General features: G+C 40.0%; 1 protein-coding gene across 7 annotated transcripts; it reads right to left on the bottom strand.

The window, feature by feature from the left end:
- Window positions 1-12807: 12807 nt before the first annotated feature.
- Window positions 12808-149666, bottom strand: NYAP2 (neuronal tyrosine-phosphorylated phosphoinositide-3-kinase adaptor 2). Of its 7 annotated transcripts, none has more exons than XM_032119592.1 (8): window positions 148367-149665; window positions 141586-141828; window positions 88672-88970; window positions 67176-68273; window positions 48775-48984; window positions 40749-40852; window positions 16570-16843; window positions 12808-14533 (listed from the first exon to the last, which is right to left on the bottom strand). In XM_032119592.1, exons 2-7 carry the CDS (start codon window positions 141789-141791, stop codon window positions 16616-16618), a joined length of 2145 nt encoding a protein of 714 aa, XP_031975483.1. In that variant the 5' UTR covers window positions 141792-141828; window positions 148367-149665; the 3' UTR covers window positions 12808-14533; window positions 16570-16615. The 7 variants fall into 7 exon arrangements, with proteins under 7 accessions (XP_031975483.1, XP_031975481.1, XP_031975482.1 ...); XM_032119590.1 differs by having other exon boundaries at window positions 12808-16843; window positions 148367-148868; window positions 148968-149665; XM_032119591.1 differs by having other exon boundaries at window positions 12808-16843; window positions 148367-148868; window positions 149110-149665.
- Window positions 149667-243793: the final 94127 nt, after the last annotated feature.

Below are 243793 nucleotides of genomic sequence, written 5' to 3'. Positions count from 1 at the left end.
AAAATAGGTTATTTCACCCAAAAAAGGCATTTTATTTCAGAGAATTTGCATGACAGAAGAGACCCATATGATTTTATCATCTGATAAAATTGATTTCACAGTAAATTCTTTTAAAATATGTGCTGGGAACAGATTATTAGCTCTTGAGAAATCACTCCACTGCTTCTCTATTTAGATCTTCAGACTTTGCATTTGTAATAAATCTATCCTCTTCCAAAGAAATAACTCTTAAAAATATGTTTCCTCTTTGACTTTTGAAGTTACTGTTCTTTCCCCTCTCCAATACTTCTTCCAATACCCCAGTATACTGGGATATTCAAGAAATCCTCAAGTTCATATGGTGAAATGCTCTCAGTGTCTTAAAATGCAGAGATGTTTAGACTGTCCCTTGTGATTCCTGGGAAAGGTTCAAGTCATCAGCTGGCAGATTCAGTTACTGAGCACACAGAGTCAGTGAAATCTCACATCCTGAGCATGACACAAGAACTGGGAAGGACAAAGTAATTTAAGATTAGATGGGACCTCCACTCTTCAGAGGTTCACACGGTACAAGAAGCAGCATAACCATATAAACCCCTAGTGCCCTCTTCACATCATGTGGTGAATCAAGTTCAAGATCCTTTTAACTTTAATAACTCTGCCTTCTTGCTCCATCTCACCAAATTGATCCTTTAATCTCCATGTGCCAAACCGAAGGCTTTGTTCTCACACAGTGCATCCCTCCCCAAAACCTGGCTGGACCCTCAGGGGCCCAGATTATTTTTTGAGACTCCCTGGTATTTACTGCAGTGATTTGCCCAGAACATTCAAGAACTACAAGGTCATAAACATTAACACCTAAAACAAGCTTTGTGTCAGTTTTGGTTTGGGCCATTATTATTCCTTTATTCTCTCTTGGATCTGTTCTTGGAAAGGAAAAAGATGAACAGAAGAAGCACAGTGCTGCCTTGTATGAATTCTGGCAAAGAGGCATGAGTTAAAATCCTGGTAACTAGAAACTCTCAGACCTATAATAATCCTCAAGCTACTTAAAAGGCTTAACTAACAGTGTCTTTAAATATCGGCTTCATACAAACCATCAGTGGAGTCACAGATCTCTGTATAAATGTGTATCTGGAAAATTTGAACAACTCTTGCATGATACACTTTGAAGCTGAAATGTGCTTTGTGGAGGAAACTTCATTCTCTAAGGTAAGGGGCATTGCAGACCCAGCTCAGGTACTGCAGACAGGACGAATTCAGCCTGTTGAAGTCAAAAAGAATTGCTCATACAGTATGTTCAGGAATGATTTGAAATAGTCACACAATAAATGGGGTGACCATGAATGTAGATCATTGGAATGTGATGCCAAGTGACTGTTGCTAGATCTGGGACAATTTATGACCCACTCAACCTGTCTCAGTCCCAGAGGCCTGTAAACTCCCTGTAGTGCTGGTTTCTGCACAGCTCAGAGCTGCATGGCTTTTTACAATAGCAGAGTGGGTGACAAGCATTTGCTCATGTTTACAGCAGGACCTGCACCCCTATTCTTGCTCACATACACTTGGGATAAACATACAGCATCCAACCTGGTATTCAAAGACAGAGTTTTTCAGACTTAAGAAACAATGGATGTGTAAAGTGTAAAAAAAACCAGGCAACAGTGTTTTGCTTACTTATAGACTTCACTCCTTTCAAACTTCAATTGTACTTCTGTTATTTCAATTTTTTTTTCTTGCCTTCAAAGACCATTTTTTTTTTGTTGTAATTTTTGTAGATACTGTGTGTATCTTTAATTTTAATTTTAGTTTTAAGGTACCTGTTAACCTACAATTAGCACAGTGTGAAGCTGAAGGGCTGCATTGGTTGGGCCCAGAATAACCTTGTAATTTTCTCCTTATTCTCAGCTTTTTAAGCTCTAAGGCTCCAGATTGTTTGATTCCCATTTGGATTTTTAGCCCATCGTGAACTTGACACAGTTGCTAAGATACGTATCAGTCTGCACCGTGTTGATACAATATTATTTAAACACTTTAAAGGGCAGCCTAACAGTTCTCCGTAAACACAAAACTCCACCGTAAACTGTTCTCTGCAGAAGCAAGCATTCTGACATAGAAATTAAATCCAGGGTGTTTCAGAGATTACCGTGGAAGCCTCCATGAGCATCTGCCCACCACCAGCAAAACACCCCACAGTTTTCTGCCACCCTGGTCCAGCTTCAATGTACACACAAGTCCTCTGGCTCAATGCCTGCAGCAGCCACCCTGCCTCAGCTCCCTATTGTGTCAGGTTCCTCTGCTGCTGCTGCTGTCACAAGTGTGCAGGGAGTTTGATGTTTGTAGCCCAGGCCCAACAGTTGTTTCCAGGCCTACCTCAATAACCTGCCCCAAATTAATCTGACCAGGAGCCCTGATCATGACCAAAAGCCTTGCTGCACTGCATGCTGTTAAAATAAAAAAAAAAAAAAAATTAAAAGCTCACCCCTTTACAAAGAAGGGCCAGAAGAAAAATACAAGTAGATAATACAGGCCAAACTCACTTGGCTGCTCCTTTAAGATGTTTGTATTCCACAGTATTTTGTTAGCTTGGACAACAGCTGTCAGGAAAAAGGTTTAAAGACTTGCTCAGACGATGCTAAGAAGTCTTCCCTGAACCATAAAGGAACTCTTTCACAGAGCTAAGCCTTGATGACAATGTTTTCTTGGTGGTCTTTGGTGCTTGGCCTGTGAGCCGGATGTCCCCTGATGGCGACTGCCAAGGCCGCTTCTCTCCGATGTGGGCACATGAGGGAAGTGTCTGACAGTGCCTTGTACACACCCAATAAACTACAGCACAACCTTTCACCAACAGCTTGATCTTAACAGCTGAGTCACAACCTGACACCTCCCATGACCATTTCCAACTCTCTGAAGATAGTGAGGAAAATCTTATGCAAAATATCCCTATCTGGAACCCAAGATGCAGGTATCATGTCTCATGCTGTGTGTTAACAGCACTGCCCTTGTGCAGTCATCCCCTGCACCATATTTGTATTTGCGATAATGGACCAAGTTTTCAAAATCAGAAAAAATTTTCCCAAAACTCTATATTGTTTTCAGAGTAATAATATTTGTATCCACACCACACCTTGACCCCACAGTATCATAGTCTTGAGGACAGTTTCACCAGGGCCATGCATCAATATGGGTGATGCAGGGGTTAAAAACACCTGAAAATTCTTTCCCATTTACTTAGTTATTCCCTACAGGGTTTATTTTTTACTAATTATTCTGAATATCTTTGTGTCAGCCTTAAATTTTAACAATAACTTTGGCTGTTTTCCTGGTTTTAACTCCATTAATTACAACAGGGATAAATGTTTCTTTTCTCCCTTTCTAGTTTTCCTCCACTAAAGCATATTCAGTCTGTTCATAATTTTACATTTTTTGGGTCAGGCTACAAATTTTCAGTGTCATGTCTTCCCTCTTCTATGGTTATTCAAATTGCTGCAGCATCTTTTCTTCTACCTGATTTTGTCCTTTTCTAAATATTCCTGTTAATGACTTCAACCATTAAGTTTCCAATGATGTGATGGGTAAAAGTAGAGCAGGCTGGAGTGCTGGTAACAATTCATCTCACCAGCCAAGTCCAGAGCAACAAGGCTTTCTCTTGCAGAAAAAGAGTTTCTATCTTACAGAACAGGCCACGACACACAGTATTTTTTTTCTGCCTCAGTTTTTAGTCACATCCTTTTGTGTGGTCACAGAGGCAACCACTTCTCATGAATCTGAGGGCTTGTTCTAAGGTTTTCTTGATATTCATGTTGTCCTTTGAAACTATGCCCACAGCCAGGTCTTCTGAAAGGCCACACTGTGGCCACTGTCCTGGTGTTTATGTGTCAGTGTGTCATGCTCTGCTGCTTTGAATTCCTCTCAGATTTTTTTGTTTTGTGGATCATGTAATCATTTTGCAACTTGTTTCCAAAAGAAACAAGGTTTCTAGTCTTTCCTATTCCAAGGTCCTAACTTGAATAACAGCACCAAAAATGGTGATTTTTCTTGAGTTTTTTATTAATATGCAAAACCTGCTTAATGCTAAAACTCCATTTCAAAATTGAAAAAAACCATTCCACTTGGAAAATTAATCTTAGGACACACCAACATTCAAAAATTGCTTCATAGTTTTAAATGAAACCAGAATTTTAACATCTTTTGCTATTACAATAAAAGTCTCTAGAAAAAAGGCTTCCATTTCAAATTTTCAAATCAACTGTACTTCCTATTTTTTGCATTTACCTTCCTGATATGTCCTGTCATTTATAATATACAAAGAAGTTTGTTCCTCTTTCTCCTGTGAAAACAGAAAGCAATCCAATTAATATTTTCCCCAAACAAGGCCTGAGTGTTGTAGTAATATGAGACCACAATTTGCCATGCTACTGCTAATCCTGCCAGACCAGACAGACGTGAACATCCTTCCCTGCACAGCCACCAGTGAGTACCGGCCTGAAAGTCACCTCCAAGCACATGGTGAGTGCTCTGGGCCATCAGAGGTCCAAGAGATGGAGTCAATTCCCTACACTCTCTACACACTCAGCAGAAGAGGAGAGAACAGAAATTATTCTCTGGTCCTATTCTAGTCCCATGAAATTGTGGAAACTCAGTAAACTGAAGGCTTGTGAAGACACAAGATATTCCAGTTAGCACATTCTAGGATCTGTGTCACACTCTTTCACATTTGCAAGTAAATATTTTCACCAGTTTTACAAGAAAAATAAACCAAAGCATTGTTTTAAGATAGAATCCTGGGACTGACCATTTTAAGATCCATGCTCGGATGAATACTGCACTAAACATACCTTTTTCGTTCTAAATTCAGAACTGCTAAGTGTCCCCACATGTTCTTAGGCCACAGTGACAGTCTCTAGTTAGGACTTATGAGGAGGGCTATAATGCAAGAAAAATCAATATTGTTATTTTAAAATGTTCAGCCATGAAAGAACAATCAACAGTTGAAAAAACCAGGAACAATCGATTTCAATGAGCAGTTCATATTGGGTAACAAGGCAGCACAGAGATAGATAAAGATTGAACTGATAGGAAAGAATATTTAAAGCATTAGTTATATACAGTAGAGCTTAATGCCCCTCAGAAGAGTTTTTGAAAGAAGACACTATCTTAAAGTTTCACATTCCATTGCAGAATTACATCCATCAAAGAGCACTTGACAACTGTGACATTGAAAACTATTTTCTTTTAAAACAATAATAATTTGTTAAGCTAAAGCATATATTGCTGTTTGAATTCTGTGGGAGCATTTAATATCATTTCTTGAACTCTCTAGAGGAAAGTTACTCACATGTCTAAGTAAATAATTGCCTAAATCTATGGCAAAGTAAATGACATCTTCCAATTAGGATTCCAAGCTGGAGCTGTCATAACATGGTACGAGACTTTGTTAATGTGGAGGTCCTGAATGCCAAAAAGGCACATGACCCTGTTTTCTTGTTCTTCTACAGGAGCGCTTGGAATCAGGTACCCATTCTGGTTTAAAGGTGTACATATACACATGAATTAAGATGTGTCATATGTCCATTCCTTGTCATGGAAAACTAATTTATCCCTTACTTCAAAGGTTTATGGAAGAGTGTCAGGAGAATAAAAAACAAATAAAAAGAGTTACAACCCCAAAACGCAACACAAAAGACCCACAGCAAACTAGCTAATAGCAGGAATGTGGAGACTATTTGTAAGGTCCACATCGTAGAAAATGGGACTAAATTTAAAAATGGAGAGAAAAGGTAAGGGAGTACTGGAGGTTGAGGTCTCCAACGTTTTAAAATGTTCTCTGAAATAGTGGGAAAGGTTGACACTGATCCTTCATTAAGTCTTTGATTTACCTTTGACAGTATCAGACAGCCACTAACAGTCTACCCAAAGATAAATCAAAGGTGCATAAAATATTTTTGGTCCAGAGTAAAACTAAAAGCGTATTTGTCTAAGATAGAACAACAGTAACTGTACCATTAATTATTCTTCTTGGCTGTATTATCTAGGGCTCTTCAGTCAAGATAAAGTTTGAAGAACACTTTGAACACAAGCAAGAATCCAAAGTCAGCATTTTGTCCAATTTCCTATTAATTTATCACGGAAACAGTATAAAACTTGCCTAAAACACATCTTGAACTAGCAGAATATGTACATTAAGTGTTATATTTCACCATACCAAGACACTAAACAATTTTTCCCTTCCTTAAACCCACTAACCTCACTTGACAGAGCACTCATTTATCTTGTGGACATACCGAGAAAGAAAAACCTGAGTGAAAAACACTACATATTCATTCTTTCTCAGGGAGAGAAGGACAGAAAGGTAATTTATATGTTGTAGAACCCTGTTAACATAAGCAATAGTATCTCTGTGGAAATTATATAGGCAGTAAGACAGCTTTCTTATGAAAGTAAAGAAAGCATGAACTCAAATCTGCTTTTCTATTGGATTAAAACCTGTCAGAATCTGAAACATCTTTTGGTACCAAACTTCAAAATATCATTTGTGTTTGAATTCCTGAACCAGATGGAAAATAAAGGAATATGAAACTTTTGGCAAAAATAAAAATAAGACTCGGACATGTTACTTAGCTCATTTTAAACCCTGCTATTATAAAGGGCTTTCAGCATTTCTCTCAGCCATAGATTCAGAGTATTAATTCAGACAGTGTACTGGAGATTTGCACTTCTGTCTGTGTCTACAAAAATGGACATAAGTGATGAAACAGAGGGGAGCTTCCCAGAATGAAACAGCAGCAAAAGTACAAGGAAAAACATATGATAACTGGTCAAATTCACAGTTCCTGTCAGTCCACAGCAGTGAATCCCTGGCACAAGTTGGCAAGATCATTCCAGCACTGACTGTGGTGACCATGCAGCACCTGTTTGCAAGGGCTCACAGCAATGCCCTGGTCACACCTGAAGGCACACCCACACTCACAGGGGTGTGCAGTGCCAGGGCTGCCCCGAGCTGCTGCTCAGATGAGATGCCTGGCTGGGCTTTCCCTCAAAGGTCACCACCTTTCTGTAGTGCTGCAAGGTGCACTGCAAGGGATATTGAGTGGCTTAGGTGAGCTTAAATGACCCTTTCAGGTGCTGATGTTCATTCCTTTGACCCTGTGTGCAGTACTGCAGGTTTTCTCCTGCTGACTGCTGCTGCACGAGAAGTCTGGTTTTTGTTGAGGCTGATGGCATTTCCTGCAACCTTGAATACCTCAAAAGGTTGGATCCCAGTTAGTTTTGAAATTTGTCCTCTTATTTGGAGGACATTATACCACCAATTTTTTTAGCTTTTAGGAAGCTAGGCCAGATGTTCTGTCACCATGGCCAGGGATAGGGATGGCCAAAGCATGGGAGGGAAGTCTTACCCATACTGAGCGTGGAAATTGTAAGCGACGCAGTTCAGAAAATGAAGAAACACTCTCAGGTAGTGCCTAGTCAGTCAAACACATACCACAGGGAATAACTCATCCTGTCAGCTTATTCCATCTACAACATGTGCCACCACATCCCACACACAGGGTGAGAGCCAGGGAAAGAAAGCGTGGGCTTCTTGGATGGGCCACATAGTTCAGCAGCAGCTGTGACAAAATTCTCAAATGGGCCTAAAAGCCAGGCAGAAAGTGACTCTTTGCCTGCTTGGCCAAGGACATCTCAGCTCCTTTAAACTAGAAAAATAAACACACTAGCCATTCAGTTGTTGTGTTTACAAGAACAGTAAAATAAACCTGAAGAACTTCGGAAAGAAAAGAGCTCTTTGGTAGGAGCTGGATTCCACAGGAGTTCATTTGAATTTCCCCAGCCAGCTGGAGCCTGGGGAAAACTGATTTTCCAGTGCCCTGCACCTTGTAGAATCATTTACACTTCTCAAGTGGATGTAAAACCACGCTACAGACACTAACAGCACCATTTAACACCCACTTTGCAGAGGTGTTAATGTCCAAAGAAAGTATAAGGTCACAGAGAGCAGCACCAAAGACATTCAATCAGGAGCGACTGCTGAGGAAGCGCAGGCTCCTCTCTCTCCTCCGGGGACTGACAGCCGGGGCGCTTTCCCTGCTTCCCGAACACGGCACGCTGCGATCGTCACCGAGAACCTGTCACAGGAGGTTCCTCCTGGCGGGTGTCACTTGTGCTGGGGAAAGGGACCCTGCCTGGCTCGCTGCAAGGTCACTGGGACTGGTCCTGGTGCCACATGGATATACCCCTGTGCTGGAGACAGAAGCTCTGTTTCCTGCCACATTCCCAGCCGTTTCTCTTTCCCCAGCCCTCTGTGAAAATTGTTGTGTATAAAACACGAACAGCATTGATAAATACTACCTCCTAAAAGAAAATCTATGGTGGATCTTCCTCTTGCTCTCCTCGTACGTTTTCATGAGGGTTAGAGACCAGAGCCAGCTGAGAACAGGAGGTAGAGAAAAACATTAACAGGAAAAAAAAGATGATAGGAAGCCTTGTACATGCATATATAGTTTCCAAAGCACATAATGAAAGAAAGGATTGAGACAGAAAGAGAGAAGGACACAAAAGAAGATGAAAATATACCACAGGGGGGAAAACAATGAAACCACCATCCACCCCAGTGCCAAAAATCTCAATTAAAAGGTGACAGGTGTGTAACCTTTTTTTAAAGGAGAAGAAAAAGCACCACAAAAGAGATGTTGGTAGGTTTAAAAAATAAATGCCAAATGTGTTCAGCCTTGCCTTTGAGCAGTGTTTCTTTTTAGTTGTCTTTTGTTTTTGTAAATTTTATTTAGTTTCCTGCAGTTCCCTTGCCAGCTCTGTGAGTGCTGGCCATAGATGTGGGAGATATTGGCCCATCGTCCCTCTAAGGGCTGCTCAACTTCCCTGCTGTGCTCAGGGCAGGTTACTTGTTCTCAAGCAAGACAGGCCCCTCTGTGCTTTAATTGCTTCTCAGCCACTCTGGCACCAGCTGAGGTCACTCCGAGTGACTGTGGCAGAAAAACAGCAGCAACTCCAGCCAGTGGTATTGTGATGGCTTTCAAAATGCAAAAGGAGCAGACACCCAAGACAGAGCACCGCAGGCACCTTTCCATTTCTGAATAAACTTTGAGCAAATACAAGTGTAAAACTCAACTGTTACTTTTTATGGTCTTGTCTCCTTTTAATTTAAACCTCTTCTGTTTAAGAAACAATGGTATATAAAAAGTATTTCTGCAGTGGCAAAGAAGGAGAATACACATATTTCAAATAGGCAAAAGTCTGGATTTTCCTCATATTTATACTTCCTGATGCATTTGGCAATCCTTCCATTTCATTCCTTCTCTGTTCAGGTGCTGCTGTGTCCAGCAGTGGTCAGGCATGTCATTTGGAGTAGGGTGAATGTTGGAAGTCACCATGACAAGCCTTTAGAAATGAGATAGGACACAGGACTTTGTGAACTGTACCACTGAAGAGCACAGACATCATTCTGACAAACTGATGGAATCTCTTTTCCTCTTTTATGGCTGGAGAAATCCCTGTAAAACAGTATTCTGTTAATTTCTAGTCATCCCTAGGGGGTCTTCATATGAAACATAGAGCCTGTGAGAAAAAGGCTGGACTTTGCTTTAGAGGATGAGTCACTCTGAACATCCATGTCAGGCTGGGGAGAGGAAGAGGAGCATGAAGAGGTAGCAAAGTCTTCATCTTATATATGGGCCCTGTCAATGGGGTTGCTGCTGAGCAGAGAGGCTGTGCCTTGGGGAAAGCAGGTGACTCCTGGGGCAGGGAAGCACTTGGAAAGCACTTTCTGGATCATTCGCAATCTGTCACATAAGCAGCCCCTGCTGAAGACAATCAGAAGTTTCCCCCTCCAGTGCATTTCTGCATTCAGATCTGTACAAACATGGAAAAGACTTTTTTGCATATTAGAGGCAGCTTTTTTTCATGAAGAGAGAGAAATACGGTCTCAGTGCCACAGCAAGAACATTACTGTTTCTTACCGGGTTCTTTATTAACTACTTGCTTACTTGGAAACCTTTTCAAATTACAAAATGCCTTCTTAAAAATATTAAGGGGAATGTCTTTAAAAAGTTGTGGAATTCCTCTGCAAGAGCTGGGTTTTACATCCTAATGGGACTAAAGCTTTTGGCTGGAAACAGGAAGATTATGCTTACTTTTAAGCAGATTTTCTAGAGCTTTATGACGAGTGTGATAGGGCCCTCTCTCATTTGGGGATATTCTGCAAGTGGAGATCTTTGAAGGGGGTGTCTTTGAAGTGAGCATCTGGCATCCCAAACTGTGAAAGGTGCTTAGACAAAAATTTATCTGCTTTTCAGAGAAATCTTATCCTAAGAATTTAGTTGAGGATGGCACTCACGGCATTAGATGCAACCAGGCATGACTTGCAAATACTAACCTGTTGCAGTGGGGATCCTGCAACACGCATATATCAAACCAGGAGTCCCGTGGAAAGGAAATATATATGGACAGACAGATTCTTGATAGCTGTTTCAGAGAGATGTTTATTTCTCCAGCCGCATGGCCGGAGCTCTGCCCAGGAACTGTTCCAGTCACGGGACCAAGGGTCCTTCTGCCCGCGCAGGGAACACAAACCAACCAATGGGAACGAGGCTGAGCAGGGGCAGGGAAGCCCCGTGTCTGTGCCCTCAGGGCCCCTCTCCCAGGGCTACATGGCAGGGGAGGGACCCCAACACCTCACCCGTTTTATTTTAATAAAAGGAGAATGAAAACAACTGGATAAACATAACAAGAACAGTTTCAGAACAAAACAAGCCACCCTCCTGAGTCTTTAAATGTCCAAACAGATTCTGTGGAACATCTTAGGGCTGACAGAAGGGAGACAGAACTCTGAGCATGCTTTGTGGGGAAACTGAGGCAGGAGAGGGTTTAACTTCTTCCCTCCCCCTTTTCATCCCCCACTCGGCATTGGAAAGGGATTTTTGGGGAAACAATTGGCAAAAGCATGGTTTTGTGAGGGAAACCATGGATGAAAAAACGGATTAGGAATACACTGGGGGTAATAGGACATAGGGTAAAAGGGAAAGGTGGGATTAGGAAAGGGAGACTGTAGGGGGGGCTTACAATGGAGATATTGTCTAACATGACTACGATTTTTTGCATATATACTGCCTTTTACAGGAACACCATCAGGCCCAGTGACCTGCGATGCTTGTAACCCTTTTCTACCTTGTATAATTTTGAATTCCACGACTTCTCCATCTCCCAAGCTTGGGATGCATTTTTCAGGGTTATTCTTTTTAATAGCAGTTCTATGCACGAATATGTCTTGCCGGTTGTCACACCTTGTTATAAAACCATAATTTTGCTTAACATTATACCATTTTACTATCCCGAAGATCTTAGTTTCTATGATCTTTTCCTTTTTCCGAGTGGCTGCTGTTTTCTGTCTCGCTGCGTCTTTGCTCTCTCCTTCGGTCGCTCCCGTGTTGGAATTGTCGGGGCTGCTGGTGCCTGCGCACTCTTCCCGGGGTCGCGTTCGGGGCTGCGCGGGCCGGGCCGGGCCGCGCCGCTCAGTTCTCCGCGCGTCGCCTCCTCTGGTCGCAGCTTCGCTGCCGCTTCCAGGCGCTGCACCCACATCTCGGCCGGGCCCCCGAGCGACGACCCCCCCGCGCCCTGCTCCAGCGCGCGTCTCGGCTGGGCGCGGCTCTGCTCCACCACCACCGCCGCCCGCCGCCGCCCGCGTGCCGCCCCTCTCGGTCGGGCGTTCCCGGGGCTCGCTCCACCACGCGCTGCACAGGACCGGGCAGGCACCGCCGGGTCCCGCCGCTCCTGCCGCTCCTCGCTCCGCCACCGACACTGCGGCTCGTGTGGCTCCGCCCGCGCGCGGGAACTGCCTCGCTGCTGCTCGCAGAGCGCTCGGTGCACGTGGCCTGGGCCGCACGGTCCCTACGCCAGGCTTCCCTTCGCCAGGACACAGCTGACATTGCTCAACAGTCTCGGTAATTAAATAATATTCACGAAAATATTCTTCCATTGGCATACATTTTGACTCCAATATTAACTGTGTCCAAACGGTTTTCCAAAAGCCCTTGGTAAGAATTAAATCCCAAGAGACATAGAAAAAGTTCTTAAACAACCATGCCAGGAAGTGTTTCAGTTCTTTTTGAGCTTGAATCAAGCTAAAATTTACAAATCGTTGTTCAAGAATCATTTTAAGTTTAAGATAAATGTCCATATGTGGCTCTGAGAGCCAAGAGTCTTCCCACGGTTCCTCCATAGTTTAGATACGGAATAGCAAAGCAAAACCAAGAAGAGGAATCCAAAGTTTCCAGGGTTTACTCACACAAATCAGTCGCTTAGGGATCGGGGATCGTTCTACTCACAATTCTCCACCATTATGTTGCAGTGGGGATACTGCAACACGCATATATCAAACCAGGAGTCCCATGGAAAGGAAATATATATGGACAGACAGATTCTTGATAGCTGTTTCAGAGAGATGTTTATTTCTCCAGCCGCATGGCCGGGGCTCTGCCGAGGAACTGTTCCAGTCACCGGACCAAGGGTCCTTCTGCCCGCGCAGGGAACACAAACCAACCAATGGGAACGAGGCTGAGCAGGGGCAGGGAAACCCCGTGTCTGTCCCCTCAGGGCCCCTCTCCCAGGGCTACACTGCAGGGGAGGGACCCCAACACTAACCTATTAAAGCAATGAATTCATTTCCTCCAACAAATGGTGGGATTAAAAATGTACCTAGGGAATGCTATAAATACACATCTGTGACTTGACTTTTCTTCCCAGGAATCTCTGGCTAATCCCTAGTGAATAACCTGTCTCTAAACTTAAACCATCAAATGAAAATGAACAGCTGAATATTTTAAACTATTGCTTTTTATTATAATTACACTGGAGCACAAATAAATAAGCACTAAATTATTGTAAAATATTGTCAATGCACTAAAGAAAGCAGAATTGATCTTCAAACAACATCTTATTACTTCAGAAGTATCAAAGTACATTTAATTACATCTTACCTAAAAAAATCAAGTACAAAAATGAAAAGAAAATTAATATGTATTTATACTGTGTATATAGAAACGGCTAATAATATATGATTACAGTTAGCCTCTAGCTACTCCTTAGTCCTACACAATCTCAGGCACATACCTGACAATTTCTAATGAAATATAAAAAAAGCAACATGACATTCAGTTTCAAGATATTAGTAAATGTATTACATCGGAATGAACACAGAATGATTTCATTTTATTTAAAAACCCTGTCATTTAAAAACTTAGTGCCATTGTCCACTTAAAAATAAACAACCCAAACCAAAAAACCCCATACTATTTTATACCATTTGCTTTAATTTGTCAAAAGGAGCAATAAAGTAGACATACATTGGCTAATATACGTAAACACATTTTTAGTGCAAGAATAACAAGACCTGTGACTTTACTGTGCTTTCTTGAAATCACAGTGCACCTTACACAAATTGCTACACTATAATGTTTAACTTCAGGAGTTTAAAGCAAAATAAGTGCATACCAAACAATTTCATATATACAGTCTCCATAAGTGTGTGTATATATGTGATCTGTATGTATATACAGATTGCATATTTATACAGACTACAGCTTTAATGACTGTGTGTAACTAAGCACTGTCATTCACCCTGTGACACAGAAGCTGCTGAGACAAGAGGTGATGTAGGAATGTTTGACAGCACTGTGATGGCAGCTCTCGGCAGGACAATATGCCTTTTACTCGAGCAGTGGGGTGGGCCAGCAGTCACGGGACAGGGCAGTGGCTGTGTCCTGTTCTGGCTCTGTCCCTGACCTTTGGAAACTACTCCACCTGAGCCTCACGTCCCTCCTCAGTAAAACGGCTCTCGCAAGCATGAGGTTTACTTCACATTTCTAAAGTGCTTTGAAGGTAAGTGCTAAGTTATATTTTACTTTTTCATGTTGTCGCACTTTAAAACAAAAAGCCATTGTTTCCATGGGATACAATGGAGGTCTGGAAGCACGTGGGCAGTTATTTAGGAAGGACAACATAAACAGTGTTGAGCAATAAAAGCAAAACAAGGAGTTTGCGGTGGGCTAAGTGTACAAGCAAGTCTGCTTAGGACAAGAATGCTTCAATTCCCTGATATTTATTCCTATTAAGTCTCAATATGGAAAGGACACAATATGAACAAACACTACCAAAGACAGAACTGTTCACACTGACACTGCCTTCCCCCAGTGGGTGTGCCCAGGGTCTGCGCTGCCAGTGATGCTCCGGCAGCGCGGCTTTAAAGGAACTGCTCCAGGAGGAGACCAGTGAGGACAAGGACTGGCAGAACTGACTGAACACCGGCTTGCGTTTTGTCACCAGTGACTTTGTGCAGTTGGGGAAAAGGGCTGAGCTAAGTATTTCACACATGGATATAGAAAATTCTTCTCTTGCCACATTACAAAGAAGACAAAGCATGAACACTTGCTGAATAATGAACCTGTTATCTCAACAGATTTCTCATGACCAACAAGTTGTCTTCTTTCCAGCAGATTCTGGAACTTTGCGAGATCTCTGGAGTTTTTCTTCTGCCATTTTCTTTCTTTAAAAAAAAGAGAATAAGCAGAATATACAGTTGGTGTCTTTTGGATGTAACATGTTCAAAGATTCCCTCACAGCCTCTGGGTTTTTTCATCTTCTGTCATTTTGGCTGTGAGGGGGTCTTCAAATCTGCATTTCAATTCTGTACCTATTCCAGCCTTTGTATTCATAACACACCAATATTTAACGTATGTGGATATATACGTATGCACACATCTATGGGTATATATAGATACATGCATATATACATGTATATGTGTGTACACATATGCATATATACATATACAATAATGCTAATATACATACACACATATAAACACACACTTCATCTTTTACAGAAATCTCAGTTTGGACATCAAAATATACATTAGTTAATTAGTTATAAAATATTTAAAAACTTTATTTCAGAGGCTGAAAAGAAACTACTACTGATAAAGCATTACTGAAACTCAAACTTTAGCAATATAGATTACAAAAACCTTCTAAAATTTGTTATTTTTGGTCTTTTTTGATCAGCAATTACAGCTGTGGCAATGCTGACAATATAATTTCAAAGAAAAGCCAATATAACAAGAAGTTTCAAACAACACATCTTTTTTTCTTGGCGAATATAACATTAAAATGATTGTTTAAAAGAGGGAATTTTGTACTACCAAACTTCAGACACAAAGATAGAAATTTTAATATACAAAATATATGCCATAGATCTTTTTTTCCCCCTACTCCAACGCAGTACAAGTTTCCCCCATTCTCAACAGATCCTTTTGGAAGATATTTCACTGCACAGATTTCACCCTCATAATCAGTATAAGCCATCTCTTTCTCCTGTTAAAACCAGGAGACCATAATTCTTTGGTCATGACACAATATTCTGTTAAAATGGGTGTAATATAATACAGGATTGCAAGCCAATTCCAGAAGCAGCCAGGAAGAAGAAACAGCATAGCCAGGAGAACACATTACGTGGGCTTCTGCTTCAAAACCGCATGAAATCAAGAGGGATTTCCCAACTGCCTTCCAAGGGGTCTGAATTCCAGCCCACAGAAACAACATGAGGAAATCTGACAGAGCGTAAGTTAGGATGTGTTGCTGGATTTAAAAATAATAAACATGTAAACAGATTTTGTCGCCTTTATTTTCTGGACCGTTGGTAAATGTGGATAGGGATGGCGGTGGCAGTGGCCAACCCACTGAGCTCAACCCACTGAGCAACTGGCTCTCTCCAAGGGCTGCACAATGCTTAGTCACAGTGAACCATGGTCTCTGCTAATCAACGGAACGTCGTCAAGGAAGAAATTCAGTCCCAAGCTTTGCTGCAGAAAATTTAGTTCCTTGGCCAAATCATTTTAGTAACTGGTTCATATAAAACCAAGGGCAATTCATCTGGTTAACATTACGGGAAAACAGACGCAGAACAATTAATATTTTAAATGCAACTTGGGCACCCACATCGAGCACTTGTATTTTCAGCGCTTGCAGGTTTGCTGCTTCCCACCAGAACTCTCTCCTTTGTCTATCCCTCCCTCCTAAACTAAGGACATCTAACAAGTACGACTCTAGTTATCTTCTACAGCCCTAGCACCGAGTTGTTTTGTACATTGTCCTCTCCAACAACACGTACAACCGCATGCTTTTGTACAGAGGCCACATCTAGGCAGGTCAGAGAAATAAAATAGTGGCGGCGGGAGTGGGGGTGAACAGTAGAATAGAACATAGAAAATAGGTAATAAAACAGTATAACAGTAACATTATATAGTAAAATTCTCCATAAATTTTTTCGTTTATATATATATATATATATATTTAAACAGTGTATTAGTTTGGGTGTTTTCAATATATTGGTGAAATATTTACATTTTGATATCTTCTGGATCCAAAAAAATCCCGGATAAATATGTTTGCCTTAATCCAGTTGGAAACCTAAATCTCTCTCGATTGACAGGTGAGCACTGTACCAGTGTGTTTGTTCCTAGGAAGTTCACTACCTGTAGGTAAGTCTTAGGTTAGAGCCTTTGCCTTATTAAGAAAGCAGGCTACCTGTGCTTGGTGCAACACAGTAGAGAGGGCATCCTCCACAGCCCTGTCAAATTGCAGTGTCCCAGAAAACAGTTTGTTGTTTAGAATAAGGAGGAGGACTGTATTTCTTGGTCCCGGCATTCTTTTTCCAACTCGGCAAAATAGGCATGCTGTCCTGTTTGCAGAGTCCTTTCTCTGATTTCTGTCGAGCTTTGATTTCTTTGCAGAGGCAACGTTTCTTTTCAATCATATCCAGCATCGTATGGTCCCCTTGTAACCACTGCATGCACGTCACCTATTGGGGGAGGTGGATGGAGGAAGAGAAGAAAGGGGGAAAAAAAAAAGGAAAAAAACATATGAATAACTGTCTTGGTCATAGACTGAATATGCTTTTTCTTTGCAAAATTAGCTTACTCTTATTTGAAACACTCTAAATTGATGAATAAAAATCTCTATGCAAACAACAGAAACAGAGTTAAACAGCTTTACTTCTAATTACTTCTTTAAGAAAAAAAAGGGTTATAAAAGATCCCTGCTTTAACTTCTCCGGAGCACTAAAAGCTAATAAAGATAAAAGGTTTTGGCTATCTAGCACTGGTTGGATTTTAAATGATAGAATAGGTCTTAAAAAGGCATATGGATCTTAACAACATCCTTAAGTTGTGGAAATAAAAAATTCTACACACTGAAACCCATGTTTTATATTGCCTTCCAATTCCTGTCACATTAAAAGCAGGGTGATAACATTTCTGAGTATCAAGCTAAATAAAACTGTTAAATTTTGTTAAAATGATTTAATGAACTCCATGCAAATTATATGGATTAGCCTATCCTACTCTGTGATATTTCATTAACTGGAAGGCACCAGGAGTTTAGAAACTCCATGTTTTCATGCATGTGGAATACTTGAGAACATGATCCTGATCCAAAAGGGGAGGTTAGCATATGTTTAGCTGTAAGTACGTGTCACAGCCCCTCTGAAGCTGAGAATGTGGCTTCATTCAAGTTCAGTGGGGAGTTCACAATTGAAAATGTTGTGTCTTCAGAGGCTTTAGACTGGAACAAAAAATCACTAATAGTAAACTCTTCTGAAAGGGCTCACTGGTTTTGGATATCACTGTATACCTACAGCTCAGAAAACTCCTCAACAATTGCTTTGCAAATTTGAAGTGTTGTCTTGAGAGTCCCCACATTTGTTTCCCATGAGTTAAGGATTTGTGTGTAAGTAAACACACACGATATGTTCACATACGGTCCAGGTACACCTCTACTCTTGCCATGAAAATTAACATGTACACCAATACTTTGGCAGCATTTGTGGTTGATGAAGGAAATGTATCTTTATTATTAAGGGTATTTGAATACATTTAATAATGCATATGCCTTTCCTTCATAAGTCTTAGAATGCCAAGAGTGGGCATACTCCAAGTCCCCAGAACTGAGGCCTGGTTTGCTTAGAAGCCCTTATAGAAACTTCCTTGGATCTCAGTAGTTTTTGTGTTCAGCTTGAAGCATATTTAGCATTTATTGATAATAAATAAAGCAAATGTTCAGATTCATAGCAGAAAACAAAGAAAAAGGAATAAATGTAAGAAAGCCTACCAGAACAAGTAATAAAAAACTATGTACTCAAACAGAAAAATTAATAGAATACAGAAATGTTGGTATTTTTTGTAAAAAATAAAAGGGGGCGAAACAGGATAAAATAATTTTATCACAAAACCATTCTCACCTTATACACTAGATAGTACTCTAAGTAAAACAAGTTTAATCCATATTATGAGTTTTGAATTACATAGGTAACTTATCTGCAATGTGTCCTCCTGAATGGCTGAGCCATTTCTTCAGGAATTCTGCTGTGCCTGCTCTTTTAATGGAATACTTGTCTTTCATTTCAGGAGTGATCTAACATTTACTGTGGTGCAGGTGGGCATGAGGCACAGTGTCTACCATAGCCATGAGATTTTCTCTCTTTGGGTGCCCAGGCTTGGTCCAAAACTCCCTGACTGGAGATACTCCCCTCCCACCCATCGGCTCGACTCCACAGATGTTGGGGAAGGCTCTACCTGACCCAGGTTTCCTGCCATTCTGCTCACCAGTAGTGGGTCAGTACTTACACAGCAGTGTCTTCAGCTGGGTCCTCCTCTGTGGGGAAGGACAGAGACACAGTCTGCACGTTATTCATTACACAAATATTCACCAGCACAGCAGCTTCTGCACCAGGCCTGCCGACAACAGCGCTTGAGCATGGATTTCCTCTCCTGGGCACCGGGAAATACCTTCTCTTTTACAGCTCATCACATCACAGGCAGAGTGTGTGCCAATGCCAATCCCCACGGCACGCGGGGTGCTCCAGTCACCAAGTGTCACAAGCACCGCACGCAGCACACACGACAGCCACCGTGAGAGTGTCACATCCACGTCACCCCCCGCTCACCACCGTGCTACACACAGTGCAGTGCCAACACGGTACCTTGTGGTATTGATCTCCTTCATTCAAGGGGGTATTCAAGGGGACAGAAGCAGCATTTTGACATGCTAATTTCTAAAATGCCAGTTGCAACTTCCCAAAGATAGAAATGGAGTTGTAGAATGTATCAGTTACACAGACACTCTGCCGCCCCCTGCAAAACAGCACCTAAAATATACCCAAGAGTAGGCAGCTCCAAAATCTTTTTTTTATACTGGCCACCATATTTTGTTACGGTTAGTGAATCATTTACTGTGAAGAATTTGAGTTTTCCCAGACACAGATTTTCAAGTCTGCTTGGGATTTTTTTAATGCTATTTTTGTTTGATGGCTAAGTCCTTCCTATCAGGATCTTCTTAGGTGTACTGTTCGCATGACACAATGTCTGGAACTACACTCAATAATGGTGCATGCAGGGGAAACTTGTAGAACTGGGATGGGGAAAGTAATTTGCTAAAATACACCAAGTGAACATATGATGTTGAAAGGCCTGGGGAAAAAAAAGCTTAAATATTAAAAAAAGCTTAAATATTAAAGGATTTTTTGATAGTTTTGCCCAGTTGTTTAGTGTTTAAGTGCAACAGAATAAAAATATTAGGAACAAAGATGCATGGCCTCTGGAAGCTGCAGGACAGACCTAAGAGGAAATACCCATTGCAGATCAATGAACTACAGAAATGACAATAACCATGTCGCTGATATGAAGTCCCAGAGTGTTAACTAAATTTTCAGTGCATCCTAGACGAGTAACAGGCACTGACGCTCACAGGCCAGGACTCAACCCAGCTGTTTAATCACAGTAAAAACCCCTGATGACTTCAGTAGAGCTGTTGAGGTGTTTAAAGCTAATGTGTTTAACACTGCAGTCTTAGACCTAATCCAGTGACTGAACTGGTGGCACTCACATTTAGTTCCAGCACTAATTTTTTTCACATTCTCCCTCCTTTCTGGCTTCAGCCTGCTCCTCTGGTCATGCACCAGGCTAATATTCCTGCTAAAGCATAACAAGGAATTTGTTCCATGTGAGAGGCACAAAAGATAATGATGTTACAACTTAATTTATGAAAAAAAAGTAGAGCATTCAAAGAATTTTATAGCTATACAGCTCTCCTGGGAAAGATCCCATCGTGCTTCAGGAATGGTGCACATACTGCATCATGTCAGAGCTTGGCTGCAGATGTGGATGTACACAGACAGGCCCAAAACGCATCATCACTGGAGGTAAGAGCCAACAAGACACAGAACAGGAGAGGAAAACTTGGTTCTGACCAGCGAATTTTGGCCCAAAACCTGTTCTTACTGAAGAGGGAAGAAAGAACCAGCAGCTAATGCTAGGATTGTAAGAAGGGACCTCCTGGAGACTCCAGGATGTGTATCAGGTACTATGTCCCATAATATCCTACAGATTACAAAATTTGCTAATTGTACGTCAATTTTTGCTTTGATGGAATCTTTACTCATTAGATTATCCAAGGTATAAGACACCTTTTTAAAAAATTAATTTTAAATCAGATAGAGCAAGAGAGTGAAGAAAAACACCAGGCAAAGGCCCAGAAGTTTGGACATTCACCAAGGAGGTGTTGGAGATAGGGTCAAATCCTTGCTCCTAGGCAGGCAGTAAAAGCTGAGTGATAAATGGATGTGTAGGAAGCATACAGGAATGTACAGTGGTTGGATAAATTCTCTCACCTGAACGTGACTGAGTGCAAGAGTAAACAAGGATCTCTGACAAGTTCCTGGTAAACACACTGACCCTTTGATTAGTCATCAGTCTCTAGTTTTCCTTCAAAAACCTTCTTCAAAGTAAATGCTTGTGCCAAACTTGAACATCAACAACAAAAGGTAAGAAACTTCTTCCACTATACAACACCGAGCTTTTCCATACAGTTTTAATCACCAGCTTTTTTGCAATCTTTAGGAGAAACCAGTCTATGTGCCAGCTTACTTTTACTATTTGCTCTCAGTTTTCCGATTTTTTTATTTCCAAAACATTGGAAATAAATATTATTAAGATCTTTTATGTACTCTTGGGTTCTGTGTTGACAGTGCCACAGAACAAGAAGTAATAAACCCATCTTCAACTAAGAAAAAAGAACAACTTTACATATCCTCAAAACAATGCAAAATTAAAATCTTTCGCAGTAAAAAAAAGATCCCTTCTGGTGGGTGTTTTAAGGCTTTATGAAGGTCAGAGAAACAAACTAGACAAAGTAGTTCCCTTCTCTGCAAAGTGAAAATGGTACATTTTTGTATGTGTGTGCCTGCATTAGCAGTGGGCCTGACCTCATATCTCATCGGTTTGAAATTTTGTATTATTCCAGGAAGATAATTAGCAGTCCCAATGGTTTCCAAATACATGTATTGCTTAAATTAGATTGCCCTGAGCTAGACCACAGAACTGTCTTGGAGCTGAGGTTTGATGGGCAGAACATGTGCAGTTCAACGGCTCTTAGAGGCCAGGACTTGAAGCCAGAGGTCAGTACATACCATAGTTCTCTGCCACATCAGAATTTACTGGGAAAAGCACATAATCCCAGGGAAAACTCAGAACAGGCTTTGGAAAACAGACAGTGACTCACACTGCCAGAAAGTCCCTGGTGTCACAGCAGCCTATTTCTGTTTTCCATTGCCCCGGCCCTGTCTCTACCCAGCCCTGGGAACCCCCACCACATCCCTCGCTGTGCCATGAAACACTGCACCAGCACCTCCACAGAAGTGCTCAAAGTATGGGTGTTTAAAGCAAGAAAGAGAAACGTAAATGAACACGGTTCTTTCCTTGTTCTTAACTAAGCAGGATAGTTTGGTTACAGATAGAAAAAGAATAAAATATTATCCAATGATAGATACTGATGGAAGCTACTGATGGACACAACTTTGCACACAGGCTGGGTGTGTTCACCAGGTGTAGAAAACATCTTACATCTTTTTGTGGATGAATATCCACACTATGAGGTCAGACTTTTGGGCCCTTCAGGAACTGGACTATCACTATAAGGAGCACCAGGCAATGTGCATCAGGACAGGCCCCAAGCAGGTCTGTGCAAGTTCCTGAAGACATGGATGCTATTGAAAAAAGACATTGTGATACCTGTAAGTTACATACAAACTAAATGATGCCATGTAGCATAGCCTTTCCGAATGAAAAACATAAGGGCTGTAAAAAGAAAAATCCATGAGCAGGACTAAAAATATAGACTGAAACATCCTCAGGACCAGGCCTGGGACTCTCTTTGTTAGCTGTGAAAAATTTTACTTGTTCATATGTGACTTAAATACCTACATAAATACATGGATGGATAATGCCCTCTCTTAGCAAACAGACATTTTGTGCTACATTAGTCCTACTCATATCCCCTTGTCTCAAACCATGCCCTAGGTAACTTTAGCCCTGAACACTGGGAAGGCAGGAGACAAGAGGAGAGCAAGTGCCAGGAGCAATTCTGCTCCTCTAAAGTCAGGCCATTGGTGAAGTGCGGTATGAGGATAAGGCCATGCTCATTCCCAGTGCTAAGAGGAGTTTCAGGAAACCTGTCATTGAAGGTGCACTATAATTTTTCACACAGGTGCCCGTGAAAATACGTGCTGCTAAAAATGCCATGTGGGAGAAGAAATACTTGAAATATTGGACACAGCTCTACTAGTAGTCACTAAGTTTGAAATTCTTGTCAATTTTCATTCATTTTTAGGAAACTTTTCTTACATTTGAAGCGACCACACAATATTTCACGCTCTGGACACGTCTGTGAGCAGGGTGTTCATTTGTGATGTATGAACTTCTAATGACCTAAAAAAAAATCTTCCACTCTAGCTTAGGTGAGGGCTTTAGACGACACCATATCCCCTTCAGCTGTTTCTCCTGTTTCTCCTCATGACATCTTGGCTGTTAAATTCTTTGCTTGCCTTGTTTTAATGCTGTTGGTTTGTTTGAGGTGAAATCGGAAGCTCTGGGCAATAGGACAGCCCCATGATTCAGTTGTTTTCATCATTTTTTCCTAGTACTGTAGGTTCCCACTTACTGTGCTGAAGTTCCATAGGTTATGGGGCTGAGGAAGTTACTGTTTGCTTCATAAGCATCTCTCTCTCCTGCTGGATGAGCAGAGGGGCTGACTCCTGAAGAATGGGGAAAACTATATCACACATATGTGATCATGGCTGTCATACAGAAATATCCTTTTCTTTGTCAGAACTGCATAACATAGATAAAATAAAAGCCCAACAGCTGGTGTGAAGCTATAACAAAGTGATCTTAAACTAACACAAAATACAATGAAATAAAAAAGGCAGCAGGAGGAGATTATTAGAAATGTCTCCTGGATCTGTAAGCAAAGTGGTCTCTAACAGTGCAATCCGTGTGCAGTGCTTCACATCATTCAGCAGAGCCAAGCATGCTGGTTTGTTTTGGCAGGCTGCAGTAAGTGAAGAAGAAAGGCTTTCTGAAAGCCACTTACCATCCTCTGGGAGGAAAAGGTACTCCCTCCCTCATGCCTGTTCTCAGACAGGAGTTTCCAAACTCTCTTTCCCACTGAAACTCTTGACGGCACTTTCTCTGGTGCAGATGGCTCCCAGCCCCGTGGCCGGGTAAGGTATTTCCACTGGGAAGGTGTGAAATCCCACTCCTAGAAGCAGTCCTTTGCCCCGGGGGCAAGCGCTGGAGTGGCTATGTTAAGCAGCAACAGTTACTTCGCTATCTGATACTCAGCTCGACGTGCAGGTCCTCTTAGCACATGTTCGCAAAAGGGGAGTTGTCCAAGGCAGGAAGGAGTTCAGCCAGAATCAGGTTTCAGAAGATCTGAGCAGAGATCCTCACCCTTTTGAAGCCAACAGGAATTTACTTGGACCTCATGGGTCCAAGAATTTGACTGCAGTTTGTTTAAAAAACCAGTAAAAAATAACCTCAATAAAAATTATTTTTAAATACTTCAGAAGAGCATTTGGAAAATTATGTTGGACAAGATTTCTTTTGCTAACTGTGAGCTATAGCCATTGCACTGCCGTTGAATGTTGTTACTTCCAATGTGACTTCCAAAAGTCAGTAAGTCAGGATGGAACTACAGGCTAAGTCTGCAGTCATTCCCCTCTCTGTGAGAGAGGTATTACGGAGGAATATTGACATGAAAGACAGCATAATTTGGCCCAGGATAGTTACTTGTTCATACAGCTTGGTACTGCTAACCCATTCTCTTGTTACTGCCAAATTCAAAACAACAGTTGATTATTAATACAAAGGTGATTAAAAGTAACAGTATGTTCAGGAACCCGCAGGATGTGCAAGGTGAGCTGTGAGAGCAGACACTCTCCATGCAGTTTGGAGTGCCTGGAAATGCTCCCTGGGGACAGTGGACAGCAGAACTGCAAAAGCCCCCCTAGTGTTTTCCAGAAACTTTCCCCTGATGCCAGCAACCACATTAGAATGATCCTGTGCATTTACATACTTGCATTACAAGCACAAGTGCACATACAAGGTGTTAAAAACTACACAAACTGCCCTTTCTGATGTTTCATAAATTCTTCTTTTCGTGGGACAGAAGATCAATCTCTATTTTCCCTCTAAGAACATGGGAAAGAATTTCTCCATCACATTAGTTTTTGTTTAACAAAGTGTGTAGGAGGGAACACTTTGTAATCTTACCCTGTATAAATTTAACACTTAAAGCATTCACTGACACCTGGTATTTCAACCTACGAAACAGTATATGCAACACATTTTAGGAATCTTATAACATTTCAATTGCTGTGTTTAAAGTTTAGATTTACATTATTCTGAATTTCTAAACTTCTGGAAATATGTTTTATTTCAAATGATACTACCACAGAAAAAAAATGAAAACAAGAGTCCCTATAAAAACTGCAAAACTAGAGTCCCTGGAAAAAACTACACTATCACTCAATGTAATTACATGATGCAGTACTGTAAAAAAACTCTGGACACCTTTTTCCAAACTTAGAAGTCACTAAAAGACTTGACTACATTGTGTTGCACTCCATGGCCTGACTAGTCCACCACTTAAAAATGACTGACAAGACTATTTGGAACTCCAGGAACTCCCAAAGATTCAAGATTATGAGCAATTAATACTTATCTTAAAATTAAATTAGCGAATGATTAGTAACCCTTCAGCACCTCTGGTTCCACACCTCCAGTTTCACGATTCATTGCTTTCAATTACTAAATGTCACAGTTACTCCACACACAACCAGCTCTGCACATACTCCTATGCCTCAATTTTTCCAGTAACCCTCAGATTATTGCTGAGGCTACTAATAAAGCAAACTTTAGGTGACAAATTCATTGTTCTGCTTTCTGTTTTCATATTGCCAATCAGTCTAGTTTTAGATCTGTCTGACCTTGCATTATTATCTTGTTTGGAAGCGCATTCTTTTCATCTGAGCTTTTTTTTAAACTCCAAACAACTGCCTGAAATGTACTGCTTGATCACTGTTAACACACTCTGTAAACGCTAGTGCTTTCAAAAGAAGAGCCTGTAAATTAACTGGTATTGGAAATACTGTGTAAGGTCATCTCATGCATCTCAGTGGATCATCACAAAGTGCATTCCTATTGAGATCACTCATGAAAAATCAAAACTTCATCTATGCCTTTGCTAAGGAATAAGTGCAGAACTCAAGAAACCCACCATCATTCTTCCTGTCATTCACTGTAAAATAGAAAGGAAAATACAATATTGTATTAGGTCAATCACAGGAGGGACAAAGGACAGACACTTTGCTAGAGTTCAGTGATACAGAGATGTCCTGTGTACTGCATTTTGCAGTGCAGCAGCTGCAGGGTAACACTGTCATGTCCCAGATTTCCTTGGAAGGTTACTAACCCATTCTCTCCAGCACTTCTGCTTGCTGGAAGTTGCTGCTCTGTGGCATGTGTGCTTGTGAATCAGACTACACACAGCAGGATGGTTTCAGCTGTGACGCCAGTGACCACTGCAGTTGGCCCTGCCTACGGCTGGGTGCTACCCAGTACAACTCACCTGCAGTTAGTGTTTCTTACTCTCAGTCATGGCAGTTTTGAAAAACTTCCTGAGTCTAAATCTCATATGGAGATGAACAGCCCTCCCCCTGTGCACTGAGAGGTGGCATGGAGCACTGAGAGCTGCTGTGGGCAAGGTCCTTTCCTCCTCTGGGTCCCACCCCTGTGGACTGCAAAAGCTCTCATGTACAAGGGAGTTGAAGGCAGCAGGGTACATGCTCTAGATACTGCTCTGACCAAGAAGGGCCCAAAAATTGAGAATGGAAGAATGAAAGTGAATGGAAACAAGACCATAACTTTGGAAGACCTAAGAACTGCAAGGAAGAAGACATCGAAACCAGTCCTAAAGTCACAAAAATGTGACATGTGGGGACATCACAAATTCTGTCAGGTTCCCCATTTTATTGGACCTCATTGTTTCCAAACTATAAAAAACCACATGACCTTCAACACTATTTCTCTTGAAGTCAGTACTAGAACCCAAGATTTAACTAACTTTTATTGCTGTGACAGACGAAGAACTTCACCCCAGCCATTTACCAGCAAAGCTCCTAAGTCTTTATATTTCTCTAGCACTTTCAAGAAAATGGCCAAAAAAAAAATTAAAATTAAAGGAATATAAAATCAGCAAAATAATGTATGGACGGAAAATGCCTCAGCACTGAAAGTTGCTTTACTTTAAAGTTGTTTTACTTATGAGAAATTTTGAAATATGGTCTTACATTTCTCCATTTTTGATAGTGAAACTGAGTCAAAGATCAGTTTCTTAGCGTAAATGCCATTTCTCAAATATTGTACTGATTGTATGGAGGGAAAATATTCAGGAAAACATGACTGAAAACCAACACTGAATGTTCAGAGATGATCATACTCTTGTAGATGGTCACAACTTCCCTTCAAAAATGTGTAAAAGCATTATTAAAAGACAGATATCTTCATTAATCATTAATTTCTAACTCTAATTTGAAGTGCAGTTAATCAACAGTTGCTAAAGTTATAAACCATACTGAGAGTTTCTGAAGAATACAAAGATCTAAGACCCTGCCTCAGTATGAGATACCACATCTGATGTTACCTCACAGCAACATCATGAAAGGTGATTTATCTGGAATGGCTAAACAATATAGTACCCAAATCTAATATAGACATGATTTCCTGGCACACAGAATGGCTGAAATACAGCAAGAGACTCAGACTGGCATCCATGTGCTTTAGAAAATGGGATTCATTTGGTTCAGAGATTCCCTGTACCTTGCTTCTGGTTTTCTGTTTAAAAGGAATCTCTGAAGGGGTGGTGCTGGCCAATACAGTGTGTGAATCAGCATTAGCTCCTTAAGATGACTGCAACACACCAAACCAAAAGCAGCAGCCTCCTCAACTCATGGAGTGACCTGGCAAACTCCAGATCAGGAAGGGAATTTAAATATCCAGCTTAAAAGGAATGGCTAATGACAATGCATGACAAAGAAAACACTGAGCTTCTTGTTTAACCTATAGACACATATCACCTGTGCCATAAGCAAACAAACTCAAACAGCAAAAAAGTGTTGCTTTTCTCTGATTGTGCCTGTATTTTAAAGTTTGGTGCCAAGAGCCATGATCTGACCAATGTTAACTTTAAAAACGCATATTGCTGTTGTCTTCTCTCATTTTTATTCTTTCCTATTGGGAATTATACAACTGTGATTAGAAACACCAGATAGCAAATGTGCTTTTCTAGACTGTAAAAAAAGAGAAGGGCCAAGTGAATCCAAGAGTGCACTAACTGCCACTGGCTTGTAAATCAGGCCACTGGCCCATAAACTGCTATCTCAGTTAGTGGAATATGTCCTTTCTCCAGCCTATGTTTTGTTGAGGAAAAGCATTCCTTGGACATTCTAGTTATAGCTTATAAGTAAAATGGGAATTTGCTGTTGATGTGAATGGTGTCAGAATCTAACCCTGTAACTTCAAATTAAAAATGAAAAGTATTTTCTATCATGCAATTTTAGCTGGGGTGAAGGCTCTTCCTTGCAATGTATCCATCACCCTACAAGGTTCTCAGTATTTCCTGCATAAACATCTCTCAGATTTTTCTGAGTAGCTGCTGCCATGCTGCCGTAGCAACTTACTGCGCACTGAGACTAGACCAGCTGGACAAGCTAGTACAATGATAAAATTAACTGTAAAGCAAGAAAATTTATCACTCATAGGTCTCAGAGAGAAACACAGATGATTATCATTTAAGCTTCAATTCAATGGATAGCCTAAACACATGCTCAACTGGAAAAAGTATATCAGTTGTCCCCCTGACTTACAGAAATACTTTGCTATTTAAGATAAGCCAGTGCTTTGCTGCCTCAAGGCCAGATAAGTGAGCCTACATACAGCTGTGTGGTGATTCATTTTACAAAGGACTAATAAATGATTGTTGGCTGTTTTAATAAATGCCTAATAAATTGGCAATTATTGTTACTGTGAACTGCAAAGGGTAAGAGGTCTGAAAAATAGTCTGTAATGCTCCCATAAAATCCATTAATAAAGTTGTATATTTTTATCCATTTCTAAGTCCCACCTGCACTGGAGAAACTTTCTTTCCAGCCTAAGGCCCTTCTGTATCCAGCATCTATTCATGCAAGATGTTATGAATGTGAGTCACCCCTAGATTGACAGCAAGTCCCTCATGTGAATAGAGCTGGGATCTGCAGCACAAGAGCCCAGCTGGGTTAGAGCATTTCTAAACCTTGAAGCACTTGACCTGCGTAAGATACAGATAGCCAAAACTACGCAGAGTGAGCTGTTTTCAAATATTTTTCAGAAAACTGTCAGGAGAAACACCAATATACTTGCCATTTTGGATCTGAAAAATTGGAAACCTTAAAAATTAGTAAAAAGAATAATCTTTTAAAGTTCTCATTTAAAATACATGACATTTTTATTTTCATTGTTTTAACATGACAAAATGAGAATAAAAGTAGGTTATCAAAAGTGGGTGCTGGCATTCATACTTTTTTTAATAATTGACATACACATAATGTATATGAATAGCCACACATTTCTAGTGAAAGACTATGAACAAACACACATACATATACAGAGATATAGAAACGTCCTATACATACATACATGAGTGAATATACATATTTATGTGCATACAGTATACAGACAAGATACTATACAGGTACAGTCAGTGCAATATACTGTGTAAGGCTGCACAAACACCGAGAGAGTCTGGTGGGGTGGTGACAGCCATGAGAACAAAGCCTGGATGGTTGTGACTCAGTGCAGACGGTGGGGACAACCTGGCTGCTCTGTGTTGTGTTTTATGCGTCAGGCACACGCAGTTCCAACAGAAACATGGTACAATACACTCAGCTCAAAAAAAGAGGACAAGTGGGAGTGTGTGGAGGAAACTGAAATGCATATGAGCAGACAAATAAGGTTGTTCTACCTAGGATACAGAATGCTTGGTTCATTTACAGAGAATGCCTATATATAAACCCATGCTTTTGTGAATTCATGCCATTTTTATTTCTATCTTTAAGAATAATATAAAATTCTTGCCCTGAGTTAAACATAAATACACACAGAAAAAGGGATGGGGGAAAAGGAAATTGCATGCTTCTGGGGGTTTTTTTTAAATAAATTTTTAACCAAGGCACAATGTCTTCAAGAGTGTTTGCAAGACCATTTGAAATAAACTTAGCAAGTGCTATTGTTCTGGGACTGTGGCAAAACTAATTGTTTGCATACAAAAGTCTCAGAACCAGTTTTGAAGTGAATTTACAAGTTTTAGAAGAGAATAAGTAAATTTATTACATATGCCTTAAAGAGACATTCCCTGAAGAGGAAGGAATGCTACCAATGCTATCAAATTAAATTATTGTAGAGTCAACTTATTGATGTTTGGACTGAAATTATTTCACACAAATGACATTATCCATTTATTTAGCATTAGTTGTTACCTATTTTTAGTAGAACCATGTACAGTGCTGTAAGAGCAGCTAAAAATGAGATGAAGAACTTACAGATAATTTATAGTTTCTTTAGTAGGCAGTACAGACAGTGGTCTCACTGATTCAGGGAGCTGCAAGAATCACTGCTCAGACACAGCTGCTCAATGGTCACACAAGACTTTCAAGGCTGTATCTCTCCATGTCATTGATCTGTGTAAGTGTTTTATTGGAAATATTCATTACTAGTTCCTGTGAATCCTACTCTGCACACCTGTGGTCAAGACTGAGTCTCTAAAGAAAGGTCTGGGTGCAGAGGCCATGCTTGGCTGTTGCTCCACATTCAAGCACTCAGGCTCCAGAGACACACAGCTGTCACCAACTTCCAGGGGCTCTGGAGAGTACCTCAACTTCCAGGGAACAACCACCCACATTGTGCTGCATTGGCTGCAGCATCTGTCCCCATAAACCTCTCTTTTGAGCTGTTTTTCAAAGTGTTGAAACACACCATCTCAATTCTATCAAAACCAGGCACAACATAGCAACCCCCTGAAACCTCTGACCACACACATGAGATCTTCTCATGTCTGTCCTGTGAATGTCCAAGAAACTGTAACTCCCAATCTGAGAAACAACGAGGAAGGGACTGTAAAAAAATTTGAGCGTGAAGTGAAAACCTCATAAATACCGTAGTATTCCATTCTTTGTCAGAATATCATTGTATTTGAAAGGTTTCAACAGTTTCTGTCACGGAGCTCACCTTTTTCTGTTCTCTGCTGACAAGCTTACAAAGTTCATGCAAGAATAAGATATCAGGGTAAAGGAATGGGATACTCCTTCTCCTCCTCTCTTCCATCACAGCTGAAATAGTGGCAGCCACGCTGGCATGCGAGGGAGAGGCAGGATGATAAACTCTAGGTGTGGTGTTCAGATCGGTCACTCTGTTCCCACGTCTGATACCCTCTTGCTGTGGCATTAATTCTTCTACAGCTGATCTGCTCTCACCCATTGCTGCCTCCCCCGACACATCTGTTTTGTGCCTAAACCCCGTGCTATGACCTGTATGGAGAGGGAGAGTCACTAAAGCCATGTTGGGCCTTGGGACCTATCATGACAGCAGTGCATGCTCAGATCCACCTGTGCCTGCTGTACCCCATGCTGTGGGACAGAGGCTGCTTTGGCAGTGTGGGGCCACACTTAAACCAGAGTCCTGGAAAAGCAATGCACTGGCCTGCTTCTGCTGCATGGCCAACCCAGCTGAATGATGAAGAAAAGATGTTGGGACAGCAACAGCAGGCTTGTCTGCCAGCAAAAGACCGCTTTGACACATTTGCTTCTCGTGCCAATCAGTCAGGCACGCCTTGGAGGTGAGGGATGATGGATGTGGCAATTCCATCTACTTCAAGGTCTGCATTTTCTTTTAATTTTTCTTTTTTTAATTTAATTTTTTTAATAAGCATTCTCTATTTGCAATTTGTATATTTAGAAACCATTTGCACTGCTCTGGACTCATGCACTGATTATGTAAGACCAGATTCAAGCTGAAACTCAACACAATGCAATGTGGAGCCTTCCCCAAAGCATTAACATTCTTGTTGTTGCTCTCATCTAAAATGTTGACAGCATATTTGGCTGGACTGTCGACGGCAGAATTTTGCCTTCCTGTGTGCAAGAGATTTGTCTTTGCAGGGAAAACCCTGAACTGTGGAAAGTAATCCAACCGCTCCCTCTCGTGGGCACAGGGCTCTGCTGCACCTTAGAAAGGCACAAATCATGTAAATCCAAACTCTTTCAGATTCTTAACAGTGCAAAGACCCCTGAAGGCTGTGTGACGCTGCAGACACAGATCATGCCTCACGCCCCGGCACTTCTTTCGAGGTGGTGGCACTCAGGGTGACTCATCCCTGACTCTTATGTACATTCAGTCTGAAAAAGAAAGTAAAATCCTATGGCTCTGGATGATTCAGGTTTCTAAACATGCTCAGGCCACACACTGGTCAATTCCAGACATCGCATCAAGGTAAAATTGGCCCCTGTCTCCCATCAGTGAAGTGCCTGTGCCAGGGGCTTCTCTCTGCACCCCACTGTGGTTTCTTCCATGGCTGTCCATCCTCCCAGGTAGGACCCAGAGGGCTTCCTTTCTCCCAGCCATTTGCAAAACTAGCATCCACAAGATTCGGCCTATGCCTACATTCCTTTTCCTTTGCCTACACAGACACTAAATACTTCTCCATGAGAGGGCCGTTTGAGAGAGAGACATAATTTGTAAAGTGTTCCAAGTAAAATACACCTGTTTTTCCACTTTTAGACATTCAAATGCATTTCATTGTGTCAGTGACTCATAAAACTGTAAAATCATTGTCACAGATACAGTAGATCACACTCAGAATAGTTTTGCACCTTCTAATTTCACAAAAACCAAACCTTAAGCAATTCCTGACAGTCACACACTTACCAGTCTACTCCCACCTGCACCCTCTTACTTTCTTATCTACTACACTGAACTTAGGAATCCTTGGGGCAGGAACAGCCTTTGTCCCATGTATATTGTCTACCAACACAGAACTACGACTCTTGGACACCACCACAATCAATATTGTGGTAGATCCTAGTGGCCAACATTAAGAAGCTTTTGGATCCAGTGACTATCCCAAGACTTATTAAATGTGATGGCTAAACATAAGGAGTAAATAACTTCCTTTAAGTAAATATCTTCTCAGGCAAAAATAGAAGCTGCCATCCAAAGTAAGAAATAGTGTATAGAAAGTCCAGACCAAAGCCCCATGGGGCTCTGATTACAGAGCGAGCAGCACTGGACTGTTCCCACACTGTGGACATACATTTTGGATAAAGAAAAAGATCAAGTATCAAAAAGGAGCAACCATAACCTTGGCTCCAGGAACACGGAGACAGACATCTCAGAGGCATTGCACTGGCTCAAGAGGAACACTTTGCATTTTCACACAGGGGGAGGAAAACAATTGCCACTGTCCCATGAATTGTTTTGTATGTTTCGCTATTCTATGTCCAAAATACACACTAGACTTTCATAACTTCAGAAAATTAGAGGAGAAAAGAGGGACAGAGAAAATTATAAGAGTGGCAATTAGCACAGTAGTTAGATATTCCCTTTGAATAGAAATCTGGGACTGCATGTCCCCTGAGATCTTTAACCAGCAGCCCACAGGGATTGTTCTTCCCTTTAGTCCAGAGGGCAAGGATGACAGAAGTTGGTTCTTTCATTGCAAATCCTTGTGCACTATAAGAGCCAAAATAGCAGAATCACCAGAGTCTGATGCTAGTTCTAGGTTGAGATTCATCAGGGAGTGCAGGTAACACAGGTTGACAGTACTGAGTACTGACATGGGTCCGTGCTGTGTAGCACACAAATTCTCTTACTAGCACACTTTTTATTTTTACTACCATTTCCCTAGTATTCAAACTGGGTGAAGGACTAGGTCAGTCCACAGAGTTCTCCATCTACCTGCAATGACTGTATTTCTTTCATACAATGGAAGTTAAAAACAAGACTGCTGTGATCAGATATGGAACACTGGATCTTGATTTATATGTGCTCATTTCTCAGCAGCAGAATTCATTAACTGCAGAATCAGGAACCCAGCTCTGCTACTGTGCCCCACAACTGCAGGGTGTTTGCTGACTCTTTGAACTCTTGTACACTACTGCTGGGGAAAATGGCAACTTTAAGCTGAGAATAACAGAGCACAGATGCTTTGTTTATGCTCACAGAGTATTCACTTTCAGATGCACATTTGCTGACTAAAGCATGATAATGTCAATTCATTGGGGAAGTACTTTGTCTAGGTGCCTTCAAAAATAATTATAGCCATAATGGGAACAATTTACACTCCCCTGCAATCATTAATTACAGGGTGACCACAATGCTTACAAAGCATACAAAGACTATAGTATGTTTTGTATTCACAACTAAAGCTAGAGACATTACAAGCTGGGCTTGTGATATTTAATTGACCCAATATAGGGTGAATTTAGGCATGAGACAAATATGTAGCTGTGCTGCTGAAGAGTACTCAGTACTTGTCAAAATTCAATTGCAAATTATTCCTCTAAAGTTTTGTAAATTTTTTACAATGAGCTTATACTGCACTTAAACCGCAAGGTATTGCTCTACTGATGCATGTGAAAAGCAGCTAAATAAATGTCTCATCTTCTTTGTGGTACTTCCCTTCCAAACGATTTTGTTTTAAAATGGAACAATAGTTGTTTGGGATTTTTCAGCTGGATTACAAAATTAAATAATACTTGCCCTGAAGGTCTCATATCTGTTTTAGTGCTAGAATTATTTTTTTTTCACAATATAATGTGTGCATTTTGATTGCATTTCAGTTAGCACCTAAATACTGAGTCTTAAACAAAACATTATCTAAGCTGTTGTGTGGAAGAGTGGGATTTAACAGCTGAGGCTGGAGCAAGCCCCCTCCTTCTCTCCTTCCCTCCCTCACTCCGGGGCAGGGCAGGAGCAGGGTGGGGTGGCTCCAGCAAAGCCTCCGCTTCCCCTGCAGATGCAGGATGTGGGTGTGGGATACAGGGTGCAGGATGTGGGATGAGGGATGTGCTGGCCAAATGGGATGTGCTGAGCCCACCTGCCCTCAGTGGGACAGCGGGCAAACCTCCAGCAGCACCCTACTTTGCCTCCCCGGCTCTGGGGTAAATAAAGCTTTTCCTAATCCCGTCGGATTAGCCAAACTGTCCATTTTGAACAGTTGCTAAAGTGCATTTTCACTCAGACCACCTCTGGCACGGACCCAAGCAATCCCAAGGGGCTTTACTCCTGTCCTCGCTGACACACCCCAGTGTGTACTAACACTGTCCCAGGCCAACGAGACATGAACACAAAGACAAACTCTCCCAGCTGTGTATTCAAAGAAGAAAATCAGCTTCTTACTTCCCTACCTACATTGCTACATTCGAAAACTGTGCTGGACAACTCCTGGTATGTGCTTCCCACCATTCTGAACCTTGGGTTTCCATGTGTGTACTGCAGCTCCCTCGGCCTGCCAGCCCCAGACACCAGTCTCCCCCGGCACTTGGTTCTTTTACAAGTCTTTTATTATTTATCTACCTAGATATGAATTTAAGGAGCCAACTTGTATCTAAAAGTCTTGCCTATCAAAGACACATTCTCAAATAAACTATTGATAGATTCACTTAATTTGATGAAAGACAATGGTCAAGTCCACTCTTGGGAGGCCCTTCCCCTTTGCCATGTTATATTCATACAAATCATTAAATAAGTAAGAGCTGTCCTGAATTTTGGAGGGTAATGGCTAGTTTGTCCATCCTGTGTCTTCTGTGTCGTGTTTACCAGTGTGGTCATCTGGGGAAAGTAAAATGCTGCCTCAGCTTGCAGAGGGCTCAGGCAGATACCAGGCAAGTAATGAACTGAGCTGCAACTTTTCTAAAATAAGCCACAAAAATTTTCAGTGTTAATGCTGATATATTTTCTAGCTTTTTCTTAATTCCTTCAATGCATGTTGAGAATCCTTAATTTTTAGCTGTCCATGTATCTTCATTGCCTCCTCTGAGTTATTCCTTCTAATCTCAGCATGGCTTCTGGATTTTACTTTGATCATCTCTGTAAAGTTTAAATCTTCTATCTTTGCTTAAATTGGAGCTAGATATCACTGCCTGGTCCTCCCCACAAGAAGACACCAAACCTTAAGAGGCATACAAACCCTCAGAACTAAGATAACATACCTTGAGGTGGGTACAGGAAGGGACAGTGCTGTCTGGCCACTGAAAAGCAAGAAACTAACAGGCAGCATGAAGAGAGGCTGTACACTTGCAGATAAGGAACACAGTTTTGTGGAAATCTGTCTGAAAATATGCTCTGCTTTGCAGGAAAGCTGAAACACAACTCAAGCTATCAGTAGTTTTGTTTTCGAAGAGTGTGTTTTTCTTCTGACCACGGATCTTAAAAACATGCACTACTGTGCTGCTATGCAGCTTAGTACATGGGATTGTCCAATCACTGTCTACAAATTAATGAAAACAAACCTCACTTTGCAAAGCTCATTCCCAGAAAAAAATCCCAAGATGTTTATATGATCTCTTTTTTTCTTATAATGGAAATCAGTGGGGTTTTGCTGGCTGGAGACTATTTCAGAGAGGCATGGCAATGATACAGAGAGGATTTTATGTGCATTAAAACTCTGGATGCAAGCTGCTCTGCTCTCCAGCAGAGGGACTTCCACAGTCTGCTTGAAACGTTTTCTTCTTTTGTGACAGACATGCTCAGTGCACACATACCCTGTGTGTCACAAGGATATCTGAGCTCATCGATGGAATGTAATCCTTTGTTATCCTGAGGTGAAGATGTGGAGAACGATAGCATGGCAGGGAAACATCACTGCTTAGCAGTGATACCTGTGCCCTCCAAATCCTTCTTGCTTTACACAAGTGAACAGTTTAGTTCCCTGTGGGTGTCCCCTGGCAGGATTGAGCATTCACCCACTGCAGGGTGAAACCCTTGACCATGCCTGCTACAGAAGTTTCAGGTGCCAGCACGGAGGCTCCAGCAAACTGGGTGAGGAGTTATTTACTGGGGCATCTGTGGACCACATTTATTGTACTTCATAAACTTCATAAAATGGTTAAATGCTCCTGTTCTCTGTCCATTTAGATGGCTACAAAAGACTTGTTTTCATTTCCATATAAAGGCCAAATACAGACGGACTTTTACTACTTCTAATATTATTCACATACTTCTTTTCTCTAAGATATAACTTGCTTTACTTTCTATAATATTTCTCCATTCCCTGTAAGCTTTTTGCGAACACTGGAGTACCTTTATAGAATGAGAATCACTTAGGTTGAAAAATGCCTTTAACCCAGCAGTGAGAAGCCCACTACTAAACGATATCCCCAGGTGCCACATCTACACGGCTTAAATACCTCCAGGGATGGTAGGATAGACTCATCCACTCCCCTGGGCAGCCTGTTCTGTTGCTTGACAACCCTTTCTGTGAAGGCATTTTTCCTAATTTAAACACATGATATCCTACTGTGCGTGTCTAAGTGTTAGAGCAGGTCACTGACCATTTCCCCTTGGATTATGGGGGCTTCATTCTGCTCCACATGTCTGTCTTCCAGCTCAGGGGGCTGGTACCTGGAGAACAACTGGTCTTATTATTGAACACTGAGGCAAAGAAGGCATTAAGTACCTCAGCCTTTTCCTCATCTTTTGTCATTATGTTTCCTCCACCATTCAAAATAAGGATGGAGATTCTCCTCAGACTTCCTTTTGCTGTTAATGTATTTACAGAAACATTTTTTATCATCTTTTATGGCAGTAGACAGATTAAGTGCTAGCTGGGATTCGGCCCTTCTAATTTTCTCCGTCCATAACCTCATGACACCCTTGTCCTCCTAGTTGCCTGTGCCTTCTTCCAACTTTCATAAACTCTCTTTTTTCCTGAGTTCCAGCTAAAACTCTGTTCAGACAGGCTGATCATCTTCCCTACTGGTTTGTCTTTTGGCACATGAGGATAGACTGCTTCTGCATATTTAATATTTCCTTCTTTCCTTTCTTTACAAGACAATACATCATATCTGGAGTACTTCTCTGCTACTTTCACCCATCTCTGTAGGATATTTTTATTTAGAGATGCATTTAGAAAATACATATATGTGCCACTTTTGTAGCTGGAAATTATTCTATGCTTCTGCCATTATTATAGTTCCAAGTCCCCCCTTCTGCCATTATTATCAGTTCCACTGATATTTCCTTAATTTCTTAAACTTTGTCCTTTCACAATCAGTAACTTCAGTTCCAGGATAAACCTATGTTTATCTTTCAGTTTAAATTGAGACAATTCATAACTTCATCCGAGGTTACTTCCTGCAATCAGCTCTTTCCAAATGCCCTCATCATTTCCCAGAACTAAGGACAGAAGGGAGGCTTTCAATCTGGCCCAGCATGTTGGTTAAATGCTGGCTGCCACTACACTACAGAGTTTTTAGTGTTCTCCATCAGAGACCAGCCACATAATTAATCTCTGCTTATAAGCCCTTTCTTCTTATTTTTAAGTGATCCCTCTACTGCTTACCACCAATATACCATAAATATATTCTGTGAATACTAACTGATTAATCCTCACAATTCCTACATCAATAAGCAAACAAGAAATAAGAAAATAAGGCATAGGGGAGTTAAATGACAATAGTTACATAATTATCTAATATATGATTGGAACTGTTATATAGGTTTCCTTAGATCAGATCTATATTCAATTACCAAGCATAGTCACCACTTCTTTGAACAACTGTATTAAAAATGACGGGTTTTGAGAAAGTTGCAAATTTGTCTTTTTTTTCCAAATTCAACATTTTGAAAACCATCAGTCTGGGATCCATGAAGATTTGAGAAAACCAAATAACAGTAATCTGTCCTTTCCCAGATCTTATATTCCTGTTTGAATGCTAGCTGTGCCCATCTGATCAACAAAGAGTTGGATAACACAATATGTCTTCTTAATCTTTTGGAAAGTCTAACTGCTCATTATGATGTTGTTAAGGAAAGCAGTATCAATACAATCAATAGCCACAGCACACAAAAATAGATACCCTGTATGCCACAATCTGGCAGATTGTGAATGGGCTAACAGCCCAGTTGTTGGAAACACATTTCACCTGCCATCCATTATTTGCACATTAAGATAGAATAGGTGTTGAAAGAACAATCAATGTTTGTATCTGTCATGGAGATAAGACTTTTGTCATTCCTCTGAAATCAGGGTCAAATCCACACCTTTAAAAATTATGTTAACATAGTAAGTGGCAACATAATAGATGGACAGTAAGAAATTGTCAGCTGGAAGGGAAGACTTAAGGAGAGAAAGCTTGCACTAGTTTATCTTGTTTTTCATGAAGTCACGACCATAGCATACATTATTCAATTAACAAGATCGCCCTCCCACAGTCACTTGAAAATTCCTCTTATCATCTTTGTTCCTTTCTTCTGTATGAATCGAGGTGGATTTTTCCCTCCACAGTTTCAGTGAACCCTGGCCGCAGCTTCTAAGAGGCTCATTATCTCTTCTATCACATCAGCTTCTGCTTTTGAGGCTTATTGTTTAGTTTTTAGTATAAACTGACAGGCTAAAATCCCTTCAAAACACCCAAGGTGCCTTTGTCACTGAGTAAACAGCAAAGCATCATGTGTGCTGTAAGACCCATTTAATCAAAAATATATACTACAGGAACACTGGGACACTGAAGACCTTTGAAAGTACAATTACCCTAATTTCTTCCTTAGATGAAGGAACACTTGATGTGTTATTTAAATGGGCCGTCATTTTGAATCTCCATTATGGATTTGACCTGCTTATGTAAAATATGCTTTAGAAATGTGCAGGGTTCTCTCAGGCTTTGTGTCTGGCAGCACTCAGAAGTAATACAATCAATCAGTTCATACAGGTTACAGAATTGTAACCTGTACAGACTAGGCTATCTAAATATAACCTTTCTAACAAGTTTCTGGCTGTCTGGAGTGAGTAAATCAACCTTACTCTTGTGGTCTTTGCTTTGGTCAAGATATTATTGGAGCAACTCACCAAGATACAAACACAAATATGTGATTATTGCAAAGCAGTCCTCAGGGAGATTTCCACTCAAACCTCAGTGACATTCAATAGGATTTTGGGGACTAACTCCTTGAAAGCCAGTCAAAAATTCTCCATCAAAATAAGGGTGCCTGGGTGTGCATACATGTATGCATGTGCACATAAATACATCTGTGCTCCTGTCTCCTTGTGCACATACATACCACACGTACGCACCAGTGATGCAGTGCCACAGTGCTTTGACAGAAGCCATTCACATGATGTTTAAGCAAAACCTCTTCTTTCAATTGCTACTCTCAGCTAGTTCTGTCAAACTAATAATACAGGTCTGTGCAACAAAATGGTACAATATCAGTATTAGCATATAAAATAAAGGTAAGTATAGGTTTCCCACGTCTTTATTTCTTTTCCATTTTTTCTCTATCGGAGAAATTTGCCAAACCCAAACGCTTTCATTTCTTCCTGTGTAGCAGTTTTGTTTCTGATGAGGACAAAAAAAGTACCTCTGTTTAAGATAAAAGGAGATGTTGCCCCTTTGATTTGTTCTTTTTTATTCCTAACAATATACAGTAAATATAACTACAGTGGACTATTTAATAGTCCTGTAAGCATTACATTGTCTACAGCTGAAGAGAGTCTAGCTGCCTCAACTAAACAAAATCACTTGCTGTAAGAGCAGTTTTCAGGACAGTGATAAATCACAGTGTAATACAATCATGCATTAAGCTCCAACCAAATGTGAGACTGGCACAAATATTAAAGTACAACTGGGCAGAAGTCAAGTATGTACAAGTCATTGACAAACATTGGTGTGAGTGCTCTAGACAAGACATTTAAAAGAAATTTACATAAAAACATAGATGAAATTTATCAAAGTTTGATAAATTTTAAGACAGTAAAAAAGTACAGAAAACATGAAAAAATAAAAAACCCAGCCAGTTCATACAGTAAAGTTTTACTACATTTATATTACAGAATGAAGACAGAAAAAGATACAAGGAATTAAGAGCAAAGAAAATTCTGCTGGCTGTGGCCAGCGGAATTTCATTGCCAATGAGAGATGTGCACACACAGATGCACGCACACGCACAGAAAATAAAGACATAAACCAAAAAAATCATTTACTGTAACAAATGACAGACAGAGAGGTGAGAACATTTGGCAAGTTGCAGCACATGGAGTCATTCCCGATTGGCTAACGATGGTACCTGGCTCGGCTGGAGGTCACTGGGCTGCCTGAGCGGCGCCACAGACGGAGGAGGCACTCCTGACGTGGATGCGGACCGGCCTAACCGGCAACTTGCTTTAGACTCTGCAAAGGAAGAGAGCAGAAACACCAGTGAACGGGAGGAGGGCACTGCTGCAGCAAGCTGAAACACTGGGGACCCAGGATTTCCTCGGAATGGAGACTCCAGCCTCGGTAACGAGTTAAGGTCTTGGACATTTGGTTGAATTATGAGCAGAAGCTGAGATCAGAAGCGGGATTCAGGCAGGACTCGTGCCATGTCCTGGCCTCTTTGCTCTGGCATCTCTGAAGTATAGAGCATAAAACAGCAGACAGAATACAAAAGAAGCATTCTTGTTCCCCCCTCCCCTGCTCCCCAGCACTTTTTCTGCTCCTCATGTAATACAGCAGTGATTAAGGGAGTTACAGAGGCTTCTGGTTTCATCTCTCCATCCCAGAGCTGAGGGACATGGCAGCCCAAAGGCTGACTGTGCTGAAGGAAAGCATGAAATTCCAGAAAATGAAGGAGGCAGTATATAAAAGTGGTGAGGATACTGTCACACTTGGGGATTTGGAATGACACCAAAAATACTCGGGAATCTCATGTCAGTGGCAATGAACTGAGAGACATAAAGTAGGAAGAAAAGAGACAAATCAAAACATCAGCAGTAGCAAAGTCAGTTGCCCAGAATCAAGATGATAACAGAAGCAAAGTTTGCCTTGAGAGAAAGCTCCATTTTAGAGAAGAACTGCACAGAAATGACACAGTTATTTGATTGTCCTTCTGCTGTTTTATATGGAGTCATTTCTGAGAAGGCTCCCCATTGATTTCCAGCAGAGGTTACTATTGTACACACTGACACGAGGTGACCATGCAGCTCAGGAAGCCTGGACAAAGGGTTTTTATATCTAAGCCATGCTGACACCCATGTGCTACCCCAGTGTTCAGCTGGTCTGGAGGAAACTGTCTTTTCTTGAAACTGTCTTTTTCTGCCTGTTCCTCCCCAAGAAATTTTTTCGTCCTTACATTTCCTTAATATGGCTGAGGGAACACCTCAGCCTATGACTCAGCTCAGATCAATGTGTTCATTCTCCTCATGTTTCATAAACCTTCTTCTCAACCCTGCATCTGCTTTTTCTATTTAGTGGGCAAACACTGAGAACATTTGCACGCACCAGGCAGACTTGATACAATGGCAGAGTCTCACTTTTTAGCATTGACAGTGCTGCTTTACCATGAATAACAAGTAATTATAATATCATGTTTCATTACAATTTAAAGAATTTTAGAATTCTTTTTAGATAAGGTTTGAGAATTCCTCCTATTCAATTCTGTGTTTTCAAGAAGAAAGGAAGGACCCATGCCTCGTGCAGTCGTGATTTAGCAAGTTTGCCTCTGAAGCACGTCTTTTGCCTGTGTCTGTCTGAAATTTATTTTCTCATGCCTCATTTACATAGCTGCTTTGTCTGTGTTTGTTTTACACTGATTTCTCTATTTCTTACGTGGATCTCTAGTATCACCACTAGCCACTGGTTGGGCCACAGCTTGAAAGGAAGATGTCCATCACCAGCATGTCCTTAAAGTCGCTTGGCACACGTTGGAAACTTGAGGACAGCCGGCACATTACTCCACATACCAGCAACATGCTGAAATGGATTCTTCCACTCTCACTGATGCTTTCTCATTGTCACCTTAAATGCTTATTTTCTTCAGGTATTTCAGAATTCAATAGGGCATGGAGAAGAGCTATCCACTTATGCTGGAGCACTCAGACCAATGAAAGCATCTGTATGGGTGAATATTCATCAACTAAATATTAATAGGTTAGTTAACATCCAGCTGGCTGAGCAGCAAAAATATTTATGCTGTTCGCCAAATGCATTATTCAATTCTCTCTCTCCTAGTCAGCCTGTAAACACACCACAAGTCAACACAGCCATAGGCACACAGAAAGGAGCAGACTGGCCTCCTCCATAATCTTGCTTTTGTACATAGTCCACTGGTTTGTTTTTTTTGGACTCGGGCAGTTATTCTGAAGGTTGATTAGATTTGTTTTTGTTCTGATTTCACACTGTCTGTGTGCCAGATTTCTGACTGTTCCTTTCAGTAATATAGATATAATAATAGATCTCATTATTATATCTCATCTCTCATCTCCTGGAATTTTGCTGGGGTTTCAGAAAGGACAAGAATTGGGTTTTTTCAGTTTTTTTTCTCTACTGCTAAGTAGAGATTCTGTTTCTGCTGCGACAAGCAGAATGAGACACTCAGCACATAAAAAACTCCAAGACACTGTCTGATTATGCTTCTGAATTATTTTCTTTGCTTTAGGAAAGCTGAAAGAAGTGTCATAATTTCCAATTTGGATCTATGTGCAACAACAAGAGATTACCATTTCCTTGCCAAAGAGACTCCTTTCATCTGGCATCAAAGAAATAAAACCTATCACATGTGGATGAAGTATTAGTTCCTTTATCTCCCTGTAATATATGGTACAGTATTGAGGAAACTTGTGATTTCCATGGTGATCCTCACCAAAAGGTGCTTCAGACATGGCTCCATCTAGCTTTTGTGTCTCAGTGGCAATATTTTTAGACCAAATAAATACTGTATTCTACTGTAATGAGTGGTCTGAGTAACAGCTTCACACTGCACACCACTGTGGGGGAAAAATAGTACATAAATGGTCTGCTGTTTAAGTGCTGCCCATCTCACTGCTTTGTATTCTGCAGCATGTTATTTTTCAGCTGTGGTCAGCTTATTCACTGTACTGGGGCTGTCTGTGTTTTCCTATTTAATGCCGAGAATCTCAAAGGAAGAACTACTGCTAGCAAATATCGGGGATGGTTTCTAGTGTTTATAAATTCATGTTTCTCTCTTGAGGATGATATTGAGACAGCTCAGTATTAACATCCAAAATGAGTAGTCTTGGACTTCTTGAGAAGTCCCCTTAGTGACAGTAATTCATGGTGTGGAGCTGAATTCTATCAGCCATCTGGATAAGCACATAGAGAAGGTTCTGTAGGCCAGAGGATGCAGGACATGTGAGCAGCCATTAGAAATGCCCCTTGCAATCAATGGGCAGCATGAGGTTTGAATTCAGCAGATTCTTGGGGGCAGCCAGAAAGCTGTGAAATGTTATGCACAAAAATTTTCGTAAGATTCAATTGTTGTATTTAGAATTTTAGTGGTATTATTTTGCACAGCTTCAAATGTCACATCTCTAACACTGTAACATGATATGAAAAATGTGCTGCTGGTCTCTGGGAGCCAGGTGCAGTGTAGTGCTAGGAGGGGATGGTGGGCCACTGGGCCTCAGTCCCCTCTTATGGCACCCACAGTGGCCACAACACTCGGACAGTGGAGTGCGACCACAGGCCCCTCACACCAAGCAAACCCACATGCAAAATCATCTGCAATGGGCCGAGCACCACTGCACTCTCAGGTTTAAACTCAGCCCTGACAGCACCAGGAGCATTACACATGGACGCAAGCAAGCATATAGATCCAAAGGGCAGCATTAAGGATGAGAATTTTAGGAGAGACTGTGCAACACAGAAATACAGGCTTTCCAAACACAAATAGGATTTCCTTGAAGTTGGGTATTTAATTATGTGTCTAAGAACTCATATAAATAGCTTATTTTCCAAAACTGCAAGGGCTGCCATCATGACTAAAGATGTGGAGGCTTGGCTGATTGCATTTGGGACACGGGATGTTGTAGGATTTTCCTCAATAAAGCACGGTGCTGAAATGCCACAAGATTTTATGGAAATATTTTCAGTCAGTTTTATACCAATGTTCTATGGCTTACTATATTCTCCAGAAGTACAACAATTCTTCATGATTTTTATTTTTGGATCTTAATGGGAAGAGTTCTTTATTCATCCAAGGAAGCCTTCATTCTGCCTATCCTAATCTTAATTCAAAAAAATACTCTGGCTGTCACTTACATTGGAGAAGCTTCTTATCCTGTCACAGTCTCTTCTTTGCACATAAAAAGAGAAATATTGCTTATTTTCTACAGCTGCCAAGAAATGCATTTTGAATTAAACAAGGCAATGTGACTGGCTGAGAGCAATCACATAAAAAAAGAAAAAAATAGAAGAAAAAGAAGAAAAAGAAAGCATGCATGCTGGAAAAATACATCACACCAATTATGTTCATACTGGGCTAAAAAGAGATGAGTAAGCTGAAATATAACTTGAAATTATGCAGCATTAAGATGGGATAAACTACATAGTATTCCATTACCTAAAAAAAAAGTATTTAGTACTTTACTATTGGCAGAAGCCAATTAGTACTAAAATATCACAGCAGCACGTCAAACTGAACAGTTTTCACAAAGGGAGCACTGAACCTGCGGAACTCAGCGTTACCAGGTATCAAAGGTCAGAAGTTTAGCAAATCTCAAAATCAAGTCAGGTAGTGAGTAAAACCACATCTGAAAGGAACCCTCTATTTAGGTTTAGGGATACTTTGCCCAAAGGGAAAAGCTGTTAGTGGAATATACTTTGTGTCCTGAAATATGAGTGTTTATTTTCTTTGTAAAGCTTTTGTCATAGGATTTGGCTGTGTCTGTTTGGTGTTTCCTGGCATCTTTGAAATACAAGTAAATGTTATGTATCTTTGTTCAGGTTTTTTGTGTGTGTTTTTCTTACACCCAGGCAATATTTTTACTCCAGTCAAAATCTGTGTGATCCCACACCCAGGAGGTCACACACCAGGACTATGAGCATTGGCAGGATGCCCTCAATGTGCAGATCCCAGTACTGCTCATTTTATTTTAGGTGACAGGTACTGCTTAGGAAGAGCTTGTGTGCAGAAAATATGAATGACCAGTGCGGGCAAGGTCTGGGCCTCACTGGGCAGTTACATAAAACCCCAGCATTAAGTTGCCTTCATTTGGAGAATCCTTGCGGATTTAGGAGTACAGTGATACTGCCTGTGAGGAGAAAATGCAGGTTGGTAGGAGTACTGAGTTGTCTTTGTGTGAAGCAGACCTGGCTGGCATGAACTCGTATTTTGCTGCTATTCCCTTCTTACACCAATGGATACACCTTGCACTCTGGGCTTCCCAGGCTTTGCCCTATTCCCAAAGAGATGAACATAAAATATTCATTACTTTTAGAAATCAACAACGATGGCCAGTAATTCCAGTGAAGGGTGAACATTTACTCCCTTCCTGCCTATATACAACATTTTCAGATGGAATACTTATGGCTGGCTGAGTGACAAGCTGGTGGTGATTCAAAACCAGGACACAATAGAGCATCTGAGATTTTTAAAGGCAGGGCAGTGCCTGTCTTCAGCAGCAGGTGGCAATGCAAAATGCTTCTTCGTTGCAGTTAGGAAAAAATCAGCAACATTCCAGAAAATACTCTTCGAGTCTCCTGGAGTGAAGTTATACAGATTCTGTGTTACAGATTGTGTTTGGCTGTTCACTACAATTGCACTGACTTTCCTAAAAGTCACCATGCCCCATAACAAATTATAGGATGCCAAGAAACAGAAAGTGCCCTTTACAAATTCTGTCACAGAGCAATCAGGCATTAGAGACAGTGATAGCTGTGTGCAGCTGACAGTCCAGTCTCTTGGAACAAAATGGACAGAAAGTTCAAGATTCTGTTTGGAGATGGCTCATTCTCCCTCTTACTAGCAATTTCAGAGTTGGGGAGAACCCACCAAAAATCAGTATTCTCACTCAGGATTTTGCTCAGGCCATCCCAATTCCCAGCTCATCTGTGCTGGAGCACAGCTGCCTGATGAGCACACGTGGGAAGTCCGTTCACACCCTTTCTCTTTTACAGCATAGCAATTCAACCCCTTTTTTAAAAATTTATTCCAATGTTGCCCTAATAAATGCCTGTACCAGTGTGAAATAGGAGGCAGGTACCAAACTGTGGTGTTTCAAGGACATGTCTGCACAAAAAAAAGTAGCCTTTTTTTTCTGTTATCTACAATGTTGCAAAGAGAGAGCAACAGCAGCGACAACCGTACTGGGGACTGCCTTGATTTTATTTGGTCCTGTGGTAAATCTAAGTTCTGATTACTAGCACAGAATTACTTTATCTCCTTGACTCCAGAAACCATTTGTATTCATACGAAAGTATTAAATCTCTCTTCTTGCATTCTGTTACAGTTCTAATTTAATTGCAGAGAACGAGCTGTTACAGTTCATGTACAAGTTCATTGAGGTGAACTGTGTACAGCATTCTCAATGCAGTGCCTCACCGAGTAAAGGTAAAACATGTTGCTCAGGCAACAGCAAGAGACAGGCGAAAAAATATTCAGGGCAGATGAGAGGCAGTATTCATCAAATAAAATATCGTAAATCTGCAGGGAAAGAAAAGTCATAATCAGCTCTCAGATTTTAATCATAGAAAGGAGTCAAAATTCAGCCAAGAAAATAAAATTTTTCTTTGACAGTCCTAGCAATGTAAGGCAAAGTCACAGTTAACTAAATCAAGGCATGATTCAACAACTATTACAGTTTGCTGATGCCAAATGGAGATTGAGGCCAACACGTTTTGTCTGCTTTTGGAGATCAACCAACTCTTTGAAATAAAACTGCTGCAGAAACATTGGACAGCAGTTTTATATTTTGCTAAGAGCTTACTCTTTAATTTTAACTTCTTTACTACTCTGCTCCATAGTGTCATCTTGCAGAATTGAAGACATACATACATACCTTTGGTCTAATTATCGGATGTCCCAATACTTTGATGTGGTAGCTTTAAACCCATCCTTTTACCTGCATTAGCACAGATGATGCTCTAATACACTGGGAGCAGAATTTTTACCAAAAGCTATGAGCTAATCTGGAAAATTCCCACCTTCCAGGAAGCTTTGTGAGAACAGACAAGTAAGCAAATGGCAGTAACACACAAAAAACCTGTGCTAGAGTCGTAAGATTTGCAGAAAATTCACTGCACCAAGAAGGACTGTTTGGGGGGTCTGTAGCAAGAAAAGCTGGACTACATGATTGCTGCAAATGACATGTCACATCAGCAGACTCGTCAACTTATACACTGAGTTTCAGGTGTCATTTTCAGCAATTCAGGGACAATGTGAGTCCCATTATCACACAGCGATGTTCTGGGTGAGGCGTGAGCATCTCTGCTTGCTCAGCAGTTTAAGTAGCCATTGCTGGCACTCACTGCCCAGAAGATCTCTCATGCAGGAATGATTTCTTGTCTGAGTTGCTCGTTCATGCTCTTACTGAACGTTGACCATGAGGCTTCAGTACTAGATATGGCAACTGTCCTTACAGGGGGTATTTTTCATAGTCCAAATAACATGCAATGAAGTTACTCTTTTATGAGAGCTGTCAAATCTCAAAAGTACCCATACAGTATTCATGCAAGGGCCACAGATATCTCTTTATGGATGTCTATTCATTTATTAGTTCTGTTTGTCTTAGTCAATTTATAAACAAGACTGCATTATCATGCCATGGTTTATGGCAATTTACTATTTAATATGTAAACATTTTTGATTAGTAAAATGAACAGGTGTGAATCTGAGACTTCTGAAATTCATAGTCACTTTTCTAGAAATTTCTGTACAAGCAAAAAGCAAAGGCTGCCTGTGTCCTGTCACTGTGCCCCTCAGTAAGGCAGCCTTGCTCTTGCACAGTGTATTTCTGTTACTTTATGTGATATCTGAATTTATGAACTTCTTTCTGAGGTGCCATCCTGGGGGTCTCTTTGCCACAGTGTCCCTTTTCAATGTCAGGTGGAATTCTTTACTTCTTTTAAGGCAGATGACCAGCATGTTTACATACTCCTACTCTGTGCCACCTTCCCAGCTGTTCCAGCACAGAGCATAAGCAGACAGCACAAGGCCTATCAGTGCAGCAGTCAATGGGCAGGGACAATTCTAGAAGGTATTTGGAAGTCTAACATCTTCCAAGAATCTGGATGCTTACCCACATCTGTGTATCTTTAGAGATTCTTCATCTCACAGGAGATTCATTAGATCTTCCCTGCTCTGCAACTTGACATACCTGAGCTGTTGCCTCCAGCCAGCATGGTTGGGCTGACAGAGGATCTCCCCAGCCTGCTGGACACCACAGGGGGGCCTGGCGTTCCATCCCATTCCTGAGCTTTCCCTGGCTCCCTAGAGCAAGCTGTTCCATGATGTCCTCTCTCTTTGTTTTCCAGCTTTGGTAGTGGTTCAGTGCTGTGACTTCTGATCTTCAGCTCATCTAGTGGTTCTATAAAATACACAAGTGCACATTTTGTTATAGAGTGACTGCTAATCATCCACATCATGCAATAATCTTTTGAAAAATACTCCATACATACCAATCACAAATCCTTTAAGAGCAATTTATAGCATGGTTTTACTATCTAGGCCAAAACCCTGTAGTTTACATAGGTTTCAATACACTTTTTTAATTATTAAAACCATACACCATGCAGCAGATGGATAAAATGTAACTTTTCTGTTACAATTTTTATATGCCAGGAAAATAATTTTGAAAATAGTTTCCTACCAAATTGTAGTTTATTAAGAATTTATAGAAATACTTGAAATCTTTTCAGCTGCCATTTCATTGGGAGCAAGTTCTTCTTCAGGCACTTTCTACGGAAGCTCTCTCCTAAGGCAATATTGTGCAAGCAACATACCTGTAGTTCTCATAAGCTCTAATAAAAGCACACAATCCACAAAACAAAAGAGCACAAATCCATTTTGGGTGTGCCCAGCACCATAACGCAGGGAATGAAATTGCACTTGGCTGGAAAATCCTTGGAGTCAGAAAATTACTTTCTGCTTGCAACACCACAAGTCAATGAAAAGAGGAGCCATTCAAAACACAGTTGAATGATTTTTTCAAGTGAAGCAGAGATGTCTGCTTTCTTCATGGCTGATGATTTTCTGTTCTTTTCTCAAGACCCTAATTTCTTTTCTTGCAGGTTGAGCAATGCATGGAGAAAGAATTCATTCCTTCTCTTTTCCATCTGTAGCTGTGAAAAATTCACATGGAAAACTAGATACAGAAGAAGTTTGCTCTTTAGTTGTAAGAGCTAATTACAGTGCTGATCAGTTATTCAAACTGCTGCTTACCTCCTTTTGAAAAAAATTCAGTTCTCAGTTTGGAATTTTATGTCTCAAATCCAAAGAGATGCTTACATGTTACTCTCAGTTCTAGTCACACAGGTTTAAGATAGAGATAAAAATCTTCCCTTGAGCTCTATCTCAAAAACTTTTAGTGGCTTCAAGGGACTTTAGAAGGTTTGAGAGAGCCAAGCACAGAGAAAACATGAGGAGCCATTCAGAGGCTGGAGGTGACAGCAGCTCCCTGAGGGACCCATGCTGGACGGTGGGGGCCTGGCTGAGCAGGACTGACAGTCTGAGCAGCCACATCCTCTCATGGCCAGGAACTGGGACTGTTCAACAGGGTCATCACTCAGATGATACAAATCCCTTTGATTTGCTTGTGGCTCAATACCCCACAGACTGTCACCAGCAGAACAGCAAACAGTGGAAAGTGCACTGTCAGACATCTGTGGTAGGTAGAGACCCCACCTATGCACAACAGTGACAAAAATCTCACGTTGTTTTGGGTTCTTTGACATTCCCATCTGCAGATGAACTTGATGAGTAACAACACAGACAGCCTGGGGTTTCCTCAATGAAACATCATACAGGAAATATGTAAAAATATCTAACTGGATATGCAGTACAAGATGTAATCATTAGTTTATTTTGTGAATTACTATTGGTTAATAGCAAAATTTAATGTTAAGGATATCTTACCACAGCCTTCAAGTAGTAACACTCCATGAGAAAATGATCAAACAACCCCGGGCTGGAAGTCATAAATAGGATTCAGTGACATTTTATGTGACAAAGACCTTCAAAACTCAAACCTCTTCCATGAACTTCTAGGTCACTTACCTACTTTAGTGTATGCAAAAAGACACTGCAATGAAAATCCAAAGTGTTTGTTTTTTCTAGCTGGTAACCCCAGCAGGGTACAAGGTTGAATAACAGTCTGTATCAATATAACATGACATCTGCCTTTCAGGGACCTTTGCTATGAGATGTCTGTGACACAGATCTGTCTGTGACTGCACAGAGAGACCTGCTAATACAAAGAGCTGTGCAAAGAGAGGGAGAGCCCAAATTATTACCAGGATTTGAACTGTTTCGGTTGACAGCATGGAGCTATCAAAAATACTGATGTACTTTTTCACATAACAGATGCATGCAATCATATGTGATTTTTTTCTTCACACCAATAACATTCACTTCTTTAAGATACTACTTATCTGGGAAAAGATACAAACAAAGTTTCAAAATTCTCTGGAAATGCACGCAGTCCTTTTTCCCACTAGTACAGGATGGTGTCTAGATTGCAGTTTATTCTTTACAGCAAAATGAAGAGAAAGCCAAAAGACTAGGATGTGTTTTCAAAAAGTCAGAATTGGACCCTGCAAGTGCCCAACCAAATTAATGCAGCATTCAATAGAGTTAATTTACTATGTCATCCAGCTGCTCCTGGAAATGCTGTGATTACCTTAGTGAAAACCTTCTCTGTGTGTGCCTCATTGACACTACTTGAACACCACCCCTTGAAATTTCACACACATGCAGTCAGCCCTTGTCACAGTGGAAATGCTCTGGCTGAGTGTGGAGCTAAGGATTTATCTACTTCAGTTTACTTAACAGAGAAACATTTGTACTTGTTGCCTGATAAAAATGATTTATGCATTCTCAGTTTTATTGTCAGCCGAATCAAAGCACAGCAGTTCTCTGCAACCAGCTGGAAACTGTGGAAATATTCAGACTAAATAAAGATTTGGTTTATAGTCTAGTTCTTTACAAGGTGTAGAAAATCAGTTTTCAGCTGGCTGTCTAGACTTTGTAAATTTACATTCCACTATCCTTTCTTGGGGATTTTCAGTTCACAGTTTATCTGAAAAGTAATATATCCTAAAAATGAAAAGCAGATTGAATCAGATTATAATGTCATGTAACCCATCACAGAGCCTGAATCATTATTATTTGGTGATCACTATCAGTAACACTGATACACAGAAAACAACATGTCAGTGTTTTATGTAGTTTTCTGTAATATTAATTTCCAGCTCACTTGTGAATACAGAAAAAATGAAAATTATTGCCTCAATTTTACTCAAATATTTTGGGGAGGATTTTAGAATAATTTCAGCTTCTTTAATAAATGACAATGGGAATCAAACTCAATTTAAAAACAAACATTAAAAATCACTCTGCTAACTTCTCGGTTGACTGAAAGAGCACTTCAGTTCCAGTGTGCCCAGGACAGCTCCAGAAATGCAGAATGCTCCTTCTCCAGGTCTCAGCCCATCACTGGCATATTTGTTGACTGTCCCAGCCACTTGGATGTTTTTATCTTGTCAACTACTCCCTGCTGCAAATGTAGCTCCACAGAGCAAGCTCAGTGGCACAAATTATTGTCTCATAAGAGCACATTCCCTGCTCCATGTTTTGGCTCCTGCAGCCTGGCACAAGGCATTGGCAGAGAGCAGAAGATGCCTGTAGCTGCTGGCTGTGGTTACCTGTGGGGTGGGGATCTTACCATCCACTGAAAAGTAAACCAGGATATTTTACACAGAGTAACCCTTTATAAAAGCTACAGCAGGATTTAAATGGCCACTTTATCCCTATTGATCCCATACTGAAAACAGGAACTCTTATCAGTCAGACACATCTATGTATGCACACACACGGCTGAAAGGTAACAGTAGCTGCTGCACAACTCTTTTTTGTTTATTTGGGAAGTGCAGAAACAAAGGTTGGATCTAGGTTATCTTGTACTGTTAAAAATCTTCCTTTGGAGTTAAGAAATTATGCTGGGAGCTCACTGAATCTTACGGTGGCCACCAGAAAGTCTTTTCACTGTCAAGTGCTACTTTCTGAAAAGCTGAAATTATTATGGAAAGCATCTTTATCGTTCAATACTTCTTCCAGCAAAATGGTACATAAAAATGTAAATTTCAAGAAATAATTCACTGCTTTAAATATTTATGGACACAGTTGGTTAAACTGCCATAAAGGCACTCAAATGTTTCAAGCACTTCCAGCTGTCATTGTATTTCAATATTTAAAGATATGCATTTTTCTTATTTATTTCACCTGAATCTCAGACTTTTCCATTTAAAGTATAAGATGGTTAAAATCTCTTATAAAGTACATATTTTACAAGTAACTGGCATGTACAATCTCCCCTCTAGGAAAGGTCTCCTAATAGCTGTGCACTAGGTAAGGCTGGCACATGAGCTGTGGCACTAGAAAACCTAGAAGTGCTCAGGGAAGTGAGAAAAAAATGGAGCCCGTTGTAACTTGGACCTAAGAAAACTGAAATTACAGCTACAGAAACATCTTACCTAAAAAGCTATCATTCAAATGAGTATAACTCTGCGGCCAGTCTGCCACTCTGCTCTTAAACACAAATTTATTTCAGGTCCAGGTGGCTTATTAGTGCCATGCTAAGTGACAAATAGCAGAACCTTTATTACTGCTTGGGGTTTTGGGGAAAGAAAGAAAGCAATTGTCTTAAGGAACTTAAATCGAGGATTGCTCTCTGCCATCTCTCTCAGCTGTGAGCTGAAATGTATAAGCTAATCCATACATTATTAATTTATTCTTTTTTTTTCTTTGTGTTTGTTATAAACCTAAATAAATAATATATCACTCTAGGCGGAATTCACATACTGGGGGAAGCAAATGGTCTAAAATTCAGTATTCCCATTCAGGTGCAAAGCAAAGTCATTTGGGATGGGGTTTAGATGTGAGCCAGAGCTCCCGATCTCCTCCAGCCTCGACATATCAGACCTCACCTCGTCCGGCCGCAAGGTGGGCGTGGCCCTGGCTGAGGGAGCAGGAGCACAGAGCACCCCAAGTGCACACCTGGACGGGTGCAGATGCAGGATTAGACTGCAGCCAGCACGTGTGTTTGATGGTCAGAGCAACCTGAGACGTGCCGCAGGCACAGCCCCACCAGTGTCCCTTCTGCCACTGCTGGCACCACGGCAGCCTGTGCCCGTCTGACTGAGCACTTCCACAGGCACTGCATGTAGAGCCTTTCCTACTGAGCCTTTCAGAGAATTGCAGAGTTTCTTCTTTCTGCACCCCAGGGCTTTTTATTTACCTTTATTACACATTTAAGAATTAGAGCCGCCTCTTAATGGACTTCCTGATGTGTGGTGCGTTGTCTGATTTGCACAGTAGTAAATTTATCCCAACCTCTCCCAAAGAAAAATAACCAGCTATTAAAACCACATGCAAGAAACATGGATGATGCTTAGTGTTTAAAAAAAAAAAACAAAAACCAAAAAACAAAGAGCATATCATACTGTCAGTGAAACCCATATCCTCATTTTTATTAACTATAGTGGTTTGTCTATTCTGACTTCATCCGCTTGCTAATTAAGCAGAAGTTTGCTTTGCATATCAATTTTTAATACCCCTTTTTTACAGTTAAGTGAGAGTTGCAGCAGCCAGCTTGTTCAATTAAAAGCAGCTCTGACCTAGTTCCATGTAAAATCAATAGAAAGCCTGAAAGAGTCTCAGAAACCATCTAACATTTAGGAAGAAATGGCTGAACTGCTTCTTGGTGTTCATGGAGCACATGTTTTTGTGAGCAGTATGGGGCTTTTTTCTGTTTTATGTGGTGAAATCCAGTGGAGATCACATCTGCCTGCTACAGACAGCAAAGGGAGAAGAGAGATTACTGAGAAAAATGCATTTGGTTGATTTTCTGTGGCTGTCCCAAACCTGGTAAGTGTGCAATCCTGGTTAGGAAAACAAGACAGGAAAAGAAAAAGCCACAATACCACTAACTGAAAACTAATAAAAGAAGGGATAGATTTATACCAAAATATTTATACCATAGATTTATCAACCAAAGCTTTAGAATAAAAATATTCAATGAAAATTATGAAAGTTATGATCTGGTTGAAAAAATAGAATTCTTTAAGTTTCAATAAACTTTGTCTGGCAGCATTAGTCCCTTAAAACACGAGTTTTTAAAAATTCACCATTGTAAGACATATTCAACACTGCTTGATGTCCTATGGTAAGAGGAAAAATCCTCTTGTATATTGATTGAAATAAAGGAAAACCTGTTTTTACTATTGAGTAAGGAGAGACATTTTCCATCCCTGGAAGTGTTCAAAAAATGTGTGGATATGGCACTTGAGGACACGGTTTAGTGGTGAACATGGTGGTCGTGCTGGGCTGACAGTTGTAACTAATGATCTTAGAGGTCTGTTCCAACCTTAATTCTGTGATTCTATGATTGGTCCAAGATGACCATATTTTGGCATATATTACAGAAGTGATGACAATCACCTGTTTCTAACAGGGCCATCATTATTTCTTAATTATTTACTCTGTGCTTGATCTTTTAAGTGGAAGATATGCACTGTACAGATATGCTACTAAAGCAAATAAAAGCAGTGTCCTGGGACTCTCAACATTACATCAAACAGCATTCTTGGCACTCTATTAACAAGTTTTATACTTAATTCAGACTAGTCACAATTACATAATTAAGCAGAACACTTTATTCTCTGACATTCACTGCATTTTTCTTTTTTATCATTTTTCATTCAGAGCTTGGAATGCTGGAAATTGGTGACTTGCACTTAGAAAAACCTCAACAGAAACCTGTGTCCTCCGGTGCCTTTTTGTGCAAAAACCTAATTACAGCAAGTCAAAGGGAATTTTGTTATTGACTTCAACAGAGCAAGGGTTTTCCTTCCAGCAGTTATTAGCTGGGGCTAGCCAGCCATGCTGATTCCTATGAATGTATGGAATAGCTGATCATGGGGAGCTGTACCCCGATCTGCTGATAATCCAGGCTGTGCTTTCAATTAAAAAAACAAATGTGTGCACATATATTTCATACTCATAGGTGGGTATGAACAAGGTCTACGACTGTTTGCAGCAAATAGGATTTAAGTAGGAGAAGGAAGAAGCCTAATTTGAAAAGTCTGAGTGTGCCAGGCTTGTGAAACTTTGGTTTCACTCCATTAGCCTTGGACTAATTAGCAACATGCATTACACACAAGCACGGACTTCCATGCCCACCCTAAACTCCATAATGACCAAAGAAAACACTGTTAATGAAACCTGTAATGAAACTGTGGAAATCAGTAGCTGTAAAAGGTGGCCCAACTGTTACATGGCATTTGATTTGAAGGGATGGTACCTACTCTTACTTAAAGGCTTTCCTTCTCAGCCCTGTTCATTCCACCTCACACTCATTCTGTTATTCAGGTTCTTAAAATACCCTTGATCTTTGGATGAAGACACGATGGTTTGAGGGGCCTGCACAGATCCTAGCACAGTATGACAAGAAATCAGAAGGCAAGAGTGAGCCAAAAGAGCTGAAGTATAGAGAAATTTCAAGAAAGATGTTTTTGTAGGAAGTTCATGACCTTATGTTTCAAAGCTTCACTTCAAAAACATCAATCTTTCATAGAAGTCCTGGCTATATTAAACTTGTCAACACTCTTTTGTCAAGTTTTCTGCTGGAAAACAGCCTTTGAACTATTTCAGGAGTTTGAACGTAAGGTTTTTCCATAATCTGAACACTTTAATTTTTTCTAAAGTGTATGTTTTTATCCAGATTCAGTAGTAAATATTAGTCAGAAAATGAAGATACAGTGAAGGATATGGATTGTGGAAACTGGAGACAGAAACCTTCCCTTTCATATGTGCACATAAAAATACCAAAGTTGAAGTGAAAATGGCTTTCTTTCCTGGATATTTTGTCTCTGGTTTAACTAGCTTTATGAAAAACATTTTTATAAATGCATTTCTCTTTATTGGTTTCATTAATGAATTAGAAAATTTTCCTTTCATTATTAGAACACACATGCCAACTGCACAGCTCTCCTTTTATGCAGCATGTTACCTGCAAAAGGGAATCCTGACACTTCCTGAGCACTGGCTTCATCTGAGTTCTGCTCTGTTTTACAGAGCCAGGCACACACACACTAATATTGCTGTGCAACCTCTGTGACAAGCCAGCTGGGTCAGGATCCCAGGCAATTTTTGCTCTGCAAGTAAATGCTCTCTGTTATAGGATAAAACCTTCATGTCGTTCTGGCTTTCTCTGCATTTTGACAGAATTAATTATTTTAGGCCCTCCCCACATTCTAGTTAGAGGTTTCATTTTGTGAACTGGTTTTATTCTTGCTAGAAAAGCAACTGTGAAGCCATGCCAGCACAGACTTCCGATATTGAGGAAATAAGTAGAATTGCAGATGGTCTTGTAACAGCTCTGGCTGATGACTGTGCCTGCAAGGCCTTACTATTATTTTCTTCACAAGTAGGCTGAGCAGCTACTGTGGCTGGCACAAGGCTGTCTGTCTGTGTTACAGCACATACAAACTACATACAAATTACACAAACATTGCTGGAGCAGTAGATTAGCTACAGATTTCCTAGAAGAAGGTACTTTTTGAATCATGAATTCAAATTCACACACAAAAATAAAGTAATTGCCATCTTCAGCAAAATTAAACACACAGTTTCTCTCTTTCAGATGAGTAGTTACAAGAACAATGGTTTTCCATACTCCTTCTTAAATGCCAGATAAAGTGCTAATTGCATGTTACTGTTTTAACAGTAAAATAATTATTAGGGATGGATAATTCTGTTCAGAGGAGTGAAAGGAACGTGAACCTTCACATAAAATTGAATGTAAAGGAACCTGATTTTTTAATATGCATGATTATCCTCACAATTATTTCCTCAATGTTCCTGTACTTTTCACCTTATCTATACCTAGCATGTTTGTACACCCCAGCAATTTCATAGTTTGATATTTGAATCATTTACATGTATAACCTAAATAAAACTACTTCCAACACTTTGATTTATCTTGTTACTGATAGAGTCTTGGAAGGTTCAGAGAAAATTGCAGGGGAAGCAGATCTACTTTTCCTCCATTAAGAGCCTAAGACTCTTTATCAGAATATTATCCCTTCTCCCAGGCAACTAATGAGAGCAAATGAGGAAATGGCCTCAAACTGCACCAGGAGAACTTCAGGTTGGACATCAGGAAGAACTTCTTCACTGAGAGAGTTATCAAGAATTGGAACAGACTGCCCACAGCAGTGATGGAGTCACCATCCCTGGAAGGGTTCAGGAGATGACAGTCTATTCTTTGCTTTGCAAGGTGGTGTTTGGTCAAAGGTTGAACCTCATCCAGAAGGTCTTTTCCAACCTCGGTGACTCTATGGGTAGATTAGATAATACACTGACAGAAATGTGCAGCATATCATGCGTTCATTCACTACTCAGTGTTTATATTGTTCACTGCAACATTCTAGAAACCAAAGTACAGAGTGGTTTTGCAGGGAATGGCAACCTAAGACAAGGAGAGGACCCTCTTGTAGTAATTTATAATTGGATCCTATATCTTATCTATATCTTCAGGGACATTTGGATTGGGTCTTTAATGATGGGGTTTAAAGAAATGAGCTTGCTCAGGCAGTAATCAAATGAGTAGTGCAAAAAAGTGTGCTCTTTAAAAATGTATTTATAAATTTAAAAATGTATCTATAAACCACTTCGCCCAAGATAGTATTGTTTGTTACACAGATCAGTAAACTTAAAGCATTTTAAGAAATATAAAGAGGAGAAAAAGCAGTCAGAAATACTGGACGTTTTTGGAACTGAGGGAATCAACCTTGTTCCTTCCTTTACTTCCCACAGAGTTCCCACCATCTTCTCTTAAATCACAGAGATTCTAGAGCTGTGTCACTGTAAGAACAGATAAGGCATTTATTTAAACTTTTTCCCTTGTAAAGATGCAATAACAACAGCTCAAGAAATCATTGAATAGGTTTTCAGATCATAAGCTGGCGTGCAAAAGAATTTAACAGTGACCTCAAGCAGCTCCTCTAGCTATGATGTAGATATTCCAGTTACTGAGGAAAAAAATACAAGTTTTGTTTGCAAAACTTTTTTTTTCTCTCACAATTAATTTTGAGGAAACTGTTATGAATGTCTCTGAAACTTGTATAGTATTTCACCATCCTAAAGTTCACAGTCCTTGGTGGTGGTGATGTGGTCTGGGTGGTTTTGTAACCTTTCCTAACCAACACTGGGATCTCCGTCTCTGTGATGTGGTTAAGCAAAGAAACTTAAGTACTATCTCTATGCACTTGCCTGTGGAAAATGTCAGATGGGGTTCAAAGTGTTTTATGAACACTGTTCTTAAAAATAAACACAGACCTTCCTACTAATTATCTCTAGTTTTACTTTAGGACTTAACCAACAAAAATGCGCTAGAAACCTAATGCAAAGAAAATCTGACTCTCAATTCAGAAAAAGATGCATTTCCAGGTCCAGTGCTTGGTTATAAAGAGAAGTTCTGAAAGAGCTGGCAGCTTGTCCTCTCAAGCCACTGGCATTGCCAGCCCAGCCAGCTTCATCCGATGTGTCTGTGCCAACTTCCTGAGTGGAGGCTACATAAATAACCCTGCACCATTCTATTAAATCACAGTAGTTTCATTCCTATTCTCTTTTTTTATTTTTTCCTTAGTTCTTTCACAATAGGACCTGATACCCCACACTGACACCACATCCCCTGAAAAAAACACAGTGGGAAATTTTAAGAAAATGTATTTAGCAGTTTTGTTGAAGCCAATCTATGCTTCTGGAAAACATCACTAGATTAAACATTTCTTGCCATTAAGATTGAGCACACATAAATTGGTCATAAATTGTGTGGTCCTGCTTGAAACAGAAAGGCAATAAACTCTCAAATTCAGCATCCTGCTGTATCACTGCACCATTTTGAATGCAAGCTGTTCTAGTCACCAAGGACACATTTATTTTCTTGAAGCCAGAGACACAGATGGTATAAACTGGAGTACCTCTCCCTATTTCAAATAAAAAGTGGTGATTTATAAATGCTGAGGATTTGGTCTAAAGGTCAAGATATTTCTCTGGCTTAGAAAGCTCTGTTCAGGGGAGTGGGGAAAATCAATGGCACTTAAAACTGAGAACCTATTATCATTATCCACATCCTTAAGTGCAGCACATGTTCCTTTGCTTGTTTACAACACAGCGAAGTGGGTGCCAGTAAGTGAATTTAAGGCATTTTTCACCCTCTATTTTTAACAACTTCCAGATATCTCACATCTTACTGTACATTAAACCTAAAGAGAAGATGTCTTTTTCATTTCTTTACCTGAAACCATCTTTTACTTGAAATATAACAGAGAGAGAATAGCTTTATCTCTTTTTCTTTTCTACCCCTTACAAGTTTATTTCTTCTTCAGAAAAAGAAATTGTATCAAGCAGTCAAGTAATATAAACAGAAGGAATAAATAAATCTGTATACATCAATCAGAGACAGCAGCTGTTTCCAGAAAAACCTGAGCAATTATTTATGAAATTATGTCTTCTTGAATGCTTCTGCATACCCTCAGAATCCCAGGAGGGCCTGATTTCCTGATGAGCCTAAATTGCTGAATTAGAAGGGGAGACAATGCCATGGTACCAATTAGCAAAAGTATTGCATATCATCTCAAAATGCTTGTTTTCTGTTTTAATAACTGCGTCTAACAAAGACATTCCTTCATTCTAAGTATGGAGGAACCTCCCACCATCAGTGACTTGAACGACTAAATGCCCTTAAAATGGCCATATTCACTTTTGTGTGAAAGCAGCAAGACAACAAACACATAGCATGCATTTCAATCAAGGAACAGGTGTCCATTGATTTATCCATTGGAAACAAGTTCTTAAACCTGACATTACCCCTGATGCCAAGAACGGATGGAATTGCTGGAGTGCAATGCAAAATGGGGCAGTGATGGTGGAGCTGTGACATGGAATTATCACACAGGGATGTGCAAGGTGCCACAGGGCTGCTGTGGGTGCTTCTGCACATTTCCCCTTTGTACCTTTGCTTTGCAGTTCACTCCTTCCCCCTTAGAGTAAACAAGCCCAGGTGAAATGTTTTCCTGCCTTTTGTGGGCTTAGCTGAAAGACCTTACTGACACATTATGATTTTTCTTTCCAATTATTATCTGTGATTGCTAATTGGGGAACACATGTTAGCTCTCACAAGAGTCTCCAGCTGGCTGGATTAGCTGATCCAGCCCAAAATACTTAGTCCAGTGCACACCTTCCCTTTCTAGGGATCTAAGGACTATTGAGGAAGGACAACAGCAGGCATGGCTGAAGGAGCACTCAAGACCACTGAACTGCAAAGTGAATCTTGTTTTTTCCCAGAAATTTGGCTCCTGAAGGATGCTGACCACGTGTGGTCATCCCTATGTGTACACTTCAGGCATTTTCAGTGATGTCCCACATCATGGCGCAGCCCCCAAGAGACTTGTCCCTTAGGGAAGGACAGAGCTGTAGAGGCCCAAGTGACCCTGGCAGGCCAGGAAGATCATGGCCTTTGTGGATGCAGGTGTCCACAGCTCTTGCCCCAAATATGCACTCACAAGTGAGCACCTGAAGAAGTATTTCTGATGCTGCAACTCCTTGGCTTGCTGATATCTTTGTAGATCAGAATAGATGCAGCAACATAGCCCTCTTCGGGTTTAACTAAATGGAATTAACTGTGGTAAAATCATATCCTTCCAGGAGTGGATGAGTGTCATTCTCTTCAAAGCTCAGGTTTTCTTTACCTTTTCCTCTGGCACTTTCCCCTGCTCCCACTGCGTGTTTGCTTTCAGATCTACTTTCAGGACTGTTAAATGAGATGTGCCTGTATTGATCACCTCGTTTAATCCCACACATATCATAGCTCATCAGATTACAAAATCTTATATTAGGGAAATGGATGCTTCTCCAGTGATGGAGAAGTCAGTACACCTCTGGCTCAAAGGTTCAGGAATAACTTCAGTTATGCAGTATTATTTCTGAAAAGCTGTTGCTGTCTCATTAAACGGAATATAACATTCATACTACATAGAATCAATTGCTACAATGCAGAAAAGGGTCAGAGAATTAGGCTGACATCCCTTTAGATGAAAGTATGGAAAAAAAATTAACCCAGAGGTTATAAATAAAGTAGGCATTCAAATTTTAGTCTCTAATGCTGACTCAGCTGTGCAGAAGTTGAGAAATGGATTTAATGAAATATCTATAATGGGTTTTATGGCCAGCCTCATCTTGCAGGCAAGCTTTTCCTCCTCAGAACACCAGAGGATGAGCAGGTATACAAATGAGAAGGTATGCACACAATGCCATCCCAATCCCACCCTTCTTACTCTGTTAGAAATACATAAACTGAAATCCTGCCCTATGTCCCTCATTCTGGACTTAATTCATAAAGATGGAGATTAAATGGGCCCACGTAGGATGAATTTTCACTTGATGCATCTCGCAAACTCTGTTCTCCATCACATTGCTCTATCTAACAAGAAACCCAAAGCTGACTGAGAAACATAGAATAGCCTAGGTTAGAAGGGACCTTAAAGATCATCTAGTTTCAACCTCCCTGCCATGGGCAGAGATGTCATTTACTAGATCAGGTTGCTCAGGGCCCCATCCAATCTGGCCTTGAACATTGACAGGAATGGGACATCCAATACTAGCTGCCCGAAATCAGCCTGAGCTCTCTTTTAACTGAGCTCCTTCAGCTCCTCTCCTCATACTATTTGATATGTTTAGATTCTTAATTCAGTGGGTGCCAGCCAGGAACAGGAAATGTTACTAATTATCCCAATTTTCAATCACTATAACTGATTTTTCAAAGTAGCACGCTCACAAATTTCCTCCCTATATGTGACTAGAAGCTGAAGAGTGAAACTCTGTGTAGGCAAAAGCCAAAGCAGCTCTGAAGCCCTGCAGAGCTGCTTAGGAAAAATACCCCTGAGCTGCTGTGCATCACTTGTTTTGATCTCCCACCTTGTGCCCACACAGCTGAGGTCACTGCTCTCTTGTGCAGTTCATTAGGGTGAATGTTTGCAATAATCACTCAAAACTGGCATGAAGTTCCCAGGAAACTGTGAGGCAACGGAAACCTTAACAAATGGAAACAATCAATATACAGAAAAAAAGGCTGGTCCTGACAAGGATTTACAGGACCATCTCACAAAGAAAGCCTTGGAGCCACACACAGCCTGAAAGCCAGTGCAGTGCAGATGCACAGCAGCCTCTCTTCTGCGCTGTAGGATGTGGGGATGTCTTCAGGCACATGACTCCAGTGCTAGTTTCTCATGGAGTACAGTGTGTTTCTATGGTGCAGAAATGACAGAAGCAGCAAATACAGCTCCAGAAAATCTTAAGACCATTTATTTCCTCTCCCTCCATAAAGCCCTCTCCACTGAAGGACACAGGTAACACAGACACTCAGCGTGCACAGTGACAACAAAGGGACTCTGTGTGGTTCCACACAGCTGGGTTGAGTGGCCATACTTAAACACCTTCCAGCTGCATCAGAAAAGGGCACAGTGCAGCAGCCCAAGGACACCTGGCAGTGTTGGTACCCTTTAAACAGTTTCCCTCTGACCTCTGAGGACTAATACTGTATTTCATAGGGGTCTGCCAAGTGTTAGGGCACACTGCCATATTACTCCACACAAAAGCAGGAAGGATTAAGGAACAGTCAATGACAATTAGTAATATCTATCTTTTCTGCTCTTTCACATTCTTCCTGTTCTACACCTTTCTTCAGTTTTCTGTAGGGCTGTCTCCATCTTTTTGCATTTTTTTTTCCATAATGTTCCACCAACTTTTTTTCATGTCTGATTTGGCCTTACAATTTACTTTTCTTTGTTCTTTTCTCCCCACTTTCATAATTGTGCTGTAATGTATATTTAAGATATTAACAGCATACAAGAGGGTTTTTAGAAAACAGGACAATAAGTGAGCTGCTTATAAAATCCAGATTTGCACATCACAGCTGCAGCCAGTGGATGCTGAGTGTGTTCAGCAATGTTTGGAGCTTCAATCAAAGATCATATCCTCAGAGGACATGGCTCTGAGGCTCCCTAGTATCACTGATTTATCCCAATTTCTCAATAATGCAAATGACCCCTAAAGAAATAGAGGGGGATAAAAATGGAAAAATGACAGAAAAGTGAAGTAAAAAATACAGAAAAGCTAAAAGGGCAGCTTTACTTTTATACTAAAGCTTTTGAGCAGAAATCGTTTTTGTGTAGTTCCACCTCCTCATCAAAACAAAACCAAAACAAAAAACCCCAGCCAACCAACCAAAAAAAAACACTCAAAAAGGACACAAATTAAAAGCCAACAAATAAATTGGTAGTTTGGACTTAGATGCCAAATTTCCACAAAATCAGTTGCAGTAACCATAAAGATGAGACAATTATCTCTGTAATTGCTGAAATATTTTCCAAATCAACTCAGCTGAACATAAAATTTAGTATTGTGCTTTTCTTTCATACTAGCATATGGTAGTGAGAACTTTAGACAAGTCACAGGGGGCAGAGTCTTGGAAGGTTCAATGAGAAAATTGCTTGAGATGTGGTCTGAATAATTTTACATTTTAGGAGCAAATATTTTTAATTCCTAGCATGACTTTGTAAGAGTCCTATACTTCCTTTTTTTCGTGCTTATTATCCTCTAGATTCTGGAAACCTTTCTGTATTCTGAGAACAAATCACACTGAGGGGGCAGTCCCAGTTAGCCTCACTCTGTGTTTGCTCTCCCACTGCTTCAAACAAACAAACCAGAATGGTGTGAGTGCCTTAGGCTTCCAGGGTGATTTGTAGGAGCACGGTTTCTTTAACATATCAGACGAGTAGCCCAGCCTCCCCTGTCTATCACCATGTAAATCATGACACGTAAATGTGGCAGTCTGGTGAAATGCCATGTTCAAATCTCCCAGTTTAGATTCTTTATGGTGGATCATTTCAATATAGAATTGCAAGACATAAAGCTGGACCTGTATGTGTTTTCTGAAAATCTTAGAGTGTCTTCTACCTCTGCAATATCTGAACACAAACCTGATTCTTGCTCAGGGCAGTAATCCCACAGGATTAAGTCATACTGTAAACACCAGACAAATTACAATCGGATTAGATGGGCAGTCTGTTCATTTACTCAACACAGCTGCACTCCAGAGTCTTTTCACCACTGGTATCTATTTATAACATGAATGTGTTCTTCTTAAAGTGAATGATCATAATTTCAATTTCATATCTCTCTTGTTCTTACCATTTGTGGCCAATAAGGAGCACATTTCTACTTCCTAAGGAGCAAAGAGAATGCTCCTTGAGAGGCCAACAAAGCTGTTCTCGGTACAGATCTGAAGGGCAAGATTTAGTTTAAATTTATCGGTGAAGAGTCCTTTCAAAGTTTTGCATTCAATTTCAGTCAAGTAGAATATAGAAAACATATTCTGGAGATAGGTATGAGACAGCAGCACAGATATGCTGAAATTTCCCAGGACTTGCAATGGTCATGGCAAGAATTTCTCCAGGTTCCAAACTTGCTTACACTGGTGAGCATACAAACGTCACCGGGTATATCTGGTGTAGCATGGGGTTTATAGTGGATTTGTGCTCACTTCTGAATGAGAAGAATGATTAATAATGTTCAGTATTACCTGCCAAAATCTCCCTAGCACTTCACTGAAATTATTTATAAATGTCACATCACATAGCCCATAATTGTTCCCAATTACAAGAATCATCTGGCCTTTTAGATACAAACTTACTTTCATCCAGCACCCAAATCTGGTGTTACTGTATTGTTACTACTGAAATCAATTAATGAAACCCTACTGAATCATGGAGCTGAGACTTTCATAAAACAGGATTAATGACTGCAGGCCATGAAAAACTAAAGGCAAATTAAGCAAACTGCTGCACCAACTAGTATTCTCAGTATCTTGCTAACTGTATTCTCACCTTCACCTTCTGATTGCAGAGTCGTTATTCCTGATGTGCACAGAGATAAATAAGAATAATACCGAGGCTGGAGAAGTGGAGTCTGTGAGTCAGGAGGTATGTGTTGTAGGCCAACCCAACCCATTGCCACCAAGCTTCTCCATTCTTACACACAGGCATGTCCTCACTCAGCTGCAGGGGTGCGAGGCAGACAACTTTGCCCATGGAAACCCAGAGGGGGTATCCTGCTGAGCACCCTGAGCATGGCCCAAAGTGCTGTGACCACACTGCAATGAGTGACATAACAGAGTGGCACAAACACAACCAGAAATGCAGTGTGGAATTCACTTCCCTTCCATAGTGATACAGCAGTCTGGAAACCAGAACACTCTCTTTTATCAGGTATAAACCAGCGCAGTTTATCATATCATATTGAATATGTTAGAGCTGTCAATAGCCACAATATAGTGCCTACACAAACACAAGATCAGCTGCTCTCCAAAGACAGCTTTTCCATTAGGCAGGTGTCAAGAATTCAAAGTCATAAACAGATTTAAGTGCAGGAGAAAGCATCCCAAGTCTGCTTTGCAGTGAGACAGGAGGTGTTAGAACGACCTTCCACTGCAGGACACCCACTGAACAGGAACATTTCTGCAACAGAGTATTTCTGCAACAGAAATACTGGTGCCAGGTTCTGCTTTCACACATGTGACTCCTATTGATTTCAAAAGGAGTTTCCGTATTTCACTAGCTCAGAAGTACATGGTGTACATGGTGTAAACCTGAATGCATATGGAACATTGATTTTATGACACAGCATATGACAAGTCAATATTGGCTTAAAGTTTTCCTGCACAGTCTCCTTCTGTGCTTTTCTTCCTGTATGGGTTTATAGGTTATGTGCATTACAGGGCATGTTGGTTTTCAGATCAATTCACAGCACAACCTCCCAACCATCTTTCAGTCCAACTGAAAGAGATATTCCATGGCACAACATGGAAGGAGAGGAATGGTTTACACAGGATCACAGAATCATTTAGGTTGGAAAAGACCTCCAAGATCATTGACATTAACCTTTGCCCAAGGCTTAACCAAGGTTAAACTGGTACCTCTGGTTGCCATCATATTTTCCAGGATTTCTGGTGAAGTTAAGGGCAATCAGTGGATCTTTGCAAATAACCCTCAACAGCTACTGTTCGGTTATTTTGCCGCAAGCTGCTTATATTGTCTTAGCATTCATCAAGTAAGAAAGCATGTGACATGGTGGGAAGATCCCAACTCCCATGGAACCTTTACAGCTGTGGAAAAATTAATGAAAACTGACTCTTTTTACAAGACCAAGCCATGAATTGTACTTCTGCAGTGCAGTATACATACTTAAAAACCTTAAAAATGTAACAGTATGAAGACGAGGGCAATTTTATCAATAATAATATTTCTTTTCATTACAAGAAATTTATATAAGGAATTCAGACTTCTGAGATATTTAATGTTTTCAAGCACTCAATTTAGTAAAATACAGTGGCAGATATTATTATACAAAGAAGAATGAGGAAAAATTACATCAAGGACTTACTTTCTGCAGGTTCCTTAGATCTTCTGCCACTGGAGGACTTCCTCAGGAGACTTCGTCCTGAGGTGAAGAGGCTGGTTAGTTCCTCCAGAGGACTGGTGGGTGTCCGAGAACGGGAACTGCTCTGAGATGATGACCCGTAGGTGCTGACCGAGACACTGACCATCTTTCCTCCTTCTTGCAATGTGTTTCTGGCTGTAGAATGAGGCACTGATGGAGAGCTTCTTGAGAGACTTCCTGAATGTACAGAGTCATAAGGTGGAGGTCTTTTGAGGCTTAAGGGGGTAAGAGACCTACCCATACTGACAGGAGAAGGTGAGGCAGAGTGACTTTTAGGATAACCGTGTGGAGATTGCGTTCTGTATAAGGTAGAAGGATGAGGAGGTGAGGAGGTGTGCCCAGGGGTGCTAGTTCCATGAGATACTGTCTGGTCTTTCTCCAGTTTTTGATGTCCTGGTGTATGAGGTGGCAGTGAAGATGGAGAAGCTCCAGCTTGCTGTTTGATGTAAGACACATTTTCTAAAACAGGAAGCTTTGTGACCTCTAGTGGAGTTAGAGGAGATTCGTCAGAATTTGGGGAACACTGCACTGGTGCTGGTGGGAACACCAGTAGTGGAGGTCTGTGAGAAAGCAGGTTTGGAAATGGCGGGGGTATGTCACAAAGCAAGCCCTTGGGAGTGGATGGCACTGAAGACTTGGTGAAATCTAAGTCAGGCACTGTGGGAGTAGCACACTGAGAAGAACAAGTGTGATGATCATATTCACACTGACATTTTGAATCTTGGCCTACATCATCAAATATAGGGTATTTCATCTCCTCGTAGACTGCTTCGCTTTGGTCATCCTCATCTTTTTTGAAGTCTCTGAGAATATTCCCAACCATTTCAATATAAACAGGCTCTTCTTCCTCTGTATCTGGAGCAGGACTGCTGACCTGCGAGAGCGAGGCATCCCTAGTGAGTGTTGTCTTCATAGGGCCATGCTTTTTGATATATGTTTCATCAAAAGATGTGCTTAGCTGTGTGTTTGGGTTTCGTTTCGGCTTAGGAGGTGGAATCTTCTTTGTGTACTCATCACTGTGAGGTCTTGGTTTGGCTGACACTGAAAACAGAACAAAACATGAACTAGACAGAAGCCTGTAACACACTTTGTCAACTATAGGGTCTCTGTTAAGAGTGTCATAATTCTGGAATGGATTTCCTGAGACCAGCTTGTTGCTGGTTTTCTCTGGTATTACATCAATAGAACGCTACAAAAATAACGCTCGATTCAAAACACTCCTAGACTTCCCCCAGAATGCTCTGACACTCCAGGATTAAGTAACTAGTGAGCACTTCCCTTCCTCCGAGACATCTGTTCTTTCCCAAACTCTTTGGGACAGGGGACTTTCCATTTTTAAATATTATGCTTTTCAAATATCACTGTGGGATTTTAAAGACCAAAAGAGTTGCCAATGACATAACACTAGTGTCAAAATGAACTCCTTTTGGCTCCAAGAGAACAGTTAAGATCCTGGACAGTCATACTGGAATGACACTGATGTAACTCTGCAGTGACAAAGTGATGAATGAAGACCTTTTTATTTATAGTAACTTCTTGCATGAAGCACAATGATTGTGTCATCACTAACTGAGAAAGAAAATACTCATACACACACTGTAAAATCTGCTGTTGAGATAATCCTAGTGATTTATCTTGACTCTATTCTATTGTTAATGAGATTTCTGTGAAGTCAAGGAATAACAAAGTATCTCACAGATTCGGATCCTTTCCACACAGGTTGCTTATAGAAACCTTGGTTTAGAAATTATAACTCAAAAGATTGAGATGAAATTCATTTGAAATTAGAGGTCAAGGGTTTCTTGGAAATTATCCTTTATGAATTAAACAATAAAGAAACTCATGCAAATTGCATTTTGTTCACTTTGCATAAAGAGCTAATAAAACATCTCATTAAATGTTAGGGTTAATAAAATGCCTCATTAAATGTTTAAGTGAAGTCAGTTTTTATCCTAAGCAGACTCAACAAACTTGTTCAGAAACAAAATTTATCACATACACTAAACCTAGTTTATATTTCTAGAAGGTAGTTGATACCTCATTGGTAAGTTCCCCAGTTCAAACAGACAAACAAACACACAAAACTAAACTAGTGGCCAGGTTAGAATGGCAGCTTTCCTGCATTTCCAAATTTTGTTGCTCCTTGTAATTCACTGCTGCATATCTGCCACTTTGAACTCAATGCTCAAAGAAATTTCCAGAAATTTTCTTCTGCTGACCCATCAGCAAACAGTCAGCAAATGTCTGACATTAAACCAGGCAGGCAGCATTCATGGAGTTGAAACCTCTTTTAGAAACAGCCTTAAACATATTACTAAAGCCAGCAGTGAGGCAGTGCTCTGCCAGCTCAAAGACAGCATTTTGAGTCTGGGAGGACGCTGGCTCAGAGCTGGAAGACACCTGCATTAAAGCACCTTACTAACGTGATTTGGTCACTATCAGAGGAGGATTCAAACAGTGTTATCACTTTCTCACACTTTTGCTTTGATCTGCTAAATAACTTCTATTCAATTCCCACAAGGCATAGCAGTAAAGGCAGATGATAAACAAGTTTTGTCCAGGAATAAGGAGCTGTGAATGTGTATGTATACAAAGAAATGAGACTACTCTTTGTCAGCAGCATTTGTTTTAGCTTAACACATAACTAAGGTACAACAGAACAAAAAGCAAAAGAAATCTTGCCAGAATTAAAAGAAAAAAAAAGACTCAAAAAATTGTATTACACTTTCATGATGGTTCCAATTAATGTGTTCCACTTCTCAGCAGGCTAGGGACATGCCAAAACTACCACAGATAAGGGTGTTTGGTAGCTAGATAGTTTTTCACTATGTGGGTATGTCCTAATGCATTTTAAATTTGTCTTTTTAATTAACCCAAGTTAATTTTCTTGACTGTATTAGGCTAGACTTCTGGGAATAAGATGTAGGCTACCAGAATCATTTGGGTTTTGCAGAAAATATTACTTGTGATGTATCTGACAGTACCAGCAGATTTTTCTTGCCTGCTTCCAGCTAAATCATGATTACATTTCTGTTTAGTCTCTTATTTGTATATTATGTTTGTATATATTCTACTAGCATAAACATGATCTCAGTCCTCTCTCCAACCTCTGTTAATCTGATTTACAACCCTGTCAAAAGCAATCTTATTCAGATTGCTGGCATTAAAATGAAGACAGTCAATGAAACTGGCACAAACTGCCTATCATTTGTGAACACATACATGACCTGAACTCTAATTTAGCTGCATTTGAAAATTGTGTATTTTGTATACAAAGGCTTCTCGCAGTCTTCAGTTCCCTGTGCATCACACTGCCATAACTAATGGATACCTGAGAAAGGAACATTTGCTGCTCCTCTGCTTCCTCAGATCCCTATTCCCAGTGCTGCCTTTTACATCTTCTGTGCCACAGGTGTCATGCTGAGAATGTGCTCTGTCTTACAGCCACAACCCCATTCTTTGATGTCTTTATCTGGATGAATGTTAATGTGCTGTGGTCATTCAAGGCTAATGTTAACTGATATTTTTTCTTAAAATAGCCAAAAGTGGTCACAAGTACTGTGTTTTTAAATTGCTAGAAAAATCATATTTTCCTCTTCCCTCATTCTATTTTCACAATTTTTATCCAACTGAAGAAGTTCTGAGACATGGTCTAAGCCTGTCCTTAGGCACTGGAGATCCCATATACAACATCCACAGGTTATTACATTACAAACAAGGAAATGAGAAATGTCAAGGAAAAACGATTGACATTCTGCCATCTGGTCTTGTATTTTTGCATGAGTCGAAATTAAGTACCACAGTGACACACAGAGCCTCATCTGCCATTGCATGATATGTAGCATTAGCCTAGAATATATTGGTGACATTATCAACAAAAAGGTCAAATGACCCAGTCTTGCTGTATAAGACAGTAAAACATGACAAGGTGACTTATTTTCCATTTGCTATCTAAAGCATTTTTCCTCTGCTGTAGTTTATTTTACTAAACCATCTATTTCCAGGAGGTGATGTGTTACTGAGATCTTTTTCCCTTCTTGACAAATTGGACTTTTCAAACTGAAATTTTAAACTCAATTGTTTAAATATTTACAAACTTTAAAAGGTAAAAAGGTGCTTCCTATATGCTGCACAGAGCGTGAACATTTTCTGCTGTAAGACTTCCTAGAGAAAATACACAGGCAAATGGATAGAGTAAATAACAAAGAAAGCTTTTTATCATTACTGGGAACAGAGGAACTGTTCACACCTACTGGGAACTCCCTCAGCTGCGGGAGGACATTCAGGAGGCAAACTGAATTATCTTTAAGAAGGCTAAGGCGCAAGACACTTACAGTTATTTAACAAAGGTTTCTACTCTGAAACACAGCTCCATGGCAAGGGCTGAACACTACAGCACACCTGTTAATGGAACATGGATCATGAACTACCACTCCAGCCCAGAATAACAGGGAAAAGTAACAGAAATCCTGCAGCTAAACAGAGCTGTGCAAGGCTAATGAAAGCAGCAGGGAGTATTTGTGCAGTTCTTATGTTACCAACATTTGTCAGGGATAGATGTGCATGAATGCAGAAGCCCTGGCAAGATCCCACACCCAACAAAACGAAATTATTTGGCAATCTCCAGAGAGGAACAGGCAAGATTGTTAAAGTACTTGACATTTATCAGGCAGAAAAAGCATTCAGTGCCTGCTGGGAACATAAACTTCTATGAAAAGCAAAGCGCTGGCATATTAGTGATACACATACCGCCGTGTTGTCTGCTCTAAACATGGAGTAATTAAGTGCTTTTCAACATGAATTACTATGTCCTTGATGAAAGTGTTGCCAGTAACTTGTGTTGAGACTCTGCCACTTGTACATCAGAGCACACAGGTCCTGATCCAAAGCTAAGTAGAAGAAACAAAGGTGAGAACTGTTTCTTTCCCCGCCAGGTGCAACCTCCCTCAAACATCCATCTCAAAGTGCACCACAAACCTCTTGTGAGAGCTTCTGTTACAGACACACACAAACACAAGGCAGCACCAGGCCTGTAAGGAGTCTGAGCACATGGGAGGTTGCTCAGGGAATGATGTTCAGCACCTGCTCCATGGTCCTTTGTCCCCACAGGAGCTGCCCCAGCTGCGGGAGCTTGGAACACTGTGCCAGCACCTCCTTGTTTGCATCAGAACCACCCAAACTACCACAGCTGATAAACTGGAGGCACAATGACCCTTGCAAACACAAGTGAACTCCCCAGAATTCCCACTGCTTGGGCAGGAACTCTCTATGTTTAGTAGGGCACTCCTTGCAAGCAATTATCTGGCTCTAACAAACTTCAAGGGGAACAAGAGATGTAGCTGTAGTAACTCCAGTTCTCATCTCGAAGCAAGAAGCACAGTGCTTAAAATAGCCTCATGGATGCCCTACTGAAGAAGGAGAATATGACATTTTTGAAATTAGATATTTGTAGTGCAAAGGTTATGCATAACTTTCAGACATACCCAGATAATCTGCCTTTCATAGTTAGTTTTGGAAATACAGAATGCTTCTGGTATTATCCTTCTGAAGTATTTTTTTATTCTTTAAGGAGAGACTGAAATATGAAAAGGTGTTGTCAGATTGTTGTTTCTTATTTGCTCATGGTACAAGGAGTGAAAACATCTAAAAATTAAAATTAATTTTGTCATTTTATATTGTCCTTTGGGTATTTTCCAGCTTTTGCATTTCACAGACCAATCCAGTGAATTGTGCTGCTTACTGTAACAAAGAGAATAAAACCACACGTAACAGGAAAATTCCTCCCTTTCAATTTCTGCAAGAGGCTATAGATTCAAAGGAGGAATGATTTGGGGCCTAAAATTTTTTAAAATTCTTAAAAATGTGACTTTAAATGCAGAAGGAATTAATCTTGCTTTATTTTGGGGGGTACCTTTATCAAAAAGAGCCTCTGGGAGTGAAAGGAAATAGAATTTCTTTAATTAAACCCTGAATGTTCTGGATACTGAAATCATAGATGCACAGATTCTGATTTAGATCACATAGTTATAAGGGAACATCCAGCTCTAGGGTAGCACAGAGCCTATACATATATGTGCAAGTTCAAGACTATGAACAAGCAGTTCATTTCATTAAAGCCAGCGGGGTTACTCAGAGTTGCACAGGATCTTAAGTGCATTTGTGCACTAGTGCTTATATTGGGTCAGATTTCATTATCTCTGTAGATGAAGTTTGAATATTCTTAGTGCAATTGAATTTTAAAAGGCACAGTCCTCTGAACTGTGCAAAAGATCGGCACTCAGGAGACCTGAGTTTAATTCATCTCTTTTCACAGGCCACAGGGCCTCACCTGCCATTTTACCCCTTAATGCCACTTTTCAATATTTCTCTTTTGCCAGGTTAGGCTCTAAGGTTTTTTATACAAGGGTTTTATTTTAATTTGTTTATATCAAAACTTGCACAGGGCTTCCTATCATTGGAAAGGAACAGTAGAAAACAAAAAAAAAAAATTAAATATAGTTATTGCAGTGTTGAACATGCATCTTTTCTTCTCCAAGAATATTTAAAGGCAAATATTCCTACACTGTGAATAGCCATAAAATATACACTCAAAGATGCATCTTAACAAGTGATTATTGAAACATCATCGATAGTTCGAAGTAACATCAGAGAATGTATTTCTCTCAAGAAAAAAACTGGCTCTCAAAACAGCATCGTCCTCATGGACACAAGGCCTTTCCCTCCTCCTTTCCTAAAGGATGCTCTAAAAGAAGGGAAGCACATGGAAGGAATAAAAGAACCATCTGATTAATTCAAACAGGCAATAGGTGGTTTTAGCATAATGGTTTCAAGCAGTACATATTTCTTCGCCCTCCTGAATCTATTAGCTCTTACTGGAAATTATTTGGGCATTTAAAAAGGACAAAACTATACAGAAAATGAAAGGACTAAAAGTCAGTGTCATAAAATAATACTGACATGCCACTTGTATGTCTCAAGGCTATGATTAAGGAGACTTCCTCAAAAGTATTCAGGTCCCTTTATTTTTGGCTATGACTTCTTTTGGCTTTTAAAATGATTGATTTCTGCTCTAATTCAAAGTGGTAGAGAGCTAGTGGCTCTAGGAGTGATACTACAGAATTAAACCTCAGTACAACAGAGAGCAGAATTGGGGCCTGCAGTTAAATCCTGTTCTGCATTACTCCAGCAGTACAACCACTGCAGCTGACAGGCACTGTAGTTGGAGACATTCTGCTCCCAGGGTCAGCTCAGGGCTGTGTATCTGGGCCACAAAACTGAACTCCCAGCCCCAACACCACAGGCCTTTACACTCTGCGTTATGCCAGGCTTGCCATACCTTCCTGGGACTCACAAAAGCCAGCCTAGAGCACAGTGCCTTGCTGCCAGAGCCTCCTCCCAGCACAACAGGGGCTGCCAATCCTTTGCTCTGCAGCACTGGGACAAAGGCAGACCCAGAGGTGCCTGGATATGTCAAAACCTTTGGAGTATCAGCATGGCGCAGAGACTCCCTACCCGAACTGCCTCATTCCAGAGCAGACTGACTTCCAGGTTTTCTCCTTCACAGCCCTCGCTTCTCTGTACATCTACCTGGCCTACTACCCTTTCCTACAGTGAAAAGGTCTCCAAAAACTTAAAAACATTACAAAGTGAATGTCTCCTCCTGAATGCCCGGCCTCGTGCTCTCCTATATTTTGAATTTCACATCCTAGTCTTTTTAAAGAATGAGTAACTGATGTCCCTGATTTTTCCAGATAACACTGAATAGGCAAAGAAAAAAAAGAAAAGGGTATTTGAGAAATAATTACAAGTTATTTGCAATCAAGCTGTTCTGTACTATTCACTGAGGCTAAAAGTTATTGTGAGTTGGCACAAGCCTGGAAAGGCAGAAAAAGCAAGGCTTTGGATAATTAAGGAAAGAATAGTCAATTTGAATCATCCTCCTTTTACAGGAAAACTGATGTGCTGAGTGCAAATGGAGGCAAACGAAAATCTCATAGTAACTTCTTTTAGGTTACTATCCGAGTACCCTCTGATGGATACTCTCTGAGTACCCATCTAGAAAAATATCCTTGAACTAATATGACCAGACACAAGGGGCCAGATCTCTGGCACTACATGGGTTTAAGTTAAAGAAGTTCCAGTGGAAGAGGCTCTGAGGACAGAGAGGTGGGAGGATTACTGGGGAAAGATCCTCACACCCACACATGCAATGAGTATTTTCAAAGTTCTGGTTCATTCTGAAGTCTGCAATATGCAAAACAGATTTTGCAACCAGAGTTACAGTGACAATAAAAATTTCTGTGACTCTATATACTCTGAAGGAATTCTAGATAGAGAAAGGCAATTGGTATGGAAATTTCTCTATCACAAGCATCATTAGGGAAGTGTGCAAACAGAACTACTGAATCATGGAGGCAGACAAATTAATTTATGAAGTCTATGTGCTTGTTTGTTGGTGTCTCTCGTGAAGGAACCTATATAGAGCTGAAGCACTGGGGGGTTAAACATGTTCACAGCAGAGTACAGTAAAACAGCCACAGAGCAAAAACATCAGCGCTTCTAGTTTATAGCAGCATTTATGGAGCCTTGACTGCCATTGTGAAAATGAAACCTGAAGAGTTTGCTGGTTTACTGTAAATTAACTGCTATTGCTCTATTCTTGCAGCTCCCCACAAACTGACTGCATTTCACAATGAGAATGATGGATGACACCAGCCTTCCCCACCCTCCAAATCAGCATTTTTGCTACGGTGCAGTTCTCATGGAGCTGCACTAGCTGCCCCTTCTCCCTCTCTGCAGCTATCCTGTAGCTTTTCCCTGAATATCACACAGAGAATGGTGAGGCTCTGTATTTGCTCTGAGTTTCTATAGGCTGTGCCATGGGATGGCCGCAAGTACAGCAACATTTCTGTTGGCCTGTAGAAAGAAAAAATCTCTCCTCTGTCCAGAAAGGGAAGCTTCTGGGGGTGTGTGAAGAGCTGAGTCCCATTAACACATGCCTTAGACATGTACATCACATGAACTTGGTGTGTAGAGGACACCACTGATACCAGTGAGCCTCTGAGGGGTGAGCTGCTTATTTCTGTGTTACCTGCCGCACAAAGGCACTGAAGGTCCCAGCGGTATCAGCTCCTGTAAACAGAGGCAGACTCCAGTCTGAATGCAGCTCCTGGCTTCACAGGAACAACACTGCTATTGATTACTGGCTGTGACAGCTGAGGGCAACCATGTGGGAAATCATTTGCTGAACTTTCATGAACTTCTTGGAGAAGGTACAGCACACAGGCTTTCTGACCCAGTGCTTACAGACACACTGAACGAAACAAATCTCTGCAAGACTTCCTGGCTCTGGGGGATTTCTAAAACCAGGACATGCGCCCAAATAGTGGACTCCAACATTATTTACTGGAGAAATGGTAAAGAAGGAAATCAAGCTAGAGAAAGAACAAATGCTAAATGAAACAAATGCTAAATGAAATGAAGTAAGTTCAACTCACCTACTTTTTTTTATCTAGAAAAATAGTCTGTATTTGCTCACTTGATTTGTTGTTTTGGTTCACAACCAACCAGACCAGAACACTAGCAATTACTATATGCAAAGACTTGAATAATTTACCCAGAGATGAGACTCTTCGTTTTTCAGATCCACAGCAATGCCTATCTTCTATTTACAGCTAACATAAGTAGGTCAAATGCATTATTTGCTTATATAAGTAACAATCTGTTTGCCGAGCTTCTAAAATAATTGCAGCCCATTAAATCAAACTGGCAGGCCTACCAAGGTGGTCTTGTGTAGAACACTGAGCTCATGGGGACTTCAACAGGAGATGTGCTGTGTCCAACTATTCCACAGGCACAGCAGCTGCACACGGGCTCCTGTGCCTCCTTGGCACCTGAACCAGCGACAAGGAACCAACAGATTTCAGCAACCCCCTCTCCCCCAGAAATTCAGTGGGCTCTGTACAGTTCTTTCCTTGAGGTAGTTGTACAAAGAGCCTCTTGCTGCCACTGACTGACATATCCGGCAGGTCCTTCTGCCACCACTGAGTTCACATTTCAAAACAAAGCACTAAGGTTGATGGCCAGGGTCAGATGAGTCACCACAGCAGGAGTATCAGAAAGCAAATGAGCCACAATGAACAAGAGTTCAGTGAAAGGAGCACTCTTTCCTCCACCAAACGGCCACAAACTGACCCTGCAGAATGGGTGAATATGATGACAGCCAAGTGGACAGAACACTGCCAGAGCAGCTCAGAGGTAGGCAGCATTGCCTGGAGTTGTAATAGCAACAGCACTATGGTCAGAGGCTGAGTGGTATGAAATAGTCACTGCAATCACCTTTAGGAAAAATGCCTCCCAGTAATTAATTTTACTTCCATCTCCATAGGGGTGACTCCTCTCCCCTCCTCAACTCTAAATAAAGTGTTGACAAGATTACAGACAGGCCACACTTTATCAGCTGCCTCACACTCAGAGCTTCTCTGCGTGCCTGGCTTCTATCATTTCATCCTGCATTTATTTGCAGATAGTGTAGTGAAACTAGTAGAGCCTGTAATAGTGTTATCTACAAGGGTCAAGCAGATGGGCCTAATCCCCATAAATTCACCTGGTGTAACTGCAGTGGACAGTGCCATTTTGACAGCGTTGTATGCTTGCTGTATGCTTGTTCCAAACAAGCTTTAGGAGAAAATGTCAACAAGCTCCTGTTTCAAATGTCAGGCTTGACCTCATTGTTCCACCTGAGAAGCAAGATGGAGGATGAAACGGCAAAGATGGAGCACAAAAAGGAAGGGGAAAGCAGACATTATTGCTACAACCTCGTGTTTACAGCCTATTTCATTTTGTTGTTTCTCGGAAGTGAAGCTCTGTGCACTGAGGCACCGTCTACGGCAGAGCACAGCTCAGAACAGCCTGAGCTCTGTGGGGGTTGTTACACACCATCTCCTGGGACTGTCTGTTCTATAAACCCATGGCATTCAGCATTTCAGAGCTGCACCATAATGGCAGCTCAGATTTTGCCATCCTTATTCACAATCTGCAGCATCAGTTATACCAACAGGAGGTTGGGAAAGGGAACTTGAGCAGTTCCTACACTAATTAACTGCTTGAAGTCTTGGTTTCCACAGTGAAACCAAGCCCTGAGTTCACAAATGAAACCCTGCCAGGTGTGTGGAATTTCACATTAACAAGGACAGTGTTTTTCACATATTCCCTTCTCATTCAAAAGCCTCTTTCTACAGTGCTTCTCACAAAAGCAGTGTCCCATCACTCAAGTTTTCAACGTGAGCAGAAACTCTCTCATCATAAGCTGATCGCAAATTACCTCACTAAACAAAGCTTTTGTCACTATCTCTGTGTTACAAAGGAGGAATCTCTGACACTGAGGGACAAATCAAATGCTCAAGGTCATCTGAGCCAGTGGCTGTTCCTCCACTTACACCCCTGGGAGATGATGCTTAGTATTATTTTACACAAGTCTCCATTTGGCATAACACTTACTGACATTGCAAGCATGCATTTGCAGAACTAGGACCATTTAGCAATGAGTCACTGCAGATATTTGGCCACACCACCAGTAAAAATTATTTCACCTTTAATAGAAAAGAACAAATTCAGAATCATAGAACATTTTGAGTTTTCATGCCTTTGTTTGCAAACATTCATAATTAAGAAAATAAACAGGCTAGACATATTATCAAACTTTTGCATCCACATAATTCGATAGCTTCGAGTTTGTGCTTGGCGCACTTTCCTATGTTTGCTTTCATGGTTGTGGATTTTCTCTTTTAATCAAAAGGTTACTTACCATCCTATTCACCACAATTCAAATGTTAAGAGACTTTTATTGTCATAAGAAAAATCCTAATCTCATTGAAACCGAGACTTCTGGCATCACCCCAGTGATTCTATGGCAAGGTTTATAGCCAGTGCATCCTTTGGTATTCTACCAAGAGGAAATGGGAGAGAGCTCCATTTACAGCCATGCATGGAGGGGAGAATGCCAGCAATCTCCTTAATCCCACAAAACTCTGTTAGGGCCAACAACCCAGAGGTAATACTGCTCCCAAAACAGAGCTGGGTTTTTTCACGCATGTTCATGCTCAGAGAGTCCTGTACTTGTAGTACAGGCTTGGTTTTACTAGGAAGCATAAGGGGAGGTATAATTCTTCAATTTTTATATGCAAAAGGGCTGTGAACTTGAAGGTAGAGTATTTATGATTATCTCAGAGAAGCGATGGAAGTCATGGCAAATATTATACCACGGCACTGGAAATAGATATTAAGCTACGCCTCGTGCTGATATCAAGTACACCATGCTCCATCTTTTTAGATGCTCCGTCTTTTTACAGCCTTTCCCCTCCCTGAACTAGCAGCCAGCTACAAATCACATCAGACTTTGGGGTATGCGCTTCTTGTTTGACATGCCAGTGGTTTAAAGTTATGGCCACTAAAATTAGCACCAAAATTATGCATGCATAGTTTTATTTCTTCCCCTTTTGCATCTATGAAAAGCCCAGGCTGGTACACTGTGACCTCCAGGCAAGTTGATGGCACTGCAGAAAGGAAGCTGTGCTCTGTGGAGCTGTCAGTGATGTGCACGTTACCCCAGCATAGCACTGTTTGTACACGGATGGACAGAAAAGCATGAAGTGCCAAACACAGTTGCACCATGTCAGGCATATGTTGCCCGATGTCATCCAGTATTAAGCCAAGTGGAAGAGATGAAAACAGCAAACCAGTCCACCAATGAAGACTGCTATATTCAAACAGTCATTAGAAAGAAATTACCAATGAAACAGAGGCTGGCCATGACAGGATCTCACCTGGAGCTAGACTTGAATCTCTTGGGATGTGATTCTGTAAGCACTGTGAATTCCCAGTAAAGCCTGTGTGAGTGCAGGCGGCACAAAATGCTTCCAGAGCTCAGTCATGCTTCACTCCATGAGGATTTGTCTCATTTGCTTGTTAAAGTGAGAACAGAATTAGGGCGCCAGTTAAAAATAAGGTAAAACAAAGAGGTGGAAATCCAATGTATTTGCTGTAGAATAAAAAGTTTTGTTTTGTGGGTTTTTTTCCTTTAATTCCAAATGAATTTTGCCAGGCATATCTATTATCACAGACCAGCTCTGAGAGTAAACAGGGGCTTTAGGATTTCAGTCTGATCTTTCAGGCCCTTACTCATTTGTCCACAATGCCTTTAACAGACAAACATGTCAAAGACTATATGCAAAACAGAAATGTAGGAGTATTCTCAGATTGTTATTTTTGCAATTTCAGAGGCATTTCATTTTACTTAACAATTCATGATGTGCTGTCAAAATAAGGCAAGAGAATTAACCTGGATTTCTCCTCCCCTCCTCTCCTGGCCTTGACTTCAGAGCCATTCAGTGAAGCAAAATAATGCAAGAATCTAGTATTTCATAGTATTTCAGCGAATAACATTTCAGTATTATGGTCCCCTGAGGTATAAACAAAATAAAAAATGAAATAAAGTCACAAATATGATGACGTACAGTGACCTGCTGACAATGAATGGATTTATTGATATTATAACCTTACAGTGACATAGGGTCTGTCTATCGAGGCTGCAAATTAATCATGCAGTGAACAAGACCACCCACACTTTAGCTTTCTTCAGAGACTCCCTCTTCATTCTGGTCTTTCTAGCAGAAATTATTGTTTCAGAGACCTCAAAGAGCACATCTGGAGTACTTCCAGGGCTAGGTTGGCTCTAAAAGCAGCCTAGTGACTTTCATATGATGTGGAACCTGTGCTAATACTCTCTCCTAGATCCCAGGTGACTGCATCAATAAGTGGCTCACACTTCCTTGCCTTGTTGGCATGTCCAGGGGCTACAATGACCTGTAAAGTCAGAGGACATCAGCCTGAGAAAATCTCCAATATCATATGTCTGTGTTATGCCCAACACTGCTCTTAGGTTGCTGAGATGGTTTTGCTAATTCCACGGCAGAATGATGTGAATTCTCCAGGAGTTTGGACCTGGGCTTGTGACCAGGCTTATAAACTCTCCTGAGCCCTGAAGCAGTGAGGCTCTGCACTGAGCGTGCAGAAAAGCCCACACGCTCACAGCAGGAGTTACAAATGTTTAGCAGAGCTTGCTGGCCTCAGCTTAGGGCAGGCAGCTCCTCCTGGACTGGCTGCATTTGCAGTTAATCTGGTAAATCAGCAAAACACTCCCTGAACTCACGTTATTAAGGCTTTTCCATTATCAAGAACATCACAGCTTCCATCACCCTTGAGAGCAGAGCAATAGCTGTACTGCAGGGGAGCTGCACATTTAATTTTGGGCTTTTTTAACCCAGGTGCAGAGTCTCAGCAAATGAGCAATATCCTATCGTGAAATGAGCAAGGAGGAATATATAAAGCAACATTGTTAAATTAAGAAGAATAAAAGAAAAGTCACTAAGTACACAGGACAGACTAGCAGAACACAGCTGAAGTGCCAACTGCCAAGTCCTGGGCAATACGTGACTCCCAAGTGGGTAACAGAGCTTCGTGTCTTTTGCCAGTGCCTGGTCTCTCTTGTGTTCAATGCTTGCAGCTTCCATTAACGTTAATGAGTATGCATATGGGCCTTGAGGGTAAGAACATATTCCCTCTGTGGCTTCAAAACTTGTTTATAAATCCCTCCAAAAATCACACTGTGTTCATTGCTCTGCACAGAAAGCTATTATAACAGCTATAAGAACTGCTGCATTCATTCCCTCCTTTCCCCTTGCCCTTGCTTATCTGAGGAATGAGAAAACAGACCCGGAAAGATGAAGGGCTGAAGGAGGCGGTGCAGGGAAGTAAACCAGCTCTGGGAGCTGCAATCTGAAAACTGATTAGCTGCAGGGAGGGGCAAATTGAAATCTCGGCAAAAGCAGAAAAACAAACCACAAAGCACTGAAAAATTATTCCCACCACGAACACCCCAAAAAGCAAAGGCTTTGAAAATCTCTAAGCTATAAAATACTAGAGAACAGACCAAACTCTTTGCCATGTTCTACCCGCTTGAATGCAGGTCAGTGGGAACAAGGTGCTTCAGTAACCAAAGGGGCCAAATACAGAGAGAGGCGCTGCTGGGCTGAGTCCCAAGGCAAAGTCAGGCCAGCACTGCCCTCCACCCTTCTGATCCCTGTGGCAACAAGGATGCTGTGAGGGGAAGGGCTGAGCAAAGGGAAAGACATGCCAGGGTTCCATTTGGAGCTGCAGGGCTCTGACACTGCTGAAGATACCATATCCATCCCCATGCCACTGGACACACAGGGCACACGCTTCTCTGGAGTCAGGCATGGTAGCTGAGAGCCAACTCCACCTCACTCTACTGACAACAAGGCTTGGAATTCCTGACTTTTCTGGCTTTGACTTTTCCTTTCATCAGTGCCAGCCCTTCTCCCAATGTGCACAGTTTCGAGTTAAGCTCTCTCAAGCCTCACAGGCTGCAAGGGATATAGTACAGCATACAAACAATTATGGGTAAGGCAGCACTTAGATCAAGAATCAGATTAAGGTATGTGGAGGAAAACACACTGCTTTACACACGGCTCAATACCAGCTCACATTATACCCATACAGCGAATGGGAACCAAGCTGCAGCTTCCCACAGGGGAAAACACTGTGCTCAAAACACAGTGCAGGCTGTAGGAAAGAGGAAAATGAGCTGTAAAACCTACAGTGCACAGTATGCAAACACTGAGGCCTCTCAGGCACAATGACCCACTGCAGCTCAAACTGAGCACCTGGCTGAGGAACCTGTGCCCTGGGAGGATGCCTTGGAGCTGGAGCTCAGGAGGCAGCACATCCTGTGCTGCCCTGCCACGCTGCCCTTCCTGTTCCCAGGCCCACACCCCAGCACTGCAGCAGCACTGCAGGCCACAGTGCTGCTGCAGTGACAAGTGGCCCTCGCTGCGAGGGAGCTTGTTGCAAGAACCATGGCACAAGTCTCATGCTCACTGCACAGGGCTCTGACAGACTGCACTGCAGGATGTTGCTTGCCAGACCTGCCTCCCCACTCCTCTGCCACAGCTCCTGTCACGGGGTGCAGCAGCACTTGTGCCTCAAAGACATGTCCCTAAAACTCTGCATTGTGCTGTGTCAGCGCTGGGCTGTCATGTTAGCAGGAGGCCAAGCAGATAGCCCAGAGCAGTAGCATCTTAAACTGCCCACAGGTCAACCCACCAGAACTCATCTGTCAGTCCCTTTAGTCTCACTAGGTCTGAATAGGGCTCATTAAGGATACTTCTTCCTTTGGTAGGCATGGATGAAAAGATCTGGGAATAAGATTTGGCTATAAGGAAGGACATGTCATGGTTACCGCAGAGGACACTATTTCAAAGTTCAGGTTAAATACATTATTCCCTAAGGTAGGAAATAAAAGGAAACCAGCTCCATGCAAAACCAGAAGCAGCACTAAATCCCTTTAACCCAAACTCTGCTTAATGAGAGTAGCACAAGTTCAAATTTACAGTGAAGATCCACCGGTCTAGCTGAGAGAAAACTAGATTTATGAGAGAGACCAGCTGGACTGCAACCCTGGTTACAGTTACTGTAATTGCTTTTCTCCAGAGAAAAATTTTCCTTACAAGTTGCCCACCTTTAGAAATTGCTGAGCTCACTGCAAGGGCTTAGAAGGCAGCAGCAAGAAGGATATCTTATTCCCCAAGACACTTGGAAGAAAAACACTAAGCAAATTGAGTGGGTTCAAGAGGTGGGTCCCCTGCAAATATTTTCCCACATCAGAGATAAATTTTCCTTTGGCTCTGGCAGCAGCAGAATTACAACCATGAATAGCATTTTGAAAATGCTAGTCTGAGTTTTTACTTGTATCTGTGTGCACACGTTTGTATGTACATGTAAGTATATAGAACCTGTGTTTTCTTTACAAGTGTATATTATAAATTTATAAATTAAATTGTATCATTAAATTATATATTTTATGTGTATTTCTTTATATAATGTATTACTCCATATTACTAAGCAGAATTTTAACAAAAAATTAACTTTCAAAAATGCAGTTCACTTATATGTCTCCATTTTTTGCAGCAGATCTGCAAACTGTTCCTGTAGACATGGAGTGATCATATCAAAAAACACCGCTTGAGGCTGGTTACATCAGCCAATAATACTGTTTTATTACTTCCTTTTTCTGTAAGATTGAGCACTGAAAACAAATCAATTAATTACACTCCTGCATTTTCTCAATAAAGAGCCTTTCAGGATCAAGATTAGATATGCCTTCCACGCTGAAATGTTATTTTAAATTACCCTTTTCAGTTCACTTCTCACTTCCAATGCATGGGACACAGCTCCATTTGTTTGCTGTTCCTACCAGAGCTTGAAAACTCTGAAGAAAAGACAACCCACATTTTTAAAAACCACTTTCTAGAAATCTGTCACAGAGGAGAAATGCAGTGGGTGGAAGGCATTCAGTGGGTGCATATGAGAGGCAGTCAGAAGAGTAAAAAATGGAATATTAAAGCACAAGAAGGGACACAAAGTATGGAAACACAGCAACGAAGCTAAAGTCAAGTTAAGGAGAGTGATGCCTTCAGGCTGGAGAGTGTTCTTTCAGGCAGAGCCAAGGTGGGCTGGGATGAACCAAACAAATCCAAGTGTTGCCACGCTGCTGCACAATGAGACAGGGCAAATACTTGTCACTGCAACTTAAGGGAAGATTCTCAGACTCCCAAAATTATGGAAGCCAGAGCACTTACAGGAAAAGTGCACAGAATCAGTGTGGATGTTACTGCTGCTATTTGTGCTTCAAGAGGAAAAGGTCTTTCAAGCTCATGACCAAATTTCTTCTGCACCTTCTGCACTAAAGTCAGACTCATACTCAAACCAATCTAATGTTATGGCAGATATTATGATGGGATAAATTCAGTATTTTGATTTCACCATGATAAAAAAGTGTATCAAGGTTACTATAAGTAACTGCTTTTGTTTGTATAAACAGGATCACTATCAAAAACCAAAAAGTAAACATGTTTAATAAAAATGAGTGGTGAGACTGTCCCTGGTTGTCTAGAAAATGTAGCAAATTCCTTTTCAAAGTAGCCACAGGGTCAGACAATAGACATTATAGTCTGAATTATTCTGCACAGCCATAAAAAAATTGAGCTGGGAACAATTTTGTGACAACTCCTTTGTAGAGATTCCACAGAAGCTGATGGAGAAACAATAGGGCTTTTCATTATTCTTTCCCATAGTTCCTGGAAAAGGCTGTAGTCATTCAGCCTGCAAATACCACAAGCACATACAAATACGTAAGACATGCATATACAAATATTTGGGTGCAATATGGACAACAGTGTCTGAAAGTTAAACCTGCCTGCTCTTGAACTTGAGCTTTCAAAGACCTCCGAAAGACAACGCGAATATTGTATCCTATGGACTTTCTCACCTGAAATTGGGAAGACACAGATTTACAATATCTTGAATTCAAAGTTTGCTGCTAGAATGAGAACTGCTACACAGGTGAAAACATAACCAGTGGCCCACAAAAAACCAGACTAGTAGAATCAGAGGATTCCTTGAGCAAAACTTCAGATACTAAATTTGCTGGGAATTAATTTTAGAGCAACAGTAATAATTTCATATTCTGTGACAAAGCTTGTCTAATATTTGTATCAGTCAATACCGCAGATAATGAACTTTGACTTTCATCTGTTCTGCTCATCTTTAGATATTCTCATCAATGTATGACCATAGTTTTTACATAAATATTCCTATATTAGCTAGATTACTGTGAAAATTCACCAAGACAAACATGTTGCACAGGAGTGCACAGGTGATAACAAAGCACCTCCTAGTGAGAGCAAAACATCTTCTAAATCCAGTCTGTTCATCTAAATACCATATTGTGCCACCCTTGAGTATATCTGTGTTAAAAATTTGACTGCTTCCTTAAAAAAACCAAAGCAAACCAAAAAACCCCTACCATCTGATCTTTCTATGTATTACCTCTTTGGTGAAACCCCAGTATACACAGAAGCAGGGCAGACATTCCGAACACTTGAAAACAACAGTGTGATCAAAGGGTTCTGTCAATTGAAAACCTCCAGGAACTTTTTCATTTTAGCCTGAAAGTGCCCATTGCTGCTCTATATGCAAAGCAGCAGAATGAACATAATACGTCTTAAAATAAACATCATAGAGATCCTTAATATTCCATGAAGGCATTTATTCACACTGGAAGGTAACATTTAGGTTTTGTCTTTTATGCTAGTGATGGAGTATTACTCATTCATCAGTTCTTTCCAGAGATCTTACTATGAATATTCAGCTCCTGATTACAATAATGAATCCAAGGTGCTCTGCAATACTTAGACTCTGGTACAGTACCACTGTCATACAGATGAACCAGAGTGAGCGAGGCTGCAGTACCACACATGTCACTCATAACCTCAAGTGATGGGATAGATCAAGCTCAACCTGCATGGAGTGGAGGAGGAAAAGTGTCTTTGGAAACGGAACTGTCAACCAACTTCAAACTTTCAAATCTGTCAGAAGGGACATGACTACGTATTCCTTCCTTGGACTCAAATATCAGATGGCAGAAGAATATGAGGGAAAGGAAACAAAATTTCAAGAACCTTCCAGAATGACAATAATGCTGAAGAAAACTTAGTTCTGTGAGGACAAAGGCTGCTTAAAGGGTCTGCCATAACCTCCTTGAGGCTGGCAAAATATTTGGATGTATTTCAATTATCATTATCATTGTTATTATTGTTACTTCAAGTCTGTCAAGTTTGTTTAGTTCTCAAAAAATGAGGAAACGGGTGGGATATGGATGTAAAACAGACTCCATTCCTAATCATCCTAGAGATAGTGCCAAGGTCACCTATACTGAACAGCACAATGTACTGTGTGACCCAAAGCACTCTTGCAGGAATAGTCATTAAACAAGTTAGAAATCATTAAACCCTTTCCTACTGCCCTGTCTGCAAAACACACTTCATCTAGTCTTTGTGATTCTGGTTGGGCAGATTCAGGAAGACAGAGTGCTAAGAAATATATGAAAGAATTATAAAAAGACTTTAAAATGTAGTATTATTTAAAAGAAGAGTAACATAAGAGCTGCTGCCTTTCACCTCAGAGCATATCAGACCAAGAAGTCTGGCTCTTTTGATATTATTAAAATTTGAAAGACTTTCTGATATGACAATTTAAATCTCAAAGTTAAATGATTTCTGTGTAGGCTTTGGTCCAGTAAAACTGTGGAAAGCTGCTTTTGTTAAGGACAGCTACTTAATGCTTGCATTTGTCATGTTAGTCTGCATGGAGTTGATGTCATGGTTGCTGAAGAGGACAAGCTACGGAAGTAATGAAAAATGTCATATGCAAAATAACTACCAACAGCATAAATAAATCCACAGCTTTGTTCAGCACTTGTGCTCAACCTCACAATCATAGACATATGTGTCACCATGATTTACACATTCACTGGCATCTTTGTTATCACTGACAACTTTTTTTAATCAGATTTGCTTAAAAGGGGTCATAGCAAGAATGTAGCTAACAGGTACTTCTGGCCACACCACCAAGCAAAGGGATATACACAAGGAGGACAACATGCTGCATGGGATGTCAAAACTGATGTGTAACACAGCAGTGAGAGACACCAGCACTGATCAAAACCATTTGTCCTTAAGGGCTCTTTCCTACAGTTCACACTGTGAAGCAGAGTCATCCTGATCTCTCCTAGGAGGGAGTACAGCTGGTCCTATTGCTGCACAGAATGTATTTCCAGCATGGAATAAAGGAAGGAGATGATCCCTACAGCGTTACCTCATCTTTAACAGTGCAGCATAAAGAAGCAATATCATTACTAAAACCATTTGTTAATTCTCCTCTGAATGCTGCACTGGCTTAAATATAAGTGGGAGGAATGGGAAGAGAAAATGTAGACTCAGACAAAACCAGAAGCTTTGAGCAACATATTGTATCATCCTGCCTGAATTTTTACTGTTGGATGATATTTCTTTGCTGTGGAGTTTCAGGGCCATGCAGTATTCTTTGTATTAATTTCTATTCTTCACTCCTTCATTGAGGAGAACCCTTTGCATGGCTGTGGTTTGCACCGTGCTAATGATACGGTCAGTGGTCCTTGGCTGGTGGGCAGATAACACTGGCCTACATTCCAACTGACAGCAATCTCTTTTTCCCTTCACTTTGAATAAATGCAACTCATTCTCCAGTATACATCCAGATCATGTAGGTGGTACAGTTCTGAGACAAGTATCAAAGGCAAAACTATCCAAAATAGTTGGATAGCTGGTCCAAAATTTAGACAGTAGTGATCTAGGACACATGTGTTGGCACTGTTACACAAATAAGGAAATATACAGGTAATTCTTAAATGCAAGATTATCAACTGGATAATCCTGAGACTGGTTCACCAACCCCCTTTTTTCCAAAGAATTATGGTGTTTACCTTCAGTCCTGTCTGGTAGTTTCCCACTTTTGCTCGTTGTTCCAGTGTTGACTGTTTCAGATGAGGTGCTCAGTTTGGTGTTGGGGTCTCGCTTCGGTTTTGGAGGCGGCTGCTTTCGAGAGCTGCTGCTTTCATCATCTGTTCCTCCAACTGAATGAAGAGACTGGGATCTGACAGTAAAGCCACTGGAGCAGGGGTGTGGCAGTCTGTCCTGAGGAGCAGGCATTGTCATAAATCCCATGCGGAAATGTTTCCCCACATAGCTGCCTTCATTTCCTCTTGCTACTTCTCCACCTATGCTGTAAGAGAAAATACAAATAAAAGTAAAAGATCCACCTTTGCCTGAACTGTACCTGGAACCAGGGTCTCAGTTCCGCCTGTGATGAGCAGATCATGGTTTTGAATTTGAAAACAAGCAATGCTCTTCTCTGAAAACCAAACTACTACTAGAAAAGTCTATTTTTCAACATAAGCTGCCAACAACTAAGACATAGATACACTGCTATGCACTCAGAATTTTACAAGAAGAAATCAAGAAAAGCTTTTGTCAGGTTTCACAGCATTGTAACTAGAAATTTTCTGCAGAACAAATTTCAAACATTGAAAGTCAGAACTGAGTTTCCAGGAAAACAAGAGACTATGAATAGGACAAAGAATAATACTTTAGAAATACAACATGGTGTATTGATCCACACTCCCTGACACTCATCTTTAGCTACAGATGCTCATGCAGCTTGGGAAACAAGGCTTGTGGGGTCCAATCAATCGTTTCCCTTGAGACTAAAGAACGGTAAAGAAGAAATGTTCTAAAAATTACTTGGATATAGGAAACTCAACATCTCATCAAACCCACATAAATCTGCACTACAAGCAGCTTCAGACTAGTAAATTACAAGTGTAGGGGAAGAAAAGGCCATGGACTGTGGGACACCAGGAAGAAAATCACCTCCAGCCATTCAGAAACACAGGTACAGAAGAAGGAAAGTTCAGTTGAAACAAGTGCTATCATACCAAGCACTGCATTTTCCTGTGGGTGGCATGACTGAGAATTTGGTATTATTCCTATTCTACTCATGCTTATCTCTTCTGAAAAACAGCTCTTACGGGTGTTTATACTGCAAACCAACAGCACATTTCAATTCAGGCAAGTCAGTGACTATGCAAAGAAACCCAGCAACACACACAGGTCAACGCGGGCCTCTTTGCAAGAGGGTTTGAAATGGTACCACTGTGGGCACATAGAAATGTCAGTACAAGAACTGTGAAGTATCAGAAGGCTCTAATTAGCTCCTGTTTCCCCTTCACACAAATGGAAGCTCTAAGCAGGGTCAGTGTACGTCTCTGAAAGTTTCTTACTCGAAGTTGCCTTGGGCTGGCGCAGTTTATTTGGTGCTGGAACACATTTCCTTTTTTAAAAGACAAGAGCATTTCTCAAGAACACTGTGAAGAGTAAGTAAGGTCACCTCATTTCCTGATACTGTCCCCATCTTCACTGTAGGTAAAACACAAGCTGTATCTAATTGTCCTAAAAGCTTCAGACTGGCAACGGGCAATATGCAGCTTTGTGCATGATAAAGCAGAACCTTTGTTTGCATATTATTCTCCCTGCATTTTTATTCCATTTCCTCTCCAAGTGGAGATGTCCACTTCCAAAACTGGTTGACAACAAAACAGGTCTAACTGACCATGTCCCTCTTTCCAGGGGCACTGACACCTACCCAGATATGTAAACATATGCACACACTGGTCCACGTTCATAACCAAGCTATTACTAAATCCTAATTGGCATCAATTCCAGAGAGACTTGCAGCCAGAAAGATCAAAAGGTAGAACTCATTAATTCGAATATTTCTAAAAAACCTGTAGCTAGTTCAAATGATTAACTATGCCTCTACTAATCTTTCATGAATTGTTCTGAAAATAATATAATCCTCTGACACCGGACTATAAAAAGGGCCTGTCATATTATTTAAAGAAGATTACGATCCAAACATGCTGAAGAATGCAGGTGGGGAGTCTGCTTCCTTTCTTAAGTCCATTGGATAATCACATTTAGCAAAGAAAATTTCAGTTTGCCATATCTCCAACATTACAATTCTTAACAGTTTACGCTATTTAATTACTTCATTGACTTCGCTGCTCCATGAAGATGTTTGAATCATCCACTATAAGCCAGGTTCTGTTCTGGATGGAGTTGCATAAATCCCACTGGAGTGATGTATTTCAGCCTTTTCCTAGGAATACACAGAACTCCATTAACATGAAGCATGGGGCTTTTTGACAAACAGCTGCATCTTGTATTCCAGAAATTAAAACTTACAAAATATATGTCTGGTGTCTAAATGCACTGTCTCATTAAACAATTAAATCACATCCGTTCTTTTCCTTCTCCTCCCTTAATTTTTCATTCTTTACTGAATTTCAGCATCACAGATGAAAACCTCACCTGCTTCCTGCACTTCCTCTAGAACAGCCTATAGCCAGGTCAGAGAGAGGTTGCAGGTACACATGGGAACAGAACTTGCTGTTCTGCATCACAGCTGGAGTAAATCTGGTCTTGCTTTCCTACATCCTTTGCTCAGCTACCAGGCAAAACCAGCAGGGCACCATTTTCTCCTTTTGGCCACGCCTAAAAGAGGGTCTGTTTGTCTTTGAGCTGAGGGGCCAACTCTCAGCTGCTGGTTAAGCACTTTAAACTACAGGCAGAAGAAGACTAGCCTCTAATCCTTGGTCCTGGGCCCTGGTCATTGACCAGGATCGCATAAGGCTTAGGCTTGTTACTTATGCTGGCAGTGATTCCCATTGTAGGGCAGTGGGTGTTTCCCAGCTGAGCCTGACCAGTACACACCAGCACAACACAGGCTGGGGTGCCAAGTTCACACCTCAGCAATGCAAAATCCCCCATGTATAAAGAGAAAGGAATAACTCCAGAATCACACCTAGAGCACAAGTTCAAAAGCCGATGGCAGATTTCAAATGTCGCATCCCCTGCCCTCAGGCAGCAGCATCCTGAAGGTCCATTTGGACTTGTGCAAAGCACAGTGCTGCTGTTGTTACATCACAAACCCAGACAGAATGAAAGGATTTATTTACATACTTGTCCTGCTTGCAACCACAGGAATTAGCTGGGGCTAGTGTGTGTCCCATTACAGCATATTAAGCTGACACATACCTTGTGCAGAAATGACTACACAGACAGCGAAAGAAAGTAACTGTGTAGGTCTCACTCCATTATTTCTGACAGGAAAGACTCTGTGCTGCTCCTTGTACTGATAATGAGTTCTATCTCATTTCAAAACTGTATTATGTGAGTTGCTGCAAGTATTACACAGTTTATTAATATATATGGAAATGCAGATTTGGATTATTCCTCTGGGAAGTTTCAATTTGAACTTGGCCAGGATCAAGCGCTTCTCTGACAAAGAATTATGTACAGAATTAAAAAACTGTTAAAAAAGCAAGACATTTGTCTGCAAAGAGAGCCATGGTTATATAACAATAAAATTAATCATATTATCATTCACATTAAACACATCAAAGTTGACTTTCTTGAAAAAAGCACTTCAGTGTTTGCCCAGGTCTAATGACTGATGCTGCCATGGGTGGAGAAAAGGGCAATGCCACAAGGTTGATGTCAGACACCTTTAAGAAGATTGTTGTGAACCTTCTCCTTTCAGAACCACATAACAGGACTTCTCCAAAGCCCAACTAACCAGGCCAATGCAGACCATCGAGTGCTACCATGTTACACACTCTGTCTTTGGGTGCACTGCAAGAGAAGCAAGCTTTCCATCCCTCTCTCTCTTCCGGATAGTGATGGAATTAAATCATTACAACAAATACCTAACCAGCTAGATCTGTCTTAAACTAGTAACAGCAGATTTCAGCTTTTATTTCTGAAATATGAAAAAGAGATCTGACCAATCGATCCAATGAGTCTCATTATATCTCCAGTACAGGTTTTTTTCTGTCAGCGGAATTTTTTGAGGTCAGAACTGGGTTAGCATTAAACCAGACTGGCCTTGCTGCTCCTACAGCAGTGTAGGCTGGCACACAGGCTGTGGTCATGGCAGTGCTGGACACATCACAGCTCACTTCTGGTGCTCTGCCTGCTCTGTTTTATCAAGCAGATACTGGAGTATGGATGTAACTACAGCACAGAGTAATAGAAGTGTTTAGGTCTTTGAAAAACTACAGAGGAGAAAATCTTTTATATTATTCATTTCATTATGCATCACAAGAGTGAAAGTTACAGAGGAAGACTAAACATTAAAAATGAACACAGAAAGTACTCTAAATGCAAACAGCATGGAGAAGGTCATGTCCACCTTGCTTTGCCATGAGTCAGAACGTTCTTGTTGACTGTGAACATATTTTCAAGTTGTTAAGTTAGAAAACTAAAACAAATTATCATCACATTGCTGAAAAATACAAGGCAAACAAAAAGTATCCAGAGAATGGCTGCATCAATCAGTGTGGTCCTCTTAGTTTGCATTGTTTCTATTTAATATTGCAAAGAACAATTCTGATTTTCTGTGCAGTTTCATTACTTGGTCCAGGCAGAAACTGAATTAATTCCTGGAAAACAAATTAATAGTTGTATGAAAACTTTTGTTTTACTTGTTGTCAATGTTTTACTATAAACAAAATGGAATATTAAATCCCTCAGTGCAGCTGTAAGGAGTAGACATCTTGGGACTAAGACCATAAAGTCAGAATGCCCTGGAGATGTATTTTCTTCACAGCCATCTATCTACTCTTGTTCTTGGTTTTCATACAAAAATTCTCCCATCAGTTTAAATTTACACTGGATTAGTTTCGTCCCTCAGGCATCAAGAACCATTTCATAGTTCTCATCATCTTTGTATGGCTTCCTTTCGTTTTCCTGTGCTTCTTTACATGAGATTTTCTGCTTCTTAGACACAAGTTCAAAAAGGGAGCTACACCTGTCCATGAGATTTGACCTGCTAAGCAGGAGGAAGGAGGTGTACTCTGCTGGGGATACAGCATCTTTGAAAGTGTTTTGCCATTTCTTTGCTGTGATACATTCCAGTCAGGGACCACAGAAGGTCACCATCCTTCTAAGTGTTGAAGTTCCAGGCAGCCAAGAGAAACCATTTCAGTAACAGCTGCTCGCTCCTCTTGTGCTTGAAGAAGACTCATCACAGATACTGGTTTGTTTGCTGAGAGAAACTGAGCTGGGAGTCTCTGCAGGCTCCTCTGTGGGAGGGGAGAGAACTATGAATTACAGGGCAAGTGAAGCACATGGATGGCCAGGCTCCTTCCCTCCGGGGAGCTGCAAGCCCACGCAGAGCTAACCCCCCATGACATGCTGCTAATCCACCAGGCAAGCCATCTGAGTCAGAGATGGAAGAAAACTCACCAAAAAATTAACGGATAATGTAGGAAGAATTTTTTGTAGAAATGACTAATCATCAGCAAAACAAAAGGAATAAAAATACCTAACTGAAGGATTTTATATGAGCTGGCTTGACTGTGCAAACAGCAGTTTATCCCATGGTGCATTTATGTTTTCTGAGTTAAGGGAGTAGCTACTGCTGTTTTAACCATTTCCTTGCTCTTACAGCAGTGAACACCCAGCTGCCCTGCTCATATCAAATGGCTTTGAAATGTCTATTCTCCATCAGAATAAATTATACACACATATACTAAGGATGACACATTTTACTTTGTATCTGAGAAGCACTTTCAAGATTAGCATAAATTATATTTGTAAATTAGAGGTTGGATGCCAAAACAACAGAAGATATACTATTTTTATCCCCCTAAACATGATTTCAACAGACCATGAAAGGGAATACTGAAGAAATAAGGACAGGATCACAATCATGGATCCAGGAACTACACTGCAGGTATGGCTTTACACAAATCTATACCATTTTTATCACAAAAATTAAACATGCAAATTTCACACATTTATCTCTTTTTTTTTTAATAACACTTCAGAGATCCCTCTTCTTATTCCCAAAGAACATACATACTTTTTTTTTTCCTGCATTACTTTTCTGAAACACTCCAAATGACTCATCAGGATCTTAAATTGAGATCCAGAGGATAATATGATCATCCTTTTAGATATAGGCTAAAGCGTAACTGAGTCATGACAAAGGTCAGATTTGGAGCCATTTTGTGCACCTGGAGGACTGCCTAAAACGAGCAGCCAACATGTCTATGCACGTCAAACTTCGTCCCTCTACCATATGCCTCTTCTTTTGAGGTAGGAGATCAGGTGCTGCTCAAGAAGTCAGGCCTCTCAGGATATACAGAATACATTAGTGCTACAAAATAAAATTTATTCTTTTATCTCACCTGTCAAACCCACAGGCCCAGGGTTTGATCCTGCAGACATGCAATGGGCTGACACTCCCTCTTTAAGTACCTGCATTATTCCACTGAAACACCCAGGACGCTTTGTGGAAATCGCTTGTGCCTCACAAATCTGTTGTAAGCAACACCAATTGCAGATGTGTGTCCATTGCCCATTTTGACACTGAGTTATTTCTTTAAGAACTCTGTGCTACTGTTGAGAGTCTGCCATCCCCAACAGGACCCAAAGAAGATTCTCCAGAAGAAACTGAACTGCCACACCACACATTGTGGCTGCATTGTAAAATTACCTGAGTCCCTGGGGAGCAACCAAAAGACAAAATCCCTCTGCAGAGCACAATGGATAATAAAAGCAAAACTGATCAAGACTGTCCACAGCAGAGAATGGTGCCAGAAAATCTGATTTTAAATGATGGTCTACTATGCTCTGCAGGCAACTACTTTTATAATGCAAAAGTTTGAAAATGCTAGCAAGAATTGAAGTTTTGGGGAAAAAGGGAAAAAAATAAACAAAACCAAATCAAAACAAACCCAAAACACTTTATGAGAAGTGATGATAAATTGACAGCTTGGAAAGGAGTAACTGAGGAGTAAGGAGCTTTTTGATCCACAGAGAACTCACCAGAACTGTTTTTTGAGTTTGAACAGAAATGCAGGTACCAGTTCTATCTTCCACTGGCATTGCTTCTATTTATAGCAGACTGTCTTTTAAACCAGAGACTAAGGATACCTGCACTGGGCTGAACATCCACAAAGCCCTGACGCTGCTCTCCTCAGAAGGACCAACTCTCACTTGTATCTGGGGCACAGGGACTCCAGTGCTGCAGCCTCACATGTGCCTGGTAATCAGCTGATGCACATGGAAATGTCTGTGGGTTGCGAATACACAACACTGAAGAGGCTGGAATGAAAAGCGCTCTGCTGTTATATGGATACAGTTATTTTTGATTTTGCATTGGGAGATACACAGCTAAAAGCCAGCAAATGAAAGCTCATATGTTCAGAGTCACCTAGAATTAGACATGGAGCATATGCAATGTTTAAACTGAGTGAAAATGCATGTTCGCATTAACGGAGTGGGGTTTTGCATCCTGTCAGAAACGGGTGGAGCTCCACCAAGGCTGTGTTTTTATCACATTCACTGGAAAACCACATGGCGCAGACTCCACTCTGCCTGAGCAACTGTGGCTAAGTAAATATTTCAATGAGATATGGGAATAAATTAACATACAAAATAATTTTTGAGCATTTCTGTAAGAAAATGTTTCTTCAGTTTTGCCTCAAAGTTTTAACGGAAAAAAAGCCTGTACAGAGTAAAGAAGCCTTTCTGTGGATCAGATGCTGTGAAAAGTTAAAACATTAAGAAATTAATGAAATGTGCTGAAACTCTAAGACAGAGACTTGTAAACCAAGTGCTCCGTGTGGGCTGTTACACTGGGTCTAACCTTTACAAGTTCAGGCTTATTTCAAACACTGATTGTACAGATGCTCTTCTCAATCCCTCAAGCAAACATGACTCTTCTTTTAAAATCCAGGCTCGAATTGGATTGAGAAGGAAATTATGGTTTTAAATAAATGCTTCCTATGGTATCCAGTTCCAAAGAGAAAGGACTCTGAAAGGACTCTTCCATCCTGACTGGCAGTGAACAGGAAGAGCAGCATTTCTGTTTGGAAGAAAACCCCTCACAAATTTCACTTTAACATGATCCATTAGCAAGACATACAGGTATTTTTTACACAACTAGTGTAGGTATTACCATCTCTCTATTCCTTCTAATGTCTGGAGGAGAGGTTTCAGCTCTTTTGTCAATCACCACTCTGTATTTTAAGCGGACAGCAGTGAATATTTCTGCTTTGTGAAATGAAACAAACTCAAAAACAAAGTGAAATATTTTTAACTGGTGTAATAAACCCAGAAATCAGGAAAGGGAATCACTCCACAGGATGTGTACATTGGTGTCCCTCCCTCCTTCCTCACTGGACAGTCTCAATCTGTTAAATAAAGCTACATGAAATCCTGTACATCAGTACCAACAGTTCTTATCATCAGAGCCTGAAGAGGTTTGTTCACTAAGATACAAAGTTCTTTTGAAGATCTCCCAGCTTATGTCACTTTTCTATGCATAGCAAAGGGATCATTATTGCCACAACAGACTATTAATGTGCTTCACATCTAAATTTAGAAATAATAACATAAAAAAACTCTTTCCTTGTCTTGATGGATGTCAGTTTCTTAGCCAGGGTTGTCAGAAGCTACTTATTTGTTCAGAGAAATAAATTAAAAAGGACATTTTGTTTTCAGAAACACAGTTAATTTAATATTGCACGTGAAAAGCAAGTGAAGTGGGCATATAGGTGGTCAGTACCCAGAAAAAGTACCTCTTTCCCCACTGATGCATGCAACCCAGCATGACCCTGAACCCTTTCCACACTGAGGTCTTCCAACACATTCATTTCATCTCCATGCATTCCTTTTTTTTAGAAATCAAGGTGAATTGTCCAAATACAAAGCACAGAAACTCTTTTCTCCTCTGTATCCATGCACAGAGCTAATGGGCCAGACCCAGGAAATCCAGCAGACTACTAAAAGGTCTTAACGGATACAGGAATTTAACACCAGAGACAAATGGCTAGTATAAAAGCTGCCAATAAACTTCCAAAGCTGCCAAAAATCAGCACATGCTGATTTTCATCACTCTAAGAATTACTTTTGCAAATGGGGATGTTCAGATAATTTTGGGCACTGCTGTGTTGTGCTTTTTCTCCCTGCAAGAGTAGCTTCTTGCCAAATTTTTGAGCAAAAACTATGTCCAACAAGCTCTAACAGTGACGGAAGACGGTACTTAAATGCTCCTTTAGGGATATGTACTTAACATTGCCCAAAGGGTCATCACTACAAGCTATGAAGCTGCAGTGAAATGGAATTTTGCTAAAGCAACAGCTTGTTTTCCAAGCTGTGAAAGTCTGTGTGAGGATTTGTCAGGGACATAAAACCTTAAAACAAAGAGCAAACACCCTTGTAACCTGCATTCAATGGTGTAATGCTAAATTAAGTGGGGAATGTACTAGTTCAGTTCCCTGCATGAGAGGTGATCAGCTCTGTGCTGTTCATACTAAAAGTGTGTAAATTCCCTTTATTCCTCAGGCAACTCTTCAGAGCTGTCATTTATTGTGTGTCATGTTTGAAGTGTCTCAGCTTGAAGAAATAGTGCTGTGTGTGCAGTGAGGTGGTGAGCTGTGGCAGCCAGAGTCACACAAAGCCTGGACCTAATTTTACATAAAGATGATAAACTAAAAATAATGTGCTGTTGCTTTCCTTTGCTCTAAGAATTATTGTTAAAATCTGAAAAGCTGCTGGTAATAAGTTGTACGGCATATACATTCCCAGGCCGCTTAAACCCCTTTGAAAAGTCTTCTACCTAGGAACAATAACCCTGACATAATACAAACTGGATTTCCCTCTCCCAAAGCTATATTGCAGGCAGCAGCCTACTTTAAAATAACTGAAAGAAGCAGCTCAGTGGCAACTTGTGTGTGAGCTCCAAGCACTGCAGCCCAAATCAGTTATCTGCACACCAGGCAGCACACAGGGGATGTCTCTGTCCCTCAGAAGAGCAATTCAGATATGCTTTTTAAATTATTTATTTATTTTTAAACCAAAGAAAATACTGTTCTCTGCTCCAGAATACATGATACTCCTTTCCCTGCCCTATGGCCCAGTGCCCACACAGAACACAGGAGCTCTGTCCTTACTGCACCAGCTACCCCAAAGTTTTCAGTTTTGAGATACTAAGCCAAAAAACTTCCTTCAAGATGGTCTCATGACAAAAACCTTAAACCAGAGGAGCCCAGAATTTTGGGCCATTATGTATAATACTGGAACAGCAGACTTTCAAGTCCTACAGAGAGCTCATGACAACCTATCTTTTAATAGGCAGTTTCACCCACTTAATACATGTAGTAATGGACCACTGAGCTTTAAGTAATAGAATCAGAGAATCATTAAGGTTAGAAAAGATCTTTAAGAGCATCAAATCCAACCATCAACCCAGCACCACCACCATGTTCACCACTAAACCACGTCCACAGTGCTAGGAAGGATGAACCTTAACTGGGCTTCGAACACACATTTCTGTGAAATTGTGCGTGAAATGGTTTTGTATCCTACCTAGAATGGCATACAAATGTTAATTCCTGGTGATGACCAGCTCATTATTCTGGTCTCTAGACTCTTCATTTCATTTTTAACCCAGTAAGAAGTGGAAGATAACAATTGTTAAGTAAGAGCTATCAGCACCTAGTTATTTAGCCAGTGGATATACTGCTTTACAACAAAAACAGAAGATTAGAGGTAAGAAAAGATAGATGCAGCACAATTACATTATTGCAGCTCTAAAGTGCCTTCCAGAAACTTTGTGAAGTGTAAAATCAGTATATTTCCCATGGTGGGTTTTCAGTTAAACAGTCACCTGTTGTCATATTTTCAAGTTTTGCCTTATATCCACAACACACTTAAAATGAGAGCCAAGGCTTTTTTATAGTCCTGCTATTGGATTCTGGAATGGAAAACAAAATACAATTTAAAGTTGCAAGACACAAGAGAAAATACTTGGGAAATCAAAACTATAGAGTTTCCAAGATGTTTGTTAGTGATCCAAGATGACACTTTTAATCCACTCTCAGATATTAAAAAAGGGATATTTCATAGGTGTATCAAATACAATTAGGATAGCTTTGATTCAAGACCCAGAACAGCTTCAAGAGGACTCACAAAATAATAGTATCAAGGAAAGAAAATATCTCCTAACTAGAGATTCCCTCCTGTGAAAGTGACAAAATTGGGTTGTCTACTAGATGCTAGCAACTGTAATTCATGAAATGCAGATAAAATGCAGATAAAAATAAATGCAAAGTATAAACTTTCACAATACATTGGAGTTATTTATGAATATACTTAGTAATCTGTGTTTACTGCCCTTCAAGCTGCATGCAGAAACAATTAGATCCCTTTTTTGAAGTGATAGTATGCAGATCTATAGCTTTGGTTTAAAGAGTATGACAGGCAATCAGTGTGTGTCAGAGGAAGGCCACATCAGCAGAGACATGTTAAGGCCACATTTGAATTTTTTTTTTAGGACTGAACAGATGAGTGTTTCCTTCATGTTCTGAACACAGTGGGATTGGGACATAACCTGAATTTCAGGCTAGGAGAAAATGGATTGCTTCAAATTATAGGAAAATGAACAGCACTGATTTTATTCCTCACTTTCAGCAGAATTGAGTAGTGCATAGCAGAAAAAGGAAAGACAGATGCATTCCTAAGTCTGTTATATACTTCCATTTATGTACACCAGAAGTAGCATAACAACTAGAAATTAACTATTTCCCTGCATTTTTCACTCTCATGAGATAAACATTAAATTTGGCTAATGAACTGAAAGAGAAAAAGAAAGTCTATGGATTAATATTTTTTTTTAATGATTAAATGAAACAGGAATACAGACAGAAAATGAAACACTGGATTCTTGTATTAATACTGATGTACAATAAGAGCAGCTAAATATCCCGTTTAAAAAGACAACGATATTACTTCCACAAAAGGTTTACACTGGTTGTGAGAACAAGAACTGAACCTATTTCAGCTGGGAAGAGTCTGATTGCAAAGTCACAAAACTGTCAAAGATGCAGACTAATAAGAAGAAAACATCTAAGCTGGTTACATTTTGATTTTGAAACCAGAGGCTCAAATCATTATGTCTCAAGTTGGACAAAAACCACTTCAAAATTGAGAAACCTGATCAGGACTCCCCAGTCCCCTCTGTCCCGTTACCACAATCTCCTCACATCTTTTGTCAAAGCCAGGCTCAGATCTGTCCCACTGTGCTTTGTCAGGACTACAGAGCCAGAGAATATAAACAAACTGCCCTGTTTTCTATGGAAATAAACAAAAGTCAGCTTTTTTACTCCCAAGTCAAGTCACTCAGTGACTACAGTGAATATGAATGGCTGGACAAATGTCTAAGACTGTCCCTGGAGAGGAGCACTCTGTGCCCTCTGCTTCATCTGGCCAGGAAGAATGTGAGTCAGACAAGTCTCTGTTCTGCTTTTTAGCTACAAAGTGCAAGGTAATTGAGAGTCAAAACAGAGCCTAAATCACCCAAAATACAAAGTTCTTGAGATTCAAGCTCCCCAAAACTTCCTTTAGTGACAGTTACACACACGTGTACTGCTCACACATCTCATGCAGAAAGCTCCAATCTCAGCTAGTGCTGTTTCCAATGCCAATGTTCCAATATGTGATTTAATAACTCTATTGGTATTCTTTGAGAAAAATGACCATTGTTGTTCCTTTTTGTTTTGCTGCACTTTCTGTCATTTTGCTAGCTTCCATCCCTAATGTGTCTTATTATTATTCAGGTCCTTGCCCAGTCTGTCTGTTACCTGCCCATTAGAACTCCTGTGGCAGAAAATGTTCCTGCAAGAACCTAATTCTAGTATGTTTCAATTTATTTTCTGGCTGAGTGAGTCTAAAAGCTCAGATCATTAAGGTGAGCTTGCAGTGACGTGGTTGATAGAGTCTGTATTTTGTTGTATTAAGGCAAAAGGAAATTAATCTATCAAGTTTTAACTTTACACTTGGAAGGCTGAACAAAAATATAGGTAAATCTACACCCTCAAAGAAGCTTGCCTCCACTGGGGCTTAAAGTGACTAGTAGGTCAGTGGCCAACACTACTTAAGGCATTTTTTTGTTAGACATATGAGAGGGATATATGACAATTAGCAATGCAAGCTTGTTCTTATGACTATTTCACAATGGAAACCCACTTAGGAATTCTCAAAAAAATCTTTAAAATTTCCAAACCGGTGTTTTTAGTTTAAATTGCTGATAAAACCACTGAGTGAGTCAGTGAATTGAACTTACAGCAAGCTCCAGCAGCACAGAATTTTTATATGCAATTTTAGGGCTGAGTTCCCTACAGAATGACCGCAGAGTTCTTACTGCGCTGCAGTTACGGCTATAAAATATTAGCAAGGTTAAGTAAATTACAAGATATTACATGAGAAAGGCCTTCCATCAGGTAGCATCTGGGCCTCCAAACTATTCAGAACAGGCCTTATTACTTGTCTCCACTTTATTTTAAAACCATTCATTTACTAAGACTTAAAGAAAAAGAAATAAGAAACAAAATTCTAAGAGTTTAATCATAGCTGAAAGGTTTACAGCATGCACATTTTCTTCAATTTATTATTAAAAACAGCAGCAAAAATTGACTGCGATATTGAAAGGGCAAGAGAAAATTAAGCAGTGCCTCATCTACTATTTCCAACTAAATTTTAAGCACTCCAGGTCTTTTAATATAAATGGCAATTTTATTGCTGGCATTAGAGAAGTAGTTATCCCGATCTCTGAAAATGCCTACCACTTTCTGAGCAAGTCTGTGGAATATGTGTAAATGATTAACCACAGGCCAGGTCAGCTCAGACACAGAGCAATTACAGACTGCTGCAGAACCCTATGGAACCTTAAAGCCACAGACCAGCAGAGGCTCAGTACTGAGAGATGCAGACTAAGCCACTGGCCAGCCACTCCTACCACAACAGGGTGGTCTCAACAGCCTTTTTTCCCTTGCACTGCGTTCTTCTCATTCCCTGAGGCAGGACCAGTGTGCACATATCCAGCAGGCAGTACCATCACAGCCAGCCCCTGGGAGACCGGTCTCCACAAGAGCTGTAAGAGACCAGAAGCATCTTGTCAGACCAGCCAGCCTGAGCAGAGGGAGCCTGGCTCTAGCCAAGTCATGCCTTAATGAGAATATCATCTGCCTTATTACAAAAGAAACCAAATAAAACTGGATATTTAGGACTCATACTGTCATGAGAGGGAAAACTGCTACTAAATATTAGCTTATCACTAGGTATCCAACCAATTTCACAGAAGACTAGCAGCATCTCATTAGGTTTATATATATAAACTGTCATCTGTTCAGTCCATTTATAAAATGTGGGAAGGCAGCAGGAAACCTAAGGATTCATGAGGAGATCTTGGAGAGAAACATCCACTGTTGTCTTTCTCATTTCTCTCAGCCTTTGATTTTAGCCTCATCTTTTCACAGTTTTCTCCTCTTTCTGTATGCCCCCTGTTGCTGCAGAACCACCGGTCACCCTGTGCACTCCATGTTAGACACTGAGGGAGCTCCTGTGCAAATGTTCAGCACCACCACAGCTGTCAGCAGCTGTATGCTGGCTCTGACTTTTACAACACTTGATCTTAATCTAGGGATCTTAATCTAGGGACAAGGGGAAAGGAGGGCATGAGGAACACAGGGGAAAGCAGAGGCCACACTACAAAGATTGTTTTGACAAAGCAGAATTAGGCCCACAAGTGGAGCTGCAGGGCAGCAGGAGAGCAAGGACTTCAGGAAACCCACTGAGTACTTGCGATCCAGATATGGGCAGCTGCCTTGTACAGTTATACAGTCTCAGGGACTTACACTGCCTTGGCATCTCCTGATCATTTCCTCTTGGATAGCTGCTATTACCCCATTTCAAAGGCTGGCAGATGATGCAGAGCCAAAACCTGAATTCACATCCCATGATTCCCAAGCTGCAGTCTCAAACCCAGAACCACCCTTTGTCACACTTCTGCTTTTCTCCAAGTGCCTAGAGTTTCACCTCTGAAATTCACACAAATACTGGTCTGAAAACGGCCTCAGAGCCCTCAGGGAGGCGGGCACCACAAGGCACCACACACTAATTCAGGAAGGAACTGTTGATGTTATGAAGACCCCCCCAGTGCACTCTCTTTTGACACAAATGACAATGGCAGTTTCTCAGGAGAAGACCAAGTCTTTGGCCTGAGAGCACAAAAGGGGTTTGCAGCCACGGACCTGGAAAGCAAAGGCTTTTATATATGTTCTTGGCTAATCTACAGCTGCCATCTTATTTCCCACCTTGCTTTCCAAAGTTCCCCAGCACACAAGCAGGAGAAGCAAGTCTGTAAAATACAATATAAATACAAAAAAAGATGAAATAAAATACGTCACATTGTCACTATGATATAGTCCTCGGCCAGCAACCTATGAACGTACTTGACTATTTGGACAATCTGTCCATAACAAAAGACATGACAGACATAAATGCAAGAGTGTGTTCAGTAAACATGGTGGGTGCCAAGGGGATCCGTAGCAAGTGGAGAAAAAGAAGTTATTTTGTTTTGCACAAGCCAGATAAACAGGAAGAGGAAGATGAAGAAGAAAGGGAGAAGTCTTGCCCTGAGCATAGTAAGATGCTTCATGGATTGATGCATATTTGCTGCACTGCAGATACACATAATAAACCTGAACTCATTAATACTAAATATTTACGCTCAGCTTGTAACTTGTCCAAAAAAGCAATTATGATACATCATGTTGACGGAGAGTATAAAGCCATTTAAATTTGGATCACTCACACAAGATACTGTGTCAATGCACAGTTAACAGTAAAATCCTTAGTACAGAAATTTTAATGGGAATAGTCCAATGCTTTCTAATAAAGCAATGCAAAATCTGTTTCGCTGTGACACTGCCCTGGTTCCAGCTGGGATGGAGTTAATTTCTTCTCAGTAGCTGTTACAAAACTGTGTTTTGGATTCAGAATGAGAATGGTGTTGATAACAAACTGATGTTTTGGTTCTTTGTGAAGTTGTGTTTAACCTAGGTCAAGGACTTTTTTCCTTATCCCAGGCTCTGCCAGTGAGGAGGTACACAATAAAACCCAAACAAATGAACAATATGTAATATTTTCCCAGCAGCCTAACCTGTTACAGGTGTCATTTGTGGGGGACTTAAAACACAGATGAGCTGGTAGCAGCAGCACCTTTCACCTCATCATGGCAGGTGAGGAGAAGCTATGCAAGAAGAGACTCCTCAGTGCCCATCCTCAGCCTGTCTCCAGTGCATTTGAATCTCCTTGAAAAAGGGCTAAACAACAGAAATTCCTTGGTTGGAAACAAAGCATGGAGCTATCAAAAGTCAGACCCTGAGATGTGACAGTCACAGTTCTCTCTTTTACAAACAACACTCATAAGAGGTTAACCATGCGGTCTTTTAAAAGGCAGCATGTTCCCTGCAGATATCATTGTCCATACAAATGCTGCTGGATATGGCTTCCACCTCCTACAGCACAGTGGCCTTGGAATCAAAGCCTGGTTGAAGTGGATTGTAGGTTTTGAAACTACCAATAGCTACTTAAAAGACATGCCTTAAAAGTCTAAAGCACAGTCCAAACACACTGGAGGGAATCTGATACAGGCTGATGACAGATACAGGTTTTAGGGGAAATAGCTGTCCAGTTTGGCACTGGGAATACATTGCTACAACAACATGACCTACACAAGTCATGGGCACCCGTTTGGATAACCCTGTATATAAACACAGTGGTAAAACATCAGCTGGCAGGATAAATTGTAAAAGACATAGTATTAAATCAGGCATTTTCAGGGCTCAGATCCAAAGATACTAATCCTTTCATCAGGATTCAAACTGGCAATATTCCATATAGGAGGACATTTGTTCTCTCTCTAGACTGGATATAAAATGCATCTCTTCAAGAGAGCGAACTCTATTCTCTTCTACTCTCAATTCCACTACTGAGGAAAGGCATAAACCATGTTTACCTTCTGTGCATCTCCACAATTACCAGAGTGACCACGAGTGCAGTGACAATGCAATGACACTCTTTGGGAAGATGTAATGCTCAGATATAAGGCTTTGTATTGTATTTCGTAAAGCCCCATGATGGTACAGGAGCATGCAACATGTTTGACCTACATCAGGATCAAATATCCTCACCTACTGTATTTTGATACAGGCCCACCTTAGTACATGACTTGATCAGAGCCTTGAGCTCACAAACAAACCTATTTATTTAGATCTGCTGACATGGCTCTCAATGCTGGCACAAGAATGGTATTCAGAATTTCTTTGGAAGTTTGGAGTCAGGAAGTAATTCCAGTGTTCTAGATACCACATCATGAAACTGCTGACTTTTTTCGTAGTGACCACCATTCCCTCACAAAACTCATCTATAACAAGCAGTTCTCCAAAACAAAAATTGCCATTCTGACAGAGAAAGATGATCTGATGATTTAAGTCAAACACCAAGTAAAACAAGTTGGAACTACTTCAGAATATTCAGTCTATGATAATTTCCTTGAGTTTCTGTTTTGCCATTTTGTTTATTCTTGAGGCTGAGCCTGAGAACTTATATCTGTGCTTAGATCAAATTGTGTGTTGCTAGTTTGGGCAACCACATATTATAAATATCACTGTATGTATAAACAATGAAGATGTCGTCTGCATTTCTCTTCTCAAATCCTATGCACTAGAATGTTTACAAGGTGGCCAGAGGCAAATAAATCATCATTTTCTGTGGTAGGAAGAAAAGTACGATCATTATCTTGAAGGTTCTATTTCACCCTAAAACCATGGGACAGGAGTGTGATACTGCCTCTGAGAATAAAGAAGCTTATTACTTATGGAAGTGCTTCAATGATCCAAACACAAATCACAGTTCAGGTTTACCCAGCTATAGAAAGCCCAAGGAAGTATTAAATGAAATGTTAATATTAATCTCTATGTTATCTCCCAGGTAATTTAATTAATTATTAAAAAGAAATTCCTCCAGTTCTGTGTTGGCTATCACATGTGGTAAGCGAAGAACCTCAGCCTGTGGATTTCTATATGTATAAGCAGAGCATTTTCAAGGCCACGTTTTTTCTACTAGTATGTGTTAATGGATCTTATAATGTGTGAAATATAGTTCAGGCAACTCAGTCTGAAAACCAAATCATTTTTGCTACACATACTCACCAGGTCAGGATGGTAAGTTTTTGGATAATAACCATACTTTAAAAATAAATTCCTGTAATTTTAAAAATAAAACTGAGGCTTGATGAGCTGTGTTTTAGCAGAAGGAGAAAATACCTTGTTTTCTAAGTAGAAAACCACTTGTAGAAGCATAATATAAAGTATTACTTTGCAGAAACCATCAAAGAACTGTCTATTTTCCCAATGTTTTATAAGGCACTTTTGTGCACAATACATAAAAAGACATACTTAGCATTAACACCATTATTGGAACTCATGGTCCTAGGATATAGTGTAAAAAGCATCAAAATCCACAGCCTTTATAACTTGCTGTTCATTAGTTTCAGCTCAAAGAAGTGTCATGGAATTATGGTAAAGCATGTTCTTCACTCTTTTTTCAAAATCAAGTAATCCCCGTCTTTTCAGTTTTTTCTTGTGCTGCTTCTAGATGGAGTTACCTTGTCAACAAAGTGTCATAATATTTCTGGAAAGTACTTGAAAATAGTTTCTAGATGTGTTCTTTTAGGATAGATTAAGGCACAATAAGCCATTCCACTGCCTTTGAAAAATTACAATAAATTACTGTAAAGCCCAGCATATCAATGAGGCCTGATTGCATACTGCAGCAATCAGTGAGAGGATGCATCTCATTTAACCATCTCCAGCAGGAAGGTAAGGAGGATGGGTGCAATTACCCACTCAAGCCTGCAAACAAAAGCCACAAGCCCTCACCTTGCTTTTGGACAATTGAGACCCTTTCCTTCCAGCCTGCACCATGCAAAATCCAGAAGAACTGGCCAGGGAGAAATGTCAATGAGACAAGCCAAATGGGGAGCACAGATCTTCAAGGAATGGCAAAACTACTTGCTCCATATGAGCAACTCTTTTGCTAGTTAAAATGCTCTGAAAGAATGGGCGCCACTCAGGGAGTAGAGTTCAGTGCAGCCTGGGAAAGGCATGGAAAGTGATGAAGCTAATGGGGCTGCAAAGCTGCTGCTGTAGTGCATGAGGCTGTCTCTGTGAAGGGAAGGGCTGATAGCATCCTTACTCTTTTTATTCAGGTATAGAAATGTCCCCTAGAAAGGGAAGTTTGCTTTATAACTAGAGGAAATACCTTTGGATCTGTGAACAGCCAACAGCTTTCTGGGATGCAGCAATACATCCTTTGAGCCTTGTCGACTGCCCAGTCTGAGGCCCTCATGCAATCAAGGACAACAGGTGAGGTGATGACCCACTTGAGAAGATGGATCATCTCATGAAATAGGAGTTTCCTGTTAGGAATTTCCTAGCTTTGTCTCCCCAGATCAATCTGCAGGGAAATGATTGTGCCCAATTTCTGACTTTACAAACACTAGAACAATTCCCTTGTCCTTCATAAAATAGCTCTAACTGACCGATGTATAACCTCAGGTAATTAGGTAGATTCCTAGATGGCAAATACCCAAGATTCATCTTTAATCTCAAGGGAAAGAATAGTGACAGAGCTTTTAAAAGATTTTCAGGTAATTCATAGAGACATTACATCCCTCATTACAGTCATCTTAAATGCAACAGAATTGACTGAGTTGGAGATTCTGCAATGAAATGAGATACAACCTAAAGCACACTGAACAGCCCTTTCCTAAGCATCTCCCATTCCCTACTCAGCCTCCTCAGACAGGTGATAAATGCAATCTCTCAATTTATTGGGTTATATTTCATCAAACGCAAATGTATGTATCACTATACATCTGTGAGCGCCCTACATGGCCTCTCCAGATTGTACTAATGGGGCTGCAGCACAACAGAACCTGCTCAAGTCTCCATTAAACAGAACTCAGGACAGCAAGGGACGCTGACACAGGGAAACGGTTTCATCTGGCAATTAATTCAGGGCCTATGTGGAAAAATAAATGATCCATTTCTTCAGAAGACCTCTCTAACTTAATTCTCAGCTAAACAGCAAAGCAGTTTCTATTCTTTCCTGACCTCAGAGATCGTGGGGTGAGCAAATCCCTCAGTCAATATCTGAGGTAGTTCACCCTTATCAGGGATCAGTTCAGACCTGGTTCAGAACTAAACTTTAGAGAATGTTCCCAGACAGCAAGATTCCAACTGGGATGGTCATACCAGAAACCTAATATGCTGTGTTGCTAAATCAAGCACGCTAAAGTCACTTTTATCTCTTTACTACTGCAAGTACTCTTAAAGGTATCGATACCCATCCAGAACTAGTCAAGAACACAGGAAGCCAGCTACTGACAGCCTCTGAATTCTAAATTAAAAATCCTCAAAATAAAAAGTAAAGAGTTTATAAACTATTTAGCAGCTCAAGGATTAGCCATAGAATTATCCAAACATTTATAACAAATTTATAAATCTATGAATAAAATCGTAAACTCCCCTTAAGCAATTTATAAAGCAGAAAAACCACATGTCAATTATTTGCTGTAAAAAATGTTTTCTACTTTAGCTCCTACTTAAGTAGCTGCAAAAATATATAGCTTAACCATGTTAATAGCAACCATGTTAGTTTGGCACAACTGCATTTGAATTTAACTCTTAACAAAAAGAAGTTATGATTTACTCTCATTTTCATTTCAGAAAAACAAAAGAATATACTTTTTTTTTCTGTCTTTATACTTATAAAGTAGAGGACATGGACCTTACAGAGAACAGCCTACAGCATGTAAATCTGGACTGAGGGAATTGCAGAAATGTCTCAGCTGTCCCGGGCTGATCACCAGGAGCCAGTGAGAGTCAGCTCAGGATTCAAAAAATTTCTGCTTATCAATGATGAGATGTTCATTAGATGTGACCTATTTCAGAGCTCAGTGAGGTTCAGATACAAATCTAAACTTTGGCTCAATTGTGAAAACATAGAGTAAAATACTAAATCCAAACTCATTTCACATCTGGTTAAATGTAAGTTTTGGGCCCACCCATCAAAAGGTTATTCTACAAACCTCTTGGGACAGAAGTACAAAGCAGAGGCAATGCTGCAGGATTGGGTATTTTGATGAACAGGAAAACTGGGAAAATGGATAGGGAACGAAACAAGTGGGGAATTAAACCAAGAAGTAGCTTCACTTAAGAAAAAAACATAGTTGATTTCAAAGAGAAAGATAATGGTAAAATGAACTACGTGGGGAAAACTGACAGAAGCTTGATAGCTTTCAACACTTACTGCTCATTGTACAGATCAGCTCTAACACTTTTGCCATACAAATGGAACAATTCCATCTATAAAAAGGAGTAAGTTAATTATACATACATAGTTGTATGTAAAATAGGTAACACTATGGGGCTGTTTTTCAGAATATGGTCAGATCTGTAATTCTGGAATTGCATAGCTGGTAATATTTCTGTGCTTTAGATATGCAGCAGAAAACATGTGGACTGATTTTACTTAATCAAACAATTTAAAGTTTGAACTGCTTTCTCATTTAGCTAACAGCGTATAATAACCATTAGAACGAGCCATAAAGTTACCATCTTATTTGCATGAATACCATACTAGAGGAAATGAAGGCATTCCAGATTTACACAGTCATTGAGAGGAAGATCAAGTCCATAGTGTATAAACATTGAAAAGACCCTAATTAGAATCAAGTATTTTTGACAATTTTATTTCCAGCTAATTAGCACTGATGTTTTAGTACTAGGACCTGACTGCACTGTATTCCGCAATAACGATGATTCATATCTACATTCAAATAAATAATTCAGCAAAAAAAGATGCATAGAAGAGCTTTTGTTTATAGTGCTGTCAAAATGAAGTACTTGGGGGAGAAAAAAAAATGTTAATCGTCATCCACTTTAAACAGGTTGAGACTAGACTAAGTGCTATTTACAGGGAATCAGCCGCCCTGCAGACTGGGAATAATTAGGCACCAGAGCAGGTTCCTTGCAATCTGACATGTAAAGGCCAATTTCTGGTGTGTCCACAGACTCCCATGTCTGCAACGGGAGAAATGACTCTCTATGTACAACTGGGAAACTGCAGCTACAACAATGTCATTATGCGACATATTTGGGTGGTGGCCTTTCCCAAGACTCTCTTACAGGGAGATGGAGGTTCTGCTGGCAGGATGGGGGAGACCCCTGCCCTATATCCTGTGGGGGAACAGGGTGATGCACTTGCACAATCCAGCACCCAAAACCAGAGCCAAGTGCCAGGACTGTGCTCCACCCTGGGGCTTCTGCCACACTCCCATGCAGGGAAAATTGCTCCCAGAATACCCCATACCTGCTGTAAGAATGCGAAGGTACGTGGAATTTGGGGGTACAAACACAACAATATGGGATCACTGCATCTGGAAATGTGCATTTTCATGTATAAAATCTTCTGTACACATGCAAAGCTGTAAAGGTTAAACGTACGAGCCTCAATATTTAATGAAGATTCTGTAGACGAAGCGGGCTAGAAGTACATTAAGCACAGCGAGAGACACTTCACAGCCAAACCCCAGAAATATATTGACAGTAGGAAGCAGAGAATCCTGAAGCACTCTTGTACACAAAAGAATTACTATATCTAAGGTCATTTTAAGAAAAAAATTATCTCTAGGCATGGCTGCTATCAGAAATGGCACAGAGAATAAAAATAAAACATCGGAACAGTCTAAGATTGCTACGAAGGAGAGGACAGGCTATTCACAATATGGAAGACCTCCCTTCACCTCTTTGCTTAACCATACATACTGCCTGAGAAGACTGGCTTAGTCCTTCATATCATCATTTATAAAAGTATTCATCCTTTGGAGGCTCTTGTCCTTCCACAGCAGGTGTCCAGGCTGTTCAAGTGCGTAGTTATGGACATTCAAACCATGGGACTAAAATAGGATGGATCTAGAAGGGTTTGCCCCATTTTGCAGCCCCACTGTTGACATCAGGTACAATGTGGATCAGAAGCTGCTCCAAGCAGCAGCATGCCAGTACTTACATATCCTGAGGAAAAGTGGGGCATTACAGTTACCATTGGTTCTGTTTGCTAACAAAACCAGTTTAACATGTAACCAGCAGCAGCTGCAAAACAGAACCATATTTTTTACTCCAAATTTCTATAACTGTGTATAAGCCATCTCAACGAGTAGAAATAATTGTAATGTCCTTTTTTGCTCCTCTATAAGTAGCAGTGCACTGACTTCAGCCAGAGTAACAATCCAATACGTGAATACCTTGGAAGTGATGTTTCTCTTCCCTTGTCACAGCCCTGCTTTGGGCCAAATTCCCAGCTGGTGTAGGCTAGAGAACACCACAGGACTAAAAGAATGACACTGACTTATGGCAGCTAAGGATCTCTGCTCTGTTAAGTATGAGGAGGAGGAAAAAGGAAAATTTATTAGTGCAGTTACTTTAAAAGGCCAATTGCAATTTTATTAGAGGAAAAGCTTCAGCAGTTTTAGTTATTTACAGTTTAACAACCATGCTATGAATTAAATTGATATAAATTTTTTTACCCCCCCAGAATAATTAACACTATAAACAATAAAAATGAATTGAGTGAGGATCAAGACAGTTCGGAGTAGACTGGTGGTATTTTCCATTTAGTGAAGCCTTTATTATTACCACTTTAATGCCCTGAGCTTAGACATTCTGCTTCCTTTTACCATATGTCACTCTTATTCTGCCCTTCTGGATACATACGTGGAAAAGAACAGGCCTGATGTATATTGGAAAAGTTAAGTCATTCAATTAATTAAAGCCTTTGTTTTTACATAGCTAACATTCATGAAGTGGGAAATAAGAAATTAATTCTAAACCAATAATAAAGAATCAACAGCATTAATTAGACCTTTAATAATGAGTGACAGTAATAACCCCAGAGAATAAATTCTATTTTAACCATAGTAGATAAAAGCTGATGCAACAGACTTGTGGTTTTGGTTCACTAGTAGACATTCATGTACCTGACCTGGTATCTCACCTGAGCACAGTAAAGTCTCTGCTGAAGTCTCAGACAAGGTACCAGATTTGCATGCAGTGATTGATTCTGCTGGATGGATGCAATTCAGCTCCTTCCTTACTCCCAGAGAGCTGACATGAGTAGTCAGAGTCTGATTTCACACCAGTTTAACACATCAGTAACATTTCAGCAGTATAATTCAATCTCAGACTATGCCTTCACTTACACAGACAGCCAGCCAAGGTGAAAAATCAGGCCAAAAAGATGATTCCAGAAGCAAGGTAGCTATTGCCTGGAGACAGAAAGGCACATACCTCCCACATATCCATGCTGCACAGAGAGATTCATCTCATCCATTCACGCAGAACAAGCAAACCCACAAATAGAAGAAATGAAGTGTTCTTCTTCAAGCTTGGATCCACAGCATAATTGAGCTAAGGTCCATCCCCTCTGCCATGGGCCTATTAGCAAGCAGCTACTACTGCCTCAAGGGAAGAGGGAAAATGGGGATAAGACAACTCCACCACACCCACACATACCTGCTGCACCAGCAGGACAGGCAGGACCGAGGCACAGCAGAACAAGAATTGGTTCTGCTCTATCCAGCCAGCTACAACTGCTTCTCCTCCCTCCCTTCCTTATTTCTGTAGCTGTTACCCCAGGTTGCTATACCAGCCTTGTGTTTTGGTAACTCCACCATGGGCTGGGAGGGGAGTGAAAGCATCTCGGTCCTGTGGCTGCAGTTCCTGCCCAAGCACAGCCCTTCCCCAAGCTTCCCTTGGCAGTGCTGCACAAAGCAGTCTAATCCCTGAAGGGAAGAAGCGCTTGCAATCCCCAGCTCTGAAGTGAAGGCACATTTATTTTGAGCAGGCTCCAAATGCAGCAGAGCTCCATCCTTTTTTTTGAGAGATCCAGTCAGTCAGCCATTAAAACTGACTGGGCCTGGCTGCTGGATTCTGCTCACTTGCATTTTACAAAGCAGCCATGGCAGCTCCTCATTTGCTCCTCTGTGCAAATGTTAGCAATTACAGCTCACACAGACATGAAATGTAGGTATGCAGGCTTAATTAGAGCTGAAAAGATTTAAAGACAAATATTTTCCTTAGAGAAAACCCATCTGAAACCATACTTCAGACACTTGCTTGGACAGGTTCTTTGTGCTAAAAAGAGTTATCCACACTGCACTGTGATAGAAATCTTTAAGGAGAATAAAAGAATCAAGAGCTCAGAACAAGCTTTAATTCCAAATGTGCCACTGATGTCTATATTCCTGTGATCCCTTGACACATTTCTTTAACCAGCCAGCTGGGACTGCAGCCAGGCCAGCAACATTTAGCTCCAGACTGGAAGAAAAGCTATTTGCACATTCAGCCCTCTGCTGTAGATCAGCAGCACTAACAGTAATGTTATATATAACAATGAATTAGAGCTCAAGCATTAACGAGCAGATACATTCATTAGACCCTACTGCAGTGTCTGAAACCAAGCAAAATGCTGTCACCTGCCTCCTGTGACTTGACTGTTACAATTCCATACAGTCAGTCTACTGCCATTTAAAGTAAGAGGAGAGAGATTTTTGAACAACTTTGATCAGGCTTTTTTTAATTTTTGCAGAAATAGCAGAAAATGAGGAGTGTCTAGTGCCATGTCATCCTTTCCCCTCACCTACCACTTGCACTGACTGATTCCAGAGAAGAAAATTCCTTGGCTGATGGCAGAAATCCTGTCGCTTCATCTAAGCTGGTGGCACAATCCGAGTTTACATGCTTGAAAATTTGGCTCAGTAAGGATTTGTCTACATACCAAAATGTGGTCCTGGATAGCAATTTGCCTCCTCTAGCTAAAATAAAACTCAAAAATTAAACTTGTTTAAAACACTAACACAGAAAATTTGTTTTCTTGAACAGACCCCATGTGGAAACTTCAGAAGTCTGAATCTTCATAAGTAGATTAACTTTGGCATCTCCCACCATGAAACAGGAATATTTAAATCTAAAAATAGTATGTTAAAGCTGTTTTAAGTTGGATAATTCATCCGGAGGTGGCTTTCATTTCATCTAGCTCTACCTAATTTGCTACAGCTAAAACCTATTTGAGACATGCTGAGCAAAACGGACAAGCAAAGCCTCCCCTTGTCCACAGCTTAAAACTCCACTTTAAATCTTGCAAGTCACGACACACATCCTGTCCTATATTTAAAAGGTCACATTTGACCAAGCTATCATTAATCAAACATCCTCACAATTTAATCAATTGGTAGAGATATTATATTAGTAGCTTTCTGTAGCAGCATGCAAATCTTTTTGCCCTAGTTCAGCTTCTTTCCAACAAAGCGAGTCAGTTTACAGCAGAAAGGTGAAAAGCTAATGCTCATCTGTTAGAGGAGACAAACACAGGAGATGCCTCTTCTTTTTGTTTTCCTGCTTAAAGATCAAGAAGAATGTACATAGGTATGGGGAGGCTGATGTTTAATAATACAATAGCTATGGAGAGATAACAATCTCTTTGAAGTGCTTTAACTTCTGTGCCACTTTCTCAAGTGAAAAAGGAAGGAAGATACTTATCATTTTGAATGACGCCAGCTTAGATGTGGGGGAGGAGACAAGGGGAAAGAATGTCACACCAAGGAAAATATATATTCAAACTGATTAATAAATGTAAACACATCATTAGATTAAATAGTAGGTTAGTTTCCTGACAGGTAGGTTGTCAGGAGGAGAGAAAAGAAAGAAAGGAAGATCACAAAACCCAAACAGTTGCTAAAATACCAGAGTTATTTGGAGCTTGATTCTGTTTCTATTTGTGTGAGTGAGAATCCTTCCATCAACTGGATGCAGCAGGAGTAAGCCCTGGGTTGTTTTCTGCCATTCTTTGTGTCAGTGTCAATCAGCCAATTCCTACTCTATTCAACTTACGCATAATTAAAATCTAGATTTTACCCACAAAGTGATTCCTCTTCCCTGTTTAGGATTAGGTCAGATGGTCTTTCATGAGGGATTTCTTATTTCAAGGATATTCTGGCCTGGAGTAGGAAGGGATACCTTCCTGCTACCTGAAGAAAGATTGCATTTCAGCTACAGAAATATTTAGGAGTAATCAATAAGGAATATTCTGTAAATGCCTTGAACTGATCAAATCTGGTAAAATAAAAAGGGATAGATTTTAGATTAATAACTTCTTGAAGAGGAAGGCAGAGTATAATGATGGATTTTTTTCCTTCCACTAAAATCCTTTATATATATGTATTCTTAGTAGGTAGACTATAAACTTTAAAACAAATCTTTAGGAAAGAGAAAATCTAAACCAAGAACACAAAGAAGAAAATAAATTAATTCCATTCTCTGTTATTTACTGAGGGATCAGAAGTGTCCAGCTGTGAATTTCTCTGTTCAAAAACTCATATTTTTTAGACATAAGGAGGGCAGAATTTAGTAAAAGATATGGATTGATAACCTAAGCAATGAAAGTGTTGCCAATTAAATTATACAATTGATTAGCACCCATTTAATGCAGAGGGAGAAGGGAAATATGATAATTTAAGCACAGTATGTGAGAGGACATATAGACTGGTACCTGTTTTTGAGGGCTCCAGATCTGATCACATAATCTCCAGCTACTGCATACAGGATTTTGGCCGTCTCCATGACACATATATTTATTTAATCTTACGTACCAGATGTGAGAGATACATGTAAGCCTATACATGTTTTAAAATGAAATGTTGCTTAATTTAAAAAAAAGCTTTTTTATTAAATAAGATATAATTTCTATATACCATATGACTCACATGGTTTGATTATCATAGCAATAACTTCCACTTATCTCTGTACTTGCAAATACTCCCTAGAGACAAATAAAAGGACATACAGCATAATGGCATCTCTTCAACTGTAATCATTGTTACTTGTACATATTCAAGTACTGAAGATGAACTGAGGGCTTATAAAAGACGAGCCCTTTAATAAAGACATTTGCTTTTTTCTTTCAGACAAAATGAGTACTACAAAAGAGGGTATCTCATTCATGATGGTCTATATCATTTTGCAGTGGGGGTGCAGCTTTAGGAAGCACCTAGTTTTGACAGCAAAACTGGCTTAAGAAGTTCTACTTCCCTTTTTCTTCTTTCATAGCTCAAAAGTCCTTCAGCTGGGCACATGTTACAGTTTCGGTAAAAAACAACCCTTTTCTTTGGAGGCACAACAGAAATTTCTTTACAGTAAACATACACCTACAAGTGTGCTCTGTTCCTACCTTGGAAGGTTTACTTTTGGAACTATCTCATCCCATTCCAGTAGAACAACTGGTTATCTCCTATTTGGAAAACACAGCTTTATTTCTGTGGCTCAGAGACAGGCAAAGCTTATGAAAGCATCTAACAGGCAGTGAAAACTGAGTCCAGAATTAGATCTTCAGTTAAATTTTTCCAAATTTTTGAGAGCTGTCTGGATCCAGGGAGTTATGACTGTAGGCCAAACACCAAGGTTCAGTGCCTAAACTCACATATGGAATGTGTTTTTAATTTAGAAACTGGGCCAACATCCAATGATGGCAACGAGGACACTCATTTCTACTCTCCTTCCCAGTGAAGAACCAGTGGGTGTAAATGAGGGAACTATTTCTACTACAACAATTGCTGTCTGATGGAATGATGGTAAGAGCTCACTGTCTTGTATCTGATACCAAGCAGGGATTGTCATCCCAAAATGACAGATTTACATGATAGCTGAGTCTCCAGCTTTCACCCTACTAGGTCAGAGGCATCCAGACCCCCTGAACAAATCATCCAGACTCTCCTCCCACCATCACAAATACCACACAGAAACAGACACTGCCTGAGGAATGCAGCTTGAACATCACACATCTCACGAGAATCCTTGAACTTAATTCTAGCATCCAAATACAATCTCAAATAGTCAGTGCCTCAGATTTTCTCAGGAGCTGCACTCAACACCTAGGCCTTCAGAAATGCCATTCTAGTGTGAAGCATGCGGCCGGTTTAATCTTCCTCAGAGCTTCTGGATGGTGCAGTTGTACAAATATCAGACAACATTATTATTTATTGCTTTCCAAACAGGAATAATTAGGATGTGTGTGAATGTTTTTCTCATCAAGATGCACATTAGTAACTCTGGGACTCCACCACATGTACCTATGTGTATACACAAAAAGTGGAGTTTGCTTATCACTCCAGATGTCTGGTGCAAAAGACATCTGATGCCTACAATAACCAAAAACCTGTGACATTAAACATCCAGATGTAAGTAGCAGTTTTAAACCATATTCTACTCCCCCTCCAAATAAACCAGCTCAGTAGCACTTTGAATCACACTAGAGTTAACAAGTTGTTAACCCAAGCTACTGACAAAAAGGTCTATTGCCTCAAAATTTACATCTCCATAACTGCTTAAGGAATACCTTATTAACTCTTTCATAACTCATCTTCTCTCTCTAATGAAAACTGAAAACTTGATTCCAGTTGTTTTCCTACTGGTAATGGAGTTATGCGGCTTCTGAACTTTAGTCTGTCTCAGAATCTGCTATTAAGGAGCGCTACCTCCATTTTACATTTAGAGACTTTTCCATTACTAAAAAAGTATGACAAGATACAAAAGGAGAAAATCAGTCTGAGACTCCTAAAATGATCAACGACCTCTGATCCAGCAGCTTTCAGCTTTAGATGATGGAAAAAAAATGAAGCAGCCTTTCTCAGGAGATGCAGAGGTTACACCCCACCGGTCCCACTGAGGCTGAGGAAAGTGTCTGTAGGCAGGGCACTCCAGTGCTGCTGCCTCCAGCATCCCTCACACACCTCCATGGCCCCATCGTGGGCACGACCACAATGAGACATGGTCACTTCTGCAAGGAGTTCACAGTCTGAATATAGGAAGCAGGCAAAGGTGGGGGGGTGGGAGCAAAGGAACACAGGTTTAGTGACTTTCTTCATTTTGTAACAACAGCAGAGAGAAAAGAAAATCCTTCTCTCCAAAGTCCTACTCTGGTAACTTCTTGTCCTTTAAAGTGCTGCATATGGCAGGGGAGTTCAAATGAGTCTCTCCAGCCTTCTTCCACTACACAACAGGATACTCCCCTTTAAGCTCTTGTCGGACTTATGAGGAACTGAGAATTTATTTACATCAGCTCAAGCCCTCTTATTGGAAACTTTTGAAATGTATATATAATTTCCAGGAGATCTTTTTACTGTTACTTATATTCCTGTTACTATCTCCTACTCCTCATCCCTTCTCCCTTCCTCAATATCCAACTCCCCTGGAAATCAAATGAATTGCAATTTTCACAAGAAGGAAAGCAGCAAAGAAGCACATGTGAAAATTCTATTGCAGGAGGAAAACAAAAAAGCAAGCAATCAAAAAACATAACCAAAAAACCACAAACAAACAAAGACAAAGAAGAGACATCCAGTTAGGCATAAAAACATTTCCTGAGAAAATGCATGCAGAACCGGACAACACTTGGTGTTTGGACTTACAATTTTAAGCCCAAATGAACCACATCTATGTGGGCTTCTGCTTGAAGATGTAAACAGCTCCAGTCCCAACAATGTTTTTATGTTAAAATCAGCACTGGCAAAGCACGACATAAAAATTTTTTGTCTCACACAGGAAAGGATTCCATTTGCTTTGGGAACTATCCAATGTTATCTACTACCCTCCAACTTAAAGTTTTGTATAGTAAGAAAATAAAACCAAACACCACGATCACACACAAAGAATAACAAGCACAAAACAACTCCCGGGTACTCTATAGGCTGAAATTTGTTTGCACAAATTATTCAGTGAGCCCTTATGAATAATGAATGCATTGTGGAAGTCACGACTAGCTTATGAATTATTTATTAACTGAAATATGGGCTGAATTTGTCAGATAACCTTATTTTCCACAAATCATTCAACCATCCCCTACATTAAATGGTACCAACTGGTCTCCAAATAGCCCTACCTGCAAAATATAATGTCTGTTTTCTGTGGCATGAGAGGAGCTTTTTAAATCAAATTTCTGGAGACCTTCCATAATATTGTCTGTCAAAGCTTTGCTCAAAAAACAAGTAATTATCCAGAACCAATACTAATGCCATCCTATATTTTAATTACCAAAGGCTATAATGTGACAGCTTGGCACCTATCCTATCAATCCCAAGTCTGAAAAGAGAATATGGGTGGAAATTGCCTACCACATAATACTTTAGGAATAGTCCTGCCAATCACAGTGCCTTTAAAAGGAGTCATTATTTTTGAGTTGTCTGGGAGAGAGAGAGTAACTAAAACACCCCAGTAAGTGAATGAACATGACCAGAAATTTAAAATATTTGAAGTGTTTTAAAATGCTTGGGAAATTAATTCAAACTTGACATTTTATAACATAACCTCTTTTCTCGAAGATGTTGCTCGATAGCCAGCTTAACCAAGGAATCTGAAAGTAATTTATCAGTATATATAAAAATCTTCCACATGGGAGGTAGTAGTAGCACACAGAAATTGTCCTACTGGGTTGAAGTCTAGGCAGCCTGATCTCTTTGATGGCACCCAAAGTTTACAGACACTTGCAAAAAACCTGCAGCAAGCAGCCAGATCTCCATCATGCTCACAAACACCAGAAGAGCAGGCTGCTGCTCTTGACCCAATTCCTCCCTGGTGCCAGAGGCACATGGAGGCACTATCACTGCATCCCTCCAGATTTCAGGCGCTGCTTATCTCTGTCCCTTTCACAGCAGTCACGAAGCAGAATGAAACTCCTCTCAGTGCCGTCTTTTTCCGAGCATCCCAGAGTCAGACGAAACCTGGCTGAGCGTGAATGAGGGAACATCCTCTCAAAAAGCACGGTGATTTTACAAGCAAGCCCTCCAAGGCGCAGCCAGCAGCGAGTTTGACACACCGTTTCAGTCAGCTGGCGTGTGGGGCCCGCCGCCTCCATGCGATGCCCCGATGTGCTGAGCGCACGCCGGGATCAGGCGCGGCCGTCGCACGCGATGCCAGCGGCAGCGGCGCTGCTCCTTCTCAGCCTGTCACACCTAAAAAGGACGGCGACGGAAGAAGCTGCCGCCTGCATCAGCCGAAGAAGAAACAACTTCTCAGGTGGGATTTCATCTCCCTTGGGCTGGAACCACTCCACATGGTAGAAAGCCGCTAATGATCACGCAGAGCCGAGCTGAGAAAAGCACTGAGTGTGCTGCATTTGTTGCTTGCTTATGCAACTGTAAGGAAGGATTGCTGCAGTAGTGCCAAAAGACCTGGAGTGCTCGTGACCTTTTGTTTTGCTTGCTGCAGTCTCTGGCAGCTTCAGCAGCTGGATGGCTCATGGCAAGCAGCAAGCACTGAACTATTTATTCGGGGTACAAATGAATAACAAATAGGAGCTGAATCAGGACCCCCTACATCAGCATTCTTACCCTAATAATGTCAAAATACAATAGGCTACTCACAAATAAACCATGCAGAGATGAAAAAATAGCATTTCCCCAGTGGTTTATTGCAAATTAAGTTCAGGAATAAGTTCATCCCAGATGTTACTCCAGTAAATAAAGGAAGTTGCATTAGAATTTATGTTAGCCTTCACTGCTTCAGGACAAATTGAGTTTGGGAAAAGTGGGAGAATATATTGATTAAAAATCTATTTATTAATAGATCCAGTTGGAATCTATTTCTGGTTTCTCATCTGGAAAAATACAATGAAATCAAAGTGGAAGCAAATTTAACATCTTCTGCAATGGTGGGTGCGTCATTCTCTTTTTCTTTGTAAGTACCATCCCAGTTCAACAGGTATTCTACCATGGCTGAGACATGGTTATTGCAATAGGATGTGTTATCAGCATGATCAGGAAATAGTTCACTTGAGGCAATTAGAACTGACATACAAGCCTTCGTTCACAATTAGAACCTCATACAAACATTTATACAGCATTCAAAATTGGGAGGGTTTATGACTACACAGGCTTTTTTTCCACTGTGGATATAGTGTGACCTGACCACAGACTCATCACACATTCCCATTAAAAATCAACAAAAAACAAATCAAAAGCACCAGACTCCAAGGAAGAGGATAAAGACTAAACTGTCTTAATAGTTTCCTCCATGAACAGGCATAAAGGCCCTAAAAGAATAGCAACACAGCTGTTACAAGTGGAAATCCCATCTTATGAAAAATAGTCACAGACTGTGCCTTGTTGAGAAGACCTCTCTCCTGATGCTTTGAGGCACTTGATAAATTAAAAATAAAATATTTTTTTTAAAAAAAGCTGAGACTGAGAACTCTACTCCCAAAATTATTTCCTTTAGGCTGAAAATTAAATATTTAATCATGTATGCAATGAGATTCTAAAACTGCAGTGGGAGAAAACTGGCTACTTTTAGGAATAAGGTAAATTTGCTCCTGGATGCTTCGCCAGATTATGAGAGACATTTGTTCTAAAAAATGCACAACTGCATCTCCCATTTCCCTTACGTGTTCAGGTGAGTGGGCTCAGAGTGGGGTCTGAGTGCATCCTGTAAAAGCTTTATCTACCACAGGCTCAGAATGCTCAGATCAGGATGTTCCACTGTTTCCTATGCACACACAGAGAAAGATGAAAAGGACTGGAAAAAGTGATTTGCATCACTTTCAGCAGAAAGTATTGCAAAGAGACAAAAGAGGACACAACAGTGAAAGCAAAGCAAGTACAAAGCAGTAGGTGAGGCAATTGGAGAGTATGAACCATCTAAGGAACTTTGCCACTGCTTGTCAAACAAATTATTCAGCAAATTACATCTGCTGGACTTTGACTGGTTCTAATAAGTATCCCAAGCTTTAAAAAACACAGTGGTAAACCAGCAAGATTAGATATCTTTTTATCTTGTGGTCTCATAAACACAATGAAGAAACTGAAAATTCTTGCAAATTGAGGATACCACTGAGGAAGCAAAGAATCCATTTTGATTAAACAACCTGAAATTTGTTTTAGTTCCAACTAAAAATAGATCAATGCTTTGACTTCACAGAGAAGGAGAGAAAAAGAGCAGGCAGTGCATTTCCTTCTCAAGCTGTCATTTCATGTTCACCCTTCTAAACAAGTTCCACTCACCTCAGCTATCTTCAAGGCTACTGCAGACTTTTAAACCAAAAGCCTTGGCAGGTCTGCACCATATGGAGACTGCATCCCCTTGCAAATTCTAAGTTACTTACAGCCATACAGTAAACATTCAGGCAATTCTGTTTATCCAGGCACCTTCTGCTACAACTTTAACACCTGGGTCATATAGGTGGAGGCATTTACATTGGGACATAGTGCAAAAATTTAATCTGAAAATGGCTGAATCTGAGCTTCATCTGCTCAAGGACACAGCTATGGTTTGCAAAGCCAAAAGATCTCCAACTTGATGAACCAAAAGGTGACTGTTGTGTCCTGTAAAACCTTGTATTCACTAGAACTGCAGTGCTCAACACACACCTAAAACTGCCAACACAACAATCAATTCATCTAAACTTTGGAGGCTGCAAGTCTCCTGAAGCATTGGGATTATCCAAAACCAGTCTGTCTAGGAAAGGCCACCTTTAGCAAATTAGCACCTCAATTTTCTTCAAGTGTACATTTACATGACAAAAAAAAAAAGGGAAAAATAAAAATTCAAGTGTGCAAATAATAACAGTAATATTAACTGTCCTGGACTTAGGTCAGGAATGAAGGCAAAGAACTGAAAATTCAATGTTTTAAATGAAACAAAGTTCAATTTGCTCTTTCAATGAAATGAAAAGGCCTTCTTCAATACACAACCTAGCACTATCACTTCCTAGAGAAAGATTAATCTTAGAGATCTTACACCTTCTTTTTTTTTTTTTTTTTCCCTGAGAATTGACAGAAGATTTCCACATGCTACAGAAGATACAAGAGAAATGGACTTCCACTTCCCAAACCAAGAAAGGGAAAGGGTGAATTGTAGGACTGCAAATTGCTAACAGACAATTACATCTGACCACCCTGTTCCTTTCGTTTTGGCAGAAAACAACTGAGAATTCCAATTCCTCTGCTGCCTCTCTCTGTTCTCCTATTTCTGCTTCACTGCCTCTGGTGGTGGAGAATTTCTTTCAGCAGACTGACAAGCACTATGGAACAAGTAGCACCTTAAATCACTGATGGTTCATAAAGCACACTGAAATAAATGTGGATCAACTACTTTACCCTTCAGATGATCTCAGTCAGTGAGGTGTATCCTAACTCAGGCCCCCTTTTACTGTCCCTAGACTGCTCCTTGTGCACTTCACTGAAAGCCCAACACAGGCACATTTTCTTGCTGTCACCAGCACAGAAATCACAGTAAACCCACAAGACAGAACACACATCCAAAGGATCTGGAGATTAACTGCCTTACAGGGACAACATGGGTGAGTGTTTTAAGCAAGTAGGCTGAATGTTTCCAGTAGGTTGGTTGGTTTGGTTGGGTTTTGGTTTTTTTCCATCCCACTCCTACATTTTTACCATATTTAATCTGGAATCTCACCTTATGTGAGAAGATGATGAAAGATTTTGCTGAAAGCTAGGCCATCTGCAGCCTGTACCACTTTTGATAGTGTTTTAGGTCAAGAAAAAACTTAAAAGTGAGCATATCCACTGAATCTGTATTCAGCAGTCACATTTGAAGTTTTTAACATGTAGATGTTTCAACATGAAGTGACCTTTAATTTCAGTATTTTAAAACTACATATAGAAAGAAAAAATTTGGATGTTGCCTTTCAAATTCATTTCACAGGAAAGAAAAAAACCCCAACAAAACCAAAAAACTTTTTGGTTTTAGTTCAAAAGAAAAGTTTGAAAAAGGTTGAATTTCCTACAAATCCAAATTTTAAAAGTCTACATTTTAAAAAGTATACATAATGCTTTTTCAATTCATCACAATTATTTTGTAGGAGAAAAACATAACTGTGAAGCTGAGAAAATGTTTCTCATGGCAGACTTTGTTATTCCCTAATGATCTGTAGAGCAAGAAAGCACAAAGACAATAGATGTTGAGTTATTATTTGCTACATTTGGAGGTATTAGACCAGGAGAATTCTAAACACTTGAAATATTTCTGCTTTTGCATGATTTATCTTATGTGGTTTTTTTGCCTTGCTTTGATGTCATCTTCTTCAGACCGCCATTCTTGAGCTCTTTTCAGTAACGAGGGAAAATTGGGGGGATCCCTACATGTAGATTTCAAAGCAGGCAGCTTCTAACTCTCAGCATGCTCTCGCTGGGCCGTTCAGATTGGAAATAGAAAAAGCAACATTATGCAATATTTCTGCTAGAGCTGACTAGAATACACACGGGCCTAATATACTCTTTAGGTGTGATAAGAAAGCAGCAGATAGGCTGATAGAACTTTCTAGGGGAGGAAATTGTTTGAACAAACAAGAAACCAAGACAGGAAGAGAAAAATTATTCCAGTTTACAAATTTGTCCTGATATTTCATCATCTACCAACAGGAGGAAAGCAAATGGTCTTGAGATCCTCATATGGGTGTACCAGTTCTTTATAAAAAAAGCAGATCTGAATTTCCTTTCCTTTTACATGGGAGCTCCAGTGTATTCAAAGACTAATATACTGAGAGCCATCATATTTTATACCTTACTTTATTTAGTGCACAACCAGTATACAAACACTACTGTAAGTAGTCAGAGCTGTGTTCCAACCACCAAAAAAACCCTCTGACTCCTATATTCACTATTAGTTAAAATAGAGCCTAGTAGCCTCCAACAGACACCTGGACTCATGTGCAATGCTTGTTCTAAACACAGTTAATAAGGATTGAAAGAAGGCTCCTGTTGTTGTGTTTTTATTTGTACAAATGTGTTTCCTCAGGAGCTGCAGGCCCATGCCAGGTGGCAGCAGCTGTCTCCTGGGACACAGGGCAAAGCTTAGCTATAACACTGAGAAAAGCAGCTCTGCCTTATATGCCCTGGGTTCGTGCTGTGATGGGATTTGCAGCTGCCAGAGGACCCCAGCTGTAGAGCTTTCCACCCAGGCCACCTGCATCGCCCTGGCCTCTGCAGCCCCTTGCCTCCCTGCTGTCTGGCTCAGGGAGCAGGAGGCACCACAACACTATTTACGTGCACACCAGCTACTGTGTAAGCAGTAAACCCAAGTACTGAGCAACTGTTGGTTGCTCTGCCCCATAAAACCTATCCAGGACAATGCCTGACAGCGACAGAGAGCACTGAGGCTTGAGCTCAAGTGAGCACCTCTGCTGGCCATGTAGAATTTGACCTCACACCATAGAAACCCTCGAGACAGGCTAGTACAGCTTTGTGAAATCAAACAGACACAATCAAGTACCAAAAAAGCACAACAAATGTGTCAAGCATACTAAGGGCTAGCAAGCACACTGACAGCTTTTTCCACCAAAAGCAGAAGCATTTTATTCTTAGAGAGAAGAGATCATGGTAAAAACAAACATATGGAATCATAAAAGACTTCCTAAAAATGATTCAAAAAAATAATGGCAAAGTACTGTTTATTTTCACACAGAAGATGAACTATATGCCATTTAGTCATGGAATTGACCTTGCAGTTGGAGATTTAGTGAGACTGTACAGCAGGAGCTGTGCTAGAAGAAAAATACTACTTGCTATGCATTATCTCAAGAACCGGACTACTGTAGTTAACATGTATACATGTAAGCTAACTGTTAACGTGCACCAAACAATTATTTACATTTCTTTAATTAATAAAACTATAAACAGCCATACATTCCATTAAAACAAATCTTAAGATCTGTTTTGCAAATAGGTATCAATTAAAGTCACTGAGCAGCATCACTCTGATGTCTCAACATCATCAGTGTGCATCCCAGTCATTTACAAGGCACTTTATTACAGGAGGTCTACAATAAATATGCAGTTCTGATGGCCTTGCCATTAAAGACTGAAAAAAGCTTTTTCCTTCCCCTTATTTACATGAAAGGGACAAAAAAAAGGTTAGAAACAACCAACCTCCCTTTCTGTTTTTCTGTCACTGTATTTAATTTGCTCTCAAAGAACACCCCAAAGTAATTCTGAAAAAAATGAAACGAAAAAAAATAGAAAAAGTTATGAGATTCTGTACAAAGAGGGGGGAAAAGCTGGTGATTTAATTATTTTAAAAATATGCATTTCAATTATTTTCTCAATAATTGGGCATCCAGAAGTTGAAATGTATAAAGGAACATCATTTATCTTAACCTGTTTTTCCTGACTACGTTTAGTGTGAAGTAGAACAAAAGTTGTCACACAAAACCGAAACAAACCAGAAAGTTCACAGCAAACCCCTTCATAGCATGACATCTCCTTAATCTCAAGGCTTCTGCAGCAAGATATAACACCCAGGGGTGGCAGTGCAGATACAATAGATCACCCGGGGACAGACTTCACTGGCAGCCACTCATCCCTTTCTCTTGAGGCAGCCCCTCGGTGTTACACGTGGGAGCCAACTGCAGATCATTGGGACTACGTACAGAGAAGAAGCAACCATCAGAAAGCCCTTGCTGAGCTCCCATGGCTTGAGACAGCCTTCCAGAGCAGTCAGCAGGTGTCAGGAGGAAAACTGGGACTTAATCCTTTAGCTACCAAATACAGACTTCTGCTGTTGAATCAACACCACTGGAAGTTAAAAGAAGGACCTGTGACACAGCCAGTGTGCCTGCAGCCCTGTGGTTTCTGATGCACACTTCAGATGAGGGGTTTCATCAGAACTTAACCAAGACTCCTTTTGCAGCCACAAGAATGAGAGAATGAGCCAGAGTGACGCTGAGGGGCCTATGCTGTCTCCCTAAAACTCCATTGTGCTTCCCCAAATTGCTGGCTCAGAGGTGAGAGGCTACCAGTCTCTAAAAAGAAGGATTTGCCAGATAAAGTCTTTCTGGGACAATTTTTATGGGGAAGTGACCTGCAGTTTGGCATTGCTGAAGCTTGGTAAAAAACATCTATTTTCATGTATCCCGATGAACTTCAGTGAACCTAAAGATTCACAGCCCTTCCTGGGGTGAGGTGCAGAGGCGAAAGGACACAGTCCAGGACAACCTGTCCCAACCTTCCTAGAGCAACATCCCACACAACAGTAATGCACCTGTATGGACATAGTTCAGCACTAATTTATCAGAACTACTGACTGAACACAAACTCAGATCTGAGCTTACTCTTAGGCTGGTCAGAAGCTCTTATTCCTTTAGTATTGTGGGGAGTTCTTAAATTTTACAGCTAGGGTTTCACATTGGCTAAAAATGAATCTTTATTTCCATTTAAGAAAGAGCAATGGAAGACGTTACCGTTCTGAAAGCAGGGGCAGAAAATTCTGCTTCTCTGTTTACTGCTGTCTTGAGGTGACTAGATTTAATTTACCAGACTAATGCCTTTAAAACCAAGAAAATGAATATCTTAGGATGGCATAAATCTTATATTGCCTATATGATAGCCACACTGACACACGGAAATGAATTCATTGGCACAAACTTAGTTCGCACTCAAAGTTAATTTCAATACTTACCTCAAAGTGCAAATCAACACAAAACATTTTAGAAAAAGAAACATAAAATGAGTCAATAACTTACATTGTTAAGGTGCTGGTCAACCTTACATTAACATCAGCATACATTAATAATGGCATCATAACACAGGAACACTGAACACTGCTACTTTTAAAGAATGTATCATTCAAGCAAGCACAGCTGTTAATTCTCTTACTAGAAAAGCTGCGTATTTCAATACATTTAATTTTTTCAAATTTTTTTTTTTTTTTTTTTTTTTTATTCGTTAAAATGCATGCAATGTAATGTAGATTTGGGGAGTGAGAGGGAAACGAAAATAACCGATATTAGACATTTAGGAAGAAACCACAGGTCAAAGCTTTCGTGTCACTTCCAAATGCCCTTAAAACTGCATTTGACAAGAAAATGCATTTAGCTTCTTTTGTGCATAGCTTAGAATTCAGGGCAGCCCACAGCTCTCCCCCTTCCAACTGTTTAGGAATGGTAAACAAATTGGCAGATAATTACATTCCGTCTCTTAGCAACCCTAAATGTCTTGCAATGAAGTTATTGGGCTTTTTTTTTCTGATGTCTTGTGGTAATGACATTATTTCCACAAATTTTAGACCCAGTCTGACAAACCCACTTCATACAGATCGCTTCGAACCTCCTGGATCAGCATACAGTCTAATGGCAGCAAAGATCAGCTAGTGAAAGCTACCATCTTGTTTGTAATCTCTTGGGAAGACAATTCACAATAAATATATACTGAGGACAAACAAATGACTAAGTAGGAAGAGGCTAGTCAAAATATTTTGTCACGAACTTAAATAGCCTTTTCCCGTGCCATAACTCCAAACAAACAACACAGAAACCTGTGGTTTAGACACAAACCTTTAGACAGCAAAGTTCATCAGTTAACTAAATAAATGAAATTTGAAATTTTAGAACAGAAAAGAGGTTTGGGCCAGTTTCTCAGGAAAGGAATTGATTGTGGTTATCTTTTTTGAAAATGCAATCCCACTTCTAGGCATGAAGGAATTCCTAAAAGCTGGCTCATGAAAGGGGAAACATTGCTGCCACTCCTCCCCTTCTGCAGACACAGCACAACACAGCAGCAGCAGACTGCTGGGAGCAGTTGTCAAAATCTTCACTGCATTTTAGCGGAGTGGAGAGGGCCTTTGTTCAGTGCCTTCACTGGAAAGATATAATCTCTAAGTTTTCTTTCCCTCTTAATAATGTATCAGAACATATTAAGTATATTAAGTATTAATAACAAATGAAAGATGCTGAAAAATCAGTACTGTCATAAAATGCAATAAAAACAGTAACCTAGAATACCTTGTTCTGCCAAAAGAGATTTTTATTACACATTCCCTTACACGTCTCCTTATTTAAAGGCTGATTTTGTATTGGAATCTGTGTACCATTGCTGGCATAGGTGCCTAGATACACACTTTGTCACTGTGTCCCTAATAACACAGATAATATTTTTTCTCTGTTTAGTGGTCGATTTAGGTACAACTACCTCTCTAAATTAATTCTGAAAGCAGGTTATCGTTCCCTTACCATAGATCTTTCCCAAAACGGTAACCAAGCAATACTCATTTGAAACATAAGGAACAAGCAGTCTCTCACTGAACAGTGTTAATTATCAGTATTTGCACCTTGACTGATTACTTGGAAAACGAAGATGAAAATCTGACGGCTTGAAACTGGACGGCTTGAAAATCTGATGGCTTGAAACTTGAAACTGAAAATAGATTTTCCTCAAGTTCAAAAGCAGCACCATAAATCACAAAAATTAACTTCAGCACATGGACTTAAGAGTTGGTCTCTCTATAATGCTTGATAAATTACATCTGCATAGCAGACAGGAGCCTAAATAACTTCAAGGCATTTTGGCAATAACTAATTAAGACAAATGCAGTATTTCACAGTGTTTTGTTGCTGTGTAGAGCGTTCTCCATTTTAGTCAGGCACCTGGTGGTATAGCTGGGCTCACACAAAGCGCTTGCCACAAAAACCTCAGGTTCCAACTAGATGAGAAACCAAAACCGCATCGCTTCAGTCAGGCATCTGACAGAGGGGAGGCAAAGAGAAGGGGAAAGTGATTCCTTTCCATTGCTTTAGTAAAGAATCAGTTTCTCAGGAGCTCTTTTCCAAGTACAAACAGTGCCACTGGGCTGCAGAGCTGACGCAGCAGCATATGCTGCACCGGGCCTATGGCAAAGGAGTCAGGGCAGCACTGCACTGCTGCTGTTCTCCCTCATGCGCGTTAAGGTGCAGGCAGACACTTGCTTAACTGCAGCCCCACCTCGTAACTTCTCCTTGCACACCACCACTCATTCCTGTGACACTGCAGCCCTTCAGATTTCCTAATCAAATGCCACACGTAACTCCTCTTAAACAAGCTAAGTCAGGGAAAACTTGTATCAGTCTACATTTTGCTGGGTAAGGAACCAGAGATTGTTGTCATCATCAGGTCTAAGAGGAAGTATGTAAAGCAGCAAGGAGCAAAGGTGTTTTGGGAACGCTTTGTTGATAATGTAATGGACCAGGGTTGGTTTTGAATTCTTTTTCTCTGTCCTCATTTACTCTCCTGAAATCTAGGAGAATCTAGGAGGAAAGAGCAAAAAATGCTTCCAGAAAAACAATATACTCACTATAGTTCACTCAACTGCAAAGAGCCCCGTAATGTCTAATTAAAAAAATAATAATTAAAACCCCCACTACTTTATCTTCACACATAGATTTTTTTCAAATGAAAGACAGACAGAAGGGAAAAAACCCTATGAGCAAAGCCTTTTCAGGATTCATCAATTTTTTTAAAGACTCAAAACAGCATCTAAGAGGAGAAGAAGAAACGCACGCAAGATGATGCTGGTGAAAACACTCTGATGCTCAAACCCAGTTTCCCTTTAAGGAGCTGCCTGGGCTGGAGTAGTCACGTGGCCACTGGTGTGTGTGGGTCTGTGCTCAATAAGCCATGAAGCTCTTTGGCTGAACCAGTGTGTGTCATGTGAGCCAGGGGTTGCCATGGCAAGCACATATGCAGCTCCTTATCCACTTCAGCACCAAGGCAGTGCAATTCAGATTAGCAATGCGCAAATATGATTTCCTAGGGAAAAAAAGCTACACTTTGCTTTGCCTAACAGTTTGGATGTAAAGCTGAAACAATTTAAATTATCTCTGAAATGGTATTTATGACAAACTGCTGAAAACCTTTTAATCAACAACAGCCATGTAACAAACTCTAGCAGTTCAGTCTTCGATAGCAGCTGCATTTTGGCATAAACTGCAGTACATGAATTTCAGAATATTTTTCCATTTAAATACCAGGAATACTGTATTTCTTCTTCAGCCCTTTAATCACTTACAACTGGAAGGGAGAAGGACGGTAGATGGGTATTCCAGTGAAATAAAAATCATGTCAAACCAACCCTAAAATTCACTCATTGCATTTCTTAATGTGGTAATCTACAGGCTGACATTCAATGCAGGAAATTTCTGTGAAAGCTGTTCCTGACACTGAAGTAGAGTTTTTTCATCAGAGTCCTAACATCTGCTACCAAAATTAAGCAGCTTGCTAATACAGCAGGCTAATGAAGATGTGCATCATATGTGCTGCCATTCCTAACTTGCTGATGGAATGCAGCTAGAGCTACTTGCAACCCAAAGCCAGGTTTATTGAGGGGATTCTGTTTCTGTAGGGGCAGCCATAGGACTGTTTTACCAGACTGAGGTCAATTCCAGCAAGGCGCATTGTTCTTGCACTTTCAGGAACCTCACTATGATGCCAGGATCTAACATAAAATGTTCAAAGACATATAGCATAGCATGGCCTTCAGTGTTTAATACACATATAGGGAATATTCCTGTGTGCTACTGCTTCCAGAGAAAAGATATTCAAGTCCTGAAATAATTTCAGTTAGAGACTTTACACAGTAATTTATAAGGAGCATAACCATAAAGAGTGAGTGCCCAAGCCTCTGAGCAATTATGTAAAAGCAGACAGACCTCAATTTAATTGAAATTTTTAATAGAAATCAGTCCTTTGTCTCCATATTTGTAGAAGTGCCTAAAAAGGGATAACTTGTATTGAAAAAGACGATTCTCTCAGTGTTTCCCTCCTGCCAGAAACCCAAATAAAAATTCTATTTTAATTAAAACCAAATAGCTTCCCCACAACCCTACACGAGCTTCCTAACTCTGCCCATCACTTACAAGGGGCTACTCTCAAACCCTACAGCACCATTCAGCCTCTAATTGCTACTGACTCAGAGCATCTGGAAGTGCAGAGCTCTCAGCACAGAAAGATCATGATGTTGTTGTTGTTTTTTCCATTTATTAGAAGATACTCTGTTGGGGCTTCATGGATTAACTTCAGATCCTTCTCTTTTTTAACCTTTTGCTTTTTACCGCACTCTTCATGTCCCCCTACACATCTCACTTCCAGCATGTACTATAAGTTTTTCTCCAATAGCAATAATAGGGAAAATCTCCATTGCAAATCACTTGCTGATTTAAAGGAATCAGCATACTAAAATACAAAGTGATGCTCCAGGATTTCGTCTCCATTAAATTGAGCAGCATTTAGCATTTATCATTATTATTTTTAATCGGATGTCAAAAAAATTGAAGACCTACATCACTACAGATCCAATCAAGATGCTTCTCCCACAACAAAACTGCATAACAGATTATATGGATTTTTACTGAAACTACCTTGAATCTCTCTGCCTATGGAAGATGAATATCAAAATCTAACCACTAAAATATTGGATGTAGTCTCAGGGTGAAAATAATTGATTTTGTGCTACTCAGTTTTGTTAATGACAAAATTCTTGATATCTCTCTCAAATTCATCTCATCACCAAAAATTAGAAAAATGAGATCACCAGTCAGGCTCCTACTAATGTGATTTTGGTGTTAGCAGACTAATTTTTTAATTAGCCTTTCTTTGTTTACTTATTCAGACATTTACATTGTGGTTGGCTGCAGGATTGTCTCATGTCAGAGTTACAGAACTGAGCATAAAATAAATAACTTCTCACACTCCCCAATACACTCCCCAATACCTCTCTTTCAGCCCTGAGCTTTCTGCCAACAGCAGGAATTTGCTACTCCATAGCTGCAAACAGAGAAGCAAAACAAACTTTGTGTTTAATTATAGAAGGTTATTCTCTAGATGGGCTACATTTTTAAACAATCTCTTTTTGCAGTACTAAAGGACTCAGCAGTTTCCTTTTGTCTTTAAAGATTCAATTAAAAGTATATTTCCGAAATTAAATTACAGCATGAAATTAGCTAAGGGTATGAAATACGGCATTTGCCCTGGCATTTAGGGAAGGCTGTTCAAAGCAATTCACTTAATGGCTCCAACATGTGATCTCAACTTAATAACTAAAGTGCCCTCAGCTTGCAGAGGATCTACTGATGAGATACGCTCTGTATAATCCACCAAAAAGAGAAATGGATTAAACCCAGGTAAATCTTATTAATTTATGGAAAACCCTGCAGTTACTCTCATTTTTGATCTTTTAAAATGTTACCATTTTGTCAAGAAGCACACTTGTTGGCAGGAATATTTCTGTGGGTTTTAGCTGGCTGTGGCCTTCTCAATCTTGACACGTTCCAGAAGCATCTGCTGGAGTCCATTGGAAGTGTTTGTTCCTCTGTAGCTTTCAGAGAATACTGCTGGATGTAATTCATCACAACCACTGGGGACACACTTCAGTTTATTCTTTGCTGTGCTAATACAGGGAAGGAAATGAGCAGTCCCCTAACTCCTCAGCTGCCCCTTTAGTCACCTGTTGGGTACAATTTCAGCTCATGCTGTGAGCTGTCTTTGCTCAGTGTGCACTGGGTTAGTGTTTCAGAGGAATCTAATTTCCATTTGGGGTCCTTGGGTACTGTGCAATAAAAAGGGAAATGAAAACCATTCCGCTTACACCCGCCTTCTGTGGGACTAAAGCAGCTCCCTCTGCTCATCCCCAGGGTCCTGGCAGCTCACAGGGGGCTGCAGCACCTGCCCCCAGCCCAGCAGGGCTCTCCTGAGGGCTGAGCTGGGCCCACGCTGCTGGCTCTACTCTTGGTGAAAGCCCTGTGCTCAGGACACTCCACACAAAGGCCTTTTATTAGTGGGTTGGTGTTATGGGGGGCGGTTGTGGTGGGGGCTTTGTGCATTTATTTATTTTTATGTATATTTTTAACTGACTTTGGATTACAACTCAAATTAGAGTAGAAAGCCAGAAGGAAAAATAAAAGCATTCTCAAATTAACTATAAAACCTGCAGCTAATAATGTCTCTGCAATCCATTTCTTCTTTAATCTCTCCTTGCTCGTATTTTAATCCAATCACACAAAAATCTCATCAATGCACATACATATTCCTCTTTTCATACAAATTTTAACCACTGATAACGTGACAACAAGATGCCATTCACCTGATGCTTCTGTTACAGAAGTGGTGCGACATTCTCTTTTTCCAGGGACACACCCAAGAGCAGACTCTCTACTTTAGGCTAAGAAAATAAACATCCCAATTAAATAATCAAGTATTAGACTATGTTTTCCTGTGGAAGAATGGAAATAAATAAATAAATAGAAGTACGCATAGCCTGTCAGGAGGGTGCTGAAGAGAACATGCAAAGGGCACAGATGCCTGCCAGCTGGATGGGGCTTAAAGCAATCTTTATTAATATTAAATCCAGCCAAATACAGCTGTGATTCATGGCCCTGAAAAGAGCAATGAACTGAGCTATTTTGCTGAAAGAAAACATTTGTTTTTCTTCAACTTTATGAATAGTTATTGTTAAATTATGGATTTTCCTGAAGGTACAGAAAGATTCACTCTTACCATTCTAATGCTGACACAAAGCATCAGTTCTGCTGGGTTCTCAGACTGGGGCTGTGTATTCCCAGTGTCTGGGACTGTGGCTAGCTGCAATTTTGCTACAATGGGTCATGAGACTTCCTTCTACATGTTTTTTGTACAAGTATCTGTCCTTCAGGTTGCAACATGAACTCTAAATTCGGGTCACAGGCAATTACAAAATTTGGCAGGGGTCAATGAACTTCAGCATGGGGCACTTTTTGGCTACTGGAATACTTGAGCCAGAACAAATCAATGCTTTTACTTTGCATATGTATTGTGCTGTATTACTGAATGAATTTCTCTATTAATGAAGTCCATCCTAAAATAGTTATAAAAACTTGGTCTGGGCATGCTTGAGAACAGTCTCCCTTATTTTTTATCCAGTCTTCATAACGGTAGTTACTAAATTCTACTCTACTATATGCAATTTTATAATATACTTGAAGACATTTTCCAAAAAAATGCAAACCTTTGACTGCATTTAATGGCACCACCAGAACTCTACCAGATCATGCAAAATATCTCAATTTCCAGATGCATCTCTCTTGCTAAGAGGGGCTTTTGGGTTAGAAGAAATGCCGGATAATTTTACATCCTGTAGTTAAAGAGTAATCAAAAGACAGTAAGAAAAAAGACTAGAAATACAAGTGGAGTGGGAGCAAAGGGCTACAAACTGGCCGTTAAGATCCATAGAGCCCCCACCATTTCCCAGCAGTAGTGTTCTGGGGACTGTCTCCCGGAGGTACAGCACACCTCCTCCGGGATGACTCACTGTGCCGGGGTGGCTCCAGCCTGGAGGTTGGATGGGAACACATGCCCAGACGGAATTGGAGCAAGGCCAGCTCACTCAGTTACACAGGTGGTCAGGCAGTCCTGTGAATACCGACAGCGTCGAGACATTTCCACCGGATTTTAACAAGAATAGGGGTCTGCAACCCCTTTAGAAGCCTTCTGGGCTCTCTGTGACCCCATACTCCTAATGTGCTTTTAAATTGGGCAAATGAATCCTGAGAAAAAATGCACCCACCTATATAGTGGGCTAGTACAGGACTGAACAATTTGTAGAACAATGAAGGGAAAGAGACCATGTATACTCCCTGAAAAGAAGCAAAAGTTGTAGGCAGAAGCCCTAAAAGGGAAGAGTTTCTGAAAATAACATCAAGATTTAGATAGGAAACATAATGATTTCTGCTTTATTTCCTTGGTCTTTTGGATTGTAAGGCTGGCTATCAGCCTCTATGGTAAATTTTAAATGACATTAATCACACAACTGGTCTAAAATAAAACTTCTCAGAATAACAGCAACAGCAATATAAATTAGTTTGCATTGTGTCTGTTGTTTATTTTGTGTGGCAATAATACAGGCAGCCATATGGATATGAGCATTTGGAAGGGAGGATTTGTTGGCTAGATCACCACATCTGTTTACTTATAAAAGCAACAAAAATACATTTGGAGGTCACTGACTGCAGAACCATTTTACTTACTCTTGATGAAAAAAAACTATCGATTCTACTCTTTCTACATTGAACCAATTACAAAAGAGACCCCAAGATACTATCATGAGAAAAAGTTTTCAAAATCATAGAAAAATTAGTCTCTATCACACCTCATCAGCCACTTCCACCATAACAGTGGTATCAGAGCAATAACTTAATCTAGGATGAAATGAGCAAGCAACATGTCCAGGAGGAAGATAAAGAAAACAGTGCCCCAGTTATGCTTCCTCATAACACAAACCCTTTGATCAAGGAGCACATACCACTGACCTGGTATCCAAAAATCACATTCACCAAGTGAACTCAGATTTGAATTAAAAACAAAAACAAACAAAAAAGCCAACAAACAAAAAACCAAACTAAAAACCCCAAAAAACCTCCACAAGTTACATCAACACACCGAACCAAAAAACTATGGGTTAACAAGCTTATAATGTATAATATCTCAATACTGTTTTTACAGGTATTTCAACTGAGGCTCTCACCATGACCCAAAATATTTAATGTGCTTCCTTCACTATTTTTTTTGAGGTCAGGCTATAAGCATACTGTAATCTAGCAAGCATATACCATTCCTGTAAATTTAGAAATGCATAGTTTACTACACAGAATTTCAACTACAGACAAACATTCAGAAAAAAAGACAAATAGTACTTTAAGCATTCCTTCACCTAAAGTATTGTTCTGATTTCAAGACACTATTATAAAAATTAAGTTCATAATGAAATTATTTTTCTTAGGTTATTTTTTATTCTGGTAGAAATATTTTGGTAGAAATTCTTCAGCATGTCCATACAGTCTAAGACTACACACATTTCCTCAGCTGAACAGAGCTTTTGGCAGTGAATAATTCCACGAATAGAAATCTTTTTGTATTTTCTTGCTGTCACCCATGCTTGATAACATAACTTTTAGCTGAAGGACACATGATTTACGTCTTGTTCATGAAGGAAACTAAGGATAGGAAAGACAGAAAACTACAGAAAGATAATACCTCAATTCAATTACTGCCATGACCATTTAAAAAAAAAAAAAGGCAAGAGAAAAATGTGATCTTACTTTTGCTGATGGGTTAGTCTTCAATACTTGGTTTGCCAAAGAAAGGAGAGGTTATGTTGACAGCTGTTCATTACAATTCCTTCTTTACTACAAGAGCTTAACTCTGCCACTGGCTGGCTGGCCCATTTCTGCTAGCTTTAGCACACAACAGTGCTCCTAAAAGCTCCTCCTCTTGACAGCATCTGTCTGGATACACCCCTCAACAAGCACAAGCAAGGCTTTCCACAGAGCCATTTAGGTTCTGGGAATGAGCTAAATGTAAGGGAAACCATTAGAAGTAAATATTTTGATGACTAAGTCCAGGATTTGGCAGGCAGAAATTCATGCCCACTGACACAACCAGCTTTACAGTATTTACATCTTCACAGTGTTACAAATGAAAATGACGACTTCCCTGACAGAAACAGTAACTTGAATGATGCATAAAAACCAGAAGCCAGAACTTTGAAAGCATGCACTTCTTAAAAGTATGGCTCTTATTAATGCAACATGTCTGAGCCTTCAGAGGATGAGGGTTCATTATTTGTTTCTTACCAAGCTTTTGTATTTGTGCAATTAAAAAGGGAAAACATTGGTGAAGTATCCACACAAAACAATAATAAAGTATCTTAAACACGTGCATTTCAGTTATGGATGAGTCAGAAAGCAACCACTCATTCTAACAGATGCCCTATATAAACTCCAAATACTCACCTTTTTCCTGGCACCCACAATAGCTGAGGCAAATTTACCTTCTGTTCCCAGAAATGCTGCCTACAGCAAATATTGTATCATTGCAAATGTACATCTCATAGTATTGCCAGTGAAAGTGATACTGCTCTGTAACTTTATTTGCAATTTATAGGCTTTGTGGGCACTATGCCAGTACCTTCTCTTAATCTGGACACAGCTGCCTGAATAGAAAATGATCATGTAATGAGACCAGATGAATAAAAGATGGAAGAAAAAATGTCTATACATTAGATCCCATATATATGTATTCATTGTGTCTTACTCTTGGCTACTAATCAGCACATTAACCTTATTTTCTCCACATGATTGCTAAGTACTGTACTAAAATTAGGTCAGAAATTCAGATCAGATCAGCTGACTCAGCCCAGAAAGATTAGACAAAGACTAGTTGCCTTTTTTTTTCCCCAATCCAATATGCTGTGTTTATCTCCCCCAATGTACAATGGATCCATATATTTTTCCCCACAATTAACCTATCAGAACCAGACACCATGAGACAGCAATCACACTGAAGGTACATCAGTCCTACTGAAGAAACACAACACAATGTATCCTCTGGAAAGCAAAACATACAATCAAACATTTTTTTTTTAGGTCATTTTTCAGATCTTGTTTCCAAACTGCTCAGACTAATGCATTTCAATGAACTTAAGTCATTCAGCATACTTATGAGATGATTTAGGTAAATAACAGCTGCTTCTAAATAGAGTTATGTGTGAATACCACCACTTTATTAGACAATATATTACTCCTTATTATGTTGTTAATATACACAAACAGCCTTCTTCTAAGAGAGACCATCTGAACACTAAAATTGAATAGCTTCTAAATAATTCAATAATTGGACCAGCAGGTAATCTTCTGTAGGTGCAAAAGACTTCTGGCTGCTTTTTGATTCTCACATGCAAAAGAAGAGCCTTTGTGGGAACCCCCTCTCCTGCTCAAAAACCTACCTGCAGTTAATCACAGGGGACGAGTCCCTTGTTGCTAAGGAGATTGTTTTCAGCTGTTGGGAGTCTCCAGACTGGTGTCACTGTTACCACTGCACATGTGCACCACTTGCTATCTAGGCCACACTCTCAGAAATTAGGGATAATATAAATACCCACCAAGATAAGGTAAAGACATAAGAAATACAGTACAGAACGAATAAGAAATCAATGATCCTACTTTATCTTTCCTGACTGCTGCATTTCAACAGACAACATGGTCTTGGATGAATCTCTAGAGGTTACTACAGGGAGAAGACTCAATTGCAATCAGCCTAAGTGACTTCAGACATCGTGGTTCATTTAGTCAAATCAGGTATTTACTTGGTCTGCCATTGCTTTTAGTTTTTCCAATCAAAGATGGATCTCAAGTATCTTTTTTTACCTCTCCAAGTTTACATGGGAAAAGGTGAAAAAGACTTAAAGTGTTTTTCAAGATTTCCCGAGGTGTTTTCTTACTTAGTTTCCTCAGACTGATATTGTTCCCCCCCTCAGTGTTATTGAGATAAGCCAAGTGGGGAGAGATCAGAGGGGATCTCTGCAAACATAGCTTCCCACAGAAGAGCACTGTATTCAGGAAATGTTGCTGTCTCCAATCTACATACAAATACATGCTGTTTCTCTAATATACCCACACTGTGTTGCTGATCCTCTTCTTCCTGTCTTCTGGCTCTGCGACTGAGGATAAATACTCTGTTCTCATTGATCTCAGTTGAGTGTGGGGAGGAATTTCATGGTTTGGCTCAGCCCTAAATCATCTGTACTTATCCAGAGCTCTTCATCAAATCACTTTGCCAGGATCAATGAACAAAACCACACAAAACCAACCACAATGTAGAAAATACCGTCACTACTATTCAAATGAGGTAGAGAAGCTTGGCTAGAGGACTATAAAGAACCAGGCAGATCCACAACTTACTCTCTCATGTCCCAAGAAACTTATTCATAACAAAGAACTGCTCTGGTACCTAGTGACTGCTGCTTTATGGTCACACGTATAAAAGTACATGCAAGCAGGTTAGGCAGAGTACAGCCTAATTGTATTCACCCTAATTTCACATATCACTCCAATGAAATTATTGAAAATCCAAAAATTTGTACTTCCTAGAACATAAAGCAGCCACATTTTTGCTTTACATTCCTTCATCTCTCTCATCTTTCAAACTGTATGTGCTGCTCTTTTCCTTTTAATGCTCCATCAAAATTATCAGACTACTGAGGCGTTGCTCGAATGTTCACAGCACAGCATGTCTGATATACCTGGATGTACAGTACCCAAGACATAGCATAAAATTTAATCACTTAAACTGAAATACAGAAGATTCATGCTGGGGGAAAAAATTCAAAGGACCTCCTATCAGCTTATGCTCAAGCTATTCATTTGCATATAAAAGTTAAGGATTTGGATGGATGATTTACCTGAATTAGAGAATTTTACCCTCACCTCAAGAAAAACCAATTTTTTGTATCTGTAAATCTGCAAGTAATAAATATTTATATCTATTCCATTCAACCTTCTTTTCCTCTCCAAGAGGCTGTACAGGTTTCATTGATATCCATTGGCACAAGAAGCCGGGTCATGCAAGTGCTCCTCTCATTAACTGTCAATTAAAATCAATGGAATTGTTCAAGAAGAGCCATTATAGGGTTCTGCCCATCAGGGGCTTGATCCATTTTCCTCTAAGTGATTGCAATATTGCTACTGACTTCAGAGATCATATAATTGAAAGGAAAATTTAAATAATATAGACTTTTTCTTAAAAAAACCCCTCATACACCAGTTAGAAAGCTTTGAAAATTTACCAGATTTAAAAGATCAGGTCAAGAAGAGTGTATTTTGACCTGTGAGGCTTTCCCTGTCTTGCTCACACACAAATACATTTTTTCCCAAAATACAAACTGTCCATCTAAAAGCACTAAGAGGACGGCAACTGATTTGTCGCTAGATCTACATCTCCTATTCCAAACCCCCAAACCTTTTGTTACACATCACACCTGCTCAATATGCCGCACATGCTCAAACTATGTCTACACAATGTAAACCTCATGCATTAGAAGCCTGACAGAGGCCAACGGTCTGTACTGCTTTTGCCAGCAAGCTGCTTAGAAATCAAGTGCTTTACACATATTTACCATATCTGAAACTGAGCCCCTCACTTTTCATTCACTCCGCCAGACCACTCATCTTTTCATCAAAATATTTACCGTTTTATTGCTTCTTCTTGTTTTCGGCGTTTTTCACTCTTTTCTTTCAAGTAAGCCAGGTTTGTTTCATTCCTCATGCGATCATTCTCTCGAGCAATATCTGATGCATTCTGTATAACCAAGCCATCATAGGCCTTCATCCCCATATCTTCAATATACTGGAGAAAAGCGCCCAAAGTGACCTCCTCCTGATTAGAACTCATCATCTTGCAGGAGATAATGAACAAAGGAAAGCAACGTTTCCTGCAGGTTGAAAAAACACATAATACCTTAATCAGTAGGAAAATAGCTTATGGTTTATGACAGCAAGGTTGTGTCAGTTGTAATTAACATCTCCGTAAGAGACAATTTTTCAGACTTTCCCATTTAAGGGATAATAAACAAAGCAATTCAGAACACAGAACAACATTACTCGAGACAAGAGAAGACAAAACCAAGAGTCTCTTCTTCCAGGCAATGCAGATCCATACAATTACACTGTTTAAATACCAAAAGAGTTTTCTCCCGCCCCCTTCCCTTTTCCTAGTACCCATCAGTTGCATAAACACTGATATCCTGAATCTCAGTTTGAATTGAACTGAGAAGGCTTCCATCAAAGGACAATACGTCCCTTTTACAGTTAAATAGGGCTGCACCAGAGCAGCTTACCAGAAAAAATTTGTATTCTGATTGCCAGACAAAATTCCTATTCTGCAGGATATTCTAAAGTTCAGGTGAAAAATATTGTTCCATTTTTTGAAACAAAAAACTTAAAAGCTTTCTTCAGGTTCAAAATTTAGAAAGAAGTGAACTATTAGAAAGAATAGTGAACTATTTTCCTGTATTTCTTAGTAATGTGATATGAGCCCAGAAGCCCTGGTCATCTGTTGCCCAACACCTTGTTAGCCTGAAGTTCCAAGAATGGACAAGAATGCCCAGCTGAGCTGGGACCTTCAGAACTCTAAAGTCCTTGAAGTCTCCAAGAATCTGTATTTCTTCCACAGGTATGAACAGACACCACAAGCAGCATGGAGCAGACACACTCAGATCCCTGGGTCATTCCTGGGTCTGTGGCAGGCAGCCTAAAAGCTCTACAGAAAGGCCACAAAGGTTTTCCACTCACCAACAGAACTCCTGGGAGGGGCAAGAACTCTGGTGTATAGACACATCAGTAAATACTACAGGACACTAAAGGCAAAGTAGATAAAGATCAAGAGATAGACTGTTGCTCTCTAAAGTCTGTGCTGGATAAGACTGGATTAACCACTTACTAAACAAGTAAAATAGAAGTTTAAAAAAATATAATTTTTCCATCTTATTTTAAATACTGATTACTATAAGGTCCAGAGGCATTACAAGCTTGAGTGGCATTACCTGCACACAGCCCTGTGAGGAATCCTCATCCCACAGCCAGGAAGCTGGTGCAGGAGTCACTGAGTGATTTGCTGGCAGACCTGGCAGCTGAACTCAGCTCTCTCTAAGGCACGTTTGCTTATTCACTGCTACAGCATTCCTCCCCTCCCTGAAGAAGGATGGTGTGGTTTCTCGGAATCAGCCTCAGAACCATGCCAGCACTACAACTAGAAGGGGTCTTATTGAATAGGCAATAAGAATCATGTCTGCACAAAGATTTTAGGGGCAGGGCTCCTGTGGAATCAGCGACAAAAATCTTTCCCCTATTTCCTAATATAATGTTGTATTTCTAACATTTATTACATAGCTGGAGAAGTAAAATTCTGATCTAGGTGGGCACTGATTAAAAATAAATCAATAAATAAATTTAAATACTCTTAAGGATTCTAGCAATCCACTTTGGGCCTTCAGATCTGGGCCCTGACTCTGAGAATGCAAGGGATGAAAAGAGTAGGGAAAAATTTTTCTGCCCTTTAATGTTTTCCCCTGTTTTTGATCGGGGGATCTTTTGAAGTAACAATGGCAACAAGCAGCTGGTTTCAGGCACTAAACACCTTAAAAGCACACTGATAATTTCCCCTTGTTCTCTTATGTCTGCATATCAAAATTATTTCTGTACAATGGTAACATGACTGTTAAAATCATGAAGACTCAGAGGATGCAAAGGGTCTACTCCATTACCTCTCCTGCTTCCCAAGAACAACCTTTTCTATCCACTAAGCCTGAACATGAACATTAGGCTGATGTTGAGCGTCACTGAAGTGATCTTTAAGCATTTTCAAGCATAGGTATAAGCATCTCCTACTAATCCCTGCAGGGTAACACCAGCACAGGAGGTCATAGTGCAGCCCAATGTGCCTGCATGCCATTTCACACAGCTTTGACACTGGAGCTGGGTAGAACCACACTGGGCTGCAATATGCATTCAGCCATTCTATATATTCACCATAAGCAGCACACTGTCTGCAAAGAAGGGGGTTGGAAAGCTGAAAATGAGCTGAGCAGACTCTATGAAAGTTATGATACTTCAACAGACATCATTTTAGACTAATTCCTAAACTTGCTGATTAAATAAAGTAAGTCCAGATACTAAAGTCCCTTCCTGAGCATCTCTCTCTACAGCATGAAGGCTACAAGATTAAAACCAATGCTAACAGCACAGACAGCTCTAACTCCCCTTTCTCTGAACTCCTCAAATGATATCTGCTTTTCGATGGTTAAATTCTGGGCCATTTCCCCAGCAGATAGCTATTTTATTGTATTTTCCATTTTGGACTTCTAGTAAAATCTTGTTTCTGCATATGTTGAATTAAATTCAAATAAACTTGCACAACAGAGAAGTCTCACCCTAGTGACCTGAATGGCAGTATTGCCATTGATTTATTCAGTGACCGAGTCTTACTCCTGAAATATAATAGGAAATTTTATACTGAAGATAACTTCAACAGGCTACCAAAAAATGCAGTTCTCATTCATTTTTCCCCAAGACACGATATGCTTTACATTGTCTTTTGTGACTATACTGCATTTCTTCCCCTCATTTTTTCCTTCCTTTTTGGAGGTCAGGAATGAGCTGAAAATCAAGGATATGCTGAAACTCCTTGTATTATGATATTTATTTTTTTAAACAGGAGGATGAAGTCATTCCAATTGCAAAAAGAATTAAATAAACAGCCCTTATTCTGCTTCACGAACTGAGAAGCTGCTTTGTTACTAATGTTTTTATTACTAAATTCATGCAAAAATTTACTGTTTACTAAATAGATCAAGATATATTCTTTGTCCTAACAAGGGCCCAGTCCCACCTGTGACTGCTGATCTTTGCATGCTCATGATATAATAATAAATACAGTTTGGGGTACTCCTGGGAGTAGTTGGGGGACACACAGGTATTTCAGAGCCTCGAACCTGCTCTTGTGTCACTAACTCCAAAAAGCCTCTGTGCAAGCAGCAAGCATGTTCTAAATCAAAGCCCTTGTACCTCGGGTGTACATGGTATTTTACAGCCTCACTGCATTTAGTTAGTGTACAGTTGTGCATGCTATACTTTAACAGGGATTAAAAATGCTAACAGCCAGTGCAAAAAGCTTAATTAATTACTGTAAACATTTTTAAAATATTAGTATTGCTTGGGCAGCACACTAGGACCAATTTTACTCACAGGTATTAATGCCACTTCAGAGAATATATTCCCTTAATAAATGTGCTCAATAACTTCAACAGGCTGCAATCAACACGTATGGCCCTGGAGTCCTGTGCAGTGCCTGCCTGCCCCCTCCTTGGAAAATGGGCGGAGAGCACTGATCAACTTTTGATCAAAGGTTCTGCTGACTGGTAAACTCAGGCAGTGAGCAACTCCTAACCATCTGCCAGGACAGATACAGGCAGAAGCAAGTGTTCTGTTTGAGTACATTCATATTTGATTAAAACTGTGCAAATGCAAATTGTTAAGTCATGTAAGCTGTCGGTGAGGCTCCACAGTCCTGGCATTCCTAACATACACACTGTGGCCATGGATTTTGTTAACCAGTAACAAGGACTATAGGGAGTCACCTATGTAATTGCAATCAAGTTGCTTTCAGTGTATTTTCTTTTCTGAAACCAAGCAGTCCTGGAAAATTATAACTGGGAGTTGTACCACTTGAGAAATTCTTTAGACACTCTTTTCTTTTCCCTCCTCAGTGTGAAGGAACAAAAGGAGACAGCGGGACAGAGGAAAAGCCTTGAAATGTAGCTATTGAAGCCAACATACTGAGAAGTCAACAAAAATTGTTTGGAGGAACTTGGTTGAGTGTTCTCTGAACACAAACATCTTTCAAACTCCATCTGAGCACAGGGACACAAAGAAGGAGTTCTCCATCATGTTCACTTTGCTTCTTAAAGGTCAAACTAACACTCTGTGAAACCTCACTGAGAAAAAGCCACAATCACATCCCGTCTTGCCCACTGACACCTGCCCTGTCAGGTACCCCCAGGTCAGAGGGGCTCTGACAGAGGAGCGCAGAGTGGCTCACACTGGCACAGCTCATGTATTCAGCTGTCAGCATGGGAAGAGTAAAGCAAGAAAGATTTTTTTTTTTTCCTTCCCTGCCAATGCATCTGGTTTACTGGCAAGGGCAAGCAGTCCCCTTCCTTGTTTGCCTAGAAATATTTACATAACTAAATTCAAGATCATTGTATTGATTCAGACACAATTTCTGTGAGGGCACAGTGCATTGTGTTTTACAGGACTGTTGTATACCTTACTTCTAATCGAACCATTTGCTCTGATGCCACAGATACAGCATCTTTGATCAAACAAACCACCTCCTTTTCACATGATCAGTGTGCAAAAATATTGATTTCAGAATATGAGTAATCATACCACAGTATCCAAGCAGTGCTACATGTGAAGATTCAGACATGGCATTCTCCCTCTTACTCACACCAGGATCCCCAAAATATCAGTTGCTTTTCAGCTTGCTTGACAGCCATAAGCTGCAGCTGTGCTGCATTGAAAATTGGCAATGCTGACATTAAACTGAAGGAGCTTTTTGAAGTAATGACAAAGGCACTGATTGCCTTCTTCCAAACCAGAGGGATTTAAAAAAAAAAAAAAAAATTAACATAGGAGAAGAGACCGTGGAAAAACAAGTGTGGGGCTGCCCAAAGTCCTGAGTCCAATCTCAGATTTATAAAGGCCTACTACACATCCCTCCAGTCCTGCCTGATTCCCTCCCAAATACTGCCTCCTGTCTTTGAAAACTCATCTGCTTTCACATTACCTGTTAACTTCCTCCACTAAATTCACTATATTGGAAGGATTCTGCACAAACCAGGACAATAACCAGCCATTCAACCCTCGAGTTTGAGCTGTTGCATTCTAGCTGCTTGCAAGAATAAAAGCAGGCAGGTCAGCCATATCCAATTTTCAGAAGCTGCTGACCACAACAGCACTAATAAGGACCTAATGGTATTGAGTGTACAAAAAAATACTTTCTCTGCAATCAAGAAAAATTCAGTGAGGGAAAAATATACTAGAGACTACTTTGCAGAACTGTCTCCTATCCTAACTGTGCCCCCCAGCAGGTGAATGTGATGAGACAAATGCTAAGACATGCTTTTGAGAGTTGCATTCCCTGCTCATTCTTAACAATGAAATGGCATTTCTGCTTTCACACACAGTGATGCATTAAATTCTAATGTCAAAGCGGAAAGACCTTCTGAAATCGGCTGCAAGTTTCCTACTACATAGCATTTGACAACTATATAGGCAGATATTTAAAGAAAAAGAACCAAGGAACCACTACTCTCATTTGGAGGTACAAAATACACTTTATATTCCGGCTGGTATTACAGATTATATACCTGGTGCTCATTATATTGCACAGCATGAGCTCTAGCACCTGGGTGAAATCACTGAAGCTAAGTAGTGCTGAGCCCTTCACTTAAAGAGGTTAAAAGTGTCTCCTTCAGTAGACTGAGAATGCTGCCACATGGGTTTAAAGAAATATTCCATTTCTACAGATGTCCTACCCTGCCTAATGGAAAGCTATGTTCCCTATAGTTTTAAGAACCAAAAAATACCCTGAGCCTTGAATTTTGGCTCCCTTGCAGGTACCTTTTGAAAAGGAAAAAGGTCTTTGCTAACAATGACTCCTCTATGACTCCAGGATGTAAAAAGCTGTTATTTACTTTGCAATACAGCAACACTTTTATCACTTTTATTCCCAGAGGAAAATAAGGCTTCCTCCTAACTGCATGGATGCTGGACAATTGCAAACCTAGATTCAGAATGGCCAGCACTTAAGTGCAATTATGACTTTTTATCATCCCAGTATTATGCAGAGGACTTACAAACAGCACAAAGAAATAAAACCACACAACAAGCAGACATATAAACACATTCTGTATGCAAAGAGGAGTGCATTTGAACTCAGAAGAAATCATGAGCTTCTTGATGATTGACTTATTTTTTTCCTCCTCTTTAAGAAAATGAAATGGAGATTTCACTACCACCAGCATCATGTTAAGATGCTGTAAAATATTAATGGTGCAGTGGGTCTGATAAGTAACTATCACAGATGTTAGAAATTATTTCAATTAATTCATCAGAAAATATAAAAGAACAGTTTTAATTATTTAACAGTGCTTTTTACAAACAAAAAAAATCAGCTGCCAAATGTCTTTATTACAAGCACAATCAACATGTGAAGTACACAAAACCAGTCAAATAGACTTCAGCTTTTAGTTTAGCAATGGCTTGATTAATACCTTCTAAAAATACATGCAACCTTGTCACTATGCACTCTGACAACTCGTTATTTCATTTTGTAATGTTATTTTTTCATTCCAATTAGCACCATATTTTATTAGCATGCTCATATGATGTATTAAAATATGTACGTACCAAAATTCAAGTCCACGGGGACCACTAAGTGCAATAATCAAAGGTGACTTTTGTCTGTAAAAGCCCTTTCCTGTGGTTATCTCAGTGCAGTTGGAAGGGATATTTCAGCACCATAAGAAACAGATTTTCAGTTAGGCTCAGTTTTTTTTCTTCAGTTAAAGTGCATTAAATCTTGTTGGCAGAATTGCCCAGATTGTAGAAGTCGACATCACTTTAAGTCAATCTGTTATGTTACAGGTCTTCTTAACATACGATTAAAATGGCATGGAAAGTTTGGCTTTAAAAAAAAATGCAGTGAAAAGAAAAGACAGGTGCTTTCTTCTTTAAATCCACATTCAGAGAGGAGAGGGTATGGATAATGGGAGGGTATAAACAACACCCTGCTTTGAGGTCCAGCAGAGAAGAAACTGGATGATTTTTACCCACTTTACAACACAGACGATTACAGCACCATCATATGCACTAACACAGAGATTTCTAAGGTGCCTCATTTGAATATGTTCTGTGGAGACAAAAAGAAAGGAATATAAGGAACAGCAAATATCCTATCCAAATGGCTTCTTGCAGCAGGAAAGACGCTTGCTTGCTCATTGCCACTTACAGAAGGTCTGAAACAGTCTGGCTCGTGGCATCGTCTCTGTCTCTCCCCCGTGACTACCGGCAGGCTTGCTCTTTCCAGCTGCCCGGGTCCGTGGATGCTGCTGTTGATTAATCAGGGATTCTCAAACAAAGAGCAAGCCTACCTTCGGGTGCCGGCAGGACTGTGGGGCTCCTCTCCTGCTGCAATCCGGCTGCTGCCAGCATCCTAGCACCTCGGACAGCTCCGCCGCGCCGGGCCCATGGACACGCGGCACGCCGGAGCGGGGGCGCGCCGGGAGCTGGCGCGGCAGCGGCGTCGCTCCTGGCTCCGAGGTTGGGGCGCCGGCAGAGCCTCCTAGCTAGGCAGAAGTCTCGCCCTTATCTCCACTGCACTGAAGTCTGATTAGCAAATAATCCAGTGGGAGGAAAAAAAAAAAAATCTGCATGAGCAGCACTGTACATCACATGGAGTCTATAGGTAGGAAAGAATATGAAACAACGCCCTTTGCCCCTCCTTCTCCCTTCCCCAAAAAAAAGGAAATTGTTCTTCCACGGAGAATATGTAAGTTAACCTTTAGCCCATGTTATGGCTCAAGGAAATGAGTAGCCACTTAAAAAGAGCACCTAAGCCTCGGTTTGATACCTCATATTGATGTATCTTTTGCACTCACCCTCACTGAAAGCAGTGCAAGGCACACAATTACTGCTGACGCAGATAAGAATGCTGCTTGGGGAAGGAGGGGAGGAGCTTCTCGGCCCATCAAAACAACCTCCCCCCACCTGCTCCCATTGCACGAGAACAAAATTACGCAGCTCGGACAGACTGAGCGTGACATTTATGCCGTTTTCCTTATATTGACATGCATACTCTGGAAAGAGGCATTCTGTTTGAAAAGCATTCAAGGTGAAACTACAGTTTTATGCTCATGCAGAATTTGTGTAATGGCTTGGAAGAAAACATTTTTTTTCTTCTGAACCGGATCAATCTGTGTTATAGCTCCTCCTTGCAGAGTATGTGCAGTTTTGCTTTCTCTCCCCCAAACCTGCAGCCTGGACACAAAGCAAAAGCATTCACTCCCTGCGCCAAAGCCAGGAAAAGGAGCGATGGCTGAATGTGCACAGATTACCCCATTGTCAAATGACATTTCACTCTTTCTTCTTTCTGAAGTTACAGGCATATTTTTCTCTAGCCTAAATCTTGATTCAGATGTTACAGTAACAGCTGAATTTATTCCTAAAACTAATAACAGGAATTACAGTCATGGAATTAAATCCTTTCGAAGTAATGCATTTTCACCTGAGAAGCTGTGCTGGTACACAAATATGACCTCACCTATAGAGCACAGGATAACTTCCTGCAGGTTTACTACCTCACAACTGGAATATTAACATTACCCCACATTCAACAGCACTCAAGATAGCCAACTAGACACATTGAAAAACACAGTGATCACCTTCATGCATTGGAACGCAGCCTAAAAAAAGCCTGATCCTAAAACTCTCTCATATTCACTGGTAATTCATTCCATGCTCACTGTAATAGCACATGTCCCAGCACACCTGTTAGAACCCCGTGAAACAGGGCAGTGGTTCTTTCTCATGACATCCACAAGAGATCATTTCAAAAGGATGCTTGAAGAAGGGTTACAAAGCCAGAAGAACAGGGTTTGAAGATATGGAGGGCCTTTCTTTGTATTAGGGAAAAAGATCTGGAAGGGAAGTACCTACAGTGTAGAGCTGGAGGCAGTCCTGTGAAGAGAGTTCCTTCCCTAGCCCAGAGGCTAGCCCCCAGCCCTGCTTCTGATTTTTTCCTTCCTTGAAGGATACCTTAAGAGCATCTGTGGCCATGTGGTAATTGGGAAACTCTTTTATTTTCATCAGCTGGGGATTCCTGTCACATAATAGCCTCTTATTCCCAATACTTCTCCAGAATTAAAGATCTTCTCTATCTCTGCCCTAAGTCATGCACTGAAAACAGAGAAATTGCGCAGCCAAACTTCCTTCCAAGTTACTTTAACAAGGATATAACTAAAGTCATTAAAATTTCATAAGCAACTTGAATAACTACTAATCTTAATCTCAAAGTGTGAAACACGTGGCTATGTCTTCACCATATGGTTCATCCCAGTAACTGAACTCTGATAGAATCCTGTCCCTGACTACTTATGTTATTGCACCTTTTGGAAGTTTCCACATCTTTTTTGTACCAGGGTTCCTGGGAATCATGTGTCCATCAGCTGTGGAAGGAAATGTCCATTTTTCTTTCCAGTAGGATTGTGGGAAGAACACTGGAGTTATGACCTCTGCAAGGCTGGCAGTTCCATTCCTGGTTATCACACACAAGACCTTCTAATTTAATTCACAATCTAGGAAAAAGCACCTGAAGAATTCATCATGGCACTTCCTGCATCAATGACAGAAGGGCTGGATCAAAATTCAGGTAACATGTTTTGTGTTGTTCATTGCTTTTTCCATGAGTTTCTACAGAACAGTGTTATTCACCTTTAAACATCTTTAATGACAACTCTAATGAGCCCACAATGGGCTTTCACTCCTTGGTTACAGAAGAAGCCTAATCAGCACAAATGTATGCATCTCCACAAATTACTACTCATGTTCTCATGTTGCAGAGGCCTGCACCTGCCTTCCTGGCCTCCAAACAGCCAGCAGTGGAGAACCATGCATTCCTCACAGTAGCTACCATCCTCTCTCTCTGTCTCCTTTGCTCTACCATCCTTCCCAGAGTTCACAACCACTCAATTCCAGCAGATGTAATTACTTGCATTTGCTTTGAATTTCTGAAGCATATGCAAGGCTTCACTACATACCTTAAATATTGACCCATTTTATTTATGTATGTGTATGTTCATGCTCACACACATATATAACAAATATACATACAGACAGAGAGACATGGTGTGACCTGTGGCTGACATTTGCAAACCAGGAAAAGAGAATATGAACAATGTGCTGTGGAACTGCTCACTGGCAACTACTCGGTCTTAGAATAGTTATGGGATACCCCAGTCTCTGCCTGGCCATGCAGGCAGTGGGCTGGAGTACAGAATATGTAATAAGGAGACAGCAAACCTCTGCAGGAGGCTTCTTTGTCCAGGGCATGACAAGTCCTTTCAGGTTCAATGACAGGCTCAGGATTTTTGAGGTCTGAAGACTGCAGGCAGAGCAGAGACAATGGGCTTTCAAGAGGAAAAGAATATTCATTTAAGGTGCTAACAGACCACTTAGTGACTGAAAAAGACAGTCTGCCTGTCCCTGAAGTAAGGGAAGCTTGAGGACAAATGGCTTAGAGTCAGTGCCAGTGACTCAGTCTCTGCTTTGCTGGTAAATGGAGAAGGAAGGTTCTCCAAGAACAGCAAATACCATGTTTCCAGGCCTGAACTTGGTAACAGCTGACTTGATACAGAAACTGTTATGTAATTATTTACATTTATGAGGGTCAAAAAGGACAGGTTTCTCCTGTTTGAATGCACCACTCCCAGGTCACCTGAAGCTTCTCCAGAGAAGGCAGTTCCATGACAGATTTCTATATCTGACCAACAGACCATAGATGAAGAGTTCGAGGAATGGAGACGCCACAAGGTCTAAAAAATTCTGAAACAAAACCCAGAAACTAAGGACTTAAACTTGGAAATTTCTGATACCTAACCTAAGGGACCATGATAGGAATATATGTATCCAAACCCTACATCCCAGTGAATGGGAAGAGAGGCTATTGAACAGGACCTGTCTATGCAGCAATCAAATGAGATAGGGTTCCTATCAGACAGGTTTTGCCAAGACCAAAGGCTGACCAAGCCAGGATCATCACAGTGGAAGCTAAGCCAGTTTACCCACACTTAAAAATATGAGGCCATCAAGATGCTGACTTTGGCTGTTTAACAAATTCCTTGCCTAAGCTAAGCTAAACTTGGTTTGCTTCTTTTTTTCCTTTACAATGCCTCCTGAGCTTCAATTGCTTTTTCCTGTCTCCTGTGTGCTTGGTCCTCACTCAGGTTTTACTGCTTCCAGTCTGCAGTAGCTCTAGTCACTTCATGTTCCTTGCATTATGGATTCCTTACCTGATCCCAGGCCACATCTCTTAACCCAGGCCTTGCTACTATCCTTGACTTTTCCAGCAGTGACCTTTCTTGGTTCCAACACCTAGCACTGGGTTCTAATCAGTCCCAGCTATTAAGTGTCTTGATTTCCCAATAAAACCATCATTTCTTCACAGCAACTATCATGCCCATGTGTGAGGCAGGTGAAATTTTCAGTGACAGTCTTATGTATGCTTCATTCTAAGTCTCAGTTTAGCACTCAATGTGATGTGCCTTTAGCACCAATTGAAAAAAGCTGTTTTAGATTTTTATTTGGATTTAAACCTGAGTTAATAAATATTTTTGAAGGGAAGTGGGTTTCTTTGAGGAAATACATAGAAAACAAAATGCATCTAAACCCAAGCACAGTGCTTACCATAATCCCGACCTCCAACAACCATCTCTTTTGTTTGTTCAAGTTCTTAGTACCAACTTACCATCATGCTAAGCAAAGGGAAAACTTAAGGCTCTACTTGCAATTAATTTTCAATGTGACATGCTGAAATACTAAATTGAGCCTTCAAGGCCACTTTTCCCAAATTATTTCTTTCCATGCCCCAGATAAACTTTAGCATTCTTAAAACCCTTGAAGTTCTGCAGTCCTCTATCTGTCTCTCATTCCTCACATACACACTGCTGCCATGACAAGTAAAACTACTCACATGATAAGAGTAAAGGAAGCTCTCAGTGCTCCATCTTGGCATTTGTTTCAGCTATTTCACATCCCTCTGTAGCATTCTTTCACTTCCCTGGAGCACACTGGCTCTATCCCTCCCAGCAACAGACTATCCACCACTGTCATGCACATTTCTCTCTTCAGAGTTCTGAGGAGGATTCTTCTAAAGGTAAAACAGTAGAGGGGTCCCTACTCATGTAAAAAGCCAATTAAAGTTAAATGCTTAACTGCCATCTGTGCCTTTAAGAAAAATCTCTTAATTTTCCCCAGTGATCAGGTTTTTTTTCACATGGGACCAATTTTGCTGTTATTGCTTAGGCAAAATTCCCATTGAAGTCCACAGGGAACTTTGCCTGAATACAAAATATGCAGCAAAACCTTGTGCTTATTTGCATAGACCACAAATCACAAAGATCACATCCTGATGCAAGTGATTTATCCTACATGACAGCTAGTGCAACTAGGCTATTTTTAACCATGATTTTTTGTAAAATATTTCATTATATTTATCATTCCAAAAAGAGTCAATTGATTCTTTTTTCTTAAACTGGATTAGATTGAAAGATTCTGGCTGCTTTCCAAACCCATTAATTACTAAATGGTACATTTTCCACAGAAATGTTAAGCTATAAGTAGTTCTTCTGGAGCCAGTTAGCTCCTAGCTAAAATCAATTAAAGCTGGTAAAGATACATTCTATGGTCAGGTCCCAAATACAGACATCTGTATTTATAGTATAGTGGATGCTGGTAAAATCCCCCAACACAGATGCAGTTGCACTGGCAAAACTGTGCTTCCACTGTTCAACTCATACAGGAGGCAGTAGGTGGGTTTATTATTCCAGGATAAACCCAGCTGTGTCAGTAGAGTTGCACTCACATGATGCTCTATTTCTGCTCTCGTAGCCTCAGTTTTCTAGCCCCAAAGAAGCACTCTTTCTCCTGTGGAGTACAAAGGCCAGGCAGTTTAAGCTTGTTTGTCACCTCCCCACCTTGCTGCTCATTCCCATTTGTGAGGCCTTGCAGGGAACTGGGTCGTGGAAGTGATCCAGAACAGAAATAATTTTGGGTGAGAATGAGGGAGAATCCAAAAAAAGAAAGAGGATGGTGTTCCTTTCAACCAAATCACTTCCTTGCACTACACAATGCAGAGGGCACTTCACAGCGTGAGAACGGTACCCCTGCCAAGGTGGTCCGTGACTTTTAGTGGACGGAAAATTCCCCATGCTACAAACACTACCAGAGTGCTGAAGCTTCACTGGGAATGACTCCAGTGCCCAGGCAGCACACATGCCAGAGCTGGTGTACTGGGACTCAGCCTGCTGAAGCCTCCAGGAACAAAGAAAATCCTGCAGGCAGTCAGGGAGCTGACAGGCAGTGTCCCTGCCCAGAAACTCCACAACTCTGGCAAGTACATGCAACCACACAGCTGCCTTAAGGCAGGCAGAAAAGGGTATATACACAGCACACAAATGTGACCACACATGTAAGTTGCAAAGTGCTTTACCCTTTAACAATCTCCAGGCATTCCAAATTTGTGTAAGCCAGCACTGCAGCTAAAAAACAGAGCCAAGAATGCAGCTCTGCTTCCCTCCCACCCCCAGCTCTTCCTTTGGCCTTAATCTGGCACAAATGTCACTTGGCCATGTGGTGAAGCAGATTGGGAAGCTGATCAAGCTGAGAACTAGCCTGGGATTTTGGCACCACGTGCATGTTGTTATTTGTGAAAGGACCACCCTGCCTATGCAAGCAGTGGGCAGCAGAGACCCAGTGCAGCCCAGCAGATGGAAGCCAGGCCAGTTGGGTCTCATTCAGGAGCATCCAACTTCTTGCTTTCATCCAAGCTAGTCGGAGACTCAGCTGTGAACAAGGAGTTTAGTGAGCCCCACAGCATCTCTGAACTCTGAAACAAGGGTGCCTGGTATCCCACAGAGCACAAGATCTGTAAAAGCAACTGATGCAAGAGGTCTTGGAATGAGAATTGGGAAATCCTCTAGAAACTTGAAATCTCCTATCTGCACTTATTGATATAATCTGCATTTTTTTCCATGGTGCTATAGACAAAGCAGTCCCATAAATCTGTTAGGAAATGGGCAAAGATGGGGAAAGTCAGCTTTATTCTCTTTCACAAAAAGGAGCATCTGGACCACTAAATAAAAGCACAGTAAACACTGGAAGACTGGAAAGACGCGAAGAAATTGCAGTTTGTACTTTAGGACCGAGAAATTGGCAAATTTGTCTATTAGAACATGGTTGTGCTATGTATATTAAGATGGTATTTATGAGTAAATTGCTGCTGTTGGTTAAATTCTTTAAGGCATTAACTTTGCAAAGAAACTAAAAGACACTATTTGTTCAGTGAAATATACTTAAGACCGATCAGCCACACAACTATATCATGTATTTTTCAAATGTGTTTGCTTTCAGTACTTAATAAAAATCCACATGAAAAATTTTTTGCTATATACTTCAGAACAAGACAGGAGGGCAAGTGACATATGAATGAAAAAGCTGTTAGACCTCTAGAGAAAGCATGCACAGCTCAGTGAAGAGTGAAGGCTGGGGGAAAACAGAATTGAGGAGCAATAGTAAAAAAAAAAAAAAAAAGAAATTTGAGAATGCTGGGAAGATGACTTCAAGCTAAAGAAGAGATGGCCACAGCAGAAGAGGTGGAGGGCATGCATTTGTGACTGGTTCTTTGTTTGCTTTTCCTAATGGTCTCATTAACTCTTGAGATGACGAAAATGACCTCCAAGAGGTCCTCAGGCAGGAAGGCTTCATAGAGGGACTGTAAGTGCTGAGGAAGGCTGGGTACCTCACTCTGCTCACAACACCCCAACCAGCGAGTCCCACTCAGAGAGACAGTAACAGTGTAAGGAACTGGGTAGGCTCAGAGCTTCCTGATGGTGTGTGGGCAGCTAGGGTGTGCAGATGATCAGCCACTGGAGCCCAGTCCAAGCATGGAGAGCTGCACGCAGGCGATGGAGATTGGCTGTTGGGCAGTCAGAAGTCACTGCCCACAGCTTGCCCTAGTGGCTTGTGGCTGGGCTCCCCCAGCCCTTGTTAGCTGCTCCTGACCTAAACCCTGCACAATGATCCAAGCTTAACCAGCACCAGGGGAAGATCTTATTGTCCGAACAGGCTGGTGACAAGGTGAGAGGTAACAGGGCAGCCTGTTGACATCAGCTGACCAGTTCCTCCGGTCATGGTTCAACCAAGATCCAATGAGAGCAATGGGAGCAAAAGCTCAATTTATTCCCATCAGCTCAGGGAGATGAGCCTCATTTTAGGTGTCTGAATGCCTAGACATGGGCTGTGTAAACAGTAGCTTCTCTCTTACATTCAGAAAATCCTATCTCTACAGAGAAAAGGGTTGAAGTTTGCAACATGTAAGTCACAGTAAACACTTCGACCCATGTGAGCTATTTTTTCACCCTCAGGTATAAAACAATTAAAATTTTAAAAATCAAATTCTTCTGATTACTAAGGAAACAGTAATTTCCTGCAGGACCTCCCTTAATAAATTCTTAGGAAAATCAGTTTTCTCTTCAGCTGTAGCTGGATAATCATCATGTCAGTTAATATATTTCTGGTTTTCCCTCCTGCATATTTTCTTGGACAAAATATTATGATCCTTCATATTCTCTCAGTATAAAAACCATTCCTATCACTGGATGAGCTCAAATTGCCACCACTCAGGAAAAAAGGAATGCAAATGAGGAATACCAATTAACCCCTTTACAATTAAAAAAATCTCTCTCTATTATATCACCCATTAGCGATACTCTAGTTAATGGTCTGTCGACATTTCCATTAGACCTTTTCCCCCTGCTCTCACACAGAACTAAATCCTGGCTAATCACCTTGAATATACCTCTATGGATTTACACAATACATAGACACGGTTCCAATGAGGCAAAATATAGATTTCTCTGTTATCTTGAGCCATTAGATTCTCCTAAGTACCTGTTTTCTAATGTATCATGCTAAATACTCTGTACTCCAAATACACTGAATAATTGTGCAGGATTTTTTTTTCCAGTGTTACAAATACTTCATGTACAAAAAGCTAACAGTAACTGCACAGACCTGTCCTAAATATATGCCATGAAAATTGTGGACTGAATCTCAGTTCACAGCAGACTACTTTTACCCAATATACTTCACATTATGCCATCTTTTTTTTTTTTTTTACAATAGATGTGAGACAGTGTGTTACATTTGGTGCCACACACTGTAATACCTAGAAATGACAGGGTGAATTAAGGACAAAGCTCCAGCCTTAATAGCTTAAGATCCCCTGGCATCCTTATGGTCAAACCACATTCTCCACGTTTCTGTAATGTATTTTTGTGTGTGGGTGTCAAATTCATTATAAATGTATCACATTCATATATATTGCAATTGTTAGTCCTTTCAACTCTCAAAATACACCGAAGCATTTTATAGTATGCTCATGATCAACCACATTCAGTTCAAGAGCTGGCATACTGGGGAGAATAAGAACTCTGTGCCTGATAGGCAGATTGAAGAAGGGAGAGGTATATAGCATGAATCCAAAGCTAGAATTTAACCCTTGTTTTCACACGAGATTTCTCAGTAAATTTATGATGGTATTGTTTGGTGTCTATATGCATCTTGGCACTATTTTTAGTTTAGAGCTTGCACACAGCAATTCCGCTCTGCCAGATTTTCCTGGCTTGTTTATAATCCCCAAATAGAGGATCCATAGCACTGATGAAAACTAATTAAATACCTCTTGTACACAGACTACCCTTCAGAAACAAAACCTGCACTCTTGCTCACCACAGTTAAGTGTTTAATACAGTGTGACTGGTTTTGTTTGGAATTACTGTTTGCAAACTCTAATCAGACTAAATGAAAATTACTCATATTTTATATATTACAGCTGATAAAATGGTGGTTGGAAAAACTGTGTATAAGCATGCAAACCAATGCCACCACACACACGAGTGCCAGAAATACTGCTCCCTGGCAGCTAGGCAAAGATGTCCTTCATTTTAGAGACTATTTGAATTCACAATACCCTGGATTCATGAAGCTGCTTAAGATCAGACCATTTGTACCGATTTTGCTCAATCTAGATTTAAAAATTCCATTACTTGCAACATATATTGAACATTAAAGTTTTTATGATCTAAACTGGACCAAGTATTTGCTAAACTAATCCAGAAAACAATAAGCAAATGTGCAATGGAAGTTGCAGTTCACATCTTCCAATGTAAAACTCCTGTAAAACAATGCTCTCAGATTCCTGGAAAATGGTCCTGGCACCACTAAAGGCCAAGAACAGAATTACATTTTTCTCTGAAAAAATTACATGTCTGTCGAACAGACCTGAAACACCAATTTTTTTGCCTGGTCATATTAATAAGAAAAATAAATACTTTTTTTCATAAATACTCAGCATTACACATAATATTAAGAATGGTGTGTTCAGCATTGGTGTTGGGTAAATGCAAGAAATAAACAGGAATAACCTTGACTGCCTTAAGTTTATATGTTTAAGGGCCAGTTACTTTGTCATTTCTGTAAATAAGTAAGAACCTACCAAACAACTAAAACATGGGCTAGGGAAGATGGAGGGATGGGCAGAAAAAATGAAAAAGAAATATATTTATCTTGGCTCCATCATGCATAGAGCCAGCAATAAACTCTCAATATGATGGGGACTTTTCCCCCTGCTATCAGTGTCATTTTATTTTCTGTGAGAGTGGATGAATAAACCACAGGTGGTATTAAGAATAAAAATTTGAAGCAAGTGCTGTTACCTACCCTGGTAAGAAGAAACTGCAACACCACCTTACTGGTGAGAACAAGTCAAAGGGTAAGTGAATGTCAAGGGGGCACTAACCAGAACCAATGCGAAATTCTGTGTGAGAAAATTCTTCAGAGAGAAATGGCCTTGCTCCTTCTTTCTAAACTAAAAACCAAAAAGATAAAAGAGAAGACATCAACATTTCCGGAACGAGTGTGCTAGCAGGCAGAAAATGAAATGCAGGCTTGACTCAGTTTTCCCACCTTTCTTGATATGACACTTATAAAAGGAAAGAGGAAATGAAGCTTCTGCCTTGAAAGGGAGAGGGCTGAGAAAGCACATTTAGGAGTATTTGTTGACTTGAGAAAAAACAAACCCCACAGTAAAAGAGATCCTGTCACCTAATGACAGTAATGAGACATTTTAAAGTATACATATTAACCTTAAATAATTAATCCTTTCTGGATTAATCCCTGGGAAAGAGGATCAGAAGGACACATGTGAAGTAAACTTGTGGCTTGCCTAAACTTTTTTCAAGTTTCTAAGATCTATACTAGAATCTCTTTTGAAAGCCAGACAGTCACCACAATGAAGGAAATTACAAATCAGCACATTTCTCCATAATGTTTTGTCTTCCATGAATCAACATTTTCTGATTGAAAAAGCATTTAATTAAAATCACAACCAGATCCAACTTAAATGAGGCATACAAACTCAGGAATATCTCTTGAGCATGAGATGTCTTGCTCTTGTCTGAGGGACATCTTTCACTTTCAATGAAGCCAGTGACTGTGGAGCAGTGGGCAGAAGTTAAAGGCATTTCTGAGCTTTTTATTCTCAGGTGTCATTAACCATCACAGCTCAAAAATTAGACAGTGATACTTAGCATTTTATTACCTAAATTAAACATTTAAAATACTCTCAAAACAGATGGCATTGCATGCCTCTACCTACAGGTCTACCCAGATCAATTCTGATTCAGCCCTCAGACAACTCTTTTCTTGAAGGAAATTTCCTCCTAATTTACACATTTTTCAGGAATGTAATGATAATGCTTTTTCCTTCATTATCAGGAGAATTCCATATTCCTACTATTTCAAGGCTCTCTAGTGGCCAAATCTTGAACAAAAGCTTGTTCTGCAGAAACAAAGAAAAAAAAGAAGTGGGGGGGGAGCGCGATGAAGAAAATTTGCTTCTACTCTAATCCAAGAACAGGACAATGGCATAGCTCCTAAAAACATTCCATTACATAGGTGTCCTGTATTCCAGTTACTCCTACTGTAACATGCAATCACAATCAGCCATGCAAAGTGGCAGCAGGCACTAAATTTGCCTTTGTCTGAGTATCTTTGTCCTACCCAAGCTGACCTTAGTGTTGAGCAGACCTAATGCCTCCTTGTTTCTCTCACTGCATCCCTGTCCACTGTGACTTACACAAACTTGCCCCTTCAGCACACTGTTGGGGTAACAGGTGTTGGTGTAAGGAAAGAGTTAAACAGAAAGCTGCAGCAGCATCCCTGGACAGTGTGTACCTGAGACAGAACTGGACAAATGAATTTCTACGTCAGCATAGAACAGCACACAATCTCCACTAGTCCATGAAGAAACTTGGAACAGTACACACTTTGCGCTCTGCTAGCCATGGCTTTGAAGAGAACAGCAGAAGATGTCAAGAGGACTGATTTATTGAGCAACTGTGATTAAGCCTGTGCATTGTAGCCAAGAGGGGCTGTTGGGGGTATAGATATATGTACCGATGCTTCCAAATAAAACCTTAGATTTGCTTGCATCTCTGCTGCTGAGTCTCACTCCTTCACATATCACAGCACACCACATAGAAATATTCAATAGAATTTTTATTCCTGCCCTCCAGATTGTTATTATCCAGATTAGCAATGCTAAATAAATAGCACAAAATTAACCATGCTACATATTCACAGTATTGGCAATTTTCAGCAAATTTCAGGGACAAAAAGGAGAGAGATCCAGATAAAAGAAGAGAAAGAGGTTCACTGAGTTCCATAGCTCCAACATGTTTTTTGCACATGGAAAAGTACACAAGCTAAGAAAGCTTCAAGGAAAGTCTTCAGATCTCTGCAATCTTGTGTTCATTGTTCAATGAGCTTTGCTTTTTATATTTGTCACAAATGTGCATTTTCCATCAACACAGAAGTGTCCCTGGCCAATATCTGGGAAGAAATAAAAAGAGGGCAGCTTATGATGTTGTGTCATCTCTACTCACACACTGCTCAAAATTCTTGAATGGGCACATTCAAGAAAAAGGTACAAGCATGAGAGTTTCCTCTGTCCTTTTTCAACACACTTCTCTAAGTTGAAGTGCATTAGCAATCTCAGATAGTTAATTCTTAATCTTTAGCAAAAAAAGGCCTTGAAGTCTCTCATTTCCATAATTTAAACAAATCTGAGGACTCTTCTCTGGTAGGATTTTTTTTTCCTTAATCGTTCCTATGACTCATAAATAGCTTACAAAACTGTAAAAGGTGACGTGAACTCTTTGCCAGAATAGGCACTCCAGAATGAAAGTGGCATTACTGCTTCTTATCTTGTGCTTCTCATTATTCATCTGTTTCATGCCTCTTCATTGCCAAGATAGTCTAACATTTCTGGTGCTTCATATTTCACTGAGGTTTAATTGCAAATAGCTTCAAGGAGGAAGAAAGAAAGGCAATAAAGACAGACATGGGCTAAGGGATTTTGGCTTAAAGAGTAAATGTTGTCACTGTACAATTTAAGACAAATTAACTGGGAGAGTGACACAAAGGATTGAAAACAGTCTTGACTGTAGGGACACATGGAACCGACAGACTGACTTTCACATTAAATAAGATAGAGTCACTGAATACATTTCCATCTGCTAAAGTGGAAGGGTTTTACAGATATAAATGAGAATGTCAGAGGGTTCCTCAACAATGGTCTCAACAAATGAAGGAAGGAACACAGTAAAGAAATCTGCATCTAGATTAAACTTGAGCAGTGGGAATTAACTGGAAGTTCCATTATGGATTCAAACAGAAATTCTAACAGCCAGGTTAAGAAAGCCCCTTCTTTTCTACCACTGGTCAGGATGATGTACTCAAATACTACTCTTGGCCTCTTAAAAAGCAGTGCATGGGATGAGATACAGACAGTGGTGTTTGAGGTGAAATTACTGCCATACTCTGCCCCATAAGCATAGGAAGCACTCTGCAGTCTAACAGGATTGGCCCAAATCAACTTGTATGGATCATGATAGCACTGACTCACTGAAGAGCACAGAAATTCCTTCCCTACTATGGATTTCCCACTAAGCTTGCATCTCTCTGAACAATAATGTACAATTTGGACATCCATTATAACCTCTTAAACTCCCTTATAGGCATGTAGGCTTATGAAAATCATCCTGCAGGCATCCTGATAGGGATGTGACATCACTTTGCAGCACAAAGCAGTTTTCTATTATGTGCAAAATCCTGGAAACCATGTCTTCAGAGACTTTTGTTTCTGATCAGCCCGACCACCTTGCCCAGCTCTCAGGAAAGATGCACTCACTGCCTTAACTGTATATTCCATGAGGAGCAGCAGTTTGTATATTGGAATATAGCTCTGTATGACCCTCCACTGCCGAGCTTCCAGGAAACCTCTTCAGTTTCTCCTTCATGTACACAATAAATCAAAACCTCAGGAACAGTGGGACATTCCTAGAAATGACCAATTTCCTGGAGATCTCTCACCTGGCTGTGGAACAGACTGCAGAGTCTTAGAAGAAAGAAAGACTACCTGTGGGAAAGTGAGGAGGGGAGTGTGTCTGCTGGACACAGGTTTTGGCCATGTTTCTTGTGACAGGCTGTGTAGGAAGAATGCACTCAAGGAAACTCTGACGTCAACAAGGATGAGGCTGCTGGACACTGCTACACCTTGTGCAGAGTAAAACCATTCACAGTCAAGGGTAGTACCATCACCGCTAACATTAGGACTACAACAATTTCTGTGGGAGTTGATCTACTCTGAGTTTGTCTCACCAGACAGCCGTTTTTAGTGGATTCAAAAAGGCCCTTCAGAACTGCAGAGGCAAGACCTTAGCTGTGGAACAAAATTACCCCAAATTGCTGTCATCACCCAAAGGATTTTAGACTCCTTGGGCAACCAGAAATTTATTATTTGGAGTAGAGTTGCTCAGAGGGCACCTAGTCTAATTACCTGTGGAACTTCAAGTATATGCAGCACTGTTTCCCTAACCTGTGATAACATCTCCAATGACAGCTTTTGTTTAAGTCATCTGCTGTTGTCTCAGCAGTAGAACTCAGTATTTTCCATTTCATTTTTATATATTCAGGAACTGTACATGGCTTCTGCAGCTGCAGTTTTTGAGTAACCAGAATAGATCAAAATGTTTGGTGGCTGAATTAATTTACAAATATTAAACACTACCAATATTTGAACAGTCAAAATATTTTGTCTGTTCATCTATAATTCTGCTATTCATTAATATTTCAAACATTACTTAGGTTTTCTGTAGGTCAGATATCTGACTTTGTACTAAGTGTTTCTGCCAGTCAGGTGCCAGATACAAACTTAGACTGAACTTTTTATTCATTTACTGGGCAAGTATCATTTGTCACTACAGAACAGTGCTGCAAATCTCTGCTGGCTATTGCTGCTGTGTGAGACAACTGGCATAGGTTAAGAACTAAGAGCAAGTGAAAACTCTGTACTTATTTAAAGTTATTTCAAAATTGAACTGTTTTAAATAACTCTTTATCTACTTGAAGCATAAATCTAAAGCTGTAAGATGGGCCTATTTCTTTCCTAATATTTTTTCAGAGTGGTGAATCATCCCTGTACTGAAGAACAGGAATCAGATCCTGCATGTCTTCACACAGATTTAGAAATTTTACAATAAACCTTAATCCATTTTTCACTCTCCAAATCTTCCTTCAGAGCAGCATCTGGCATTACTGTAATATGTAACTGCTCTAAAAATATAGTGCTGTAGGCAGCAACTTTGACAGTGAAGACCTGATGGAACGCCACCAGTCCGGCCCCCACCACATCTCATTTCTGCTCATTCCTTCCTTTCTCCCCACAGCAATGAGAGTAAGGTAGATAGAGCTGCACCCACCCACAGCCTTCCCTAGATACCCAGGGACTTGTCAAAATGGTATTTACACTGTCTCACATGTCACAGAAGTTCATAGCACTCCTGGGCAAATGGGCCAAAAGACAAAGGTTGTAAAAAAGCCTGAAAGAGACTTTACGGAGAGCCACACAACAGTACTCCATGGCAATTTTAATGTACACCATAGAGTTTTCTTACCACATTTTGAATCTCAAATGCCAGCAGTTCAGTTCTTCAAATTCAATTATTAATCTCAAGACAGGAAGAAGTGACAAGTTTCTGACAATAGCAAAGTGACCCTTAAAGCAAGTCCAGGCTAGGAATACAGAGAAAACAGCTCAACTTCATCTCCAAACTGAGACAGGAAAAAAGAAAACAGGTCTGACTGGAGTGAGCTGTAACCTCTTCAGCTTTCTCACAAAACTGAGAGAAACACAAACCATGCCCATTTCCATCAAGGGCCTTTAGAACCAAGATGGTAGAAAGAAAACAGCAGGTTCCATTTAGGCACTATCCACATCACTGGATATCTGACAGACACATTTTTCAAAGTTGCATTATGAGTGCCACTAATTGGTGCTATCCTAGTCTTCAATCACTGTCTTCAAATGTGTGTCCTGACTATTAAAACTAGAAAGTACAGGAAATATTAAAAGGAAATTTTTCCACCAAAGCAGGAGAGTGTCAATGCAGTAACAATACAATGGTTGCTCTTTTATGTATCAGATGAAAAATGCTGAATACCTGCAGGGGATTTCTTAGCTTGCTCCAGGAGTTGGCTGGGCTTCTGTAGAAGAACTGAGTTTTCCTATGTCTCCACCATACTTTTCAGTTGTTGGTGGTATCTGCTTATCTACACACAAGCTTTCCCGAACTGTTGCTCATTTTTCACAACAAGGTTCCGGGCAACAAGGACATCATCACTACAGACAAAGTTTAAAGATTTTCAGTATCAGCAAAACTTCATGCAATAGCAGTTGTATCACGAAAAGCTGAGACATGTTCAAAAGGTTGCTAATAATATCCCTGTCCATGGGCAGAGTTTCAAAAAAACCAAACAAACCTGCCAGACTTCAGGTTAGGACATCTGGCAAAAACCTGACCTTGTATCTTTGATTTGGGACTAGAACCAATAAGCACTAATATTTTCTTAACCACATTTTTGCTCAACTTTGATCTACTGAAAAATATGCAAAGCAAGTTCAAATTTACCAGTGCAAAAGCAATAGAGAAAAGAGTCTGGCTAACAAACAAAAGGACTACAGATAAGTGTATTTAAGACACATATGTATAGCTGAATATTTTATTTTTATTTCAAATGCCAATATTCAGCCATCTGGCTTTCCTTGAGGCTTTTCATTTGTGGCTTTTTTTTTAACAGCCAATTTTCAACAGCAAGGCATTAAAAATATAAAAGAAAAGAAAACCAAGTTCTTTAATGTGAACCACTGCAGGCTACCAATCACCACTCCATTGTTAAACCTACATGAAACATAATATCATGAAAGTGTCTATTTTCTAAAACAGTCCTTTATTATCTAAAATATTCATTCCCTTTATATCCTACTACATGTTAGTCTTAATGGCCATATGGCTGGTCATTTATAATTAACAGCTTTATCTAAATAAATACAGTGCTTTGAATATTTAATAATTTGTTCATTAAGAACCTTCAACAAAAGGTGAAAACAGCTCTTTCCACAGAAAAGAGCAGAAGGATATGAACTCCAAGAGGTGCCTGCAGGCAGGAAGCAGCATGTTATATGTGGTATTGACCATTTCCACTGAACAAGCACAACATACCTGCACAGAAACTTCAGTGTAAAGTAGATAGAACACCAGATGAATTAAAGGAGTTCCAGGGGACAAACAAACCACATGCACAGCTTGTATGGTGCAGAGGGTCTGATAATTTGAATTAGCCTTGGAGACACCTGCACCAGAACTTTACAGCACAACTCTGAGAGACCTCAGGTTTTATCTGACTTTACAATCTAACCATGTGCTTTCTGGTTTTGCTATAAAAAGTGTGAAAGGCAGAGAATTACATTAATTCCTCCAATCTTCTCACCCTAGCACAGCACTGTGGTTACTTCCAGTGGGACAGTGCATGTTAACACTGCCTCATCGTGGCAGGGGCTCTCAGTTTTCTCTATCCATCCTGCCACAATGTTTTGTGCTGTACTAACAACCAAATTCTTGTTAGATTTCCACATCCACTCATTATTTCCTTTCCTTGTTTATATAAATTACCATGGCTTGTTATTTGTCAGGATTCATATCTGTGAATTTAATGGAACTGCATTTCTCAAAATCACCCACACTGTCAACAGCTCTAATTTGTTTATGTCAAATCAGTTCTCCCCCCCCTCCCCCCCCCCCCCGCCCATTTACCCTTCTGTTTCATACCATTTATATTAGCTTGTCAGCTGGGATTTTATTTATTTATTTGCTTTGGAAGGTTTGCTTCTGTGAAACCCTGATGGCAGAAGAACCACACAACTCAAGGGACAAGTAAGATATAAATGCTTTCAAAACCAAGCTGTTACTTCCAATTCAGTTCTGGTCAAGTGCAACAGAAGTTCTGGACAGTTTTTTGCATTTTCTAGAAAAACAAATATGAGTGGGTTTGAGATTTTTTTTTCAGTTTTTGTCCTTTTTAAAAATTGTTGTTGTTATTATTGTTTAGATTTTTTTAGCTCTGCAGATTGCCCTTTCTTACTACTTTACTAGCCACCATCTTAGAAAAAGCTTAAGAAACATTAAGTGAAAATGTAGACACTTAAAGATTTAATGAACTCTTTCAAACACCAGCGTTGTAATAACAGAGAAGTCTTACAAGGCACCTGATCTCCCATAGCAATTTAAGCACCAGGACTGCACCTTTTCTCTCAAAAAGGTACCAGGTGGGAGGACAAAGAAAATAGAAACACTCTTTCAGTAACTACTTCCATATAGAACTTTGCAATGAGGTTACCACTAAGATATTAAAACATGTATAAAATTTAATACGTACTGAGAAGAAATTAAAAACACTGGTGTGGTATTACACAGTGCCTGCATGGTGCTTGGTGCTGCAGAAACCCAAAGTCACGGTTGACCTTGATTGTTTAGAACGGACTGAAATAACCTGCAACATAGCAAGACAAAACTCACTGCTTGAAAAACTAGATGAATACTCAAAAAGGATTTATTTTTGTTCAGGTTTCACATGAGTTTCTGCAAATGCCTAAGGCTCTGATGATTTAGAAGAGATTAGGGTGCAAGGGAAAAACTCCAGTATTTTGCTCAGTTGGAGCCTTGATCCTTAAAAACTGAATCATTGACCCAGCAAGTGTTCTGGTGGTTGTGCAGTGTTCAGCATTTCCAAGGGAAAAATACATCCAAGTCAAGCCATGCTTTTGAAGGGTTCATCACACATCCTCCTACTCCATGGAGGAGCAGAGGCTGCATCACTCCTGTGCTGTGGCCTTGCCCCATTTCCAGCCCATACAAAAACATGCTGACAGCATTCTGTGACAGCTTCTACGCTCTGCAGGCAGCCACAAAAACCTGATCTCTCCACCCATTTTTGTGCTGCACCAGTTTAATCAAGCAGTAAGGTACTTCTGTCAGGGCTCTTAGCGGCAGCCTGGCACACCACCTCATTTGCTGGCCAACCTGCTTTTAGGCCTTTAACCATAGCTCAGCATTATGAATGCTCAATGCATCATATATTGCTATTGTGGTATTTCTGATTTCCATTTTATTTTGGGTACTGAATTTTTCCAGTTGTGGCAGGATTCACATGCTGGCAAAGCCTGAAAAAAATTATTAATAAGAAGTATTTCTGGATGTTATGGCAGAGTTATGTTTAAAAAGGGAACAGAAGTTCTATATTTCAGTTATGCTGAAAACAAAAAACTCCCTTTATTTCTGTTAAACCATTTACTGGAATTTGCATATTTTTACTTTCTGTAAATTTTCTCCTATAAAAACCCTTAGACTTCACAGCAACAATATTAGTACAACTACTGTGTCATCAATACCAAAAGAAGCTGCTATTTTAGGAGTTCATAGATCTTTTTTCAGCTTGAAAAAAATAAAAATGCCTTGGGATAAATATAGCTCTCAATATTTCAGCATTTATTTAGGGAAAGAAGGGACTTTGAAATTCTGGAGCATCCAAAGTCAGCATCCTTACTCTCCAGACTACAGCAGGACAGGGTTTATGCTCATATTTACTAAGTTGAAAAAAAATCTGCCATAATGATAACAACAAATACATAGGATCAACAACATGCCTTCAGCTTCACATAAGGATAACATGCACTAATTTTACAAACAATTTAAAACTAATTCAAGATCTGAATTAGAAATATTCCAAGTACCTCAACAAGAGCAGCAATCATCATTACATTCCTTGCAGCACACGGAGATGGGACTGATCCCATCTGCTCAGTCAATGAAGCCAGAAATCAAAGTTGAAATAATGCAAAATCTGAATTTTTTTTCTGCTTGTGTCAAGGATCTATACTTTGGGACAAAACCCTGAGTGGTTCTTGATCTTAAAGTCTTCTTTAATAAAGTTGTAGCTACGATTCGAAAACCTGCATGAACGGTTCAGCTAGACATTGAGATCATCACTTTAAAAGATTCCATATGCTACATGATACACTGAAAATAAAGCTAGAAAAGCTGTGTCGTCCACTGCCCTGCTTCAAGTCAAGAGAGAGATACATAATCCAGCCCACACAGGTGCTATTAACCTATCAATAAAGGCTTCCAGTGATGGAAAACAGACCATCTTCTTGTGAAGCCTTTTCCAGCCTGAAAGTGCAGCTAACAACCCCTTACTCTGCTCTCAGTGGGAGACAGAGAGCATCAGTTCACCTTTCTGTTCACAACAAACTTCCATCTATTCTAAATTAGTCATCTCAAATTCTCCTCATAGATTGTGTTATCTAAGAGAACAAGGATAAAGAAGAGAGCTACAGGTTTTGTCTATATCTTTTTCAAAACATGTCTCCTAAAAGAGAACTCCCAAGACTGTAAAAATGTCTTACATAGGACGAGTCTATTCATTCACCCAAGAGAAATCTGGTTGCTTTTTTCAAGCTGCAGCATGGTACTGAAAGTTTATGTTCAATTTGTGGTCTTCTAGCAATTATTTTCAGCAGTACTGCTGCCTACCCACTTCTCCCTCCTTTCATATTTGATGATTAATCTGCCTTTTCCTTCTTACACACAGCATCACCTGGGTGAGCTTGGGTGAATCTGGAGGATGTGTCATCGTTACTCACTGGTTCCCTTTAAGTGTTGTGTGGGAAATTGCCATTCTTTTAAATAGGTCTTTTATACAAATAGCCTACTTTCTATCACAAACCAGTGGTCCAGACAACAAGTAAACAGCAATAATAGCTGTTGCCACAATATCTTTACTACTAATTCACTTTAGCCTTAGTAATGACTTTTCCTTAGTTATCACTGTTCAATTAATATTAAGCACCAATTAAGCCTCAGCTCTTCACCAACAGAATCCTGAGCAGATGGTGAGGACACATTACCATGATAAGGTAAGAGCTGGCTGTCCTAAGACTACAAACCATATCCTGGGATAACCACTAAAAAGGAAATGCTGCATTCATTTTCTGTCACTTCTGCTCATCAGAGGGAAGTAACCCTGGGTATACACTGTTCAAACTGAGACAAAAGCCCTTTGGAATCAATCAATTATATTAGTGTATATAACAAGACTAGTTAAGTCAACAAACTGGCATCCATGCAGAAGCCTCAAACATGAAAAGGACTTTGATTTTTCCACAGGGCGAGACCCAGAAGTGTTATACAAGATTTACAAGAGAAAAAACTCGCCTCATTCACGCTGCCTTGATACTAGCTTGATGCTGCAGCCGAGGAGTCCTGAAGACCATGAACTGCAAAGGGGTGAAAGTAACAGCCCAGAGATGAGAGCTCAAACCTCTTACTGAAAACATTCCCCTTTCAACCCATCAAAGGTCTTTCAAGACAGAAATTCAAAAGTGTCTGGAAATTATGTTAAATACAGCACTTCACTGGCTTGTGCCAATTACAGACCTAGGATGACTTTAACCAAGAAAAGACATGGACACAACATCAGCCACTTTTGGCCAAAGCCATAAAGCAGTGTAGCTTCTTCCTCTTCCCATCCCTCACCAAATACAGAAAAATAAATCACTGCTCTGTAGTTGGATTTTGATCTCAAGAAAACTGATGGTGACAAAGGTGTTGAAATTTGACACCTTCACAGTGCCCTTTAAAAAAGAAGACCCCAGGAGGTATCTCCAGCTTATTCAGATCAAGGAACGGGATTTAGAGCTCTCTGAACAGAATAGGCAAGGATGCCTTTCACACTTGACTGCAGTTACTGAGTTTTACATCCTTGCAGCATCATTACAGATTTGGAAAGACCTAGTCTATTACATTTCTCATGATATTGTTAGCTTACATGGAGTCAAATAGGACCATAAAACAGGATGATCTGGCTCCTCATAGCAGAGAAAAGACAGTAGAGATAGAAATATTGTTTTTGTTGCCTCTAATACAGCACTTCAATTGGCAGTGACCAATTGAAGGTATGTAGCCAGTTGGCAGACAAAATTTCTGTCCAAAGCCCATGCTGGCTACACATCCCTGTACCTGCAGTCAAGGCTGCTTCTGAATTGTGTACTTAATTGTTTGTTTTACAAGAACAATTCACATTCATTTACATTCACCCAAAATACCCAAGTTCATTTCTACTCTCACAAACACCACCAGAACAGCAGTCTGGTTATTTGGTTATCTGGCTGCTCTGTGAACTTTTATAACTAGATTTACACTCATGGTTTCGATTCAAATATCCTCCACAGTTATCCCAGCAACTTTACTGGTTTGTGGTGTAGGATCATTGATAAGACAGGGCTTTCAAATACTCTAACAATCAAAGAAATCAGGGCAGAAAAGTACTTTTGAATATTTATCTTCTAAAGTATAAAAGAATTTGTAAATATTAACAAGTTATATAGTTTGAAATACTATTTCTTCTTCATTTAGCAGACAAAGCACTCACCTGAAACATCCAAGAGTTACAACTTGGTTTCAGCCAAGATCATTGCTTTCACTCACTAAATGCAATGTACTCCATTAGGCAATTGCTTGTTCATCAGTGTATAATCTAACACAGGGCCCCTTGAAAACATTATATTTGATAACCATCATAAGGATTGATTAAACCATCATAAGGATTGACTGAACTGCCTCAGATAAGGTATCTGCTTTCATCAGCTTAGTTAGTTATGTTAACACCATGTGGCAGTACTGACTAAGCAGATGAATTTGTAAAAAGTTCTACAGAAATTTTGAGGATATAATAGTTATTTCATTTTGACTTGAGATTAGCACACTTCTCCCTCAACTGCTGAAAAGATGTATAATTACATTAAAGCCAACAATTTCTAGCTCCCCTTTCTATTTAAAACTTGCTTAATTAAGGCATTTATATTTCCACAAATGACTGCAAAGCGATTGACCTAGAGGTTGCCCTGATCCTTACAGATGAAAGACTTTACAGGAAATTCTTCTCAGCAGCTGTTTTCCAAGTTAATTTGCTTTAAAAATCTTTTAAAAATACTTATTTCTTTTATCATTTTTGCTAAGTGAAACTGCTTTAGTTGGCCAGAATGGGAAAACATTTTACTGTCTCCCAATGAATCAGTTCCTGAAAGCTGACTAGCTTCTACTTCATAACAGCTCTAAGCATTCAGTTATCAGCAGTGACTCCCAAATAATCATGCTGGACACTTACAACGAAGCAAAACTTACTTTAAAGCAAACAATTGCAAATGCAGCATGCTTTGGATCTCCTAATGTCAGTTTAAGTATTATTGCCTATTAGGAACAACAACAGCACAGCTGAAGCAGTTAATAGAAATGAGCACAAGTCACTGTTTTAATTGCAGCCTTAGAGCCATATTCATTAGAGATGAACGCATTCCCTCCATGTTGCAAGCAGAATGCCTGCATACACGATTTCAAAAGCAGTACACATCTGCTCAGAATATGACTCCTGTCTTCCCACACCCATCTGATGTCTCTGATGAGGACAAGAATGCTTCTCCCCTAAACTTACCAGTTATATAATATAGAACAGTGAACACCTTAAAAAAATTATACTTTGGTATGTCCTTAAACAAGCCTTTAGAACAGGATGTAATTTTAAGCAATGGACACAGATACCTGGAAATGCATTGACTTGATATTCTTGCTTTATCTCTCTCATTTTAAGAAATTTTATTTCCAGTGCCAGATTAAAGAAAATTACACCTGCCAAGCAAAAACTGTCTCAAACTCTTAATACCATCCCTTGGAAATATAAGAAGACACTACATGATGTTATTTCCTGCACTGGTAGAGGTCAGCTATTGCATAGGAGTAATTTACATCTCTGGAGGAAAAACAGTGCTTGTAGAGCTCATAACACCACTCTGTTAATGCCAGTTCACACAGCCTTCAAGGATACAACATCTTGTAGTTTTCCTTAGAAGTCCCAAAGCAGAATCCTGGAACTACCGCTGGGAACTAAGAGGTTAACTGGGCAGCAAAACTCCAGGGAAGGCTGTATAAGCTTAAAAAGGATCCAGTAAAGGATCAGAGGGAATGAAGTGGGAAATGAGGATTTGGCTGTTTTGAAGCGAAATATATCAGTCCATGTCTAACAAGGAAAAGGTTAAAAATGCAGATCTGGAATGCTATACTTCTTACTGTGAGCAGCTAAGTGTCCACAAACAAATTCCAACCTTCCAGTCACTGAACTTTAGGGGGATCACTCACAATGGATGCAGGGAAAATAACATTCTCTTCAAATGAGAAGAGATCAAACTCTGAGGATACCAACCCACAGGCAGAGAAAAGGACCAAAAGCAGCACAGGGCAGAGATTCATTCCACTTCTCCAGACTTTAAAAAGCCAGGATGAAACTCCAGTGTCCAAGAGATCCTTGAGTTTAATTTCACCATTTATCACCACTCCACAGGATCAAGTGTTTCAAACAATCAGAGAGCTACCAGAGAGTCCAACATAAAACAGTTGCAATGTTTGAGAGAAAGTATTATACAAATAAAAAACCAATCATTGCAAGGCTTTTAAAATAAATATACATAATCATAGAATCTTCCAAGTTGGTAAAGACCCTTAAGATCATAAAATCCCACCATTAACCTTGTACTGCCAAGCCCACCACTAAACCACGTCCCCAGGTGCCACATCTACATGTGTTTTAGACACCTCCAGGATGGCGTTTCCAATACTTGACAACCCCTTCCATGAAAAATTTTTCCTAGTATCAATTCTAAACTATATAATGGTGCAACTATATAATTCTATAGCATATTCTACACTTGAACTCTGAAAAGGGGTTCTTCTTGAAGATTTATTTTTAATTTTCTACTGAAAGACATGGCTAGATATCTTGTTAGGGTCAGTGCAGGCTGATGAATCCATATATTAACAATTACAGTACATTGCATTAGCATGTCAACCACATAAAGTATGCTTTAAAGTTAATAGAGTATGGTTTGTCATTTATTAATTAGGTGACATGTTGAATATTTTGATTCCTTCAGAATGAACACTTCTTTTCCCATTTGAAACTCAATACAAACATGAAAGGAAAATAAAAACTGCAGAAAAAACATGCAACATATGCTGAAATTAGATTTGGCTGTACTACCAAAACACTTTAATGATATGCAATTTACTGGAGACAACAACTACAAATTTCACCTAGTGAAAATAATTCTCTTCCTGTTACTGCATCAGCTGACAGCTGTATTGGCTTCACAGCTCCTGCCTATGTCTTGCCCTTGGCTCCAACCTCATCAACCTTTAAATGGTAGTCTCTGAGAAAACAAAGATGTTTTCAATTCTGAGCTCCAGCTCTTCATCTACATTTATCCATAATGCATCTCAACTTGAACCGCTGAACAACAGAATTACACCAATAGTAATAGCACCACACACAAAATGACAGAAACAGCCTTCAGCCCAACAGCCAAACCTTTGCCTGTCTGGGTTCCAAGGCCACAAAAACCCCAAAAAACCCACAAAAAAACCAAACAAATCTAAACAAAAACAAACAAAAAAAACCCCCAAAAAACGACCTTAAACTAGTATGGTGGTTTTTCTTTCCATGTCATGGGCCATGTATTGAGAGAACTAATCTATAGATCCTCTGTAATGACATTTAATATTCTGGAAAGCCATGGAACAATCCTACCAACCAGTCTCTTTTTCTCCTGTTATTTTTCCAATAATTAACAGCATCCAGTTTATCCATACTTTATGCTTTTGGAGTTTTTTAGGCATAATTACAATTCATTCAATAACAACAAGAATTGAGAAAGTTCCTGGTGCTCACCTCCAGAAAGTACATCATAAACAGCAAGCTTACACAACCACTGCTTGGAAACAGCCTCCTCTGGGAAGTCAGGCTTCCTTTTCTTTTTCACTGCAAAACTCCAATCTCACTCCCACACAAAGCCTGCCCACCTCCTGCTAAGATATAAAGAAACCATAAGGGTGTGGTCATAATTACTAAGGTGTCACAACTGAACCAACCACAAAAAAAACCCTCTGCAGCCTTTCACTTTCCCTTCCCACTCATTTTTGATGTAGCCTCCCAACCCTTAGACTTTGGCCTTGACATGAAGCATCAGACATTAAGTTTCTGACACAGCATGAAATGCAGCAACAGAAATTTCCAAACAGTGAAGTCAGAGAAAAGGCAAGAAAAAGGAATTCACACAGTTAGAATCAGTTCTGCAAGATGCTCCTGCGTCAGCTTCCAGAGGGAGCTCTGCATCTAGAGAGGTGGGGCAGCCAGGTCCCCTGCTGCTCCCCAAATATCTCCTTGAGGCATTTCCCTCCTGCTCCCATTTAAATGTAATGCACAAATGCATGCTCACCAGCATGGCACTCTCCAGATGGCACATGTCTGCTGTAACTTTTTGTATTGGAAGGACAATTTCCTCATTAAACCTGCATGACCTACAGCATGGTGTCTTACTCCAGTCTGGATTTCTGCTCCCTTTCCATCAAGGTTTACCTGGTATTTCAGCCAGCAACCTCTACTGTGGGGTTTTTTTTTAAATATAAAATATAGTAACACATAGCAGCACAGTCTTTGAGAAATATTGGAAAAAAGAAGGGTAGGGCACCAAAGGGAGAAAAAATAGACAGTAAAACTGGTGTTTACAATGAGTAATTCACAGACCTGAGGCAAGAGACACACAGCATGATGTTCACAACTACTGAAAAAGAAGCAACCTTTTCACTGAGCATCTCCATGAAGGCCTCGGGTCAGTATGATAAATGCAGGATTAGGAGCAGTTTGTTTAAGTGGTTAGTTGAATTAGAGCATAGGAACAGCTATCTTGGATCCTTCCCGGGCCGGTCACCATCAGGGATGTTGTTGCAATGCAAGAGTTTGTAAGAGGCTGGGGATACATGTTCCCTTACAGAGACCTCTACGGAAGGAAGTTACTTCCAAACCCGGAGATGTAGGCACCGCAGTCTTCTACTATGTTATTTCTAAGAATGTCAAATCCCTAATTCTAGTCCAAACTCACTTTAAAGCTTGATTATCTGGCTTCATTCACAGAATGAAAGAAATTCCCTTTTTAGTCTATAGTCTGCCCATCAGAATCAGAGGTAAGGAGGAAAAAAAAAAAGCTCGACATCCCTCTTGCAAGTTTTTGAGAGTTTTTTAATTTTTTAAAACATATTAGGTTTCATGTCCTTGCAGGCAAAAACAGAGATGGACCCTTGAAGAAAAAATTGAAAGGGCAGTAGTATCACAGACTTCCCACTGTTTCTCAAGACAAGGGGGGAAGAGCAGTATGCAGTGATGTTGCCCCAAAATGTCCAGGTGCTCTGGGGTCTTATAAGGAAAACTAACAAATTGCAAACCCCACAGTTAAAGCCAGCAGAGATGCTCATTCTCAACAGCCCCTGATGCCTTATGCCAGGGTCCCCTGCTGTAAGCCACTCTGAGTGGCTTCTCAGAGGCAAAGCTCTGGCTCTGGGCAGCCCATGTGTCCTGGTTTCCATTACACCACCTCAGCCTCTACCTCCTGCCCACTCCAGGTCTGCTGCCTGCTCCTCATGGGACATACTGAATGGCAGAGGAAATAGGAAGGTGCTCTGGGGAAAAGGTAGCAGGGAGAGTTGCACACAAACAAAAATATGATAATGTTGACACTAGAAAGGTTGCACTTGAATAAAATGCTTTCTCATGAAAGAGGGTGGAGTCTCTTCCAATAATAAAAAAAAATGATAATGTCTAAACTGACTCCTTGATCCTAAAAGCTACCAAAAACCACAGTCCAAAGTGGGTTAGAGTCTGGGCCAGCAAAGGCATATCCTTGGAAGGCAGCAGCTGTTCTCACTTGCACTCACAAATGTATCCTGGCACTGCTGCTCTTCCATTGCTCTGAGAGCTGAGATTGTTTTAATTACAAGCCTCTCCCACTCCCCTTCCGTAAACATATCACTTTTGTAAATGTAAGATGCATCAAATATTACAGAATAAATTGTGAGGTGCAGAGACAGCACACCAGTGCCGGCAAACACTGGCTGGAGGACACCACCCACCTGGCTGTGTCCCCTCAGCCCCAAGCATGTACCAGGGATGCGGCCCCAGGTGTTTGCTGTGTGGGATCCTCCCAGGTGGATCCTGCCTGAGGAGCAGCCCGATAAAAAGCCACTGCCTTCTACAGGAGCACAGCTGTATGCATGTTGAGCTCTGGCTCAGCCTGGGTGGCCCTGTTCCCGCTTGGAGCCTGGGCTGGGTGAGGTTTTGGCTGGGTGCAGTGTAGGGTACAGATGATGGGGTGGTCACTGTCCTTTGTGGCCCTGTGAGGGTCGTCTGTTCATGAGCAGGTCCACATCCAGCACGAGCTCTGCCTGAGAAGTAGAAAGCATGTGGAGGAACTGGGGAGGCAAAGTTTGTGGAGCTGTTGTGACTTGTATTAAACTAAGCAGACTGGTAGAAATGTGGAAGCTTTGGGGTATGTACACCATTTCTCCCAGTTCAATGTCCCTGCCTCTGTGGAATGTGTGAGGAACAGGGTGGAAACACAAGACCTGGAAGTACAGATGCTTAGCAGTGCAGAGCAGGCCCTGGGAAACAAGGAAAGCAATTGATAGGAAACACCTGGAAGTAGGCACCTTATTTCAGAGTGTGCAGTTACCTGGGTTCATAGGCAGCTGAGTCGGTGTGCCTGTTTCTTTCTGAAAAACTGGGATTGCTGCAGCTGGTTTGTAAGGCGTGTGTTTGTGTGGGCCCATCAGCCTTGGGCAGGCTGCACGAAGGAGCCGTGGTGCCAGCAAGGCACTGGTGGCCATGTCTGGCTCTGTGGGGGCAGCCGGGGGTGTTGTGGGGTTCCCAGCCCCAAGCCCTGGCTGTCGTGTGCCTCTTCTGCAGCCCCAGAGTTGGCTGCGCCGTGTGCTGCTGCTGGGGGATTCCTGCCTGCATGGTGACCCGGCCTCACCCCGCGTGTTACAGGATCACAGCTTGAGCTGCATGGCTGCAGGCTGTAACACCAGCCGGCTGCTGCTGTTAGAGTTACTCCAAGCCTTCCTCTGGCTCAGAGGAGGGGGGAGTGAACAGGTGGTGAATGTCCCAAGAGTGAATGCGAAGAACAATTGGCTTGTGACAGCCCCTCACTTGCTGCTGGAAATTGAGTTGCTTAATGAGTGTTATTCTGCTAAGGGTTTTTTTCTGCTTCATTTCTTGGGACCATTTGAGGATAATCATTGACAAAAGTATGTGGGTTAGGGCTGTGCAATTGTTTTCATGGTTCCCTCTGCCTGGTATTACAGTAACTGCTCTTTCATGTATTTTTATACTTTTTTTGGTGGCATAATGGATGATTCTGACCTCCTTTTTTTGAGAACCCTACTTGCCTCTGGCTTCTCTACAGAAGTTAAAATGGAGAAGATTAGCCTTGTTTTCTGCTTCAGAGGTAACGCTGTTTTCCTGTAAGCATCTGTGGGCTTGACTGTAGAGTCAGTATTTCAATGTGTTTAAAAATGCAGAAGCTTCAATAAATGCAGCTGAAAGGTTTGGTAGCCATGAATGAAAGCAAACAGGGTTTTTACTGGGTTGTGCTTCCTCAGGGAAACTGAAAATGTGGAGCACTAGTGTAAGTAAAAAACGTAGAGGGGCTTATGGCTCTGGAGCTTGTATTAATAAGAAACTGTAGCAGGAATGATCAAGTGTAAGTAACAAATGTAGCATACCAGGAAGCCCAAGAACAGTGTTTTCAATGTGATAAAAAAAGAAACCCCAACAACCCCACACCATTATTATGGACAACAGGAATTACTGCTGATCCAAAGGGGTTTGAGTAGCCTAAGATGCCATGGTCAAGACTCTCTCTTAGGGTTAAAGACAAGTTTGGACAAGTTGACTTCCTTTCTCTTGTTAAATTTTGAGTTGCTTTGACTGGAGTTATGAAGAGAATAAACTTACTACTCCTCTAATGACCTGAGCAATAGGCTTGTCAAAGCATTTGACACATAGTAATTTACTAGAAGAGTCTGGATGTTTATGTAGTCGGTAACTTTCTTTTACAAGTATATAAATGCAAGGCACTTACATGGAATGTCTTCAGTTATTTATTTCTATGGGAAGGCTTCTTAGAGAAAGTGTGATGAAAAAGACCTCATGCTCCATATAGACAGAATAAATTTTTCTATTAGACTTATAATTCATTCTCTTAAACTGTAACTTTACCTTTGTGAAAAGACAAACTATCATGGGCATTGCAATCTGCAAAATCTCTTCCTCTGAATCCTATTCAGTGGTTCCTGCTGTAAGGCAGGTTCTTGGAAAACGACTCTTTTGTGAAAGGTCTTGGGGTTGAGTAATTTATCTCAAAGAGGTGTGAAACTCCAGTAATGAGACATTTTGGCTCATGTCTGTCCATGCTGCTTGAAAATTGGCTGATCAGGTTTTATGACTTGTGGGGACATATTGCTGCCTGTCTTGTGAGAACATTCTTTGTAATTTTTTACTTTTAAAATGAATTTACCATTTAAAATGTGACAGGTTTGTAGCTACAAACAAGATTTTCAAGCCTCTGAGGGAAATAAAGAACCCAGAAATGCATGAAGCAGGTCTGATTTTATTCTTATAGGGGACTGAGAGAAAAATTGTGTTTTCTTTAGAGTACTTCAGATTTTTTTCAATATCCATTTCTTTATCTATGAAACAAAACCAGAAACTGATAAACACTGTTTTCAATGGTGTGGTTTCAAAAGTGTGCTTAGCCAAGACCTCTTGTGACTTTTAGGTGCATAGAAGATTGAACTCTGTGTGTTTCATAATGAGTCGGGCTGAAAAGGGTCTTAAAGATCTAGAGCAAGTCTCCAAAAGGCTAACATATGTGAAAATTTTTCTCTTTCACATCAGCATTCTGAACAGCATGGCTTGAAAAGAGCAGTGTGTTCTGACCTGCTCTAGTCTGTAACAGCTTAATCATACTTTTCCTCTCTGTGCTTTTCTTACAATTGATAATGATAATTTTCGTTCCTTTCCTGACTTTGGCCTTTTTGTTGTGGCTTGTAGCAGGAGCACTGCTTGTGCATAGTGCATCTTTGTTTTACTACAGGCCTGGTCAAAGACTTTCAGGAATCATTTTATGCCTCTAGCTCTTTTTCCTGTTCTGCAAAAGGGTGAAAGTACTATTGCATTGTAAAAACTTGTGCAATCTACTTGTGAGAAGCCGGTAGTACTAAATGCCTTTTGATTTCTAAAAAATCATCCTTGCAATACCACCACCTTCCTTTACATATTGCAGGTCACGAGTTACTTGTGTGGGTAAACACACTGTTGATTTGAGTTCCTGAGGATTTACATAATATCATGCTTTTTTCTCAAGATACATAATTGTAATTTATGTCTTATGTATCTTAAAAGAAATGGAGACACTTTATTCTTTGTCCTCACATAGGGGGTACTGCTGCAGCTGTTTGCTGTTATGACCTGACAATGCATTAAAAATGCTCCTTTCATGATTGGGTGCATAAGAAACTATTAGGGTTTTTTTTTCCTGTAACAGGAACTGAAGTCCATTTTAAAAGTGATTCTTTTTCTTTGTGCTTCACGCATGTGTTCTGGATTTTGAGGCTGGGGGCTTTTGTAATTCTGTTTCATGAATGCAAAGAGCAACAGAGTTGGGGTGGTAAAGGTAGGAAAGCTCTCCTGAATGCCCAGTAAGAACATTACTTTGCTAGTGTGTGATACTAAAACTTTTTCTCAGCCTAGTTCAGTAAGACTGTATTTTAGCTGCTTCCCCAGAAACCATATTTTTAGTGGTTTCTAAATTTTACCTGCTATTTCAAATGTGTGTGTTCTCATTCTACTAGTTCTATTTATGTTCAATTAAATTTTTTCTCCATGGTGGTATTTATTTTAAATAATTCATTTAGGCAGTCTTGTTGCTCTTTAGCCTTCATTTGATCAAGCTGCATATATTTATTGTATTTATTGCACTTTATCTTTCTTCATTGGAATTGAGGTGTGATTTTCTACACAGGGAAATATCCATGTCTTTCGGTTGCCTGTCAGCATTCCCTTAGCACAGCATAGGCTCTCTGAGTTGAGAGACTGAGCCTTTAAGTTCAGCAGAGCTGAGCTGTGTTATGCCTGTAGAGATCATTTTCTAGCTGCTTAATAAATTTTTTTATTTGGCAAGTTTTAGTTGCTGTTGTGTGTCGTGTTCCATTCAAAGGGAAATTAACCCTTCACTCGTTTCTGTTGTTAATTTTAGGAAAGCTTTCTCTGTCTGACTGTTGTGTTGGGGAAGTGGTGACTGTGATGATGTGACATTGCCAGTCTTGTCAGATCTGGGTCATGTGGAGCAGGGTTTGTGTGCTTGCCTGGTGGTAGTTACTGGGTTTTGCCTCTGCAGCCCAAAATCATGTCTGCCTTTGCTTGTGTGAATATTCCTGCATGCTTTTGATTAACTTACAGCCTGTGTCTGCACTCAGCCTTTGTTCAGTCTCATTATCAGTAAATACTCCAAATCCTTGTCCCACTTCTATACTGACAGGCAGGTTTTCAAGTGGAGTAGTAGTTTTTTATCCCAGGGGATCCAAACATGATATTTTTCTGCCTGCTTAACATTTCTGTTTGTGCACCATGTAAATTCTACCTTCCCTTTTCTCCTCTACTCCCTTTACTGCTGAATGATTGTCAGCTCTTGTGTGCTCTTTAAGTACAACTTCTAGAATGTGTTTAGAAGTGTCTCAGAGGCTGTAAAAAGAACAATGAGTTATTTACATAGCTATATTTTTCCCTGTAGATATTCTCTAAGCAGTGGATTCAAGACAAAGCAGTAAGTGTGGGAATGGACCATTTAGGCAGGCACTGACATGAAAGGCAGAAATAAATGGGGGAGGAGGAAGTGCCCACTACCCACTTTTTGTTCTAATATACCTGATTATGTGACCAGTGTTTGTCAAAGATAGCATCTCTTCCATAGTGAATACCAACTATTTTTTTTAAAGTCGTATTTTCTATATGTTTTTTTGACTCTTGGGTTTGATGTCCATTTTGGTTTTGTGCAATAGGATTTTTTTTTTTTTTTTTTTTTAAAGCAGGCATTAACAATTTACCTGTCAAGCAAACAGTTAAGCTTGAAAAAAGACTTGGGCACAATAGCTCTGCTGCAGCCTATTAAAACACTGTCTTCTCTGAGTATTGTCTTCTATTCTTCCTAGGATACTTAGAATCTTCTGAAGCTAGTGATTTTGGAAAAGCTGCCCAGGTTACAGAGCTAAAGGAACTGTATATTTCATAGAATCTTTTAGTTCATTTATTTTCACTGCTCTGGTCTTTTCAGTAACTAGAGCGTAAAGAATCATACTCTACCTTAACGCATCAGAGGGAATACTTTTAATTTATCTCCAGTTTGTCAAAAGGCAGTAATGAAAAATTGAAAGGCATTACTTTTTCTGGGGAATAAATCCTCACAAAATATTGTGAAGAAATCGCTTGGGGTTCAGCTAGTCAAAATATCCTTGAAGGAAGGCAGAACACCCTTCACCAAGAACCTTATTTCTGGTTAAGGAATTTGTATTCCCTTTTTTTGTTTATTTTTTAAGATTCTTAACCAGCTTGTACTCAGAAGTCCTCATGATCACAAAGTCTGTTTGGAGACTACTGTGAATGAAATGTCACATCTACTCATGCTGTAGTAACAGCAAAATGTGATCAATATTCTTTTTCCTCCAGCTAGTGTTGAGTAATCCATAATTGTAAGTCATTTTTTAAGTTGCACTTTCTTCCTTTCAGACAGCAAAAAAACCCAAAAGAGCAATGATTGTTGAATCATTAAATGATTTTTAGAGCTACTTAAATTTCAGGACAGAGATGTTTTAATGAAAAGATCTTGGGACTTTCAAATTACTTAAGTCTTTGTTCCATGATAGTAGTGTACATGTATGTGTCATAATTACTGTTGGAGACATGCTTGTCTCCAACAAGAATGAGTTTTTTAGAAGCCACAGCAAGAAAAGACAGGAAAGCCTTCCCAGTTTCAGTATAATCACAGCAATCCCCAGAATGGCAAATATTGATGCTGCAAGGATTTGGGTTGGACTTTTCCTTGAATTTCACTCTACCCTGCTGTATTTAGGCTTTAGAGCACTTTTCAAGTATGTTCCTGGTGAATGGAGGCTCCTGTCCAGCTGAAACTGGTCCACTGGAAGGCTCCAAATTTTGAATGACCAGTTACAATGCAAAACTTCCCTTAGAGATAAGTTTTGCATAATTATGTACATTTGAACATCCCTGGAATTATGGAATTCACCACGAAACCTACCATTTGGGAAATGTCACTGTCTTGAAGGCTCACTCATCTCCAGGAAGCAGGAGTTAGTTGCCTATAAACCTTTGCAGACTGTTTGGGCAGCAGAAAACTGCCTGCATCTCTCTCAATTGTCTGCCTGGGGAATTAAGATGAGTTAAGATGTGTTTCCAGCAAGTTTTGCCTTTGAAATCCCATTATGGCCATTAAGAGGGTTGGGATTTAATCGTTAAACAGAGTATTGTCTTTATGGTGTTTCTGAAGCACAAGAGTGTATGCTTGTCAAGAATTCGTGATCCATTCTCATGAAGAAGAATTTTGGGGACAATGATTAATGATGTGTTAGGATGAAATAGGACATAAAGATTAAGTGTTTATAAAATAACTAAACAGGACAAAGGAAAGCCTCTGACTGTTGATTAAAGGTATTTGCAAGTTCAGGAGAGCATGAAAGAGAATTAGTTGTTTAAAATATCAAGACATTTTACTGTGTGTTAGGAAGGGGACTGTGGAAATGGAATCAGCCTTCTATGAACCCTTATGCAGAGACAAATATTTTTCTCTTAGTGTGTCAGCAGAAATGCTGTACTTTAGGGAAACCTTTATCCTTCCTCATTTTTTCACCTAAAATAAGCTATTTTGCAGTTTGATCCTGGTGCATCTAGGATATAACACTGTCTTTCTGCCTTCTGAGGTGGAAATGGTGACAGAGTAGATTTAACAGTAATATATTATGATGATGATTTTTATCCCACTACCATATTTTTTCCCTTCCATACGTGAGAGGAAGGGTAACAGATCACAGGCTTTGGTATATTTTAAAAAGTAGAATCAGTGCAGAGATGCCCATGCACAGAGAAATGGAGCAATTCTGCTGTGATTTCTGTGAAGTTCTGTGATACCTGAGTCAAAGTCATAAAGTGACTGAGTGACTGATAGTTCAACAAAATCTTGAAATTTTACAGGAAGAGCAGACCAAAATTGATCACTCTGGAATAACTGTTTGTAATTTAAATATATGGGGTTTTAAATTTTTCATCTTGTTCAAGGCAAAACATTTATGATTGACAAAAATGGAAATATCCCTTCATTGTCTTGCTTACTACTGTCCCAGTAGAAGGTTTATGTGTCTTTTGGGCTTCTCTGTAAATTGGTGTTTGAGCAGTTAAAACTCAAAGCAGTAACTGGCAAAATCTGCTTCATCTGCTCTAGTTTTTTCCTGTTTACAGTTTTGCAAGACAGCCAGAGAGTTTCATGCAGTGCTGCATATAACTGCAGAGTTCCTTCCCTGATTGCTTGTTACATTCTCCCAAGGGTGATGGAAATCAGCAGAGGGGAGGGATAGGGCTCTCTGCTTGTTCCAAGAGGTAGGATCAGTATACTTGGAGAAAAGCAGGGATGGAAACACAATGAACTCCCCTCTGTCGAACTGGAACTCATGAAAAACAAAGAGCAGCTTTAAGAGAGCATAGAGGTGGTTTCTTTTGCTTCTTAGTGTGGAGGTGTCCAGATAAAAACATATGTTTCCTGACTTCCCCACCATCTGTTCTAACCTGTATGTGTACTTCTTGTGTCTGTAGGGAATAAAAGTGCTAACTTCCAATCTAGGTACCTAGCAGCTCTGCATATGGTGTCAAACTGACACGTTTAGACTTCAAACCTGGTTAGAGGAAATGAGGAGCCTTGGTGACAAGTGTTCCACCCTATTATAAGGGAAATGCTTTTGTTTTCATGCCTGGGAAGTTTTCCATGCCTTCACCATGAGCTTTTGGCAGGGTAGATAATTACTTACTGATTTACTTCAGTAAACTGCTGAGCTCATAAGAAAAATAATACAATTTTGGGGATTTGAAGAATGTGCACTTCAGTGTAACAGTTGGGACATCAGATTCTATAGTGTAACAGTGATCCTGAAAGATCTGAAACCAGGAACTAAATTTCCTGGATTAGCAAAACTGGCATAGATGTGAAAGTTCTTTCAGGGCAGAACATGAGAGCATTTTGCATTGTCTTCAAGTTACGTTTAGATTCAGCAACTGCTGATAAGCTCTGAGGAGCTGATGCTTTTGGAACTAAAGGATTGCAGGGGGAAATAGGTGAATTATAAGCTACTAAAATCTAACTCAGAGGTTAGAGTGTTTACATCATTTTAAATGGTCTAAAGTCTGATCTAGTTCTGTTATTTCAAAGGTAGAACACAACTCTTTTCTAGCTGACTTGGTGCATTGAGACCTACAGCAAGGACTTGAAGATGTGTTTGGCTTTTTTGGAAGACAGGCAATTTCTTTATTAATCATAAAGGATTGATTGCTTTGCATGGAACATCAGGCATAACAGGTAGCAAGTCCAACCTGACCTTGCCTCCACCCCCTTCAATGATCAGATTATTTTATTCCTTTAAAAATATGAGAAAAACTGTGCCCACGCTATCAATAGTTCTTATAAAATGAGATTCTCTTTTCCATTACTCAGAGGAATTATGACATTTGCCTTTATTTTCATAGCTGCACTACCTGAATACTAAACATAAATGCTCAAAATCATTTTATGTACTTTATAGAAATAAATAGTTTGTAAATGAAATGATGACTGTATCAATCTTCTATGACAACTGAGTCATTTGAAGCTGTTCAAAATGAGAATTGACACTAAAAGCCAAGGATGATTTAAGGGAAATGACAAACACTCCTGTAATAGTAAAGTACTGTGCATTTTAAGATGTGGGTGACCTAGACAAGTGCTTAGCTGCACAATTTTGATTTCACATAAGGAACTTAAAGACATCTCTACAAAGTCAGTACCTGAGAGAAGTTTTGTATCTTGAATGCGACCAACCCTCATTTTTGTACTTTTTATAAATATTCATGCTTTGTATGAGTATGAAATATCCATAATCCATATAGAAATTTATGAACTCAAGAGAAGAACGAATGAGTGCAAATGGAGCTTGAGCCCAGGAGTGCCCATCCTGTGCCCACAATGGTAGTTATAATAATGGGAAGGAAGGAGTCAGTCATGCAGGATTCATACTGGTTAATCTCCAAGTTGTCAGTTGGATTCTTCTCCTCAGTGTGTTTGGCTTCCAGAAAACACCTTCTTGGTTATGCTGGCATATGGGGAATAAAACACATCATTTTTTTTCTATAGGCAATCAGTGAGTTTGTGTTGCTTTCCTTCGTATTTTTGTGGATGTTTACTTTTGCAGCAGGTCATCTGTTTATCGGGTGAATTCAGGTATTCCTTTGGGTTCCTCACACTTGTGCTATCTTATCAGATATCGAATCTTGTGTTCTCTTATTGGATTGGCTACATTTTTTCCTCAGAGGTGTGCTCAGGCTTCAAGTGGGTGTCTAGTGCCCCTGATAGGGAAGAAAAGGAGGAAAGAAAAGCTGCTTTTGCAATCTTTGTGTGCTAAAAGCAGCACAGTTGTTGTGTCTCACTGGGTTGCTTGGATACTGTGCATAGAAAATGCTGTTGTACCTGAGCACCTCATCTATCTTTGCTTGTTGGAACTTGGCAGTGCCTGAAAGATCCAATTCTTTTTTGCACAGGTATAAGTTCAGGGTAACTTGTCTGAGGACAGGGGTGTTTCCTGCTAAGAGAATCAAGACCAAGATGGTCTGCTGCATTCATAGGTCCTCTCTCTCTTTTTGGAGCTCCTCTATCCACTGTGACCTATTTCTGCCTGTAATCTCAGGGCCTGACTTTATCTCAGAGCAAGATACTTCACAGTTGTGAACTCAGTCCTGGTTTTTAATTTGTTCTCAGGTTGTCACTCGTTTGTGTACTGCTTATGGAGTAAGCTCTGACCTTGGGAAATGAGAGAGAGGAGGGGCAGCAGGATAAGGACTCAAAGAGCCTTAGAAGATAGGAACCAGAGCAAACTCTTCAACCTAATCACTACAGCAGGCTATCTGAGGATGGGGTAACAAGGAATGCTGAAGAGAGGTTTGGTTTCTCAGGAGGCTGCTTTGTAGCTCACAAGATACTGAAATTATGGTTAAAATTCAGTCTTTGAGTCTGGAAACAGGAAAGCCAAACAAAGATTCACATTGTATTTCCCTGTAGTTTAGAGTGAGAATGCCTAACCTACGGCCTGTGGGCCAAAGTTGGCCACCAACCCAATTAATTTGGCTGGACATTTGCCACCCTTTTTCCCCACAGGTTTTTAGATGTGAACATAAAATTGTTCCAGGGCTTGATTCCTGCTGCCTTCTCTCTTGAGTCTTTCTGAACATTTCCTTACTGCTTGACTCCAAGAGCTCCTGGGGTGACTTGACCACTGATCCACAGTTCTTGGAGAATTTTCCAGGCGTGGGCCCTGGAAAGAGTGCATTTCTGGAGTATAACTTTACTTTTTCTTGCTTTATTTTTGATGTAGGTGGTAGCATTCTGACAAGTTACCTGTACTATTGAAATTGCTGCTTGTTATGTAAAGACTATGCCCACCCATGGCATTTGTTTGAATTCCATTTTTTCTGGTTACTGTGTTTGTGCCAGCCTAATTAAATGCTGTTTTCCTGATGGAATGTTGCATCATCAGAGCCAAATAACTAGATTGGCTGATGACCTATGACATACAGTTTTTGGTTTTGCATTTGTATCTTGCTTTTGGGATGCAAAATTTCATTCCAGATCTGTCAACAAATGAAAACTTAAGTACAGTCAGTGACAACTCCTGCATGTATGTGGGAGATAGTGGGAATGAGTCCTGAGGGTCTGGAGCCCTTCGTGGGTAGGGTTTTGAAAAATGTTGAGCTGCTATTGTCTGTTTGATTTTTACCTTTGCAAAAACAGCTGGTGTTTCTTTCTTCCCTTGTTTCTATTCTTTCCCCTTCAAAATTAAATACTAATATTTTATTAAATGAAATCTAATTACTCTGGCTGAATGTGTACCCTTTATTTTATTGAAAAGAAGAAAAACTATGAAAGAAAAGTAATTATGTGACTAATGTAATTACTTGCGTTGTGAGTGGTGCTGCTTCTTTCAAAGCCTGGGTGCTCTTCCTATTATATTTTTTTTTTCTCTAATTCTTCTTTCTGTCTGAGCTGGACTTGAGTCACGACTGAAGGTAAAGGGAAAAGTTTGTGCAGATTCTGGGGCTTGGTTCTCAAGATGTACAATAACCAGCACAACTCAAATCTTCCGTCAACCCCAAGGAGGAACCTAAAGAGCTCAAGTGCACTGAAATGAAGCTGTGCTGCAAAGCAGATGCTCTGACCCATCTGCTGTGTTTTTCTAGTGGCACAACACATTTGGCATGGGCTACCTTGCACCATATGAAAGGCTGTCTCCTGTCCAGCCTGGAGTGAGCCAGCTGCAGTGCAGGGAGAGGATCATCGATCATGTGCCACATGCTGCTGGCTGTGTTCACCATGTGGGGGGGAGGTGGGTCAGACCGTGTCCTCACAGGAGATTTGCTAAGGGCCAAACATTGATTCTTCTTTCTATCTTCCGCTTTTTCCATTAGCTGACACCTGGCTCTTGCTATCCCAGGCCCGGGGTTTTCATACCAGGTGCAAGCTCCAGAAGCGCCTAGCAGGTTCTGTGCAGGGGCTCCTGTCTTTTTTTATTTGTAAAAGGAATGACTGAAGGAAAGCAGGCTTCTCCTAACCCAGTGTATGGCCACATCCATTCTGAGGAGTGCTTGTTGACAATTTGGACAGCATTTATTACTTTTTGTTCCATCTTAATATACAAAATTATCAAGTCACGATTTTCACTGCTCGAATTCCTTTTCAAACTGGGAGAAAGAGATCACTGGTTTCAGTGAGGTATTGTGCAGCAGAAAGACATGTGGGTAGTGGGGTATCCTGTCTGGTAGGACCTTCAGTCTGAGAGAAATTTGGGCATCAGTTTCAGTATACAAGTTTATTATATACTTTTATTTTGAAGTGAGACTTTCTTGCATAAAAATCAATGTGTCTTGTGTATAAGCTTCCCTGCTGTTGTTTTCAGTAGCATTAAGATGATACAAGTTGATAACTTGGCTTAAGTAGGAATACTGTTCAGTAAGGGATTATTCATGTTTGATACTGGCACCAAGGTCTCAGAACATGTACCAGTGTCAAGATTTTTACCTGTCTTAAAAGTGTTCTCATTCTAACAGGGATGCGATACTACACTGGAAGGCTCTGTCTTAATCATTGAAATAGGTGAATCATTTCACTGGTTTTTAAGAAGATTCAGATGAGATCCTGTCTTTACTGGTTTCAGGTGCAATACTTTAACATGGGAGAAGGAGAAATCACTTTCCAGTCCATCACTTTGTGCCTTAGAATTGAGAATGGGTCAAAGAAAATGTCTAAGCTTGTGGTGCATGATGACCAGTCCTAGACAGCTACATTATTTATGTAGTTTTTATATAATGTGGTGTCACTAGGGAAGTCAAGAATATACAAGAGAAAAAATATTTTTTCAAGTAACTTTAATTTGGGGTTTTTTAATTTCTTATTTGTCTTCATTACATATAAACAATATGCAACTACATTATTTTTATTATTAGGGACATTTTAAAGGAAACATAGCAATGCTGATTTTAATTTTATTTTTACCTAAAATTATTGTTAGAATCTAAATAGTCTTTAGCCAAAATTTTCCTCGAGTAGGTAAGTGATCACTTCAGATAAAGCAAAGAAATCAGCTAGTAAAAGGAACAGAAGTGGACTACTTTGGGAATTTTTTTTCTTTTAAAGTACCATTTTAAAAAAATTACATACTCAAAAGCTTTCTAAGAATCATTAAATATTTAAAGTTAGTTCATTAGTGGTAAAAAAAAAAAAAAAGAAATTAAGAATTTAAGTCTTTAAATCCTTTCATCTCCTCTGATGTGAAGTTGAGTGTTTAATCATAGAAGCCCTTGGGTGCTTGTTGCTGATGCACCTGTCAGCTTTCTTTACCAGTGTAGAAAGCATAGTAAATAAGGCTAATTTTTCTTTTTAGGTTTTAGGGAAAAATGCTAAAATAGAAGAGAGGAATAGAGGAAAGTATGGGAGGGCCAGCTCCACAAGGAGTGTAAAGTCTTGTAAAATAGAGGGCTTGAAGGTGTCAGGAAGTGACCCACCAGTATGGATTGTGCTCTGTCTGGGCAAATGGGAGACAAACACTGGCTGGCATTTTGATGTGACAGCCCTAAAAAGTGCAAGGCTTTGTTGTAGGAAAGCTGTAACTTTTAGAGGCCTGCTGATGTGTAATCCTTACAGATTCACAGCTCCCACTGGCTTCTGCAAGTCTCACACACCTGGCAGTCCCAAGCTGCATGGTTGCAGCGGTGCAGAAATCCCCTGGCCATGTCTGGGTGTGCCTTCCACGTCTTTGCTTGCTCTGTGTTTGGGGCTTGCAGCTTGTCCTCTCAGCAGGACCTGCTTTATGCCGTACTGCGCTAGTGTGGTGATTAACTCGCTTACTCCACAGTGTCACAGTGGATAGTTTTCCAATTAAGAACTGACTGTTAAACAGTAAGTTAAATTGCTGCTCTGACCTTGCTGTGAAAAGCCACAGGGGTAGCCTTGACACAGCTTTGTGTGTCAGGATTTGTCTCCTCACAGTGAAAGGTAACACAAATCTGTCAGAAGGGTGGAAACCAGGACCCAGCTATACAGAATCCCTTTGCCTTTTTTCCTGAAAGAATCTTCGTTTCTCTCAAAAATGCTGGGGAGAGTAAAAAGCAAATTTAAAAGACAAGTGAAATGATTCCTTCCTTAGATATTGGTTTTCTTCTTGTCTCCTCTCTAGCAGAGACAGCCGAACAGACTGTGTGTGTATCTGCTTCCAAGCGTTCCCAGAAACACATCTATGTATTTTATTCAGCCTTCTCTATTTTGCCACGTAAGGGGTGCTTTTTGGTTTGGTTTGTTTTGTTTTGTTTTGTTTTTGGTTTTTTTTTTTTTTTTGGTTGTTGTTTTTTGGTTTGTTTTTTTTTATTTACCATTGTAGGTTTTTTTCATCAGAAATACCTCTTCTAATTTTCTAATATATCTAATTATATATTTAGATATATAGCTGTATGATATGTAAAATGTAGTCAAATCATAATGACAGCTAAGAAAAAAATTATGCTAGAAGTTTTTGCTAGATACTGAGGATAAAATCACAGTGGAGTGAGCCTTTAAGTGAAAGCTGACATAAAAGGGAGGCAAGCTTAGGAACTGCAATAAGAAAACAGAGTATTTCAATTCAGAAAATTTTCATTTGGAAATTGTTCAAATTTCAAATGTTTCACATTAGGGAAGATTTCTGTCTATGTTCCTGCAGCAGTGTCACAGGGCAGTGGCTAGAAAGATATGTACTGTTTGTAGAGAAATTTATTTAATAATTCTTCCAGCCAGACAACCTGACTTCTGTGGAGATTTCCAGGAATCCTGAGTACAATTGCCTTTCATTTTCAGCTGATATCACTTTCAAGCTGGTCCCCTTGGAGCAGTCATTTCACAACGAGTCCTGTCAAACCTAACACACACAGGTGGCTTTCCTGAAGCAGAAGTATACAGTCATGTGTGTTTAAACTTTGCTTCTCAGAGCACCTTGATATGTGCAGTACAGGATGGGGGAAGGGCAATAAACAAAAAAATAAAAAAAAATAAAGCAAAAAAGGTATAAAACAGGACTAAAACTGCTTTGACTACACAAACTGCAGGAGAAAAGCTGGCATATGAAAATATTTCCCCATTACTGCTTGTTGAAGAAAACAGAGCAGTGGTGACAGAAACCATATAGATTTGTGTTTTCCTCATTATCTGCTCCTGTTTCTGATGAGAGCATCCTCAAACTGCATAGTAGGCAAAACCCCTGTTGTGTGCCAGGCACTTGGAGCTGCTAATGAATGCTGATATAGAAGTGTTCCAGTAATTTTTTCATGTAAATGGGATCGACAGTAGGTCAGAGACAAACATGAAAAGGAAGGCAGACATTTAAAGAGAATAATTTAGTGAGATAATTTATGTAATATTTTATTCCTTTCATACACTAAAAGAAAAGCCTCTGAAAAATATAAATGAGTGAGGAGACTGCAACACTCTGGGAAAGCTACAAGGCTCTGTATACCAAGGTGACATTTGAATGAATTAGATAACCATCACATGAGTTAGCCAGGCTTTCAGCTGAGTTTCAGTGGAAAAGGGCACTGCTTTGTCTGCCCCTTTCCTTCCCCTGCCCTCCAAGCTAATATGTGAGAGGGGAAAATAAGGTTTGGAGCATGTCACTCTCACTCAAGCCTGCCACAGGAAGGTGATATGAATTGTGTACTATGAGCCCTGTCTTAAGTCAATAACTACTCAGATACTCATCTGGTACAGATTACTTAACCCCAGGGAGGTCATCATAACATCACTGAGAGTGTGCATCTTTGTCCTGTCCAATGTTCACTGATGGGTAGAACAGGTTTTTAGCTTCTGGTTTGTCATTCACTAGGTGATTTCTGAGATCACCCTCTGCACTGTAGCTTTGTTCCCCAGTGTGCAGCAACTAAAGCAACCCAAAGGTGGGCCACAGTACCAAAGGAAGGACGTAGTTGGGTAAAGTTTTAAAGCCACGATTTTTTTTCCCTCTGTAATATTATTTATGCTGAAAGAAAGTGGTTGTTTTTTCTAAGAATTTGTCTTCTTAGCCCTATAGAGAAAGAAATATCATTGCAATATTATTTTAACATTTTGCAACATTTTCTGTTGGTATGTGTAATTGCACCAGGTTTTTTCTAAACAAAACTTGTGTGCTTTAAGCATTGCACAAAGTAGCTAATGGTTAGTATTTACTGCTTAAAAGTACACAAGTCTCCTTGAAAATAGGAAGGTGACTAGTTCTTTGATTGTGTCTCTACAAAATTCAAAGTTATTCTGATTAGAATTTTTTAATGATCAGAATAATTGCCTTTAGCTGCTTTATACTTAATGTCTATGTTCTGCATCAATATGCAGGTGAACTAAGTGTGTAACTCCCTGATGCTTTGAAATGATTGCAGCCCTTAATGTTTAAGAGCCTGTTTCTGAGAGATACTGAGTGCCTTCACTGTTGTTGAAGTGTGTGTTCAAAAAGCTTGGGGATTCTCAAGAACTGCCTTGGAATCTCACTGAACCAGAACCTGAAAACATTCAGAATAAGCCATAGCAGAAAGCAGTCAGGACATGACCTGCGTGAGCCCCGCAGGGGCCAGTTTGTTATGGATTCTATTACATAAGTGCCTGGACAGAAAGTTAAAATCAAATCAATCTGTGAACATTTGATTTAAAATTCTAGTGCCCCCAAGGAACACAGCATTCGCCCTAGGAGAATGTTCTTTCTTCCCTTCTTCACAAACTTCCTATCTCACTGAATGTTTTGTGATACAAGTTCCCTTTTTATCCTCATTCTGCCTCCGTTTCTATGGAGACCGCCCTGAGGGACAGGTCAGTCCCTTGGGATCGCAGAGACTTCACTCCAACCCTTGTTTGGCCTGGTTGCACTGATACTTTGACCCTAGGTTGCCAAGATCTAAGATGAAGGGCTGAGATCCCGAGGCTGTTTCAGCTATCAGGATGTTGCGTTGAGTTTCCTGGTGGATAAAAATGAGCCTTCACTGAGTATGGAGCTAAATCTCAGAGTCCCATCTTGAGCTGCATCTGGAGCTGTTCTTTCTCTGGGTTAATATGTATTTGTGTAAAGTTGTAGAGTCCTGCCAGAAGAGAGAATAAGCCATGCAAGAGTAGTTAATAGGATGAGTGGACATTTACAGGGATGTGCAAAACAGGTTTAGTTTTCCAGTCAGACTCAGTCAGAGCAATGTGGGTTAATTAGAAACTCCATGATGCTCTAGTGGCTAGATGTATTGGCGGTCCTGGATTTAATATCCTATCAGGGCTAAGGACCTATTTCCCCTAAAATTTTATTAAAATCAATACCTCCATGAAATGTTTTCATTTCAACTCATCAGCTTTTTCTCATGGGAGAAAATGCTTTGTCAGACCATTGACCATTAGTTCTGCTCATCACTGAATTTGTAAGGCTTGTTCACGGTTTGAAGCTTAATGAAGGTGATGGCTGGGTTGCTTAGGTTTTCACAGGACCAGTGGATTTTTTTCTTGTACTTGATGGCTCTGATGCTGAAACTGTCAGGGCACTATAATAAATCAATGCTTTCTTTTCATTTTGTGCAACTCATCTAAATAAAAAGCCTTAGGTGTTTTTACAGGTTCTCTCATGACCAGTTAAAGGTGCATTCACAATGGGGTGTGAAGGCCATTCTGTTATCTGTATCAGTAAAACCCCTTTGTTATGCTGGTATAAATGTGAGCAGACTGAATAGCTGCACTGACCACATTGACCACACAGTTAAAGACTGTGTCTGACCTGTGTCTGCTGAGTCTCCAAATGAGTTGGAAGCTGAGAGCACATTTCTGGTAAAAAATTATATATATATATATATACACACATATATATTCGCTATCTGTATTGTGTTCACTTTTGGCTACTGCTGAAGCCAGGACTTTGACTTAGAGGAATGGAGGCAGTTTTACATTCTGATATTCTGGGGGTGACCATGTCAGCCAGTTCCCAGGAACACGGTCCGGGAATTCAGCTGTGGGATGGACATGGATTGAGAAGTTGAAAACAGAAACTCCCAATGTTTATGGAGACCTAACTATTGCAGACCCTCCTTTGTAGCATGAGCAGAATTACCAAACCATGTATTTTTTTATTCTTCCTCAATGCACATGCTGGAGAAGACCTAAAATTAGCTGTCTTTATTACAGTGTCACCTACTGAACATCTTAAAAGACCCTGTAAAATCAAAATGTCCCAGGTCATAAAAGGGCACAGCTTTAGTGATATCAAGAGATTTCTAGTGATTTACAAGAGTTGCAATCTAGTACTCCCTTAAAAGAAATAGTGGGAAAAAAATTCCTCTATGGCAGATAGCAGCTTATTCTGTCCTCTAATGAATTACACAGTTGCAAGACAGATGATTTGCCAACACTTAGATATTATTGAAATTACAATTTTTTGTAACTGAGCGGGGTATGGTGCTAACAGAAGTCTAATTTTATGGAATCTTTTCCTAACCTTGGAGTATAGATTAATGCAAAAGAAAAACAAAACTGAGGCCGCAAACCCACAAGCATCTTCGTATGTTTGCAGTTATCGGAAGTATTTTTTTTAAAGAGCATAAATTTCTTGAACACGAATCTAAAATTGTTGGTTTTGAAATAGGGGGCTTTGGGTTGGTGGGGTTTTTTCATAAAGAGGCTGAAGAAGCATGTGCAGAAGTGAATAAGAAACTTCTCATAAATAACTGAGTTCTATCTGTTAATAATGAATGAGAGCTGAAACTAGGTTGTGTCTGTGTTATGCAGATGGGATGGTTTAGCCATTTTTATTAAAAGTCAAAAGATGAGAATTACAAATATATGCAGAGACAATCTCACAAAGGATATTAAAAATCCTTGTGAATGTTTCTGGCATAAGAAAACGTTAAAAAAACCCTGCCTTCTCTCTGAGTTATAATGGCAGTTGAACTTTACAGTTATGGATATCTGAGCAAATGATCTGGTATCGCATTCAGAGAAAGTGAATAGAAGAATAAGAGGTGAATAGGAGATGGTGATTATTTACTATTTCTCACAAAATTGAAGACAAAGTAATGAACAGTGATACGACTTGGTATCAGATTTAACTGCTCAAAGAAAGTGCTTCTTATGCACACCAGGTAATTAAATCCTGGAGCTTGTCACCATAGTAGAGACAAGATATAATGTGTTTAAAAGAAAAAAGTAAATTACCAGTTGGTAGCCTTCAGTCATCATGGTGCAGAGGAGAAATCTCCTTTCCAGTGGATGGCAAAACCTCCCTAAAGAGGAAGAGAGCACACTTTGATTGTACTGGGTCCTTATGCTCTTTTCGAAGACTATACCTGGCAGCTCTTGGAGTTAGGATGTTGAATTTGAAGAACATTCAGTCTTATAATCCATAAGCACTTGTTTAAAGTATCCTGGGGACCTGGATATGAGAGAAAATTTTTTCATTCTGTGTTTAAGAATGATCCTGTATTTGCCTGTACAATGTGTGTGGAGATGGAGCATTCCCATGAGCGGATGAAGAGCCTATAGAATGGGAAAAGGGTATTTCAGTGCTTGCATGTTATGCAGTCCCTGAAGACACCTGGGCTATGTCTCAGCTTCGTGATGAGAGTAGAGCAAGTGTTGGTTCTGCTGTACACCTGTATTCTGTGCTGCAGAAATCCCATGTGCATGGGCAGAGTTGGTTGTGGTGCCCTGTTAGTTTCCAATAGCGTGCTCAGAGAACAAGAATTCCCTCTCTGTGGTGTGACACAGCCTGGCCACGTGTCCAGGAGGCAGAACTGTTAAACTACGGTGAAGTGCTTCTCCTTAATGTTGCTTTAATCTCACTGTACAGCAATGGCAGCTTGACACGGTGGGAAGACGAAGGCTGGCTCTGTTCGTGACTGCTGCTCCCTTGCTGAATGAATTTGAGTAACTCAGCTTGGCACTTCCAATTCTTTTCCATGCTTTTCCTGCTTTGGTTATTCAGGGTAAGCAGGATTTGTCAAGTCCCTGTCTAGAAGACACAGGCTTGCATTAAGGCTCTTTTCTTTTTTAACTTTCAACACAGTTTACTAGCTTGGGCTTCGTACAATGGTCAGGGTGCAGTGTGATGTGTTCAATAACTTCCATCTGAAAAACACCACCTGGATGAGCACTCGCATAGGAGGCTCTTTAGGATAGAGTCATGTTTTCCTCTACATTTTTGTGCAGTACCTCATGGCTGCATCCTGCATGCCCCACTATTTATGTGTAATAAATAATAAAAATTAAGAATAGTTGATATTTTTAAAGGAAAAGCCAGTTTCTCATCTTACTATCCAGTTTTTATATTTCCCAGCCCAGGCAGCAGCTGTACTACAATACACTAACTTCATCATCTTCTGTATGTGAAAGTTTTACTAAATTTCCATTCCAAGAATTAGTCTAATTGCAAATGTAGAGCTCTCTGTGGAATTGTAATATATTTAATCTTAACAGCTAATGCAAAAGATAGCAATGCTGTAGATGCTATTTTTAGGCACACAGCCTAAAGGTCTATAAATTTTTAGAGAGATGTTATCAAACATCAGTAAAATTTTCCAAGTGACAGTACTGGGTATGTTCATTTCCCAGCATATTTATGGGACTAAGTCAGACAACTGCTCAAAGTATCTGGCTTCAGCAGCCATTTAATTTTTCTCTGGCATCAACCTGGCTCTTCCTAATTTTGAGGATGGTTTCAGGGATTTCAGTCTCTCTGTATTATCTTTGCTACTTCACAAACAGTGGGAAACTTATCATCTTGCCTTCTTTTCTAATAGGAAATACTTAGCTGAGATGTTTACATCATGAGCTGGAGCCCAAAGCAGAGCCCATTACTCGCTGTAATTGCTAACCTTGTGACCAGGTTGCTGTGTGTAGCTGTAAAGTAGAGGGTCCCCATCTTTCCTGACCCCGACTCCATGGCACAGTTTAGAGTTACACATGTCCCTGGTCTGCAACAGAACACAGTAATGTCATCCTTTGTTCTTTCTTGCTGTTTTTGTGGAGCACAACAATGGACCTGCCATATAAGTGAGTGTGGGTGAATTTAGACTCCAGTAGGGTCTCATAGATTAGGGAAAGAATCACATTGCAGTGAGGGAGATTTTTTTGTAATTAATTTTGGTGCTTACTCAGTCTTTTAAGGACCATAAGTAGTTCTGGCTTTTAAAACCCTAAACCTTGAAGGTTTGGGGAATTCGTCATTGTTTAAACTGAACCTGGGTGCAAAACTGAATATGTAAATGAAAGCCCTCAATCTGCACAACCTTGAAGTTTTAATCTGAGGCTACAAATTTTTATTTTCAACTGTTTTTTGATTTGCTGTTTCCTAGGAGTGACAGAAATTGCAGCATTCTCCAGGGATTAGAAAGGAACACTAGTGCAGTGATTTTCTTTAAGAGAAATGTCTTTACTGCACTCTTCACTGATCTGAGGGGCTCAGCCTGCAACCAGCATGACTTTTTAACTCTCTCCTTTTTTGAACAGGAGCAGTTTTTAAAATTGTGCCTGTGCTTTAAAGCACCAAAACAATGTTCTTATCAATGCTATGCAAGCCAAGACCCGAGGTAGTTGCGGCTTGCAGAGTATGGTATTTTTGCTGACAGAAATGGGTATTGACTTTCTCCAAGACAGACTTGATTCTATGTCTCTTTTATTTATATATATATATATATATATATATATATATATATCTGTTATGATGGACCATTAAGGATTTGAAAAAATGAGTGTAGTTATTCCTGTCAGGCTGTTCACTGAAAACAATGAGGACTATTGAAGTGCTGCTTATTTTAAATTTTTTTATCTCAGTATCTTCAAATATAGTAACATTTTCTTGTCTGAAAGCTGAATCTATAATTATCTTTACTAATGAAATGTGACAAACTTACCAGAAGAGTTTATATTTTCAAAACTTGCAGCTCATGTAGAATCTCCTTTGAAGAGCTGTTGCATATGCCACTGGGGTATACTGGGTTTATGCATCTCTAAAACTTTTCCAGGCTTCCTAAGGCTAGGAAATAACTCTTGTGATGTAAAGTATTATTCACTCTCATGTTATGCCATGCTGTCAGTGACTGTGCAGAGCTGCTGCCTGCTGCTGTTGCCAGCATAGTAAATGGGGTCCAGGGTGGATGATTTTGTTATCAGTGCAAGAATGTGCATACACACATTATTCAGTTGCTTTTCCCATGCTCATGTATGTATATACAGAGAGAAACTGGGGTGTTTGTCACCATGAGGTCACATGACAAACAAGTGAGGTTATTATTGCTATAATCTGCAGAATCAATCTGTACTATTACTGTTTATTGCTATGAAGTTACATTAACTATGTTTTTGTTATAAATCTTTTTATGATTTTTTTTCAAGTGCTTCCATTGTATATTTTAAGAGATAATAATGTAATCTTCACACCATACTGAACTTTCCCCGGGTATTTCTTCAGAAAAAAACTGTTATTAGAGGACTTTCATAGTGTTCATTCCTTTTCTGCCTCAAAAAAATCTGACACTAAAGGCAATAATCAAGAACTTCAAACTGTAATTCATGAGTCATGTTCAAATCCTATTAGTTCCCCTAATATAATTGATTTACTGATTTGAAGTTTCTCACGTTTTCCATTTATTTACATGAGATGCCAGAAAATTTTGTTGTGGAAAAGTAAATAACTTCAAGCTACATTCAATGAAAAGTATAGTCTACCCTGTTGCATAATCCCTTAGATCTGAATTAATCCCAGCTATGGCAAATGAAATGGGGGAGTCTACTTTGATAATTTTGAATACTGACAATGAGCAAATCTTGTAGAAATTCTTTTGAGGTGATAAGGATTTCATTGAAGTCACTTTGGTAAGAATTAACAGATAAAATTGAGATGTGATTACAGAATATCTCCTCAGACATCCTAATACTCCTTTTTTCCATGTGGAAAAATCATGATGTCCTGTTCTCGTGTCACCATAACAAACTTCTCCGTTCTGAGATATCCTCTAAAGTGATAATGCTGTAAGGCTATAAAAGAAGTTCTTGCTCCATGTCCCAGTTTACTGACATTTCATCTGTCCTATTAGAGATTTTCAGGTGGGTCACAGAATCTAAGCAAAACAAGAAGCATTTGCAAAAGTATTTATGTAGCTTGTTTGCTACAGGTTTATGAGTGGGAATGAGCAGATGGGAGCAGAGAAATGCCCAAAGTGGCTTTTCAATTGGATATTGGCAAATTGGGACCACACCCTCATGGCATTCTGATGGGTCACCAAGTGAGCTTAGGCTGATGCTGTTAACTCTCGTGACTACCTTCAAATCAATGGCAAATAACTTTGTTGTGTTTTGAGAGTCTGCTTTGACAAACTTTGAAGTCTGAGCCTTTGCCTCTGGATCTGTTTATGTATTTCTGAGCAAAATGCAGCTGCATTACTGCGTCAGTAGATTTAACCTCTTGTTTTAGTTACTGGATGGTAATAAGAATTCCTGCCATATAAGGTAACTGTAACATTATTTAAGCTAGATATGTACAATGTCATGAACATATGATGGCACCTTAAGGAAAAAAAGCCAAAGGAGCAGTGTGTAAATGCAACACATGGAATATGAAAAAGCTAGTATTTTGAGAGTCATAATTGGGTTAAAGTGAAAGAAAATGCCCTTCATCCTTTTGGACTCCAATATATTTGGACATAGAGGGATACATATTTTATGTTGCTAGACTGTGCACAGTCTTCTATTAGCATTTTTGCACCACTCCATCATTTTGATGATGAACAGGTGTGCATGTGACTTCATTCTATGCTGTATTGTTTGCTGGTAGAAAATATCAGATTGATTAATGGTGCTTTTTAACAAAAAGTCAGAAAGTCAGCTGTAATGTTCCTATCTTCTTTAAATGACTTCTTAACATATCTTGCCCCATTATCCAGCTTATTATTATTTTTGTAGGCACAGCATGCCTTTTAGAAGTACTTGAAGATTTTGAGAGATGGGAATTAATAGGGCATCCTTGGATAAGGTATCCATAATTTTAGCCTACCTCACTGACCTGCTTTGAAATGGCTTCTCATTTTATTGGCCTTAAATTTGTCAGATGAAATGACAAACACAGTCGAGACTTGTTGGGTTTTTTCAGTTTTAAAACACTTTCAGTAAAAACAATTCTAATTTCAAAAATTTCCAAATGGAAAGTAAGAAAAATTAAAAGTCAAAAACGCTTCTTCAATGGATGTTTGTTTAACCCAGGGATGGCTTTGAATTACACCAGAATGGAAAATTACTACAATTCCCAAATTTCCCATAATTTGTTTTCATTTCCTGGTTCACTTATATGGCAATATTCACGGTAGCTGTTACATATCTAGTAACTCAGTAAAAATGAGATTTTCATGTTTCTCTGGTGACAACTGAATTGTGCTTGGGACCATAAAAACATCTCTTATGAGGGCATGGATGGCTCAGACATATGGCCTTGGTAAAGAATCACAGCCAGGGTTGCAAGAGTTTTTTTGTTTTTTCCTATGTTCCACATAAAAAGCTTCTTTCCTCAGACAATGGATGAGGAACTATATGAAATGAGGAAATACATAAATCTCCGTATTTTGTGTGTTTCTGTTTTGCAGCATTGCTTCTGCCTAGAATCATTCCTAACCAATCTTAGCTTGCTTCCTTCTGCTAATTTACTAGGTTTGTGCATTGTGTCTAATATCCTGATCCCACTGAAGATTTTTCCATTTATTTAATGAAATTTTCATGGGTAGACCCAAGGAAGTTTATTGTAATTAGTATTGCAAAGAAAATGCATGGCCAGAATCAGGGAATCCAAGTCATGGTAACTAACCAGGAGCAAGCAATAATTCCCCTCTGGTCAATACAACTCCTGCAGGCATCATCAACTGTTTGCTCAAGCACTGAATTTGTGCACTTTTGAGTTTGAATATAATTGTGGTTAAGTTCCTTGATGACAAAAGTGATCACCTCTATAAGCCAGGATCACTTTTGCCAGTCTGAATCATCAAACAAGTACTTAGGGAAGGGAAAAAAGAGCTTTGGCTGCTTTGAAAAGTCACAGAGCAAAAAATGTCAAAACAGCGTGGCTGAAGTGCACTTTAATGAATGTGAATAATACAAAAGCTATTTCTGTAGACAGGCTTTTCAGCTGAATAGGCTCTTCAGTCTACTGTGTTTCATTTTGTTAGCTTATCACTGACATTTTAACCAATCCTTCCCAGGGTCCATCTGGTGGTCCATCTGTCTTCAGCATCTACAGTTCACTGTGTGACAAATGACGTATACACTATTAAAGAATAACAATTAGCTACAACATTAAACATAAAGGTTACACAAATTGCATATTTCTGTTAACAAACAGTGTCACACTAAGGCATGAAGAATTTGGCAAGTCAGACAGTAAAAGTATACTTTATATCACTGACCAAACATATTTAGGTCAAATGATTTGCTGTGACTTTTTTTTTTTTCTACCCCTCGGGTCTTCTGAATAACAGATGCTGGCTGTACAGTGTTTTGATTATGCAGAACCTTTTTAATGCAGTAATGTTCACTATAAAGGTCAGATTTACATGCAAAGAAAAATACTCAAATTATTCATCAACCAAATATTTGTCATTCACCATACATTACTTCAGGATAATCACCTTGAAGCAGGAAATTATGTGACCGTTCTCATTTTAAAAAGCATAGCAAATTTCCAGTACAGATGCAGTATGAGCTTAATGCTTGTTCTACCTGCTCTGTTTCAAAATCTCTCCCCTGATACAGGGAGGTTGTGTATGGACTGTGTCAAATTACCTGTGACCAAGAGAGGAAACAGTTAACAAATGAACTTGGTTCATTTGACTCCTGAATCTCTCTGCAGAGTATGAATATATACACAGAGAAGAAGTCTGCAGTATTGTATGTATCAGCCAAGTGGTGGAGAAATTGCCCAGAGTAGGCTCCAGCAAAAGGTAGTGCTAGAAGAATGGTGACGTAAGTTTAAAAAAGAAAATTGGTGAAAGTGGCAGGGCAGCCTTTTAATACAACAGTGTCTTTGCATCAACATGGTTCAGTAGTTCAGCAAATCTCTTCCAGTCATTTCATGCCAAAAAGTGGCATCCATCCAAATTCCTGGAATGCCAATGTTGCATTCTGGTAGGTGCAGCTTTCCCACCTGTTGGCTCCATTTAAAGAATCTTGAATGCTTAATGAGTACTTCTGAACTGGTAAAATGTGACTAGACTTTGCAAGTATAGCCCCACTGTAATAGATCTTGGGAAGCAGGTTGAGAGAGCAAATCAAATCCATATTCTTGCAGAGTTTGGGGTGTTGTTATAATATCTGTAAGACCAGTTAAGGCCCAGTTTCTCTTTTTTTTTTAATTAATTCAGGACCCTGCAATGATTCAGAAAAGAAAAGTGGTCTTGAAAGATGTGAGGAACGAGACAACTCTTAGAAAAAATTAAAATAATTTATTAAAACAGAAACATTGAAAAATTACAAAAATCAGGAAAACATAAAAATTTGGGATCCTAGTGGCTCAAGAGGTATGCCCGGGAACGCAGGGATTAGAGATCTTTGGGCTTAAACAGCACTGGACCTCTGGTGGAAAACTTGCAGTGCTGGGCTGACTTTTAGCTAACACAAAAGCCAAAAATTATTAAAGGCTCCTAAATAGGAGTAAGGCTTAAGTGCCCAGCACCAGCACCCACGACAGCTGAAATCAGCAGTGTTCTGCTCCTGCTCTGAGGCTGACTCACTATTTTATAGTACCTTTGCTCCGCCCCAGTCCGCCCACAGACCGCCCATGGCACACCCCTTTGGTCCTAAGTGATTGGTGCTTCCCTTTTGACAGATCATCTCTGTCTACCAATAGCTTGTCGTTGTCAGGGTTGGGGTAGTAGCAGCTGGAGTAAGAGTGGTAACATGTCCTTATTAAGATTCAGGTTGCCGTGGAGCTTACCTACAGACCAACGGCTAAAGGTCTAAAATTAGCTGTTGCCTGTTAGAAACTGGGGTTTGGAGCTGGTTCTGAGACTTAGGGTAGTAGAAACCTTAGGCAAAGTAGAAACCCCTTAAAAAAATATTAAAATACATCCAACACATCTTAAAACATTTGTAAAAGTATACAGAGAACATGAGAAAAACAACTCTTACAGTGTACAAGTGGTTTAAAGTTGGAAAGGGATTTTTAACTGGGACACTTTTAACTGGGGGATTTTAACTGGAACTGGTGCAGATAAACTGCTTTGAACAAGTGAAAACACTAATAGCAGAACTTGATATTTGTACCTGGACTGATGGGTGAACATTAACACTCAATTAAAAATTGTGTAACCCAAAATTAACTAATTAAAACACTTAACATGCAAAGACCAAGCTAATTAGGGAGTTCATGTGTGACAAAAGATGAGATTTTCTTTTCTCTCCTGAGTCAGTAATTCTGGCCACTTTCTTTTTTGGAAATGCAAAGGCTCAGGTACTGCCCCCTTCATTTCTTTCTTCCCTTCTCCTGTAGCTCATCTCATCACTATCTTAAGCTTCATCTTGGTGCATGAGCTGATGACAGGTAGAAAGAATGCATGGAGCTACTTATATTTAAGTACTCTCTTCTCTGTTCTTAAAATTATTTCCTGATGGGAAAGAAGGGTGGATCCCACCATAAATCCTAGGCAGAATACAGTATTAACCTGAGCTTTCAGAGATTGGATTGTTGATGTTTTTACCAAGAAGAAACATATTTGAAGCCCGTTCTTTTCTGATTTATTCTAGGCTCTGTAACAGGGACTGTTTGTGCTCCGCTAAATGCATGAACAGTTGCAGACACTAACTCATGTTTGTCAATGGAACTGTGTATTCCCAGTGTATCACACAGGGCTTTTGCCCTTTCAGGGCTTGGCAAACTACCTTGGAATGTGTGGCTATTGCTCCACCTAGATTGTTGTGGTGAATTTATATGCTCTAGGGGAGGCACAGGCACAGATTTGACCCTGAAGAGATACGAAGCGCATACAAGATTTCAGGGGTGTCTTGAGAAGCATAAAGGAGAACACAAGGTCATACATAGTAGAGGAATGACTGTGTAAGACAGAATTTAGGAAGAATGTGGAAGAGGATTACAAGTTAATACATTTAGTCCATGTCAGAGTGGTACCAGCCCCAGCTGTGTTAGACCCTCAGCTTGGTGACTGTTCATCTGCAGACCAGAGCTCTGGGCAGGAGTCGAGTAATGAAAGAAGTCCTTGACTCTGACCAGGAACAGCCGGTCAGTTTGAAGGACAGAAATTAGCTGTGGGGTGAGCTATAATTTTGTGTGTGGAATGACAAGTTTTTATTGATAATGGGGAAAGTGGATGAGCAGAAGGGTGAAAAAATTTTCTAGTGATGTGAAGTTAATCCAATGTAGGGATTTAGGGAATCTTAAAGAATGCTAATGGCTCTGCCAGGGTGATAGTGATTGAAAATCAGTGTTGATAGACACAAGACTACATGTATTATTGACAAATTTCACACTGTTTTCATGGTAGAAGCTTACCAAAACCTCTTTTTATGCTGCAAAATGTCCAACAATGGCAATACTTGTTGTTCATGGGGCACTAGTGACAAGGAGCATGTGCTCCATAGTAAATGCTGATAAGACTTTTGCCAAATGACAGCTATCTCAGTAGTGAACTTCATTATGTTCAAATTTTTCCATTCCCTTTCCTGTCCTACAATATTGAAGGAAAGTAAAATTGACACTCTAGTTCAGAGATGGCCTCACCTGGTGCGTGAAATGATTTCAGATGCTTTCTGCATCTTAAAATGTGTAAGCACTCTTGAATTCTTTAGGAAGAAAGACGTTCTTCAAAGACAATGTAAAGGAGTAATAATTGACCTCCAGACTGTGGCAAAATATCATAATTATGTTTAATAACTCTTAATAGTAATAATATTACTAATAGTTGTTTTAAATACCACATTGAACTATTAAAAGAACAGGTGTCGTTTTTAGGATTTACCAAGGCCACATATTCCTAGCTAAAAAATGTAAAGTTGATTGCTGGTTCCAACAAAACTATTAAAAGCTTCATACTTTTCAGCATGTGGTGAATTACAAGTCTGTATAAGTACTGGAGAAATTCTTATTTTTTTGGTTTTTACAGTCAATAGTTGACATACCATTTGTTTTCCCTTGGTTGTTTTTTGGGTTTTTTTTAACAACCTAATGCAGAGTGCCTAAATGTTGCACTTAATTTATTTTTCTGCTTGAATGGAGAATGCCAATTTGTCTGGAGGCAACAATTTCACTTACTATCAGCTAGTATTCCTCTCTCAGCAACAAAGGCAGAATATTTTGAAAGAAAATATGCAGTAACATTAAGAAAAATTACCACCCTTAGAAGAAAACTTTTAGAATAAAACTTGAAAGTGTCACAATTGCTCTAATAGCTTCTGTATCTATTTGAGAAAATGATGATGGGACCTTAAATTTTATTGAGATTTTGTTGTTCTTTCAGGAGAGGGCATTCTCTAGCATTGTTTTCAGTCTTCAGTACTAAAGGAAAAAAATTAATACTTCATAAGTATTAATGATTTAATTAAGTTGGTGAGGAAGATAGCTCAAGTGCAGGGTGGCCTCATTGGCCACTGCTGTGCTGGTCAGAGCCCAATGAACTTTGTGTGGTTCAGCAACCGCAAGAAACGAGCGTCACTGTGACTACACATCAACCCTCTTCATTGCCAAACAAAATCCACATCAAGTCTGCTTGCCTGTGTCAGGGCTGGGAATTCAGGTGCTGTGTGGTTGTGAAGACTGCACTGCACAGTCTGAGGGCAGGGCTGGAGCAGAACAGCTTCAGCTGCCCCTCCCCAGCCCCACTGCTTCAGGTGGTGCTGGACTGTAAAAAGATGTTCAGAATTTCCATCGAAATCCCCTAAGTCTAAGTTACCCATGCCTGCTTCAAAACTAACCACTGCAGAGCTGTCAGGCTTTTGTTCCACTTTATCAATGCCCTTGATAAGAACGTTAGGCTGTATGATTGGGTTTTGTTTTTTTCTTTGTTGCCTGTAAAGGTGCCCAACCAATAATCTTGGAGAACAAAATCCTCTTTTCAGTCACAAAGCACATAACTGCCTGTGTAGTGACGGTGCATGTCTCAGTTCTGACCTGTAAGGAGATGAAGGAATACCAAAGACTGTAACGTTTTCAGTTCATACTTATTCAGACCTGACTGACATCCAAGACACTAAGTGCATCTGGCAATGATGTCATGTTACAGACAACCTGCCCTTCCTGAGATAGACTGAAATTTCTGTGTGTGTTTTTGCAGCTGACAGAACATCTCTGGGATATTCTGAAAGCTTTACATTTGTACTTGTTTTTTATTTGATCACAGGCTTTTTTTCCCATGGAAAGAATAAGAAGATTTATTTTATAAAAAGTATGATTTTGGAGCTATGTAATACTTTTTTTAATAGCATGAAATTCACCTCTGTAAGGTTGAATGCTTAAAATTAATGTCAGAATATAAAGCTATGGAACTTCCAACAAAACTGTGTTTTTTAAGGAGGAAAATAGAAGCACTTTTGTTTCGTGGGCTATTCTTGGTAAGACTCTTTACTTAGAAAACTCTTCACAGTATTTTGGTGCTGAGTAGAGAAACAAATCCAGAGTGATATTAAAGAAGCAACTGTTCCTGGCCATTGCTGATCTGAGATAGATCCAAAATAAAGACAAAATGCCATGGGCTGTTGTATTACCTGGTATTGTCCACTGAATTGCAGGCTGGGCAACAGAGTACCAATTTTCCTTGCAATTCCCAGTCCTTCCTGCTTCAATGCTCTCCTCCATCCTGAGGACATTTGTTCCTCTAACTTAGGAAGATGCTGATTTCCCTTAACGGTTTAAAACAGATTCTGTACTTGCTGGATTGAACCATCTTCTAGACAAAGTGTGCCCAATATTTCCCTATATTGTGTATGGCCTTATGGTTCGGGTTTCCTTGATAAACTCAGATGTTTGGTGCAGATTCAGCAAACCATTTTCACAGAGCTTGTTTCCACAGAACTGTTTCTGTCAGGCAAGTCTCATATGCTGTAATCAGGTAGAAATATGGGCTGTCTCTGTGGTTGCAGCAAAGGCCTTGGGTAACAAGCAGCAATGGAACCTCAAATGTACTTAACAATCCTGTTTAAACAAAAATGGATCTCTCAGTGAAGGATTCTGTATAGTAGGGGTATTTTTACCAGTCTAGATACAAGTATTAGTGTTTAAAAGAGTCCTGAAAACAGTTCATTTATTCTATTCCTAAATACTTCCAGTCATTTGAAAGCTTTTTCCTCACTGTTGGTTGATCTTGTCACTTAGCCAATTTCAGGAGTGCTCAAGACAGATCTTCTGATCAGCTTTGACAGCATGTCCAAGGAATTTTCTTAAGTAATAATACTAAATAAATAGTGTGGGGATTGGTCATTCTTTCACACCCAGCTCTATCTGCATCTCCTTTCTAATCACATCAAAAGGCTGTCTAGGTGTCTTGCTTTGTAATATTGCCAATAGTAAGCTTCAGACTGAAGAGGTGGATATGAAGCTCCTACTAGGAGCTTCATTCCCATTGCAGTTGGCAGAGCTGACTGACTGCAGTGCACAGTGATTCATGAACAAGACCGCCAGGTCACATTATTTGTTTCCTGCAAGGGTTCAGCACTAACCTGATACTTGAGGAAGTGCTCAGAAATCACTTTCAATTCATAAGCAGGAAAGCCATCTTACTTCTTTTTCCTTGCTTGCATTCTGTCTTTAACCTTACTACAGAGTTGATTTGCTCCTTTTCTTAGTAAAAACAGCTAGAGGATCTGACCTCAATTTCCCAGGATTCTGTGTTTGTCAGCAGGGAGCTACCATCAATATAAGAGGGAAAACCTGTGTTTCTCTATTTGTTTGCTTCAAGCTCAGTACCCGGGCTCAATTGCAACAAGGGCACTGGTCTTTGCTGTGTGTTTGTATACTGGGTAACAGTGGGGTCACCATCGAGGGCTGGAGCTGTTATATTGTGACAAATAATTTGAGAAATAACAGCTGTGCTGGCAGGGAGCCAAATTGGAGCTTGGCAGGCAGTCTTCCCTCAGCCCAGGTCCCTTTTTGAATGTGCAGGTAAGCTAGCTGTGCAAATTAGTTTGTCTAGCTTCTGGTACACAGGGAACAAAGTGGATTCAGCCAGGTTTTGCCTATGAATTTTACTGTGTGATGGGATGTTTCTGGTGGCCTTCACAAAACCTGCCTAAGGCTTCTATGTGTGTGGTACTGTTGCATTTGGAAGTGAATTCAGAACAAAGTCAGGCTGTAATAGCTTTACAAATCTGTCCTGGTGATGTCAAAAATGCTGGGGTATTGAGAATGCCATCCTCGGTGAATTATTTGCTATTTTATGTAGAAAATATTTTGTATGTAGAACAGGGAATACTGCACATTTGAGAAAAAAGCTTGAATGGAAAAATATTTTATTGAAAGACTAATGTGCCAGCAACAGTCTCTCCTTAAAGGAAGTGCAAATGGACACCCCAGACCTCATAGATGCTTTGAGATTTTCTGTCTTGGCAGAAGGGAAAGGGTGTTTGAAGAGCATAGACTATACTTAGAGACTTCTCAAACAAATGGTCTCCTATAGCCTTCTCCTTGCAGAGTAGATAGCCAGAAGGTCACCTTTTCATGACTTTACACACTTGCTTATATGATGAAAGATCTTGAAGTGTTGAGATTTCCACGTACAAAGAGAAAACAAAAATATTTCTGCATCAAAGTGAAACTTACTCAATTTCCTAGAAACAGACATTGTCATCTAGGGGGATCAGAAGAGAAGTGCCTAAAACCAATTGTGCAGCTTCACTTTACACCTCAGAGTTTTGGCTGTTTGTCTGGTGGGCTAAGAAGAAGCTCAGAGTTCAACAGATTTTGATGAGACTGATTCAGCCACAGCTTCTAAGGCCCTGGCACTTCTCAGCCTGTGAGAAGCTGAACTGGCAAGAAATTGAGGTTTGAAGAGTCAAAAAAATTACACTGTTCCTCAAAATTTTCAGTTTTGACAAACCTCCATTTTTCAAAAGAAGAATGTTTTCCATCAGAAAACTCACAAATATGCTTTGGGGAAGGGGAGGAGGGATGAGACGTTTACTCTTTTCCTTCTGCCTTTAAAAGCAACAGGCCAGAAAGGTGTTCTCATTGTGTGAGCAGGGACTGTCATGGGGAATTGGATCAAGAAAATTAGTTTAAAAGGGAGTGGTGAAGGTTGTCAGGGGGGTGAACTCTACAGATGTGATTTGTCTGTTCCATGTGGGCTGCCTGTTTCTGGGTTGAGATGGAAAGGTCTCTGGAGCACAGGGCTCTTTGCTTCTGTGAATGTCCAGCCCACAGGAGAACAGAGCCCTGTGCTGACAGTACACTCAGGGAAGGCTCTGCCAGCACCCAGTCGAACCCCTCCAAAAGCCTGGAAGAATCCAAATGGGAGTGGACTTAGGATCAAAACTACCAATTACGATCCTGGTTGTGGTAGTAGATTTATTGCTGCATGCAAATTTGTGCATTATGTTTGGATATAAGGATTTTTAAAAACTGTGTGGAAATGGTTTTCTTTAATGAATTGAGTTATTTAGAGGCCCAGTGATTTGAGAGTTACATTGCATGGTTTATAATTGTAAGGCAAAGGGCTCTAACTAAATTCAGCAAGTTAGTGTTGCTGTTGACATCTTGATACAAATAGGAAAGACATATGGCCATCATCTGGCCCAGCTGTTTGGTGAGAGCAGGCCAGTGTCACCCAAGTAAAAGAACCAGCAACTTCATGAGGCAACTCTCTAAATAAGGTACATATTCAGAATTCTTGACATGTGCTGAAGCTGAAATTGAATGTGAAATGTTATAATACTTTTATTTCTGTGTGATTTAACTTTCTATAATACTAACCACAGAATTTGTACAATAAGTATAAAATTATCAATGGAATTGAAGCCAGCAACAGACAATATAATTCATAGAAGAATACTGTCACTACTAAATACTTGAAGTTTTGGCAGGGTTGTGTTATACAGGACAAATGCTCTCTTGCACAATTTTGCAAATCTCACAGTTAGCTTTATTTTTCCCTTTAGCTTAAATTTTCAGGAGCTTTAGGTTATTATAGCTGCATTGTAACAAAGCAGATTATAAACTACACCCAGAACTAAACTTAATCTGCAAAAGCATATGGTTAATATGGGGTTTAGGCATAGTGGGTGTGAAAGAGAAGTGAATTTCAGCCAGCATGTGTTTATCAAGCATTGTCATTGCCAGCTATTTGAAATTCATTTTTTGCCATTTGGAAATGTTAACATTGTAATTCTTATGTTTTTCTAGACACAAAGAGCAAAGAGACACTTTCTATGCGAATTAGGTTTCTTTGATTAAGAGAACAACAAACCAAAAAAAAAAGTCCCTTTGAAAGAATGCCCTGGTGTGGTTTTCTTCTGACAGTCTGCACTGCAGTTTGCTCCGCTCCACAAATAAAGGTCATCTAGAAATGGGAAGAAGAAGTGCACAAGAAAATGATTTTTCCCACTGCGTTGCTGCCTGTCATTGTGCCCTGAAGAACAAGAGGCAAAATGCAGAGTGGGTGAGCACCGGTGGATGTTTTTCCCACTAGTTCAGAGGATTAAGCCCAGGATATGCTGCCTGCAGTCTGTTTGCCATGAGGGAATTCTTAAAGGACAGCCCTGAGAAAGGATTAGCAGGCAGGGAGAGCCACAGAGGGTGCCGTGCAGTGACTTGGGGGGAGTGAGGTGGCTGATTGGAGGCACCTGTAAATTCAGTGGTGCTCAGGGGGATGGCTTCAAGAGGGACAGGGGCAGCGGTGGGAGCTGAGTGCAGGTGGGAGGTGCCAGGCAAGTATGTGCCTCTGCCAAGGGCAACTGCATCTTATCTGGGAAAAAATAAACTGGGTTATGTAGCATGTTGGCTTTGTAACACAGACACAGGTTTCTTTTATAATAAAAATACCTTTGAATGTTCTCTTTATATCTTATTTGCTAAGATTATTTGCTGCAAAAAACTCACAAGGGCAGTCTAATTGAAGTGGAATTCTGCATATTTGCATAACAAAAAAAAATCATTCATTTTCGTATTTCAACTGAAAACATGTGATACACCTAATTCCTTTTATCATGTATCAAATTAATACTTTGTTGCTCTAAATATTGTTTTTATTGAAGCTTTTTCTGTAAAGAGCATAATATAATTTTAATTATTATGCAAATTAGTAACAGAAACTGTTGTTTGTGCTTTGTATTTAAATCACAGCTCCTTAAACTTCAAATTGCAGCCACTAGGGTCCCTTTTGTTTTGTGAAGATGGGCGACAGGGTGTGATTTCCTGTGCTGATGGTATTTTCTGGGATATGGGTCAAACCCAAGAGGGAGTTGAGTCAGCTGGGAGAGGACAGTGGTGGGTGGGTGGGCAGCAGGGTGGGAGGGCTGTTGCCATGGGAATGGAAGCCCCTTGCAGGGTACTAGAGGCTTAAATAAGTCTCCTTTGGTTAGGAAGGCAGACTGGAAGGAGCTACTCCCCAGACTGAACCAGCTATACTGTATCATTCATCTGGGTCTGAAAAATTAAGTTCCACTTACCTTCTTTTCCAATAAAATGATGAAATTGTTGAGTGTCTGGCAATTTAGCCAAAAGCAGAAATGCAAGGTGTATGGGAGTGTCTGACTGCTGTGTGTCCTTTAGTGGCACTTGGAATATTCTTCCTCCCATTTATCAAATTCCCATTCCCTTAAACATGAGTTTCTGGTTGCTTTTTTCCCAAAAAAAAAAAAACAGAAAAGACCCCTCAAAATAGAAAAGGCAGTGAAAGCAAAGTAAAGAGGTCTGTGGAAAAAGTTCACTGGCTTATGTCTGCTTGGTTTTATTTTTAGATCTGTAAAGTATTTCTCAACTTTCTGCCTTGTGTCAACGTCAGCGAGCTTCCCTGATGTGCCCCAGCTTTAGTTCCTGTTATTAGAATTGAGATAGGAGTATTAGAAAGAATTTGGGTAGCAATGCTGTGTTGTGTGATTCTGTATTTCAGAAGTCTGAGGGAGTCAGAGATCTTGCAAATACATCTCCTGTTAGTCTTACAAAACTCTTCTCATGTGCCAGGCAGATTAATGCTAATACTTGTGCAGTGGGAAGAGTAAATCTCTGAGACCACACATTCAGCTTCTGTCTGCAGGTTCTTATTATGTCTTGCCTTATTATGTCAACTCCAAGGGCTTCACCATGTCTGCACTGAAGTAAAAAGAAAACTGGAGAGGATCTTGGAGGTGAGGAAGTTACGCTCCCAGTCATTGCAGGCTCCTGTCACTGCTTCCTTGGAGCTCAGCAAGGGAGTGGGTCTGCTGTGCTTGTGGAGAGGTTGTTACTCACAAAAAGTCATTCCTTTGGTTAAAAACCTTCTGTTGACATCCAATTTTCAGTTTATTCAGGGAAAGCTCACACTGCTTTATTCTTGTGCCAGCATCTTCTATTCTCACGCAAAAGATCTTCCCCCTTCCTGGCATTTATCCCTGTTGATGTATTTATAGACACTAATGGGCTTCTATCCATTCTCTGCTTTCATTTTTAGCAGAAGTAAGTCAGGCTTCACCAGTCCCCTTCATTTGAGCAAAATTGTAGCCAATACTGTAGTCAAAGTTGTTTAATATTGTCTATTCTTCCCTCAAGCATTACCTGCTTTTAATGAAGTGGATGATGTCTCTGTTACTTTCACAGGGGTCACTGAGGCAGCTTGTTGTCATCTTACATTCAGATTGTATGTCCATGTACTTCTCCGTTGCTTTTACACTGAAGAACTCCTATTTTATATCATGAGCTGTTGTTTTGTTTTTTTTAATTAGGCCAATGATACCAAATTTCATTCTGTTTCTATTGCTCTAATTATTTCTGTCTAACCTTCCAATCTTCTTCTGTTGCTGATACAGCCTACATTATCTTCTATTTATCCCTTTCCCTTGCTCTCTTACAATTAGTTTTTCAGTCCTCACCTTCTTCATCTCAGCTAATGGATTCCCACATGCTGTTCTCCTGTATTCCAGTGAGTCTAGATCTTTCTGGGTTAGAAAATCACTTATCAAAGAAACCGAGATGAATCCAAACTAATCTGATATAGCCTGTCATTTCTTGTCCAATCCACTCAGAAGTTGGGGCTGGAAATAACTCAGTTCTGCCTGGTTCATTCTCTCAATGCTGTATGTTCATTTGAGGTTTATTTCCATACAGCTCCTGGTCATTTCTGTACCCTTTGTCCTTAGCCAATCTGTTTTGATTCCTGTATTATTTTTCCATTTAGGCCTGCTCTATTTTCTTTTCTGTCTCTAGTGAGTGATATCTGGGGTGTTTTAATTAGCTAAATATCAAAGCCTTCTTGTGGCAAATGGAGTGCCTGCACAGTTCAGTTGTTTGCTATGACTTCCAGAACTGTTCTAGAACCTGCAACAGTTTTTTTCAGTCCATTTTTCCATTACCTTTTTAGAAGGAAGAAGGAGAAAAGACACTTGGCAGTGTAACAAGCAAAGATTAAAGGAAGGCTATGATATTCTCCGTATCAATCTTTGTCATCATGGCCACAGCAAGTTTTACAGCATGACTAAAGCAAGGAAGTATCTTGATGAGACCCTCACAAACAGAACTTTCTATGGAATAGCTTTATCATGAGTGGTTTGGGAGAAATGTGTTTCACCGGGAATGATTTTGATCCAATGACTTTGAACCTCTAAAATATTAAATGCAAATTTCTATCTATTAGGTCTTCTCTAAAATGTTTATTATAGACTGTTTTTGATACATTATTATTGGCTCAGAAAAGACTTCAATAGGTGTTAGAGAAAAACCATTCATATTCTTACCTTAATGGTCATCACAGTTCTTGTTTAAAATTCCTGTTCTCATGGGTTTGTCATTTGGCTGTAAAATGCTCCAGACTGAAGCTTGGCATAAGAATGTAGCTACAGATTGCATTTATTCAATTAATCTGGAGTCTGGGGGGTTGTTGGTTTGTTTGGTTTCTGTTTTGTTGGGTTTTTTTACATTTCAAAACTGCTATATAATTTAAAGAAGGGGTTTGAGGGTTTTTGTCTCTAATATGAATTAGTGCTACTGAGTATTTAAGTGTCAAGGTATTTCCATAACTAGCAGGTTTGCTGCATGAAGGATTATTACATTTTCAAAACATAGTACATGCATTTCTGTCACAGAATATGGGACCATAATATTGTGGGTCTGCTCCTGTATGATGTTAAGCTAACTTTGCATGGTTTTTGTGACAAAAAGCTGTTGTGAAGTTGATAGTCACAAGAAGCTGATTATAGCTGCTCAAGAGTCTTCAGTTGGCAGGGACAGCAAGAAAGCTTGCACGCTAACTTCTTAGCTCTAACACTGTGTCTGGGATCAGGGCTTGTATTGCTAAAATTGCATTTCTGTAGATATTTGCAGCCACAAGCCAGTAGCAGCCCCTCAGTCTAGTTGCACCACTGCTGAGAAGCAATTTAAAATCTGTCAGTGTGCAAAAAATTATTAAAATTGTTAATAATTTACTCTCTTTATTCTTTCTTTCTTTCCAGATTTCACATCGTGTTTTGTAACAGAAATAGAAGATTGGAAACAATGTCTAGAGTGTGGAATATTTTTTTACAAATACAAAGCGCTGGATCATAGATGTGTAAATTCAAAAACAAAACATAAAAACCCCCAACAAAATCACCAAAAACCTTATTCCTGATGAATTCATCCTTTCTTAGCAAATACTTTATTCTAGGCATGGTATCAACAAAATATGGTTGTCATGGAAGGCCCTAGCCAGGACCTCCAGCTCAGGGGCTGACAGGGTCTGTTGCAGCAGTGTGTGCTCCTGTGGCATCTGTGATGAGCAGTGCTTGAGCTGTTCACAAACCAAGCACAGCACAGGGACAGCTGCCTGTCTCCTCCTCTCTTTTGTCCTTGGGTTAGAGCAGTATTAGAGCAAAGGAGACGTTGTTTTTGTCTGTAGCTGTAGAGATAATTACAAATCTAAACTATAAATGTTAGTGCTTCACATATTTAAGGAATTATTTATGAATATGGATCAGCCCAGCCAGTGAATATTAACAATGATAAATATCTTGCGTTCTTCAGCATTGTTTATCAACAGGTATTCCAAAATTCATTGCAGTTTTAACCTTGATTTATACAAACTCTGCAATATGCACAGAAGTCACTCTATAACAAATCACAGGCAAAACAAAGAAGTAAATTAAGTTTAGCAATTAATGTATTCAAGCATACAAGGTCATCTGAAAGTAATAGGCTCTAGCAAGAAGAGTTGCCCAGGTTAGAATTCAGCATCTCTGGACTACCAACCTTTTGTAGCAAGTTAACAATAATAAGCATATTCTGAGGTTTTAGTAGCTACAAACTGTCCAGCAAGGTTGGTTTCCAATCCCATGGAAGCACAATTCCTCCCTACAGTAACCCACAGTACTCAGGTGTGAACTTGGCCTGCCCCTCGGTCAGACTTTGCTCAGCTTTGTATGACTGGTGGTCTTTTGAGGGCATGCCCTGTCTACTGACCTACATGACCAAATCCAACCTACACAATGCAACAGAGCCCAGTGCATCCCCCTGGGAAGGGTCACCCCTTGCTTTAGCCGTGTAACTTTTACTTGTACTGCTCTTAAAGCCCTGCCACTCAAGTACAGACATACTTCTTTATAAGTTCTGACAAGATCACAGCTGGAGACAGTATGGCTGTAGGCATTATGCATTTTCCTGCACTCTGAGTACTCTTTCAGGATAAAAGTGATTAAAAATTTTGACATATTGAGGAAAAAAATGAGGAAGTCATATGGACTGCAATTTTAAAATACAAGATAAATTTAAAAACAAGAAAGTCATGTGGACTACAATTTAAAAATACAAAATATTAAAAAATAGTAATAGTGAGTGTAAAACATTTAGCACATCTTGAGCTTTTGAGGCAATTTTATTAAGTATAGGGCTTCTGTTTGAAGTGTCATGATTATTGTACATTTTTCCCAAGTTTCTTCAATTTCAGAACTATCAACAGTGTCTTCTCAGATTGATTCATACATTGCAAAACAGGAGATACTTAAAGGTGAGGAGATAGACTGTGTTTGTTATAATAATGATTAACTCTATCCTTAGTATTTTATTTTAATAGCTTCCAAGTACAAACACATGCTTAAATCAAAATAAAGGGCATGTCAGGATAAAGAGACAAGTGAAAAGGTATAATGCACATCAACAGAACAAGTAAATGGATCTGCAGAATACGTTCTTTTCCAGAATCACAGCTGATTTGTATGGTTATGTTGGGTAAGAGACACCACTTGCTCATGTTGATCTCAAAAACAGAAATGGAAGGAATCATAAGGCAAAGATATATAAAGGGACCAGATACAAGTCAGGTTGGGTTTGCATACGAGTTGCCATGTTTACATAGATCTGGTGAAGCATTCCAAGACATTCTGGACAAAAGTAATTAAATCCATTTAGCACTAAACTGCATAAACATAGTGACTCTGGTGTCAGGACTTGGCTCCGGATTTTCTAAAGTACATCCTATTTCTTTAGTGTAGACATGCCTTAAAATGATTTCTTGGCTATGTCTTTCATTAGCTGTGAGCAGCAAGGGGTTGGGGGAAAGGAGGTTTAGCAGTGTTACATCACATGGAGCAGGTAGTGGTTACTTGTGGTTCATATAAAACATAGAAGTTTGGGAGAGGGAGGGTTACAGCTAAGGACAAAGTAGGTTATTTTGCTTTAAAATCAGAGGAGAAAGAAATTTCTTAACATGTTGGTATTTCAAGGCTGAGTTGGGAATTGTGGTTACTGCACATTAAGTATAATGTTATGTGCAGGGTTGGGACTAGGAGGCTCTCTAAATTGGTATTATACAAATTTGTGAAAGAACAAATGAGGTCATAAATTAGAAGCAACTGGAAAAATTCAGCTAATTAGAATTTATGATGGTAGAGAAGATACTTTGTGCTACTAACAAGTATCAGACTACCTTGTGTTAAATACAGGCTGTATGTTTAATTGTGGTCCAGCATTTTGACCTAATAGTTCCTCCTTGGGGCAGGGTTACAAGTCTGTGTTATTACAGGTTTCATTGTAGTCCTGTAACTTCACCTGATTTGTTCCTTTAGTGTCTCATGTCCAGCTCAGTGATACTGTTAAAGGGACAGGTGGGCTTGCAAGCATTTGTTCTCCAGTTCTGAGCAAAACCTGCAGTCCATTCTTCTCTTTCTGGTAAATTTTTATGTGGAGCTGTTGTAAATGAGGAAATTCCCTAAGAGATACTCAAAATGTCTCAACCTCTCTGTTTCTTGCTAGGAGATACTGAAGGTAAAACTCATCCCTTCAGAGTAATGCTTTTAAAAGATCCAACTCTATAGGAAATGGAAGCTTGAGCCAAATTCTGAATGTTTCCGAATGCTTGGGTCCTCTGCCTCAGTCTGTTCTCTGGTGCCAGCCCAGTGACTCAGTGCTGTTCTGAGACATTCTTGCCCATTTCTTACATTCCTTCAATTCAGATCATATGTTTGGACTCCCTGGTTTCACAGAGATACAGCTTTCTTTTCTGCACTGGGACTATTGCTGACCAGTATGCAAGGAATACAGCAATGGGGCTAGTGAATTTTTTTCAGAAGTCTCTTTAGTACTGTCTCTGCATTATCTATATTTCTGAGGCTGATAGGAAGAACCAGTGATGAAAGCCTAAATACTGGAAAAACACTTGGAATGCTTTAGAGGAAAATCAAGGCCTTTTCCCTGATATGAAAAATCTAGAAACTCTCTTCCAGTTATTGGCATTAGAAAGCTGATGATAATTTTGTAAGTAGAGCAAAGTCAATAAATCTGGAAAAGTAATCAGCTACAACAGTGTATGTGCCCTTTCCAGAAAAACAAATGTGTGCTAGCTGCAGCCAAGGACTGTAAGGTACCTTTGTGGAAAATTATTTTCCAAAGGCTTCATTTTATTCTCCTTTGTTACAAGCCTGTAGCTCTCTATTGAAATCTTAGAGCATTCGCTCTTGCAAGTGCTTTTTTCTTGTATGTGTGCAAAGGCAAATGAAGATCATATCAGTGATAGTCAAAATATCTGAATTATAAATAGAAGGTTCTTGTTGCCTGCGACTCTGATGACAACAGGATCTTGTACTCTGTGTCTTGAGTAAAGGCGGAGAGAAATATTCACTGATCTGTTTGCAGTTCCAAGTCATTCCTAATGTTTTTTCCACTTAAGTTTGTTCCTGACCTATTTTGTGTGGGATACATCCTGGCTGGTCTCATGCAAGCTCTGTCCCCCTGCAGTCAGAACCTGCATCCACTGGCAGTCCCCGGCATGGTCAGTAACTTACTTGAGTCAGAACTGACAGAAAAAGCAGCTTTGGTTTAACTTTTTCGAACTTTGTTGAATCCTCCAGATCCATTTTTAAAACAGTCTTTAATAGTTTTATTAGGGGAGGCAAACTTGATAAAATAATTTTCCCCAAACTACCTGTCCTGTGAATGACTGCTGAAAATATTGGTAAGGTGTTTTACCTGAAGCTGCTCTCATTAACATAAACAAAGTATTGTCCATCTGTCAAAGGTCACAAAACACTCCAATTGCACAGGTTGAAACCTAAGACTCTTGTGGAAAATTTTCCAGTGTCAAGCTTACTGGATTTGTGCACTGAAGTGGTAGAGACACAAATTTTGATACAGAAGACATAACACTTCATATCTGCCTCTTCTCCAGCAAGGCTGGCATAAGCAGAGGAAATTCTGATTGTCGTTAAAAGTCCATGTGTATTATTTGGGAAAGGTTTTGGTACCAAAACTATTCTGAATGGAAGTTAACTGAATTTGTTCCTTCTAAATGACTGAAGAAATGGTAGTGGATTTTTCAATTTTAACATTAATTTTCTTAATTTTACATATTTTTTCTCACTTTAAAAGAATTGGTGATATACACTGATACCTGAAGGGAAAGGAAATGGTGAGAAAAGGAAAATTAAGATATGAATGAATTGGTGTCTGACCAGATCAAAACCCATCATAAATTTCAAACTTTACATGGTATTTTTCTTACCTTAGAGCTATTTTTCATTATTAAGTTAAACAATTTAGTATCACCATTACTCTCTTCCTAGAAATAAAGAACTGCAGTCTTTTTCTCTGGTGCTGGAGGCTAATTCTCCTGCAGCCAGGGACTATAAAGAAACGGAAATAGTGAAATGTGGTTCTCAAGTGAACTGGCTGCTTTCCAGCTGTATTAAGCTGAAGTGAAGACTGTGTAGGACACCACTGAGTCTCTCAACAAGAGAATTCTAATGGAGTCTGAGATTGTGAGCTTTCTGTTCAGGCAGAACAGAGCAACTTTTCAAAGGCTGTCAAGGATGAAACTTAATTGGGTGCTGCAAGAGACCAGGAGATAATCATTCAAACTGCCTGACATCTAAATCCTAGAAATATAAAGGCATTAAAGGCTAGATGTCATGCATATAATCATAAAGCATTGAGAAAACTTGTATGAGGTCTAGACCAAGAAGAAAATCTGGATATTGTGACATTTCCTGCCTGCATGGTTCTAGTGATACTGGGTGTGAATGACCCTGGAGTAAAAGCCAGAAGAGCGAAAACAAAAAAACTTAAATCCCCAAATGTCACAAGACAGCTAAAGGACCATGCTTGGACATAACAAAAACCAATGAGAATCCACTATGAGTTTCCAGAAAGACATTTACATCATGGCAGTTGGTATCAGGTAAACAAATTAATTATGCTGGTACTGCAAGATTTAATGCACAGAAATATAGGGCACTGCTTCCACTTTTACAGAAGCAGAAAAAGTTTGTCTTGCCATTATAAATGTATACAATATTTTTCTTACAAAGAAAAAAAATAATTGAATGAAAAAATCAAGAACACAGACTTATTTCCCAATATCAGATGGAGTTTTCTCATCTGTGAAAAATTCAAGCACAAAATTCCTTTTTCCTCACTTACTGCTCCAGCTGATTTCCTCCCACATGTCATCAAATCTATTTATAGATTTCATTAGCCCAGCGTCTCTTTCTTTCCTGATGTCAGACTCTTTTCTGAGCTAAATAAAAACAAATGAATATTAATCCTTTCTTCTTTTGTTTGGCTCTTCTAACATAGAGCAACAGCAGATGCAAATTCATGGTGATTGTATTCCTTGGGATGATAAAGGGCAACATTTTTTTCATAGACTTTAATACTAGTGATTTCAAAACAGATTAGGTAAGGTGTGTACATGTGGAACAGCTCTATATCTGCAAATATGAGATGATCCTAAACAAAAGCTCTTAATATAATATGCACAAAATTGTGATTATTTTATACACCAGATGTTAAATCTGCAAGGAATCCTGTTGATAGATAACTGGATGGCATCCTAGCTCTTTTCCTATACAATAAATAAAAAGAAAATCCTCAGATGATGCTATGTTGTGCAATTCCTTAAGGCTTTCTTTTTTTCAGAGCAATAAGCAAAATATTGCAATGAATTGTAGACATAATTTTGCCTTAGTTAAGGCAGAAAAAAAATCCATCAACTAAGTCAATCACTGCCAGGAAGAAAAGCATTTTGTGTTGTATTTTGTGTTGTTCAGTAATTTTTAGTTCATTTTATTTACAAATGAAAGGACACCCTTGTTAATTTATGTAGCATTTTTGGTATAATATGGTTTCAAATATGAAGATAGGTTTTATCATTTGTCATTTTGTAACAAGAGAAGTGGAAAAAAGTTGCTGTGCTCTGAGATATTTTATCCAGCCTTCTCAGTGGATCTAAACCTGAGTTAGTAGGGCATTTACAGTGCTGGGGAGAAGTGAAAGACAAAGGAGAAAGGAACATGTTGTAAGTCAGTCACGGAGAAAGGGATTTGTTAAACTTTGTGGTTCGCTCTTTGACATATTTTGATCAAAAGAGAAAAACATTGCTGGACTGTATTGCCCTCCGTTTTTCTCCCCAGCTCCATCCTTGAGGACACGCTTGTGTGTTTTATTTTCATCTGATTTATGTCATACCCCTTTGGAGTGCTCTGCTTCTGCAATCTCCTTTTCAATTCTGCTATAGCAACTACTGTCTGGTGTGACCAGATATTTCATTGCCATGCTTCAAGCTTAGTGTGACTGTTCACAGCCTGATTTATTCTTTAATGCTTGTCTATCCCAAAGTAATGTTTCTTTAGGAAGTGAACTTGATGGTGGGAAAATTCTGCCGACGGATGTCAAAAGCTTAGTTAGGATCAGCTCGCAATTATTAACAGTAGTGTAAATTTGGAAAGGTTATATTGAAGACTTTTCTGTCTAGAATTGTGGCTAGACACCAGGGGGCATTTGTCATAAATTTATGTCTCAAGTCAGGATACACTTCACTTAAATTTGGATATCACTTTGGTTAGGCTTAAACGAATTAGGGGCAGCATTAAGCTATAAATATCCATTAACTTGGCAAACAATTAGAGCATTTCAACGTATTTTTTTATCTAATGCTCAACATTTAGTCCACAATTCTACCAGCAGATCAGAACATGGGAGCACTTATTAATCCATTCCAGCATGAAGTGCAGAGGCTTAACTCAAGATCTGCACAGATCTACTGCAGGTTTTGGGTTTTGCTGTGGGTTTCTTTTGTCTCATATTACATAATTGCTGAATTTAGATTGAATGGCAATCTATTCTGTCATCACTAAGTATCTGAAGATGGCTAAAACAAGAATTTGATTTGGTTCTTATATATGTTCTTGGATTCAGCCTGGAGTTCATACTACTGGCTGAAAAGAAGAGATTTTTTTTTTTAAATAACCACATTTATGGGCTCCACAAAGTGCTTATTGAGTGACATATTTGGCAGGTTTGAGATTAGTTTTGTTCAGGAAAGCTGAACATTATTTTATGCTGTTAGATTCCTTTAAAAGCATCCTTCCAAGAGAATATGTAGCAAGTTCATTCAGTTATCCTGATTAAAACCTTTTGCAGATGTCATTTAAAACTTGTACATAAAAGCCATTTCTTTTTTTACCATTTCTGTAGCTGGAACTTTCCTTCTCTTCTCCGTATATGTGCACGTTCATGGAAAACTGAAGGTCTGCAACTGGACTGTGTTTTCCCAGTTGGGCTGGAGCCAGAGCTGATACCTCCCTTCAGGCCAGCAGCCTGGTAAGGTGTGCTGGGGTCAGAGCAGCAGCCTGGGGTGTCTGATGGTGCCCCAGGGAGCTCAGCTGCCCAGCTCACAGCCTTGGTTGTGGTTGTTGCTGCTCGTCTCTGCTGCCTTCTCTGTCTCCTGATGTAGCCTGTGGGTCCTCTCCTGTGGTGGCTGTGACCACAAGCATTAAGATGTTGTGTTCTCTAGCTCCTACTAAAGCCAGAGCTGATTTCAAGAATATCTGTGTGTAAAAAGATAGTAGCAGACCATCTGTTATAGCTACTTCACCAAGAAAACTACAATCAAATAAGCTATAAATATTTTACTTATTTAAAATAAGAAAATAATTCTTTCCACCACATGAGAAACTGATACAATTCTTCATCCTTGCTAAACATGCATATTAGCAATGGGATCACAGTGAAAATGGGAAACTGGCCCTTACTATAGAACATGCTTTATTAAAAAATAACTTGTCTTTAATCTGGGATAGATACAGCAATCTGCACCCAAACTTATAATCCCTTCCTCTTCATTTAGAGGGAGTTAAGCCTAGCCTTAGATATGGATGGCATATAAATTTTATTTTTTATTGACTTAGGATAGCAGTTCCAGCACTCTGTCTCTCATATTCTTCAATCCTTTCTCTTTCTGCCTGCTCACTTGGAAGTGGTGAGTTTCACCAAAGATATATCACTGTATTCCAGGGATGAATACTTTCCTCTCACATAATTTAAGATACAGTAATCATTCATTTTACTCAGGTAATTTATGCTTGTTTCCTTTAGGTTTGATTAAAGACTCAGATCTGAGAAGAAATTTTAAGAACCTTTTTGTAAATACTAATTAAGATCCTGGTTATTCAGCTATCAGGGTCTTGCCACAACTCTGATTTGCAGCAGACAGGAATCTCAGTGTTAGAATTCTCCTTCTAAAGATTTAAAAATGGCCGAGGCTTCTCTAGCACACCTAATTTCTGGAGAGACACAGCACTTCTACATTTGTGAGTCTAAAATTAGAAACAGTAGATTTCAGGGAGATCTGTAAATTACTGGTTCTGGGAGCTTTCCACCTTTTCAGATTACCTGGGTGTTGAAATACAGAATGAATAATCAACTTAGTCACCATTTTTGAAAATTTAAGTTGTGCTGGACATAAGTAGTTGTAATAATAGTTTTAAATTTTTTGTACTTTTACTCCTAGACATTGTTAATTGTACTGTCAGATTTTAAAAAGAAATAAATCAGCTTAGCATAAAATAGTCATCTTGCTCCCTGAACTATCTGAGTGCACTGCTGTCCTGTATTCTGATTCTAAAATGAATTTGTTAAAAAGGGAAAAGAACACTGGGTAGACACATTTCGTTAAATGTCCAACTATATTCATAGCTGGAGCTGTAGTGATTCTTCCCCAATCTTTTAATAGAGACACTGGTCTCCCAATAATTATAGTTGCTTGTTAAACTAACCTGATAGTGCAGTGCTAGCCTATAAAGAGTTGTTTAAACTTGAGATTCAGGTAACTCTTTCTAATTCTAGGCACTATTTTGTTAAGGCTAATTGAATTATAGATGTTATTCCAGTGTCCTCTAAGAAAAAGCATTTATCATTCACACAAAATCTTGCAAAACAGTAATGCAGCAACATCTCTAGCTGAACTGCTATTTTAGTAATTTGTAACAAATGTCTTTAAATCTAAGAACTTAAATCATGATAAACAACACAAAACACTTAAAATACAAGTCTTAGAATTGTTTTGGAATATCCCTTATTATCTCTGTGAAAGCTTTGTAGATTATGCTGCCATACAGTCATTCATTTTATTTCCTAAATGTTTTTAGTACTCCTTCTCCCCATTAATTTCAAAACAGTTCAACGAATTCAATTTTCCAATCACTTTGGCTGACCTGAATCTGTATCATTCAGCAAATTCATCATTTTCTTAAAGAGCTTCCTCAACCCACAATTCAAGATGAAGCACTGACTCTTCTATGTAGGCTGAATGGAGACCTATAGCCATGCTTGTACTGAAATATAGTTAAAAGTAAGTTCAAAAATGATTTGTTCAAAAAAGACAAAGAGGCTACACGGAGTCAAATGAAGTGTAAACAATTCAACAGCTCGAAGTCATTTATCTGGAAAGCTCTACAAGGGCCTTTCTTTTGTGTATGAGCACGTCCCATACCTGTAATAAAAGGGAAAACAGGAATGTGTTCAGAAGCTGGTGTTGCCGCAGGGAATGGTGAAATGAGCATCCTGTTTGAGGGAGGATGCGGTTTGCAGGTGGCAAAGAGGAACTGGAGATCTGCCAGTGTGAATACCAGCATGGCATTCAAGTTAACTCCATCAACCTCCCAGCCAACTCAAAGTAACACATGCTGCATGCTAATAAACATCATATGGCTTCTCAGTCTGTGGTGGGAAGGGCCAAACCCACAATTTTTAAAGTATTTTTTGGTATTAAGATGATTTAATTAACAAGATTCAGTGTAAAGGACAAAGGAAAAAAATTCAGAATCCTAGCAGTGTCAGAAGTTAAAGTTTGGGTTGGATGGGGGTGAAGCGGCTCATCAACTTCTGTCAAGAGGAGGTTCAGGATAATGAAAATGTCAGCAGAAGGCCCTGGAATGTTTAGATGCATCTTCTGCCATGTCTTCAGACAGCTGGCAACAGAGTAGTAGTGAAATGCAGGAAAAAGGTTAAAATAGCTTGTCAGTAAGATGCTGTCTGTATGGAGGTATCTTGGCTTGTGTTGTTTCTTATCATTTCTTATTTCAATGCACCACAGCCAGCAGATTACATAAAATTCCTAAAATAAGATTAAAATTCTGTAATTTTAGTGTGCTATTTTGTCTGTCAGCTTCACTTGGTGATGTCAGTAGAGGAGACATAGAAGGAGATTTATGTCTAGAGAGGTTTGATTGTGTTTGTCAGTGAGTCTTTTCCCCTTTTGGATTTTAATTTTCTGATTACAATGTGTTTTCTAGTATAAATATTAACTGGAGTTTTGGAAAGGTTTATATGTTTGCCAGGAGTGTTATCAGTGGGGTCTAGTGTCACACGAGTGGTTTAGCTTGCTTAAAGCACCATCATCAAAGCTATTAGCAAAAGCAGGTTTAATAGAAATTTGTGAAAATGCAACTTAATGAAGTTTGGCAGCACAGTTTACTGTATTACTTACTGCACAGATGCAAAGGAAATTCAGACTAGAATGTGTTTAGAATGATTTACAGAGACAGGGAGCACAACTGGATAAGGATGCAGAGGAGTAGGGACACAAAAGGTTGAGGATGCAATGAGGTGTTGTAGACCCTCCCATTTGGTCGTGAGGTTCAGAATAGCCCCCCTTGCTTTCTATGTTCCTGATGGAGCCTAAGCAAGTCTGAGCCCAAACCTAGCCTCCAACTTGGACAACAGTTTACACCAAAGGCATTTAACGGCCCATAATCAGTGGCTGATCCAAGAGGATTTGCTATAAGCACAACAGTAACTGTAGATCTGAGATGGCAATATTCATACTACTCTTGCTGTGAAGTATTTCAGTCAATTCACACCTGCACACACACCAACACAGGGATGTGTATGTGCATATGTACAGATGTACAAAGGCACCTGCTAAAATTCCCCTCACATGCAGTGAGAACTGTTCAGAGTGGAACACTTTGGATGCCTTTGCATTTCTCAGCAGACAAGGGCTGAGCCTCAATCATGGGGGTCACAGCCGTGGCCCTTCGGCAGATTTCGGGGTGGCCCTCAAGTATTGCAAAGGTGACAGCTGGCAAGCTGAGCTGTCCCACTTGGAGAGATGCTGCCACAGCCCCCTGCAACCCCAGAGAGCTGCAAGGGCCTTGTGCAGGACCACTTCATGTAGGGTCGCGGGATGACTGGCATTAGTCATCAGTCAATGTCCATCCGGGCTGTAATCCAATCCAGTAATTATTGGAATTTTTTGAAAGTCCAGTAACAATAGTATTGCTTTCCGCGGGCTATGATTCAGGCAAGTAATGTTACAAGGCTGTCCAGGGATGACTGATTATCTCTTGTCCCCTTCTTTGGTTAGGCAACAGAAGCTCCTGGTGAAGACAGTGTTTCTGATAAGCTTGAGGGGAGTTTAACTGCCCAGGGGCTATTAATCAAGGCCAAGGCCTAACGAGGACTCCTGAGATCGTAGAGCAGCCTGAGGAGGAGGATGGGGGGAATGTACCAGCACACCCAGTTAGAGTGGAAAGGGCACAAAACAAGTATTCAACATGTAATCACAAGTCTCCTTTACCAATCTCTCTAATTATACGCTTTTTAGCTTTCATAGCTGCAATGTATAATCCAGGTGTACCAGGCAACATACAGGAAATTAAAGTAGAATCTTATTGTTGGAGGGAATATGTCAATGTAGATTGTAAATGGCAGATACAAAAAATAAGGGAATGATAGTAGGAACATATCAGTCCTTCTGCAGGACCTCATCTGATAGCTATTAATCAGAGAAGCAAACCCTAGTCTGGATTCTTAGGCAGCCTAAATTGAATTGTCTAGACTGGGGTGAACAGAAGGGATTTATATCAACTGAGATCTTGCCCCACAAGTTTGAAAACTCAGATTCAATTCTAGAACACGTCAGAAAGCCTTAATTTTTTTTCTGAAAGAATATTCCAGATTCTACTGGCTGTATCTCCAGGAAATTAAGCTTGTCCAAGGTCATCAGCTGCTTTTTAAAAATGTAAAGGGCTTACAGTTGACTGTACCTTTAGAGATACACATTTAAGATGCAGTGTGGCTATCTAGCACCTAGCCACGGTCTGTAGCTGAGAAATATATTTTTGTAAAAAATTTTAGCAAAATTCAAGAAACAGAAGCATATTTGCTTTAGTTACACTGGAGAAATGTAAATCTTTCAGATCTGAAGCCATAACATGTACAGCACAGGAAGAGCACTCAAAATTCAGGCAAGCAGGATATGATAGGATGATAGAAACTGTAGGGTGATGTGATCATAAAGCAAGCTATGCTCAGGACACTGCCATGTCATGGTTGCAGCAGTCCAGACTTAAATATCTTTGGGCACGTTGCTCAGAAATAACCCGTACGTATAATTGAATAAAACATACTTTCTTTCAACTAGAAAGGCACAAAACAAGTATTCAAGATGCAGTCAATTAGAGCAATTCTTCTACTCAGCTCTCTAGGCCTTTCTCTTCAGGAATTATCCTGGAGAAAGGAGATTATACAGAAGCTAAAGCTTTATACTGGTCCACTTTGGAAGGGTTTAGTATTAAAATCTAACAAGCCTTATTTTCCACAGACTCTCCTAATGGTAGTAAATAGAATCCAGCAGCTGCAGCAGAATTGGACTGTTCCAGAACACATGCCCTATGTTTTTCTAGTAACTTTAATACTAAGGCATGTCAGTCCAGGTAGAAAACTCAGCTTTCTGAAATAAGCCTATTTAGGTCAATGTGTCAAAGAAATTATTTGCAGTTATTTTTGGTGAAGACCTGTTAAATGTGAAAAAAGTTCAAATTGTTGAAATTGAGTAGTATGTTTAATTTGAACCTGAGGTTCTACTGTAATGGAATTTTTTTTGCTCATGAAAAAAACCAAAACTATGAATGCTGAAAACTATTTTAATTCCACTGTTTGGCTGAGAACATAAATACAGCTGTATGGAAATTTAGTGTGGTGGTTCCCACAGCAACTGTAGTCCCACCATAGAACACAAAACAATATTCTTAATTTTCTTCTAAAACTGAAAATCTACCATTGTATAATAAAAATCTGAACAATTTCACATTCATAGTGAGAGATATATTTTCAAAGAAACAGCACTATTGAATTTTGAGCTTCAGTAGCCTTTCATTTCTCATCTGTAATTTCCCATTAAGACAGGATTTTGTACCAATGTATTTCTATAGAACATGACAACAATTCCTTTTACAGGCACTTATTTTTGTAGTATTTCAAATAGGAAGATCACAGTGATTAATGGATTCCATTTCACTGCAGAAGTACTAAGAGAATGCTTCCTTCGATGACTTCTGTAATCAGGTTTAATTAAAATAATTTTTTGCACTCCAGAAAATGAGATTCAGATATTTATTTGAATGTAACTATAGTCATTTAATTAAATCATTAGCAATCACAGAGATGACATTATTAGTTCAAGCTCACTTAGTGTGTATTTTAGCTTGAGGCAAAGCCATGGGCTGAAATCAAGATAGGCGCAAGTAATTTTTTTTCCATTTCATTAACATAAAACCTTGTCAATGTAGTATATTATTATTGTAGTCTGAGCTAGAGCAAGCTCTATGAAATTTCCCCAAAACTGGAATCCAATGTGCTGGGCCTAAGAGCTTCCTGAAAGAGAGAGCTCCTGAAAGGCATAGCTTGCAATTTAAGTAGACAATAGAAATAAAGTATTTAAAGGAGAACAGGCAGCTGCAGCTCCCAAACCTGGTCACAGCATAGCTTCAGATGATCAGGTATTATGCGGGAGCTGATGCACCCTCCACCAATTCCACAGGAGTTGGGAACCCTCCCTCTTAATTGCAAATCAAGTTTTACAGCCATTCGTTGTTCCTCTGTTTGTATGTTGTTAAACTCAAAGGTTTGGCCTTATCACTAACGTGAAAAACTTGAGAGTGAATATCTGTTAGTATAAAATTGTTGCTTTGTCATCTTCCCTTTATTTTGTGTCCTTATGCCACTGAAATACTCACTGGATTCTTCTGGTATTTCCCTTGGTTTTGGTGCAATGAGACATAAAAAACCTGGAGGTGAATTGGATGCAAATGTTACTTTTAATGAATAGAAACCTTATTTCCATTAAATGAGCATAAGAGAAAAGAAGAAGAAAATCATTTAGTGCAAGACACTATAGAGAGACAAAACTGTCTCCAGTATGTCTTTTCAGGAGTATTGTACAGAGACTGTTGCCTCACAGTGCCTCAGTTCAGAGCCCCAACCCCAACAAAGGCCACGTGCTCCTGCTGGGCAGTGAAAATCTACCAAACACATGGCTGCTAGGGTATAGAAGAGTTCCTAGAGGAGATGATGTTTTTGTATTGCCACAGTCCAGTCCTAATTAGTGTTACAAAACATGCTGTCTTTGAGGTGGGCAAGCAGACAAAGACATCTGAGAGACAGGCATGGGGGCCAGAAGCCAAACTGCAAAGTATTAGTGTGCTAGTGTGTGAATTATACTAAGAGGGTTTTCCTAAAAGCTGGAAAGACCCATAGGGAGAAGTGGGCTACTTGGCTGTGGAGGTCTTGGACAAGAGTGTCATATACTGACAGTTCCAGTTCTCTCATTTGCAATTTATGAATAGATGAAAAGAGCAACTAAAAACAAAATAAAAATGCAATTGCCTTTTTCAGGCTTCATTAGCATTCTTTTCTTGAACAGATGGGCCCTCACTAGATATTCTTATTTTAAGTTTTGTTCTGTTCTGGGCAATATTATGTTAATTTTTTAATAAACTTAAAGTAATAGAGTATTTGAATTGTCATGAAAAAAAGGCTTAGAGCTCCGAGAAATACATATCGTTCATGTCAGCTTAAAAAGCACCTGAAATTTATGTTATTTCTGAAACCAAGGCCAACTGTAGAAAAATCTTCACTATGGTTAACAGACCGCATCTGTTTTGAGATCATCACCCCTATTTCCTTATCCATTTAATATTCAGGTCATGTTTTCAAAGTGGTTGCTGAGATTTACAGACATGGAACATGTCTGCAAACTCTGCATAATCTTTACTGTCTTCAGGTGCATTGCTGCTTCATTTTATGTTTTGCTGTTTGATCTGTAAGAAGGAAGAAAACTCAAGGATTGAGACAAATCAGCAGTAAATTTAAACTCTTTTTTTTCTATCCTGTTTTACTTTTTTTTGTCTGATTGAAGCTATTTACATTTACATGACATGATGAAAAATTGTTTATTTTGTTATACTAGGTCTAACTTTTAAATAAATAGAAATCAGAAAAGATCTGGGAAATCAAAAATGCATTTGTTAAATTTGGCAAATATTTTCTTTAAGAAAAGGAAATGGGAATGCTAAAATATTAGCCTTAGTATTTCATTCTGGAGCTGACAAAAGATTTGATTTTAACATTTGAGATGTCATTTGAATGTGTGATTTAAGTAATATCAGTAGGTAAATGAGGCTCTAAATTTTTAAGTAAAACATCTCATTTTGAGTCAAATTAACTGTTTTAACTTCCTTTTATTGGAATCCAAAATCATATTGACATCTAGAATGTTTAACACTGAATCAAATTTCTTTCTGAGGATTTTTTCTTTCAGCCGTCAAGGCAAAAAATAATTTTCTCTCAGAGAGCAGGGAGATGTAATAACCATAGACTTCCTGCTGTTGGGAAGGCAGGATGAGAAATAAAAAATGTGCCAGTACCTGGGTAAAAAGCTATCTGTGATTGAAGGACTGCAGCATCTTCTTTTGCTTTGTTTTGCTTAAAGGCATTTGTGATTTATTTCAGTGTTCCAGAGTCCAAAGAGTGCAATGTAATATTTAAATCCCCATTCTACTTCTCTTCAAGCTTGATTTGAAACATGTATTTGTACGGAGGCCTTAGGCTTGCAAAAGGAAGACAACAACAGGGAATCCAAGGTGTCCCTTGGCCATCCGAGGATGGGTCTTTGGGATCTTTGAACTGTCTGGTTCTTGAGGGAGAACACCTCACTCCAGTGGAGCTCAGCATGAGGTGGTTTAGATTACACTGATCCTGCTTGGGACAAAGGGATTTGGTGCCGGACAAAGGGATTTGGTGCCAGACAAAGGAGCATCTGTTGATCTGTTTGAACCTGGGGAGAGCCTACTGCAATAGTTCTAGTTCAGCATTCCGTAAACGCACACAAAGCTGGATATACATGGAGGGAGTGTAGCTTAACTCATTGCCAATTTTTTTCTTTTTTCTCTACACACAAAGCAATTCTACTCACAGGAGGCAGGCAAAGGGAAGAGAGCCCTAGGATTGGCTCAGGAAACTTGAACTCCAGCCGTAAAAACTTGTCCCATGTGTAAGGCAAAGCTCTTCTGTGTCTCAGGCTGTACTTTACCAGTTCTGAAAGTAACTACAGTGATAGTACTGTGCACTGCAGAGCACTTGGCACATTTCAACAGTGGGTATCCTAATGCAGGTATTGCTCTTACTGGGAGCAAGCTGCTGGGGTAAATGGAGTGAACTGCTCGAACTCCAAATGATTACAGGAGCTAAGAGTGAAATGTGGTTCACTGGTTTTCACTCCCTTCTTCCTACCTGGTATTTTAATGCTAAATATCTGGCTTATGTTTCTGGAACCTCCCTTCTAACTTACACTGTTGTGAATCTGACTCTTCTCCCTTTTCTGCCTGCCAACATGCAGGATTTCCTCTGGAGCTACAGCCCCATGTCTCTCTGAGAGGCCTGTGGCCAGCTCAGGCCCCCAGACAAGGCTGTCTTCCTTGTAACATTAATTTCATGTATTTATAAACACCGATGAATTCAAGTTTCTCAAGGATCTGTGTAGGTACTGAGGAGCCTTTGAGAATTACCATTGCCTCTACTGGCCACAAATTTGTTCTCAGCATGATGCTATGGGAGGGCTGTTTTGATTCTGGATGAAAGGTCTTTTCTGCTGGAAACCTGGTACTGGTTGCCAATAAATAAGACAGAAATTAGGAATTCCCAGACTGTTCCTACCATATTACAAATCTGGCCTCTTCAGCTGTATTCTTGGCATTCCTCCTTACCATAAAAAGTCTGCGAACATCTTGTCATACTCACTATACCAGGACTTTGAGAAACATACTGGAATATTCATCAAGGGAAACGATGTAGTTTGAAAATATGCACATCTTGAAGAAAGCATTTATTTTTGAAAGAGGTGGAATAAAGTTCTTTCATCTCTTGTAGTCAGTTTATTAATATTGGGGTTTCTTAGCTTTACATTATTTTCAAATTACCCTGTAGATTGGGGACAATTTTATTTCTAGTTTGAGATGTTGTGTAGGGAGCATTCACAATGGAAGAATGTTAATAAGTATAGCTTTGTTAAAGACTTATATAAAATAAAAGAGAAGCTAGCTGATCCTTCTCTGTCTACCTTAAATCCAGAAAAATAATGCAGATACTGCTATGGTAACCAGAACTGAGTATTGTACCAAGACTAAATTTATACTGCTCCTCTTGTTTCTTTACCTGGTTTGTGGCTTTGAGTTTTAAGAATGTAAATCTTTCAGACGAGGACCTCAGAGCCAGGCTAACCCTTTGGTAGAAAAAAAAAAATACGGTAAAAATTTTTCATGGAAGTGAAACCGATTCCTTTAACATGTTTTTTTGGAATGAGTTTTTCTGCCTTGGTTTTCCTGCTCACAACTCTCTTTCTTTGTAGTCCTCTTTGGCTCAGCGAATATTTAATTATCTACCCAAAACAAAACAGTTCCAGCAGGAGAGAGGCAGACTCTATAAAGTCTACTGTTAATATTATAGCTTCCTTTTACAAAAATACAATGAACTTAAAATTCTGGTAACCAGATGTGCTTGAGCATGACTCACAAAGGTCTGATATTGCCCTCTCAAATGTGTTTTCTGTCCCTGCCAGCTTTCACCGCTAAAAACCTTCCACAGAGGAGAGTAGTTTTTGCTCCTGTTCCTATATGGAAATGAACCATTTAATCTGACCTTGAGCTTAATCATGTTATGCTGCCAAGCGCCACAGCATGGATACAAGACCCTCTATATGGTAAGAGAAATTGTGTGAATTCATGGTCAGGGCACTGACACAAATAGAAAGGCATATGAACCTTTCTTTCCTGTGTTACTCCCCACTCGGATATTATTTCAAGGTGAAAATTCTAGCTTTGGAGAGCTTGCATTTTCCAGGGGAAAACATTCAATCAGAAATAGAAATTACACATTAGTTCTCATAGAAGTTGGCATAGGAGGCCTAATGAAAGTATTTTCTGGGTTTAAAAGAGAATGGCTATATATTTCCCTCAAGATGTATTTGCTTGCTAAGTTACTTTTGTGGGTGGAAGCTTTTCCTTCCTGGTGCTTTCCTGGGAACCACTGTTCTAAACCTCTTTGGACATGAGTATATACCTTTTGCTATAGAAACTAATGAAGATTCCAGAGAGGTATGTTATTTTGGGGGGATTTTATATTCCCTACTCTGACTGTCCAGGCTGTTTTCCAACTCTTGTTATGCACAATTGAAATAACTCCAGGTGGAGGATACATCTCCTACTGTCTAAATGTAGCTGCCTTATTTGACATGTTTGTACCTCATGTTCCCCATGTTGCCTCAGCATTTAATAAGCACAGAGTGTCTCCTGGCCAGTGTTGTCTTCTGCCAAATGCATAAGTAGAAAACAGAAGAGTATTAACTTCAGATTCTTAACTTCCTTACACGAGGATCCAACTTGAGCAACTGAGGTTGGTCTGTGCAAATATGCTGCAGTTATGGGCCTCCTGGTGCTCCACAGAACAGCCCCCATTCAGTCCCAGAACATGCAGGAGGGGAATGCACCAGCCCGTGGACCATTCTGGTGGCCCTCCACAGAGCTCACTTCATCTCATCAGTGTCTTCTGTTTGCTGTGATGGCACCCCAAACAGGCAGCCAGCTGCAGGTATCAAGTGTAGCTAACTGGGGTGTGTGTGCCCTCCATGATACAGCACAAATGTGCACTAATATTGTCAGCTGGGCACTGGGAACTGAGGTCTGGATCTGAGAGCTGTTCCCTTGGATGGTTGGAAGAAGGGCAGCCCCCACCTCTGCCTTCACTCCTTTGGTGTGCTCTGGTCCCAGGCCCCATCAGGAGTGGACCATACTGGCAGTGGACAAGTATAATCCATCTGCTCCCTAGAGAAACTTGAATCTTTCTGGATTTACCCTGCTTTCAGGCAAGTGTCAGTGCTATAACACTGCTGTGTAAACCCTTGAACAACACAGTACACAGCTTTTCTGGACACCCTTTTTTTATTAGGACAGGGGATGCACCAAGGTTCCTATAATTGATGTTAGCCAGAGTCTCCATAGCTTGATAGTACAGAAGCACAAGTCACTAAGTCTTGAATGTTTCCCCTGCAACTGGAATAACTGACTATTGGCTTCATTGGTAGCACAACATCACAGAAATGGTGGGTTTAGTATAGGATATGATGCAGACAAAGAAGAAATTGTGAAAAGGAAGATGTTGTTATCAGCATGGTTGGTTAGCTGGTTAGCTAAAAATAGAACAAGCAGCGGAAGTTTTATCACCTGAAACTTCTTTGTACAGAGAAGTATCCTTTGACCAGTTGCACAGGGCCATTTCTGGCAATGGCATTGCTTTCAGTTTGCAAGAAATCTCTATTACTCATTGAAGTGTGATACTTTGGAAAGGGAGTAACTCAATACCTTTAGAGGAAGGGTAACATTCTCTGAGTATTCCTGTTGAGGAATACAAATGAAGGTTTACAGCTGGTCATTCAGTAAAGCTTATTAGAGTGAGCTTCATTAGCTCTTTTGTATGATTTTGCTAAAGGCTAAGCAGCATTCTTTATGTCTTTGTTACTTTTTGCGCATGCTTGTATGTAGGCTAAATATAGGAACCTAGAGAGATGGAATTGGTTACAGAAGACACAGCTGTGGAGTTATTATTTACGATCAAATTAGAGAAAAAGAACAATTGAAGGGAACAGAGACCCCACTAATAAGTGCTGAGAGACTTGATTGAAGTACTCTTTTTCTTGTATCCAAATGTATCATCAAGAGACAAACAATTCTGTATGGTGGCTTTACTATCAGAGTATTAGATTTTGTTGTTTTTTCTTTGCCAGAATTTACTTTTTGTACAACTACCGTCTCATACTAATCTGTTGCTTTTATTTTTCTTATTTTCTTTCTCCCATAAATTTCTGGGTTTCACTGTGGTATTCCATGGAGGAAAGCATCTAAAGGCAGCATTCCCCTTCCTGAATCCAAACCAAACTGCAGAGCTGGTACCACAGAAATGGAACATCCCTTTCCCAAACCAGTGATGTCGATCCATCATGTCACTGGCTGTTGACAAGGCTCCAAGACTAACACTGGCATCCTAAGAAAACACAAGCTTTGGTTACATGATAGTTTAGAGCCCACCTTCTCATGGTTCAAGTCTGCTCAGAGAAGTTGTCCCATATATCTCCCCGCATATTGCTATGTTGGCTTCAGGCACATTTTGTGACAGCAGTGTCCTGTGCTGCGCCTGTCCTTTTAACACCCTCGTCCCAGGTTGTACTTAACACTCTGCTGCAACCTACTGATGCTCCGAGGAACTACAGATTGGGCAATCCCTCCTCAGCCCCACCCAGGCATAAGGTTTAAAATAATTTAAACAGTCCATTTTCACCACTCGTGGCATCATTGTTTGGAGGGGAATGCTCTTCTATTTTGGCGTTTCTATATTGGAAAGATTCCTGTAATGCAAACTTAAAATGAGTTGCTGGTTCTGAAAATGGCTGTCAAGTTTGATGAGCACAGCAGGATGAACAGATTGTAGAGTCACTAACATGAGGAATCGTTTCCTTCTCACTGTTACATTCTTTCTAGAGCTTCAGTAATTTGTCTGAATTTATGCAGAAGGATTAATGGAATCGGCTTTGATAACAGTTAATAAGCGCTCACTCGCTGTGCAGGAGCAACTTGCTCTATTAAGCTACTGAGAATGATAATACGTATAGGAGGTAGCAGAGTTTTTCTCTAAGGTGCCTCAGTATCAAGGTGCTGGGATTTTTCCTCGTTCTAGCATGACAATTACTATGTGCTCTGTTAACGTTTTGTCTTCCTAAGATGTGCAGAGATAATCTGGAATTCTCAAAGGCACATAGTAGCTGCTAAGTCTTGTTAATTTTAGCACAAATGGGGAGCCCAGGGCTGAGCTGGCATGAGAGAAAAGAACATAATTGTTCTGGCTGTACAGCTGAAATGTGGTTGCTTAAGAATACACTGGTGTTAGGATAAGACTAACAAGCCAGATGTCTGGCTAAGATCTACCACAGATGCCTCTACAAAGATGACAGTTAGATGAAGAAATATCCAAATTCAACTTTCAAATTGTACTATCTGCACTGAGAGGTGATGATGGGAGCTGGAGCTTATGATTATAAGAAAAATGTATAGAAAGAAGGATGACTAAGTAAGTGGAAAAGGTAACTATGGACAACCCAGTAGCTGTACTTGATGGTGTGCTCTGGAATGACCAGAGCAGCAGTGCTGTGTGTCTGTCTTTGCAAACTATCTGCACATGGCACCTGACTGGAGTCCATCTCAAACCAAGGCTCTCCCTGGCAGAGAGAGAAGCAGTTGATGAGGGCAGGTCTGGAGCAGTGGTTGTTAACAGGTTGTGGGCTGTGCATTATGGCCGTGCTCAGAAAGATCTTGGGACCACACCTGGCTCAGTGGGGGAGGCTGGGCCTGGCAGGAGGCAGTGACTCATGGATGATGTTTCTGCAAATCTCATGGAATGCCAGTCTGCATCACCAAGCTGGTCACCACCTTGCTGGTGGAGGGTGATCACCTGTTCTGAGGAACAGCCTAGAACACCAGTTACTGTTCAAAATTAAATCAGTGTTAGCCAAAGGACCAGGGGAGGCTCACAGTCTCCCAGAAGCTGTCCTAGTGTAGTTCTTTAGGATTTTTAGCATTTAAAATAGTTCCCAAATTACAGACTATGAAAATTATTCAAGAAGATGTCATGCTTTCTATTCCAGCGTATTTGAAGAGGAGCTGAGGTGAAAAAAAACTAGCATAAAAAAACCTTGAAAGGTAAGTGTTGCTCTCATGTCCTGACTTCACCAGGCCACTGAGCCACCTTCTGGTTCAAGCCTCAGACCTCAAGAGGAAGCTCATAAGTACTCTACTGGTTTACTTTGTCCTTCACATTTAAACTAAAAATACTTCTCACCACACAGATCACTAATTTTAACATAGTTCTTTTCCCCAAGTCTAATTTTCACATTTTAAATCCACCACAGTTCTATTGAGTAACGCCTGCCATTGTGTGAAGAGCAGAGCCTGATCTGGAGCTGATTTATGTTCCTACACACTTAGAATTAGTCAGAGAATGAGAATGTACTTTTGTAGTTCTTAGACATCAGAAAAGAAACAAGGGAGAAGTACTTTGAGGTTTAGTCTGAAAAGACAGTTCAGCAGACAGGCGACACAGGCACTTCCAGTGATCCTTACCTGCACTAATTTTCCCTATTGGGTGTGTCAGAGATGAGGGTGCTCAGCATTTCATACAGTCCCACCTCACCATTTCAAGAGTTAATGCTGGCACCCTGTGACTTACCAGTCACCTGGTATGGATCAGACCTTGCTGCCAGCCCAGCACTGATTTCCCAGGGAGAGCCTGATGTGACAGGTTTGCTATTAATTTGTGTTTGGCTCAGCCCACTCACTGACCCCACTCAAGATACATCACACAATCTTATTCCATTTCTGAAGACTGCCTTCAAGGAGCCAAAGCCAGCAGCCTGTACTTGTCTGAGGGATTGTATTAAGGAGCCTGTCTGGCATTGTGTTAAGTGTGGAAAGCAGTTAAATTGTAGAGAAACATAAAGGAAGTGGTTCATGAACCATGTGCTCCATGGGGAGAGCTCATGTAACTATAGCTGGAGAATTGCTGTGGGTCTGGAAGGCAGCCAAGGGGTGGCAGGACATGCTTGAATTGTCCTGTTCTCCCCACAGTACTTCCATGCCCTGCCTCTGCCTGAGCCTGAGCTGGTCTCTGCTAGTTTTAGTCCCAATAACCAAACCAGAGCAAATGAGTTATTTCCCTATGCAGACCTCCAGGTGTCTGTTTTGCACAGAATGGTCTCGGGGATGAGAAGCTCCTGAAGGGGAACAAACTGGGAGCAGAAGTTCATAAGGCTGTGGATGGCTTGGGTAAGGACAACTAGGAGAGAGAATTATGAAATACTGTATTAGTTCTGGGGAGTGGGAACCTCTCCATGATATTCTCTAAAGGAAAGATGATGCTTTAATTTAACACTGGCAGAAGAAGATGGATTATCTGAATACTTGGAGGAAATTGTGTGAGGAGATGAGTTAAGAGCTATTAATCAACAAGGACTGCTAAATTGAAACAAATGCAATCCAATATACTTCAGACTATCCTGGGCACCAGAACACTTACACAGATTGGGATCACAAGAAAATAATTTATGCTGGAGAAATTTCAACCCAGAAGGAAATTATAAGCATATGTTTTGGGGCAGCTGTAACTTAGAGCATTGTGGAATATGATTCTTAGTAATTAATATTGCAAAAGCAAGGACACCAGCATCTGAAGTGCTACCTTTAGTATATTAGCAAATTACTCTTAGTAATAGGAGTACTCCTAGATAACAGAGGAGTTTGAGCCTTATGCTGGCAAATTAGTTACTGGATCAGAGAGAGTGTCCTGCTGATTAGACAAAATGGCTGAATAGAAATAGAATAGACAATGCATTATATAGATGGAAAATGCATTAGAAGAATGTTAAACATATGGAAATAATTTTAAGACCCTGAAGGGGGAAAATGGCTGGATCAGATCTGAAGTAAGAAACGTACTCTGTGAGACATGGGAGTTTTGAAGCTGAAGAGAAAGCTTTAAAAATGTGGTTTATGCTTTTGTTCTTCCTTTCTTCACTTCCTTATAAAATACCAACTCTTATGGGAACCCACAGGTCACAGCCAGGCACAGAGCAGTGCCAGCCCACAGTTGCAGTGTCTCTCCCTTCCTATTTCTGAAGCAGTAGGACTTCTCTTTCCCTCCCTGGGCCACCCTGCCCCCAGCTAAGCTTTCCTAGTCAGTGTGATTTGCATGTTTTGCTAGGACAATTATACAGTACTTCAACTTCTACTGAAGCGCTGAGAGAGGGATAGAATTTAAGTTTGGAAGTAAGTAGAACTTTAAGTCTACTGACAAAGTGTGTGATACAGAAGAATGCCTACAAATGGTTCATTGGAAGCAAAGATGTCCTGAAAATGCAGAGCTTGTGGGTCAAGTGTTGGTAATGGCTTACACCTTCCTTAAGAACGTGCAGAAAATCTGGCACAGAAGATGATGTATGCATTTTTCTAGGCTACTGACTCTAGATGGGTGTTCTAACGTTTACCTTTCTGAAAAAGGAGTTGTGATACTGCAGACCATTATTTCTTTCCCATTTTATCTCTTGAAAACAGCATACCAAGTAGTTTAAAAATGTGTTTGGGGGCTACTCTGAGCTGGTAGGTTTCCCTGGAGAGTCTCCTAACCATCAGCTCTGTCTGAACACTGCAGCAATCTAGAACTGGATTTGCCACCCAGCATGAAGCCAGGTGGAACTTGGGTGATTTAGGTGCAAAGCTGTGATCCTGCAAACCCCAGCAAATTGCTGCTACAGCATCTGAGCAACATAGTGTGGTAATTGGTCTAATAATAAGTTGCTCAGAGCACATGGAGTGCATAGGGGGAGGCCAAGTTGTGGCTCTTTGTTTCAACACACATTTCTTAAGCAAAAGGTGTTCAGGAATTCCTTGTCCTAAATTGTTCTCTTTAAACCATTTTGCCTTTTGGTACTTTGAATTTGGACTGATTGTGTAGAAAATAGTGGACTGGAAAAGTTTTTTCCCTTTTTTGAGAGATTTCACACCCACGTTTCCCATGCTTTTGGCTATACTGTCAGCAGCAGGAACTCCTGTGTCCGGCTGAGGCAATACCTTCATACAACACCAATTCAGCTCTCTGGAAATACACAAAGACAACATGCACCAAAAAGAAGTGAACATATCCTTGCATTTTGGCATTATGCAAGAATGCTGAAGTATTGTATGTCAAATAGTACAGCTCCTTTTTAACTGGATTTCTGATCTAGTCCAAAGTAATTCATTATTGTTTTTGCAATAAAAATCCATGCCAAGGCTGAAATCCCTAACCAAGTTTCCTGCCTTCAAGTTTTCCCTTAATACTGGAAAGTACTGTATTCTGATACTGACCATTTTGGAAAGTAATTTCCTGCTTTTTTTTCTTATAAATCTATGTTAAGAGGAGATGCCCCACTGAAGAATGAGATGCATTTGTTTTTCACCTTGTTAATGTTATTTTCTGACTTAAATGCTGGTGTTCCATTGTATGGCATTCGTTTTTATGTCTATGTAGCTTCAGAACTTTAGAGAAAGTTTGAAAACATCAGATGAAAAGCTGAGAAGGCAATTTGCTGTATCCATAGGTCAGGCAACAAGTTTAAATATGATATTAAAAAATTGGGAGGGTTAAATATAGACTAAACATAGTCAAATGTAAGTAAGAAAAGACTGGAAGGAAGTTGGCTACTGTACTAATATCTGGTATTTCATATAAAACTAGACATGTCACAGTCTGACCAGGAAGATGGTACCAACAGGACTAATTTACCCAATGCTATGCTGAGTTTAATGAGAAATAAAGAATTCCAGAACATTCCAAATTCTAATTGGTCTGACTTGTTCCTTCTGATTTTAAACAGAAGAGTTATAAAATTTTAAAATGTATGATACTTCTATTTGAAGAGTTTTCAGTGGGAAGAGCTCTTAAACTTTATTTATACCCTGACTTTATTTTATTTGTGTACTACTTTAATCTCCAATGTTCATGTTGCCTGCAGGACAGCTCTTGAATGTTGCTGTCCTATATACACACAAAGACAATGTGAGCGGGAGGAGGTTATATCTTTACACTCTGACTTAAAATCCCTGATCTCCCAGAGGTCACGTACAGGAATAGCTAAATGTTGCAGCACTGGAACATCCTAGATAATTGTTTTAGTGCCACAACACATCCACAAACACTGATCTCTACCTCTGCACACTGGGTGCAGTATTCTGACACAGTAATAGTGCAGTAAATAGAACCATATTGTAGAAAATCTTTGGGAAACAGAGCCCACTCTCTCGGTGGTGCAGTGCAGGATCTTGTACCTCCATTTAAATTCTGTATTTGATATCATTCCATCATGATTCTGAATTCTCTGTTGTTAATAGAAGTTGTCTTACTCCAGGCCTTTTGTTGTCCTATGGCACTCATCTCTCAACAGAATCCTTTTTCTTTTATAAATCTTGGAAATATTAAATCAGCATATTAAGTCCTACTGTTTTCCAGACACAGAAATATAAAATCTCTAGAAATCTAAATAACTGTGGACTCGAAGCATTGTTATGATAATGCTTTAGCTCTTGAGTGACTGGGCTGTGCTATTCCCACTCATGGACAAATACCATGCTAGCTACAAACTGGAAAAAAGTGCATGCAGTGCTCTCAGTAGGTGACATGCTTACTGTTCCTTGTAAAATAGAAAGACTTTGACCTTAACGATAACACACTTGTACTGTTTGTTCCTTGATTTTATTCCTTAAAAGAGTTCTACAGAAATTATTTTGTCTGTTGCTGTATCTCCTTATTTAGCTACTTGGGATAGGTACATCATTGATTAGATGTTTCTGGCCATTTTACTGCTTTGAACCTGTGCCTCACTCTCCTCTCCCCACCAGGCCTCTGCTTCCACTCTGGATCTTTACCCTGTATTTTCACTCAGCAAACGACAAAATGCAGCATAGCCTAAAAAATGTCACTGACCGACTATGGGATTTAACACCATTCAAAGTCGAAATACCTGACTGCTACTTCATTAAAAAAACTAAAATTCAGAAGACTTTGACTCTGCTAGTCTCCTGCTTCTGTCTAAACTTGTACCAGTGCCCCAAGTCATCACAATTCGGCTTCTTGAAATGCCCCACAGTGTCTCACTTTATTAAGTACCAGTGCACAAAAGTAATGCTTAGCCCCTTTTAGGATTCACAGTCTGCATCTTTCTGACTTACTCATCTGCAGAGCACAGTCTGATACTTTCCAGGTCTGCCTGACAAATTGGGGCAGGGTTCTTGTGAAGAACATCCCTCAGCAGTGAAAAGAAATAGCATGCACACCTTATTCAGCAGCTCCATGGCTAGGGCACACACCTGAAATGCTGGAAATCCCAGATCAGCTTTCTGTTTAGGCGAGTTAATCTGAATCCCTCTCTCCCAGGATAAAGCCCTAATCAACATCTATGGGGTTGAGGTATTCAGCCTACAGACCAGAGTGTCTGCAGTGCAGAAGGACATCACAGACACTCTATAGCACCTTTCCAGTTTTCTTGAGGATTCTTCAGTCCCTTATTACTGTGTGACCTTGTGTCTGTCACTTAAAAGCAGCGGGGTACTGGAGCTACACTTGGCCATGGTCACAGGCTGGTCAGAGAACACAAGAAAGCTGGCAGTAAATGGCCTCGTATCTCTCTATTTCCCTGCTGCAATAAAAAGCTAGAATACTGTTGCCTTTTAGGTGTGTGCAGCAATCAAATAAAAATTGAGCCAGAGAGGGCATGAAAAACTGGGTGTACTGACAACTACCCAGAAGATGAGAGGCAGATATATCGGTGGGGGGGAGGAGGGGGGGAGGTTTGTATCTTGTTTATTCTCTGTGCACTGTGTAGCCCAAATTGCCTTAGTAATAGACATGTCAAAGCATTTGCATTCAGGCAGTGAAATTTTCTTCTTTGACAGAC

The sequence above is a fragment of the Corvus moneduloides genome, chromosome 10, assembly GCF_009650955.1.
Source record: "Corvus moneduloides isolate bCorMon1 chromosome 10, bCorMon1.pri, whole genome shotgun sequence".
Lineage (NCBI taxonomy): Eukaryota > Metazoa > Chordata > Aves > Passeriformes > Corvidae > Corvus > Corvus moneduloides.
Note: the sequence above shows the minus strand (reverse complement) of the source record. Positions and strands in the feature narration are given on the sequence as shown.

What these genes read in the sequence shown, in the direction of transcription:
- NYAP2 (XM_032119589.1), bottom strand. Translation starts at nt 141,791, where the DNA reads ATGATGAGTTCTAATCAGGAGGAGGTCACTTTGGGCGCTTTTCTCCAG. An exon ending in ACTACCAGACAGGACTGAAG is followed by an intron (nt 68,274 to 88,671) that starts GTAAACACCATA and finishes TTCTGTTTTCAG; the next exon opens with TGTCAGCCAAACCAAGACCT. An exon ending in ATCTAAGGAACCTGCAGAAA is followed by an intron (nt 48,985 to 67,175) that starts GTAAGTCCTTGA and finishes TGTATTTTATAG; the next exon opens with AACCACTAGATGAGCTGAAG.